The sequence below is a fragment of the Salvelinus namaycush genome, chromosome 37, assembly GCF_016432855.1.
Source record: "Salvelinus namaycush isolate Seneca chromosome 37, SaNama_1.0, whole genome shotgun sequence".
Lineage (NCBI taxonomy): Eukaryota > Metazoa > Chordata > Actinopteri > Salmoniformes > Salmonidae > Salvelinus > Salvelinus namaycush.
In genome coordinates this window covers 14,921,965-15,127,523 of record NC_052343.1, presented here as the reverse complement: position 1 = coordinate 15,127,523, position 205,559 = coordinate 14,921,965, and the positions used below count along the sequence as shown (strand labels likewise).

At 42.8% G+C, this 205,559-nt stretch overlaps 7 protein-coding genes and 1 pseudogene across 19 annotated transcripts; 5 read left to right on the top strand and 3 right to left on the bottom strand.

Moving 5' to 3' along the window:
* The first annotated feature begins 17,838 nt into the window (after positions 1 to 17,838).
* On the top strand, positions 17,839 to 23,027 carry LOC120031644 (death-associated protein kinase 2-like). The gene is made up of 10 exons (XM_038977442.1): positions 17,839 to 17,900; positions 18,175 to 18,396; positions 19,176 to 19,314; positions 19,487 to 19,616; positions 20,344 to 20,392; positions 20,516 to 20,542; positions 21,064 to 21,109; positions 21,305 to 21,394; positions 21,633 to 21,719; positions 22,063 to 23,027. Exons 1-10 carry the CDS (start codon positions 17,839 to 17,841, stop codon positions 22,141 to 22,143), a joined length of 933 nt encoding a protein of 310 aa, XP_038833370.1. The 3' UTR covers positions 22,144 to 23,027.
* A 648-nt stretch (positions 23,028 to 23,675) lies between these two features.
* On the top strand, positions 23,676 to 80,320 carry LOC120031126 (rho guanine nucleotide exchange factor 2-like). Of its 4 annotated transcripts, XM_038976713.1 has the most exons (25): positions 23,676 to 24,142; positions 32,174 to 32,430; positions 34,660 to 34,849; positions 35,249 to 35,495; positions 36,165 to 36,204; positions 36,394 to 36,589; positions 65,539 to 65,701; positions 71,063 to 71,130; positions 71,261 to 71,324; positions 71,522 to 71,654; positions 71,753 to 72,006; positions 72,303 to 72,553; positions 72,750 to 72,875; positions 74,160 to 74,277; positions 74,494 to 74,742; positions 74,902 to 74,978; positions 75,186 to 75,358; positions 75,534 to 75,601; positions 75,771 to 75,962; positions 76,385 to 76,495; positions 76,616 to 76,674; positions 76,800 to 76,892; positions 77,022 to 77,408; positions 77,599 to 77,779; positions 78,800 to 80,320. In XM_038976713.1, the coding sequence occupies exons 2-25, from the start codon at positions 32,174 to 32,176 to the stop codon at positions 78,859 to 78,861; spliced, it is 3,759 nt and encodes a 1,252-aa protein (XP_038832641.1). In that variant the 5' UTR covers positions 23,676 to 24,142; the 3' UTR covers positions 78,862 to 80,320. The 4 variants fall into 4 exon arrangements, with proteins under 4 accessions (XP_038832641.1, XP_038832642.1, XP_038832644.1 ...); XM_038976716.1 differs by lacking the exons at positions 23,676 to 24,142; positions 32,174 to 32,430; positions 34,660 to 34,849; positions 35,249 to 35,495 and adding an exon at positions 35,776 to 35,903; XM_038976714.1 differs by lacking the exons at positions 23,676 to 24,142; positions 32,174 to 32,430; positions 34,660 to 34,849; positions 36,165 to 36,204 and having other exon boundaries at positions 35,380 to 35,495.
* Positions 80,321 to 80,980: 660 nt separating this feature from the next.
* LOC120031436 (annexin A2-like) lies at positions 80,981 to 87,623 on the top strand. Its single transcript, XM_038977187.1, has 13 exons — positions 80,981 to 81,068; positions 83,811 to 83,877; positions 84,064 to 84,166; positions 84,343 to 84,437; positions 84,610 to 84,723; positions 85,279 to 85,369; positions 85,579 to 85,658; positions 86,095 to 86,154; positions 86,248 to 86,338; positions 86,440 to 86,535; positions 86,917 to 86,975; positions 87,210 to 87,320; positions 87,423 to 87,623. Exons 2-13 carry the CDS (start codon positions 83,830 to 83,832, stop codon positions 87,483 to 87,485), a joined length of 1,011 nt encoding a protein of 336 aa, XP_038833115.1. The 5' UTR covers positions 80,981 to 81,068; positions 83,811 to 83,829; the 3' UTR covers positions 87,486 to 87,623.
* A 2,440-nt stretch (positions 87,624 to 90,063) lies between these two features.
* Positions 90,064 to 116,474, top strand: LOC120031534 (tropomyosin alpha-3 chain-like). Of its 10 annotated transcripts, none has more exons than XM_038977326.1 (9): positions 90,064 to 90,177; positions 91,445 to 91,570; positions 102,042 to 102,175; positions 102,684 to 102,801; positions 102,974 to 103,044; positions 104,496 to 104,571; positions 106,582 to 106,644; positions 106,750 to 106,819; positions 114,953 to 116,474. In XM_038977326.1, the coding sequence occupies exons 1-9, from the start codon at positions 90,064 to 90,066 to the stop codon at positions 115,033 to 115,035; spliced, it is 855 nt and encodes a 284-aa protein (XP_038833254.1). In that variant the 3' UTR covers positions 115,036 to 116,474. The 10 variants fall into 10 exon arrangements, with proteins under 10 accessions (XP_038833254.1, XP_038833253.1, XP_038833263.1 ...); XM_038977325.1 differs by lacking the exon at positions 104,496 to 104,571 and adding an exon at positions 103,693 to 103,768; XM_038977335.1 differs by lacking the exon at positions 114,953 to 116,474 and adding an exon at positions 106,986 to 107,068 and having other exon boundaries at positions 91,445 to 91,546; positions 102,144 to 102,175.
* LOC120031536 (phosphomevalonate kinase-like) lies at positions 116,398 to 119,100 on the bottom strand. Its single transcript, XM_038977336.1, has 5 exons — positions 118,918 to 119,100; positions 118,743 to 118,806; positions 118,391 to 118,543; positions 117,692 to 117,821; positions 116,398 to 117,578 (listed from the first exon to the last, which is right to left on the bottom strand). The coding sequence occupies exons 1-5, from the start codon at positions 119,004 to 119,006 to the stop codon at positions 117,430 to 117,432; spliced, it is 585 nt and encodes a 194-aa protein (XP_038833264.1). The 5' UTR covers positions 119,007 to 119,100; the 3' UTR covers positions 116,398 to 117,429.
* Positions 119,101 to 120,226: 1,126 nt separating this feature from the next.
* LOC120031643 (2,4-dienoyl-CoA reductase, mitochondrial-like) lies at positions 120,227 to 130,349 on the top strand. The gene is made up of 9 exons (XM_038977441.1): positions 120,227 to 120,251; positions 120,603 to 120,685; positions 120,804 to 120,951; positions 122,582 to 122,681; positions 124,291 to 124,363; positions 124,517 to 124,663; positions 124,926 to 124,988; positions 125,257 to 125,384; positions 130,042 to 130,349. Exons 1-8 carry the CDS (start codon positions 120,227 to 120,229, stop codon positions 125,314 to 125,316), a joined length of 699 nt encoding a protein of 232 aa, XP_038833369.1. The 3' UTR covers positions 125,317 to 125,384; positions 130,042 to 130,349.
* Positions 130,350 to 132,121: 1,772 nt separating this feature from the next.
* Positions 132,122 to 153,067, bottom strand: LOC120031430 (calbindin-like). The gene is made up of 11 exons (XM_038977174.1): positions 152,967 to 153,067; positions 152,412 to 152,488; positions 147,519 to 147,593; positions 143,073 to 143,153; positions 142,879 to 142,935; positions 136,247 to 136,324; positions 136,043 to 136,098; positions 135,896 to 135,935; positions 135,723 to 135,776; positions 134,378 to 134,449; positions 132,122 to 133,083 (listed from the first exon to the last, which is right to left on the bottom strand). Exons 1-11 carry the CDS (start codon positions 153,043 to 153,045, stop codon positions 132,952 to 132,954), a joined length of 801 nt encoding a protein of 266 aa, XP_038833102.1. The 5' UTR covers positions 153,046 to 153,067; the 3' UTR covers positions 132,122 to 132,951.
* Positions 153,068 to 163,988: 10,921 nt separating this feature from the next.
* On the bottom strand, positions 163,989 to 198,868 carry LOC120031642 (annotated as a pseudogene).
* Between the last annotated feature and the right edge of the window lie 6,691 nt (positions 198,869 to 205,559).

Sequence of the window (205,559 nt, the reverse complement as noted above, 5' to 3'; positions counted from 1 at the left end):
TATTGTGGATAGCTTCCAACTACTTTCTCTTCAGATGAATCAAATGCCCCACCCAAACACTTTCCATACCCATCATGGATGATATACTAGAGGTATTATACATAAATGGCATAAACCCATCATGGATGATATACTAGAGGTATTATACATAAATGGCATAATAATTCGTGCACCATGGTGTTATGACCTAATGAAACCAGTAGAGGTCACAATAGCGTTACCTGTTACTTTACACACAATGGGGGGGGGGGGGGGGGGGCGAACGTAAACCGATGACATCAATGATGTATATAAACCCTGGATTGCTTATGTTGTGTATTGGCCAGCGAGATGCTTTGAAGCCACTGGTCGGCCATATTGGCACTCCCCAGTATTTTAATTAAATGTTTCAAGGGGAAAAATCCATGTATTTAAACATTTTGTGTAGTGAGGGCTGTAACATTAGAACTTTCAAAAAATTATACTTTAAGGAAAATGTTTTTATATATTAAAAAAATATATATTTAGCTCACATAATATAATTTAAAAGTATGCATTAATGTATATTTCGCTACACCTGCAATAACATCTGCTAAATATGTGTATGTGACCAATAACATTTGATTTGATTTATATGGAATATAATAAACATGGCAAAAATAAATGTAGACTTTAATAAATGGATTTCTATAGCTCCCCCCAAAAATTTACAACGGTGGGAGAGTGCCAAGATGGCTTCAAAACAGAGCCACCCTGTCAGTCATCTAGTGCATTTTTAAATCATTGTCTGACACGTGTCTGGACTCAAGGCTTGCAGAACATTTTTGTCTGGTATGAGTGTTATGAAAGGTGAGATTAATTAATTAAATGCCATGCGCTTTGGATCAAATCTATAGGCTACACATAATAATAGTGCACAGAGGGGCCTGTTTCAAAATACCCTACCACAGTGCGCATCCTCTTATGTTTATCAAGCATTTCCATCCAAGGACGACACTTCTATAACAGCTTTTGTTTATTTTCCTATGGTTTCCTAGGGGAGGGTTGGCTTGTATATTTAATCTCTCCTCCTTCGCCTTATTTGGTGCAATGAAACGATTTCCGAGAGAATTGATTATAGACAGAGCGGGGGTCCTAGAGAACAGCCCAGGGATATTTTAGGCCTAGTCTACCTGTAGGCAGGGTTGAGGAGTAACTGATTACAAAAAAAACAGTAACTGTTATCAGTGACGTTAAAACTTCTCTAGGATAGGGGGCAGCATATTCACGTTTGGATGAAAAGCATACCCACATTCAACTGCCAGCTACTCATCTCCAGAAGATAAGATATGCATATTATTAGTAGATTTGGATAGAAAACACTCTGAAGTTTCTAAAACTGTTTGAATCATGCCTGTGAGTATAACAGAACTTATTTAGCAGACGAAACCCCGAGGACAAAAATTCAGATTTTCTTTGTTTTGAGGTCACTCTCTTTTCAATGAGATTTTATTGGGAATCCAGATTTCTAAGGGACCTTCTTGCAGTTCCTACCGCTTCCACTGGATGTCAACAGTCTTTAGAAATTGGTTGAGGTTTATCCTTTGTGTAATGAAGAAGTACGGCCATCCAGAACGAGGGTAACTTGAAGTGTACTGTTAGATAGAGGCGCATGACCAGAAAGCTAGCTACAGTTTGTTTTCCTCCTGTATTGAACACAGATCATCCCGTCTTCAATTTTATCGATTATTTACGTTAAAAAATACCTAAAGTTGTATTACAAAAGTAGTTTGAAATGTTTTGGCAAAGTTTACAGGTAACTTTTGAGATATTTTGTAGTCACGTTGCACAAGTTGGAACCGGTGTTTTTCTGGATCAAACGCGCCAAATAAATGGACATTTTGGATATATATCGACGGAATTAATCGAACAAAAGGATCATCTGTGATGTTTATGGGACATATTGGAGTGCCAACAACAGAAGCTCGTCAAAGGTAAGGCATGAATTATATTTTTATTTCTCCGTTATGTGTCGCGCCTGCAGGGTTGAAATATGCTTCTCTCTCTTTGTTTACTATGGTGCGCTCCTCAGATAATAGCATCTATTGCTTTCGCCGAAAAGCCTATTTGAATTCTGACATGTTGGCTGGATTCACAACAAGTGTAGCTTTAATTTGGTATCTTACATGTGTGATTTAATGAAAGTTTGATTTTTATAGTAATTTATTTGAATTTGGCGCTCTGCATTTTCACTGGCTTTTGGCCAAGTGAGACGGTAGCATCCCGCCTATCCCAGAGAGGTTTTAACCGCAAAAATATTGTAATTGTTTTGTATTAGGGTTGTACTATTTGCACTGTAGTTGTATAGGCAGAGCATCATGGGTAATGTGTGTTGAGATGAGCACGTTCATATAAATGGTTGAACTGAATTCCTGTTTCCGTCTCATCATTATTGAGTTGTTATAAACACGTGGTTATGAAACCCATGAGACATAACAATAATCAGATTACAGATACTTTTGAAAAACTAGATTACTCCTTGGTTTACTTTTCAATTCAGAAATGATGCACTGAAAAATGCACAATTTTAAGTTTGTTCCACCTAAGAGTGTGAACAAATCCTGTATATAAACCCTGGATTGCTGATGCTATGTATTGGCCATTGAGAGGCCTTGAAGCCCCCGGTCGGCCATATTGGCACTCCCCAGTAGGAGCAGTCCTCCATAGTAATGAATGGAATTCTACAGTATTTCAATTAAATGTTTTATTTTTTGCTATCATGGGGACATTATTTAATTTTTAATTTTATTTAACTGTTATTTTACCAGGTAAGTTGACTGAGAACACATTCTCATTTTACAGGTAACTTTTGAGATATTTTGTAGTCACGTTGCACAAGTTGGAACCGGTGTTTTTCTGGATCAAACGCGCCAAATAAATGGACATTTTGGATATATATTGACGGAATTAATCGAACAAAAGGACCACTTGTGATGTTTATGGGACATATTGGAGTGCCAACAACAGAAGCTCGTCAAAGGTAAGGCATGAATTATATTTTTATTATTTTATTATTTTATTTTACAGCAATGACCTGGGGAATAGTTTAAGGTCATTGAGGGGGGATGAATGAGCCAATTGGAAGCTGGGTATGATTAGGTGGCCATGATGGTATGAGGGCCAGATAGTAACATTAGTCATCTCTGAAAATTATACTTTAAAGATGTCCTCCAGGTTTTTTTGTACTTTTACTGTTGAAAAGCAACATCCCAAGTATAAATACAGTAAAGTACACACTGTCACGTTCTGACCATAGTTCTTGTGTGTTTTACTTGTTTTAGTGTTGGTCAGGACGTGAGATGGGTGGGCATTCTATGTTGTGTGTCTAGTTTGTCTGTTTCTATGTTTCTATGTTTGGCCTAATATGGTTCTCAATCAGAGGCAGGTGTTTTGTGTTGTCTCTGATTGGGAACCATATTTAGGTGGCTTGTTTTGTGGGTGGTTGTTTCCTGTCTTTGTGTTCGTTTCACCAGAGAGGACTGTTTCGGTTTGCCACGTTTGTTGTTTTTGTATTTTGTAAGTGTTCACGTTATTCGTCTTAATTAAATATGTTGAGCACAAACTACGCTGCGTCTTGGTCCGATCCCTGCTACACCTCTTCAGACGAAGAGGAGGAAGGCTGCCGTTACACACACACTAAAGGGCAAACAAATTCATTCGTGGCACAGCGGTCTAAGGCACTGCATCGCAGTTCCTGAGGCATCACTACAGACGCAGGTTTGATCCCGGGCATTGTCGCAGCCGGCAGCGACTGGGAGACACATGACGCGGCGCACAATTGGCCCAGTGTCGTGTTCTATCGACTCCTTATGACGGGCCATAAGATTTGTCTTTTGTTAAATAAACCAGGTGTGAAATTAGGTGAAAAGGAGATATATTAAAATATATATGTTTAGCTCACATAATATAATTTGAAATCAAATCAGATTAAATTGTATTGATCACATACACATGGTTAGCAAATGTTATTGCAAGTGTAGCGAAATGCTTGTGCTTCTAGTTCCGACAGTGCAGCAATATCTAACATGTAATCTAACAGTCCCACAACAACTACCTATTACACACGAATCTAAGTAAATGAATGGAATAAGAATATATAAATATATGGATGAGCGGCATAGGCTAAGATGCAATAGATAGAATGCAGTATATACATATGAGATGAGTAATGCAAGATATGTAAACGTTATTAAAGTGGCCTTTATTAATGCATTAAGGTGTGTGTAATATAATAAATTAAGGTGTGTGTAATAGAATAAATGAGGCAAAAACTAATGTAGACATTAATAAATGCATTTCTATAGTTTCCAAAATATTTTCCCAATGGTGGGGGGCCAAGATGGAGGCATGGTGGCTTCAACACAGAGCCCCTATCAGTCATCTAGTGTATATATATATACATTGCTCAAAAAAATAAAGGGAACACTTAAACAACACAATGTAACTCCAAGTCAATCACACTTCTGTGAAATCAAACTGTCCACTTAGGAAGCAACACTGATTGACAATACATTTTACATGCTGTTGTGCAAATGGAATAGACAACAGGTGGAAATTATAGGCAATTAGCAAGACACCCCCAATAAAGGAGTGGTTCTGCAGGTGGTGACCACAGACCACTTCTCAGTTCCTATGCTTCCTGGCTGATGTTTTGGTCACTTTTGAATGCTGGCGGTGCTTTCACTCTAGTGGTAGCATGAGACGGAGTCTACAACCCACACAAGTGGCTCAGGTAGTGCAGCTCATCCAGGATGGCACATCAATGCGAGCTGTGGCAAGAAGGTTTGCTGTGTCTGTCAGCGTAGTGTCCAGAGCATGGAGGCGCTACCAGGAGACAGGCCAGTACATCAGGAGACGTGGAGGAGGCCGTAGGAGGGCAACAACCCAGCAGCAGGACCGCTACCTCCGCCTTTGTGCAAGGAGGAGCACTGCCAGAGCCCTGCAAAATGACCTCCAGCAGGCCACAAATGTGCATGTGTCTGCTCAAACGGTCAGAAACAGACTCCATGAGGGTGGTATGAGGGCCCGAAGTCCACAGGTGGGGGTTGTGCTTACAGCCCAACACCGTGCAGGACGTTTGGCATTTGCCAGAGAACACCAAGATTGGCAAATTCGCCACTGGCGCCCTGTGCTCTTCACAGATGAAAGCAGGTTCACACTGAGCACATGTGACAGACGTGACAGTCTGGAGACGCCGTGGAGAACGTTCTGCTGCCTGCAACATCCTCCAGCATGACCGGTTTGGCGGTGGGTCAGTCATGGTGTGGTGTGGCATTTCTTTGGGGGGCCGCACAGCCCTCCATGGGCTCGCCAGAGGTAGCCTGACTGCCATTAGGTACCGAGATGAGATCCTCAGACCCCTTGTGAGACCATATGCTGGCCCTGGGTTCCTCCTAATGCAAGACAATGCTAGACCTCATGTGGCTGGAGTGTGTCAGCAGTTCCTGCAAGAGGAAGGCATTGATGCTATGGACTGGCCCGCCCGTTCCCCAGACCTGAATCCAATTGAGCACATCTGGGACATTATGTCTCGCTCCATCCACCAACGCCACGTTGCACCACAGACTGTCCAGGAGTTGGCGGATGCTTTAGTCCAGGTCTGGGAGGAGATCCCTCAGGAGACCATCCGCCACCTCATCAGGAGCATGCCCAGGCGTTGTAGGGAGGTCATACAGGCACGTGGAGGCCACACACACTACTGAGCCTCATATTGACTTGTTTTAAGGACATTACATCAAAGTTGTATCAGCCTGTAGTGTGGTTTTCCACTTTAATTTTGAGTGTGACTCCAAATCCAGACCTCCATGGGTTGATAAATTTGATTTCCATTGATAATTTTTGTGTGATTTTGTTGTCAGCACATTCAACTATGTAAAGAAAAAAGTATTTAACAAGAATATTTCATTCATTCAGATCTAGGATGTGTTATTTTAGTGTTCCCTTTATTTTTTTGAGCAGTGTATATATGTGATCATCTGACCACAAGTCAGAGACACCACTATGATGACACACCAAATGTGTTTGATGGATCCTTTTGGTCTTCTTCTAATACCTCTTAAGGCCAGGCACCACAGGCTAATGGATTTTTTCTTATTTTCTCTCATCAGACTGAAACTTTACCAGTTGAAAGTATACATAAATACAATATACTGTATTACAAGTTTTATTTATTTTAAAATTTAAATATGCAAATGAGTCAAACCGACCTTAAATATGCACTAATTTGCATATTACGGGAATCTATTTTTAAACACATTGCTTCAAGGCAGAATGTTTTTTTTTGTTTTATTGTGATAAGACACCCAATGGTCAGACTTTTACAGATCAGTTTATCAAAATATTGTCATTTCATTGAATTATCAAAAAAACACTATTCACATGTATGATGGAGGCATATTTTTAACATATTTACACATAAAATGACACAATCAAAACGACACAGGATATAAAAAAAGCCTCTGTAAAAGTCTTGACTATAAAACCTAAGAACCTGTGTGTAATTATATATTTTTTTAAACCTGTGTGTGGAATAATGGGAATGTCCTTTGAAGGCTGAGAAAAATGAATTGGCGCACCGATAACATGTCATTTTAAGAAAACGTCCGATAAAGATGGGCTAATGCAATTAAAATGTACTTTCCATAAATATGACCAAGTATGTCACATTAATTAAACTGTTATTCATATATCACTTCTAAACTGACAAATTAACATCAAAAATACCTCTTACAAATACATTAGCACGTTTATTACATTTGTTTCAAGCAATATAAAATATGGTCTGTTGGGCAAATATGCAGTTTTGGGAAAATTCTCATATCACTTTGCTCAATTTGTCACATACAAGGATTTTGTATGGCTGTTGAAATGTGCAGAACATTAATCAGCTATGCCTGCCCCATATGTAAGGCCCTCGTTGAGTTGTTGCTGGTGACGCTTTACTTTCATGACAGTGTCATGGGACCTGCGCCTACGCTTGGCAAACTCCATTGAAGAAGCATCAGCTCTCACAACTCCTCTGATTGCTCCAGTGTCAACAAAGTGCTGCCAAGCCAAAATTTGGTCATCACATTTGTTATAGCAGTGTCTCCCTCATTGAACGTGTAATGGCTGCTCCGTCAATGCGGCTTTTGCCCACGAAGACAGTTTTGGGGCATCGCGACCATATTACAGACATTCATTTGCATTCTGGGTTCGATATTACAGACATAACTGCAGGACTAAATATCAGCATATGTTACCCTATGTAAATATTAGCATATCAGCATGTATTTACTTTATGTAAAGCTAATTTCCACTAATCACATTAGGCTACAGCCCTATGACGCTGTAGGCCCATTTTACAGTCTAATTGTATAGTTCTGTTTTCCTACCACTCTTTTTTTATTAACTTTGAATACATTTGCTGGAGCAAGGAAATAAATATTATTTATACACAGCAAGTCACCTGACAATGATGGGCTACTCTCCCTTTTTATTTACCTGTCATTCTCCTCTCATGTCTCTGATATGAACTGAGACGCAAGGAAGGAATCGTAGGACTTATTTTCTTTAGAGCTGCATAACCAAGTCCAAGTTCGTGGGCTAAAATAACCATATTCACACATATCGAATGCCACATTTCCCCTGGAGCACTCCTGCAGCCTGGAGGAAGTGTAAACACTCCTCCTAACTGCATCACGATCACCTTCACAGTCTGCACATTCTATCATGACTTAAGTACCTAATCACTGGTTGGTGAAGTTTATGGTGATTTTCAGTCCAGTGTTTAGACACTTAGGCCAAATCAGGTACAGGTTGGTTTATTTGAGACATGTGAAATAAAAGCCACTGTTGTCTGGTTGATCGCTGCTAGTTGTCATCTTCATCTCAACTAATTTGCGTCTCAAAGCACTGTTGCGGCCTACCGCCTTTTCCTCCTCAACCTGTACTGTCACTGCCTCGATCGGCGGATCAGGCACGTTTTTTCTTTCATTCACTGCTTTTCTCGCATTGGCTAACTGCGACCATCTATTTTATTCACATACTGTATGTATATTCTTCTAGATTTTCAAATTTAGTCTCTCTTTACGTTGATTCTTCGCGGGAGATGCTTTCAAACATGGAAGTGGTGTGCGGCACTTGAGGCATTTTAACCAATCAGGTTGCCGGAAGGGCCATTCAATGCCAGTAACCAGTCGCATGTCAGGAAATTTCTCATCTTTTAACACTACGTCTATGGGAAAATATAATCCAAAAGTAATTGAAAGTAGCCTAATCGGATTAAGTTACTGCGTTTGGGTAATGCAAAATTATGTTGATTACAACGTTGTACAGCTAACTAGTAACTAACGGATTACATTTAGGGTTACCTACCCAACCCTGCCTTTAGGGTACTTTTTTACCACATCACACAGTAGGCTACAACTCCAGTGTACTGTGCAGTAGGCCTATTTGCAAATGGCACGCAACATATCCAAGAAATTGGATTGTAGTAGACTAATCAGTGGATTGATTCAGGGACACCACAGGCACCTTTTATAGTCTACATGAATATTGGAGTTTAAAAACAATTTAAAGTATGCGAGGACTTTCCTTGGTGTATGTCGCGTATCTCTAGCTCCCCTGTAGGCTTGGGTTACCAAAGCGCATTGAAATAAAGGGAGCCGTCGAACCAGTCTGGCTACTACTCTCTCTCCGGCACGGAAACTGGTTGCTGTTGGAATACGGCACAACCAAATTATTTCATTTCAAGGGAGACACATTTACTTTACATTCGGGCGTTCGTAAAGCCTACTACACAGGTGAAGAAGTTGAAAGTTGTGACACGCCCAACCTCACATCAAAGCTGCGCCCGAGATTATCGTGAATTTATTTGGGTGAGTAGTTTTAACTATAACCACCGTCTACAGACCTTTTTCTCAAACGAAAGATGACCCAAAATCCGTTTATTTGAGTAGGTTTATTTATGAGGAGCCATTTCCCTCTTGTCTGTCTGTTGGTTCCATTTGATGGAAATCAAGCGATGTTGGCCATTAAAAAAAAGGGATGTGTAATGTCAAACAAAACCCATGGACGCCGCTTTTACAATGTCACAAATTACGCATCAACTTTTCCATTGTCACTTGTTTCAGGCCTGAATGGATGATGCCACGTTAGATTCTATCCTTCACACACAAGTGGCCAAAGCATTCCCCTCCCCTTCATGTCAATTTTCACAATTGTTTGATATAAATAACCCACTTCTCATTCATGCACTCTGTCTGTCTCTCTCTCTCTCTGTCTGTCTGTCTGTCTGTCTGTCTGTCTGTCTTTCTTATGGGACATAGCTGTGGTGATACCCTATATGTGTCCTAATCTCTGGGGCTATACAGATGCCATATCTTAATTTGATCATCCTGTTGCAGTAATGTTCCTGGACAACAGGAAATGCAAACTTGTAGTGTATTCAATGTTTAAAAAGGCTTCTAAAATGTGTAATTTCCACATGTCAGACTTGGTTTGCCTTAATGAAAAATGTATCAACCACAGGAGGTTGGTGGCACCTTAATTGGGGAGGATGGGCTTGTGGTAATGGCTTGTGCGGAATTAGTGGAATGGTATCAAACGCATGGATTCCATGTGTTTGATGCCATTCCATTTGCTTCGTTCCAGCCATTATTATGAGCCGTCCTCCCCACACAGCTTCCCATTTCCTGTTGCTCCAGGATTATATTCCTGTTGTGTGAAACCGGCTCAAATTAAGATACAGCATCTGTATATGTTTTTCCATTTGGACAGTCAGTCCTTGACAATGGATGTACTGGAGTAGATGTTTTACTAGTGTTACAGTAGTCTAGTAGTGGACCAGAATAGGTCATGCATATGACATGCAGTCAAATACACATGCACATAGACGTACATAGAGTCACATGTACACAGTCACAAGTTCACACACAAATTAACTTTAAGGCACACCTGGTAATTGAAATGCATTCCAGGTGACTATCTCAACTGTGAAGTAACACATGGAATCATGTAGTAACCAAAAAAGTGTTAAACAAATCAAAATATATTTTAAATTTGAGATAATACAAAGTAGCCACCTGTTGCCTTGATGACAGCTTTGCACACTTGAGGCATTCTCTCAACCAGCTTCACCTGGAAAGCTTTTCAAACAGTCTTGAAGGAGTTCCCACATATGCTGAGCACTTGTTGGCTGCTTTTCTCCCACTATGTGGTCCAACTCATCCCAAACCATCTCAATTGGGTTGAGATTGGGTGATTGTGGAGGCCAGGTCATCTGATGCAGCACTCCACCACTCCTCTTCTTGGTCAAATAGTCCTTACACAGCCTGGAGGTGTGTTTGGTAATTGTCCTGTTGGGAAAACAAATGATAGTCCCACTAAGCGCAAACCAGATGGGGTGGCATATCGCTGCAGAATGCCGTGGGAACCATGCTGGTTAAGTGAGCCTTGAATTCTAAATAAATCAGTGTCAACAGCAAAGCACCATCACACCACCTCCATGCTTCACTGTGGGAACCACACATGTGGAGATCATCCGTTCACCTACTCTGCATCTCGCAAAGACACAGCGGTTGGAACCAGAAATCTCAAATTTGGACTCATCAGACCAAAGGACAGATTTCCACCGGTCTAATGTTCATTGCTTGTGTTTCTTGGCCAAAGCAAGTCTCTTCTTATTAGTGGTGTCCTTTAGTAGTGGTTTATTTGCAACAATTGGACCATGAAGGCCTGACTTATGCAGTCTCCTCTGAACAGTTGATGTTGAGATGTGTCTGTAACTTGAACTCTGAAGCATTTATTTGGGCTGCAATCTGAGGTGCATTTAACTCTAACTTATCCTCTGCAGCAGAAGTAACTCGGTCTTCCTTTCCTGTGACGGTCCTCATGAGAGCCAGTTATATCAAAGCGATTGATGGTTTTTGCGACTGCACTTGAAGAAACTTTCAGTTCTTGAAATTATCCGTATTGACTGACCTTCATGTCTTAAAGTAATGATGGACTGTTACACTTTTCTTATTTGAGCTGTTCTTGCCATAATATGGACTTGGCCCTATTTGGTAAAAAAACATCTTCCTTATACCACCCCTACCTTGTCACAACACAACTGATTGTAGCAAATGCATTAAGAGGCGGCAGGTAGCCTAGTGGTTAGAGCGTTGGACTAGTAACCGAACGGTTGCAAGATCAAATCCCCAAGCTGACAAGGTAAAAATCTGTCGTTCTGCCCCTGAAGAAGGCAGTTAACCCACTGTTCCTAGGCCCTCATTGAAAATAAGAATTTGTTCTTAACTGACTTGCCCAGTTAAATAAAGGTTAAAAAAAAAGAATAATAAGGAATTCCACAAATTAACTTTTAACAAGGCACACCTGTTAATTGAAATGCATTCCAGGTGACTACCTCATGAAGCTGGTTGAGAGAATGCCAAGAGTGTGCAAAGCTGTCAAGGCAAAGGGTGGATACTTTGAAGAATTTCAAATATATTTTGATATGTTTAACACTTTTTTTGGGCTCCAGAGTGCGCAGCGGTCTAAGGCATTGCATCTCAGTTCTTGAGGCATCACTATAAACACCCTGGTTCGAATCCAAGCTGTATCACAACTGGCCGTGATCGGGAGTCCCATAGGGCGGCGCACAATGGGCCCAGCGTCGTCCGGGTTTGGCCGGTGTTGGCTGTCATTATAAATAAGAATTTGTTCTTAACTGACTTGCCTAGTTAAAGGTTAAATAAAAAATACATATACATTATTACATGATTCCATATGTGTTATTTCATAGTTGTGATGTCTTCACTATTATTCTACAATTTAGAAAATAGTAAAAAATAAAAACCCTTGAATGAGTAGGTGTCTAAACTTTTGACAGGTTCTGTATACACGTCACATGTCCTGCCATTGTCTCCCAACAAAGGCATAGACACAAACACCCTGTCATCAGACTCTTCTCTTTTCAAACTAGCACACATACACAGACACACTGTCATTTCACACATGCATGCATGCACACCACACAGACACACACATCCAGTTTTTTTTAACCATATTTTTTCCAATTTGCATCAATGCATATTGTCAGACAGACATTCAGACAAATGCACCGGTGTGAGCGAACACACACACACACACACAGACAGAAAAATAATTGTGAGCCCATAGCCACAGGAAGGTGTTTGGGGGTGCGTAGTTACAGACAATATCCACACTGGGCTGAAGACCAGAGTTACCGCTTACAAGGAATTGGACATGGACGCATACAAGAAAGCCCGATATGACCTCAGACGAGACATCAAACATGCAAAAGAACAATATAGTAGGAATCCTATTACATGGGCTCCAACTCATTTTATGTGGCAGGGCTTACAGACGATAATGGATTACAAAGGGAAATCCAGCCGTTTAAACGTTTTTCTCACATCGGCCATGGAGAGCGAGATCACACAATAATCCTAAAAACAGGGGCTTTCACGAAGGGAGCATAAAAAGATTATTGTGTGATCTCGCTCTCCATGGCCGATGTGAGCAAAACGTTTAAACGGGTTAACAATCACAAGGCCGCCTGCCAGACAGAATACCAGGGTTCGTTCTCAAAGCATGTGCAGGCCATCTGGTAGGTGTCTTCAGACATTTTCAATATCTCCTTGTCCCAGTCTGTAATCCCAACATGTTTCAAGCTGACCAACATTGTCTAAGTGACTATCGCCCTGTAGCACTCACATCTGTAATTATGAAGTGCTTTGAAAGGCTGTTCATGACACACATCAACAACATCATCCCAGACTCCCTAGACCCACTCCAATTTGCATACTGCCCCAATAGATCCACAGATGACACAATCTCAATTGCACTTCACACTGCCCTCTCCCACCTGGACAAGAGGGGAAATAACTATGTGAGAATGCTGTTCCTAGACTACAGCTCAGCGTTCAACACCATAGTCCCCACTAAGCTCATCACCAAGTTAGGGACCCTGGGACTGAACCCATCCCTCTGCAACTGGACCCTGGACTTCCTGACAGGTCGGCCCCAGGTGGTGAGGGTAAGCAACAACACCTCCACACCTCCACCTCCACCACCGTCCCTCAACACAGGCCCACCGATGGGTTTGTGCTTAATCCCCTCCTGTACTCCCTGACTCAAACACCATCATCAAGTTTGCTGACGACACAACGGTGGTAGGCCTGATTACCGGTGACAGTGAGTCAGCCTGCAGGGAGGAGGTTAGAGACTTACCAGTGTGGTGCCAGGACATCAACCTCTCCCTCAACTTCAGTAAGACCAAGGAGCTGATCATGGACTAGGAGAAAAAGGGGAGAGCACGCCCCCATCCACATCGACGGGGCTGTTGTGGAGCGGGTCGAGAGCTTCAAGTTCCTTGGCGTCCACATCATTAATGACTTAACATGGTCCACACCCGCACAGTCGTGAAGCGGGCACGGCAGCACCTCTTCCCCCTCCGGAGGCTGAAAAGATTTGGCATGGGCCCTCGGATCCTCAAAGTTCTACAGCTGCACCATCGAGAACATCTTGACTGGCTGCATCACCGCTTGGTATGGTAAATGACAGCAAAGCGCTACAGAGGGTGATGTGAACAGCCCAGTACATCACTGGGGCTGAGCTCCCTGCCATCCAGGACCTTTATATCAGGCAGTGTCAGAGGAAGGCCCGAATTGCCATAGACTGTTAACTCTGCTACCGTACAGTCGTGGCCAAAAGTTTTGAGAATGACACAAATATTAATTTTCACAAAGTCTGCTGCCTCAGTTTGTATGATGACATTTTGCATATACTCCAGAATGTTATGAAGAGTGAAGAGTGATTGCAATTAATTGCAAAGTCCCTCTTTGCCATGCAAATGAACTGAATCCCCAAAAAACATTTCCACTGCATTTCAGCCCTGTCATAAAAGGACCAGCTGACATGTCAGTGATTCTGTCATTAACACAGGTGTGAGTGTTGACGAGGACAAGGCTGGGGATCACTGTCATGCTGATTTGAGTTTGAATAACAGACTGGAAGCTTCAAAAGGAGGGTGGTGCTTGGAATCATTGTTCTTCCTCTGTCAACCATGGTTACCTGCACGGAAACACAAGCCGTCATCATTGCTTTGCACAGAAAGGGCTTCACAGGCAAGGATATTCCTGCCAGTAAGATTGCACCTAAATCCACCATTTATCGGATCATCAAGAACTTCAAGGAGAGCGGTTCAATTGTTGTGAAGAAGGCTTCAGGGCGCCCAAGAAAGTCCAGCAAACGCCAGGACCGTCTCCTAAAGTTGATTCAGCTGCGGGATCGGGGCACCACCAGTACAGAGCTTGCTCAGGAATGGCAGCAGGCAGGTGTGAGTGCATCTGCACGCACAGTGAGGCAAAGACTTTTGGAGGATGGCCTGGTGTCAAGAAGGACAGCAAAGAAGCCACTTCTCTCCAGGAAAAACATCAGGGACAGACTGACATTCGGAAAAAGGTACAGCGATTGGACTGCTGAGGACTGGGGTAAAGTCATTTTCTCTGATGAATCCCCTTTCCGATTGTTTGGGGCATCCGGAAAAAAGCTTGCCCGGAAAAGACAAGGTGAGCACTACCATCAGTCCTGTGTCATGCCAACAGTAAAGCATCCTGAGACCATTCATATTTGGGGTTGCTTCTCAGCCAAGGGAGTGGGCTCACTCACAATTTTGCCTAAGAACACAGCCATGAATAAAGAATGGTACCAACACATCCTCTGAGAGCAACTTCTCCCAACCATCCAGGAACAGTTTGGTGACGAACAATGCCTTTTCCAGCGTGATGGAGCACCTTGCCATAAGGCAAAAGACCCGTGTGGCTCAGTTGGTAGAGCATGGCGCTTGCAACGCCAGGGTTGTGGGTTCATTTCCCACGGGGGGACCAGGATGAATATGTATGAACTTTCCAATTTGTAAGTCGCTCTGGATAAGAGCGTCTGCTAAATGACTTAAATGTAAATGTAAAAGTGATAACTAAGTGGCTCGGGGAACAAAACATCGGTATTTTGGGTCCATGGCCAGGAAACTCCCCAGACCTTAATCTCATTGAGAACTTGTGGTCAATCCTCAAGAGGTGGGTGGACAAACAAGAACCCCCAAACTCTAAGCATTGATTATGCAAGAATGGGCTGCCATCAGTCAGGATGTGGCCCAGAAGTTAATTGACAGCATGCCAGGGCGGATTGCAGAGGTCTTGAAAAAGAAGGGCCAACTCTGCAAATATTGGAATCAACTGCATCAACTTCATGTTATTGTCAATAAAAGCCTTAGACACGTATGAAATGCTTGTAATTATACTTCAGTATTCCATAGTAACATCTGACAAAAATATCTAAAGACACTGAGGCAGCAGATTTGGTGAAAATGTATATTTGGGTCATTCTCAAAACTTTTGGCCACGACTGTACATTGATCTGGTACTGGTACTCCCTGTATATAGCTCCATTCTTGTGTATTTTATTTTCTTCCTCTTGTGTTACTATTTAGTTATTATTAATATCTTTAAACTCTGCATTGTTGGGAAGGGCTCGTAAGCAAGCATTTCATGGTAAAGTCTACACCAGTTGTATTCAGCACATGTGACAAATACAATTTGATTTGGTATTTAGTGATAGAACTTCCCATGACGGAGTGTGAGGAGTATATAGATGTATTATCCGACTATTGATTGGAACCCGTTATCATGCCGTACATCACTCATACACAGTAGAAACCCCCAGGCCCTGCAGACGAGCCACATAGGGGCATATGGCCACACCTCTCTGTCTTTCTCTTTTCACAGAATGATTCTCATCTGTGTTGTGGTTAAGCAGAACACATTGGCCCGTGATTAGTTAGTGTGTGCGTGCTGAAAGCACATTGGGGTGTTCACTGATAAATGAAGGATATTTCCGGGGATATGTAAATATTTACAGATACAGAGCATGCCTTTGTGCTCCAGCATCAGCATGGAAGGATGTGTGTTGGTGGTTGTGTGTAAAGAATAATTATTTCGTTTTCGTTGCTAAATCAACAAGCCATAATGGAACATTTGTTAAGCATTCATTAACGTGACGTAATAACATCTCTATTACCCATTTAACATTCATAAACAACTTCCATACCTCAGGCAAGGTGATGTCGTCTCTCTCTCACACACACACACACACACACACACACACACACATATATATATATATATATACATACAGACACGCAGCAGAAAATGTCTGTTCTATATAAAACATCCGGATAAGGGCGCTGTCAGTGGCTGCCTTTGTTCAAGTTATCAGTGTTAGTGCAGGACTAACCATCAAACACACACATGAAATGCAAGGAAGCAGTGTAGTTGTTTGAGGTTTTTTCAATCGCTTTGGTGATCTTTTCATAAGTATGTGGTGCATTTTCTAATCTCTTAGTGTACAAAACTCCAAACTGGTAAGACTTGTAAAACAGCAAATCTTGAATACAAAATAAAAGGTTTTGAATATATTTTGTTTGGAGACTTTCACCCCACAAGCATTGATCCAAAATATATGTTTAGGGAAAGGGGGATACCAGTCAGTTGTACAACTGAATGCATTCAATTGAAATGTGTCTTCCCCACTGAATCAGAAGTGGCTGCCATAATCGACATCCATGTCTTCGGTGCCTGGGGAACAGTAGGTTAACTGCCTTGCTCAGGGGCAGAACAACAGATTTTTACCTTGTCAACTCCGGGATTCGATCCAGCAAACTTTCAGTTATTGGCCCAATGTTCTAACCACTAGTTTACTGTGAAATACCATGAGAACATTGATTTAATCACAAACGCATCATGATATCTTCTCAATTTAGTTATTTTAACTAACAGTTCATCTAATAGCAACAAATGCAAAATTGCCCTTTGAATGTAATGTATATTACACTGTTTCACATTAGGCAATACACTGGCACTACCCATAAAAATAGACTGAAAATGTATTTAATTTCTATCCCATGTGTGATCAAATTGCTATAGCGTAAATCTAAAGGGACTATTCCTGCGTTCGGGGAGACTGCATTCACAGTAAACGCTGCATATGTCGCCTCAATCAGAAATGACCTTTAAATTTCAATCGCGTTATAGCGCTGAACTTTCACAATACAAATTGAATTGGGGCCTAGATTTCAATCGTGCTACAGCGCAGATCTTCAGCATTAAGTATTGCATCGAGTCAATTGGAAATGTGCTTAGAGTTTTGAAACAACTGCCTTTTTGAGGATCTGTTTTGTACTAACCGTTGTGACATACTTGTGAACATCTCACCAAAGTGATTGAAAAAACGAATGTTATACAAATCATGGGGTTTGGCTGTTTTCTTGTGTTCGTAGCTACGCGAAGTAGGGATGATAAATACATTTGAAAAAATCCCGCCAAACCCCCCCTCCCCCCAAGCCAACCTAAAACATCTGGAAAGGGAAAGGGGGATACCTAGTCAGTTGTTCAACTGAAATGTGTCTTCCGCATTTAACCCAACTCCTCTGAATCTGCCAGCGACCACTGTTGTGTGGGTCGGTGTGTGTGCCTTTTTCAATTTATGTCCATGTCTGTTTCCATTAGTTTATAGTTTATCTACTTTGGTCTTGCTGCTATACGCTTGTCATAATTCTATCTACACACAGAGTTCTGTTTATTGTCCCGGCATTCTTCCATGGTTCCTGATGCTGTCTGGTGCCTTTACTTGCTTCTATCTTTGAAATACATTTTAGTTTACCTTCCACATCTGTTCTGTCATCCCTCTTTCTTCCCTCACTTCTACAGAATGCAGTAGCTCTGGAAAACAATCAGAAAAAGAGTGTGGGGGGGGGAAAGAGGGAAAAAGAGCAAGACCATGGCTCAGATTAAACAGCAGAATGTGGAGGACTACTATGAGATTGGAGAGGTTCTTGGCAGGTGAGTGAGAAGGTTTGGAGTAGAGAATGAAACCGCACTAGACTTGAATTTACGTTCATTTGAATTGATTTGAATTTAACTTTACGTAATTTACTTATAAAGCTAGGAATACACTGCTAAGTCAATAGTACTAGAAAGGTGCAATGCCCTTCAGTTACCCTCTCTCAAATTCAAACAGGCTTTAGGCCTATTGGCATCACAGGAGTAGTTCAGCGTAATATAGAGCACAATGCAAAAGTTCCCTATGATAACATCCCTCTCTGCCCCCCTCTAGTGGTCACTTTGGGCAAGTGCGTGCGGTGCTGGAGCGGGCATCCGGGGTCCGCTGGGCGGGGAAGTTCCTGAAGCTGCGTCGGAGCGCCAGTAGTCGCCTGGGCCTGGAGAGGAAGAGTGTGGAGAGGGAGGTGGAGATACTGCAGAGCCTGCAGCACGCCAACGTCATGGCCCTCAGGGACGTGTTTGAGAGTCGCGCCGAGGTGGTGCTCATCGTGGAGCTGTGAGTCAAGTGGGGACAGATGGAGGGAGGGGGAGACCTCTGCTGGTCTCTGTCTCTCTGTCTGTCGTCCCCCCTCAGCCCACAGCAGGTGGGATGGAAATAGTTGCGTGGAGCACCACTCTCACTCCCACCCTGTTTAATGGGAACACAATGAGAAGCACTTGGTCCTGTCAGCCCATCTAATCCTCCTATCAATGCTAGCACTAATCTAGTAGTCCAGGCCAGACAGACAACTCAAAACTATTAATATAACTGAACAACCCACAGACACACACAACTGCAATCAACCTGGTGCTGTACTCCAAGAGACAAGAGTGTGCATGAATAAAAGATCTTGAAGCAAACTTTTAGGCTGATTCACTTTTGAGTAACTTTAATAGGAATGACTGAGAACATTTTCATAATTTGGTCTAGTTATTATAAGTCGATAAATGTAAGATCTTAATTTTAGCCAGTTTGATACAGCAGGGAAATAATCCTGCAGCAACAATACATTTTAATTATGTGGATTATAATTAATGGACATTTGTGTAGGGGTTGTAACATTATTCATAAAGGAAAATCAAGTCTGAAATTTCAAAGTGGAAATTAAACTTCAGAAGCCTTTTAAAGTCTCAAATATATTAATGGTTTTAAATGTTCTCCTGCAACAGGATGGTCAAATTAAGATCCTACATCTGTATGTGAGAAAGATATTCTACTGACAAACTTACATCTATTTTTTCTCTCTCTTTTTCTCTCTCCTCCACCCCCCCACTCCCCTCCCATCTCTGCTCTAGTATCAGTGGTGGGGAGCTGTTTGATTTCATAGCAGAGAAGGAGAGCTTGTCTGAGGAGGAGGCCATAGAGTTCCTGAAGCAGATCCTCAAGGGAGTTGGCTTTATGCACACTAAGAACATTGCCCACTTTGACCTCAAGGTGAGACACACAAGGATAGAAATAGAGCTGATAGAAAGCAGTGTTTCCCCGTACCATGAATTAGGTGGGACGGGCCCCCCCTTTCCTGACCCTTGTCTAAATCCATTTGGGCTGTTTTTTATTCCATCAGGATTTGGCATTGTGTGTGTAACGCTCTCTGTTTTCCATTTAGCCAGAGAACATCATGCTGGCAGACAAGATGATGCCACACCCCCACATCAAGATCATTGACTTTGGACTGGCCCATCGCCTCAAACAGGGGGAGGAGTACAGGAGCCTCTCTGGGACCCCACAGTACATCGGTAAGTGGAACATTCCACATGTGTACTGTCTGTTTGTTTGGTGGAAATTGTGTCAGTCAGTATGTGTGTCATGTGTGAGCATTTTGTTAGTGTGTGATAATGGTGTGTGTCTTCCTGTCTGTTTTAGTTTTTATTTAGCCTGAGCCTCTAGAAAGGTGCTGAGGTTTCCATGGAGACAGTTTCCAAGGGGTAGTAGTGTGGTTGTGGACAGGATGTGACATCAGAGCACGTGGTGGGGCGCTGGGGGTAGTGAGAGATGTGTGAGAAGTTTCAACAGGCCTGAAGTACGTGATGCAACCTGAGTCGCCAACACAAAGAGTGTAACGGAATGATTACTTTAAGAAAGGGCAGGAGGGTTGCATGGGCATTATTGTAGGGCCATGGATTCTACCATAACCCACTCATTCCCCAACTAGTTGCCTATTTTCATGTGTTTTACTGTAAGATTTTAGAGCATTTAAAGTCTGTTAGAGAATGCCATTATGTTGTGCAACAGCAGTGTTAGCATCACCCAGTGTTTCCCTAACACAATGACACAGTGACTGTTGTGACAAAAGGAAGTTACACTCCTCTATTGTATTCTCAGGTCCTTACAAAATATGTCTCTATTTTTTTTTACTATTTGTTCTTCATCTCTTACACATACATACTCTGTTCTTCTGGATAAGGCTGGATTGTGTTATGTGTATCTCTCTCTTCTCTCTCTCCCTTTCCGTTCTCCTTCCAGCCCCTGAGGTGATTAACTACGAACCCCTGAGCGAGGCAGCCGACATGTGGTAACCATTACTACAATGTTATTCATTAGAAAAACAAAACAAAATGTCCCAGCTGCCTTGACTGCCAGGGTAAATAGTTTTGTGCACAAAGTCACTCATATCTCTCTTCTCTTTCCTCTCCAGGAGTATTGGTGTGATAACCTACATATTGTGAGTATACAGAACAAGTGGACAATTTGAACTTTACATATCGTAGCTACCAGTGGAGGTTGGTGGGAGTAGCTATAGGAGGACGGGCTAATTGTAATGTCTGGAATTAAATTTATGGAACAGTATCAAACATGAAACCACGTTTGATTCCATTTATTACATTGCAGCCATTACAATGAGCCTGTCCTCCTATAGCTCCGCCCACCAGCCTCCTCTGGTAGATACACATATTCTTTAATACCCCCCTATTCTACAGGTTGAGTGGTTTGTCCCCCTTTCAAGGAGATAATGACGAAGAGACACTAAAGAACATCGTGGGGATGATCTATGAGTTTGAAGAGATCTATTTCAACCAGACCAGCGCCATGGCCAAAGACTTTATTGAGAAACTGCTGGTCAAAGACCCAATGTAAACAAATGATCACGCATTCATTCATTAGTGTAATTGATATGGTTATTGTCTATAACGTCTGTATACTATGCAACAGTCTATTACTTAATGATGTGTGTCCCTCCTACAGAGAGAGAATGACAGCGAATGAATGTCTAGTACACCCTTGGATCAAGGTGAGATAGAATTGTGATTTGATTGGGGTAACTTTAATACATAAACCCAACATAAGCACATTATTGTGCTGAAGGTTTGAGTAGGAAAGCTTAAGTTGTGAGTATGATTCACACTGAAAAGCTGAGAACTGCATGTCACTTTGGATAAAGGCTAAAGCGTCTATTAAAATATCACGTTAATTCCTTGTTTATCAGCCCCTCACGCGTAAACAGGCGGCTAACAGAAGTCGATCATCCATCAACATGAAAAGCTTCAAGAAGTTCAACGCCAAGAGGAAATGGAAGGTAAGGGCCAGTGGTGCATTTCAATACTCCAAAGTAGCTTCCTCTTCTTTTCTTCTACCCTATATCTGCGTTGGTGTGCAGTAGTCCTACAATATTGGTGAGAGGGGGACACCTGCTGGTCCAGACATTGTATTGCATCATATTTTCCTTATTTTTCTTTCAAAAGTCCTGCTTTCCTACGGACACCTTACCTTCTCTTTTCATACCCTTCTTAAACCCCCCCCCCTCCCCTCTGTAGATGTCGTTTAACATGGTGTGGGCGTGTAACAGATTATTTCGCCTGCAGTTGCAGTGTAAAAGCAGGTCGCAGGAGGACCCGGAACTGGTAAGAGAGAGCAGAAAGGACTGGGTCCAGGAGACGTGCTGGCTTCTGCCCTTTTATTAAAGTCTGACTAAGACCTGTAGAACTAGCTGTGTGTACTGTCTGGGCAATAAATAACGGCAATTTTAGTCAATCGTAATATACTAATCAATTTTATGCCATGGAAGGAACAAAAACAGGAAAACTACACCCCTAGCAGACAGAAATTTTGCACCCATATTTCATAATAATATTACTATACCTTTATTTGAACTGTTATAAAGCCTTTATTATCCTCTCAATATCAACATATTGACGAGGCTGTTATGCTTATATCTGACTATCTCTGCATTTGTCCACTTGTCAGAGGCAGTGTGAGAGCGACCAGGAGGACACGGAGACCAAGCCTGCTTCTCTCATTCGCCGCAGACTCAGCAGCAGTTCCTAAATAAGACCACTGGGGTCACTAACACAGCCTCAGACCACCTCTATCCATCCCACCATGGGGAAATGGAGAGAAGCCTTTTGAGTGATGCACCGGTCAACAATACTCTGAGTTACAGAATGACTGACTATGGCAGTGACAATACGCGTAACGAACACGTAATGTGCAGGTGCCTAAAGCCAGTGTTAGTCCACAGAGTTGAATCTTAATGTCTCAGACATTGTTCCTGATAAAACCAGTGTAGTTTACAAACCTCTTCTGTTGCTCTTCACCCCCATTTGACCTAGGTGTAGCCATTTTCTGAAATGTATTTGTCTGTGCCTTTTAAGTTTGACACTTATTTTCTGAAAATGCCAAAACCTTTGTTTAGGTTTGATCGTTTACGGGATAGAGTTTGTCCCACTTATAGCTAACCTCAATTGCAATTATTCTGCCTTACAATATTATGTGGTTATTATTTAGCCTCTGACACATGTTCTGATATTGTTGACTGCTGTATGCCTATCAAAGGTCAAGACTTTTCCAAACTGATTTTATTTAATTTTCTTAGACATATGCATTTTATACAATTAACTAGAAAAAGTACTTGGTAACATACATTATTTGATTGTGTCATAATTTTGATATCATAAGTTTATACAGAGCTACTGTACTATACACAGTTATAGCCATGTTTGATATTGTTTGACACTGACATGTGTAATGTAGTCTTAGTGTGTAGAGCCCTTAAGCCTTACCAAACTTTATCTTAGATATACTTTATTGAACATTTCAACTATCTTTGGCTTATGTCAAGGGTCAAATTTATAGTTGTGTTTTTTAAATGGAAAGCTATTTTATAACCTTGTGTAGGCTTGTTTTTTATATATAATAGTGAGAGTTTAATACTGACAACCAAGTTTTGTGTGATGGTGAATAAAAAATGTTAGTCTATGATGTTAAAGCTATTACAGTATATACATTTGTTACTTTGAAAGCCCACAATTTTAAAAAGACAGCAGACTATTTGCACTGGGTTGAGTCATCCGTTTCTGTGACACATGATGTTACCATATTTGAACCATGAGGTCAAGATAGTCAGTAAACTGCAACCTGTATCTAGCTTGATCTCAGTGAACCTAAAGTGAACATCACAATCATTGTAAAAGTTAATTGTAACAGACAAACAGTTTAGAAGAAGTGAAGCCTACAAACGTCAGTCTTTCAGTTCTTATTCTAAGTGTTCTAAATTGGTTCCAGGCTGTCATCCTCATTCTTATCAAAGGGTGGGGAATTGTTGCCATTTTCCTCTGGGTTTATACAAGGGTATGGCGGTTTTGAAACTGGGGGTTGAATAGTTGGCACTTCCAAGATGAGCAGGATCCATGGAGTCAGCAGCATTCTTGGAGAGAGGGGGCCAAGGAAATAAAGAGCTTTCACACACTGTAAATTCCTGAATCTGCCCATGCCCTCTCTCCTTCCAATGTGCATCCTACAGAGCGCATGCCCGTTGCCATAGAGGACTCACAAACAGACGCACTCGAGTATGCAGAGGTGAGGTTGGTATTAGGCTACCATTAAAACTGAATAATGTAATAAGTATACAGTATATTTTGTAATTCGCACGCACGAACACCCACACATACAGGTGAAAGGAGATGCGAAACTGAGTAACAGGATACACACTTACGACTAGTCAGGCATTATCGTGGGAGTGGCGACTCATACACAGAGGGAGACAAACAACGTCAAACTGGTTTCCTCCTCGAGATCAAGTGACTCATGACACGTTACCTGAAGACGTTAGGGCAATTCGGATGGTCTCTGTTTCTTTTTATTCATTGGACAAAGTAAAATGTGATTTTTTTAATCACCAAGACTGTGGTAATCTTATAATTTAACGGTTATTATACTGTAGTTTTTCCTGATTAAACCGTGGAAGACGTGAAAAGCATAGGAGAATCATTGCATCTGCGCGCTGATTTGAAAGTTGGCTATCGCAGCAGGTGCAGCCACCAAACCGGTGAGTCATTTGCAAATAATTTATATATTTTTTTACCTGACCATGAACTAAATGTCAGTTAAAAAGTCTAAAATGTAGGTTTAAATTAGACATATTTGTTAAATGTATGTATACTGAACAAAAATATAAATTCAACATGCAACAATTTCAAAGATTTTACAGAGTAACAGTTGCTATAAGAAAACCAGTCAATTGAAATAAATTAATTAGGCCCTAATCTATGGATTTCACATGACTGGGAATACAGATATGCATCTGGTGGTCACAGATACCTTTAAAAAATGTAAGGGTGTGGATCAGACAGTATCTGGTGTGACCACCATTTGCCTCATGCAGCAAGACACATCTTTACATAGAGTTGATCAGGCTGTTGATTGTGGCATGTGGAATGTTGTCCCACTCCTCTTCAATGGAGGTACGAAGTTGCTGGATATTGGTAGGAACTGGAACACGCATTAACACATGCATTATCATGCTGAAACATGAGGTGATGGCGGCGGATGAATGGCATGACAATGGGCCTCGATCTTGTCACGGTATCTCTGTGCATTCAAATTGCCATTGATAAAATGCAATCGTGTTTGTTGTCCGTAGCTTATGCCTGCCCATACCATAACCCAACCGCCAGCATGGGGCACTCTGTTCACAACGTTGACATCAGCAAACCACTTGCCCACACGACGCCATACACGTGGTCTGCGGTTGTGGCAGCGGTTGGACGTACTGCCAAATTCTCTAAAACAATGTTGGAGGTGATGTATGGTAGAGAAATTAACATTCAATTGTCTGTCAACAGCTTGGGTGGACATTCCTACAGTCAGCATGCCAATTGCATGCTCCCTAAATCTTGAGACATCTGTGGTATTGTGTTGTGTGATAAAACTACACATTTTAGAGTGGCCTTTTATTGTCCCCAGCACAAGGTGCACCTGTGTAATGTTCATGCTGTTTAATCAGCATCTTGATATGCCACATCTGCCAGGTGGATTGATTATCTTGGCAGGAGAAATGCTCACTAACATGGATGTAAACAAAATTGTGAACAACATTTTAGAGAAATAAGCTTTTTTTGTGCATATGGAACATTTCTGGGATCTTTTATTTCAGCTCATGGAACCAACACTTTACATGTTGCATTTATATTTTTCTTCAGTGTATTTTCAATGTGTGTCCTAGTTTATTTAGTCATGGGACATTCAAGGCATCCAGCCAGGTTCCCCAAGAATTTTGTAGCAGCCTACCAAGGGGACCATACTTTTCTAAAATGGGTTGGAAATTATATTTATTTCATCACCATGGTTCGTTTGACACAATTTAAATATTCAAATGACACCATTATCAGACATGACATCTATCAGTATGACGACACATCTGTATCACAGGCAGCCTACTGTATTTACCGTATAACCATTGTTTTTAAACATCTCAAATTGACTGAAAATATATTTTAAAGAACAAATTAACTGGGACAATGTAGTTTGGTTTATTCAAGTTGTGTTAACAACAGTGACAGAAACATGACATGTTTCTCCCCATCCTTCCCAAAGGGCTTCATGACTCATAAACTCATGCCTGGTTGGTAGTTAGTTAGGTAATGATTAAAGGTAGACAGAGGTATATCAAGTGTGCTTGTGTACTTTCAAGTTAAGTATTAGGTGGGTCACAGGAGTCATAAAAACTTCCCAATTGATGGCACTGATGGATGGGATGTTGGGGATGGGAGCTTTCTTCATGAGCCACAAATGTTTGAAGTTAAAAAAAGGACAGTGAAAAGAGGAACAGGGCCAACAGGAAAGCTCAAGATATATATATATATATATATATATATATATATATATCAAGGTTATATGGACATAAGGTCACAAACATTTTCAGCATGGTTGTATGTATGGTCCCAATAGGCCTATGTAACTCCAGTTAATAAGCTTAACCTTTTAATTAGGCAGATTGATACCATGACTTCAAAGGATGCTGGGTAGTACAACACATTGCACATGTGAAGCAACTGTGTAAGAACATTGGAGTGCATTAGAGCACCCTGAATGTAAAGCTGGATTAAGAGAGACAGTTGAAATCGGAAGTTTACATACACTTAGGTTGGAGTCATTAAAATTCGTTTTTCAACCACTCCACAAATTTCTTGTTAACAAACTATAGTTTTGGCAAGGCGGTTAGGACATCTACTTTGTGCATGTCTCAAGTAATTTTTCCAACAATTATTTACAGACAGATTATTTCACTTTAATTCACTGTATCACAATTCCAGTGGGTCAGAAGTTTACATACACTAAGTTGAATGTGCCAGCTTGGAAAATTCCAGAAAATGATGTCATGGCTTTAGAAGCTTCTGATAGGCTAATTGACATAATTTGAGTCAATTGGAGGTGTACCTGTGGATGTATTTCAAGGCCTACCTCTGCTTGACATCATGGGACAATCAAAAGAAATCAGTCAAGACCTCAGAAAGAATTGTAGACCGCCACATGTCTGGTTCATCCTTGGGAGCAATTTCCAAATGCATGAAGGTACCACGTTCATCTGTACAAACAATATAAACACCATGGGACCACAAAGCTGTCATAACGCTCATGAAGGAGACGCGTTCCGTCTCCTAGAAATGAACGTACTTTGGTGCGAAAAGTGCAAATCAATCCCAAAACAACAGCAAAGGACCTTGTGAAGATGCTGGTGGAAACAGGTACAAAAGTATCTACATCCACAGTAAAACGAGCCCTATATCGACATAACCTGAGAGGCCGCTCAGCAAGGAAGAAGCCACTGCTCCAAAACCGCCATAAAAAAGACAGACTACGGTTTGCAACTGCACATGGGGACAAATATCGTACTTTTTGGAGAAATGTCCTCTGGTCTGATGAAACAAAAATAGAACTGTTTGCCCATAATGACCATCGTTATGTTTGGAGGAAAAAGGGGGAGGGTTGCAAGCCGAAGAACACCATCCCAACCGTGAAGCACGGGGTGGCAGCATCATGTTGTGGGGGTGCTTTGCTGCAGGAGGGACTGGTGCACTTCACAAAATAGATGGCATCATGAGGTAGGAAAATTAGGTGGAAATATTGAAGCAACATCTCAAGACATCAGTCAGGAAGTTAAAGCTTGGTCGCAAATGGGTCTTCCAAATGGACAATGACCCCAAGCATACTTCCAAAGTTGTGGCAAAATTGCTTAAGGTCAACAAAGTCAAGGTATTGGAGTGGCCATCACAAAGCCTTAACCTCAATCCCATAGAAAATGTGTGGGCAGAACTGAAAAAGCATGTGTGAGCAAGGAGGCCTACAATCCTGACTCAGTTCCACCAGCTCTGTCAGGAGGAATGGGCCAAAATTCACCTAACTTATTGTGGTAAGCTTGTGGAAGGCTACACAAAATGCTTGACCCAAGTTAAACAATTTAAATGCGATGCTACCAAATACTAATTGAGTGTATGTAAACTTCTGACCCATTGGGAACGTGATGAAATAAATAAAAGCTGAAATAAATAATTCTCTCTACTATTATTCTGACATTTCACATTCTTAAAATAAAGTGGTGATCCTAACTGACCTAAGACAGGGACTTTTTACTAGGATTAAATGTCAGGAATTGTGAAAAACGGAGTTTAAATGTATTTGGCTAAGGTGTATGTAAACTTCCGACTTCAACTGTACATGTTTGAGGGCTTGAAGAGCGGATGACACGTTCTTCAGAAAGAAACTTGACATGCCTGTTTCACCTACTGTTTACATTCCTGGACAGAGTCCTGTCTATGGTTAGAGATGAGGAATGTGAACAATGGAGGAAGGGGAGTAGAGATCTAAGGGGGAGGGAAGGATAGAGATGGTATATGGAGAGGGGAGAGACAGTAGATGGCCAGTCATTCAATTCAGTCCTCATGTCTTAAAGCAGATGTCCACAGACTTCCAGTCATCGTGCTAATGCTAGTTAGCATTGGCTCCTGAAACTACCTCTAACTTCCTTAATAATGGACAGAGACATAAAAATGGTATCCACAAGTTCATCTGACTCTGGGGAAGTAGATCCCAAAGTATCCCTTTAAGACTTTTTGGTTTGTCAAAAGAAAAACAGTTTTCTCAAACATTGTGGAAAAGGCAGATGAATTAAGAGGAATGTGTGAAATGGAAGAGAGCAAAAATATGAATAGGGAGAAGAAGACAAGGCAGCTAGGCACAGAAGTACAGTGACATTGTTACCTACCTTTAGCCCATGCAGAGGGAGGCCCATGCAGAGGGAGGTCTGTTAATGCACTCAATCACTTCATGGCACATGTATATTGAATCACTCTTGTTTTCAGTCTCTCAACTCATGCTCAAGACATTTCTTCAGCCTCCTGAGGTTGAAGAGGCGCTATTGTGGCTTCTCCACCACACTGTCTGTGTGGGTGGACCATTTCAGTTTGTCCGTGATGTGTACGCCGAGGAAGTTAACGCTCCACCTTCTCCACTGCTGTCCCTTCGATGTGGATAGGGGGGTGCTCCCTCTACTGTTTCCTGAAGTCCATGATCATCTCCTTTGTTTTGTTGACGTTGAGTGAGAGGTTGTTTTCCTGACACCACACTCCGAGTGTCCTCACCTCCTCCCTGTAGGCTGTCTTGTCGTTGTTGGTAGTCAAGCCTACTACTGTTGTGTCATCTGCAAACTTGATGATTGATGTTGCATGGCCACGCAGTCATGGGTGAACAGGTAGTACAGGAGGGGGCTGAGCATGCACACTGGGGCCCCAGTGTTGAGGGTCAGCGAAGTGGAGATGTTGTTTCCTACCTTCACCACCTGGGGGTGTCCCGTCAGGAAGTTCATGACCCAATTGCACAGGGTGGGGTTCAGACCCTGGGCCTCCAAACTTAATGATGAGCTTGGAGGGTACTATGGTGTTGACGCGGCTAGGGATGCCATCTGGTCCGGCAGCCTTGCGAGGGTTAACACGTTTTAAATGTCTTACTCAAATCGGCCATGGAGAAGGAGAGCCCACAGTCCTTGGTAGCGGGCCGCGTCGGTGGCACTGTATTATCCTCAAAGCGGGCAAAGAAGGTGTTTAGCTTGTCTGGAAGCAAGACGTCGGTGTCCGTAACGTGGCTGGTTTTCCTTTTGTAGTCCGTGATTGTCTGTAGACCCTGCCACATACGTCTCCTGTCTGAGCTGTTGAATTGCGACTCCACTTTGTCTCTATACTGACGTTTTGCTTGTTTGATTGCCTTGCGGAGGGAATAACTACACTGTATGTATTCGGCCATATTCCCAGTCACCTTTCCATGGTTAAATGCGGTGGTTCGTGCTTTCAGTTTTGCGCGAATGCCGCCATCTATCCACGGTTTCTGGTTAGGGTAGCTTTTAATAGTCACAGTAGGTATAACATCTCCTATGCACTTCCTGATAAACTCACTCACCGAATCAGCGCATATGTCGATATTATTCTCTGAGGCATGTCCCAGTCTGCGTGATCAAAACAATCTTGAAGCGTGGATTCAGATTGGTCAGACCAGCGTTGAATAGTCCTTAGCACGGGTACATCCTGTTTGAGTTTCTGCCTATAGGAAGGGAGGAGCAAAATTGAGTCGTGGTCAGATTTGCCGAAAGGAGGGCGGGGGAGGGCCTTGTATGCATCGCGGAAGTTAGAGTATCAAATCAAATTTATTTATATAGCCCTTCTTACATCAGCTGATATCTCAAAGTGCTGTACAGAAACCCAGCCTAAAACCTCAAACAGCAAGCAATGCAGGTGTAGAAGAACGGTGGCTAGGAAAAAATCCCTAGAAAGGCCAAAACCTAGGAAGAAACCTAGAGAGGAACCAGGCTATGAGGGGTGGCCAGTCCTCTTCTGGCTGTGCCGGGTGGAGATTATAACAGAACATGGCCAAGATGTTCAAATGTTAATAAATGACCAGCATGGTCAAATAATAATAATCACAGTAGTTGTCGAGGGTGCAACAGGTCAGCACCTCAGGAGTAAATGTCAGTTGGCTTTTCATAGCCGATCATTGAGAGTATCTCTACCGCTCCTGCTGTCTCTAGAGAGTTGAAAACAGCAGGTCTGGGACAGGTAGCACGTCCGGTGAACAGGTCAGGGTTCCATAGCCGCAGGCAGAACAGTTGAAACTGGAGCAGCAGCACGGCCAGGTGAACTGGGGACAGCAAGGAGTCATCATGCCAGTAGCAGTGATCGTGTTTTTCCAGCGCGAGTGCTACAGTCAATATGCTGATAGAATTTAGGTAGCCTTGTTCTCAAATTTGCTTTGTTAAAATCACTAGTTCCAATAAATGCAGCCTTAGGATATATTGTTTCCAGTTTGCATAAAGTACAGTGAAGTTCCTTGAGGGCCGTTGTGGTATCTGCTTGAGGGGGATATACTAAATGGTCGGCATTTGATTGTGAGGAATTATAGGTCAGGTGAACAAAAGGACTTGAGTGTATGTTGTTACAATTACACCATGAGTCGTTAATCATGAAACTTTCACCCCCACCCTCACGTGAGTGTGTCATTGAGGGTGGTCCTCAGTGTGGGGCAGTCGTGAAAAAGTACTCAATTGTCATACTTGACTAAAAGTAAAGATACCGTAATAGACAATGACTCAAGTAAAAGTGAAAGTCACCCAGTAAAATTCTACTTGAGTAAAAGTCTAAAAGTATTGGGTTTTAAATATACTTAAGTATCAAATGTAAAAATATAAATAATTTCAAATTCCTTATATTTACCAAACCAGACGTCAGAATTTTCTTGGTTTTTTTGTATTTAAGGATAGCCAGGGGCACGCTCCAACACTCAGACATCATTTACAAACTAAACATTTGTGTTTAGTGAGTCCGTCAGATTAGAGGCAGAAGGAATGACCAGGAATGTTCTCTTGATAAGTGTTTGAAATGGACCATTTTCTTGTCCTGCTAAGCATTCAAATTGTAACCAGTAGTTTTGCGTGTCAGGGAAAATGCATGGAGTAAAATGTACAATATTTTCTTTAGGAATGTAGTGAAGTCAAAGTACAAGTACAGATACCCCAAAAGTACTTTAAAGTACTTTACACCTCTGGTGTCTGCGTGTGGTTCGGTACTTAGTACCATGCAGGGCTGGAGTCTGTATCAGTGTTATCTAAACCTCATTACATGAAGCATGATATACTACACATAGTTGAAGGAATTCATTAAGTATACCACCTCCCTACTACTCTCTTGTCTCTTGCTCTCAAAGGCATGCAGCGCACACACACACACACCACCCGGTAAGGATTACATTTTTAAATTTTACATTTTTCTGTTGTCATAAGGAGGCCTATAGATTGTGATGCCGATGACCTTGACAAGACATCACCTTTTAGAGGTTGCTGTGACTACATTATTCAATGGGCTCTGAGCACAGTCCTACTCTCATACATATGGTATGGATTCCATTTTGTATTTGTTTATGCTCAGCTAGAATAAAGAAGAAGTTATGATTACATCATAAAGCAAACCAGGAAGTAGGCAACAATTCCAGGCGTTTGACACACTGCTGTTCATTTGGTTCCCAATGCAGATCATCTTAATGATTCTTCAGGTCTTTATCCTTCATCTCATTCTAGGTGTTTAGGACAGTGATGTCAATGAGAGTGCGGCATTTATGAATCAAACTTTTCACATTGTTCTTGTAAAATACAAAAGGTTGAAACAGGATGTGGCTGCATTTGTGCTTTCACCTTTTCTCTGAAGTGCGCTAGTTGCGGTATCTTTTTGCTTTGACGTGACCTCATCTTGTTTCCATGACAGCATAACAAGCCCAACATGCAAACCACCTAGAATGAGTTAACAATTTAGGAGCAACTTGAACTTTTGAACTCCTCCTCAAAATCTAACATGTACTAAATTGTAATTATAATCTAATAGTTGATTCTGTAGCTGCCATGAGGTGTATTTTGTAAATAATGAATTGCAGTGAAAGTATGAATAAAGGCCTTTACATAACATCTGTCCATTCTCTCGCACCCTTCCTCTTTCTCTCCCTCTCACCCTTCCTCTCCCTCACCCTTCCTCCCCCTCTCTGCCAGATGATCGCCACACCTCCTCACTCCCCTCGTCTCCCAGGCTCCCCGTCATATCTGGGAGGCCACTGCGTCCCCTGTCCGGCCCCCCCACCCTCCTCCCCTTGCCCCTCCCCTCCCTCCTCTCCCTCCTCTGGAGGGGTGACACTACGTCGGACCCCCCCCTCCTACTGTCTCACACACACTCTGGACCACCTCCGCAGGCACAGCTGGCAGCCTGGAGCCATGATGTATGGCTGCCCCCCGCAGTACCAGCAACGCAGGTAGGGGGCACACTAACGACCAATACTTACTAGTCCAGTTGTCAACAACCCGCTTTAGGTACAAGACTACAAGTTGCCCGTAGACACAGATCTAGGATCAGCTTACCTTCCCTAAATCCTAACCTTTATCATTAGGGCGGGGAAACCCAAGACTGACGTCACATCAGTGTCGAGGGTAAAGGCTGACAAGATGGTGCCGACAGAGAAGGGCGACATCTTACGAGTTCCAACTTAACTTTGCTATATAGTGACTTTTATCGTGTTTATCTTGACTTTTTTTTGTACAGAAAGTTCATACTATTATCACATATGACCGCCAACCACTTCTGGACATCAGTTAGTCACACACACAACATTGACACTCCCACACACATTCACATACACTACATGCACACACACACACACACACACACACACACACACACACACACACACACACACACACACACACACACACACACACACACACACACACACACTTTTACACACATAATTTGCTGCTGCTACTCTCTTCTTTATTTTACTCTTATTATTATCTATCCTGATAACTAGTCATTTTACCCTGCCTTCATGTACATATTTACCTCAAATAACTCGTACCTTTAAACTACATTGTTGCTTAAGGGCACGTAAGCAAGCATTTCACGGTAAAGTCTACAACAGTTGTATTCGGCGCATGTGACAAACAAAATTGGATTTAGATTTGATTTGAGAGTGAGATAGTGATTTGAGTTAAATGCACAGCTTGCAACTCAACCATGTTCCTGGAGGGCTGCGGGAATTTGGGAGTGAACTGTGTAGGAGTATGCTTGCTATGTTCTAATATTTGTTTTAGGGATTGGCTGATCTAAGACCAGTACTACCAGTATATAACTTCCCACACATATAGTCAATGCTGTTGTTATCTCTGGCATTCCTGCTCTAACTGCTGGTGTTCTTATCAGTGCTGTTTTAGCTGGCCCTCTCCTACTCTCTTATTTGCTCATCTCTTCTGCTTTTAATTCACTGAGCATGCCAATGTTCTTTCTCTTTTCCTGTAGCTTGTCCCTCTCTCTCTCTGTCTTTATCTATCTTTTATCTATCGTTATTTTTTCCACCCATTTATCCAAGATGTTGGCTACAATTCTTCTATTTATTTAAAAATAAATAAAAAATTCACTAACCCCTCCACCCCTCCCCTAACTGGAGTAAACGAATCAACAACAACACTTAGGCTTCTACTTCCAGCTTATACATACTATATAAATGTTACGGACACAATCTATTTTTCAATAGTTATCTTTTGATTGTTTTTACTCCTGTCTTTCGGCTACCCTCAACCCCTCCCATCTATTTTCTGAACACCATCCAGTTGGATTTCTATTTGCCTTATATTTATAACTGTGCTGTTTCACAAAAGTTCTGAACCTATATACACTACCGTTCAAAAGTTTGGGGTCACTTAGAAATGTCCTTGTTTTTTGATTGTTTTTACTCCTGTCCTTCCGCCAGTTTTATTGCTTCTTTAAGCAGGACAAGCGTTTTCAGCTGTGCTAACATAATTGCAAAAGGATTTTATAATGATCAATTAGCCTTTTAAAATTAAAAACTTGGATTAGCTAACACAACGTGCCATTAGAACACAGGAGTGATGGTTGCTGATAATGGGCCTCTACGCCTATGTAGATATTCCATAAAAAAATCAACCGTTTCCAGCTACAATAGTCATTTACAACATTAACAATGTCTTCACTGTATTTCTGATCAATTTGATGTTATTTTAATGGACAAAAAATGTGCTTTTCTTTCAAAAACAAGGACATTTCTAAGTGACCCCAAACTTTTGAACGGTAGTGTACATTTTACGTACACAGGCTACAATTTGGTTTCCATTGTCTTTTTCCTGACATCTGACATGCAAATGGATTTGAACAATCTTTTGGAGAGAAAGCAGGAGAGGGAGAGGGGGAGGGAGAGAGGGGAGAGGGGGGGAGGGAGAGAGGGGGAGGGAGACAAAGCAGAAGTATAAGTGCAGCCGCCAGCAAATAAAGTCATGTCATCAACACAACGTACTCTCAAAAACAAGAAGAGGGTCAATCACTAAGCTACAGCCTCACACACTCTCACAAGCAGGATGACTGACTGCTGCTTTCTCCACTAGACCTCTACTCCTCTCCTCTCTACTCAACTACTCTACTGTGACACTACCCTCTCTCTCCCCCTCCCTCCCTCTCTCCCTCTCTCCCCCAGTGTGAGTCTGGAGGGTTTTGACCCAGAAGAGATGGAGCGGGTGCTCCTTGGAGCCCTGGAGGGGTCCAGCAGAGGGGGGCGGGATCCTCGCCGTGCTCCCATCACCTCCTTTGGCCAGGAGCTGGGCTCCCTGCTGTCACTCACAGAGGAGGAGGCGGGCTGCCAGACCCCGGTCTTCTCCCCATTGGAGGTGAGGCTAAGTCCAGACTGCTGGGATTGAAGAATCATATGTGTGTGTGTGCGTGAGTTTAAGTGTGTGATAAATATAATTTGCTAACATGAATGAAGATGGGAGACTTGAGATAAAGTAACCTTATTTAGAGCGCAGACAGTAGCACACACACACACAGTCACATGCACACATGTCTCGTGCAAGCAGTGGCAAGCACGTCTTGGGTTATTTTGTTGCAAATACACACAGCCTCTCACTGATGCTCTTGTCTTTGTTTATTATGGAAAGAGCCTTTTATACACTCAAGTCATATACTCTCTCTCTCTCCCTCTCTCTTGCTCTCTCCCCTCTATCTCTTCCTCTCTCTATCTCTCTCTGACACACTGTGGCCCTTGTCTCTTGTCTGTGGTGTGTTAGGAGCAGTCGTCTCAGCTGCAGGGCTTCAGTGCCTCCGCTCCCTCCCTGTGTGCCAGTCCCAGTCTGCGCCAGCTACCCAATGCCAACCTCCACCCTCCAACCCACACACACACTGATACACACTCTCTGACACCTCACACACACCCCTACACACACTCACAAAACCACCAGCATCATCATCATCATCATCAGCCTTGCCATCGCTCCTACTCAAACTCCAATTCCATCTCCCAATGCCACTACCAAGGTAGGACAGTAGGACTCTTCATTTGTGAGTGTGTGGAGACTTTCCTGACTGGTTGAAGGGCAGATATTAGTGTGTGTGTTCCTATCTGTGTGCAGCTATGCGGAAGTCTTCTTCCTGTGTTTGTTCTCACTGGGGGCTGCAGTCGTTAGCCACAGAACAGAAAGCGCTGTGTTCTCAGGCTCTCCTATCTCCTCTCTCGCTCTCTCCATTTCACCTTTTGCATGTTCACTATTCATCCTTTCATTCCACGGCATCAGCAGAGATCGTTTTAATCACTCCTTGATGGTGTTAAATCAACTGTCTCGTGTTGTTTCATCCTTGTCTGTCTTCATGCATTTGTTAACTCTTGGTCTCAGCCATCGTTTGGATTAGCTGTGTTTGCCAAGAACCTGCAGAGCAGAGAGAGAGGTTTGTCACTTATCAGGCGATGCACTTCAATCTATATGGGATCTTAGGTCTATGTATGTATGTATGTATGTATGTATGTATGTATGTATGTATGTATGGATGTATGGATGTATGGATGTATGGATGGATGGTTTTGAGGTAATGGGATGACTAGGTTTGTTTCCTCTGTTTCTGCTTTCTGCCTCTCTCTTCCTCTCTGTATCTATCTGTCTTTCACTTTCTCTCTCTCTCTGTCTCTGTCTCTCTGTCTCTCTCTCACAGAGTCTTCCCTGGGCTCTGTATTTGGAGGTTCCACACACAGGTGAGTTGTCTCTCTCTCTCTTCCTGATGACCGGTGTTCACTAACAACCCTATAGAGCACATGATCTCATCTGTGACTGACTGCTTTTTGACTCACATCCCCATAATAACACACCTTTTCCTCTGAGCTAGGCTGAACGCAAACTCATCCCGTCTTATGGAAGGATGTTTCTCTTCACCTCTTTCTCAGTGTGGATGCGGAGCTTGGTGAGCTGTGGGGGCAAGAAGAGAGGCAGCGGCTGGGCGAAGAGAGAGAGAGGCGGAGGGAGGAGAGAAGGACGGAGGGACTGAGGGGTGCTCCCCCCGGGGAGGAGAGGGGGGAGAAGACGGGAAACCCTCTGGGACGCACCTTCAGCTTCCTGCGCAAGATGGCCGGCCAACGCAAGGTGAGAGAGTGAGAAAGAGAGAGAGAGGAGAGTGTGGGTGTGTGATTCAGAGTGTCTGTGTCTCTCTGTGGTTGTGGGTGCATGTGGATGTGACCCTGTCACAGCTGTCACTATGCAGTAGAGTACCTGAGTAGAGTGCAGGACCGTCTCTAAGGACAGAGAGTTGGAGTTTGGTAGTAGGCTAGCTTACCCTGCAGTGTAGAGTCCCAGCAGGGAACCCCAGAGAGGAAGTGACAGTATCTGCTTTATTTAGATTCACCTGTCAACCACCGCCGGTAACAGTTTAGGCAAACATATGCTGTTTGCCAAGACTAACACAATGTTACAGCAATGATATGCAGTTGAAGTCGGAAGTTTACATACACTTAGGTTGGAGTCATTAAAACTAATTTTTCAACCACTACACAAATTTCTTGTTAACAAACTATAGTTTTGGCAAGTCGGTTAGGACATCTACTTTGTGCATGATGCAAATAATTTTTCCAGCAATTGTTTACAGACAGATTATTTCACTTATTATTCACTGTATCACAATTCCAGTGGGTCAGAAGTTTACATACACTAAGTTGACTGTGCCTTTAAACAGCTTGGAAAATTCCAGAAAATGATGTCATGGCTTTAGAAGCTTCTGATAGGCTAATTGACATCATTTGAGTCAATTGGAGGTGTACCTGTGGATGTATTTCAAGGCCTACCTTCAAACGCAGTGCCTCTTTGCTTGACATCATGGGAAAATCAAAAGAAATCAGTCAAGATTTTGTAGACCTCCATAAGTCTGGTTCATCCTTGGGAGCAATTTCCAAACGCCTGAAGGTATCACGTTCATCTGTACAAACAATAGTACTCAAGTATAAACACCATGGGACCACGTAGCCATCATACCGCTCAGGAAGGAGACACGTTCTGTCTCCTAGAGATGAGCGTACTAATCCTATACAACATTTGTGGGCAGAACTGAAAAAGAGTGTGTGAGCAAGGAGGCCTACAAACCTGACTCAGTTCCACCAGCTCTGTCAGGAGGAATGGGCCAAAATTCACCCAACTTATTGTGGGAAGCTTGTGGAAGGCTACCCGAAACGTTTGACCCAATTTAAACAATTTAAAAGGCAATGCTACCAAATACTAATTGAGTGTATGTAAACTTCTGACCCACTGGGAATGTGATGAAATAAATAAAAGCTGAAATAAATCATTCTCTCTACTATTATTCTGAGATTTCACATTCTTAAAATAAAGTGGTGATCCTAACTGACCTGAGACAGGGAATTTTTACTAGGATTAAATGTCAAGAATTGTGAAACTGAGTTTAAATGTATTTGGCTAAGGTGTATGTAAACTTCCGTCTTCAACTGTATGTGCAACAATGTTGTCAAGGCAGTAACCCCAACAGTATTATTCATTATGTTGGGCGAGGCGCTCTCTCTTGTGCTGCTTAGATTATTGATGACGATATCTGGCTGAATTACAACAGGCTCTTTTTTCTTGAACCTTTATTTAACTAGGCACGTCAGTTATGAACACATTATTACTTACAATGACGGCCTAGGAGCAGTGGGTTAACCACAGATTTTTACCATGTCAGCTCGGGGATTCGATCTAGCAACTTTCGGTTACTGGCCCAACGCTCTAACCACTAGGCTACCTGTCTCTTCCTCTTGATTTCTTGAAGGATATTTTTAAGTGTTTGTTCTAGTGGGTTTGCTGGGTTTGCTGTGTGTGTGTGTGTGTGTGTGTGTGTGTGTGTGTGTGTGTGTGTGTGTGTGTGTGTGTGTGTGTGTGTGTGTGTGTGTGTGTGTGTGTGTGTGTGTGTGTGTGTGTGTGTGTGTGTGTGTGTGTGTGTGTGTGTCTTTGTTGTAATGACAATCTTTAAACAGCAGGGGGAGACTCTTTTCTGTGAGTTGGATATGAGAAGTGAAGTGGAATAAGTAGCACTGTAGCCCTCAGCAGGATGATGTATGGCCAAGTTGATGATTTTGGCATTCCACACTTGAACTGAACTTGGGTACAGCTGGTGTTCTTGTATGCGTGTTATTTGTGTCCTACTAATCTCTCGTGGACAGACGGACGTATCATAACTAGTATCAAGAATCTGATGCAATTACGCCAGATTTCAATTCTGTGTTTCAGAGATTACTGTCCTACTAATAAACCCGACCAAAGAGCAGTATGCACCATCATACTTTTTGGCAAATGTATATTTTCTTTTGACATGTAACACCACCATATACATCAAGTTGATGTATTCTTGTCTGTATATTGTTAAATAATTAAAAAAACAAAAAACAAGGGAGACAACAAAAAAAAGTGATTAAAAATAGCCCAACCAGCCCCTCTGACCATTCTTGCGTTAGACTAAGTCCCTGATTTAAGACCCACTGGATTGCCAGATTCCTCAGAGGTCCTTATCATGGGGGTTGCCAGATTGTGCCCTCCATCTCAACTGATAAGAAGTACCAGTGATGTCACAGGGGCGTGGCTGTGATTTTGATGATCAGCAGTTAATTTACGCGATGACATCATCGCCTCCGACGGCCTGTTAGAGACAGATAGCTGCTGGCCCTGTTTGACGAAGCTATTTCTGGTCTGTAACAACATCCAACGTCTGTGTGTGTGCGTGCGTGCGTGTGCGTGTGTGTGTGTGTGTGTGTGTGTGTGTGTGTGTGTGTGTGTGTGTGTGAGAGAGTGATGTGGTGTGGTGTAACCAGGTATGTGAGGTTTGTCCACACCCTTGGTACTGTATGTTTAGTGGCTACTGGACTCCAGACCATAAGACAGAAAAGAGACAAGGGAGAAAACCCAGAAGAGTGAAAGAACAGCAGTCAGAAAGAAAGAGACTGAGCTCACTTTTCCCAACCTTTCCTCTCTACAGCAGTTATGAGCTCTCTCTCCCTCAGTCTCTCTGTCTCTCTCATTATAACATGTGACGTCTCAAGAAGTCAGCATACTCTGGAATGTGAATCAGTCCTGTGTGCTTCTGCTGTGTGTCTACAGGACCGTCTGTATTTCTACTGACCTCAGTGTTATATAGAGCTGGCTGATCTGGCTATGGATGTTATCTGGTGGCTTTAGATTAAGCCCAGTACTCTCATAATGATAATATGTCATGTCTTTCAGACTGGAGGGAGGTGAGAACATAACACATTACAAGATCACAAGTCTGTTATTCATACACTCTTAGAAAAAAGGGTTCTTTGGCTGTCCACATAGGAGAACCCTTTTTGGTTCAAAGTTAAACCCTTTTTTGGTTCCAGGTATAACCCTTTTTTGGTTCAAGATTAAACCCACTTTTGGTTCCTGGTTAAAATCCTTTTTTGGTTCCAGATATAACCCTTTTTGGTTCAAGGTTAATCCCTTTTTGGTTCAAGGTTAAACCCTTTTTGGTTCCAGGTTAAACCCTTTTTGGTTCAAGGTTAAACCCTTTTTGGTTCAAGGTTAAACCCTTTTTGGGTTCCAGGTTAAACCCTTTTTGGTTCAAGGTTAAACCCTTTTTGGTTCAAGGTTAAACCCTTTTTGGTTCAAGGTTAAACCCTTTTTGGTTCCAGGTATAACCCTTTTTGGTTCAAGGTTAAACCCTTTTTGGTTCCAGGTATAACCCTTTTTGGGTTCCAGGTTAAACCCTTTTTGGTTCAAGGTTAAACCCTTTTTGGTTCAAGGTTAAACCCTTTTTGGTTCCAGGTATAACCCTTTTTGGTTCAAGGTTAAACCCTTTTTGGTTCCAGGTTAAACCCTTTTTGGGTTCCAGGTTAAACCCTTTTTGGTTCAAGGTTAAACCCTTTTTGGTTCCAGGTTAAACCCTTTTTGGGTTCCAGGTATAACCCATTTTGGCTCAAGGTTAAACCCTTTTTTGGTTCCAGGTATAACCCTTTTGGGTTCTATGTAGAGCCCTCTGTGGAAAGGGTTCTACATGTATTTAGTTTAGCCTATTCATTTGACTATTTAAAAAAAACAAGACACATAAAACCTGAAAAAGCCATACATACACATGAGTAAAATCATGGAGGATAACACAATAAAGTCTGGGACTTATTTCCATTGTTAAATCATGGAGGATAGCACAATAAAGTCTGGGACTTATTTCCATTGTTAAATCATGGAGGATAACACAATAAAGTCTGGGACTTATTTCCATTGTTAAATCATGGAGGATAACACAATAAAGTCTGGGACTTATTTCCATTGTTAAATCATGGAGGATAACACAATAAAGTCTGGGACTTATTTCCATTGTTAAATCATGGAGGATAACACAATAAAGTCTGGGACTTATTTCCATTGTTAAATCATGGAGGATAACACAATAAAGTCTGGGACTTATTTCCATTGTTAAATCATGGAGGATAACACAATAAAGTCTGGGACTTATTTCCATTGTGGTCCTCTTGAGACAAGATATCAAGGCAAGATCGAACACAGTTGAACACAGTATGGCAGTGAAATAATAAAACAGACAAGAAGAACATCTATCTCATCATTGCTGTTACATCATAGGGGTTATTCATATGGTCACAGAAGACATCAAACATATTTTTACTTTATTTTTTAAAGCTGCCCAGAGGATGTTGTTTTTTATGGGCAGAGGCAACACAAAAGGGTTCTACATGGAACCAAAAGGGTTCTTCAAATGGTTCCCCCATGGGGACAGCCAAAGAACCTTTTCAGGTTCTAGATAGAAAAAAAAGTTCTGAGAGTGTACCTGTACAAGTATGTCTTCTACTACTCTGAAGAAAAATATAAACGCAACATGCAACAATTTCAACGATTTTACTGAGTTACAGTTTATATAAGGAAATCGGTCAATTTAAATCAATTAACTAGGCCCTAATCTATGGATTTCACATGACATGGGTGGGCCTGGGAGGGCATAGGCCCCCACAAAAAGGCTTTATTACAGAAATAAATACTCCTCAGTTTCATCAGCTGTCCGGGTGGCTGGTCTCAGATGATTCCACAGGTGAAGAAGCCAGATGCGGAGTTCCTAGGCTGACGTGGTTACAAATAGTCTGCGGTTGTGAGCCCGGTTGGACGTACTGCCAAATTGGAGGTGGCTTATGGTTGAGAAATTAACATTCAATTATCTGGAAACCGCTCTGGTGGACATTCCTGCAGTCAGCATGCCAATTGCAAGCTCCCTCATAACTTGAGACATCTGTGGCATTGTGTTGTGTAAAAAAAGCTAATTTTAGAAGTGGCCTTTTATTGTCCCCTGTACAAGTTGCACCTGTGTAATGATCATGCTGTTTAATCAGCTTCTTGATATGCCACACCTGTCAGGTGGATGGATTGTCTTGGCAAAGGAGAAATGCTCACTAACAGGGATGTCAACAAATTTGTGCACAGAATTTGAGAGAAATACGCTTTTTGTGCATATGGAACATCGTATGGGATCTTTTATTTCAGCTCATGAAACATGGGAACAACATTTTACATGTTGCGTTTATATTTTTATAGTTTATATTTTTTGAGTAGTTGAGTAGGAGGAAGTTCGGAGGAAGGAGGAAGTTATGTCTGTAGATAGACACATACCTCGCTTAAGAGCAAACGCATCTGGACAACATGTATCTGGGTTTTGTTGGTGTGTCCACTGTGTCCCATAGAGAGAGGAAGAGGAACTGTGTGTGTGCTCAGCATCATTTATTGGGGTTGTGTGTGTGTCTCTGTGTTTAACAGTGAATGTACTTAACAGTTTTACGTAAAAAACAATAGGTATTTAATAGCTCTTGGCCAAAGTCACCCCTCTATTTTCCCTTCATTCCTCATTCCCCCTCTCTTTTCCCTGCTTTCTCTCTCTCCATTAGCTCAATCTCTCTCTCTTTCCCAGCTGGGCAGTTACTGCTTCGGGTGGCAGGATTGCATCAGCAAGCCGGCTTTTCTCCTCCACTATCCCTCTCTCCCCAGCCCCCCCTCTCTCTCTCCATCACTCCACCCCCACTCCTCCGTTCATTTGTCTCAATCCCACCACATTTTCCTCCCTTGCTCTCAATGCCTCCCCTTCTCTGCGTATTTTCTCTCTCTTGCACCCCTTCCTGTTATTCTTCTCTGCCGTCCCTTCTACAGTCCCCTCTCCATCTCTCTCCCTTTGCTTTTCTCTTCACCCTTTCATATATCCACTTCTTCCTCCATCTTTCCATCATTTTCTATTCCCCCTCTCCCTCCCACAGTGTCTGATAATCTCTCTCCGCTTCCTCTCTTCACCTCTTTATCCCCCCTTCTACCTCCCTCTTTCCATCTCGCTATCTCTCTCTTCACCTCTTTATCCCACCCCTTCTACCTCTCTCTTTCCATCTCGCTATCTCTCTCTTCACCTCTTTATCCCACCCCTTCTACCTCCCTCTTTCCATCTCTCTATCTCTCTCTTCACCTCTCTTTATCCCACCCCTTCTACCTCCCTCTTTCCATCTTGCTATCTCTCTCTTCACCTCTTTATCCCCCCTTCTACCTCCCTCTTTCCATCTCGCTATCTCTCTCTTCACCTCTTTATCCCACCCCTTCTACCTCCCTCTTTCCATCTCTCTATCTCTCTCTTCACCTCTTTATCCCACCCCTTCTACCTCCCTCTTTCCATCTCTCTATCTCTCTCTTCACCTCTTTATCCCACCCCTTCTACCTCCCTCTTTCCATCTCTCTATCTCTCTCTTCACCTCTTTATCCCACCCCTTCTACCTCCCTCTTTCCAGCTCTCTATCTCTCTCTTCACCTCTTTATCCCACCCTTTCTACCTCCCTCTTTCCATCTCTCTATCTCTCTCTTCACCTCTTTATCCCACCCCTTCTACCTCCCTCTTTCCATCTCGCTATCTCTCTCTTCACCTCTTTATCCCACCCCTTCTACCTCCCTCTTTCCATCTCGCTATCTCTCTCTTCACCTCTTTATCCCACCCCTTCTACCTCCCTCTTTCCATCTCTATATCTCTCTCTTCACCTCTTTATCCCACCCCTTCTACCTCCCTCTTTCCATCTCTCTATCTCTCTCTTCACCTCTTTATCCCACCCCTTCTACCTCCCTCTTTCCATCTCTCTCTCTCTCTTCACCTCTTTATCCCACCCTTTCTACCTCCCTCTTTCCATCTCTCTCTATCTCTCTCTTCACCTCTTTATCCCACCCCTTCTACCTCCCTCTTTCCATCTCTCTATCTCTCTCTTCACCTCTTTATCCCACCCCTTCTACCTCCCTCTTTCCATCTCTCTATCTCTCTCTTCACCTCTTTATCCCACCCCTTCTACCTCCCTCTTTCCAGCTCTCTATCTCTCTCTTCACCTCTTTATCCCACCCTTTCTACCTCCCTCTTTCCATCTCTCTATCTCTCTCTTCACCTCTTTATCCCACCCCTTCTACCTTCCTCTTTCCATCTCTCTATCTCTCTCTTCACCTCTTTATCCCACCCCTTCTACCTTCCTCTTTCCATCTCTCTATCGCTCTCTTCACCTCTCTTTATCCCACCCTTTCTACCTTAATCTTTCCATCTCGCTATCTCTCTCTTCATCTATTTATCCCACCCCTTCTACCTCCCTCTTTCCATCTCTCTATCTCTCTCTTCACCTCTTTATCCCACCCTTTCTACCTCCCTCTTTCCATCTCGCTATCTCTCTCTTCACCTCTTTATCCCACCCTTTCTACCTCCCTCTTTCCATCTCTCTCTCTTCACCTCTTTATCCCACCCTTTCTACCTCCCTCTTTCCATCTCTCTCTCTTCACCTCTTTATCCCACCCCTTCTACCTCCCTCTTTCCATCTCTCTATCGCTCTCTTCACCTCTCTTTATCCCACCCTTTCTACCTTCCTCTTTCCATCTCTCTCTCTCTTTTCCACTTTTATCTCCCCTATTCCAAATGTCCATTCTGAGGTAGTAGGAGTTTAAACAAACTGAGGCAGGCAGAACAGCGGATATGAAACCCATAAAGAAGCCTGCGGAGGGCCAGAGAGTATTAGCCAAGCAAATATACCCTTCCTGATTAAAGCTGTCCCCCTATCGCACCACGTCCTTTCCATATCGTCTAATATCCTATCATACCAACATGTTCACTACTAACTGCTCTTCGTCTCTCTCCTCTGTCCATTCCCCGTCGTCACTCTCTTTATCCCTCACTCTCTTTGTTTTCCATTCGTCATATCGGAAACTATGCGAAGGGGGATGTCATGTTATAGATGCTTATAACTGTTTATGAGGACTCTTTCGCTAAATGACGTGCTCCTCTTTTCTGTTTTGAAAGGGAATACTGTTGCCCTCTTATCACACTGTTACACATTTTCTCATTCTCTAACACACACACACACACACACACACACACACACACACACACACACACACACACACACACACACACACACACACACACACACACACACTTTTTCTCTCACTCACTCTGTAATGTGAGGCGTTGTTGTCTCCCTCACAATAACTCTTCAGAGGGTTAGTGTGTGACAGTGACACTTGGTGACTTGTGTGTGAGAGAGATGTTGGGTGACTATGGTCAATAGAAGTATTGTACTGTATCCAACACCTGTGTGCGATCTCATGTCATACCACCCACGTGCTGCCAGGAATCGCACGCACTCACTCACGCTTGCATGCACACGTGTGTGTGTGTGTGTGTGTGTGTGTGTGTGTGTGTGTGTGTGTGTGTGTGTGTGTGTGTGTGTGTGTGTGTGTGTGTGTGTGTGTGTGTGTGTGTGTGTGTGTGTGTGTGTGTGTGTGTGTGTGTGTGTGCGCGCGCGCTTGGCCATGTCGGAAGGCAATTGGTATCAGATGAGGACTCATGAAGAGAAGATGACGACCTGAGGAGCTGGAGGAGGAGCTGGAGAGGATCACCGTGGAGAAGGAAGGATGCAGATAGCCCTCAACTGAACCAGAGAGGAGGAAGAAAGAGAAACAGAGAGTGATAGTGCATAGTGCATGCTCAGAGAGGTGGAGACGGGGAACGTCCAGTAAAGTAGAAATTGTGTTGAAAGCAGAGAGACTGAAAACGAGTGGGAGGATGAAGAGGCAAGGTCACACAGGCACAGTCCTGTTAGAGAGAAGGAATGGTGTGATATTGCAGTTTGGAGGACAGAGTTGTACAGAGGTCCATTGCCTGTGGGTGCATGGTTGGGCGTTTTCCTCTCTTGTTGCTCTCTAAATTTAGCCCCGGGTCACTCTTAAGTGCCTCCTTGATTAACCCGCCCTTCTCCCTCTTTTCCTTCTCCATCATAACATTCCATCTATTCCTTTACTATTCTTCTCTTTTCCTTGTTATATTCCCAAATACATTCACATTTTCCAGTCCACATTTTGCCTTCAAGGCATCACCTCCCTACAGATGGTTCGTCTTCCATTGCCCAAATGGGAGGTTTTCACAATGATGTATTTGCCACGTCAACAGGCCAACTCATATTATGTGGCTCAAGTAGCGCAGCTTAATAATGGAGATTTCACACAATCTGAAATGTGCTGTAAATGTACAGTAAACCATAGGGGGCAACCATACACTGTACAGGGGCACAACTCATTTAGCGAACCCCTAAATATGAAGCCTAGGTTTACACACCAAGCAACCTTCACCTCTAGAGATACTCATCTGTGGTTGGTGAAAAGAATGAAAGGGGGTGTTTTCCTCTGAATAGCTCCGCGTTCAGAGGCGCGGCTTAAAAATGTTCGCTCCTCCTCCTGATTGCTGAGTTCGAGTTTCCTGCGTGAGAAACCGTTCAGTTGTTCGTCGGGGCGCGTACTCCGACATATGGAGAAAAGTGAACGGATTCGCCCTCCATGCGCAATTATCTGACGCCGCCTGTTCCACTGGAAATATCAAACGGGCATTTTATCAACGTTTATGAAAATATTGTAATAAAGAGAAGGATAGGAGATCACCTTTGATTTAAATTGAGGATCATTCTCTGTTGATCCCGTCCTCGTTATGTCCCGTGTCACTGAACCGCTGCCAAAAACGCGTCAAGAGAGAATGAAAGAAATCAATTTACGGGTGAGTGAATAGTCATATGGCTATATAACTGTTCAATAAAGTATTTAATTGCATAGATAATACATTTACATTTCAATAGCAATTTGTTAAAATGTAGTAGGCCACTAGTAGCCTATATCAATAGTTCTGTAACATGGGTTATTCTAACATTTCTAATAGCCTACATGTGTTTATTATTTAAATAGATAATGACGATGTCTTTACAGTAAAATACAGCAATGACTTGGAAATCCCCCATTTACTTATTCCGGGTATACCAAGATGAGTGGGGGAAACGAGCGGGCTCCCTTGGACTCCTGCTTTGTATGGTGGCAACTGGCAATGTAATGAAACAACCTTTTAATAATGATTTAGACTACTATTAAGGCTAATGATTTTGTCTTCTTTGTCAATGTTTGCCCCGCCCGTTGCATATCATACCATATCGCTTGGCAAAAGGGTTGCATAGTGCGGCACAGTAGCCAAAGCTTGAGACCCCGAACATGTTGTCCGTGGTAGAGGAAATAGTTTGGGGGAGGGGGGAAAAACCGCAAGTGTGTGTGTGTCATTGGTCTAGTCGTGGAATATACGGAATATTACTGATCAATAATATGTCGAACAGTAATTGCAATATGATGCAGTTATGCTATTAGACACATGACACGTATTCAAAAATGAATATTGTTCAACTGTTTTCTGAGCGATACCGTTGCAAAAGCTCTGCAACGGTATACGTCAAAGAGATGCCTATAGCCTATTCTTATAATTATTGTATTTGTTATAAAGTCTCCCGGGCTCTGTTGTCTGTCTTCACCATGTGATTTGGTTGCTGCAGCATGATGATAAGGATACCTTGTTTCTGTTTCTCAGTAATTGTATCAAGCACTCTGAAAGTGACACGGGTGGAATATAGCACAGTTGTGGATGTGTGTTGCCATCATGTGCTGCAGAGTACTAGGTCACACACAGATACTGACATATGCAAATTGCCATAATACAAGTATGTTTATTGAAACTTGAATCTTTACCATGGTTGTTGTCAAAAAGTAGTTTCTCAAATACACTCTTATAAAAAAAGGTGCTATCTAGAACCTAACAGGGTTATTTGACTGTCCCCATAGAAGAACAATTTTTGGTTCCAGGTAGAACCCTTTCCACAGAGTGGACAGCTGAAGAACCCTTTTGGAACTCTTTTTTTTCTAAGAGTGTATGGTATGGCTAAAAGATCAGAAAGTTGAATGTGTTTGTGTTTACAGATCACTCCTTGTCTTGTCTATCTGAGATCTACTAAACAAGTGTGGTCATGCTGTTTACTGTCCCTTCACACCTGTTTAAATCAGAAACATTTCTACAAGTTTAACATCCATTCAGTCCACATGATCAGTACACTTCCCTTACCCAGCCTTCTCTTCTGCACCACTTTGGATCCAGATCTGGACCAGGTCTTTGCTTTAACAAAGTCCTCTGAGTATCATTTTAATGCATGACATATTGTGGCTCTATTTTATAGTCTTAGAACATGGCAATAGTACATATCCTTCCTCTCTTCTTTAGCCTGTCTACCCCCCCCCCCCCCCCCCCCAGCTGAGGTTGTGTATAACCTGTTGTCTTGTGTTCCTGGTCTGTGACAGGTTATACAGGTGTAATATGATCCTCTTGCTTTATGCCTATCATTATTGCAGCAGTTTGAATTAATCATCTTACTGCCTCCTGATCAGAAGGTAATATGTGTGTGTGCATGCACATGTATCTATGTACATGTGTGTGTGTGTACAGCGAATGTGTGCTACTATCTCTGTGTGATGTGTACTGTGAGGTTGGTCTATGTGTATAGTATGACACCTTATCTCACTGCTTTGTGTGTGGTTGAAGTCAGAGCTCAGATGTTTACAGGGAAGTTCCTATGGAAACACAAGTGTATTTTAGTTCTGTCTTGTGTAGCCTTTTGCTTGGTTAACCTTTAATGGAGAAGGCCACAAGAGAAGGTTTTGTTAGAGCAGGATAGTGGAGAAAGTACAGCTGTTGTGAGCATAGATTGTAAGACCCAGCCAAGTAGTCAGAAGTCCAAATGTAGAAAAACATATTCACCGACGGCAACATTACTAACTTAAATTTCAGTGCGTGTTTGTGTCATTGTGTTCAGGGGAAATGTTGGTGGGTGATGCCCACTGAGTCAGAGAGGTTAGAGTGTGGGATTTCTGTGTGTGCATGCGTACGTATTTGTTTGATTGTGAACACGTGTGTGTGTGTGTGTATGTGTGTGGGGGGATCTTCGTCTGACTGTGGGATTTCAGCCTTTTGGCCAAAGCTAATTTAGCATCTCAGTGTTGTGACCCCCACCCCCACTAGAACAAGCAGACCCAAACACACACATGCCAGCAGATGTGACTGGCGGAAAGGCATGAGGGCTGGCATGCATAGTCACACGGAGCCACATGCCAATACAAACTCCTAGAGCCAGACAGTCACATATGAAATACCCCAGGGCTCAATGTCTACACATACACAGACAAATGCACACACACACACACTTCTGGTCTGTGTATATGTGTGAGAGAAATAGATTTGGCATTGGCATACATTCAGATCAGCCAGAAATCCCATGTTTCATGCATTTCACAACCCAACCCTTAATTTTCTCTTGGGAGTTTCTTTGCTGTTCATTGGACCCTATGCACCCCAGCAAAGTTGCACATCATTGGGTAGAATGTGGGGCAGGACAGAGCAGGGATTGTGACATATACAGCCCCAGGGGAAGATGAGAGAAAGAGAGAGATGGGGTTTGAGTGAAAGAGATGGAATGAGAGGGAGAATCGGAGAGGTTGGGAAGGGATAGCGGACGATAGAGAAAGATATTGTGCGTGTGTGAGAAAGAGGGAGGAAGCTCTCTTGTCAGTTGTCACAGGGACTCCATTGTACCAGTTGGGGAATGGCTCTGACTGGTGGGCTTTAACCATATCATCTCTCCCTCATTGCTGTGCCAATAACTCACTTCACACCGAAGTTACTTTAGATATATTCTATATATTTAGGGCTTTGTTATTGCCGAATCGTATATCAGAGTTTTAAATCTGTCTGGAAGACCAATATTATGAATTGTGTAGTTGGCATAGGCTGAAAGTGTCTGGGTGAGTCAGAAAGACAGGAGGTGAGTCAGTCCTATTTGGTAATCACATTTTGAGGGCGAGTGTTTCATTTGTGTGGGTTGCTCAAAGGGTAGGCGGGCATTGGGCACTTGTGTTGTCGTATATCTGTTTGAGACAGGCGAGGAGTGTCTGTTTGATCAGCCTGTTGTAGTCTCATTATGTGCTCCAGTGGTCGGTGCCTCCAGGAACAATAGCCGGGAGTCTAAATGGAATACCTACACTCACTCTCACACACAGAAATTCTTTCACGCACACACTCCAGTTGTCAGGCTGACTGACACACTGCGCTCTGTCCTTAAACCCAAGGCCATAAGCTCCCTAATCTTAAAGAAGCCTTTGATCATGTGACCTCAGAAACCTGCAATCTGAACCCCACTCTTCACTCCCCCCGGTATGCCAATATGACTTATGACCTGTAACCTTTCCTTCTTCAGATCTGCAGCCCAATGAAGGGAGACAGACCGAGGCCATTGAATTACAATGGATAGAACATGCCTTTTTTTAGGGGTTGATGCAAACAATGTTGTTACAGCAAATCAAGTCTGACATTTTTTAAGTAGAACACATTAACTTTAGAAGCCTTTTTAAACCTTGAATACACTACAACTTTGCATTTCCTGTTGTGCAGGACAATTCTCAGCAACAAAAGAATGATCAAATTAAGATCCTACATCTATATGTGACATGCTGAAAGACAACAATACAAGTAGGGAAACCAGTGAGCGGATGTCATTATGTACTCTTTAAACCAAAAATATATTTAAAAAAAAAATGATGTTCTACCTAGTCAAAGTGGCATGTAGCCTTCCAAATTGTTATTCATTTAGGTTAAATGGTGACCTGTTGGTTCCATTCATGGTATTTTATATGGGCCCAGTCCTAGATCAGCTTCCGTTTCAGACAGTGCCGTAGAGAGGCCATTCTTCAGTGCAGACTCATAAAGTGGGCATGTATCATATGTCTGCAGGCCCAGGAGTAAGGAGTGCCCAGTTAATGGGCCTGAACCACTCAGTCATGTGAGAAAATAGAGAGGGAAGGTTAAGGGCAGAGGAAGAGAGAAGAGAATGAAAGAGAAAATGGGAAATCAACATCAACATCTTGGGCCACGTTCCCTTGCTCCCTAGTGAGAGTGAGAAGTGGTGTTAAAGTCATTGAGAGGAAAGAGATGGAGAGCTGGTCCAAGGCTTACTGGTTAATGGTTACGGTTCGGATTGGGCAAAGGTGTGTTTGGGATGATAGACTGTAGGCTTGTAGGCCAAGGGAGGTCTGGGTAGAAAGGAGCAGCTGAAGGTTATTGATTGGTTATCCGATTTACTAGTTCAAATCCTATAACCTGAATGACCTCATAAAGAAGACAATTGGCCTGTATCAATGAACAAGGCCTTTCTTTGTGTTTGGTGGGGAACATGCTTGGTTTCAACTCTTCCAGCTTTTACAGACCAATGAGGGTCAGGTAAATGTAGCATGTTTTTTCACTCGATTTGTGCGAATAGAGTGATATAATAACTGGTGTGCTTTCAGAGCTCTAGGGACAGCAAGGATCCGGTTACAGGCTAGTGTGTGACTGATGCTGACAAAGCACCTCGCCTGTCCCCTCTGCCCCCCCCCCCTCTCTCTCACCCTCTCTCGCTCACTCCCTCCATACAGTACCTCCCTCTCTGTCCACCTCACCTGTCCCCTCTGCCCCCCCCCCCCCCTCTCTCGCTCTCTCACCCTCTCTCACTCTCTCACCCTCTCTCGCTCTCTCCCTCCATACAGTACCTCCCTCTCTGTTCACCTCACCTGTCCCCTCTGCCCCCCCCCTCTCTCGCTCTCTCACCCTCTCTCACTCTCTCACCCTCTCTCGCTCTCTCCCTCCATACAGTACCTCCCTCTCTGTCCACCTCACCAACACACACATCTCCACAATGGCTTTCTCAAAGGTTGTAATATGAGAGGAATGAGTAGTAAATTAGAAAGAGGAACGGAGAGGGAGAGAGGTGATGTGATGTGGGAGAGGGAATTAGGTTACAGTGGGTGGTTTGGTTATAGTTGGGGTGGGTAGGGGGTCGGGGGGGGGGGGGGGGGTGAAAAGCCAGACAAACAGACCATACACTGTACAACATGCATGCACGCACACAAACACTTGTGTTCATGGGTTACTACTACTACACACACACACACACTTTAACACCCAACAGAGACATAATCACACACACATGGACACACCATCTCATCTTCTGTCGACAGATCACACACTGTCATTGTGGTCACCAGTGTGTGACTGCACCTGTGTCAACAGTGTTGCTTTAGGGGGCTGTAAAAACGTTCTTCCAGTCAGCCTGGTAACGGACCATGGGTTCACCTCACAGCTGTTGATTAGACTGGCAGGGGAATGGACCGATCACATGTGGAGGGAGGAGAGAAAGTGAGAGAGCAGGAGAGAAGGAGGATTAGAGACAACGATTCCCGCTAACGTTTCTTCTCGGCGGTCATATAGCACGGGAAGACTTCAGTTGTCAGGCTAGCGAGTAGTTACAAAAGAGCGGGAGGAAAGAAAACATTTAGGAGAAATAAGGATAGGTGGAGGGGCGCTTAGTAGTCTGTAGGTAAAGTACTTTGTATAGCGGCTTTGGGTGTTGCAATAGCTAGCATTCTATTACAGGTGTTTTCTTTGGAGTCTTAGCATTGCCGTTGTGAAACCCCCACAAGAGGTGACTGAGTGGGGGTCAGGGGTGGAACCCAAACTAACTAAAGCCAGAGTCACAGGAAGTGAACTCATCAGAGAGCTTCTTAAAACAAACAACACCCTGTGTGAACCTGATGACCAGTCAATAGCCCCAGTTCCCCCCTCACATTCCCCCTGAGTGGCTGCTACTGGGTTGAGTCTGCTACAGTAATTACCCAACAGACTGAAATACTGTAGCTTCATCACATTATCCTGGCTTTCATCAGCACTGATCTGAATAGAAGGATTACTAGTGAAACCCTATCTAGTTGTACATATCAGTGAAAAATACACAAAATGAGACTATAAATTAGGGCTGGAGTCAAATATTGATATAATGTTGTCCAAAATGTATATTGCAATATGTAACTGCATAGATTTTTCCCCCCGATCACTAATAAATTAATATTAGCACATAGCCTGTGATGGCTCTCTCTGACCATGCTGAAATGACTGTCTGGGCATAGATAGTTATCACAGCTGGAGCTGAAAGGACCTGGCCTACCATTTGAGCTCGGTCTCCTCTCTCCTCCGTCCTCATCACAGACGGACAAAAAGGCACTCTTCTTTCAGGGATCATCATTTTGAATTGAAGCGGTGCACTAAACTGGAATATACTTCAGTGAAAACAGTAGTAACCCTAAATACCCAGATTCCTCTGTTTAGTAGGCTAACAAAGACCAAGAGCATTCCATTTTATGTTTCGTCCTGCGGTCACCGACAACGATGAGACAGCCTATAGGGAGGAGGTCATAGACCTGGCCGTGTGGTGCCAGGACAACAACCTCTCCCTCAATGTGATCAAGACTAAGGAGATGATTGTGGACTACAGGAAAAAGAGGACCGAGCACGCCCCTCATCGATGGGGCTGCAGTGGAGCAGGTTGAGAGCTTCAAGTTCCTTGGTGTCCACATCGCCAACAAACTATCATTGTCCAAGCACACCAAGACAGTCGTGAAGAGGGCATGACAAAACCTATTCCCCCTCAGGAGACTGGAAAGATTTGTCATGGGTCCTCAGATCCTCAAAAGTTTCTAAAGCTGCACCATCAAGAGCATCTTGACTGGTTGCATCACTGCCTGGTATGGCAACTGCTCTGCCTCCGACCGGAAGGCACTACAGAGGGTATTGCGAACGGCCAAGCTTCCTGCCATCCAGGACCTCTATACCAGGCGGTGTCAGAGGAAAGGCCTAAAAATTGTCAGACTCCAGCCACCCTGGTCATAGACTGTTCTCTCTGCTACCGCACGGCAAGCGGTACCGGAGCACCAAGTCTAGGTCCAAGAGGCTTCTAAACAGCTTCTACCCACAAGCCATAAGACTCCTGAACAGCTAATCAAATGACTACCCAGACTATTTGCATCCCCCCTCTTTTACACCGCTGCTACTCTCTGTTGTTATCATCTATGCATAGTCACTTTAATAACTCTACCTACATGTACATATTACCATATTACCTAACCGGTGCCCACACACATTGACTCTGTACCGGTACCCCCCTGTATACAGTCTCGCTATTGTTATTTTACTGCTGCTCTTTAATTACTTGTTACTTTTATTTCTTATTCTTATCCATATTTTTTTTAACTGCACTGTCGGTTAGGGGCTCGTAAGTAAGCATTTCACTCTAAGGTCTACACCTCTTGTATTTGGCGCATGTGACTAATAAGATTTGATTTGATTTAGTTGATAGTTAGCAACATTTTTTAAGGATTAAATGTTTATTGATTATGAAAAACAGATTTCCCCAGATGAAGATGCCTCTGTTATTTTATGTTGTAGTGGTAGAAATAAGGCCTAGGGGAAATAGTTGTAACCATAAAACACTAGTATGTGGACTCCTACTGTGCAACAACTCTCTCTCTACTGTTTATTAGTGCCGTACCTTTTGTAAGGAATTGTTCCATAAGTCAGTTTGTGTGTGTGTATAATATGTGTGCGTACAGATGTAGGATCTTAATTTGAGCCAGTTTGGTACAGCAGGAAAATAATCCTACAACAACAGGAAATGTGAGTTATTATGTAGATATATATGTTGATGAATGGACATTTTTGTAGGGGTTGATATGTTTTTCGCAAAGGGAAAATCAAGTCTGAGATTTCTAAGTGGAAATTACAAACTTCAGAAGCCTTTTAATCCTCAAATACATTTAAAGTGTTAAATGTTGTGCATTGCAGGAAAGTTCTCCTGCAACAGGGTGATCAAATTATGATCCTACACCTGTGTGTGTGTGTGGGTGTGTAGCTGTCCTTGTTATTAATTAATGTGCCCTTGGGACAGTCAGGTGCTAACTAGGGGGCAGACATTTGTTTTCCCACATAACTGTGTGGGTGTGTGGGCTCGCCTCACATCATCAAGGTCATAGTGTACTAAGCCTCATGATGGATGCCATCTGTCTCTGATACAGATGTAGGATCTTTATTTGATCACTCTTTTGTTGCTGCGAATTTTAATTGCAAACTTGTAGGTTATTCAAGGTTTTAAAAGGCTTGATAAGCCCTGACGAAATATATATCTAACAAAATATTTCCATTAATTATAATCCACATTTCCTGTTCATGCAGGCTTATTTTCCTGGTGTAGCAAACTGGCTCACATTAAGCTCCTACGTCTGTAGTCTCCTCACCTACAGGAACATGCAAAGGATGGACACGTTCACACTATTATAATGACCACCTTCCTCTGCTACCACACACATACAGCACAAAGATACTATATCCATGCCTCCCCTTTGCTGCCACACAAACACACACACACACATATGCATGCACGTACTGAATGCACACACACACACACACACACTAAGAAGAGAACTATGGATCCACACACTCAATGTATTTTTCCGATACATTTAGTAACCCTTAGGATAGAGTTCTAAACACATCCAGCAGTTCTCTTCCCCAGTGTCTCCAGTTTCTCCATCTCTCTTTGTGTTCTTTGTCTGGTCTCTCTTTCTTTGTTCCTCCATCAATACACGCTGAAATCCAGTTACCTGCTCGGCTCTCTCGCTGTGTCAGGTATTCTCTTCTCCTCTTTTGTTTCCTCGCCACATCACTCTCTCTATCTCTCTACCTCTCTCTGGGGCTCTCTCTCTTCCCCCTGTATCCGTTTCTCCATCTGTCTGCTTTTTCTTTTCCCTCCCCCTTCATCCCAGGCCCATTTATTTCTCACTTAGGTCTCTCTTTTTCTCCTTCACTCGTTTCAGCCTCCTGCTCTCGTGGGTCTTCCCATCCAAGCCTCCCTCTTTCCTAGGTATCCCTGTTTCATTCTCTCTCTCCCTCTTACTCACTCTCTCTGTTAGATGTCCTAAGAGGAGATGGAGGATTACTTTTTGTCTAGACAGTGAATACCTTTATAACTTTACTCCTTTTTGTTGGGTTTAGGCAGAGACTCTCCATGTTGTTATTGATGATCTCATCAAGTTGCGACACTTCGTAGTGTAGCTATTCCATCACTCTTTTTACTGTCACTCATACGTGCTATGGCGACTGGTGGCTGTGCTTGTTCACAAAGGTCGTTCTGAGGATATTTAATTAACCATTAGATATCATTTTTGTCACTCTATGCTGCTGATGTAATTTGAAATGAGAAAGACAACAGACAAGCGCATTGTTTATGGCCCATTAACCAGGGCTCGTCTCTCTCAGCCTTTCTCTCTCTGCTACAGGGGACAGTAGCAAGCACACTCTCCCAAAATAAGACCCCCCCCCCCCCTCCTCTCCTAGAACAGAGGGACTGCCATTAAGCCTCCGCTCTTCACGCACGACACAGGGTTAACTTGAAGGAGATCCTGGGCTGCCACAGACCGATTGTGTAGCAAGCAAAGGCAAAAGGGCTTTGTTCTCCCAGTCAGTGTATGTCCACATGCTGACTACCACTAACTCTGTTATGGCAGTCCAAGGGGACTTTCCTGTGATGTCGCAAGGACAGCCCTTCCTGCCTGACACACCTTGGTTTAGTTTGATGAACTCAAATAGAGGCCGACTGCACAATGGTTTTTGATTGTTTACATAATTAATTTGAGGAACATAAATCTCATTGTGGACCACTGGCATATGTCCCCGTAAATTTCAAACTATATCAATAGTGTCACGTTTACATTTGTTTTCAGATTTAACTTACGTTTCTGTATGCAGGTCATTCTAGTGTGGTATTCTGGGAATCTTTTGTGCACTAATGACTTTCTGTCTCATCATTAGTTAGTGATGTCATTCTGAGGTTAGTTGACCAATTATTCACCCCTCAGATTAGACTGCGCTGATCTCGCTTCAGTGAGCTGACGTTACACAGTTTAACGCTTCTCACCGTCAGGTTGTATGCTCTCTCTATACCCTGGGTTGAAAGTGTGTCGGCAAAAATAATACATGACACATAAACAGAGGAGAGGACACAGCCAAAGCTATTCAGTCAACCGGAACAAGGATCAGCCAAGCTTGTTATTGTCTGGCTGTAATAACTTATGACTACACTCTGTGGATAATGAGTTACTTAAGGGAGAGCAATAGTGGGCCTTCACATAAAAAATAAAAAAAACAATATCATTTATTTTAGCATTGAATCAGTGTTATGAGCTACATGATGAATGTATTTATAGTCTTATTGCATTTTTAAACATTGTTTTATTGAACCTTTTATTTGTTATAAGTTAATAAACATGTATGTTTACAGCATCCATGCTATAGTTACCAGTCATATAGTTAGTAGAAGGCCTATGGTTCAAATTCCTGGTTGATCAGAACTTCCCACTGGGCACAGACGTCATTTCAATGTCTAGTTTTGATTTACATTTGGTTGAGTTGTCAACTAACTTGAATTCAAAGTGAAATATTTAGGTTGAAAGTTGGGTGGAAAAAGCCAAAATTCCCGTACGTTGATTACTTTTTCCAAATCCAATCAGTTTCCCACGTTGATTAAACGTCATTACATTGTATCTTGGTGTTAAAATGACATGGAAGCAATGTTGATTCAACCATTTTTTTGCCCAGTGGGTTGTCACTGTTCTTTACTTAACATTCACTACATATCCAGCTATATGACAGACAAAATGCCTAAAATGTTTGCTAAGTCAGTCAGACTGAACAAAATTGTTTGGCATGCTCTCCTCTGGCTCCACTGCCTTATCCATGAAACAGGAAGTCAGTATAATGAATTTCCGGTGGGTGATGTCAACACTGAAGCACTAGCATGGACATTTTGGCAGATTTTGGCAAAAACAGCTTTTTACAAAAATGTCTGGACTGTGCATACAAACCCATTTCCAAACTATGTTTTTCGACACAATGTGAGTTTTGTTTCTCCCTTTCCTGTTTAGTTTTGTTTCTGAGTTTCTGAGGCTGTTTGGTTCCAGGAAGGGGAGTGAATGACATGTCTTCATAGAAACTTTTAATAGAGGGACCAAATGTGAGCACATTCACATTCTCAGGCATCTGCACATGTGTTCAGTCCCATGAAAACAACAGATGCCAATATCACAGTCTGAAAGGGAACAGAGACTTCCTGAGTCTTGTCGCTTTCAGATAGCACCCTTCATAGAAATAGAAAGGGAAGAATATATATGGCTCTCTGCCCATCTCATCTGAAACTCCTCTGACCTCATCTGTCATGGCAGCCCAGTAAAGTGCATGCTAGGCTTTGAAGAAGTGTTATGATAAATATGAAGTGTTATTGTTGCTGCAGGAAAACTGGTTGACGCTTAGAAACTGACTCGTCAGAAATGGACATGTGGCATAAAAACATTTTGACAATTGCTTTAAATAGTAATGTCCATTCTATTTATTATATACTGAACAAAAATATAAACACAACATGTAAAGTGTTGGTCCCATGTTTCATGAGCTGAAATGAAAGATCCCAGATATGTTCCAAACACACAAAAAGCATTTTTGTCTGTAATAAAGCCCTTTTGTGGGGGAAAACTCATTCTGATTGGCTGGGCCTGGCTCTCCAAGGCCCACCCATGGCTGTGCCCCTGCCCAGTCATGTGAAATCCATAAACTGGGGCCTAGTGAATTGTTGCAATTGACTGATTTCCTTCTATGAACTGTAACCCATTAAAATCTTTGAAATTGTTGTATGTTGCATTTTTATATTTTTGCTCAGTATATGTCTTTGCATACACACAGAACTCCATGTTAACTGCCTACCACTGTGTATCTGTATCTATTTGGCTAGATTATTGGTCATGCCAACCTCTTGGTTAACCATTAGCATCAATAAAGCCAGATCCCAGCAGCATACCCAAGCTTCATTGCTTACAGTAAACCAATTAGGTCACTTCCTTCCATCTAAAAAAAGTAATACGTGCCACCTTATATAGACACCAGTGCCAGTCTAATATGAATTTACGAAACAAAGGATTAGCCATGCTACACACTGGCTCGCTGAATTTGGCCAAAGGTGCTCTTCGACCACTGAGAGACAAAGGCTACGATAGACTCCCCCATCCAAAATAACAAAGGACGTTGCCCTCATCATACATTTTTCTGATCACTCCCCTATAGCAGATTTATTGACTTGCTGGTTGTTTGTGTTGTTCACCACAGCAGCATGTTAACAGCGCTTTTTTCTCTGTGTCTTATCTGTCTGGGGTCAGAGTACAGAATGGGATACTGTTAAATGGCATAGTGGTGGTTAGGGTAGAGGCTTGTGACCTGAGGGGATACTGGTTCATAATCCCCAGGTGAGATTTGTATACTGCTTTTATGGCCTTGTGCAGGATACTCATTCTCTGTAGACGCACCTGACGCACGTGTGTAAAGTATCTCATTTTAGATTGAAACATGGATGTAAAAATACAGGTATTATGATGTAATCTTGGTTCAACATCCTGTTTGGTGGTGATAGCCTTTTTTTCAGTGTACAAAGTTCAAAAGAGATATTTCTCCCAGAGTGGGGTTTTCCGTAATTCCATAGTACATGTTTGACTGAATCCCTAGCCCTTCATCTGATCATCACTGAGAAGTTGATCCTTTAAAGCTTGTACAGCCAGATAGGGTGTTATCTCAGGGTCTTGTGGTGGGGGGGTCTTACGGTGGTAGGGTCATGGACCCTAGAGGCCTCTTTAGGTTGATTAACTCAACACACTGTGATGTGGTCTCCTCTCAGACTGGCCAGGAGCACGGGAGAGGCAGTTTAATAAACAAGTCGACTACAGATTTTTACCATTAGCTCTCCTCTGGCATCCAGATAGTCTGAGGGTCAGCCAAGGACAGATATCTGATACAGGGGAATCCTATAAGAGAGGAGGAGGGGAGAGGGACTATACACTATACATTGAGTGTACAAAACATTAAGAACACCTGCTCTTTCTATGACACAGACTGACCAGGTGAAAGCTATAACCCCTTATTGATGTCACATTGATGTCAAATCCACTTGAATCCATGTAGATGAAGGGGAGGAAAGCGGTTAAAGAAGTATTTTTAAGCCTTGAAACAATTGAGACATGGATTGTGTATGTGTGCCATTCAGAGGGTGAATGGGCAAGACAAAATATTTAAGTGCCTGGCGCACCAGTTTGAGTGTGTCAAGAACTGCAACGATACTAGGTTTTTCATGCTTAACAGTTTCCTGTGTTTATCAAGAATGGTCCACCACCCAAAGGACATCCAGTCAACGTGACACAACTGTGGGAAGAATTGGAGTCAACATGGGCCAGCATCCCTGTGGAATGCTTTGGACACCTTGAGTTCATGTCCCAACTTGAGACAGTTGTGAGGGCAAAAGGGGAATCAACTCAATATTAAGAAGGTGTTCCTAATGAATTGTACACTCAGTGTATATCCTTTTTCAGAAATGTTGGTAAATTATCTTTTATTGTTGTAAAGAAATGATGGAAGAGATTGGAGTGATTTTTTCAGTCTGTGTTCATGGTATGGTGTTGTTCAATGATAGACATATATTTGTTTAAAATCTATCACTTGATGATTTCAGAGAGACAAATAATGCTACTTTTTTTTTTTGCAAAATGCTACAATCCACCTCACTCTCAGAGAAATAAGTACCACTGCTAGGTTAAAAGAACTGTACAAACGATGCATTTGTGGCATCAATATAAAAAAAAAATATGAATTTTCCCCCCCAATACAGTTAGTGTCAAGAAAAAGTATGTGAACCCTTTGGAATTATCTGGATTTCTACATAAATTGGTCATAAAATTAGATTTCATCTTCATCTAAATCACAGCAGACAAACAAAGTTTGCTTAAACTAATAACACACAAATTATTGTATTTTTTTTGTCTATATTGAATACGTCATTTAAACATTCACAGTGTAGGTTGGGAAAAGAATGTGAACCCCTAGGCTAATGACTTCTCCAAAAGCTCATTGGAGTCAGGAGTCAGCTAACATGGAGTCCAATCAATGAGACGAGATTGAAGATGTTGGTAAAAGCTGCCCTGCCCTTTAAAAAACACTCACAGAATTTGAGTTTGCTATTCACAAGAAGTATTGCTGAACCATGCCTCGAACAAAAGAGATCTCAGAAGACCTAAGATGAAGAATTCTTGACTTGCATAAAGCTGGAAAGGGTTACAAAAGTATCTCTAAAAGCGTTAATGTTCGTCAGTCCACGGTAAGACATTGTCTATAAATGGAGAAAGTTCAGCACTTTTGCTACTCTCCCTAGGAGTGGCCGTCCTGCAAAGATGACTGCAAGAGCACAGCGCAGAATGCTCAATGAGGTTAAGAGGAATCCTAGAGTGTCAGCTAAAGACTTACAGAAATCTCTGAAACATGCTAACATCTCTGTTGACGAGTCTACGATATGTAAAACACTAAACAAGAATGGTGTTCATGGGAGGACACCACGGAAGAAGCCGCTGCTGTTCAAAAAAACCATTGCTGCACATCTGAAGTTTGCAAAGGAGCATCTGGATGTTCCACAGCACTACTGGCAAAATATTCTGTGGACAGATGAAACAAGTTGAGTTGTTTGGAAGGAACACACAACACTATGTGTGGAGAAAAAAAGGCACAGCACACCAACATCAAAACCTCATCCCAACTGTAAAGTATGGGGAAGGGAGCATCATGGTTTGGGGCTGCTTTGCTGCCTCAGGGCCTGGACAGCTTGCTATCATCAACGAAAAAAGGAATTCCCAAGTTTATTAAGACATTTTGCAGGAGAATGTTAGGCTATCTGTCCGCCAATTGAAGCTCAACAGAAATTTGGTGATGCAACAGGACAACGACCCAAAACACAGAAGTAAATCAACAACATAATGGCTTCAACAAAAGAAAATATGCCTTCTGGAGTGGCCCAGTCAGAGTCCTGACCTCAACCCGATTGAAATGCTGTGGCATGACCTCAAGAGAGCGGTTCACACCAGATGTCCCAAGAATATTGCTGAACTGAAACAGTTTTGTAAAGAGGAATGGTCCAAAATTCCTCCTGACCATTGTGCAGGTCTGATCCGCAACTACAGAAAACGTTTGGTTGAGGTTATTGCTGCCAAAGGAGGGTCAACCAGTTATTAAATCCAAGGGTTCACATACTTTTCCCACCCTGCACTGTGAATGTTTACACGGTGTGTTCAATAAAGACATGAAAACGTATAATTGTTTGTGTGTTACTAGTTTAAGCAGACTGTGTTTGTCTATTGTTGTGACTTAGATGAAGATCAGATCAAATTTGATGACCATTTATGCAGAAGTCCAGGTAATTCCAAAGGGTTCACATACTTTTTCTTGCCACTGTATATGAGATCTGTCTGTAGAACATTCACCATCGACATTTTATTCATTTAGCAGGTGCTCTTAAGTGCATTCATTTATTTAAATGTTTTTATTTAACCTTTATTTAACTAGGCAAGTCACTTAGCTATTTTAAGATAGCTAGGTGAGACAACCACGTATCACAGTCAACTATACAGGATATGAACATTCCAGCTAAATACATTTTCATACACATCTAAAATCTATGAATGAAAAATCTGAGAACAGTAATATTTTACACACACATGACGGTACCCAGAAGCAATCATTTCTGATGAAAACATTTGCGGATATAGCGTTTTGGAAATAAACTCTTAATTTCTTCATAGTACATACTTTCCCAGTCTTACTTCCTAGCCTTTTCCTTGTGATGTCTATTGTCTTGCAATAAAGACATTTGAATTGAGTAGAGGGAGAGAGAGAGAGACAAAATAGAGAAAGAGCAAGAAGGCTTTGTCCTCTGCTCATCCACCAAACAGTGTAAATTCCTCAGTGGAGTAAGGTTCGATATCTGGAAGGCTTGGGCAGAGGTTAAGTCTGTTGCCTAATCCGCCCCTTAATAGTATCTTCTAATCCCTGGTCTATAACAGCAGCTTCTCTCATCCTCCCCACTGCCCCGCCCTCTTTTCATTAAAAAGTCATTACACCCATTTGGTAACAATTTACCAGCAGCGCCGCTTTTCAAAAACTGCAATGTGGCATTCTTTCAGTCAGTTAAATGCTCTTAGCAATCTCACTCACTCTTTTCTCTCTCTCTCTCTCTCTCTCTCTCTCTCTCTCTCTCTCTCTCTCTCTCTCTCTCTCTCTCTCTCTCGCTCGCTCTTCCTATCGCTCACTATCTATCTTTCTCGTCTTTCACACCATCCCCTATCCGCCATGAGTCAGATGATTCTAATCCAGTCTGTTAATCCACTATAGAGGAGCGTGATAAGGAGGGTAGGATAGAGAGAGACAAGAAGAGAGGAATCGAGAGAGGGAGAGAGATGGAGCGAGTGTGTGAGAGCGATGGATAGGGGGAGGGGGAAATTCAGAGAAATTCGGTCAGTGTGCCAGATATCTAGCGTAAGAGTCAGTTCTGTAGAAAAAGGTCTTAATACGGTGGTCTTGACTGATGGAGCTGACTGTGCATTAATAATAGCGAGGGAGCCCGTTTGGTAACAGTCTATTAACCTACCTCTGCTCTGCGGGGGACAGAGTGGATTAGAGCATACTGCTGCAGTGCTCATCCTACCGCCATTAAAGCCAGCCCGTCTCAGACATACTGTACAGGAGTTGCTAGGCGATGGACGCTACATGGATGCAGTTAAACTCTATGGATTAATTCTTCCCGAGAAGCTTAGAAAGATTTACCAAGCATTGGCTTGGTGCACAGTGCCAAGTTGTGCACCTGTTTCCTTCCTCTTCAAAACGGAGTGAATGTAAATGTGGGTTAGTGTGTTTAGACATGAGGGTCTGTAAGTGGACCCAGTGTCCTGGACCTAAGCTGTCTCCCTGCCCGTCTCACCTCATTCCACCATCATTACAGCGTCACAACTGTAGCTAGTCATCACACCAGCATGTTGCATGTGTCAGTGTGTCCTATATGTCCTTACCCTTGAGTCTCTTTCTGCCATTTTCACCTCAGATCAAAATCTTGGCGGGTCGCCTTTTTAATTAGCTAATGTAAATGGATGGGTTTGAACTCCCCTCCCTTCTTCTTTCACTCCATCCATCCCTCCATACCTCTCTGCTTTCTTTCCTTTGGGTGTGTTTTACATACCCCTGAGATGGTGCCATGGAGGACATGTCCTGAATGAGTTCCTCACAATGGGGCCCCCAGGCCTTTTGTTTAGGTTCTCAAAGGAACCACTGACAAATCCCTCTTTTAGTTATTTCTCTTCCTCTTTCCGATAACGTTTTAGTTGTGTGGCACGTCCCGGTGAGTTTAACCCCTCTGCTGCCCATCATGATAAACCAACCGGGTTAGCTTTCCTTATGTGTACGTCAAGGGTCTGAAGTCTACACTCTTAGAGAAAAGGGTTCCAAAAGGTTTCTTCAGTTATAACCCTTTTGGGTTCCATGTAGAACCCTCTATGTGGAAAGGGTTCCACATAGAACCCATTAGGGTTCTACCTCGAACCAAAAGGATTCTACCTCAAACCAAAAAGGGTTTCAAAGGGTTCTCCTATGGGGACAGGCATACAACCCTTTTAGGTTATAGATAGCACATTTTTCTAAGAGTGTAGTACTACTGTTACTACTATCGCACTACTACAAACTCTGGCAAAGTGCTTTGTTGATCATGTCATCTCAATATTTTAGAAAATACAGTACAACCAGCATCCTTTCAGATAATAGACCTGTTGGGTATTTGAAAACAGCTTTTGTTCTGTTTGTTTTGGTAGCATTAGCAGTTATGGTGATGCACAAGGATTATATGACATGGAATACCATTTTGAGCAATTTCCAAAACAAATTTGATGGCAGAGTTATCCTCTTGAACATAAATAATTGCCTAAAGTGCTTACTGAGAACCTACTGGAAGCACCTGGAAGTCATATACTATAGCTGCAGTGGATACACAATGTCATCGTAACACCACGTGTTGTTGAGTTGATAATTAGCTGAGAGCATTTAGGAAAACAGAGAGTGACAAAGCCACTGAAGATTGACTACTTTGTCTGTGTTCACAACATCAGGAGATTAGTTTGTGACTAAAAGGCCACCGGCTGTGAGAAGCTGTTTGGTACCTGACCATTCTGCTTACTTAGCAGCACGGCCAGAGTCACAGCCAGCAGCATAGACTGGTGATCTGGTCTGGACACACACAGACAGACAGGCTGGAATTAAAATGCGTGGTATAAAATAAGGCACCATGCTAGGAACAGCTGGATGTTACAGAGGCGATGTAACACCGGAACATTCACATTTTAGTCAAACCTACACAATTGCAAATGCACGCACATGCACCTACACTAATTAGCGTAGTGCACACACACACACATTCTTAGATGCACAAGGACACATGCAGGCGCAATTGCTTTCATACACACGCACACTGAATACACTCTCACACTGAATACACTCTCACACTGAATACACTCTCACACTGAATGCACTTGAGTTATGCTGAGGCAGCATGGAGAGCCCTGTAGTGTAACAATGAGATTAAAGACAGTCCTTAGGCTGTCAATCTCTCTGAGTGGGAGGGAGAGGGAGACTATTCCTGAAAACACCACATTTACAATTCCTCATGCACCAGCTGTCCTCATCCAGTGAAACTTACTCTATGAAACAAAGTGCATGCTGCATATACAGTATGAGGAGACCTGAGCACCAGACAAGCATCTCACAGCTGTGGAATATCCAGAACGGTTGACAGTGTGAGATGAGCGAGAGTGCCTTTTTTTAACAGTTAATATCCACATAGATTGCATCGGTTGGCGCTGATTTGTGTCTTTGGTTACAGAACAAAGAGAAGGAGCGGATGAAGGAGAGGGAGAAGGAGGCGCGGGAGCGGGAGGCGCGCTACAGCAACGGCCACCTCTTCACTTCCCTCACCGTGTCTGCCACCACCCTCTGTTCCGCCTGCAACAAGAGCATCACCGCTAAAGAGGCCCTCAGCTGCCCCAGTGAGTACCACACACACACACACTATTGTAGGCAGTACATACATTCACAGGGCCCAGACAAAAGCCTAATGTTATTAGCGACAACATTATCGGGGTATTGGTGTATTGATGCATCACCAGATCAGTGGACCAACAGACATCTTGCCCCAGGGTTGTCATATTGGACTGTTAGGAAGATGACCTTCGTGTGTGTGTGTGTGTGTGAGAGTGTGAGAGGTTAGTGACTGTCTAGTGTGACTGTCTCTCTTTCTTCTTGGGAAGAGAAAGGGTGAACAAAAGAACAGCAGGAGAGAGAGATTGGGGCTTGAAAAAGAAGATTCAAACAATATGGGTGGAGAGAGAGAGATGGGGTAGGACGTGTGGGTCAATAAAGATAAAGGTAGAAGAGACATATGAGCCAAAGAGATGGATCAAAAGAAGGAAATAACTGAGAAAAAGAGGGAAGGAAACAGAGAGAGTATTTTTCTTTGCTCCCCTTCGTTCTCCCCTTCCTTCCCTCCCTCCCTTTGAGAATCAATCAGCTGTTGACTTCTAGGAGAACCCTCTCCCTTCCCCTGCCCGGCCCAGACAATAGTGTTAGTGTGTGGGGAGCACAGATCAGACGGTCTGCCCCTCTCTCCACTGGCCTGGAGGAACAGCTGGGGGAGAAAGAGAGAAAGAAAGAGGGAGAGAGGGTAGAGTGGGAGAAGGCAGACTTCAGGGCAAACGGGGCAAACAAATAGAGGAATATCCAGAGAGAAGGGTGGACAGATAAAGAGGGGGAAAGACGGGTACAAGGAAGAGGTGGAGGTAGAGGAGAACATATTGAGTGAAAAGACTCCTCAGGGGCCATCAGTTTTCAGGTCAAGAGAGACAGAGGGGGAGGGAGAGAGAGATATTAGTTAACAAACAAGTGAGCCAGAAATACAGAGTAGGAGACAAAGCTGTATAGATTATGCATGATGACACTAACAGACAGAGAGGAGTTTGCCTGAGATAGAAAGAGGAAGTCCATACTGTGAGTTGTATTTTTGTTTTGCTTACCCCATTTTGAAACGAGCGTTATACCATGCAATAACACTACACTGCCCCCACAGCAAAGACAATTCAATTGACAGTCATAGTCGATTGACATTTGTATTTATCATTAAATCAATCCAAACGTACATTCCTAAAGGGAAAGAGGGATGCTTTTTGCCTTCTTATCAAGCCCTATTACCTATTTTGATTGAATATTGATGTATGGATGAAGTTTATTGTCCTTCAAGTTGAAGAAATAGTGGCTCCATCTTCGACCTCATTACCTTGACCCCTACGGCTCTGAAGACCAGGTTCAAAGAGAAAGAGAGAAGAGAGAAGAGAGAGAGAGACAGACAGACAGAGAAGGGGAGCACAGAGGGAGGGAGGGGATACAGAGGGGCATGGGGGTGGGAGAGGGAAGGCTCTTGGCATGGGGTGTGATTACACATGTCTGCTGCCGAAGAGGGGGGGGGGGGGGGGGGGGGTGAGAGAGAGAGAGTTCCGGTACTTGAGAATGAGAGAGATGGTGGGCACAGAGATTGCAGTGGGGGGTACAACAGCTGTAGTTTAGATAGAACAGTGATCATAGGCTATTGATTTGGGTTGGGGGCATAATTATATTCAGAGGGTCAGGTCTGGGTGTGTATTTGTGCGTACTGGGCTGAAGGGGGCATGAATTCATTATCATTGCAAATTACACTGGAGAAATGGAGAGAAAGAGAGTGGATGCCTAAGTAGGAGAGAGGACTGAGGTGTGAGCCGGCTGTGAGGCTATTTCAGGTTGGGAATACCATTGTTGGCTTCTCTGTTCATATATTCAAATTCTGAGCCAGTTAAGATATTTTCAGTCGAGAGTCTATTTGATTTAGATTAGATAATAATTTAAATTGGTTTAGGCAGCATGCCTTGGGTCAGTCATAGTCAGTTTGTCTTGGAGGTTGATGTGAAACTGAACTAATATTTTTCACAGTTTTTACCTTTTATTAATTCCTGTGTTATCGTGTCACTGTCATCTCAGTTTGCTAATATGTTATAATCAGATGCAACACAAATAGACCTGTACGACCCAATATAGAGATGGAGAATGACAAAGTAGCTATAGTGTAACTACAGTACAGAATGCAGGATCAGGAGATTATACAGTAGGTCTATGATGAAGCCCACTGTCTGTTGAGAGAGGGGCTTTTCTCTTTGTTTGGTGGATCTGAAACAGCCCCCCTCTCTCCCCCTCTCTCCCCCTCTTGCCCCAATACACAGCTGCTACCTCACTCCCCGACTGTAATCTGGAAATAGTGCATCTGGCAGTTGGAGTGTGGGAGATTAACAAGCAATCTGCCACACTGACGTGTGTTAACACACACACGTACACACACACTTGCACGCACACACATAGACAAACACACATAGGCAGGCAGGTCTGCACGAACGCACAGACACAGTCCCAATCCCTCTTCCTTTCTGCGTCCACAGACATTAGTGGTCCCTAACAGTAATAATGATGGATGAGCTGAGGGTAACAGTTATCCCACTCCCGTTTAACACAGTGGTCTGATATGGAGCCATATTGCCTCAGAGACCCAGAGATGTTTTAATACGGGGTCATAACATTGTCCTACATCGGGATTGCTATCTGAGGTCCCCTGTGAATTGGGACAGGGGAGACATATGTTTAGGCTGGGTGCGGGGGAGCGTGTGTGTGTGTAGAGTAGAGTAGGTAGCACCGCCTGTTTTGGGAGAATCCATTGATTTCATGTCTGAGTGGATGTTTCCGGTTTGGAGTCACCAGGGATGATTTCTCGTCAATGCTTTTACAATGTTGTCTATGTATTCAATCAATTAAGTACGCGTTCTTGTTGTACATCAATGTTTGGCTTGAATTTGAATGAAGTCCACAGGTATCTTTTTATTTCTTATTATTTATTTCAAATTCATTTCAGGGACCCTTTATTCCATTACTGCAGAGAAAGACATTTTGTGTTTGTTTTCATCAACATTTGGACTCGTGTTTATTTCCTGCCTCACCTCTTATTGTTCTCTGCATGAACAGATAACTGACAAATAGAGTCCCTGGGTGTCCAGCAGGGTGGAATTTAATGTGTGTAGCCTCTGCATAGCTCTGTGTCTGTACATGTGAGATTACCTCCTCAGACACAGATAAAGACTCAGATTAAGACGAACAGGCCATTGTTGTTTGGCTCATTTTGACGTAATCTGAGGGCCCTAGATTACACTCACACACAGACTACAATAGTGGGGATATACACTGTGTACAAAACATTAAGAACCTTCCAAATATTGAATTCCCCCCCCCCCCCCCCGCCCTTTTGCCCTCACAACAGCCTCAATTTGTCAGGTCATGGACTCTACAAGGTGTTGAAAGCATTCCACAGGGATGCTGCCCCATGTTAACGTCAATGCTTCCCACAGCTGTGTTAAATTGGCTGGATGTCCTTTGGGTGGTGGACCATTCTTGATGCACACGGGAAACTGTTGAGTGTGAAAAACCCAACAGCTTTGCAGTTCTTGACACAAACAGGTTGCGCCTTAGTACCTACTGTTCCATACCCCATTCAAAGGCACTTAAATATTTTGTCTTGCCCATTCACCCTCTGAATGGCACACACATACCTAATCTATGTCTCAATTGTCTCAGGGCTTAAAAATCCTTCATCTACACTGATTGAAGTGGATTTAACAAGTGACATCAATAAGGGAGCATAGCTTTCTCCTGGATTCACCTGGTCAGTCTATGTCATGGAAAGAGCAGGTGTTCATAATGTTTTGTACACTCAGTGTACAGTATTATCATACACATAAATATGATAATTAGCTAAAGACAAGTGAGCTGTAAATTATATAGTGTCATATGGAAGGGGGGATTCTAGGCAGTATTTGAAACCCCAAAGCATTTCTCCAGTCTCCAGTCTAGTTTCCGAGCATTGCAGCGATGTTGAGCTTTAGGGGAAGGGTCTAACAGTACTTTCCAAATGTCTGTACGAGCCTTGGAGAAGGCAGCCATCATTTCAGCACCAACAGTGTTGGTCCAACACTGGCATGTTGGTTTAGTGAGCAAGGGGCCTAGTCTGTTTGTTTTAGCATCGGGGACAATATCTACTGGATGTGTTTGTCCTTCTGTAAGGAGTGATGTGTAAGGGGCTTTGAGTATGTTTAAATCGTTTGTAGTGTGTGTGTGTGTGTGTGTGTGTGTGTGTGTGTGTGTGTGTGTGTGTGTGTGTGTGTGTGTGTGTGTGTGTGTGTGAGAGTCTGCATGTGTTGTGAGAGTTTGAGCGATGAATGAGTCACAGTGTGCCTCTCATTCTGAGGTTTAAGTAGAAAGTGTGTTAGCTGAGTCCATGCTCTGTAAAATGTTGGCTTTTATGGAGAACACACCCTGAAAAGAGTGTATTTTTAGCCCTGTGTTCCCTCTCATGTGTGTGGAAACTATTGGTTGAAAATAGGAACGGCACCAAGGAAATGCACCCCACCAAAGCAAAGCATACTTCTGACAAGTGTTTTTGCTGTAGTTAGCCTGCTTTGGTAGCAAATGTGGAATCTGGGCAGAGACATTGGAAAGACTAAAGTAAAGGAATATGTAGAGTTTTGTAAGGGAGATTCTGTTTTCTCTCTCTGTGTGTGTGTGTGTGTGTGTGTGTGTGTGTGTGTGGTGTGTGTTTGTGTGTGTGTGTGTGTGTGTGTGTGTGTGTGTGTGTGTGTGTGTGTGTGTGTGTGTGTGTGTGTGTGTGTGTGTCTAGCCTTGGGCTGCTCTTAGAACAAAGACAACCCTGTATAGTGGGCAAGAACTCTCATAAACACTTCTAGGCCGTTTCATATTGACGCAACAACACTCCCAGGACTCAGAACACACACACACTTACACACCGATAACCTGCCTCAGACATCCCTTCAACCTCCCAGCGCCATTCTAGGAGAGCTTCCTGTCAAGAAAACATGTACCAGGAAGTGGAGCCCCTCTAACAATGAAGAGAGAGTAAAGCTGAGGGAAGAGAGGAGGGGAGAAGGGGTGTTTTGAAACATAGGAGAGATTTTAATAATAGTGGTAACATTTTACATGGTGTCGGAAAGCATAGGTTTCAAGGGTTATTTGTCACATGAAATTAGTGCCAGTATCAAATGTACAATGTGTCATTGATAACCCTATCTGGAACAGAAAGAGTTGGCACCTTTCATAACCTTTCACCAGTCATGTGTATCACTCTGTAAGCAACGCATCTTAACCGTAATGACAAGTGCCTCAAAAATAGTCTTGTGATTTCATGAAGTTAGTTACCATTCTTATCAACAGTGCATATGCATATATTGTGGAGTGTCAGGGAAATTGATCTTTGTGTTTCTGTGTTGCAGCCTGCAATGTCACCATCCACAACCGCTGTCGAGACACACTGGCCAACTGTGCCAAGATGAAACAAAAGGTAAGAGAGGGGAGAGAGGGGAAAGGAATGTTTTTTATGTATGAAAAGCAAAGTTGGGCCTTTATTCTTTGAGAAGTTGACTGTTGGATGAGACATTGGTCTGAACGTGTTTTCTCTGTGTGTTTTGCAGCAACAGAAGCTAGCCCTGGTGAGGAACAACTCCGCGCTGCAGAACGTAGCTCTGAGGACCAAAAGTTAGTATCTCTTTTCCTCAACAACTTCTATCCTATTTCCTCTCCTTCTTTCGCAATTAATGCCTCCTGTCTGCATGTGAATATAGTGGTGCTGCCACCTGTTGGCTGGTCTATGCCACTGCAGTATCATCATATGGATTTAAATCCTTTTGGACAGGAAAAGTTCAATTGAACCCCTTGTCTCTCTCTTTCTCCAGCCCCTATGATGAAGGAGCGGCCCAGCTCAGCCATCTATCCGTCCGACAGTCTCCGTCAGTCCCTGCTGGGCTCCCGCCGTGTCCGCTCTGGCCTCTCCCTCTCCAAGAGTGTCTCCACACAAAACCTCGCAGGGTGAGCAGGCTGCTGTGTGGAGTCATCAGTTGGTTTACCTATGCGAGTAGGGAACTGATATGAAGTGGTTTGAAACGTTGTGTAACATGTGTTCCCAGGAATCTGAATGACGACTCACCGTTGGGGCTGCGGAGGATCCTGTCTCAGTCCACAGACTCCCTGAACTTCAGAAACAGAGCCATGTCCATGGAGTCCCTCAACGACGAGGGGGAGGTGTACTATGCTGCCATGTTGGAGGAGCTGGAGAGGGAGGGGAAGGACTTTGAGGCTGACTCATGGAGCCGGGCCGTAGACCCCTCCTACCTGCAGACGCACCGCAAAGACGTCATCAAGAGACAAGACGTCATCTATGGTGAGAACACCTCTCTTCCTCACTCTTTCTCTCGCTTTTTCTCTCTCTCCTCTCTCTATCTCGCTCTCGCTCTCTCTCTCTCTCTCTCACGCTCTCTCTCTCTCTCTCTCTCACGCTCTCTCTCTCTCTCTCTCTCACGCTCTCTCTCTCTCCTCTCTCTCTCGCTATATTCCTTTCTATTCCTATCTCTTTCTCTCTCTCTATCCCTTTCTTCTCTCTGTCTCTGTGTGTGTGTGTTATGTAAAGGTACTGTATGTCCATAACTCTGTCTGTTCTCCCCTCCGTGCCCCTCTCAGAGCTGATCCAGACAGAGTTCCACCACGTGAGGACCCTGCGGATCATGGAGGGGGTGTTCCGGCAGGGCATGCTGGATGAGGTGCTGCTGGAGCCGGGTGTGGCGCACGCTGTCTTCCCCTGTCTGGAGCAGCTGATGGCGCTACACACGCACTTCCTTTCCCAGCTTATGACACGACGCACACACAGCCTGGCCCCCGGGACCAGTACCAACTTTACTATCAACCAACTGGGGGATATACTGACTGAACAGGTAGGAAACGCACTGGGCACACACACACATCCACAATCACACACACAGAACCCGAGATGCATGTACCAACTTTGCCATCCATTAACATTAGAATGCATTCATACTAAACACCCAACGAACATATGCAGAATCATAACATATTATACACACATGCACAGACACACTGACTGAGTTGATACCCATTGTGTGTGTTCAGTTCTCAGGTCAGTGTGCAGATGAGATGAGGAAAGCCTATGCTGAGTTCTGCAGCCGCCACCCCAAAGCTGTGAAACTGTACAAGGAACTGCTGGCCAGAGACAAGAGGTTTCAGCACTTCATACGGGTAAGAGAGTGAGTGAGGTGAGTGAGTGAGTGAGAGAGAGAGAGAGAGAGAGAGGGAGAGAGAGAGTGAGAGTGGGGGGGTCACAGGGAGGGAGAAGAGTTAGAGGTACAGAGAAGGGGGGAAGGCCCAAGAGCATGCTTAAAATGTGTGCTGTGTGTGTGAGCTCAGCAGTCCGTGTCAGAAGGTACCAGCTGAGGGGTGTCTCACATGTCTTAGCGAGGAGGAGGGCTGAACAGATAACACTGAATGGAAGAAACAACTATCACATTGTAGATGTTCTATTCAAAAAGAGTCATGAACAAGTTATTTCTGCTTTATTACCTAACGAACACTAGTCACAAGGATGTGTTCTGGCCTCAAAACCTTCATAAGTGTCCTAACTTTGTGGTCCAATCATGCTCCTATGGAATGCCCATGAATTAACATATATTTACTGCCATTTACAGTGCCAGTCAAAAGTTTGGACACACCTACTCATTCTAGGGTTTTGCTTATTTAAAAAATATATATATATTTTCTACATTGTAGTATAATAGTGAAGACATCAAAACTATGAAATAACACATATGGAATCATATAGTAACCAAAAAAGTGTTAAACAAATCAAAATATATTTTATATTTGAGATTCTTCAAAGTAGCCACTCTTTCCCTTTGACAGCTTTGCACGTTCTTGGCATTCTCTAAAATGGGATTTCTCCTGGGCTTCAGCCCCTATAGATGGATCTATACCTCTCTTTTACTTTACACATTCAAATTAGTTGTGTTATTACATTTAATGCCGAAGTGGTAATTATAGTATATTATAAAACAAGAGTATGGCGCACAAATACTTGTTTAATGTCCAATTGAAGATTATTATATCAATAAGGCACCTTGGGGGTGTGTAGTATATGGCCAATATACCACGGCTAAGGGCTGTATCCAGGCACTTCGTTTCGCGTTGTGCATAACAACAACTCTTGCCATGCTAAATTGGCCATTATAAACTGGGTGGTTTGAGCCCTGAATGCTGATTGGCTGACAGCCGGTATACCACGGGTATGACAATTTTTTTTTTTTTACTGTAATTACTGTTGGTAACCAGTTTATAATAGCAATAAGGCACCTCGGGGGTTTGTGATATATGGCCAATATGCCACGGCTAAGGGCTGTGTCCAGGCACTTCATGTTGTGCATATGAACAGTCCTTAGCCGTGGTATATTGGCCATATACCACACCTCCTCGGACCTTATTGCTTAATATATAATAAGTGGTATTAAATCTCATCCATCCCATAATAAGAGGGTAAGCCGAGGGCCCCTGCTGCGTCGCCATGGCATCCAGGAGTGCATCCTGCTGGTGACTCAACGCATCACCAAATACCCTGTCCTCATCCAGCGCATCCTGGACAACACCAAGGGTAAGACCTGACCCCAGAACAGCTATAGAAGCTTAGTGAGTCTACTCACACAGCATAAAAGCTGAACACAGAACAGCCACTATAGCTCAGGGAGAAGACAAAAAAATACTAGAACTGAATAATCACTACAATCACAGCAGTAGAATAACCATACACAACTGAAATGCTTTTGAATACAACTGACCTCAAGACACTCCTCATCATCACCCCCAACAGGCAGTGAAGAGGAGGCCCAGTCCCTAGCCCTGTCCCTGTCTCTGATCCGGGACTTGTTGAGCTCTGTGGACCAGCAGGTGGCAGAGCTGGAGCGGACCCAGAGGCTCCAGGAGATAAGGGCCAGATTGGACCCCCGGGCCCAGGCGGAGGTCAGGGGAGGAGGGGTGTTCAGGGGAGGGGAGCTGCTCCGCAGGACGCTCCTCCACGAGGGCACGCTGCTGTGGAAGACGCAAGGATCCAGACTCAAAGGTATGGAGGGAGTGTGTGTGTATCTGAGAGAGAAAGAGGTAGAGGAAGAGAGATAAAGGGGGTTTGATTGTTTGTGTATCTTTACAGAATACGTGTAGAGAAACGAGGGTGCACACTCTATGTATCTTTAACAATGTTCCACTCTGTATGTCTATGTAGACGTGCAGGTCCTGCTGATGACAGACATCCTGGTGTTCATGCAGGAGAAAGACCAGAAGTATTTCTTCCCCTGCATAGTAAGTCTGCCCCTCTCCTTTCCACTCATCTGACTCATCCTCCTCTCCTCTACTCATCTCTTCTGCTTTCTGACTTTTGTTCAGCAGGTCCTCCATTGCGTCTGTCTTTGCCTTTGCACACATCTAACTTTATTTAGTCTAAGTGTTATATCACAGAGCTAACCTCTCCCCCCTTTCTGTCTCTTTATATCTATCTCTCTCTCTTAGGACAAGCCTGCAGTGTTGTCTCTGAAGAACCTGATCGTGAGGGACATTGCTAATCAGGAGCGAGGGATGTTCCTGATCAGTGACTCCACCCCCCCAGAGATGTACGAGCTGCACGGCGCCTCACGAGACGACAGGAACAACTGGATGAGACTCATACAGCAGACAGTCAGCAGGTCAGTTACTGTAATATTCACAAACCTACTCAACTCAATCAGACCACTGCCGATTTCAATTTTGAGAATTCTCTATTATCCTTAATGGAATCCTAGGGGTTCTTCCTTATGCCCCGGCATTATCCTTATTCCGACCATACCTCACCTTCTCCTCACTCTCTCTCTCTCCCTCCAGCTGTCCGTCCAGAGAGGACTTCCCCCTGATAGAGACAGAGGACAAGGCCTTACTGCGCCGACTCAGAGGTACAACCTCTTCTCCTCTCCTCACACTCCTCCACCCTTCTCTTTCTATATCATTCCTGTGCTACACTTGTCTATTTATCTTCCCTTAATAGACAACATCCGCATCGTTCTGAATATTCAGTCGTTTTAGACCTGAAGATGCATCTTACTGACTCGAATGTGTTTCTAGCTGACATCCAGCAGAAGGACAGAGAGGTGCTGGAGCTCCTCCAGGAGAGAGTGACTCTGTTCTCTGACCTGGCTGAGGTCACCGGTGGGGGTCAGGAGTTCACGCCCCCCACCAACTCTAGGAACATCTTCCGGGCCGACACCCCCTATGCACCACAGGCAGAATACCTACTCACCGACGCCATCTCAGAGGGTAAGGGAACGTAGAATTTACCTTCATTCTAATTCCTGATCTATGGTCAGTTTGACTTTTCACAACCTAATAGTGAGGTGAGAGGCTGGTGCAGGGTTGGGTCATCCTAGGTCAGTGCCATAGAGGGTAAGGTGAGGGTTAATGCCGTCTTACAGAGAGGCAGGTATTAAATGAGGCCTAACCCAGAGCTTAGCGCTGCAGACAGAGAGGTATAACTAAATAATGAGCACCCTATAAGAGTATGAGTATCAGCTAGTCATAACCTCTCAGGAGTCAATCTGAGATCACCAACGAAACCTCCGTTATTAACCCCTGGGTGTAGTGTTGTTCAGTGACGAGGACGATGTTACATTGTGGTATTAATGCTGCTATGCCTCTTTTTCTTTCGTTTTGAATTCCCTCTCCTTCCCTCCTTTCATCAGTTGACAGGCTGAGTGAGTTGCTGCTGGGCTCCAACATAGAGCTTCCCAAGTCCAACGGTAGCACCAACGGTACCAATGGTGACCAGAACCACAAAGGGGCGCCAGTGAGCAGTGAGTGGTTTTGCTTTGTCTTTTACCACTGGGAGATGGTGGAGGGTGGTTTCTACAGTGTTTCAGCTCTCACTACCAATCAGCTCACTTTCTCTCTCCTTCTGTCCCACCCATTTACAGATGGAGATTCGATCTCCGTCAACGGGACTCATGAAATCAAAGGAAGTCCAGCGTCCAAGGTGAGAGAGGATGACTGTGCCTTAGGGTTGGATAACATATACATAATACATGCCACAACTGTGACTGTAGTACATAATCAGTTTATAATGACTTCATGTTTTGTGGGTGTTCTTTATCCTCTCAGGACAGAAATGGTAACCAGCTACAGGACAGACCCCTAAATGAGGAGGTGTGTCAGAGGCTTGTGAACCTCAGTGCTCATCTCCACTCTCTACAGGTGAGGCTGAATGACACACTGGAATCCATTTGAGGCATTTTGTATTGCATAGGTGGTCCTTCCCTACACCCCAGCTCCAACCTAGATTCAAAACTCACTCTCCTTCCTCTCTCTCCCTCCCTCTCCCAGGCCGCCGTCATTCACCAGGACTCTGTTCTCGAGCTCCGCCTTCGTGAGGGCACCGGCCCTGCCTCCTCAGGTTCCTCCACTCCCACCCCCACTCCTCCAAACTCCTTCCCCAGGCTGTGCCGTTCCATGTCACGTGACACAGGTCTGGATGCGGGCACGGTGGCAGCCATGGGGGAGATGGCCATGCTCCAGAAGCAGCATGATCTGCTGCAGGAGGAGGTGGTGAGGCTGCGCCCCCTGGAGGCCAAGCTGAGGGAGAGCGAGAGGGCCAGGGCTCAGCTGGAGCAGCAGATCAGGGACAATAAGGGCAGGAGGGGCAGGAGGGGCAGGAGAGGCAGCAGAGGCAGCAACGAAGACATCGTGGTGGATGATACAGCCTTAGAGCAGGTGAGCAAAGTAACATATGGCAGAGATGTGTGAATGTCAAGTGTGGGAGTTTGGGGTCAAGTGTGTTTGGGTTTAGGTAAACTTACAGTCCTCAACCCAAATGTCTGAATCACTAAGCCATTCAGGAAGTACTAGTGGTTGATCTGTAGGTGAGCTCAAACAGGATATGATGACTTTTCTCCTTTACTAGGCTCCTGCTAAAAGAAGAGGAAGTGGTGATGGCGAGCCCAGCCCTGTCGCCCCATTGGCCTGTCAGGAACCAGTGGACCAATTGGACGGCGTACAGGAAGGCAGTGAGGAGGAGTCGGAGGAGGAGGAAGAGGAAGAGGCGGATGTAGTGAAGGTTTCACCACGCTCTGACAGTCCAAGAGGTGAGTAATTGACCCACAGTGTGTATCTTTCCTGTATTGAGAGTAATTGGAATATCTAAGGGAAAGCAGTAATGCAGGCACTAGGGATGGAGGTGTGAGCATGCTGGTCTGGGCAGATGAGATGTAGTCGTTGTTTGTGTGCGTCTAAGTTGTTGTTTATATGTATACGTTTGTATGTATGCGGAGTAAAAAATTCAGATGGAAGGAATGTCTAGGGCCACTAAGGTATTAGTCATTGGTAGGGTGTAATCAGTTGAATAAAGAGGTCTATGATTCGATAACTTTGGAATTGGCCAAATCCATGGAATCCCCAAAAAATCCCTATGGTGTCCATGACAACTAATCTTTACACATTTCTGACCTTTAACCGTATCACACCTAGTTTACCTAGTCACACACACACACTTGTTATGTTCTTTCAGCCCTGCCATATTTCTCACTCTCTACCTCTGCATGTTGAAGGTGTGTCTCCACGTCATATCTCTAGCTATCTGTTTGGCACCGATTTCTCAGCTGTTTCTAGAGTAGACAGAGTTTTGTGCACCATGTCCTGCCCTCCCTCTATCTCTCTGCCCTCTCTTAATGGCTGCTTGTTGATAGTCAATAATAGCGCTCTGTCCTCTCCACTCTTTACTTCTCCACACTTTTCATACATTTTCATACAACTTTGATCATACAGTACATGGTAGGTTTAGAGGCGACATTTAGAGTATTGAGAGACAGTCACTGTTTTTTATGCCCTTCTTACTCACTTAATCAATGCACCTCTCCCCATTCTTTCTTTCTGTGTGCTTAAAGGGTGGATACCTCTGACAATATTTAACTCCCTCTGGCCACATTCCTTACTGTATCAGTCAATGTCTGGTAACTCAGTGTACATAACAGTACTCCTCCAGTCGCATCTTGATTGGAACCTCTATTTACATTACTGAGCTAGCTAGTCCTGTTTTGATCAACACATTATTCAAACATTATTCAACGTATTAATAACATGTTTATTCATATCAATGACCTCCTCAGATCTCCAGGATATCCCTGAGGAGAGCGAGTGCGGACCGGAAGCGCAGGAATCCAAAGGCTGATTCCGAGACTATTCCGAGTTAACATTGACCTCAAACTGGATACGCAAACCAGAAAACAGAACTTGAGAGCTGGACCAACATATTCTCAACCTTCAACCAACCAGACCTGATAGAACTTGTCTTCAGTGATTCCATCTATTTGTCTTTCTTTGGCATAGAAAGCCTACCCAGGAATTGTGTATTGTATCATGGTATAAGTTAGTTCGGAGAGGTTATATGTTTTTCTAATGTTACGTTAAAAGCTTCATCCTCGGGATTGAATCCCTTTTTCCAATCCCACTCTTCGTTTCTTCTTTCCCTTTTCAAAACAAGGATGACTAATAACAGAGAGGGATTAGGGTGAAGAGGAGGGGCGGGTTCGCAACAACAATGGAATTCTAATGGTGGACTGTTGATCTATAGGTGTCTGCTGATACCAGTAGGAACTATTCTGTACTGTAACTGCCTGTCATTGTTGTACATTTAGTGTCACCTCTCTACAGACCTGGTTTGTCTGTGATGGTGGAGCTGACTGATTTGAAACTGAACTTAGACCAGTAAAGGAGGGCGGGACAGGAAAAGGGGGAGGGCGGGACAGAAAAGGAGGGTATACATATACTGTATATCATTGTTAAAAAAATGTGTGGGTATTAATCAACTCTCACCCCCACTCCTTCTTGAACACAAACACTTGAAAACTCTTGTGCTTTTCATAAACCAAATTGTTTCTTTTTTCTAGGAAGACAACAGTAGTGAGCCACCATGAGGGGTTTTATACTAAATATTTTATAAAAATGGGGAGGGGGGGGTTACAATTAACTGTTCTGACTTTTGAAGGATACACACAGAAGGACCATACTGAACCAAAAAACAACATCATTGATATATTAATTAGGATAAAGAATTGCATCCTTAGAATAAGGATTGACTAATCTGACTGACTGTACCTGGAATATTTTCATCTCTTTTATAATCTACAGTTGTATGTTTCATACATGAACTACTAAATTGATCTACTAAAACGTGGTTTACACTGTACATAATCGTGAGTTCAGATTTGCCGGTGGAATTGACTTTGATTGTCTCTAATGTATTTCACCCTTATGGTTTTTAGGATGATAAACTGTTGCTACCAGCCAACTCCACCAGCAACACTGACACCAACCAAAACCTCCTTTAACAAAAAGTCAACATTTTTCTGACTGTCTTTGAGCTCACCCCTTAACCATGAAGCGACTGTATTATGTAGGAATGTAAATTATTTGACTGGATTCAAAGGGTGTTTCCTTGTTTGAACTACATAAAAAAACAGTTTTTTCCTTTATATGTTACATATATTCTATAAGAAGTATTTGTCTGTATAAATATTTGATCTGTTCTGAAAAAAGAAAATTACTTTTTAACGTTAATGTTGTAATTTTGTCTTTTTATTATTTTTATTTGACTTACAATTATTTAAATTTTGTGTGCTGTTTATAAATCTTACAGAAATCTAGAGTGTCTTGGAAGTTGTTATTGGCGCGCGCGCGCGTGTGTGTGTGTGTGTGTGTGTGTCTGTGTTGGGAGAGGGTCGCCCTCTGACAGGTGTGCAACATTCCGTGTGTGTGTGTGACAGTGTGTCTGATATCCAACTTTCCACATGAAAGTACTGGATACACAAGAGATTTTATTATAGCAACATCTATCTTACCATGTATTGGCTTTACTCCAGGTTTGATCCATTTCCTATCAGATCGGTGAACTGAACTAATGGCCAGGTAGACTTATTGCACTTAAGGAAAAACCACAGAAATGTCACATGTGAACACATGAAGTGTTCCAAAAACACATGCTTTCATGTGATCTTATGTGAAGTTAATGTGATAACACATGACAACATGTGATAACATGAAACTACACGTGAAAACGTGATCACATGTGAAGTGTTCCAAAAATACGTTTTCACATTTGAAATGTAATGTGAAATCATGTGATTTTCCACATGTGAAATCATGTGGTTTTTTTTGTAAGGGAGTCCATAGCCAGGAATTTCTACAGCCAAGATAGCCTACCTATCAATAGAGACACACCCATGGTTATAAAAGGAATGAGTGAGTGCTTCAAGTCCAGCATAGCCATATCCTATCTGTCCGGCAGCAGCCACACCCTGTTGTCTTGGAAATAGATATAAAACGTCAAGTCATTTCAGAGACCTCTCCTGTCAAGCGGATACGAAACGGGACTATCAGGTGCGTTTCATTTCATTATGCTTTATTATGGCATACATTGTTGGGGAAATATATATATTTTTAACAATATAAATCTTTGATTTATGCAGTTCATAATTGTGTTTAATTTTGGAAAACGATATGGTGATTAAGCCACAAAAAATAAATGTTGGTTTCCCTGCTTTATTTCACATGGAGGAATCTCAGGAATGAGTGGTGGGCTAGACTGTTGTAGGCAACATCACCAGAGACGAGAGGAATTTAGAGTCTGTAGAGTCAGGTCGGAGGACTATTTACTTGCTCTGGCCAGATGTTGAGTTTTGTGATAAGCAAGCAGAAATGACACAACGCCGAAATTTCATTTGTATGGAAGAGTATTAGGGCCAAGTGAAGAAAAAAAGAGGTGGCGTTACTTGGATTATATTTTTTTTGCAAGCTCGTACTTTAAAAAAGTAGCTAAATATTTATAGAATAAAGTGGCAAAATTTCGTGAATAAAGTGCCAATATTTATAGAATAAAATCGCAGTTCTATTTCAAGATGAATGTAGGGGATTTGGTTAAGTGCGGTGGGTTTGGTGTGTATGCATGCAGGTGTGTGTGTGGGCGGTAAAAAGTAGGGGCAAAACAAACAAATGGCCATCAATTTAATTATAATGCACTGGTTCAAACAGGCGTCACTGTGCACTCACGCTTATCAATCTAATGATCTAATAACTCGCACGAACACGCACACACACACACCAAGTATCCCTCTGGCTTTTTCAGACTATGCATACACTTCAAAATCCATGGTGCGTTATGAGAAACAAAAAAACTTTCTTGGCACTGTCACTAAACGCGAAGAGAACTGGGGTTGAGTCCCTACAGTCTGCCCTCCGAATTCGCTACGTTCTGCTGCGTAGCATAGGGGAAAACCTTGCAAAAATCTGTGCATAATGGGAACTATTAACGACTTTATCCATGGTGCTTTACTAATGGTAGTATTTCCGCATTATGACAACCATATTTCTAACGATAAGCTAGTAGGCTACGGTATCACACTCAATAAAACGAATTGTATTGGGATCCTGGGTACCGGGGGCTATGCGTGTGTATGTGTCCAATATGAAACTACTCTCCAAATTCGCTACAACACCGCTATTTCCAGCACACTATAAACCTATAGCGGCCCATTAGATTGAGTACCTTAATTTTATATTTCAATGGGCAAGTGAAAGTAAATGATAGGCCTATCCAACGGCTGCGGGAGGAATGAACAATGAAGTAAAGGTTTTACGCAAGTGTCTGTGGGAGGGGGCAACTCAAGGACATCTCATGCATGCAAACCAGCTAATCTGAGGCACTGTTTGAATATATTCATGGTTGGATTCTCCCTTTCTAGAAATAGTCATTGGTCTAAATATAGGCCTATTAGATACATTATGATAGGCTATAAAGAAATAATCACTGATATGACATGACTTGGTTGGTAGCCTAGCATAATATCTCCTTTCACTATCCATCTATCGGTGATGTTTTCAAGGATGGGAGGAATGAAGGATGCATATCCCAATTCAGAGACATCATCTCCGTTATAGGCTATTTGTCTCAGCTATACCGCTAATTTAGGCTAACACCTGTTCACCTTATAGAGGCTAGAGGCTAGACCTGTTGACTGTTAGATTATAATAATGGAATGTAAAATTACTGTCGCAGACGGCGCTTTACCCAAACCTCTGCCCCGCTGCTATGCTACGTCCATGACAGGGGTTTGGCCTACTTATAATAATATGGTTATTATGTGCTAAAAGATAAAGGATTTCCTTGTTACTAAAGCCAATTCTAAAGTATAGTTTCACCAGGTCATCTAACTGCGGCAATTCAACTGTGGCACGCACAGCAACAGGGAGTCAGGGAGACATGCACTTAACCAAATTCCCTACTTTAATATTGAAATATAACTGAGACTTTATTCTCAAAATATTGACACTTTATTCTCAAAATATTGACTCTTTATTCTCAAAATATTGTCACTTTATTCTCGAAATATTGCCATTTTATTCTCGAAATATTCCCACTTTTTTTAAAATACTATAGTAAAAAATATAAATAATACAAGTATCACCAGTTCTCTTCACTTATTCCTAATACTCTTCCGTACGTTTGCGACACTAGAGGGCAATGAAGTAAAGTATTTTGGATGGACTTCACCAACCATTGTGGCCCTGTTCAAAAACTCTTTCTATTTCCTCCCTTAAGGACAACAAAGTCAAGGTATTCAAGTGGCCATCACAAAGCCCTGACCTCAATTCTATAGAAAATTTGTGGACAGAACCGAAAAGCATATCCGAGCAAGGAGGCCTACAAACCTGACTCAGTTACACTAGCTCTGTCAGGAGGAATGGGCCAAAATTCACCCAACTTATTGTGGGAAGCTTGTGGAAGGCTACTCAAAACGTTTGACCCAAGTTAAACAATTTAAAGGCAATGCTACCAAATACTAATTGAGTGTATGTAAACTTCTGATCCACTGGGAATGTGATGAAAGAAATAAAAGCTGAAATAAATCATTCTACTATTATTCTGACATTTCACATTCTTAAAATAAAGTGGTGATCCTAACTGACCTAAAACAGGGATTTTTTACTAGGATTAAATGTCAGGAATTGTGAAAAACTGAGTTTAAATGTATTTGACTCAGGTGTATGTAAACTTCCGACTTCAACTGTATATATTACATGTCAAATAACCCCAACACTAATTATGCCTTATCTCAATCGCAGTTACTCTGTCACTCCCATCATGGAAGCTCTGCTGAAGTCTATGCAAAATACCTCTCCCAAAGCAAGTGTAAGTGAACCTGCATCTCCTTAGTCTGGACAAACTTTCTCCTCATCTCCTCTCCTTCATCTGGACTAAACTAAAAAGAAAGAATGGCTAAACGCAACATGACGGAAGCTAGACACTAAATGTCAGTGATAGAGGTTTACTGTAGTGACTCAGTGACACCACCCCTCTCTCCCCTGTCTTGTTCAGTCTCATGCGATGTGGTGGGGTACACTGGGCACTGTGCGACCCTTCCCCAACTTCAACTCAGAGAAGGATGCCCGCGAAATTCAAACTGCCTTGGAGAGCAAAGGTACTATTCAAGGATTGAATGTCCGCTAATGAAGTAAATCAGTACCATAGCTCATTGAAAACAATTTGTTGCCTGAGAATTTCATCAATCTGATAGTGTGAATGTTTGAAGTAGTTAGTATCATACATACATATTGGATGAGGTATTCAAAATATGTGTGTGTGTGAGTGTATTAGCCAGTGACGTGAACACTCTGGTGAGAATCCTGACCAATCGAAACAATGCTCAGAGACAGAGCATCGCGGAGTCCTACCATAACCTCACACAGAAGGTAACTATCACTACCTGTTTGAAACACTATGTGGATCTGCCAGCCTAACACTTTGTGGATCTGTCAACCTACCTATTGACTACTTTTACATCTATAAGGGGACTGTGGGAAGGGATGTGATATATGGCATTGGAACCCAACCCAACAGTCTCTATCTACCCCTCCTCTGTAGGAGTTGTGTCCTGCCCTGAAGAAAGCTCTGTCAGGGGGGCTGGAGCAACTCATGCTGGGGCTGATGATGACCCCCTCTCAGTTTGACGCCCATCGCCTCAGACAGACCATGGAGGTGAGAGCAGATCACCTGTTATTTCAATGATCATTGTAATAAGCATGTAATACATGTTAATTGTATTTTTAGGTGTGTAATTACTGTATGTACTGTAATATGGTTTGAATGAATGTGTGGGTCTTTGTGTATTCTGTGTGTGTGAATGAATCAGTGTTGTAGTACTCAAGCCCAGGACTCGGACTTGACTCAGACTCAAGTCACGATTTTCATGACTCAACTCAGACTCGACCAGTGGTGACTTGGACTTGGCCAGTTGTGACTTTGTTGTCAGAAAATCTCTCTCTTGTGCATAATTTAACAACATCAAATGTTAGATAGCTGTATTATCTATTTAGCCTTACAAATGTGCAACACTGTAATGATATTTAACTTAAAAAATGGTTTGATAGCTACTTTTAGCACACCAAGGGACTCGTGATTCGAGTATAAAGGACTCAGACTTCAACTCGGACTCGAACACTGGGGATTTGGGACTTCACTTGGACTCAAGATTTAGTGACTTGGCTACATCACTGGAACTAATCACTTTAAATGTGTAATTGTTTGTTACAGGGTATTGGTACAGATGAAGAGAGTCTATTGGCTGTGTTGTGTACCAAATCACCACAGCAGCTTAAAGATGCCACTATTGCCTACAAACAGGGTGAGAATTACTGTCTATGGGTAACACATACACTCTTGCAATATTTGCACACACACACACACACACACACACACACACACACACACACACACACACACACACACACACACACACACACACACACACACACACACACACACACACACACACACACACACACACACACACACAGTGTGCCCTACTGTAGTCTTATTCTGCTATGTTTACAGAGTTTGGACGTTACTTGGAGAATGATCTTATCAGTGAGACTAGTAAAGACTTCACTAAGCTGGTACTGGCCATACTCAAGGTACTGCCACTCTTCTTTTAGCAGATTCTCGTTCTGGTCTTAGACTTAGTTGTCTCAATATTGCAATCTACGTAGAGTTCACTAAGAAAAAAAAGGTGCTATCTAGAACCTAAATGGGTTCTTCGGCTGTCCCCATAGGAGAACCGTTTGAAGAACCCTTTTTGGTTCCATGTAGAACACTTTCGGTTCCAGGTAGAACCCTTTCCACAGAGGGTTTTTACATGGAACCCAAAAAGGGTTCTCCTTTGGGGACAGCCGAAAAACCCCTTTGGAACCCTTTTTTCTAAGAGTGAATGCTATATAGGCATAGTAAGTTAGAGTGCCTTGTCAAGTTTTCACCCCCTTGCACAGAGTAAGCTGTATAGATCAGTCAGTGAAAAATAATGTCCTAATTTGAACTAATTGAAAGGTGCTATTTGTTCTTTAATACCAACAGAAGGAGGAGCTGAATTCAAAGGAGATGGTTGATTATCAGCTCATTGACCAGGATGTTAAGGTGAGTGTTCTTCCTCAAAGCCCAAAATTACCTCCAGAAAGTTCCTTCAATTAAGCAGTACTCTTGATATCCTTTGTGTGTGTGTGTTTGTAGGCTCTGAATGATGCTGTGAATGGTAAGAAAAAGGACCCAGCCCCCTGGATTCAGGTGTTAACCACGAGAGACTCAAACCATCTCAACAGAGGTAACAAACAAATCTCTCTTTTATCCGTTCGCTGTCTCTCTTCCTAACCCTAGTATGGCTGTAGCCTCCATTACCCCTCTTCCCCTCTCTCTATCTCTCAGTGCTATCCAGGTTGGAGGATCTGAGAGGGGAAACTGTGGATAAAACAGTACAGAGTCACTTCTCTGGGGACCTGAGGCTTGGCTTCCGCACTCTAGGTAAGAAATAGCCTTGTTCAATTATTTTTTTGTTTGTATTTTACCTTTATTTAACTAGGCAAGTCAGTTAAGAACAAATTCTTATTTTCAATGACGGCCTAGGAACAGTGGGTTAACTTCCTTGTTCAGGGGCAGAACGACAGATTTTTACCTTGTCAGTTCGGGAGTCGATCTTGCAACCTTTCAGTTACTAGTCCAACGCTCTAACCATTAGGTTACCTGCCGCCCCACAATTGCTCTGTGCTAGACTAACTTTCAACTTCTTCAAATGCTCATGTGTGTGTGTGTGTGTGTGTGTGTGTGTGTGTGTGTGTGTGTGTGTGTGTGTGACAGTATAACAAACATGAATTAACAGTATGTATTGATTCTTTCCATCTGTAGTTGGCTCCATCCCAAGTATTCCTATGTTCCTGGCCCAGCGGCTACACAGCAACATTAAGGTAAGTTTCATGTCATGATGGTCTCCACATTCTGTTACAGTGACTCTACTCCAGACGCACACTGGCTACATGACTATTCTTGTTGTGCTGTGAGGTGTAGTTGGCAAGTGTAGTGGGCATTGCGATCTTGTAAGACTATCGATTTCTGTGCCTTTGTGTCAGGTTTTGAGGCAGAGTCTTCTGTAAGCCAGGTTCATTCAAATTGTGTATGTTTATTGTGTATGTGTCCTGCAGAAAGGCAGTTTAGTGCAGGGGATTCTTATCAGCCACAGTGAAGAGGACCTCCTCTGTGTGAGAATCGAGTATCGCAAACTGACCAACACTTCACTCTACTCTACATTGCAGGTGAAAACATATGCACGCGCACCAATACATTGAATATTCATTCTGAAAGGTTTGTAGTTTGTAACTCTGTCATAACTACGTCCCTCTCTCTCACACCCACAGAAAGAATACAAAGGGGAGATGCAGCAGGCTCTCCTAGCCTTGTGTCGATCTGAAGACCTGTAAAGGAAGAATACCTTTTAACCTACACACAGTATTGTCACGTTGGTATAAAGGGATCGATCGGGAGACAGGTGCAGGAATGCGTAATATTTTTTTTTATTTATCCAAATTACAGCGTGCCGTGTAAAGGCACGGGGATGAAGACCAAACAAACACTATACAAAACACAGGGTTGAGACCCAAACAAAAGAGCGAGGAGTACCTCGAATAAATACACAATCGCACAATGATTATCACACAGGACGAGACCCGTAATCATCTTCACAATATACGTGTCACGAAAGCCAAAACAACACAGCACAGGTACTCACACAACCAACGGACATTGGAACAATAATCGACAGGACAATGGTGAACAAAGGGCACACTTATACAATTACTAATCAACTGGGAATAGGGACCAGGTGTGCGTAATGACAGTTCCGGAGGGATCTGTGACAAGTAGATATTATTTCCGTTGTTGTAACCTAATAACTGGTATTATGTCACTCCATTAAACAATTTACACGTCTTTGATATTTTAGCACATTTTGCCATAATTTGACCAAGTCTATTTCACCCATAGTGCTAACCATTATGAAGGGGTAATTTGCCTTAAAGTAACCGAATTTCAAACATCTAACACTTTTGTTTCTACTTCTATGAATATCATCTAGTGTGTGTGTGAGTTGGTGGAGAACAGGGACCAGGCGCTTCAAATTCTAAGTGTCTCTCTCCCTCTGTTCGTCCTAATCCCAGGTCAATGTCAGCCAGAAAGTATTAATATCCCTCAAGCATCTCATAGCTAGCATCTCAGACTCCCCTCATCCCCTCCCCATCATTACCCACCCTCCCACCATGACCAAGGGCTGGCTGGGCCTATGGATTGTCAATCAGTAAAAATAGAAGCACTTTCATCCTATGGCAGTGTTTCCTCTACCATTATATAAACAATGCACCCCGTCCCCCAATTATGTTGTTGCCACTCCCGAAGCTCGACAAGAGGTGTCACCTGATTCAATCGGTTTTAATCAGATGTGATTGTAACGTCTGCTTCCAACTCACACTCTCAAACACGTAGATCCCCTGAACGCAGCTCACTTTCCACCCCACTTTCCAGCGCACACTCTCAAACACATAGATCCCCTGAATGCAGCTCACTCTACAGATCCCAATCACCTGAATTCTGATCACCTATTCACACACCTGTATGTCATTATCACACACTATTTAGTTCGGTTCTTTGCACCTCATTATTGTGAGGTATTGTTTGTTTTGTGACACACTTCTATTCGGAGCTCTGTTTTTCCAGTAATTTACTCCTCCCATGTCTGATAGTTTTTGCCTGCCTCACTAACGACGCCTTTTGCCTATTCCCTGCCTGTACTTAGCCTATCGGATTTCCTGTTATCAACCTATTGCCTGATCTCCCGGATGACTTTACTAGCCTTTTCCCTGCCTGTACTGTTGCCCTTTTGGACCCCTGTGTATGACCTTCTGCCTGCCCCTGGACCCAGCCACCTGCCTCCTCATGTGGTCTTTTACAATAAACACCTGCTGCGCCCTGCGCTTGAAACCAGCTCTCTGTCTCCTATCGTGTTCATTACAGTCATGTTGGCAGCCTTGGATTTTTGAGACAAAGAGTTTGGATCCTATGAAGAGATGCATCAAAAGCCACATGTAACTGTTCCTTAATAATGCAACTTTGAACTTGTACAAAGTTGAAAACAATAAATAATAGACGTTAGTTTTAAACATAAAAGGTTTGACTGCTGACTGGATCATGAAAATAAACACTGGTTTGTTTCACGTGATGGGTCCCAGGCAAATTCCAAAAGCTTAGTTGGGGCTAATTTCTTGTGTGTGTGCAATGTCCAGCTATTGAAAAGGGACACCTTGACAGTGAAAGAATGTCTGTCAGGATTTCAGCTTTGTCAACCAACAGTAAATTGTCTCCCCCCTCCACGTTGAATGAGCTCACCTTTGAGACCATGTACATTCTATATCAGGGACTGTCCTTCTACTTCCGCCATTTGATTCTTGTCCATTTTTTGGTCTCATCTTCCTCCACATGTCTTTGATCTCCATTCCTCCGACTGATTTACAACTTACAATGACTGTGGTTTCTAAACTGGGAGACATTTATTAGTAGTAGTTCATATTTGGGGGTGGACTTTAAGAGGAGATGTTTCATGTCCATAGTAGCAATAACAGTGTGTGTGTTTGTGTAAGAGAGATAGTTAGAGTGGGAACACATTGTGCATGTGTGTGTCAGAGAGAAAGTGTGTGTGAGTGTTTGAGATAGATTTTGACAGACACACATAGTTGAATAATAGGTTTAGAGGCCTTGATCAGTGGAGGAGTCTTAAAATAGGTTAGAGGAGCGGCATAAGAGGTGGGAGTTGCCAACCTTTACACCAAATATAAAACCACCCACCCTATGATAATCTGAGTTTGGCCTCTCTCTTTTCACCCCTTTCTCTGTCCTTCTATCTCTCTCCCTATCTCCTTCTGGGCTCCAACTCATCCTCCTTGAGCCCTCCGACAGAAAGACATCCAAGTTTATTTATTCGCCTCGTGAGCCTAACCAAACACCGGCAATATGGAGGCCATCAAGAAGAAGATGCTGATGCTGAAGATGGATAAGGAGACTGCTCTGGAAGCGGCTGACCAGTCCGAGATTGACAAAAAGGCAGCTGAGGATAAGAGCAAGCAGGTGGGGACACCTAGCCTAGCTTAGCCTAGCCTAGCTTAGTATTCTCAGTATAATTCTAGTTAGTAATTAATTAGGTGATGCTAACTCACACACAGTTGATTAACTTTGCTAAGTCAAGTAGGCCAACAATTGCTAAGATGCTAACCATACCTTGGTTAGGGGAGGTCAACTGAAGGTTAATCTTGAAGCCTTACAATAGAGCTCAAATTCAAAATTGGTTTGTTAACGCTGAATCGAATAATCATTACCTAGAGAATGCAAGCAACCTATGCTCACACTAAATGTTATTAGCAATAAATAACATAAATTATAATAACTATTCTTCAAGTTAATATATATTATGGCATATACCATATTTATTAACTATGTGTATGTTTTTAGTTTTTACTCAATGATAACAATATTTAGGGAGTTTAAGTCAGAGTTGTTTGAAGAATGCAAACAAATGATCTTGGTATTTCTACCGAAACGTAGAAAAAAATATCCAAATGACAAATCCAAGTTTGACAGCCAGGAGCCTTTAAAAATGCCTAAACTTAATTGACAGATAGTCACAGGAAAAGACAAATGAAGACATTATATCCGGATCCTAAAGTGATCGTGTTCCAGAGAGCTCCATAATCTATAATAAGACTGTGCGTGTAGGTATTCTTCTTGACAGTGACAGCTGTCCTCAAGTTGGAATCCAATAGTAGGGTTGGGAACAACGACAAGTACAGGCAATTGTTTTACACAGCAGTCCAGGGACGTAAGCTGAGAGCCTGGGGATATTAATACCCACAATGCATTGGCACTGTAACCCCTCAACACATTCATTCGGCTACTCATACTTGTGGATGTTGGGGATCAATTGCTAATCAAAGGTGACCAATCATTATACATAACATTCCAAAATAGTTTTATTCACTAAGTAATGAACCGAAGCTGGAAATATGTGCCATCTAACATGATTGTTTGCTCTAATCTCCCCCAATGACTTCAATTAATGGTTTTGTACTACATAAATATGTTTTCGTAAACCTTGAGATGTTGACCTCTATTTCTCACATCTTGCTACTGTATGTGTGGTTCTTTCCACTCTATAGCCTGGTCTTCACACATCTTGGCTTGTCTTACTCTGAGTTTCTTCCCTTTAACCATCCTCTCATACTGTATCTCTCCCTTGCTCTATTGTCCTCTCCTCACTGTCTCTCCATCTCCTCTCTTTCTGCCTGTTTGTCTCTCTCTTTCCCACTCCTCCCTGTCTGTTGTTCTTTCCCTCCGTCAGCATGACGATGCGTTGATCCAGATGCAGAAGAAGCTGAAGGGGACTGAGGATGAGCTGGACAAATATTCTGAGGCCTTGAAGGATGCCCAGGAGAAGCTGGAGGTTGCAGACAAGAAAGCTGCAGATGTAAGTTCCGTTGGCACACCAAACAGCACACCACACAAACTGCCCTCTCACACCCACACATATAAACAAGGCCTCTCTTCCCATCATATTAGTTTCCACATACACAGGTCAGGCCCACACCCTTTCTCTACCTTATTTGGATCCCTCTCTTCCTATCTGTCCCTTGATAATGATGAAATGGTTTTGTCAGGGAAGCCCTCCCCTGATATAGCATGTCCACCTGCCATACTAATAGCTTGCCTTCTTATGGCAAAGCCCTGAGAAGGCTCTCCCATGCCAAAATACCATGTGGTTTAAAACAGGAGAGGTCAGAATGGTGGGGGCGGAGGAAAGGGGGGGGCATGGTGTGTGTAAAGGCCATGTCTACACAGACACTGTCATGGGGCGCGATCGTAAATTCACTCTGCTATCTACTCTGATTTCAGAGCGCTCTCGTCTGAGTGTGCCAGAGTGCAGAATAACTGATGAATTTACGAACGCCCAACACTCGTTGAATGTGGCCGGTGTCAATAAACATCGGCAAAAAAGCTTAATTAAATTGTTGCCAGCAGCACACATTACAGTCAGCAACGCTCTGGATAACAGCCAAACCAGCTCTGCGAGGGTGAGTAAAATGGTCAGAGTGAGGTGTTCTCTCATTTATGTCTGGAAGTAGTTAGCAAGCTAGCTAACTTTAGCCAGTCATCTTGGGTGCTTGAATGCCGTTGTGAGCCCAGAACGCTCAGATCAACCCTACACTCCGAGAGCGAAACGCTCTGAATTTACGAACGCGCACTCTGAGCGCTCTTGGGAACTCCAGAGTGAATTTACGAATGCACCCATAGAGACAATGCTTTAAACGCCCCTGCTGGTCCATACCATGTGGTAGATAGGCCCTGAAAAAGAAAAGCAGTAAGAGACCTTGAGAGGAGCCAGAATCCGCAGTGAGGATAAAGATAACACAACATCTATGCCCTGGCTCGTGTGGCATCTCATACAATCTAATGGCATAGTGTCATGACTTTTGGTCTCAGTTGCCAGGACAGAATATCCCTTCAGTCTTTAGTTAGTCTCGAGGGACAGAGTCACAACAAGACATTAGTGAGGCAGGAGACATTCACAGTCAGGTGGAGAGATCTACACGTACTGTGGGGGCTATTACAAACCCTGAAGTGTGGCATTCTGTAACCACACAACACAAAGCAAAATGGCCATCCAGGGTCAGCCATAAAATATATACTGCTCCCCCTCCTCCCCCACCAACCGGCAAGCACCACCCCCTGCAGTGGCATTTCAGTGCAAAGCCTCTCGGCATCCAAGAGGGGGTGAAATTGATTTAGACAGGGTGTCACTCTGCATAGCCAGCTGGCTACAAGCCCCCCTTCCCCTCTGCTCTGCACCCAATGGGGGATTAGTGCTAATAGTGTCGCCATGTCACTGCTGTTATTACTCCTGTCATCATTGTGTTCCCGGTGACTAGGGAGAGTGTAGTGGGGACGATTAATATCGTTACACCTTCAAACTACTCGGGGTTCAAATGTCATTGACACTCCCAGACTGGTGTAATCCACTGTGGAGTCCTGGGGTGTCCACTGCTCCTTTACTGAGGATTAGGGATGTGTTTCAAACGATTGGCTTGCTCTTTGTTGAGATAATCTTTCCTGGAACATTCTATTGGGAGACGTGTGGCTGGCACACATTACTTTCTCTTCTAATGTTGTTGCTAGTGTTTCCTGACCCTTCTTTAAATGACAAGATACATAAGAAACCACCAAGAGATCAACTGCAGTATTTTTAACATAGCTCTGTCCGCTTAGAGTTACAAAGGCAGATCAAAAGAACTCATCCAGTATCCAATTATCATTTGATTATTTAATTGATTTAAATCAAATCAAATGTATTTATATAGCCCTTCCTACATCAGCTGATATCTCAAAGTGCTGTACAGAAACCACCAAAATCATAACTTACATTTAAAATAAAATGCAACGCCACTCGTGATTCATATGTCCCCCAAAAAACTGAACCAGTACCTGGGCTTCATGAGATGATGAATATGACAAGATCTCCTCTGACGCCTAGGATCCTTTAATTCAAAGTCACATTAACCAGCTCCGCAAACGTTATAATGTCAAAATATGTTCGGTACTCATCAAAATATGGAGTTTTGCAGAGCAACTATCGTCATTACTGCCGTTGCGCACGGTATGTACTTCCAAAAAAGTTTAAAATAAAAAGAAATATATATATATTGGGATACAGTAGCGCTGCTGAATCAGCCGACTTGTGCGTGGCAGCAATTAGTGATTTTATTGCAGGTGCCGAAGATGGATTTGGCACACGCGAACTTGGTAAAAAACAATAGATACTTTTTATTCAGACCTTTTTTGGAAGCACATACCGTGGGTAACGGCAGTAATGACGATAGTTGCTCTCCAACTAGTTGTATTTTGACATTATAACGTTTGCAGCGCTTGTTAATGGGACTTTTAATTTGAATTTAAGGATCCTGGACGAGAGGAGATATCGTCATATTCATAATCTCCTCAAACCCAGGTACTGGTTCAGCCAAATACTGGCTAGTATGTGTAATCATGGGAACATATAGTGGTTAGACAAGCCATTCTCAAGTCCACATACAACTTCATATTTGTACATGTCAATGGACATCACCCATGGACCATGGTGCACATTTCTGGATACATGGGGCGAAAAGAGTAGTAATACGCAATTTAAGCCATCTCACATCTATTGAATACCAGGGAATGAATCTTTACATACACTAAAATCATCACGTACAACATTTATATCCTGCAAGATGTGTCACCTGAGCATGGGCTAAAAGCAGGGGTCTCAAGCCAACACATTTCACAATTAGCCAGAGCATTACACGGCAGTATGCATTTTCTTTATGCTAAATAAAACCACTCACTGCCTTCCAGTCCAGATAATGGCCTGGCCAGCTGGCATATGCAGCTTGGACAGATGGCCCTGTGAGCTGAGGGCAGCCAGCCAAGAGTGCCTGGAAGAGTTGGGCCATGACAATACACTGCAGACAGGACCTAGACCTATAGTGACAAAAGTAAATCCTGAAGAGTAAAGATATTGCTTCAGATGAACCGTATTGCTACCCACTGGCCACACTGGTCGAATCGACGTCGTTTCCATGTCATTTCAATGAAAGTACGTTCAACCAACGTGCAATAGATAGATGTTAAATTGATGTCTATGCCCAGTGTGTGGGTTACAGGCTGGTCTCATAGACTAGACGTAACATACTAAATGTAAATCCAAGACACTCAAATTAGTATGATATGTTACATTTGGTATGGTTACATAAGACAGATGGTTGCTTAAGGCAAAAACGAAATTAAGGTGGCTGCGAGATCAAATCTCATCACAGACAGCTTTATAATTTTAGATAATTAGCAACTTTTCAACTACTTACTACTTTTGAGCTACTTTGCAACTACTTAGCATGTTAGCTAACTCTTTCCCTAACATTACCCCTTTTAGCTAACCCTTCCCCGAACCTTAACCCTTTTAGCTCATCATTTCTGTAACCTTAACCCTTTAAACTAACTCCTAAACTTAACCCTAACCAGTAGCCTAGCTAACGTTAGCCAGCTACCTAACATTAGTCACCTAGCTAGAATTTGTAACATATCATATGTTTTGCTAATTCGTAACATATTGTACTTTTTGAAAATTCACAACATATTGTATGTTTTGCAAATTCGTAAAATGTTTTACATTTAGCTAATTCGTAACATATAATACAAATTGTAATTCATAACATATCATGCGAAATGGGTGACGGACATCCATAAATTGATACATATCATATGGAATAACATTTCATACTAAATGGAGTGTCTCGGATTTACGTACATAATAATACGAACAATTCTGAGACCAGGTTGAGCTACTAGCTAGCTCTAAATATGACAATTTGTGTTTACTGTTTCATTGTCTTTGCGTTGGAGAACTTTATTGAATTAACATTAGGTTAAAGTAAAAATTATCCAGGTGGCGGGAATATATAAGGCGTCAGTTCCCCTTTGACAGGGCGGAGTTGACCGGAAGCGTGCTGTCTGCTGAAATAAGGAAGAGAAGAGAAGAGAACGAGGCAACTGAACAGTGGAGGGAGAGAGTAACCGTCTTTTTTTTGCACAACTTTGCTCCAAATTCTTAGCAATTTGCTTATTCATCTTCAATAGACAACTGGAACCATCACCCATACATTTTGCTTAAAAGGAAAATACTACTTGTATTCATCTTGTTGGAACTGCCTTTCGAACCTATAGCATTTATTTTAGCCGCTAGCTAGCTAACGACGCTGTCTCACTGTGTACATTGACACATCGAGGTGAAAACTTTGATTTACAATTTTTAGGCTAGTCTAATTGATTCATTCGGCATAGTTATCAATCGAACTACTTGACGTTTTTATGCACATTACATTTGTCTGCCGGTAAGAATTAATTTAGACTATAAGCTGACTCCCTACAGTGTTGAGTAACGTTAGATTGAAAGAAACAAAGCTCTGTTCTAATTTCCAGTTTGGACTCGTTGGCGGGGCGTTGCTGTGTCTGTTCGGGAAAACATCGCATCGGGAACGACGTTTGCCAGCTTGCAACCAATCGAACTGGAACGACTAACGTTAGCATCCTACACGAGCTAGTTATTAGAAACGCGTTTTCAATCTTTGCAAGTTAGCTATCGAATTAAATCAACTGAAGAAAATGGCCAATAGCATCGAGGCAGTGAAGCGAAAAATTAAAGTTTTGCAGCAACAGGCGGATGAAGCCGAGGAAAGAGCCGAGACTTTGCAAAGACAGGTTGAAGAGGAGAAGCGGTCAAGGGAACAGGTAACGTTGCAATAACCTTCCGGCATCTGCCAACTTCAGCCTTTGACTTATCCAGGTGGTAGTTACAGGTCTTAGATGCATTGATTTGTTACGCTATGGCAACTTTCCAGTACAGTTTGAACTGAACCCCCTACCCTAGTCAGTTGGCTGGGTGGCTACCTTTAGCACCTATTGTCGGTTTCTTCCGCTGGCTCAGTCCAATAGCCTCATATTGGAGGTGAAAGAAGTTTGACAAATTCGTGCTAAATCAGATACCCAGCTACATGGCGTCCTCATAGAGAGAAGACATCATGGATTTAACCAGTTTTAGCATGGCCATTGTCATTTTAAAGTAGTACATTGGGTGGGGATTCCTATGGGTTGGGAGCAATCAGCCAATGATCAGCACCTTTTATTCAAATTGGGTGCGATGGTTTGTAAATGGATTTAAGATATAACAGCCATCAAGAGGCCACAATAAATGAGACACAATATTTGGTTCAGGACTCCAGCACTACAGGTGGCGGTAAGCCACCAATATTGGCTTTCCAATTTCTTTAAACACATGAAGAAAAGTGACTACTTTTTAAAATGGATATGTGTAACCGATGTGAAATGGCTAGCAAGTTAGTGGGGTGCGCGCTAATAGCGTTTCAATCTGTGACGTCACTCGCTCTGAGACCTTGTAGTTGTTCCGGCTTTTGTGGAGCGATGGTTAACGATGCTTGTGGCTGTTGTCGATGTGTGCAGAGGTTCCCTGGTTCGAGCCCAGGTAGGGGCAAGGAGAGGGACGGAAGCTATACTGTTACATATGGTTTCAATATATTACATGTAAAAATATATATATTTTTATATTGAACCTTTATTTAACTAGGCAAGTCAGTTAATTGTAAATAAGAATTTGTTCTTATGGCCTACCGGGGAACAGTGGGTAACTTGTTCAGGGGCAGAACTGCAGATTTTTACTTCGTCAGCTCAGGGATTCGATCCTGCAACCTTTCGGTTACTGGCCTGACGCTCTAGGCTACCTGATGGGTTAGCTGACCACTTGACGAACGACGTGTGCGCTTCGTTGGGGCAGAAGTTAGCTTGTTGTTATTCTGGATGGCCAAATTGCTAACAAGAATGACAAACTGTCATGTGGGGAATCGTAAGTGGCTCGTTTAATGTTCTTGATACCATGTCTTGTTTTGAGGTGTTCATGTTAATGCTAATATGTCTGAAATTAGCTAGCTAACCAAAAATCTGTAACGATATATTTGAGACAAGTTCTCATTGTGCACATGCATTTGTTTTCAAAAATCATTGGAGACCAAATATAGCTTACACGTTGTCAACAATCTAAGCCAACTCAGTCTGTTTTGTCCCATAGTTGTTGGTTAACAACCAATCCGTCTATGGCGCAGCCCATGCTGTTGCAGACACTATAATGGCACAGATACAAAGATGGGTCCTCGATCCATCTCTATGGGCGTCCTGCATTTCCAATTATCTTAAGAATAATTGTACCTAAAGGTCTTTGTGTAACGGATGTGAAATGGCTAGCTAGTTAGCGGGTACGCGCTAGTAGCGTTTCAATCAGTTACATCACTTGCTCTGAAACCTAGATGTGGTGTTGCCCCTTGCTCTGCAAGGGCCGCGCCTTTTGTGGAGCGATGGGTAACGACGCTTCGTGGGTGTCAGTTGTTGATGTGTGCAGAGGGTCCCTGGTTCGCGCCCGTGTCGGGGCGAGGGGACGGTTTAAAGTTATACTGTTACATTTGCATCTTTCATTGATTGGATATGTATTATTTGTGCAATGCTAATTCCAAGATGAAAGTTGGTCAAATGCTTTGAATAGTTTGTATTTCCGTTGTCCCTGCATTTCCCCATTCACTGGAATTTCAAATGCTTGGCCCTCAACAACTTGCCAAATTCCTCCTCTAAGCTCACTAGTAGCTAGTGATGGGTTGCCACACAGTGCAACATTTATTGCGGTTTTATGGCACACTACTTTGGCCCAGGCCCCAGTTGTAATTCTATGGTGTAATTCTGTGGTTAAATTCAAGGTTAACTTGGTCAACAGATATGCGCTCAGTGTCTTTTTCAAGGAGGTACACAAGTGCTACTGTTATTTGGAGCAAAACAAATGCAACGCAATAATTGGATATGTAAGGCCATTCCATAGCATTTGACTGCAAGAAATAGCCTACACAGTGGACAGTCAGTTTTTAAAATGAGAGGGTCTCTTGGTCAACAGTTATACTCTAGCACAGAGGCCTGCTTTGGAAGCGGGTGAGACAGAGCGCAAGGCTCCCGTGGAGTCATTCTACTATTGTGCACAGGAAGTGTGGTTGCCAACTGATTGTGGTGGGGCTTTTTTTTGTCAGAGGAAATGACAACGGACAACTAAAATTGTGTGTTACCTAAGTGAAAGACAACCTGACAATGAATGTTTGGCCCTTTTCCCACAGAATAAATCAGGCCTAGTCTGAAGGAGTTATGTTGTATCATTCCACCTGTCTGACTCAGCCTTCTGGGAGTCTACACTATTCAGAAATGCTACTACTCTATTACATAAGCTCCTCTGAAGACTCGGATCATGTTGCATCTTGGTCATAAGGTGTGTACAAATACTAAACACCACCAAGCTAACTAGACACCTCATTCTCAGGTCTAGAGCTGAAATGTCTCTGCGCTACAGTGTTCTCCATAGAGGAATTTGAAGATGCATACACATGCTCCTCACTTCCAATAGTCTAGAATAGTATATTAATTAGAGGTCGACCGATTTAATCGGCATGGCCAATTTTAGTTAGGGCCGATTTCAGGTTTTCATAACAATCGGTAATCGGCTTTTTTGGATGCCGATTACATTGCAATCCACAAGGAGACTGCGTGGCAGGCTGACCACCTGTTACGTGAGTTTTGGCATAAAAAAGACCATGTGGCTGCAAGGATCCAAGGTAAGTTTAATTCTAGCTAGCAACTTATCTTATATAAAAAAATTTTTTTTAACAAAATCACATTTGCAAAAAAAGCACAATCGTTGCACAAATGTACCTAACCATAAACATCAATGCCTTTCTTAAAATCAATACACAAGTATATTTTTTAAACCTGCATATGTAGTCAAAAGATTCATGTCAGCAGCCAATATTAACTAGGGAAATTGTCACTTCTCTTACGTTCAGTGCAAGCAGAGTCGGGGTATATGCAGCAGTTTGGGCCGCCTGGATCGTTGCGAACTGTGTGAAGACCATTTCTTCCAAACAAAGACCGTAATTAATTTGCCATAATTTTACCTAATTATGACAACGTTGAAGGTTGTGCAATGTAACAGCAATATTTAGACTTAGGGATTCCACCCGTTAGATAAAATATGGAAAGGTTCCATATTTCACTCTAAGAATAAATGTTTTCAAAATGATAGTTTCTGGATTTGACCATACTAATGACCTAAGGCTCGTATTTCTGTGTGCCTATTATAATTAAGTCTATGATTTGATAGAGTAGTCTGACTGAGCGGTGGTAGGCAGCAGCAGGCTCGTAAGCATTCATTCAAACAGCACTTTCCTGCGTTTGCCAGCAGCTCTTAGCAATGCTTGAAGCACAGCTCTGTTTATGACTTCAAGCCTATCAACTCCTGAGATTAGGCTGGCAATACTATAGTGCCTATAAAACCATCCAATAGTCAAAAGTATATGAAATACAAATGCTATAGAGAGAAATAGTCCTATAATGACTACAACCTAAAACTTCTTAACTGGGAATATTGAAGACTCATGTTAAAAGTAACCTCCAAGGAACTTAAACGTTAAAGCTTTTTTACATGGCACATATTGCACTTACTTTCTTCTCCAACACTGTTTTTGCATTATTTAAATCAAATTGAACATGTTTGAGACTAAATAGATTTTAAGTTAAAATAAGTGTTCATTCAGGATTGTTGTAATTGCCATTATTACAAATCTATTTAAAAAAAATCGTCTGATTTAATTGATATTGGCTTTTTTGGTCCTCCAGTAATCGGTATCGGCTTTTTTGGTCCTCCAGTAATCGGTATCGGCGTTGAAAAATCATAATCGGTCGACCTCTAATAATTCATACATCCACCACCATGGCTGCAAAATACCACCTCCAGAATGTGCTTGGTCAGACAGGAAGTAGATAACTAATAGCACTCTTTTCTTTTAGTGACCGAGAAATATTTCAAGGGTGCGAGGGATCCGGAGGGGGCAAGGGCTGTTGAGGGGGTGCCGATTTGCATATCTCTATGGCGCTGGCCTACGTTGGTGAGGGCCTTCCTTCGTAAAGGCTGTCAAACACTTGCATGCCAGTGCCATGGCAACCAGGGTTTGTCTGTGCTCCGAAGTCGTTCTTTCATGCAGCCACAGCAGGTTGTGTTTGTGTGTAGTAGGGGTAGTTAATCAAGTGTAGCCGTATACATCTACATCTGAAAGGTGCTGTCATTGCTTATGCACCCCTTCTGTTTTTAGTTTGGTTGGCTGTGTGTCTCAATATTGCAGCGTTAGATTTACATTATTTTCATCTGACAGATGGTCTTACCCAAAGCCATAGAGGAGAGTTTGTGGTTTCAACCTAAATGCTTCTGATACTCTTTGCTGACATGATTCTATGGTCGTCATGCTAGCGTCTCCTGGGCAGTATTTGAAAACATAGTGGCAGAAGGATCATGGCACCCAGCTCTATGGTTGGTCAAACGCTTTACCCATTTATGCTTGGTCTCATCCACATTTACTAGATGGTGCATGCATACAATTTAGCAACTGACCATGGAGGTATTACAAGTAACAGACAGTCCTAATCCTCAATGTGCTTTGCAGTATATACTGAGCTGTGTCAGTGTTAGCCTCCTTCTGGTCCATCTTCTGATCTGGCCATCTGGTTGTGGCTATCTAAGGCTTAATAAGCCTCCTCTCCTTCTCTCACTGCTCTTTGTCTTCCGCTCTCTCTTTCTCTGACACCGCATTATTCCTCTGCTTCAAGGCATGGAGAGTGAGAACAGCCAGGCTACTCTCTACAAGGCACTAAAACATTTATTCACTCTTAAGTGCTTTAACCTTCCCCTCATCCGTCTCAGTGCATTCTCTCTCCCTTGCTTTTCCATACCCAACCCATCCAGGGTAGGCAGCACAGTTATCTAGGCTGGTGTGCCCAATTAGTGCCATTCATGGCCACATCAATTGGGGAGAGATTCGCTGTGTGCATTAGTGTATGCAACTCTTATGGTGATGAAATGTGATGGGTTGGTGTCCATTACAAAGACTCTGAGAGCACACTCCCACTTTCCCAGCTCTGTTCCAGTTCAGTGGAGAGTGCTGCTTCTCTCTCACCCATGCATACAGGCAGAGGGAGAGGTGTGTCCTTTAACAGGCCTGTGTGTGTGAGTATGGTTGTTGTGGGATTGCTATTTGTTATGTCATAGTAACTCTCACTCTACCAGTGTGTTGTGGGATTGTAGGCTACGTCACTCTGTAATCCTTTATATCAAAGGTTGAGGTGGTGTGAAATATATCCTTATCGTCATTTAAAGGTACCGGTATGTCATGATGTGCTGTCTTTGTTGGAAGAGGTGTCTCAAAGGGCATTTGTGAGCTTATGGTGTACATTACTTCTCAATAACCTCTGTCCCCATCCAGGCTGAGGCTGAGGTGGCCTCTCTGAACAGGCGTATCCAGCTGGTTGAGGAGGAGTTGGACAGGGCCCAGGAGAGACTGGCCACCGCTCTGCAGAAACTGGAGGAAGCAGAGAAAGCTGCAGATGAGAGCGAGAGGTGTGTTTTTTTTGAATGGGTGGAGGTGGTGTTCAGTTCTCACCGGGTCAACTCACTTCCTCTGATGCCACTTCCTGTTTCTCTAAGCGGGAGGCTTTTGACTTCCTGTCAGGGTTTTAAAGCAGATATGTGGGAGAAGGTCATTGGTGGATGTGAGCTGGAAGTAGCCTATTTGAGGGTGTACCCTGTGGGTAATGAACAAGTTTGTGTGTATATAGGCTAAGAATCTCTCTCACACACACTGCCCCCTGACCTCTTTGTATCAGTGCCCCTCCTCCGATCTGGCATACATAATAGGGTCCTGACACCACGTATCAGCAGAAGAGGAGAGCTGTATAGTTAGTTTGCCACCAGACTATAGAGATATCTGCTCACCGGTTTCTTTCCTACAGTATTTCCTGTGCAGAAAGCTAAGGCCTGCAATACACTGTGTAATATGGTAATTAAGGCCAAAACACTTTTTTGACACTCATGCCCATCTTTTTCTCTTTACCTTCCTTTCTCTCAGGGGTATGAAGGTGATTGAGAACAGGGCCTCCAAGGATGAGGAGAAGATGGAGATGCAGGAGATCCAGCTGAAGGAGGCCAAGCACATCGCTGAGGAGGCCGACCGCAAGTATGAGGAGGTGAGCTCATCAGACCCCCAACACACACACACACACACGTCACACATCTAGAACAAGGCTCTGAAGTGGCTTCTGAAGAAGTCTTGGACCGTGCATCACCACTTCTTTCATTCTCTTGCTCTTTTCAAATGTTTTACTTCCTTCACTCTCTGCCTCTTCTCTACCCCTACAGGTGGCTCGTAAGCTGGTGATCATTGAGGGTGATCTGGAGCGTACAGAGGAGAGGGCGGAGCTGGCCGAGGGGTGAGTCACTTTCTCACATTGATGATTTTATATATATCACTGTACCTCTCACCTACAGTCACACTGCATCTGCTTAAGCTTGTAGCAGAACATACACCCACCAGTTCCCTCACTCTTACACTGCAGAAGTAAGTTTAAAGCCACGATGGGTTTCAGTCACACATTTTGCATGGCGTTACTTAACTGGCCCCAACACGGCTTTGCATGACGCGTTCACTCTCGTCACTTTAGTAGGAACTGCACATCCACTTTTTTATGTTACTTTTACATGTTTTGAAGATTTGTTGTTACCTAACAGTGAACTGGAGGTGCTTATGTTTCTGCTGCATTCACTATGCAACAGAACGATACTGTTACTTTTGTAATTACCTGTAGTATAGCTGAAATATGTATTAATGTCTGGACTAGCACGTTATCATTAGCATAAAAGTGGGAATGCCATAACAGTACCATGACAATATCCAATCTGTCCTCTCCCCGTGTGTGTGTGCGTGCATGTCGTGGGTTTACCATACCGACATGTCCCTTTGTCGGTTACCATTTTCTGTTTCCCTCTATCTTATGTCTGTCTCTGTCCATTTTCTCTCGTTCTTTCGCTCTTTCTGCATGCGCTTCTGTGTCATGTGACCCCACCCCACTCACTAACAGCAACGCCCGGAGGTTGGAGGAGCAGCTGAGGGGTTTCGACCAATCACTGAAGAGCCTGCAGGCCTCTGAGGACAAGGTACTTTCTCCCTGTTCTTACCAACTACAAGACACAGAATGGTGCCTTATGGGGACCCTCGAAGGGTCTGACTGGGGTCTTCATTACAGACGTCCATAAACACGACCCTCTGAACCTGGTTTGTGAGGACCAGGAATGCTCACAGGGATTTTCAGTCCTCCTACCCTCGCTAACATAAATTCCTGCGTTCATCTGGCTGCATGACTGACCGCTGTAATTGTATAGCTGCTGCCTCCGTGATCCTTTCCCCTTCTCGTGTGTGCTCATTTTCACTTCTCAAACTCTCTGCATATCATCCGCATGAATTTACCCAGCTTTATCGAGACCCACAGGTGCTCCATATTCCAAGTTTACGAAGAGTATTTGACCACAAACATTCTCCCTTGGTTTATCAGGGATTTGTATGATAAGTCTATGCTTTGTATTGTTGGGATATTATTTAGTTTGTAGCAGAATGGCCATGGTCTGGGTCCCATTCCTCCGAGGTTAAAGTTCATGCCTTTCTCTCCTTGTTTTTCTCTTTGTAAATCTGTCCGTCTGTTGTCTCTACCCCCCACCCTCTAATTCCCCTGTTCATTGTCACGTCTTTACCCCCCACCTTATCCATTGACCTTTGTCCTCATTTTCCTTACTCCCTCTTCTACCCACCCTCTTCCTCATCCCCCTATTCCCACACCCTGTTAAAACCCCAACCCCAAATGAACCGCAAAAAAACTAAATACTGCAGCAAATGCGCCGAGTTGGAGGAGGAGCTGAAAAATGTCAGCAATAACTTAAAGTCCCTGGAAGCCCAAGCTGAGAAGGTAGGAGGGAGGGAGGGAAAACCCCTGCATGTTTGGAACTGAACGTAACTACACCCAGGCCAGTCCTGGAGACAACTACAGGTCCATTGACCACCTAAAACCCTCCAAAGCCTTATTGAACTGAAATGAGGGGAATGGAAAATGAGTTGCTGGTGAATGTCTTTAACTACAATATGGTGACATAACCCTGGATGTTGTGCATAACCTCAATTTGAAATGTTTGGTGTCCTTTGAGAAGGGATAAGTATTCTCTAATGTTTTAATAAGCATGTGTACTGGTATATGCTACAGAATGCTTGTCTTTAGTCTAATGCCATGTGTAATCAACTTACTTAATCAAAGTAGAGGCAGACCTGTTTGCCTTGTAATGGTGTCTGGCATTGTGTCACGCCCACAGCCTCAGCAAGTCCGTTGTGTTTCAGACATCCCCCAGAACCGGTTTGGTTCCTGCTCCCGTAACCACATGCATGTGCACCATAAGCTGGTCTCTGTTTGGATGAACCGACCGATCAAACTGCCAGCATCACAAATTCCCAGTCAACAACGAAGTCAGACGTTAGATTGCCTGGAATGTAGACAAGTACTCTAACAGCTCTAGAAGGCTCGCCAACCCTGAGGAAAATCCAGACACACAGATGTTCTCTCCTGTTGCCATTAAAGTGGAACGAGGAAGTACATATGAGCAGGCATCAAAACCAGCTCACCGGGGACTCCTCAATCCTGAACATCTGTTTCTTTCTCCCATCTGAAAGGGCCCAGGACTGGTTCTAACTAAGGTGTTTCAGGGCAGGGAGGGAGTCTGCATGGTGGTTGTCTGCTGTGGTGTAATCCTTAAGGTTTTCTGGATAAGAGGCCACACCCTGACTTTGCAGCTGCAAGAATGCAAACCCACATCTGGCCTAACACCCCCCCCCCCCCCCCCCCCCCCCCCCCCTAGGGTGATGACACTGTACTGCACAACACCAGTGCTCTGTAGCTCAGAGAAAGAGACCTTTTCAGCAAACTCCCATTGCCAAACGAGTGTTTGCCAATGATGTCATCTGACGAGAAGCCTGTTTTTGTTTTCATTCTTTTTCTCCCAACCAAACTAGCTGCACAGATAGAAAAACGGTCAATCTCTAACTCCTCAGGCATGTTGAGTCACACTATCAGTCTACACACCTTCTCTCAAAAGCTTCACAGCTTGATGAGCCCATGCCTTCCCACTGCACTGTTGCAGCTCGGTCCGCACAAAGGTGGTAGCAAAGATATTTATAACTAACCAAAGAGTTTCTGTGTCGTTTAGTGGGAGCAAATTAAGCATGGTGGGCAGAACAAGCAAGGAGGTGGGCCAAACACAAATTAGTGAGATCCTATTGGTGCGTTGTAGCATATTTCCATTAGGGAACGCTCCCTCTGAAGTGCGCGTGTGCACAAACTCAATTCGACCTTGCACTCCCAACAAAGCACGTTTTTAACTTTGGCAAAGCGTCAGGTCACTAAAACTTTGTGCACTGTGTCCATAACAGATTCTAGTTGTGTACAAATGTCGGCCCAGCTTCACCTAGTTCCATCCTCTCACTACCCTCGACTGGAGTTCCTCTCGCTACCATATTTGGTGGTGAACATTCTAAACGGATAGCCCCGCAAATTGTCTGGGTTGCCCCTTCTGTCTGTGGTGGTAGAGTTGCCACTGGCAACCTGTTTCGACTCAAACACAAATACTCATCGTACAGCAGCCACATTCAAAAGCTTATGACCAGACTGAGTACTCAAAAGGAATGAGGAATAATAAGAATCTGTTTCTCCTAATTGTAGGCCAACCCCCTTCCCAGGGGGTTTCTTTGCAGGTCAGTATCTGTTCCTAATTACAGTCGCAGATGTCCCGCCATGTTTCTACTACATGACAGAAGAATCATGGCTGTTCTATGCGAACGCTCTGTTGTGCTGTCCTGAATAAGCCCGAGGACTCCCTAGTGTCCCAAACGTGTGGTTCTCTGATTGGCTTTTCTCTTCCTTTGTCCCCTACAGTACTCCCAGAAAGAGGACAAGTATGAGGAGGAGATCAAGATCCTGACTGACAAACTCAAAGAGGTGAGATTCCCCAGAAACGCCTATCATGAATCTCTGAATGACTGATGCTGTGATATGTGCCTGTATTGCTGTGGTGGGTTTAATAAACTTGTTATTTTCCCATAGGCTGAAACCCGTGCTGAGTTTGCTGAGAGATCAGTGGCCAAACTGGAAAAGACCATTGATGACCTGGAAGGTAGGACTCTCACACTCCACATTGTTGTAATTTCACAGTACTGTTATGAGGTGTTATAAACTGTACTCTCCCTCCTGTACCCTCTCTGGCTTTGTCTTTCTCTCATCCCCCTTGGTGTACATCTCTCCTCATCCCTTTCTCCTCTCCCCCCTCTGTGCGCCCACAGATGAGCTCTATGCACAGAAATTGAAGTACAAAGCCATTAGTGAGGAGTTGGACCATGCCCTCAATGACATGACCTCCATGTAAATACTCATTTAGATGCCTGTTGTGGTGTGGGTTGAACTGGAGTGTGTTAATAACAGTATGATTCAGTAACAGTATGCAGACTGTCATAAGGGGATGGTACAAGTTGAGTTGCTAGGGAACTATTGTAGTGGAATGTGCTCTGGTAGCCTTTGGCTGTTTGCTGGAAAATGTATTGAGGCATAGCCTACCATGTACACACTTCCATGCACACATACCATTTTATTCTGACTCTAGAGATAGACATATTGTAGATGGATACAAGCATATGGTAGCTACAAGTAAATCTGCAGTGGGAGAAGAACGTATCCAGAGACCTTGAACTTTCCCCTTTATATCTTATCAATCACTTCTGCAAAGTAACGGATGTGAGCTGTCACCTTGGCAACGGCACAACACAAGACACGAACACTAAGACTATGTAGATATGGCTCGCACACTATCACATGTAACCGTGGACATATTATATTTTTATGGAAATCAATGCGCTTGACTCTAGTCTAGGTCAGGGATTCCATTTGGAACTATTGATTTGCAGCTTGTGTGTATGTTATCTGCTTGTTTATTTGGCCAATTTCTTTCAGTCTAATTCAATTACAAGTTTGAGTATCCCAGTCTTCTACTGTAATACACTTAAAGGGCAATTCCGCCACTTTAACATCATTCATCTCAAGCACCAAACCAGTGTCTACATATGTGAAAATGGAGCATTTCTATGATCTGTGGTTAAAGGTCCTAAAAAAATGATGCTTATCACAGGATTAATAAAAGTAAAACACACCAGCGAGGTTCTAGCCCAAGGGAGAGTATTTTCTTGCTCTCCACGTCACCATAAATCACTTAACTTTTGATGTTATCATCGGGTAGAACTTTAACATTTTTAACAACTTAAATGCGCTGTTTTCACATGTTGACACTGGTGTTGTGCTGGAGATAATGAAAACGAGGCTGAAAAATTGGTGGAGTTGCCCTTAAATTCCGGTCATGCATGGTGTGTTTTGGAGTTGCATGGATTGCAGGCTTGCTGTGAGTTTACACCCCCATGACGACAATAACCATGGTGTGTCAGTATTATTTGAAGTGTTAAATTGCCATTGCTCTGTCTCTATTTCAGATAAATTGGACTCGTTAGATTTCTGGAAACCCAGTACTCTGAATTCGGTCTGCCTGAACTGCCACAATGGTTGCGTGCTCTCTCCCTCTTCCCCCCCCTTTCCTTTCTAGAGAGAAAGACCCAAACCCTCCCCGTAGTCACCAGTGCCTGTCTCTTCCTTTCTCTTTGGACTGTTCTCTCATCTCCCTTTGTCATTGGCCCAGTTGCGGCCAGCACGCTGGCTGAGTTTCTGTGTTACTGTCTGTCTTTTATTGTCCATCTGTCTGGACTCCTTTCCTATCTGTACTGCACTGCTCAGTCTCTGACAAACTCATGTTCACACACTCTGTATTTGTGACTCTCTCTGTACCTAATGAAGAGGGGGAAAAAGAATGCCTTGGCTGTTGTCTGTGCTCTCTATGTTCACTGGTTTTTGGCTGTCCACACTGTCTGGGTTTCATTGGTTTTGCTCCACTATGCATCACCGAAGGTGGGTCAGTGTTGTCTGATGCACCCCCCCCCCCCCCCCCCCTGAAAATAAGGGGTTAAGTGGAGGTATTCTGGTCAAGAAAATGTTATCACAAGCATTACTGTGGGCACAATAAGTACTTAACATCGTTATGAGTGTTAGGCTACATTTTGCTGCACTTCTTGAATTGGCACCAAAGGGATAACACCCTCAGACACATACATTTTTGAAATCTGTCCTGGTGATCACTCAAAGACGATCCACTGTTGCGGACCAGGTTTGTGTAATCTTAGATTACAGGTGTGGAACAGACCCTTACCTTTCTCTCACACGTTCTGAGTCACGTCTTATGAAGTGACCCAAAAGAGGAAAGCTCAAAACAGATTTGCAGGTGAATTATTACATTGTCGGAGAACAAAGTATACAAACTTGCAAATATAGAATTTTTTTCATTTGTAAAATAACCTTAAAGACATGCTGGTAGCACATTAACCCGGTCAGTGCACTAATTATTGAAGTAGTGCAAATATTGTATTTTTAATGTGACCTGGTGTCAGGAATGTTTATTATTTGTAGATAAATTCACTCATCCTTGTTACTGAAGCGGAAAAGCCTGTAATAGTGACTAGCTCAGTCAGTGTTGGTATTCCAAACACAGATTCAGTACACACAGCATTGTCAATGTACAGCTAATGCTACAGTAAGTAGTTTGACAAGATGCCTAAAATGGACTATTCAATGACATGCCTGTGGTTGCACAAAATGAGTCGACTGAGCAATGGCTGTCATAATGCAAGATATTAACTTGGTAATTATTGACTTAAATCTACAGAATTCATTACACACCCATAACTAAATACACAACCTTTTATTACAGTCTTATGTTTGCTATCTTGACATAAATGCATTAGGGGTGGGATAATATTACCATAGCATAATTATAGCCCAAAAAAATCACAATATTCAATGGTGGTCTAAGGCTAGAGATCCTGGTTCGAGTCCAGGCTCTGTCGCAGCGACCGGGAGACCCATGGGACGGTGTACAAATTGGCCCAGCGTCATCCGGGTTAGGGGAGAGTTTGGCCGGCCGGGATGTCCTTGTCCCATCGCGCTCTAGCGACTCCGGTGGCGGGCTGGGCGCATGCACGCTCGCCAGGTGTTTCCTCCGACACATTGGTGCGGCTGGCTTCCGGGTTAAGCGGGTATTGTGTTAAGAAGCAGTTCGGCTTGGCTGGGTTGTGTTTGAGGGCTCACGACCTTCGCCTCTCCCGAGTCCGTACGGGAGTTGCAGCAACTGGACAAGACTAACTACCACTTGGATACCACGAAATTGGGGAGGAAAAAGGTGTAATAAAGGGATGAGGTTGGAGAAATGCAACCACTTTCAAAATCATAAGACCGAGCGATGGATGTCAAGACCGACCAGCCATGATATAAAAATCATAGTTTTTTAACCATGTTTTGAGGCTTTAGTGGTTATTTACAATTACATTGTTTACAAACAAACAAGCTTATATTTTGGGTTATGAGGTACGCCAGCTATAGTACGCTCATGAGGCATTCATAAGTTATATTCTTCAAAAATCAATAGGTTTAGCCTATCAATTTTAAAAGTCCAAAAAATGTATGTAGAAATCGCAGATTGACAGAATAAGCATTACTAACATTGCCATAAAGTCTTGGTATATCAATATCAATATCATCCACTCATTCAGCCATTCCATAAATAAATCACAAGACCCACAACTAAAATAAAGTTGTGTATCAAATTTCCCTGAAAAGGCAGGTTACCTACTTTTCAGCAGAGATAAATGGTGTCTGTTAAATATATAATAAAATGTATATTAGGCTACTTTTTTTTCTTTTTGTAGACAATAAGTAAATTATTACCAAATGATTTGTTTCCATCCAGGGGAGAAAGACTGACCCCCCCGCTCTCATTTAAGCATTCGCAGTTTAAGGCTGACCGTAGTACCCCAGGCATTGTTAGCAGAAAACGGGATTCCCCTGTTTTTAGTGAATGGAAAAAGGTCAATCTTCGTGTAAATAATAAATCATGGTACCAATTGCTTCTAATACACCAGATTTATGTCCTTGAACATATATATATATATATTTTTTAATTGCTCACAACATAAGATAGTTCTAATGGCAGCCATCAGTACCCCGGTCGGCCTTCAACTTGAGTTACTCAATGAGGGCAGCACTGAGCTAGCCTGCAACGTCTCTTCCTGGACTAGCACAAATTGCGCATGCTATGTCTCAATGAGATGCCATCTTAACCGACTTCATTTGACTGATGCACTATTGAGTCTTCACATAGAAATCAATGTTGTCACGTGATTGATGGCTATGTCCGTACATATACAGTACCAGTCAAAAGTTTGGACACACCTACTCATTCCATGATTGTCTTTATTTTTACTATTTTCTACATTGTACAATAATAGTGAAGACATAAACTATGAAATAACGCATATGGAATCATGTAGTAACCAAAGTGTTAAATCAAAATATATTTTACATTTGAGATTCCTCAAAGTAGCCACCCGTTGCCTTGACAGCTTTGAGAACTCTTTGCATTCTCTCAACCAGCTTCACCTGGAATGATTTTCCAACAGTCTTGAAGGACTTCCCACATATGCTAAACACTTGTTGGCTGCTTTTCCTTCACTCTGCTGTCCAACTCATCCCAAACCATCTGAATTGTGTTGAAGTCGGTTGATTGTGGAGGCCAGGTCATCTGATGCAGCACTCCCATCAGTCTCCTTGGTCAAATAGCCCTTCCACTGCCTGGAGGTGTGTTGGGTAATTTGTCCTGTTGAAAAACAAAGGATAGTCCCATTTAAGCGCAAACCAGATGGGATGGTGCATCGCTGCAGAATGTGGTAGCTGTGCTGGTTAAGTGTGCCTTAATCTAAATAAATCATTGACAGTGTCACTAGCAAAGCACCCCCACATCATCACAGCTCCTCCTCCATGCTTCACGGTGGAAACCACATATGTGCAGATCTGTTCAGCTACTCTACGTCTAACGAAGACATGGCGGTTGGAACCAAAAATAACATTTGGACTCATCAGACCAAAGGACAGATTTCCACCTTTCAAATGTCCATTGCTTGTTTTTTTTTTTTTTTTGGCCCAAGCAAGTCTTTTTGGTGTCCTTTAGTAGTGGTTTCTTTGCAGCAATTTGACCATGAAGGCTTGTTCCACGCAGTCTCCTCTGAACAGTTGATGTTGAGATGTGTCTGTTACTTGAACTCTGAAGCATTTATTTGGGCTGCAATTTGAGGCTGTTAACTCTAATGAACTTATCCTCTGCAGCAGAGGTAACTCTGGGTCTTCCTTTCCTGTGACGGTCCTCATGAGAGCCAGTTTTATCATAGGGCTTGATGGTTTTTGCGACTGCACTTAAACTTAAAGTTCTTTAATTTTCCGCATTGACTGACCTTCCTGTCTTAAAGTAATGAAGCACTGTTGTTTCTCTTTGCTTATTTGAGCTGTTCTTGCCATAATATGAACTTGGTATTTTACAAAATAGGGCTATCTTCTGTATACCACATTATTTTTTAACAAGGCTAACCTGTTAAATGAAAACCATTCCAGGTGACTACCTCATGAAGCTGGTTGAGAGAGCTTGGCAGTAATCAAGGGAAAGGGTGACTACTTTGAAGAATCTCAAATATAAAATATATTTTAACTTTGGTTACTACATGATTCCATGTGTTATTTCATAGTTTTGATGTCTATTCTACAATGTAGAAAATAGAAAAATAAAGAAACCCTTGAATGAGTAGATGTGTCAACTTTTGACTGGTATGTATGCATGTAGTCATTGTTTCCATCTAGTGCACCATGACTGTGCTACTGCAAGTTAAAAAATATATAATTAGGTTGGCTACAAATTTTAAGCAGAAGCTGGCTGAGTGAATACATTGTTAGCTAACTTTGCTAGTATGCTTTTAAAAATATTTTTCTTGTTCAAGCCAGCCAAGATTTTATGGAGGGTCTCTTTCCAGTTTAATAAGACAAAGTTAAGATGACGTTGGCTAGTAAATTACCGACCTAACGTTGTGATGAATACCAAATAAAGCTACATGTTGAGAAACCTGGTGACGATAGCCATACTAGCATATCAACCAATATGCTGTGAATTAAAGTAATATAAATATAACACTTGCTGTCCCATGCAGGCAGTACAAAACATGTTCATAGCAAGCAAAATAAAACCCCACTACTTTCTTACTCTAGCACTTGGACTTGTTTCCTTACTAGCACTGACTTTGATGGCTGCTTTGAGGAATGTTTTTACTGACGTGGTTGTCTTCACTACCTTAAGTTGACAGGTCTGACTACTGTAATGCTCTCCTGTCTGGTCTACCCAAGAAAGCCATTGGTCAACTGCAAAACATACAGAATACTGCAGCACGGGTACTGACCAAGACCAGATGGAGAGCACACATTATCCCGGTTTTAAGGTCTTTGCACTGGCTGCCTGAGTTTTGGAATATATTTTTAAGATTCTATTGGGTTTATAAATCAATCTGCGATTGTGCACCCCAACACATGTCAGACATGCTTTTAAGTTATGTACCCAATAGGTCTCTCAGGTCCTCTGGCACTGGCCTTTTAACTATCCTGAAGCATAGGACCAAGAGGCATGGAGAGGCAGCCTCTAGTTATTATGCCCCCAGCCTTTGGAATAGCCTGCCAGAGAACCTGAGGGGTGCTGAAACTGTGGACGTATCTAATATCTGTCGTGAATATTCAGTACTGAGAGAGTCTTGGTCATTTCTTCAAACAATTATCTTTATTTAATATTGATTAATTATTGCAATAATGAGACAGTCAGCCCACCAGTCTTGACTGACTGTTAGGCTGAGAGTCTAGCCTTTACAGACGATGCACAGTTTTTTTTTTTTATATAGCTGATACCAAGATTGCTTAGTCAGTCACTTCTAACCTTCCCATAAGCCACCTTGGTTATCTACACAGGATGGTCTTTTACTTAGTTTCCCAGATGCCAGGAAGATGAGACAATGAGGCATTGTTCTTAACTCTTCCAGGCTCTCTCTATCTCGAGTCACACACACCACATCTTGTCTATAGAATGCTAGCTTTTAGGTTTTTATCACCAACACAAGTCAGCTTCAAGCTATCTCTAGTAGATCCCATGTCCTCAACACCCAGACTAGCTACAGGGTGCTAGAGCATTAGCAGGACAGATCTTACTGTTCGTTAAGTAAACAATTGTTACATGGCCAACAAATAAGGTGAATACATTTTTCCCTCATCTTAAAACACATTTTTAGCTTAGCTTTTCCTTAGGGTGCATTTTAGTTGAGTTTGTAATTAAAAAGAAAATCTTGTTATGTGGTAAATATTTCAGCTTTTATATATATTTTTTCTTCTGTAAAGCACATTGTGTTGCATTCCATGTCTGAAATGTGCTGAAGTAAATACTTTGCTTTTGAAGTTGAATGTAAGTCGCTCTGGATAAAGGTGTATGCTAAAGGCCTAAATTGTAAATGTGGCTGACGGGTCAGACTTTTAAAATTAAATGTTCTAACGTTAGTGTGAGTAGATCTCGTCATGCTACAAATTTCTGCCACGTTCTCACTGTCAGAGCTAAATGAGGCCATGCAGTAGCTCGGGCTGTGTTCATTTCAAGGTGACTTATACTGTAGTTAAATAGGGAATTATTCTCTGGTGATACCAAACCTCCACAATGTATAGCATACAACATGGCTCTCTTTGCTCTATGGAGACCTTGTGAATTATGAAGCTATGTCATAGAATTTACCTTAGTCACCCCGGGTTTTGTTTTACAGATTAAGGCTTACAAATTTGGTTTTGTCACTATATAGAGAAGTTGTTTTCAAAAGTTATGATTTGGTCTAAGTTCCCCTTTTGAGGTACTGCTAGAATTACCAGGAAGCACTTTCTGATATTTGTTGACTCCTGGTATTAAGGGGGATCTACAACTTCAATATCTGACCAGGTGCTATACCATCTTTTTTTAGTTGCAGAAATAGATGTCTTACTTCTTCTGTCAGCTACAGCTGAACTCATTCCTTGTTTATCCTTTTTTTTAATGTATGTGATTTATTGTTTTCAAAGTAGTCATGTACTGATTTGATGCGATCAGGTTTTGTCATGTGGATTGACATGGTTTTGCCCTTGGCATTGCTCCACTATAGTGTAGTAGACCTCTTAGGAAACTCAAACACCACTTTAACATCTCAATGTCTTGCCTCCTATGTCCTCATCTCACCATCAGGAGGATCCTTATCTTACATTCATTCTTTTTTTGTGTGATTTACAGATGCGCTAGCCAACGCCAAGGAGGAGAATGTCAACATCCACGCCACCCTGGACAAGACCCTGGAGGACCTCAACAGCTTCTGAGTGGCTACTGGCCCCTCCACCACCTCACCTCTGGCCCTCTCTCTGTCTGTGCTGGCTGACTGTGTTTAGCGGGGGGGTGGGGGGGCTGTTCATTGTTTTTGGTGAAGGTAGCACTTTCTTCAGTCCACACCTAGCCAAACGTTTCTCCCCAGTAGACCAAAATGGCTGACCGCCTCTCCCACATTCCACCCCAGTATCTGCGGATGCTCTTCTGATAAGCATCCCCCCTTTTTTCTTTTATATCTTTTTTTATAGCCTCTTCATAGCATTCTTTTAGTCTTAAAAGGGCAACATTTACTCAAGCACTCACATCTTAAGTGTCTCACAGGTTTCTAATATTCACATTCCAGCTCAGGTGTGTGATTTGTGTTATGATCTTTCTTTGGCTGCTAGCTGTTTAGCCGTAAGCGTTTAAATACATTGAGGCTTTTCTCTCTTTCTGATAACCCTTTTTACGGTGATATTTGGTGTCCACTGGGACACATATGAAGGTGGTGAGGGTGATAACTAACCTACTTATGTCTCCCTTTGGAATGGGACCACCATTTGATCATAAACTCTCCCTCTGTTATCCCCATCTGAACCACTTGCCCTATCAACATATCGCCTCAAACCCTTGTCCCCCTCTAACCACTCACCTTCTGCTGGAACATCCTTACACAAGCACTGCTTTTCTACTGTGCCAATGCCCAGAGGGTCCACAACTGTGCTACCTTTTTTGTCAAGTATTTTGTGTTAATTTACAAGTATGGTCTGGGGGGTGACATGTTTATTTCTTATAAGGGAGAAGTGTTTTGTTTAGTTGCATGACATTTGTATTTTTGTTTTTATCTGGAGTAATTTTCCAAGAAGGGCCATTGTCACAAGTTACTGTAAACTGAATGTTTTCCCCCAGTTAACTTCCCCCTTCAAGATCAGGAAATGTGAATGAGTTGTAGGTCATTGAAGGGATATAAATGTCGTATAGCTTCAGACAGAATTGAATGCAGATATTCTAGCCAATTGCAGCCTTAGTTCTTTAAACTAATTGTTATTTTTCCCGATAAGATGTGGGGGAGGGGAGTGATCAGCCAATCACTACGCATTCCATTGCCAAAATGGAAGCATAGGGGCCAATAAATAGGGAGAAGGGACACAAGGTTATTATCTAAACTTATCAGTATAGACTATTAAACAATTATTTTTTCTGCAAATGAAGTGAACTGCAAACCTTATAAAATTATAGAAATAAAAAGTAAAATATTGCATCAAGTTTAACTGGAAATTTTCACTCGACGCTAAGGGTGTAAACAGTAATGTTTTCATTGTAATAATCATGACACATGGACACAATTTAAAGAAAATAAAGAACCACGATTTGTATTGACATTCCAAAATATTTTTTTTCATTTATTTTCTTCAGTTTGACAACTCCAATAAACTCTAAATTTAGAAATTGAGTGCTATGGAGTTGCTCTTTGAAAATGTGAACATTAATTCCCTCATGTCTACTTCAAAATGTTTTACGAACTAACACTTACCCTGCTATTAGAACATTGATCATGTCTGTGTCTAGTACATTTAATTCTGTTGAATGGGTGTGTAATGCAGTATTGTGCTAATTTTACCATGGGTCAACATATGTGCACTTTCCAGGTTTCCAGTTAATCTTCTAGCTATTTACAACTTTACTTTCTAGTAGCTTATTTTACTATCTAAGACTAAGAAAACAAAATGGCACAATATGACACTTTTATACAAGTACAGATTAAGTCATCTGCACATTAGGTCTTGATGACATTTGCCTCCTGCGTTGAGGACATCACGAAGTACAGGTAAATGCCAAAATAAAGGAAACCCCAACATAGTGAATTAATAGGGCATTGAGCCACCAGAAAAGCTTCAATGCACCTTGGCAGCTATTAAAGTGTTGAACTTTATTGGATGAATGTGACAGTCACATCTCTTCTAGCCATGGTAGCCAAAATAATGGGCTACTGGGCATTTTTATACATCACCCTAAGCACGATGGGATGTTTTAATTACTTAACTCAAACCACACCTGTGTGGAAGCACCAGCTTTCAATATACTTTGTATCCTTTATTTTCTCAAGTGTTTTATTTTGGCAGTTACCTGTGTGTGATTCATGTAAAATCACTTATCGGTCAGTGCTAATATAAACACAGTACATGTTTGGGTGTTTGATCAGATTGAAGTATTCTTGCCCTGCTACTTAGTTGATAGTACAGAACACAGAGAAATAAATACTACATATTCTCACTTTCTGCTGCTCCTCAGTGTAACAAAGATGTTCAAGGATTTTCACAGAAAATAGTGTAATGTAAACCCAACTACACTTTCCAACAATAAGAGCTTTCAGCAAGTTCCTACAGCTGTGTAATGTCCCCTCCAATTCAGTCTTCTTTCACCTTTTCTTTGGCTATTGAGAGCAGTCCAGTAGCAAGCTGCTCCTCCAGTTGTGATCCATCGCCCTCATTTTTGATTATCCAATCAAAATCCACTCCTTGGTCGAGCCCACATTCAGACTCTGCATCATCTATTCCTGCAGAGAGAGAGGGTGTGGTGTTCAATTGATTGTCGTTGAAGACGTATTGTATTTCTCAGAAAGTGAAGAACATTATTATACCACTAATGCTATCAGTGTAGGTATTGCACCTGTTGTGAACTCCCAGCCCCTCTCCCGCCGTGTCTCTTCTGAGGCCTCCACCCGAACACAGCGAGACTGACTAGGATACTCCCTCCAGAACCACTGCAGGTCTGACAGGCGCCGCGTGTCACTCACAATCTGGGGCACAATAGAGATTAGAGAAAGTATAATGGTAGAGGACAATACATGATGCTTCGACTGCTCATCAGGCAGGGCCTGGGAAAGTTTTTTGGTCAGGTTCACCAACACTAAATATGCAGATGGTCAGTTTCTAATAATAATAGCAAGTAAGACCTGACTCAAAGACTTGCGTTTGACATAAATTGTACGTGGCGGGACTTGGCTTGTAGTGTGGTCCCGTGTGGCTCAGTTGGTAGAGCATGGCGCTTGCAACGCCAGGGTTGTGGGTTCATTTCCCACGGGGGGACCAGGGTTCAATTCCCACGGGGGGACCAGGATGAATATGTATGAACTTTCCAATTTGTAAGTCGCTCTGGATAAGAGCGTCTGCTAAATGACTTAAATGTTAGTGTGTTTCCCCATAACAGTGGATCAACTGAGAATTTTGTTATTGATTTAGATGCACTATTGTAAAGTGGCTGTTCCACTGGATGTCATAAGGTGAATGCACCAATTTGTAAGTCGCTCTGGATAAGAGCGTCTGCTAAATGACTTAAATGTAAATGTAATGTAAAATGTTATCTTACCCAGATAGGCTGCTGGGCTTCCTTGATGGCCACACGACAGAAGAACCCTGGGTCCTTCTCCCTCTGCTTCTCACCCCACTGGATCATGTCAGCACGGTACTTCTCCTTGTACTCACCTGCTCCCAACAGCTCATCAAAGTCCAATCCATGGTCCTGTAGGCATAGTGGGTAATATAAAGAGAGACAGTGGTAGTGGGTATTGTAGACCCAACTGGGCATGCAGGCTTTTGTTCCTGCCCAGCACTTAATGTCTGATCGATTATCTGAATTCAGTGTTGTATTAGCTGGAACACAAGCCTGCAGACCGAGGATCGACCAGGATGATGTAGCACAACTGTACACAAGTACTAACCTGTGCGTATTGCTGTTTAAGAGGACCCGAGAGACGCACGATACAGCATACATCTGGACCTAGTCTGATAGAAATTATACATAAACCACATTGTTAAACGAATATAATATGTGATAGAGCATCCAATTCAGCGATAATAGCTTTGATAGGTTTGTAAACAGTATGTCAATAGTACCTTTTGTGAATCAAATCCGTCACGTAATCTTTTCCAGATTTGCGTTTCCCGCTAAATAAAAGAATGAGTTTGGGTTCTACTGTCGCCATCGAAATAACGTTGCAGCAACCAATTTCTGTATTTTATTTTTCATACAGTGTAGCTAGCCTCTTCGTGTACAAATTAACCGTCCACATGCATTATGGTTGGTTGGGCTACAGTAATGTACATATAACAAGCGCCATTAAATATAAAATGTGCTCATTTGATCGAATTTTTTTGAGAAAAATATATATTTCAATAGTTTTACTACGTTTATTTATATATTTAAAGATGTAGTCATTCTTATAATTGATAAACTTAAAAATATGGGCAAACGTTGGTTAAAAAAACTGTCATGCAAGGTTTACGGTAACAGATCGCCATCATATCATGGACCTTACCATTGACATGCGGAAATAGGGTAATCATATGAAATATAAAATATTTAATGGTTTCTTTAATGACAACATCAAATTGAATACGTGAATGCAAAATAATAGGGATATTGCACTGATATTGAAAGAAAAAGTATTATAAATACGTAAAATGACCCAAGACAGTCTGACTAAGATCATGGAACCACCTACTTTCTATTCAATAACCCTCTCCCCTTTATCTTACGGAAATCAGGGCAAAAGTCAAATCAAATTTTGAAAACATGGCATCCACTTTACTGGGACGGGTGTCATCAATATCTAAAACTGATTTAACCTTGCCGTTGAAGAGTCTTGTCTATAGACGGGTAAACATTGCCACCGAGATTAATGCAATAACTACCAAATCACATTAAAAACTCTTATTTGTTGTGTAAGTTAGCTAGCTAGTTTAGCAGCAGGTTGTTGTTTGTTGGCTAGCTAGATGTGCTTCTATGGGAAAGCTGTGCAGCAGCTTACACATTATTTCCGATGTTGACAGACATGAGTGCATTCTGCAATATTTCTGGCATAGCTATCTACATTTGTTCCAGTGTTATGCTACATATACATTGCTGAGAAGTGTAGGGACAGTTGACGATATGACCACTTTTGTGATGTTCATGCAAGAGCACATACTAAACTAAATACTAAACCTGTGTAGGCAGCTTGCTGTGTGTTCTCACAGCCAGACATGTAACCATCTCAACCTTTCACCCAGTCCCCTCTCCACTGGGAATGTGAGCACCCCCACTGTTGGAGGAGTTGAGTGCATCAGTGGTGTTTATCAATATAAGTAATTGCTCTTACTAATGCATTTGTTTGACAGGAAAGACAACTAGTTTTTAATTCAATGGCCTCTATGCTACTTGTAGATGTGCAAGTTTAAGTATAGCACAAGTACAAGTTCTTATATAGTGCAGGAGAACAGCAAGCCTGGTTAAAAAACCTCAGATAAAGCAGCACCTCATGGCACAACGCCTCTCCCCATGTGACCGAACAGTACTCGTGTGTATTTACTGACATGTATGTGTAACTGATAGATGCACACACACACTACATGTTAATGTTTTTTTTTTAAGTCTTTTTTTTTGTCTGTAATGTCTTTTTCTTTATGTGTCGGACCCCAGTTGGCATCTGCTAATGGGGATCCTAATGAATCAAATCAAAATGTGTGACTCACAACATCCCTTTTCAGCTGGTTCATTAATATACATTTTTTTTGTGTTATCCCATTTACTCTCCTTAAAGAGTTGTCCAGCACTGGGACCAGGGCATTGAGTGAGACTGAAGCTGCTGTGGACCAACTGGTGGAGGTTGCTGGTCTCCCTGATGTACATAGGTACAAAACAAACGATTTTGTCTGAAATGTGGTACGCTTCGCTGTTCTATATGTACTGGTCAATAATACTCCATTTGCTTGGTAAATATCCTCCTCTCTCGTTCCTCTAGGTGGTGATCAACAACGCTGCAGGGAACTTCATCTCCCTGTCAGAGAAGCTGTCTGCCAACGCATGGAGGACCATCACAGACATTGTCCTGAACGGCACGGCCTTCTTCACCCTGGAACTGGGCAAGAGGCTGATACTGGCCGAGAAGGGTAAGCACCAGAGCTATCTGATGGAGCCCATAAGCACAGATCTAGGATCAGCTTTCACGTCCACATTTATTTGTGTTGTAATGTATTATGTAGTGCTGCCACCAGGGGGTAGTAAAGATTCACAATTGGCCTACAACTCCTGAACATTTGATCAGTAGTATAACAAGTGAGGATCAACCCGGAACATTGGTGTGGATGTAACATGTGTAACATGAATCTCTCTTCTATTTAAGTGTGTAATATTGACAGTGATTGAGCCTCAATATGAAATACTTGAGCACTTTTCCATTCACTTGGTCATAGTCCAGCATCACTCCTGTTATCCTGTGCCCTAAGCAACTCTTGGCTTTGCATGCATGCACCCTCTCATTCTCGTCCTCTTTTTTTTCTCCTCTCTCAGCTGTCCCTGGATAAAGGGTCAATGATATGTAAGGGGAGGATAGGAGAAGCCTTGGCTCTCATGCATTGTTGTGCCTATTTATAAAATGTGTGCGTGCGTGTGTGCGTGGATAAGCTTTATTATTCATTTGAATATCCCAGCCCTTCTCTATTACTGTGGCTTTTCCATCTGCCCTCAACACTGCAATTAGGCAAATCACAATTAAGCAATTACCTTGGAGTACAAAGACATGCCATCACACTAGGGGCACTATTCAATCTGAACTGATGTTTTTCCAAAACAGCCATTCTTCCAACAGTGCAAGAAAGCATATTTGAATTGATACCCAGGTGTCTGTTCTTCTTTCATACTATTAGGAATATTCTATTGCAGGGGTGTGCAAACTTTTTGGCTTGAGGGCCACATCAGGATTTTGAAATTCAACGGAGGGCCGCACATTTTTTATTTGATCGATTTGTTCATCAAAATCAATCTGCGAGCCAAAAATAATAATTAGGCTACATAAATCTAAATGTGCTTTTATCACAGTACAAGAAAGTTGCTTTGTCTGCTCATCTGGCAGCTTGGCTCCAGGCTTTGATTAAATAGTCTCACAGACAAACTATCTCCTTCACTACCCCATGTCGTTTGTTTTATTGATCTAGAAATAACTCTTGACTCGTGTTAAATCTATTGCGGTGTAATCTGGCCCACAACAGCCACCATGTTTTATGAAAGGGAAAGGGGGATACCTAGTCAGGTGTACAACTGAATGCATTCAACTGAAATGTGTCTTCCGCATTTAACCCAACCCCTCTGAATCAGAGAGGTGCGGGGGGCTGCCATAATCATCATCCGTGTCTTCGGCGCCCAGGGAACAGTGGGTTAACTGCCTTGCTCGGGGGCAGAACGACACATTTTTACCTTGTCAGCTCAGGGATTCGATCTACAGTAGCAACCTTTCAGTTACTGGCCCTACGCGCTAACCACTAGGCTACCTACCGCCCCCTGAGCTTTAGTGTGCAGGATATAAAAGCCTATTGAAATGTACAATGACTAACCGCAGCTCTCAGGTCATTGGAGGAACAAGTCAGCCTATGACAGTCTAATGAAGAGAATAATTAATTGGTTTGAACTGGGATCAGTTGTAAATTATAGGGATGTACATGATGTCACATGGACACATATTGCTGGGCATATACTGTACATGTTTTTGTTTCTTTGCGGTATTTACGCACATTGTGTTTGTAGGTGCTGCATTTCTGGCCATCACCACCATCTACGCAGAGACCAGCTCTGGATTTGTGGTGCCCAGCGCAGCTCCTAAGTCAGGAGTGGAAACTCTGTGCACGTAAGTATTTCCAAAGAGGCACTACCAAAAACCTATCACCGGTTTAGGACCCGTTTCCCTGTCCTAAACCAACCTGTAACCCCTATCACTTGTCTCCTTAACAGAGGCAGAATTGCACCCATCACACGTAGACATCCACACTGGCCTCATTTGAAAAGATTTGGCTCTCTCACTTGTCAAACGCCTTATGAACACTAATGCGTTTTTAAAGAGAAGCAGTCATTAGCATAACGAAGGTCCAGGAACATTTAATTAACATTAAAGTGGGTCTCTCTCTCCCGATTCCACTCCAGTAGGATTTAGACAATAATGAAGACGGATGGGGTGTGTGTGTGTACCTTGTTCGTTCACACACGTGTGAATCCATCAGTGGGTGTGAGAACCCAATAAAATCCTGAATGGGACCGACACCTTTCATGTGAAGACAGGGATGCTCTTATCAAATGAAGAATAGACCTTCATAATGAACCTCTGAGGGCTTTTACCGAAAGAAAGATCCCACTCAATATTAGTCCGTATCAATCCCGTTGAAAGAGTTAATGACACTAAAAGGTTTCCCCATAAACCCAGGGGACTGGGAAGGATAAATGGGGGAACTATTCGTGTCTCTCACAATCACATCCCTTTTGTACCTTGATATGTTTGACGTCCTATACAAGTGACTGCAGTGTGTGTGTCTTTGTGTAAAACAGTGTGTGTGTGCGGGTTCCAGACTAGCTGGAATGCCATTTAATGTTACGCTTGAATCCAAAATAAAGGAAACACTTGAGTAAATGAGGGATTCAAAGTCTATTGAAAGCAGGTTTTTCCACCCATGTGTGGTTCCTGAGTTAATTAAGCAATTAACATCCCATCATGCTTGGGTGTCATGCATAAAAATGCCTGGTTGCCCAGTGACATTGAAAGAGGGGTCTCAGAGGAGCATATAGGGTTTGTGTAGTGGCATACTGGAGAGTTACCTATAGCTGGTCGGCCCATTCATGCAGTTTTTTCCCCCTGTGTGAATGAGCGCTATTATCCGATAAAGGACCCCCCCCCCCCCATATGAAATCGCTCACACCACAAAAGTGACCCCTCTATTTTGTGAAGGCAGCAGCAGCCATATTTCATGCTCATTTATTGTGCCAGGCATCTCAGGGGAGAGCTATCCTATTTTTAGATCCTATTCTTTCATTACAGTTTTTTGTGCGGAGGGTTTCAAGAAACTAGAGGGAATGAATCAATTCAACAAGCACCACCCTCGGCGCCTCTCACTATAATATTCCCAGAATGACATGGAATGACTAAAGCACTCCTGGCATCTACTTTTTGGCACCTCAGCTTTTTCTGTATGAATAGTCGAGATGTATTTTGTTTTTAGGTGCAGCTAGTTATCCTCCAATCATATTAGACTTAGACTGAACGCCCCATTATGAGTGATTACCTATGAGAATGTTTAGGAGGTAACGCCTCACTCCTAGGCCCAAGTCTAAACTGATTCCTTGAGCCTACACTAGACCCTCTTTATTAGTACATTCAGTAGTGGTACTTCTTGATGTCTTTTTCTTCCTTTTTTCCTGTGTGTGTTATTGTATGTGCGTATGTAAACAAACTACTGTTTGTTTCACAGGTCTCTGGCTGCGGTGTGGGGGAGGTACGGCTTGAGGTTTAATGTCATCCAGCCAGGACCAATCAGAACCAAGGTAACAGACACAACTCTGGCATGAAACTACAAATATACTGTGTTGACATTTAAAAAAATAAAATAATAATCTTTAAATCTTTCCCTTTCTAGTCTTATCTTGGCTTGTGAATGTGTAATTAGCTATGTTTTGTGACCTGTTCTCTTTGTGTAGGGGGCCTTCAGTCGTCTCGATCCCACGGGCATGTTTGAGAAGGCCATGATCGGCAGGATACCCGTGGGCAGGCTGGGCACGCCTGGAGAGATTGCCAACCTGGCAGCCTACCTGTGCAGTGACTATGCCTGTTGGGTGTCTGGAGTGGTAAGAGAATGTGTGTCTGTTTTGATAAGCTAAGCAGGCAGTGGAGACCAATCACTATGTTAGCTGAATGCCTGCCTTGCAGAATGGGTATCTGGAAATTGCAGATGGCAGTAAGTCCTTCACTGTAAATGACATTCAAAGTGCACTAGGATTAACCAATGCAGGTATAGGGATGGACTATGGCTAAGGGAAAAATGATGACTCAACATTCACATAAATCGTGTTCTTCTCTTTAGTTGTGCGCATTCTCTTCTATTTGCAGATCTTTCGAATGGACGGTGGAGATTATGTCTCCATGGCAGGAGAATTCAATGATCTGAGGAGGGTATGTGCTGGAACTAACTGAGCAAACCCTGTTCCACTGTCAGGACCGGAACTTTAACACTAAAAAGTCATATGAACATAGAATGATAATTTGAAAGCATTGCTACCTTTTGCATAATCTCTGTTCTGCTATGCGACTAGCTATTGATTCAGTAACAAGATTGCAATTGAGCTGTTGCGGAAATCAGCCTCATTTTATGACAGATGTTAGTTTATGGATATGTGGGTCAGGTTGTGCTAGTTTTAACTTGCTGTGTTGTGTGTGTCAGGTCACTAAGGAGCAATGGGCTATGATGGAGACCATGATCAGGGGCACCAAGGGATCCTAAGAAGTCAAGATGGGAACATGATACTAACTCTACCCCTGTTAATGCTCCAGGGAAACACAGACACACAGGTACTGTACACACAGACAATCTTTCCCTCTGTTTCTGACCTACAGTTGAAGTCGGAAGTTTACATACACTTAGGTTGGAGTCATTAAAACTTGTTTTTCAACCACTCCACAAATTTCTTGTTAATTAACAAACTATAGTTTTGGCAAGTCGGTTAGGACATCTACTTTGTGCATGACACAAGTAATTTTTCCAACAATTGTTTACAGACAGATTATTTCACTTATAATTCACTGTATCACAATTCCAATGGGTCAGAAGTTTACATACACTAAGTTGACTGTGCTTTTAAACAGCTTGGAAAAATCCAGAAAATGATGTCATGGCTTTAGAAGCTTCTGATAGGGTAATTGACATCATTTGAGTCAATTGGAGGTGTACCTGTGGATGTATTTCAAGGCCTACCTTCAAACTCAGTGCCTCTTTGCTTGACATCATGGGAAAATCAAAAGAAATAAGCCAAGACCTCAGAAAAAAAATTGTAGACCTCCACAAGTCTGGTTCATCCTTGGGAGCAATTTCAAAATGGCTGAAGGTACCACGTTCATCTGTATAAACAATAGTACCCAAGTATAAACACCATGGGACCACGCAGCCCTCGTACCGCTCAGGATGGAGACGCATTCTGTCTCCTAGAGATGAACGTACTTTGGTGCGAAAAGTGCAAATCAATCCCAGAACAACAGCAAAGGACCTTGTGAAGATGCTGGAGGAAACAGGTACAAAAGTATCTACATCCACAGTAAAACGAGCCCTATATCAACATAACCTGAAAGGCCGCTCAGCAAGGAAGAAGCCACTGCTCCAAAACCGCCATAAAAAAAGACAGACTACAGTTTGCAACTGCACATGGGGACAAAGATCGTACTTTTTTGAGAAATGTGCTCTGGTCTGATGAAACAAAAATAGAACTGTTTGGCCATAATGACCATCATTATGTTTGGAGAAAAAAGGGGGAGGCTTGCAAGCCGAAGAACACCATCCCAACCGTGATGCACGGGGGTGGCAGCATCATGTTGTGGGAGTGCTTTGCTGAAGGAGGGTTTGGTGCACTTCACAAAATAGATGGCATCATGAGGTAGGAAAATTATGTGGATATATTGAAGCAACATCTCAAGACATCAGTCAGGAAGTTAAAGTTTGGTCGCAAATGGGTCTTCCAAATGGATAATGACCCCAAGCATACTTCCACATTTGTGGCAAAATGGCTTAAGGACAACAAAGTCAAGGTATTGGAGTGGCCATCACAAAGCCCTGACCTCAATCCTATACAAAATTTGTGGGCAGAACTGAAAAAGCGTGTGCGAGCAAGGAGGCCTACAAACCTGACTCAGTTATACCTGCTCTGTCAGGAGGAATGGGCCTAAATTCACCCAATTTATTGTGGGAAGCTTGAGGAAGGCTACCCAAAACGTTTGACCCAAGTTAAACAATTTAAAGGCAATGCTACCAAATACTAATTGAGTGTATGTACACTTCTGACCCACTGGGAATGTGATGAAAGAAATAAAAGCTGAAATAAATCATTCTCTCTACTATTATTCAGATTTTTCACATTCTTAAAATAAAGTGGTGATCCTAACTGACCTAAGAGAGGGACTTTTTACTAGGATTAAATGTCAGGAATTGTGAAAAACTGAGTTTAAATGTATTTGGCTAAGGTGTATGTAAACTTCCGTCTTCAACTGTAGAACAAAGATTATACCATGTCAGGGAATATGGCTACAGGATCGACACACACACACAGCCTTCTCTGCAAAAAAACACTCACACACTCTCACTTAACCTCAAGCCTTATGTCTCAATGCCTAATGGACAAATCGACAGGATGGGAACAGTAGCACAGCATTTGAAGAGAAAATGGCTTCATCAGGAGGCCAACTATTTAGACGAGGTTTGAGAGAGAGACATCATAACCTTTTTGTTCTCACTCTGAGATTCTAGTCGTGGCCAAAAGTTTTGAGAATGACACAAATATACATTTTCACCAAGTCTGCTGCCTCAGTGTCTTTAGATATTTTTGTCAGATGTTACTATGTAATACTGAAGTATAATTACAAGCCTTTCATAAGTGTCAAAGGCTTTTTATTGACAATTACATGAAGTTGATGCAAAGAGTCAATATTTGCAGTGTTGACCCTTCTTTTTCAAGACATCTGCAATCCGCCCTGGCATGCTGTCAATTAACTTCTGGGCCATATTCTGACTGATGGCAGCCCATTCTTGCATAATCAATGCTTGGAGTTTGTCAGAATTTGTGGGTTTTTGTTTGTTTGTTTGTTTGCCTCTTGAGGATTGACCACAAGTTTTCAATGGGATTAAGGTCTGGGGAGTTTCCTGGCCATGGATCCAAAATATCGATGTTTTGTTCCCCGAGCCACTTAGTTATCACTTTTGCCTTATGACAAGGTGCTCCATCATGCTGGAAAAGGCATTGTTCATCACCAAACTGTTCCTGGATGGTTGGGAGAAGTTGCTCTCGGAGGATGTTGTTACCATTCTTTATTCATGGCTGTGTTCTTAGGCAAAATTGTGAGTGAGCCCACTCCCTTGGCTGAGAAGCAACCCCACACATGAATGGTCTCAGGATGCTTTACTGTTGGCATGACACAGGACTGATGGTAGCGCTCACCTTGTCTTCTCCGGACAAGCTTTTTTCCGGATGCCCCAAACAATCGGAAAGGGGATTCATCAGAGGAAATGACTTTACCCCAGTCCTCAGCAGTCCAATCCCTGTACCTTTTGCAGAATATCAGTCTGTCCCTGATGTTTTTCCTGGAGAGAAGTGGCTTCTTTGCTGTCCTTCTTGACACCAGGCCATCCTCCAAAAGTCTTTGCCTCACTGTGCGTGCAGATGCACTCACAGCTGCCTGCTGCCATGCAAGCTCTGTACTGGTGGTGCCCCGATCCCGCAGCTGAATCAACTTTAGGATACGGTCCTGGCGCTTGCTGGACTTTCTTGGGCGCCCTGAAGCCTTCTTCACAACAATTGAACCGCTCTCCTTGAAGTTCTTGATGATCCGATAAATGGTTGATTTAGGTGCAATCTTACTGGCAGCAATATCCTTGCCTGTGAAGCCATTTTTGTGCAAAGCAATGATGACGGCTTGTGTTTCCGTGCAGGTAACCATGGTTGACAGATGAAGAACAATGATTCCAAGCACCACCCTCCTTTTGAAGCTTCCAGTCTGTTATTCGAATTCAATCAGCATGACAGAATGATCTCCAGCCTTGTCCTCGTCAACACTCACACCTGTGTTAACGAGAGAATTGGTCGTTTTGTGGTCGTTTTGTGGCAGGGCTGAAATGCAGTGGAAATGTTTTTGGGGGATTCAGTTAATTTGCATGGCAAAGATGGACTTTGCAATTAATTGCAATTCATCTGATCACTCTTCATAACAGTCTGGAGTATATGCAAATTGCCATCATACAAACTGAGGCAGCAGACTTTTTGAAAATGAATATTTGTGTCATTCTGTACACGACTGTACTGGCTACAGCACTCCCTGGATAAAACTGCCTTCTCATTGGTTGAAAAACCTGTCCGTTCCTACGATTGACTTGGTATTTTGCCAGTAACATTTATCATTTGTTTTTACAATGATGCCTTGAAAATAATGAATTCTGTTCTTTTTAAAAAACATGTTTCAATGGCCTATCTAAGTTGACTTCCAGTAATGCTATTCATTGCTGTTAAGTGATTGTCTTGTGCTCTGTGTGTACAATACGTGAGCTTTACATGGATTTGTCTGTATGGAGTATGTTGAATAAAAGACAGGAGACATTTTATATCTCTCTGATGCATTCTTATATAATTCTCAGCCACCTAATGTGACATAGAGCGTTAGATGGATTGACTCTATTCATTCCCTCCCAAGCTGCTCTATCATTATTTTAGTTACGCTGACAAATCAATAGTCTAAACGCTGACATAATCTTGTATGGATCTAATACGCTGCTAAGCTGTTATAAATAAATAACCGAAATAAGATGTTCTTGGTCAGAAGTGGGATTTGTAGCAAGTTGAAAAGCTTGTCGAATGCATAATCATTGATGAACCATTTAAATTCTTCGTAAATGTGTTTTAATATTCTTTGAAGTAATCACTGATGTGCCAAGGCTTCATTGGTGAAAGTAAAAGGATGGAAACAGCCTTCACGCATCCAATCACATACCGATTGGTTACCTCAAGGAAGGACGTGGTGCATTTTTGACAACCTTGGAATTGGGCCTAAGCCTTTTATCGGTGCACCATACATGACGCTAAATGAAAATGTCGCCAAACGTGAAGTAGCCCATGTCTCATTGTCAGGCATAGCGGGGAGCTGTCTCACTCTGATGTGTAGGCATTGTGCCAGTGAGATACTCTACAGAGGCACAGAGAGAACCCCACTCCCTCCCATCTCTATTTGTATTGTGCAAGTCACACTACTGTTATCTTTCATACTCTCCATTTCCTCCCTGTTCTACTTCCCCCTCCTTCTTTACCTCCTTTAACTCTTTTCCTTTCATTCCTCTTCCCCCTGTCTGTCTGAACCCCCTCCCCCACTCATCCTTACATTTTCTATTTCATTTTCCTCCCTTCCTGTATTCAAAGCCTTCTCTTACAGTTGGAGCGTGGTGGATTGTCAGGTCATATTTTCTCCTTTCCGCCACCAGACCTTGTCCTCCCCCACTGAACAGAGGGTGCTTGACAGTGTCTGATGCCATAGGACAAGCACCAAACAAGCACAACGGAGGAAACGTCCTTTCAATCCAACACAAAGCACCAGTTCACTGACCCTCCTGCTAAAGCTGTGTGTATGCGTCTCACAGGGTTGGAGTATATCCAGGATAAACACTATTACTCTGATTGTGGTGTCAGCAACACTTAGCTGAGAAAATGAAATGTGGTGGAGTTTTATTTACCTATCCTATGAGGTTTGTGGAAATGTCCAATTGAAAAAAGCTACAATTTAATCTGGTTATTCCTGTGTCATCTTTAATTGTGTTGAACCATTGTCCAATTTGTTTGCAGAATCTCCATTGACCATGCTTTTAAGGTCAGGGGTATGCCTGTTCTGTGTCGAGGGAAACAGGCATCAACGTATAGAGTGGAACAGTACCTTGCTTTGATTAAGTACAATTAGCTCTCCCATAATGCAGCGTGTTCCCCTCTTCCTACTTCATACCCCTACCCTTTCGCGTTCCATTAGGCACATACACACAGACACACACTTCACACCTGCTACATTTAACCTTTATTTAACTAGGCAAGAACATACTGCAGCTAAACTCAGATAAGCCATCGCTATACATTTACCAACTCAGAGAGAGATGCCAGCAGCTGCCCAATTAGGAGATAAAATCATCCTGCTGTCTAAACTCTCACTGCATAGTGCATGGGGGACAGAGCACTGAGCAATGCCTCTACACTCAATGCAGGGATTTATAAGGTTAAGGCTTCCCTCTGCCTGTCATAAAGCAGCAGTTAACTTTTGACCTTCAAGTGCTCCTATGCCTACTGAAAGCTCCTGTCCCGAAACCAGACTGTTTCTGCATTCAGCAACGCTGCATTGTTGCAACGACAAGTTGGCCAAAGCAGAAACAGATTGGCACACAGGTTAAGGAAGTTCCACCTGAAGTGTCCTCACCTCCCCCTGTAAGCACATCCCTCCAGTGCTGTTCAACCTCCACTGGCTCCCAATATGCTCACGCATTGACTTTAAAATCCTGGTTCACACCTACCAATCTATCCACAACTCTGGAGCCAAGTATTTGTCTGACCTCATTCTACCGTCCTACCCCACACACACCCTTCGCTCCTCCAGGTCCGTCTCCGTTCAGCATCCCCACTGCAGACAAACATTTATGGGTGACAGGGTCTTTCAGTTTTGCGTCTCCTCGACTGTGGAACTTCCAGTCAATATCAGGGCTGTAGAGTCTCTGACTTCGTTTAAGGCACAGCTTAATTGTGCTGTTCAGAATAGCTTTCAAATACCTATGTTAATTCTGTTCTCCTGTCCACCAGATCTGACGACACCTGTATATAGCTTATATATATATATATATATATATATATATATACACACACACTGAGTATACCAAACATTAGGAATACCTTCCTAATATTAAGTTGCAACTTGCACCCCTCTCTTTAACCCTCAGAACAGCCTCAATTCGTCGGGGCATGAACTCTACAAGGGATGCTGGCCCATGTTGACACAACTGTGGGAAGCATTGGAGTCAAGTTGGCTGGATGTCCTTTGGGTGGAGAACCATTCTTGATACACACATGAAACTGTTGAGCGTGAAAAATCCAGCAGCGTTGCAGTTCTTGACACAAACTGGCGTGCCTGGCACCTACTAACATACCCTGAGCACTGAGCAAAGGCACTTAAATCTTTTGTCTTGCCCATTCTCCCTTTGAATGGCACACATACACAATCCATGTCTCGAGGATTAAAAATCCTTCTTTAAACAGTCTCCTCCCTTCATCTACACTGATTGAAGTGGATTTAACAAGTGACATCAATAAGGGATCATAGCTTTCACCTGTTTTCACCTGGTCAGTCTGTGTCATGGAAAGAGCAGGTGTTCTTAATGTTTTGGACACTCAGTGTATATATAACGTTTTTTTGTTATTTTCAAATTAAATCAATTACTATTTTGTGTCATCCATATCGTTCTTGACATTGTCAATTCCCCCCTTCGTCAGTCAAGTATGAACACAGTGATGCACACAGTTGGGGTAGTTGAATTTAGTTTTTATTACATCTTACACAGTGTTTCTGGTGCCCAGCATGGTGGGGCATGGCATTGTTAACAGTGCAAAAAAAGGTCCATGTAGCACATCAGAGACTGGCACCATCGTTATACACAGGGCAGGTCAGGGGTCACGGGGGTTAGGCTACACAACTCCGAGATATGTGCTTGTCCATTCAGTAGTACCTCCACCCAAGGCTAGCCTTCAGCAACTAACATGCACTGCAAAACGATATATCGCTTAAAATTGTCTCACATCACGGAACTGTTCTTCCGCTATTTTCATTATTTTTTGTTTCCATGCACAACATTACAGAAACATTTTAGTAACATATTGCTTAGGCTAATGGAGGGATATAATTCTAATAGTATAAGTTATTGTTACTAGTAGTTTGACTATTTGGTGTAGAGATATTAATTAACAATACAGTAAACATTGTTGTCATTGGTCAGTAGGGGACACACCCTCTCTTTCAGCCAATGAGAGGCTACAGTCCTGGAGTATGTAGTATAGAGAGGACAAAGTACAGGGACTTTCAATGGTGGTATCAATCTCATTGTTACAAAAATCTGTACATTTACAAAGAGTATAGAAACAAAAGGTTTGAAAAGTATGTGACATCCTATGTCTCTGATAATGTGCCCTAGCTATGCACACACTCACTGGCATATTGACAGATTTCTTGAAAGAAAAGCAAAAACTGAAACAAAAATACACCCTAGGAGTTTCAAGCGACAGTATCTTTACACACTTCATGAGTGAGGGGAAGGGAGGCGGGTTGGAAGGGGATGGAGGGGGTGTGGTTAGGTGGAAAGGGGAGTGGTTTATAAGGGGGCAGGGGCTGAAATGTCCTCAGCACAGAGCACCAGCGCTAGCTCTGTCCTGTACAGCTTGCCCCCGTCTGATAGCGCCATAATGGCGGTCTTATATGTGGGGATTTTGTTGACTTCCAGCACCTGTCGGAGACAAGAAACAGATGAAGATATCCAACTTGTCATTTTCTTCCCTTGACTTTTATAGATTTGACATTGACCCTACTTTTATTTCAAAATCCCCCGCGGCTTTGAGATGGTCGCCGGCCCAAAGCTTAGCTCATAAAGATGACACAAAATATTTGCACAAAAAAAAAAAAGAGTAGGCTCTACATGCAGGTCACATATGGCTTTGATATATTGACATCCAGAATTTTTTTTTTAAAGTCAGCTGTGAGAGAGAGTGAGAGTGAGTGAGAGAGAAAGAGAGACAGAGAGAGAGACAGACAGAGACAGACAGACAGACAGACAGACAGACAGACAGACAGACAGACAGACAGACAGACAGACAGACAGACAGACAGACAGAGAGCGAGAGAGACAGACAGACAGAGACCTGCGAGAGAGACAGACAGACAGAGAGCGAGAGAGACAGACAGACAGACAGAGAGCGAGAGAGACAGACAGACAGCGAGAGAGACAGACAGACAGAGAGCGAGAGAGAGACAGACAGAGAGACAGACAGCGAGACAGACAGCGAGACAGACAGCGAGAGACAGAGCGAGACAGACAGAGAGAGAGACAGAGAGAGAGACAGACAGAGACAGCGAGACAGACAGCGAGAGAGACAGAGAGAGAGACAGACAGAGACAGACAGACAGAGAGAGCAAGAGAGACAGAGAGCGAGAGAGACAGAGAGAGAGAGACAGAGACAGACAGACAGAGAGAGAGTGCGAGAGACAGAGAGTGTGAGACAGAGAGAGAGGGAGACAGAGAGAGAGAGACAGAGAGACAGACCGAGACAGAGATATTGGATATCTGTCCAGTTCTAAGCATGCTCTTATTAGTTTGTTTGAAGAGGTATTGTGATTGTCCTCAGGCCAATCATATCACCACAGGCAACAAATGAGGCCCTCTGTGATATTTGAAGTCTCAAGATGAAATGTTTTTGATTTGTTTGGACTGTTCAGACCTAGATCCAATCAGATCAAGCGTTAACCAGTGAAAGCTGACACCCGCATAGCTGGTGTTTTAGCGGTGTGGGTTTATTACTAATTCAACTTGGCGCATCCAATGAAAATGTCCGCGATAAGTATAACGCCGGGAGTCACTTGCTGACTTAACAGCTCCAACGCAGTTACACCTCAGACATCGCCTACATAAAAACAATGAGACTGCTATGCAGTTCTTCTCGATTATCGCGGGTTAAGGCGGAACTGATTGAATCTTGCCCTTAGTCTCCGCTCTTCTCCATCAATTAAACAGAATGGAAATCCACCTTCTTGTTCTTCTCACACAAATCTTTGAGGAGGGCATCCAGCTCATTCTCATCCATATAGCCATTCTCATCCTGAGAGAGACAGAGACAGAGAGAGGGACAGAGAGAGACAGAGACAGAGAGAGACGGAGACAGAGAGAGAGAGACAGAGAAAAGGACAGAGAGAGACACACAATGTCACACCATTTAGCCCGCCTTTGGGTTTGGTATGCAGTGTCAACATGATGCCACGTTGCATCTCACAAGCCTAATCTCAGTCAACAAACAAAACAATAGGCCTAATGAACAGATGTGTATATTTGAACAGCCTGTTCATGGGCCCTTCTGATATTTGCTCATATTTTCTATTCATGAATTTGAACTGTTTGTTTTTGGTCATCTGTGTGCTTACTGGCTTGTGTGCCCCGAAAGCAATATTATAACCACATCGCTGATACCTTTACAAGGATATCCCTATCCACTTTAGGGGAGTTCTCTGTGTGTCCAACTCCATTCAGAACAATAGAAATACTGTACCACAGAGTCTAGCAATCAATCCTCTGTGTTGGCAACAAGAGCGCCATCATCAGGAACCATGTGGAACAGGTTCTACTGTATGGTCGAAGACTAAAACAAATGTAAAAGCATGATCAGCCAGCCACTCAGATTAATTGTCCTGTAATGCTCTACAGGCAAACTAAATAATGTGTTGTCATTTGCTGCTCCAATTACCTGTCTGGATGTCACATAACAGCAAGGCCCAGAACTCCTCCCTGCCCACCTCCTTGTCTGTCTGCCCGCCTCCCTGTCTGTTTGCCTGTCAGCCTCCCTGCCTGCCAGCCTCCCTGCCTGTCTGCCCGCCTACGCAACATGAACCTGCCAGTCAATATGGATCACAGGCGCTGCCACGGGAGAGAAGGAATGGGCCGACCCGCCGCCCTACTCCAGGGACAGTCATACATTATAGGGGGAGAGAGAGAGAGGAAAGAGGGAGAGGGTGGGGTGGATGGGGAAGAGAGAGAGCGCGAGAGAGCAAGAGAGTAATAGCGAGAGAAAGAGTGATGGGGACAGGGGGGGCCATGTACTGTATCCATTGTGCATACAAATAAGGGCAATAGGAAGATAGACAGGGAAAGAACGAGAGCAAGAAAGAGAAGGAGAAATAGATAAAGAGGATAAGAGAGAAAGATTGAGGGAATGCATCCCTGGAGAGCAGCAATTGCCTAGACTAGCACTGTCTGAAGCACTTTCTGTCCTTGTTCATACCGTGTCTTGAGATGCATTGAAACATTCAAAAAGCCATAACAGAGAGTGATTCTTCTTTTTTTGAGAGGGTGCATAATGACAATGTATTACTGGAATGTACCTGATCGTATAACTCAAAGATCTTGTTGAACTCTCTCCTCACCATCTTCACATTCTGTGACAGAAAGATGAGAGAGAGGGGGAGGAAAATAGAGGGAGAGGAGACAAATGAGTCAAGGTCAATCTGATTTTTTCCAATTCCCTCTTGGATTTACTCTGGGAATAACCACCAACCTGAAACTTGAGTAGAAAGTTCTCCTCATCCGGTAGCAGCCTGTTAAAAAAACACACATTGGAAGAATTGTTTTCAGGCCATAAACAGCACGATGTGTAGACAGATATATCATTCATATCACACAGGAGAAAACTTCATAAGCAGACCTCGCCATTTCTGCCAAACACAACTTCCCATCGTGGTTTGAGTCGAATATTTTGAGCTGGAAGATAAAAATAAACAAATTAAATCTCTACAAAACAGAAAATGAAGGACTATACTGTACAGAGCTATTTGTTATAGCCATTTAGCTACAGTCTTCTCAATGTTGTTGCTGAGGCTAGCTGCATAAGTATAAACTATATTCTTACTGTGGTATGTGTATACTCGTCTAACTTCTTTTCGTCATATGGTTTCTTAGCCTTCTGAAGAAGATCTTTCAAAAAGTTCTGGAAATGAAGCAAAAGCAGAAAGATCATTTTGACAACAACACCTGCTATAGCAGACACATTTTAAATGCAATGCTGTCTGGGAGGTAGAGTCAGGTTCAAAAATATTGGCACCCTTGATAAAGATGAGCAAAAAAGACTGTATAAAATAAATACAAATACTGAGCTATGGTGTCTTCATAAAGTATTCATATCCCTTGACTTATTCCACATTGTGTTGTGTTATAGCCTGAATTCAAAATTGATTAAATTGAGAAAAGTTCTCACCCTTCTAAACACAATACCCCATAACGACAAAGTGAAAACATGTTTTTAGAAAGTTTAGCAAATGTATTGAAAATGAAATACACAAATAACTAATTGACATAACTATTAACAACCCTTTGTTATGACTCTAAATTGAGCTCAGGTGCATCCAATTTCCTTTGATCATCCTTGAGATGTCGCTACAACTTGATTGGAGTCCACCTGTGGCCAATTCAATGGTTTGGACATGATTTAGAAAGAACCACACCTGTCTATATAAGGTCCCACAGTTGACAGTGTATGTCAGAGCAGAAGCTGTACCATGAAGTCCAAGGAACTGTCTGTAGATCTCTGAGCTATAATTGTGATGAGGCATATATCTGGGGAAGGGTATACAACTATTTCTAAAGTGTTGAAAGTTTCCAAGAGCACAGTGGTCTCCATCATTGGGAAATGGAAAAAATATGGACCTACCCAGACTCTGCCTAGAGCCAGCCGTCTGACCAAACGGACAAGTACCCAGTGGTGGGTTTCACTCACGCCAGTGGTGGGTTTCACGCACGCCAGTGGTGGGTTTCACGCACGCCAGTGGTGGGTTTCACGCACGCCAGTGGTGGGTTTCACTCACGCCAGTGGTGGGTTTCACTCACGCCAGTGGTGGGTTTCACTCACGCCAGTGGTGGGTTTCACTCACGCCAGTGGTGGGTTTCACGCACGCCAGTGGTGGGTTTCACTCACGCCAGTGGTGGGTTTCAGTCACGCCTGTGGTGGGTTTCACGCACGCCTGTGGTGGGTTTCACGCACGCCTGTGGTGGGTTTCACGCACGCCTGTGGTGGGTTTCACGCACGCCTGTGGTGGGTTTCACGCACGCCTGTGGTGGGTTTGGTGTCGCAAAAAATATGAATATGCACAAAAAATCCCCATACCTACTGTAAAATATGCAGGTGGATCTTTGATGTTATTGGGCTATTTTGCTTCCACTGGTCCTGGGGCCCTTTTTAAGGCCAATGTCATCATGAACTTTACCCAGTACCAGGACATTTTAGCCAAAAACCTGGTTGTGTCTGCCAGGAGGCAGAAACTTGGCCACAAGTGGATCTTCCAGCAAGTCAATAACCCCAAGCACACATCGAAATCCACAAGGACATGGTTAGTTGACCACAAAAATCTACATTTTGCAATGGCCATCTCAGTCTCTGGACTTGAACCCCATTCAAAACCTTTGGTTTGAATTGAAGAGGTCCATACAGACAGATGAAGGATATCATGGATCTGTATGAAGAAAGGGTCTAAGATGCTTTCCAATGTGTTCTCTAACCCATAAAACATTTTTGAAAAAGGCTCAGTACCATTATCCTCGCAAGGTGAGGTATTGAAAACAGGGGTGCCAATCATTTTGACCCCTATTTTCTTGTGAAAAAAAGTATTAATTGTTAAACAAAATCTCTCTGAGCAACTGTGTTAGTATAAAAGAATTACATTTTTCAGTTTATGTTGAGTGTACAATATATAGTGCCCTGCAAAAGTATTCATCCCCCGATTTTCCTATTTTGTTGCAATACAACCTGTAATTTAAATAGATTTTTATTTGGATTTCATGTAATGGACATACACAAAATAGTCCAATTTGGTGAAGTAAAATGGAAAAAAAAAAACTTGTGCATATGTATTCACCCCCTTTGCTATGAAGCCCCTAAATAAGATCTGGTGCAACCAATTACCTTCAGAAGTCACATAATTAGTTAGATTGCACACAGACTGACTTTATGTAAGTGTCACATGATCTGTCATATGATCTCAGTATATATACACCTGTTCTGAAAGGACCCAGAGTCTGCAACACCACCAAGCAAGGGGCACAACCAAGCAAGCGGCACCATGACGACCAAGGAGCTGTCCAAACAGGTCAGGGATAAAGTTGTGGAGAAATACAGATCAGGGTTGGGTTATAAAAAAATATCCGTAACTTTGAACATCTGACGGAGCACCCTTAAATCCATTATTAAAAAATGGAAAGAATATGGCACCACAACAAACCTGCCAAGAGAGGGCCGCCCACCAAAACTCACAGACCAGGCAAGGAGGGCATTAATCAGAGAGGCAACAAAGAGACCAAAGATAACCCTGAAGGAGCTGCAAAGCGGAGATTGGAGTATCTGTCCATAGGACCACTTTAAGCCGTACACTCCACAGAGCTGGGCTTTACGGAAGAGTGGCCAGAAAAAAAGCCGTTGCTTAAAGAAAAAAATAAGCAAACACGTTTGGTGTTCGCCAAACGGAGACTCCCCAAACATATGGAAGAAGGTACTCTGGTCAGATGAGACAAAAATGTAGCTTTTTGGCCATCAAGGAAAACGCTATGTCTGGCGCAAACCCAACACCTCTCATCACCAGCAGCATCATGCTGTGGGGATGTTTTTCATTGGCAGGGACTAGGAAACTGGTCAGAATTGAAGGAATGATGGGTGGTGCTAAATACAGGGAAATTCTTGAGGGAAACCTGTTTCAGTCTTCCAGAGATTTGAGACTGAGACTGGGAGGTTGACCTTCCAGCACAACAATGACCCTAAGCATACTGCTAAAGCAACACTCAAGTGGTTTAAGGGGAAACATTTAAATGTCTTGGAATGGCCTAGTCAAAGCCCAGACCTCAATCCAATTGAGAATCTGTGGTATGACTTAAAGATTGCTGTACACCAGTGGAACCCATTCAACTTGAAGGAGCTGGAGCAGTTTTGCCTTGAAGAATGGGCAAAAATCCCAGTGGCTAGATGTGCCAAGCTTATAGAGACATACCCCAAAAGACTTGTAGCTGAAATTGCTGAAAAGGTGTCTCTACAAAGTATTGACTTTGGGGGTGAATAGTTATGCACGCTCAAGTTCTGTTTTCTCTTATTTGTTTCACAAAAAGATGTTGCATCTTCAAAGTGGTAGGCATGTTGTGTAAATCAAATGACACAAACCCCTAAAAAAATCAATTTTAATTCCAGGTTGTAAGTCAACAAAATAGGAAGAATGCCAAAAGGGGGGTTACAGCCTGAATTCAAAATTGATTACATAGATTTTTTCCCCCTCACCCATCTACACACAACACCCCATAATGACAAAGTGATAATGTTTAGACATTTTTGCAAATTTATTGAAGATGAAATACAGAAATATCTAATTTACAAAAGTATTCACACCCCGAGTCAATACTTTGTAGAGGCACCTTTGGCAGTGTTGACAGCTTTGAGTCGTCTTGGGTATGTCTGTATCAGCTTTGAGTCGTCTTGGGTATGTCTGTATCAGCTTTGCACATCTGGATTTGGAGATTTTCTCAAGCTCTGTTAAATTAGATGGGGAGCGGCGGCTAACAGCAATCTTCAAGTCTTTCCACAGATTTTCAATGGGATTCAATTATCTCAGTCTTTCATGTGGCTTTTGGCAAACTCCAAGCGTGTTGTCATGTGTATTTTTCTCAGGAATGGCTTCCGTCTGGCCACTCTACCATAAAGCCCAGATTGATGAAGTGCTGCAGAGACTGTTGTCCTTCTGGCAGGTTCTCCCATCTCAGCCAAAGAACTCTGTAGTTCTGTCAGAGTGGCCATTGATTTCTTGGTCATCTCCCTGACCAAGAGATCTATTTTCATGTCATCAGAGAAATGTTAACACCTGGAGTTTGCTAAACATTTTTGTTCCAGGTTAAACTCTTTTGGGTTCCATATAGAACCAAAAGGGTTCTACTTGGAACCAAAAAGGGTTATTCAAAGGGCTATCCTATGGAGAGCCAAATAACCCTTTTTAGGTTCTAGATAGAGTGTATAGCTCAATATTTGTATTTATTTTATACAGAATTTTTTCTCATCTTTATCAAGGATGCCAATAATTTTGGACCTGACTGTATGACACAGAGTACAACTAAATTCTTAAATGGTTTGTGTTTTCTAAATCATTCGGTTTCATGCATACTGAAAAAAAACCCCTGCTAACTATGATACACTTTCCAAACTACCTCTTAGGTTTTGCAGTAAAGTGCTTGGCTGTTGACAGTGTCATCGTTATCAAAACACTCACGGGCAAAGCTAACCCTGTAATGTCTTTTAACTATTAATTTAGGTTATTGAGGTTTGAAGGAGGTTTGTGGTTTGCATCTGTGTGGAGGGGGGTGAATGTGTGGGTCTTGGTGCCTATGTGTACCTGATGGTTCAAGGTAATGAAAATACATGTGGGTGTGTATTGGCATGCATACTAATACAAAGACATGATTCAGTTAATAAAGAGTTGAGCACGACTCGGTGTGAAATATACTCTAGGTTGTCTGATCTCTGACCCCACATTAACCTCGGACCCCTAGAACCTCAAGCATACATCTGGAATTCTGATCCCCCTTTCTTATCACTCAGAGTGCACATCAATCCAACTTCATTATTCCACAACTTCCTTGACACTACTCTAGGGAAGGTCATAGCCAACGTACAGTACCAGTCAAAAGTTTGGACATACCTACTCATTCAAGGGTTTTTCTTTATTTTGACTATGTTCTATATTGTAGAATAATAGGGAAGACATCAAAACTATGAAATAACACATATGGAATCATGTAGTAACCAAAAAAGTGTTAAACAAATCAAAATATATTTTATATTTGAGATTCTTCAAAGTAGCCACCCTTTGCCTTGATGGCAGCGTTGCACACTCTTGGCATTCTCTCAACAAGCTTCATGAGGTAGTCACCTGGAATGCATTTCAACGAACAGGTGTGCCTTGTTAAAAGTTAATTTGTGGAATTTCTTTTCTTCTTAATGCGTTTGAGCCAATCAGTTGTGTTGTGTTGTGACAAGGTAGGGGTGGTATACAGAAGATAGCCAAATTCATATTATGGCAAGAACAGCTCAAATAAGCAAAGAGTCCATCATTACTTTAAGACATGAATATCAATCAATCCGGAAAATTTCAAGAAGTTTGAAAGTTTCTTCAAGTGCAGTCGCAAAAAACCATCAAGCACTATGATGAAACTGTCTCTCATGAGGACAACCACAGGAAAGGAAGACCCAGCGTAACCTCTGCTGCAGAGGATAAGTTCATTAGAGTTACCAGCCTCAGAAATCGGCAATTAACTGCACCTCAGATTGCAGCCCAAATAAATGCTTCACAGAGTTCAAGTAACAGACACATCTCAACATCAACTGTTCAGAGGAGGCTGCGTGAATCAGGCCTTCATGATCTAATTGCTGCAAAGAAACCACTACTAAAGGACACCAATAATAAGAAGAGACTTGCTTTGGCCAAGAAACACAAGCAATGAACATTAGACCGGTGTAAATCTGTCCTTTGGTCTGATGAGTCCAAATGTAAGATTTTTGGTTTCAACCGCCATGTCTTTGTGAGATGCGGAGTAGGTGAACGGATGATCTCAGCATGTGTGGTTCCCACCGTCAAGCATGGAGGAGGAGGTGGGTGTGATGGTGTGGGGGTGCTTTGCTGGTGACACGGTCAGTGATTTATTTAGAATTCAAGGCACACTAAACCAGCATGGCTACCACAGAATTCTGCAGCGATACATCATCCCATCTGGTTTGCGCTTAGTGGGACTATCATTTGCTTTTCAAAAGGACAATGAACTAAAACACACAACCAGGCTGTGTAAGGGCTATTTGACCAAGAAGGAGAGTGATGGAGTGCTGCATGAGATGACCTGGCCTCCACAATCACCTGACCTCAACCCAATTGAGATGGTTTGGGATGAGTTGGACCACAGAGTGAAGGAAAAGTAGCCAACAAGTGCTCAGCATATGTGCAAACTCCTTCAAGACGGTTGGAAAAGCATTCCAGGTGACTACCTCATGAAGCTGGTTGAGAGAATGCCAATAGTGTGCAAAGCTGTCATCAAGGCAAAGAGTGGCTACTTTGAAGAATCTAAAATATATTTCGATTTTTTTAACACTTTTTTGGTTACTACATGATTCCATATGTGTTATTTCATAGTTTTGATGTCTTCACTATTATTCTACAATGTAGAAAATAGTACAAATAAAGAAAAACCCTTGAATGAATAGGTGTGTACAAACCTTTGACTGGTACTGTACATGAGTGAAACTTTGGTATACGGGTTAAGAAAAACAAAACTCCCCTGGGATTCCTACAAAATGCTCAATTACTAAAATTATTTACAATAAAAAGTGATTTCAAGTTACAGTCCAGATGAGCATTGACCTCAGAGGCTCCTTGTGAGCCTATATCCCCATAATGAAATAGGGAGGACAGTGAGACAGTTCATCTAGACACGAATTGGGAGGCACTACACACACCGGCAGGCATTGCTCACCTTCAGCTCATCTGCTTCAATGTAGCCACTATGGTCTGCATCATAACATCGCCAAGCCTGGAATGAGACAATGAGTGAAAGAGGGGTTTGTATCATCAATTAGGAGAGAATAGTTAAATCAGTTAAAAACTATGTTTATGTCATGAGTCACTTGAAAACATTTAAATAGATAATCTTGGTTAATAGAAAAATACCTGCATAAATTCCGCACAAGACTTCAACTGTTGCCGGAAAAATAATAAGAAGTTCTCCTCTGTGGGCAATATTTGTACTAGCTGTGACAGAGAAAAGAGGAAAATATACAAGAGATCACACTGTATTGTCCTGAAACATGGTTACATTGGTTGAACATCCCATTTATTTTTAACAGTTGATCAGTTGCAAACAATGGCACCCAATGACAGTTTAGCCACCACCCACTGGGCACAGATGTCATTTAAACGTCTAGTTTCGATTTACATTTGGTTGAGTTGTCAACTAACAAGAATTCAATGTGAAATCAACAAAAAATGTCACTATGTCATTTAGGTTAAAGTTGGGTGAAAAAAAGACTAAATTCCCTTATGTTGATTACTTTTTGCAAATCCAATCAGTTTTTCACGTTGATTCAACGCCATCATTGTGGCGTACCGCGGACAAGCGAGTCTCGTCAAGGCCTGGTGACAGACAGAGGGGGTGATTGCTCACCAGCCATACTGGGCCCATAAAGCTGCCAGGAGGGCAGTACATGGGAGGGTTGCTACCGGACAGGGCAAGTCTGAGAACGTGGTCAGACCAGGGTTGACGTTTACGCATTATCAACGGAGGATGACGACATCGAGACCTACCTCTGCACGGTTGAACGGACAATACTCCGGGAAGGTTGGCCCAAGGTGAAGGGGGCGAGTCTGCTGGCCCCGTTCCTGTCCGGAGACGTCCAAAAGGCATATTATGAACTCAACACCGAACAGGCGGCTAACCATGACTGTCTCAAGAGGGAGGTACTCAGCCGCTACGGGTACAGCCTGGCCCGTCGGGTCCAACTGGTCCACGACTGGAGGTTTGTGGCCGAAGCTTCCCCCACGAGCCCAGATGAGCGACCTACTGTGAATCACCAGGGCATGGCTCCTAACCGACGTAGCCATCCTCCTTGTTATCAACAATGCGGTCGTGGACCGCTTCTTAATGGCGCTACCTCACATGAAGAGGCCGGCGAGCCTACGCGCCCAGACCTTGGAGGACCTCTTGTGAGCTGTGGAGACGCACCAGAATACAGAGGCCCTGCTGAAGGGGATGCAGGCCAAGTCTGTCGGAGGGGACAGAAGGATGACCCCACCACCGTACTCCCCAATCTGACAGTCAGCTGGGCTATGGGACTGCACACCCACGGAGAGACAGCCGGGGGAGAGTCGACCCGCCGCTAACAACCCCAGGTGGATGAAGACCAAAGGAGGTGTTTTGAGTGTGGCGCCCGGGAACACCTCGCATGGAATTTACCGGGTCAAGAGGAGTCAATGTCATCAGCGGGCCCTGGAGATTAGTCAGGCCATGCAGTAAACTATGTCACCTCATGTTGGGCCCACAGTGAACCACCAGTAACCATGGTGCCGGTGAAAGGCAATGGTCACGACACACACGCTCTGTTGGATTCCGGGAGTGTGATAACGCTGTGTCCGTCTCCTGTGTCCACGGCGACACCAAGCGTTATTCGACCAGGCAGGCCACCATCGTGATGCCACAAGGGAGCTGCCAGATGCTGGAGGGTGTCGTACCTGAGTTGCCGGTATCCCTCCTCGTGGGACGAGATTGTTCGTTGTTCGCAGCATTGTGGAGGCACGAGCTGGGAACAAGAGTATGAGCTGGCGACCGACGAGAGAGGGGACGGACCGTCACCTGCGCGGCCCGGAAGCAAGCGGTTGCCAACCCTGTGTCTACGGACCCGGAGTTGGGGGTCTGAGGGGGTGCCGGAACCAACCTTACCTGGTGAACAACCGGAGGAGGAGCCCATGCTGCCCCTCTTCAATTTCCAGTGGGATGATCCGAACTTGAAAGTGTCCCAGGCCTCCACTGGGTTTTCCCCTTTTGAACTCCTCTACGGAGGAGACCAAGCGGCCTACTGGATCTCGCCATGGAGGTGTGGGAAGCCTAGCCGACCCCCTTACGCAGCGTGGTGGAACACGTAGAGACGATGAGGGAGCGGATGACAGGCATATGGCCAGTGGTAAGGGAACATATGGCGAAGGCCCAGTGCGCCCAAGCCAAGGTCTACAATCGGGGTACCCAGCCCCGAGAGTTCCATGTGGGTGAGAAGGTGCTAGTTTTAATCCCTACCGCGGAAAGTAAGTTCCTGGCAACATGGCACGGACCGTACGAGGTGACAGAGAAGCTGGGACCCGTAAATTACCACGTACAGCAGCCAGGGAGACGGAAACACCAACAGATTTACCACGTGAACCTATTGAAGAGGTGGCACGTGAGGACAGCCTTGGCCGTGTTGTGGTCAAAACCCGGGACGTCGGGACGGGACGGGACCAGTGGTGGTCTCGAGCAATGCGGACCTCGGACCGGCCCAGAAGCAAGCACTCCGGGAGCTCATCGATCGGCACACCGCCGTGTTTTCCAAGGGGGGACGAGCTCATCGACCGGTTGGGAAAGGTCCAGTACATCAGCATCCTGGACCTGACCAAGGGATATTGGCAGGTACCCTTGGCAGCCTCCTCTTGGGAAAAGCATTCTCGACACCGGACAGCTTATACCAATATCGGGTCCTCCCGTTCAGTCTCCATGGAGCCCTGCCCACGTTCCAGCGCCTGATGGACCGAGTCCTCCGACCCCACCAACAGTACGCAGCGGCCTATTTGCATGACATCATCATCCACAGCCAAGGTTGGGAAGAGCACCTGACGCTCCTCTAGGCGCTCCTGGATGTGCTCATGCAGGCCGGATTGACAGCGAATCCCAAGAAATGCAAGCTGGGGTTCGAGGAGGTGAAGTACCTGGGATATTTGATCAGACATGGGAACATCAAACCCAAGGAGAGGAAGGTCCAGGCGATTCGTGACTGGCCCGTTCCCCAAGGCACAGGTCAAGTCCTTCCTGGTGCTGGCGGGATACTATAGCTGGTTAATCCCCAACTTTGCGGCTATAGCCCTTATCGATCTGACCAGTGCCCGCCTCCCAAAAACAGTGAAGTGGTCGGATGAGACCGAAGCGGTGTTCAGGTGCCTGAAGAAAGTCCTGTGCTCCCAATTCTTGTGACGCGCGATTTCCAAGTACCGATGCTGGTGCAGCCGGATGCCTGCGACACGGAACTAGGGGCCGTTCTGTCCCAGGTACATGATGGGGAGGAACACCCCATCATGTACATAACCCGGAAGTTGATACCCTGAGAAAATAAGTACTCGATTGTCGAGAAAGAGTGTCTAGCGGTGAAGTGGGCACTAGACACTCTTAAGTATTACCTGTTGGGCACCCACTTCAACCTGGTCACGGACCATGATCCCCTGGTCTGGATGGCCAGGGGAAAGGACACAAATGATCGAGTCACCAGGTGATTCTTGTGTGGTGTACAGCAGACAAAACCACCAGGGGGAGACTCGTCAAGGCCTGGTGACAGACAGAGTCTACATCATGCGACGGTGGCTCTCTCTGCTAGATGTGCCAGGTCTCAATGGGTCCTCCGGCCAGGACTAATTGGGGCTGATTGAGGCTGGTGAGCAATCAGCCCCTTATTGAGGCTGGTGAGTAATCAAGGGGCTGATTGCTCACCAGCTGTAACGGGCCCATAAAGCTTTCAGGAGGGCAGCACACGGGAGGGTTGGAGGTAGTGAGAGGTTGCTACCGGACAGACGTCCTCACGGTCTGCTAGAACCGAGGGGTTCGCTGCTCTACCCCAGAAGAGACAGCGTTCAACGGAGCCCAGAAGGTGGTAACCTGGAAGAGGTCTCCTGAAGGAGATCGGATTCTTTACTTTTTCAAATAAACACCCTTGAAACTGAGGTATCACACTTGTGTCTGACTGATCTGTGTAAACGTCAAACCCCCTGGTCTGCCACATTTTTTAAAATTTAAATAACGTGAAAAACAATATTGATTCCACCAGTTTTTCCCGTAAGCAAACACAGCTGGCTGCTGAGAAATGCAATGTAAATCCGGTTTGAGACTCAGCCTAAACTTTCAGACTACTCCCGCTAGACTAACCATCAGACAGCTGCAAGTGAACCATTCCGGGGGCATTGAAACACCCCATGACAAAAATGTGTTTTCAAACAGGACTCCTGTTCTTCCATCATGCTGCTGAAGAATCTAATTTAAACGGCAATCTCGTATTCCAAACACAATAGATGTTATTTCCACTTTCAAATTATGCGTATTACCTCTATGTTTGTGTAATCATTGTGTGTGTTTGCATGCGTTGGTGTACAGCTGAATGAGCCTGTCTGTCAGCTAAAGCTTCAGAGTATCCATCTATAGCAGAGATATGAATCCACTTGACCCTGCACGGCTAAATTGACTGTCTTTAAAAATGATATTTGAACACCTTTCATAGAGGGAGAAGCCCCCTCTAAACCTGGCAGTGTTTCAAGATCCGGTGTCCCTGAAAGTCCCAAATTCTAGGTGGGCCTTAACCTACTGCATCATGAGTTTATGTAGACTCTTACCTCAACAATTCCAATTTTGGCATCTGTATTTTTCTCATATTCCTGTACAAAAGCCTTCATTTGGTCTGTAAGCTCCTATGAGAGAGAGAAAATTACAGTGTCAATTAATTGCAGTAGCTTTTGCCTTTTACAGACACATCTCAACATATAAACATATAATTAGTTAACAACGAAACTAAATAGGGATTCACACATCCTTATAACAAGTAATTATGTTTTATGCAGGGAAGTAGTTTAGTAGTTTGAAATACAAGCACTGATAACATGAGGGCTCAGTAATCTGCTCAATTATCTAGAAAGGCTATTTAGTAGGCACCTGGTGCCGTGAAAGACCTTGTATACCTTGTGTCCTCACAAACACCATTTAACATGCCAAGCAGACGGCCATGTTATCCAATCTGAATTAGATTAGGAGCGAGTGTTATTATCTTCACCCATCAGAGCACAATTCTAATAGAGTTTTGACACAGGTCAGTCCATATCGCTGCACACATAGAGATGGCCAAGCGATGCATTGATTATGCATGTACGGAGGGGCCCAACCAGCTCTCAAAGTCTCACGTCAGAATTAGACATTGATCCATGTTTCTCAAATGGCAAATTTGAAGTTGTTCTAAATGTAAAGTTTCAAAGTGTTTAAGGTTAAGTTTAGGCATTAACGCTGAATTTTTATGGTTAGGGTTAAGTTCAGGCATTTATTCAAAATTCTTAAGGTTAGGCATAAACTATGAATGGTTAAGGTAAGGGTTAAGGTTTTGGATAGGTTTAAAACAAAATATAAAAAACGACATTCTATTGCTAGATTAAAACTTGCAACCTTTCGAATCAGATGCTTACGCCCATCTACCATTCCCGTTCACAACGCCCTAGCAAAACCGAAACCTACTTGAAGGTAACAGCTCTCACTGTTGCCCCTAGAGGCCGGTTCCACGTCATCTTCCGACGTCCTCAGACATTGATGGACGTCGAATACTGACTTGTATCACAGTTGACCTGGCTGCACAGCCAGCCAGCTACTGATGTAATGCCTGGTGGGGAAGGATAGAGATCTCCACTGACACGTTCAGTGTAACTGATTCGAGTTGACGAGGCACTGATACTGTCAGGTACTTTCATAGAAGCATACGAAGTGCCTCTAGAGAATGCTAAAATAAGTTATAATAGAATATTCTTAAAGGTCCAATGTAGCCATTTTTATCTCAATATCAAATTATTTATGGGTAACAAGTAGCTTACTGTGATTGTTTTCCATTAAAATTGTCAAAAAGAAACAAAAACAGCTTCTTAGCAATTTTCACAGTATTATTACAACCTCATAGTGTGGAAATATATATAAAACAGGAAAATCACGTTTTTGACTACACACTGGGCCTTTAAAGGCAGCCATTTGAGATTGTCTATGTTGGGACTGGGAAGTGTTACATGTGACAATGTGATACTGTATGATGTGTAACACTTAAAGGGTAGCACTTATCTGCTACATGGCCTTGCAGTAAGCCTGTTGAAGTGGGCTTTATTGCATGCATAGTTAATTGCATTCTTGTGTTGCATATTTGTGTAAGGTATAAATTAGGCTTTAAGCTGCAAATTGAGCATTTCTGTAAAAGATGGACAATGGCCTTTACTATGATCACTCACTCCCATTGTGTCGATGGTAAAAGTAAATGAGTTGAAAGATAGATGTAAAAAAAAAAAACTAGATTACATTTGATATCCAAGGATAAAAGATCAATATTAGTGTATCTTACACCTCGACCACACCTATACCATCATTGCGCAAAATGGTACGCAGCATCATCTGGATATGTGTTCAACAAAAGTTCAACATTCACCTTCTGCTACCATTTCTGTCAAGTCGTCTACGTATACAGTTTAACGCATACGTTCGATAAATCCAACGTATGCACCACACAGAACGCACTAACGCAATGCTGCAAGGCAAACTCAGTGTTCCATTGGAAATGAATGTACTTCTGCTGTACCAAAATGCAATGACGCTATTGGTGTGATCGATGCATTAGTACTATATGTTTTTATGAGAACATCAAAGTACCTTAGTAATGACTAATGTCTGTTTTATAGAGCCTTTCTATAATAGGAATATAAACACAGTAGGACACACATTTTTACATTTGCATTTCACCTACAAAACACAATCAATAAAAGCAATGCATTGCTTCAAGAACAATGTGAGCCATATCCTGAGATGCTATAAACAAATATCTGTAAATCCCAGTATCACACCAGCGCTGACCAAATATCTTCCAAATATACGACCATTATCATTTCATAATTTTCCTTTCAGAGAAACTGGCACAAGAGGTTAACTCTAGAGAAGAATACCACCTTGCATTCTCACTGGAGAACAAGTGTACACGTAGAAAGTAGGCAATATTATAACATTGGCCTTGTCTTTCGGGGTAAAATGATTATGTTGTATGAAAGGAAGATGTACTACGAGTGAGCTCTTCTTCTAGTCCATGTGTGTGTCCATTGAGTAGATGCATGGCGGCCATCTTTGGAAGCCATCTTTATTGCTGTATGACATTATCAAAATCATGTCCACTATCCAACATCAAGTGACTCTGCAAATGTTAAAGTGCATGTTTGATTGAATTCAATGGAATTTCTAAGTAAGAGGACCCTGAGCCAATCTACACACTGCATGCGCTCTGCAGTCAAAACCAATCATTGATCTCTGTATTGATCTCTCTGGTGATGATGCCCATGCAAAATGTGGAAACCATCTTTGGCATCTCTCTGCATAAGGTGGTGTCAGATATGCTAATAACTCCAATCCTACTTCAAATTGCACTTCAATTGTGTTTTCTCACTGGGCATTGATTGGGCAGTTGTAAATGGGCACTTAATTTGATGGTAAATGCTGCGATTTTCCATAATCAACTCCCCAACGTGCTCTCTCCCCATAGAGTAAATCAAAAGGTGTTTTCAGTGTCTGGCAAAAGTTGAGCCATTGCTCCTGTTTAAAGTTCTGGGATTGCGTGCCAAATGGCTTGCTCTATAGAGGCTTGGCTAATTGCTTGTACACAGAATGGGAAATAAGTGTTTAACCTTTCCCAAATGCAAACTAGGAGAGTGCACTGCAGTGCTATTTGTCACTGAGCAATGGGTGACTCAATCCAATTCAGACCCCAAAACGCTGAGTAGAGACACAAATAAACATACCAGTGTCAAATAACAAGGTCAGAATGGAAAACAGAATTTTCCAAAACTGCTTTTCCCCATTGGGGCTTACAGTTGAGCAAGATGGAATTGTGGGAAATACATCCATCAACCCATCAATCTGACGCAACAGGAATATGAGGTTGTTCCAGAAGTCGTTCAGGCATGGAAAGACATGAAATATTGGTAGACCAGACATGTACTTGACACCTCATGACTAGTCATAATGTATTAATCAATGTCAATTGACCCTTCGCTAAGCCCCGCCCCAGAATTTTGTCCAACTATTCACAGCACTCCAATGGATAGCAACTGTCTCGAGTACTACACCTCGGAGAAGCTCATGTTTGAAACACATAAAAGTCAGTGAGGGTAGTTTTCTTTAAGAAATACATGTTTTAAATGGCTAAATAATGGAATAGTGCACCAGGGGTAATTGTGATTCCAGAACCTGTTTATGGAGTATTTTTAGAATCCAAAATTATACTTTAGTCACATTGTTTGCTAGTTCATCTGGTTAGCTATTTTTCAGGCTCATTGACCACCAAACGTTGCTAATGCTAGCAAGCTTGCCACTAAATATAACTTGTTCTCGAAATGTGTGTTAGCTAGCTAAGTTAGCCATGTTATTAATACAACTCCAATCTGCTGTTGACATCAGGAAATGATTTGAGAGCACTAGTTAGCTCCAAAAGAGGTTAGTACGCTTTGACTGAGCCATAGACATAAGTTTACCAGGTTTCAGTGAAGCAATTGTAATGACAGTCCACTACAACATACCAGAGAAATTCTTGATTAGCAAGGGGGTAGTCAGTGTATAATTTCATTGTGTATGAAAAACACAGTTTGAGATCATTGTGAGGGGATTTCGCCAGTGGTTAGAAGGGAGAATTGTGCTTCCAGGGAAAATGTTGTCCATGGTTGCAACAGTAACCAAGGGAGGTGGTGCTTAACGAAGGGTCAATTAAGAACAACCAGTTTCACAATATCATGACAGTACTTTAAAATGGAAGCTCAGTGAAGCGTTACATGAAATGCACCATTTCCATCTCTTGAGAAAACCCTGTGATCATTGAACCAACAAGAAATCTAAAATATGCATTTAGTCTCGTCTGTAAATTAAATGTTCTCAATGACATGCCCTGTACTGCATTTTATAATCCAACCTTTTGATTATTCTAGTAAAAAAAAACATTTCAGATGACTGATTATTATTATAAAAAGCAAATGGCACTATTATGAGTGATGAGGATGTTGACAAGACAACATTATGTCACTGCTGAAACAGACACAAAACTTGTAGGGTGTGCACATAATACCAGCATCAGGGGTAAAATGGCTTGGTGCCTGTAATGTCTAGTGCACTGAGTTCTCTTTCTCCCCACCCCACTTACCACAATCTCTCTCTCGCTCTCTCTCACACATTCACACACACACACACACACACACACACACACGATGTTTTAACTTGAAAGCTTTCAACTGTGGCACCACCAGTAGCCTAATCAACCACCCATTGGTTTCACAATGTCTATATGTCTAGCCTACTGTATGACCTATCTGATGAAGGTAATTCGAATGAGGGTCACACCTAATGCATTTAAAAACTAGATAACAGTTCAGTCTGAGAAGACAATTAGTTGTCAGGCCGACTGCCAATACATTCAAGTTTTAAAGTTTAAAAAGTTTAAAATAATTCAGTTTACTTACAAGTCCTGCCTGTTTTCGAGCTTGCTGAAGTTCTTTTATAAAACTCTGCAACTCTTTCCCTTCAATATATCCATTACCTGCAAGAAGTAAGCACCAAATCAATCAAAGACATGGGTAAAGTAGCCTACATTAAGTTTAAGAACATAACGCACAGGATCAAATCCATCATTTGCTGTTTCATGACAGTTGTATGACTGAATCATACTTTGACTGAATCTTATTTTTAGTGCCAAAACCTATCACATTATTATAATCATATTTTCCAGTCATTTATAGTTTTGTAAATATTGATCATTTCGCTATAAAATGGTGGTTAATGGTTCTAAATAAATAATTTGTCAATCCAATTTGTCAATGGATAAAGTTGAGAGAACAAATGTCACGCAAATATCAGTCTTGACAGCTAAATCGACTTTCTCATTCAATATAGGCTACTACATATTTTCGAAAACAAGCTAAAAAGCGCAAATGGTCCTTTGGCGCAACACTTCCCAAAAATCGTTTTACTTCAGTGCCATCCCCATGAATAATCCACAATTTTAAGGAATAAGTTACCATCGTTATCATAATGGTGAAAAATATCCAGGAACTGGGATGCAGAGATCTCTACTCCTTGCAGGTACGCGTTTGCCATGTCTCGGGTTAGGTTTGGGGACGGGAGCGCGTACCAGATAGCTGCACTGGCCGAGGATCTGCAATGAATTGGACGCTTTGATCAGTCGGTGCCCGGTATTTAAAGGGAGCACTATCACGCTAATCTTTAACTGTCGCCCCTCCTTCCCCGACGTTGGGAAACTAGCCAAACGCGCAAGTCACCTCCTCTCTTCCCGCAGCAGGAATAGAGCGTGCTCAGCAGCACGTTGACGCGCGCCAGGGGGCACGGAGACGTGAGATCCATTTAAATGAGCACCCGATCTTTGTGCTTTTCATTTCCCCCTCCAGATAAACGCTCTATCCGACAAAAGTGTAAAGTTGTTCAACCAAAAACTATCTCAACCCCCCTCTTCTTTATTCTGGAATTTAAAGGCCATCCAAGGGCTCTATATGAAATAAAACCCACAAGTGGATTATGGAGTAGCAAAATACTTATGCAAAGTTACATAATCTTCAAAATAAGAAAGAAAAGATCCTTTGAAATGCGAATTGCTGGCTTGGACCCTCCATGATAGTTGGGCTGACTCAACTCCCTGTCTAACTATGGAGATTTAGGATTATGTTTCTTACTTTTACATTTCATTTAGATTTTCTCTTACACCATTGGCTGTTGTACTGGGTGGTGCCACTCATTAGAGAAGACTGGTGACTGCTGCCTCATAATGTGTGTTTACAGGGAAATGGGACACATAGTCCACACAATCAATAACAATTCAGTGCATGAGGTGGCTTTGGAAGATGGGGAAGTGGAATAGAATAAAGTGAAGATATTACCTTCAATAAGTTGTTACTTGTGAGTGTGAGTGAGTGAGTGTGAGTGAGCGACAACAGAAAGATTGAACTTCAATATGGATGGCGGTGGTCAATGAATGCTATGTAGAGTCATTGTACCCCAGCGTATAGTCTATGACTTGTATGGCTTCATACAGCATTGTATCACAAAGTTACTTCTATATGAATGCATTATGAACAGGGTTCAGATTGTCCATAGCTTGAATGGGATAGTTGTACACTATAGTACAGTGCCTTCAGAAAGTATTCCTATCCCTTGACTTATTCCACTTTTTGTTACAGCCTGAATTAACATTGATTAAAAATAAATGTTTCTCACCCATCTACACAAAATACCCCATAATGACAAAGTGAAAACATGTTTTTTTTAAATTGTTGCAAATTATATTGAAAATGAAATACAGAACTATCTCATTTACATAAGTATTCACATCCCTGAGTCAATACTTTGTAGAAGCACCTTTGGCAGCAATTACAGCTGTGAGTCTTTCTGGGCAAGACTCTTAGAGCTTTCAACACCTGCATTTTGCCCATTATTCCTTTCAAAATTCTTCAAGCTCTGTCAAATTGGCTGTTGATCATTGCTAGACAACCATTTTCACGTCTTGCCATAGATTTTCAAGTAGATTTAAGTCAAAACTGTAACTCGGCCTCTCAGGACCATTCACTGTCTTCTTGGTAAGCAACTCCTGTGTAGATTTGGCCTTGTGTTTCTGGTTATTGTCCTGCTGAAAGGGGAATTCATCTCCCAGTGTCTGGTGGAAAGCAGACTGAACCAGGTTTTCCTCTAGGATTTTGCCTGTGCTGACATCCATTCCATGCATTTTTTTATCCTGAAAAATCCCCAGTCGTTAACGATTAAAAGCATACCCATGACATGATGCAGTCACCACTATGCTTGAAAATATGGAGAGTGGTACTCAGTAATGAGTTATATTGGATTTGCCCCAAACATAACACTTTGTATTCAGGACAAAAAATGAATTGCTTTGCCACATTTTCTGCAGTATTACTTTAGTGCCTTGTTGCAAACAGGATGCATGTTTTGGAATATTTATATTCTGTACAGGCTTCCTTCTTTTCCTTCTGTCAATTAGGTTAGTATTGTGGCGTAACTACAATGTTATGAATCCATTCTCATTTTTCTCCTATCACAGCCATTCAACTCTAACTGTTTTAAAGTCACCATTGGCCTCATGGGGAAATCCCTGAGCGGTTTCATCCTCTCCGGCAACTGAGTTAGGAAGGACACCTGTATCTTTGTAGTGACTGGGTGCCCTATCAATAGGTGCCCTTCTTTGCGAGGCATTGGAAAACCTCACTGGTCTTTGTGGTTGAATCTGTGTTTGAAATTCACTGCTTGACTGAGGAACCTTAAAGATAATTGTATGTGTGGAGTACAGAGATGAGTTAGTCATTCAAAAATCTTTTTAAACACTATTATTTCACACAGAGTGAGGTCATGCAACTTATTATGTGACTTGTTAAGCACATTTTTACTCCTGAACTTATTTAGGCTTGCAATAACAGAGGAGTTGGATACTTATTGACTCAACACATTTCAGCTTTAATTTTTAATTAATTTGTAAAAATCTTTTTTTTAAACTAATTCCACTTTGACATTATGGGGTATTGTGTGTAGGTCAGTGACAAAAAAAAATCGCAATTTTATATATTTTTAATTCAGGCTGTAATAGAACAAAATGTGGAAGAAGTCAAAGGGTGTGAATACTTTCTGCCAGGGTCTTCAAAGTCCTTTCTGTAAATGAGCAAAATGAATAAAAGGTGTTATGATGATGATGATGATGATGCTTATCATCATTGACATGATTCAGCTTGTTCCTGTTCCCGGGGCCTCCTCTATGTCTCTTCCCTTTCCCATCAGTCACTGAGACAGGATATGACATTGTCATTCATCATTATAAACTGGGTGGTTCGAGCCCTGAATGCTGACTGGCTGAAAGCCGTGGTATATCAGACGGTATACCATGGGTATGACAAAACATTTATTATTACTGCTCTAATTATGTTGGTAACCAGTTTATAATAGCAATAAGGCACCTCGGTGGTTTGTGATATATGGCCAATATACCACAGCTAAGGGCTGTGTCCAGGCACTCCGCGTTGCGTCGTGCATAAGAACAGCCCTTAGCCGTGGAATATTGGCCATGTACCACACCTCCTCGGGCCTTATTGCTTAATTATAACACCTCTTGTCCATGTGCCTTAACACAGCCTTATGACAGGGCCACACTTTTGGGTAGAAAGATTGTAGATACTGTAGTTAGTTCGAACATACAGGCATGCACACACACACACACGCGCGCGCGCACACACACAAAATGTGCTTCTCCGTTCCCTTGTAAAATGTACTCTTAGCTCTGGCTGCGGTCAGTCTCCAGAGATGTGGTCCAGTCTAATCACCCTGTGCTGCGGGTTCCCAGTTTGGGGTCGAGAATCCGCAGGCAGCCAAGGTCGGCGTGTAATAGCACTGCATGGGAACTGGCATAGCTTTTTAAGGAGTGCTTTTACAACAACCCATCACCACCTATCATAAATGGACCCTATAATGGCACCATGCAGGGTTCCCATTCTGAGGCATCATGAGTGGAGTAATGGGGAAACAGCTCTCCCCTTGGTTCATGGAACAGAGAGCACAGACATGAAGGATGAGGAGGGAGTTCATGTATCATTTAGGTTTTGTCCCCTCCCCCACCCCCACCCCCACCATGGCAGTGAGAGTAAATCTATTTCTAACATTTAAGCAGCAGTAGGAACCCTGGCTAGCAACTCATTTGCATTTTAAGAAGGAAGCTTTAGGAATATGAACATTTCAGCCAATTTCATATTGTTTTTAAATGATAAGAATGGATTACATTTTCTTGAAATCTAAATTCCATTACTCCACAAGAGTGTGGAAATGTTCATATCATTTTGCTGTGAAGATTAGAGCTTGCCTAGGACAACCCATATTTTCTTAGAGCTGTAGTGTACAACCATTTAGAAATATTATGAATTGCTTATACTGTATGTCAATTGTATTGCTTTGATTTGTTGCCATTTTTCCCACATTTACTAATTTGTGGAAACAAAACAATAATAGCATTTCCTTTCTCATTATTGGTTCAGGGCCAGAGCTTCTGTCTTGTCTGCTCATGGTTCTCACACTGTATTTGTTTTGTGTTGATATTCACTCCTATCTTGTTATTACAACACATTCCAGCTATTTACTGTTACTTAGTGTAGCCACATGCACTCTGTCACCCGAGAGTGTAATTGTGCTCCATCTGTTTCTGATGACACCTTGTACCAGACAAACAGAGGACCTGGCTTCAGCCCCACCGCGACCTCTCACCCCTACGGCTCTTCCTCAGATGGTCAACCAATGGGTGGCCAACTATTCTGCTTGACAGTCATGATGTCATAGGTTTGGGCTTTGACTTGATTGGAGGGTTTGGATTCATACATCCATGTACATACTACCTCAATTGGCCCGACCAACCAGTGCTCCCGCACATTGGCTAACTGGGCTATCTGCATTGTGTCCCACCTCCCGCCAACCCCTCCTTTTACGCTACTGCTACTCTCTGTTCATCATATATGCATAGTCACTTTAACCATACCTACATGTACATACTACCTCAATAAGCCTGACTAACCAGTGTCTGTATATAGCCTTGCTGCTCTTATTTTCAAATGTATTTTTACTGTTGTTTTATTTCTTTACTTACCTACATACACACACACACACACACACACACACACCTTTTTTTCGCACTATTGGTTAGAGCCTGTAAGTAAGCATTTCACTGTTGTATTCGGCGCACGTGACAAATAAACTTTGATTTGATTCGCTTTCCATTTGTAGTCTCTCTCTCCTGTAATATTCCTACTGTTGACCTCAATATATTACAACATGGAACTGTTGTTTATGAGACATGGCTCGAATGAAACATCTACTGTTTTTTTCACTACGAGTTTTAATAGGAATGATGTGTTCGCCCTGGCTAAGCTTCTAATTGAACACATGCAATAAAGCATAGCCTTTCTCAGAGAAGGGAGTGAATAGACTTCATGGTGTAGGAATTTGAATTAAAGTATCAAACTGATATTCATGGTAGATTTTCAATTCCCATCATACCACAATGAAAAAACTCTTTAACATAGGCCTACTAGAGCTACCAGTTACTGGTGTTGACCCCATACATTTTCAATGGTCCTACACACTACGTAAAACCTACCACCCATTTTCAAAACATTTCACAGTTCAGAGCAGTTTGTCACGGGAAATGATTACACGAATGACTCATTTGTCAAAAATAATGCTATAAAATTATAATAGATCTGCATTGTAATGAGGTTGACATTTAAAGGTAATTTCAGTTTCAGCCGACATATGCTGCGTTTACAATGATCTCCGCGAGAAGGGGGTTGTTGCATCTCAACATGACGACCGGAGTGGCGTGTGGAAAAGAGTGGGTGTGTCGAAAGGGTGGTGAATTGCGTTTTTTGAAAGTAAAAAAAATACATACTATTTTATATTGAAAAAATGTAAGTGTTAACAAAGTGTTAATAACAGGAAAATGTTATAACATGTTGAGGAGGAGAGGATGGGGGGTGTTACTGGTGGGTGCGTTGGCAGTATGTGTGTGTTGTTTGTGTATATGTGTGTGACTGCAGCACATTGGCAATATGGTACACGCCCGTGGCAGTCTGTCTCGAGCGTCGCCACATTTCACACAGGGTCATCTGTGAGACGACATGTAGCTAGGGCTAATTATGAAGAATGAATAGCCAGTGAAATGTCACATGTAAACAAACGATCTACATTAAAGAAGCCCCATGTAGCAAGAACATTAGCCTAGGGATTTGTCATTATAAAATGGGGATTTAATGCAAGAATACCCAGAATCATAGCATGATATCCAATGTTTAAATGTTATCCAAATAATATAGTGAAATGACTGTGTATGTCAGAGTAGCGATGACGAGTCAATGCTTTCATGAGGTTGTCGCACACTATGCTGCATGGATTTACATGGATAATAAATGGAAATTGGTCAAATGGTCTGATTTACCTAAAGTGTGTGCTCTACATAAGCTTGTATATTGACAGAGACCTCACAGATTCTGTGGAGTGTCATCTGGTGTTAAGTGCAGTTTGTGCTGGTGAGATGCTGTATTCTACAGACCCGCAGTGACACGCCATTACCTCCTCACCCTCACCACAACGTGTTCTGCATTCTAAACAAGCATTTTGCTACACCAGCAATAACATCGGCTAAACACGTGTTTGAGACCAATACAGTTGGATTTGATTTGAAAACATTCCTCTGTATAATAACAAATACATCATTCTGTATCAATGTACGCATTTGTAGAGGAAAGCTTTACTTCGAATTACTCTGAAAAATTACTTCACTTGAAATATACGCTTGTTAACGAATACTTCATTGACTTGATTGGGATGTGTTATAGGGCTGTTTTACAAAAACTATAACTGTCTTTTTATTCTGAGCTCAGAGAACTTTACACAATCTTGAGGCTCATTCATAGACAGCTTCTTTATGTCCCAGTACATATCCCAGTCCGCAGTTTATGCAGACAATAAAACACCTGTACTTGTGCCTGCCAACACATTTTGCAGCAGCTGGGGAGTTGCCAGACTAATCTGTAATTCAACAGTTTTCTAGTTATTGTTCCACTCAGAGAGAGACCTAATCTAATGTCTGGATGGAGTGGAGTGCACTGGCTGCCCAGAAATCCTGACTAACTGTCCACTTTGAGAATTTTATTTTATTTTACGCACGGTATAAATCCTCAAGATGCAAAATGCAGAGACTGCGCTGTAAAGTTGAGGCCGCTGAACAGCATTCAGGGCTACCTGTGACATTTAGTTCCTGTTGGCTCCTCCAGACAACTTGGCACAGACTCCAACCAGAGTAACCAATCCCTCTAGGGGTAATGAAGAAGTGTTGGCAACAGCACATTAGAGTCTTAGGCTTCGATTCAATCCGTATCGCAGAAGATCTGCATTGTAACGTGGTGGACATTTAAAGGTAATTTCCATTTCAGCCTACATATGCTGTGTTTACCATAAATCCTGTCTCCGCGAAAACACAGTAACATGATATTTTGTTTGGGAGTATTGTGCTCCACTCAGTTGAGGAGCTGTTTACTCCGCTCATACAGGAGTAATAAAGTCCTAGTTCCCAAATTTAGTTAAATATAAATATAAACTTGAAATTAAAATAGAGATTTTTCAGCACTCCTAGTTCCCATGGCTATGTTCCCACGGCTACATTGTCTTTAAATGTCAATCGAGTTACAAGGCAGATCTTCCACGCTACGGACTGAACTTATTCATCCCTCCAAGCACCATCCAGCGTTTTTCTTTCTCTTAGAGTACGAAAGGCTTTTTGCTTGACTAAGATTGACTAGCGTCAGGATGCCCTTGGCCTTGGGGGTTAAAGGTCATTCAATGGAGGGTTTAACCCCGGTCCATAGATTGGGTCATCTGACATCTCTGAGGAGGTGTGAGAGCCCCAGGGTGCTTTGACAAAGTGGCAGCATTTTCCTGCGGAGTCGCACTGGTGAGATGCATTTTCTCTTTTGCATAAATCTGGTTGACCCATGCTGTGGCTTCACTTGCTGTATGACACTCAGAGGAAAACTGTGGAGGTTACAGCATCTGACACACTTGTTAATATGGCATCATCATGTAGGTGTTACTTAAGGGAGGGCGCAAACTTCTATTGACAAGATAGGTGACTGGCCATACTAGCAATGGGAATCATTGTCAGCCATATTGCTTTCCATTTAATGAATCATGACTTCTGCATAATCTTTATAGACCATTATAATATATACAGTACATATATATGCAATTTAGCAGATGCTTTTATCCAAAGCAACTTAGTCATGCGTGCATACGTTTCACATGTGGGTGGTCCTGGGAATCAAACCCACTACCCTGGTGTTACAAGAGCCCTGCTCTACTAACTGAGCTACAAAGGACCATTGAATGAAATGCAGGGATTTAATCTGATCATGGGTTATAGGCATTGTGGCTTTTAGAGGCAATTTTCAAGCGTTTGCAGGGAACCCATTCACGGTAAACACTGCATATGTCGGTTCCATCGGAAATTGCCCTCTATAACTCGCAATTATATTGAATCCCTGCCTAAATGGGATGGCTATAGCTACCTAACTAACAGACAGACTTTTGGTTTAAGTTGGCTTTTTAGGCTCTGCCTTCTCCGGCACAAATTAGGAAGAGCCTATTTGATTACTTTTATTGATCTGAATGTATTTTGTTGATGTCTGTAAACAGAAAGTCCCCATTGTGTATTTTATTTAACTAGGCAAGTCAGTTAAGAACAAATTCTTATTTACAATGACGGCCTACCCCGGCCAAACCCTAACCTGGACGACACTGGGCCAATTGTGCGGCGCCCTATGGGACTCCCAATCACGGCCGGTTGTGATACAGCGTGGAATCAATTCAGGGTCTGTAGTGACTCCTCTAGCACTGAGATGCCGTGCCTTAGACCGCTGCACCACTCAGGAGCCCCTGTATGATTATGTCTCCTTGTGGAGTCTCCTTTTAACGTTGAACTGGATAATTTCACAACCAATTTGAAATGAGGTTGAACAGAGTGCACAACAAAATAATAACAAGCTTGTGATTAGTCAATTAGTCAATGTAATGTATTCTCTGTGAATTTGTTGATGTTTTTTTCCCCCTGTTCAGAGAAATTAGTTGTTGAAGTTGTTACATACTGATATTACCAGGTTTTGACCACTAGATAGTACTGTTCCTGCTGTTAGGAACAGCACCATCCTACTCTTAGGAACAGCACCATCCTAAACAACAAAATACCTTGTAAGCGGTTTATGGACAAGGAACTAAGGCCACATTAGCCTGTTAATAAATTCACTTTCCCTTTGGATTTTAAGGTAATAGTTCTGGTGTAATTACAATAATTTGCTAATTATTCATGTTGCCGATTTTAATGGGGTCTTTTGTAATACTGGAGAACATTTTTATTCCTTGGTAATGACTGGAAGGCAAGGAGGAACCTGACACTATTCATTCTCATGAGAGGATGACAATCGAAAGGGAAGATTTAGATTGAAAGCCTTCTCCCCCCGGCCTTGTTTTGGCCTGCCAGGTTAGCATGAATGATTTCTGTGGGGAGTTTATAACTGAGTTTCTAAATGATCAAGGAGTGTGAAAAGCCAATGATGTATTTTAATGATGTCTTAAGGATGACAGTAGATTCATGATATGATTAGTTTACTAATAGTGTATTAGCTACTTTATAGTACACTCAGCTAAGCAGGTCCCAGGACTAAATAGTCAACCATACTGTTCCAATATTGTACAGTATTGCTCTGCATAAAACTTTAAATACTCAGAAATAAGGTGGAGATATTTATTTTAGTTTCCTCTCACAACAATTATTAGATCAATCAGAAAGGCTAAACTGATCCTAGATCACAATCCTACTCTGACACTTTGTAGATACGGGCCCTGGACTGACTGTAACACCAGAATCAGCCACCCTGGTCTTGTCTATTGTATACAATGAGAGATGATTGCCTCTTCAAGCTGAACACTGTCTCAGGGGAGGGCTACTTTTCTTCTACTGTCTCCTCTATCACTAGCCAATGTACAAGGTCAGAACTCCTGAATATCCAATGTGATTATATATGTTTACTTTGATCCTGACCCTGAGTAGATTGGTTTAACCTTGGTTTACCCCATTTTTACACACACAAGTGCACTACCTTTTAGTTATTTAGCAGACACTCTTATTCAGAACAATTTACAAGAGTAATTAGGATTAATTGCCTTGCTCAAGGGCACGTCGGCAGATTTTTCACCTTGTCGGCTCGGGTACTCGAACCAGCTGCCTTTCAGTTACTGGCCCAACGCTCTTATCCCCTAGTCTACCTGCTGCCCCACTATTCACACGCATGCACTGACGAACACACACAGACACAAATAAACACACTAAAAGTCTGTCTATGATCTATATCTACTGGAGGTTTATTTATATATGTATCTATATATTTACAATGGGAAAACCTTGTTATAAACACATCAGTGTTCTCCAAGCTCGCTACAGTGCAGAAGGTACCACTGCGCCATATTGGCAGAGGAGCCCTATGAAAGATGGCAGTGTTTTCTTATAGATGAATGCTCTTCGATTTACTGTAAGGCAAAGCAGTGAACAGAGCGTATGCTTTGGCAAGATACCAAGTTTTTCTGTACATTTTTTCTGTTGCTGTGTAAATTCTTACAACAAACATATTATTTCGACATGAGCTCTCACTATGTTTGCGGTCACACTAACTCGCAACACTGTAATTGTTAAGCATGAAAAGTCATTTTTCATCAACTCTATGAAACAGACTCGTGTTATATGGTAAACACAATGAAGCACAGAATTAATAGTTTGATTCTCGTTCTAAACAGTGAGGGGGATAACAGAAAAGCAAGCACTGTATAATTATATTAATCTAGGACGTGTTTTTTCTGTCACTAGCTCTGAATAGCAGGAGGAATTTGAAGAGATAAGAACCATCATCTGTATATTAGTTGAGTTGCATATCTTTTTGCCCAGTATTTGTCAGTAAATGATATTTTCTGATTGGAGGCTTTTCACATTTCTTTTTGGGAGAAAAACATTTTGTGGAATTAATGTATAATCTCTCTCTCTGAATATCCTTAGGTAAGGAAAGGGAAAGGGGGATACCTAGGTTGGGTTAAATGCAGAAGACATTCAGGCGTTCAGTTGTACAACTGGTAGTGGCACCTCTTCAGCTGATCTTAAAAGGGAGTATTACATATTCTCATGTCAGTGCCCTATCATCAAATAAGCATTTACATTTAACAGACTGGTTCTTGTGTAAAAAAAACTACTTTAGGACATTTTATTAAACTAGAAAATTGACTAAATTCTTTCATCATGGGTGGTTGATTTTTGTAAAGATTCACAGTGAATGATATGTACTTGTGCATGTGTGCACATGTCAGTGCACATTTCTGTGTGTGTCTGTGTGTGAGAGAGAGTGTTGCTTCAACATTAGAGTATGTCTCTCTATCTCCATCCCACTCCCCCTTCAGTTGACATTGATGCCCTCGTCCAGCTGGTGGGAGCGGGCGATAAGTGTGTTAAGCATCATCTGCAGATGCTCCACCTTCATCTTGCTGATCTCCAGGACCTCCTAATGGTTCACCTTCTCCTCACGGCTGTAGTCCAGGGAGACCTTCACAATGATAATAAGAATACATTAACTTCTTATGGCTGCAAGGGCAGTATTGAGTAGCTTGGATGAAAGGTGCACAGAGGTGCCTAGAGTAAACGGCCTGCTCCTCAATCATAGTTGCTAATATTTGCATATTATTAGTAGTATTGGATAGAAAACACTCTGAAGTTTCTTAAACTGTTCGAATTATGTCTGTGAGTATAACAGAACTCATATGGCAGGCAAAAACCTGAGAAGTTCTACTTCCTGTTTGGATTTTTTCTGAGGGTGGCAGATTTTCAACCAAGCTCTCATTGAAATTACAGCGAGATATGGATGAGTTTTCACTTCCTACGGCTTCCACTAGATGTCAACAGTCAATAGAACTTTGTCTGATGACTCTAATGTGAAGGGGGGCCGAAAGAGACAGGAATTAGTCACCACTGCCACGAGCTGACCATGCTTTGACCAAGCGCGTTCACGTGATAGGCAGCTCCGTTCCATCGCTCAACTGAAGTCAATCTAATTCTCCGGTTGGAACGTTATTCAAGATGTATGTTAACAACATTCTAAAGATTGATTCCGTACATTGTTTGACATGTTTCTACTGACTGTAACGGAACTTTTGGACATTTTGTCACGTTATAGTGGACGCGCTTTGTGACTTTGGAATTGTTAACCAAACACGCTAACCAAAGTAGCTAATTGGACATAAATAACGGACATTATCGAACAAATCAAGCATTTATTGTGGACCTGGGATTCCTAGGACTGCATTCTGATGAAGTTCATCAAAGGTAAGGAAACATTTATCATGTATTTTCTGGTTTCTGTTGACTCCAACATGGCGGCTAATTTGGCTATTGTTCTGAGCTCCGTCTCAGATTATTGCATGATTTGCTTTTTCCGTAAAGTTTTTTTGAAATCTGACACAGCGGTTGCATTAAGGAGAGGTATATCTATAATTCCATGTGTATAACTTGTATTATCATCTATATTTATGATGAGTATTTCTGTTGAAACGATGTGGCTATGCAAAATCACTTGATGTTTTTGGAACTAGTGAATGTAACGCGCCAATGTAAACTCAGATTTTTTTATATAAATATGAACTTTATCAAACAAAACATGCATGTATTGTGTAACATGAAGTCCTATGAGTGTCATCTGATGAAGATCATCAAAGGTTAGTGATTAATTTGATCTCTATTTCAGCTTTTTGTGACTGCTATATTTCGCTGGAAAAATGGCTGTGCTTATTGTTGTTTGGTGGTGACCTAACATAATCGTTTGTAGTGCTTTCGCTGAAAAGCATATTTGAAATTGGACACTTTGGTGGGATTAACAACAAGATGACCTTTAAAATGATATAAGATGATATTTCTGTTGTTTGAATTTGGCGCCCTGCACTTTCACTGGCTGTTGTCATATCGATCCCGTTAGCGGGATGCAGCCATAATTAAGATGCTCCTGTACCATACTCAAAAGCTAGTCAACAGATGACAGAATAGATACGCTGAGCTGTTCACAGTGTGTGCAGATAAGGTACATAAAACGATATACAGCAATAAGAGAAGTCAATCAATACCTTGTTGGTGATGAGTGAGAGACCAAAGACCCTCAGGCCACAGTGCTTGGCCACTGTTACCTCTGGGACCGTACTCATGCCTAAGGGGGTAGAGGAAAGGGGGTGGGGAGTGCAGACAGGGACACGAGGGTGAAGGTGAGGGGAGGGGCAGAGGGAAAAACATTTGCAAAATATCCAACAGGGTTGTGGGTGGCACTGGGTCATGCTTGTGTGTATGTGTGTGTTTGTGGAGAGTTGGTTATACTATTCTGCATCATTAATAACCCCCTCTGTGTACTGCCCCCTGAGCTTTGGTCTCATTCCCTGAGCTTTGGTCCCATTCCCTGAGCTTTGGTCCCATTCCCTGAGCTTTGGTCCCATTCCCTGAGCTTTGGTCCCATTCCCACTGTTAGTATTTAATGGGAACACGGGCCAGATCTCACACATCATTAAAACCATGTAAAAACATGGATACAATTTACACAGGTACATACCGTACGAATACAACGACGAAACATGTTTTACAGGCATAACCAAAAAGCAAATGAATTCAAATACTTATTTAACCAACAGACTCACTAACTCAAACAGAGCCTCCACTAAGCTGAAACTCAAGCAAGGTAAAGAAAAAACACCATATAAAAAATGATGGATTGGCAGACCTGAATTGGACTAAGAACACACTCACAGGAGTAATAACTCAATAGGTCACCAAAACAAGGAACCAAAATGTATTTTCTTTGTCATCGCTTGGCTACAACAACAACAACAAGCTCTTAAGGTAACAAGTCATCAAAATACATGTTCTTAGGGGGAGTAGATAATGAAAGAGGTCATGCGTTAGTTCTGCCCACTGTACATTGTTACGGATATTTGTTTGTGTTGTATTTTGATCTGGGATCAAATCATCAGACCAATTAGCGTCACAGCCTGTTGGTCTATCTGCTGACCTAATCGCTAAGCTAATTAGCATGCGTCGGCTCTGCTAGCAGAGCTAGCGCCATCATTTATTAACGAGCTCAGCAGGGTTTTTTTACGAGGGAGGTCCAATTAGAGCAGTGTTAATGAACTAAAAAGGGGAAAAGGAGAGTGAGCAAGCCTCGTCTGTGTTTACATCGTTGTTAAACCATGTTGTGGGCTGGTGGTCACTTGGCTCTGACAAAACATCCCCTTACTGAGAAGATGCTTGATCTTGATCCAGCATTTTGAACCACAAGTTATATTAAATATCTAGCTATTATCCCTTTAAACTTTAATTGAACATTTCTTAACATTAATTGTAATTTGTCGCTCAAGTCATAGCCAGTTCTGGTGATGAAAATCTGTTTGTGGTTGTACCTCGTAGGCCTGTGTTGTCTCCACTCACCCACAGAGTCGCACCCCAAGACCTGCAACATGCGTGCCTCAGCGATGGTCTCGAAGTTGGGCACGCTCACCATGCAGTACACCCCTTCCCGCACAAAGTTGGTATAGTCCAGCTCATGACTGATATCCAGAGCTAGCTTCCTCAGGTCCTTACTGTAGGCATATGACATGCAGGGGAACCGGATCCCCTGCATGATCCGGATCAAACCTGGAGCAGAGCACAGCCCAAACAATACTGGCTTATCAATGGGACATATGGAGTGAATACTATTGCAATGCATCTCTCCTAATCTTACCAATAATCTGCTACTATTAATAATATGAATAATACTGTAATATAATACAGTAATATGATAGTATACAGAGAATACAGGCAACTGCCAACATAAAGGCAACACCAACATAAAGTGTCTTAATAGGGTTTTGGGCCACCACGAGCCAGGACAGCTTCAATGCACCTTGGCATAGATTCTACTAGTGTCTGGAACTCTAATGGAGGGATGCGACACCATTCTTCCATGAGAAATTCCATAATTTGGTGATTTGTTGATGGTGGTGGAAAACGCTGTCTCAGGCACCGCTCCAGAATCTCCCTTAAGTGTTTTATTGGGTTGCGATCTGGTGACTGAGAACGCCATGATATACGGTTTACATCGTTTTCATGCTAATCAAACTATCCAGTGACCGACCACTCGTGTCCTGTGGATGGGGGCCATGTCATCCTATTGGGACAGAGCCATGGTATCCAAAATAATAGCCTGCACAGCATTTTTCTACATGACCCTAAGCATGATTGGATGTTAATTGCTTAATTAACTCAGAAACTACACCTGTGTGGAAGCACCTGCTTTCAATATACTTTGTATTCCTCATTTACTCAAGTTTCCATTATGTTGGCAGTTGCCTGTAGCTCTCTGAGCACAATGCTTGGAAATCACTTTACTAGTCAACATACAGTACATTTGTCATGAATCTACAACCTCCGAGCTGTAAAGGAAAAATATGTATTAAAGGTTCCATATAATACATGGGGGCAGCAGGTAGCCTAGTGGTTAGAGTGCTGGGCCAGTAACCGAAAGGTTGCTAAATCGAATCTCTGAGCTGACAAGGTAAAAATCTGTTGTTCTGCCCATGAACAAGGCAGTTAACTCACTGTTCCTTGGCAGTCATTGTAAATAAGAATTTGTTCTTAACTAACTTGCCTAGTTAAATTAAACATAAACGTGAGCAAATAGATTACTTGAAGGCTATGTATTGCTTCCTCTTCCTGGGATTATTTCAGTTCTCTCACTGACTGCAACCCTCTCTCTTTCCATCTCTCCTCCCACCTTTGTGCTTCAGACTGTACTACATTTTTCACCCTCTCTCCTTGACTTTCCCTCTCTCCTTGACTCTCCCTCCATCACTTCCACTCTCCCCGCCCATTCCACCCACCCCTCTCTCTGTCCCTCTTCCCTGCCTCTCTCCATCTCTCTGCCTGTATTGTTCATCATTGTAGCTGCACAGTGGGTGCTGTGCCCTCCCACAACCCTCTCCCCTTACCTCCCCTCTCTACCCCTATCTTTCTGTCTCCCTGTCTCTGGTTGTACCGTTCATCATTGGGGCCGCACAGAGGGTGCTGGCCGGCGAAGCCTGGCAGGTTAATGTGGTCCTTAATGAGCATGATGTCACCCACTTTGAAGTCCGGACACAGACCCCCTGAGGCGTTAGTCACAATGAGGGTCTCCACGCCCAACAGCTTAAAGATCCGCACCGGGAATGTGACCTGGTGAAGAAGAGGAGGGGGATGGAGAATGAGAGGAGAGAAATATAGGTGGGGAGAGAGTCAGAGAGAGAACGCAAGAGAAAGATATGAGTATACAGGAGGGGAGGAGAAAGGAGTGGACAAGTTAACAGGAAGGGAGTTAGAGAGAAAGGGGGGGAGAGAAATAGAGAAGAGAGGAAAGGACGTGAGAGGTGAAGAGAATGCTTGAAAATAAAGGAGAGCCGCACACTCTAGGAGCTCAGATGCAAAAATGTAATATCCAACGTTTCGACAGCCAAGCTGTCTTCATCAGGGTATATGAAGAGAATGCTACCAACTTTATTGTACCATTAAGGGGAAGAGGAGAAATGAGACATAAAATGTTTTTATTATTCTCGGACAACTCTTGGAACATTCTTGGTCAGGAGCTGGTCAGGAAATGTAAAACTTGTAGTGTATTTCAGTGCGGCAATAAACATATGTTCATTTAAGTTTATTCACCAGAGTGCTGTCCTATTTTTGCTCTTTGCATTCATTATAATCCACATAAGAATTCACATTTCCTGTTGCTGTACATCCAACATCTGTAAGTCAGACCATTGACAGACACACACGGCACCACTAGTGCAACATCCATAAACAGGGTTTGTGTGTGCGTGTGCGTGTGCGTGTGCGTGAGTGTACAGTGACTCATGAAAATGCACATTTTTGTCAGTTTGCAAGCTAGGAGTGTATACATGTTTATCTTAATTAAACATGCATGCCAATAACACTCAGCATGCTCCAATAACAGCCACTATACAATACAGAACCACGGCTAACTCCAGCTGCATGCTAGCAGTTTGTATGAAAGGCACCACTCACAGAGGGAGAGGAGGTTAGGGAGGGCTAACGAAGCAAGCCAGCTAATTAACCTTGCCATGCATCTCCTACGGACACACTGAGATGAGAGAGATAACAGCTCACACCCTGATTGCAAATCATGGGGGAGGGAGGGAGAGAGCGCTTGTGTGAGTGTAAGTGCGATTCAACAAAACAAAACCATATTGCTTTTCTGCTATGTACCAGGCACTTGATGTCAAAATCCACAGATAAAAGTGTATCATAAAATAAAGTGTATAAAAAGGGAGATATAAAATTGGTAGAAAACTAGTAGCATCACCAGCCTTCTAGATATTGACTGAGTTCTCGCTGCAACATGTCTGTATTTGTTTTGTCTTTACGTAAAGTCTTGTGAGAGTAGTGCGATGTTGGTGTCGGAGGTGTTAGATACAATGACTCATGGATGTGTCCCTGGGCTGATGGAGTGTATGGACACCCTGGTGTCCCTGTCACACATACTGGACTGCTGTCCGATAATGTTGGGATAGAAAGGGAGCAGAACAGGGAAGACATGGAGAGGTGTGTGGAGATGAGAGTAGAGTGTGTGAGATTGTGTGGTGGTGGTTGTGGTGGGGGGAAGAGAAATTAAGAGAGAGAGAGAAAAGAAGGGAGAGAATGAGTGGGCAGATGGCAGGCTGAAACCACAGCTGTATCGGTTGCATGTGCTCGGGTAAATTTAGCAGAAATCGATTTGTCGCCTTGTCTGGTGTACTGAGCCATAGGAAAGAGGTCCAACATCCACTTTAATCACACCTGTTCTTCTCTAACACCTTACACGTTTTGCTGCATGTTCAGTCAGCCCTCAAGATAGGAAACCTATCTACCATGAGTAGGGTTGCAAAGCTACTGTAACGAATGTCATCGGGAGAAGGAGAAGACCAAGGTGCAGCGTGGTAAGTATTCATAATACTTTTAATAAATACGAATACTTGAACAAAAAACAACAAACGACAAACGAACAGTTCTGCAAGGTGCAATACACAAAACAGAAAACAACTACCCACAAACACAGGTGGGAACAGGCTACCTAAGTATGGTTCTCAATCAGAGACAACGATTGACAGCTGCCTCTGATTGGGAACCATACCAGGCCAAACACATAGAAAAGGACAACATAGAACAAAACATAGAATGCCCACCCCAACTCACGCCCTGACCAAACCAAAATAGAGACATAAAAAGGATCTCTAAGGTCAGGGCGTGACAGTACAACCCCCCCCCCCCCCAAAGGTGCGGACTCCGGCCGCAAAACCTAAACCTATAGGGGAGGGTCTGGGTGGGCATCTATCCGCGGTGGCGGCTCTGGTGCGGGACGTGGACCCCACTCCACCTTAGTCTTGGCCCACTTAAGTGGCGCCTCTGGAGTGGCGACCCTCGCCGCCGACACCGGACTGGGGACCCTTGCAGCGGGCCCCGAATAGGAGGGCGACTCTGGCGGCTCCGGACAGGAGGGAGACTCTGGCGGCTCTGGACAGGAGGGAGACTCTGGCGGCTCCGGACTAGAGAGCGTCGCTGGAGCCTCCGGACTAGCGGGCGACGCTGGAGGCTCCGGACTAGAGGGCGTCGCTGGAGCCCTCATGCCATAACTCCTCACTGGAGGCTTCGTGCCATGGATCCACACTGGAGGCTTCGTGCCATGGATCATCACTGGAGGCTTTGTGCCATGGATCATCACTGGAGGCTTCGTGCCATAACTCCTCACTGGAGGCTTCGTGCCATGGATCCACACTGGAGGCTTCGAGCCATGGCTCATCACTGGAGGCTTCGTGCCATGGATCATCACTGGAGGCTTCGTGCCATGGATCATCACTGGAGGCTTCGTGCCATGGATCATCACTGGAGGCTTCTTGCCATGGATCATCACTGGAGGCTTCGTGCCATGGATCATCACTGGAGGCTTCGTGCCATGGATCATCACTGGAGGCTTCGTGCCATGGATCATCACTGGAGGCTTCGTGCCATGGATCATCACTGGAGGCTTCGTGCCATGGATCATCACTGGAGGCTTCGTGCCATGGATCATCACTGGAGGCTTCGTGCCATGGATCATCACTGGAGGCTTCGTGCCATGGATCACCACTGGAGGCTTCGTGCCATGGATCATCACTGGAGGCTTCGTGCCATGGATCATCACTGAAGGCTTCTTACCATGGATCATCACTGGAATGCTTCGTGCCATGGATCATCACTGGAGGCTTCGTGCCATGAATCATCACTGGAGGCTTCGTGCCATGGATCATCACTGGAGGCTTCGTGCCATGGATCATCACTGGAGGCTTCGTGCCATGGATCATCACTAGAGGCTTCGTGCCATGGATCATCACTGGAGGCTTCGTGCCATGGATCATCACTAGAGGCTTCGTGCCATGGATCATCACTGGAGGCTTCGTGCCATGGATCATCACTGGAGGCTTCGTGCCATGGATCATCACTGGAGGCTTCGTGCCATGGATCACCACTGGAGGCTTCGTGCCATGGATCATCACTGGAGGCTTCTTGCCATGGATCATCACTGGAGGCTTCGTGCCATGGATCATCACTGGAGGCTTCTTGCCATGGATCATCACTGGAGGCTTCGTGCCATGGATCATCACTGGAGTGGATAGACACACAGGTGGCCTGGCTCTGGGAGAAGGCACAGGACTCACCAGGCTGGGGAGACATGCAGGAGGGTTAGGGCTTAGCACAGGCACAGAACTCACCAGGCTGGGGAGACATGCAGGAGGCCTTGTCCTTGGCCGAGGCACCGGATGCACTGGGCCGTGGAGGCGCACTGGAGGTCTCGAGAAACGAGCCTGCACAACCTGTCCTGGCTGAATACCCCCTGTAGCCCGGCAAGTGCGGAGAGTTGGAACAGGCCGCACTGGGCTGTGCTGGCGAACCGGGGATACCGTGCGTAGAGCTGGTACCGTATAACCCGGGCCGAGGAGACTCACTGGAGACCAGATGCGCTGAGCCGGCATCATCCCTCCTGGCTCGATGCCCACTCTAGCCCGGCCGTTTCGAGGAGCTGCAATGTAGCGCACCGGGCTATGCGTGCGCACTGGGGACACCGTGCACTTCACCGCATAACATGGTGCCTGCCCGGTCACTCTCTCGCCACGGTAAGCACGGGGAGTTGGCTCAGGTCTCCTACCTGACTCCGCCAATCTCCCTGTGTGCCCCCTCCCAAAATAAATTCTGGGGCTGCCTCTGAGTGGATACATTTTCATACTTTTTGGTACTGGTCCCCCATGGGAATCGAATCCACAACCCATGCTCTACCAACTGAGCCACACACTGGACACTAAATTCATGGTTTATAGGATAGTGTTTTACAGATTTGTCATTCAATTTTTTTTACAATTGTAAAATCATACGTGATAAGGCCACACAGGGGCCAGATATTGTTACAGACATCTGTGATAATCTTAAGTACCCAAAAGTGACACTAGATTTCTTGTGACAGATTACAGAAAATCCTTAAAAGATACCAACATTTTGGTAGTTTAATGGTAAACTTCTAAAGTTTCCAATAATATCCCGTCCCTTTGCAACCCTAACTGTGACAGTGCTAACCTATGGGCTGCATCTCAACCGTGTAAAGTTATTTCCTCTCCTTTGGGTCCTCTCCTACATCTACTCTGATCTGAACAGAATTGACAGGTGAAAACAATATTGTGGAGGTCAGAATTGAGAAACAGCCCATAGGTGATAAGACATTGATCTAGAGGGCATCATTTGGTCTGTTGTTCTTTCTGTCTCCCTATAAACTGTCCCCAAAGCCTCTTGCGGCATAAGATACTTCTGTATGTCCAATGGTGAGCCTGCAACCTAAACCCTCCTATGTGGTCACATTCAATTGTATTTATGCTCTCTTCACCAAAACAGTGGAAGGAAAGGACTCATTTAACTCTGGAGTGACATAAATACGCAGTGTTACAGCTGATTCACTGGTTGATTGGGGCTGTAAGTCGTGACCAAGCAAAAACCTACATATAGGAAGTTGCTACTTTGAAATACTTTTATATACAAATAAGACAAGCGTCACAACACAGGTGAACGCCTGCTGGTACATACTTCTCATCCACTCAACATTTGGCCCAACATCCTTACAAGCTGTTTGAGAAAATGACTTCATTCTTAAATTACATTTATGTGTACTAGTTTCTGAAAAATACTACATTTCATTGACGTTTTGTTCAATTCACACCGAATGACCCAACAATGACCTCATTACTGCCAGGGATATATTTAAGAAACAGGGCCCAGATCAATGGCGACCCTGTCCTAAACTTTGTTAAAATATACAGCCTTCTGCAGAGTCAGCTGTTCCCAGGCTGGTTTCAGCTATCGTCTTCCTGCCTCCCACTTTCCTGATTGTGACAGAAAGTTAATGGGCCAAGGCCGGAGATGCCAGCCACTCTCTGTTATACAAATAAGAGGAGGGCTCCTTCAGTTAACATGACCTTGTTGAGCCACAATGGAGAGTTTTTAGCATAGCACTCCAAAAGAAAGGACCCATTTAATTTCACTCTTTTCCTTCTTTATGATGGCTAATATAGGCAAAGCGCACACACTGGTGATGAATATGTCAAAACATCCGGTGTTGCCGGGAATGTGTAAGGGTTATAGATGAGCAGAGACTGGGTTGAATCCATGGAGGCTAGGCATATTGAGGGTTAAAATACTCTGATGTTTCCCTGATCTCAAAGGAATGGGTAGAGCAGCAAGGTAAAAGAGTAGAAAGACTGGTAGTGTAAAGCAAATGTCTTAATGTTGGATGTTTAAAATGTAGCCTATATAAAATAATATAGATAAATAACATATGGTCCCTTTCGTAGCTCAGTTTGTAGCGCAGTTGGTAGAGCGTGCATCTTGTATTATCAGGGTAGTGGGTTAGATTCCTGGGACCACCCATATATGTAAAATGTATGCCTGCATGACTGTAAGTCACTTTGAATAAAAGTATCAGCTAAATGGCATATATTACCTGTTCATTGGTCAGATACTCTACTTGGACTTACCTTACAGAGTGAATAGCCCTCGTAAAGATGGAATCTTTCTTGCATGAACACGCAGGACTTGCCTTTTAGAATACCAGACACCCCTCATGACCCGGGACTGCGAAGGACACAGAACACAAGTATATTCTGTCACGGGAGGTTAGTGATACAGCATGTCTCATGTAGGGTTAGAAAATACAAACTGTAAATTCATGTTTTATTTATGTTTAATTTCACAGAAGATGTCCGATTTGTGTTGTTCATACTCCACGCATGAGAGAGTCCCTATAGAAGTCAAATACTACTGCTGTATTGAAATACACTCTGCATGGACCACTGTTGTAATGATGTGGCAGTGAGTTGGAAGCAGGTGAAACATTTTAATAAAACAACATAACCAAGAACACGACACTAACATAAGGCAGTACGCCGATACACAAGAACAATACCAACTTGTGAGAGAAAATGGGAGAGTGACATATAAAGGGGAGGAGATGATGAATGTAATGGAGTCCAGGTGTGAATCATAATGATTCACAGGTGTGTGTAATGATGAGTGCCAGGTGTGCGTAATGATGAATCCCAGGACCGGTGGTTAGTATTCTGGCGACGTCGTACAGGAGCAGGAGCAGACGTGACAACTGTGTACATACATACAATGGGACCTACCCTCCATATGCTGTAGTAGATATTGAAATTGCATGGGTTATGGAATATGAATAAGATAAGTATGTTTGCATTTGAAAATAAATGATAGAACAGATCCCAAAGCCTATATTTAATCAATAAGGGCAGAGGAAGTGTGGTATATGACCAATATACCACGGCTAAGGGCTGTTCTAAAGCACGACACAACGTGGAGTGCCTGGAAACAGTAATTTGCCATGGTGTATTGGCCATAACCCACCAATCCCTGAGGTGCCTTATTGCTATTATAAACTGGTTACCAATATAATTAGAACAGTAAAAACAAATGTTTTTGTCATACCAGTGGTATACGGCCTGTTATAAATTGGGTGGTTCGAGCTCTGAATGTTGATTGGCTGACAGCCATGGTATATCAGACTGTATCCCACGGGTATGACAAAACATTTACTTTTACTGCTCTAATTACATTGGTAACCAGTTTATAATAGCAATAAGGCACCTCGGGGGGGTTGTGGTATATGGCCAATATACCACGGCTAAGGGCTGTGTCCATTTACTCTGCAATGTGTTGTGCCTAAGAACAGTCCTTAGCTTTGGTATATTGGCCATATACCACGACCCCTCGTGCCTTATTGCTTAAAAATACCACGGCTTTCAGCCAATCAGCATTCATGGCTTGAACCTCTCGGTTTATAATCTCACATAGATCACACATAGGCTATATAAAGTTATTCGGGAAAGTATTCAGACCCCTTGACTTTTTCCACACTTTGTTACGTTACAGCCTTATTCTAAAATGTATTAAATTGTTTTCCCCCTCAATCAACACACAATACCCCATAATAACAAATCCAAAACATGTTTTGATATTTTTGAAAAATTATTACAAAAATGATAAAATATGTAAATATCACATTTACGTCAGTAGTCAGACCCTTAACACAGTACTTTGTTGAAGCACCTTTGGCAGCGATTACAGCCTCAAGTCTTCTTGGGTATGACGCTACAAGCTTGGCACAACTATATTTGGGGAGTTTCTCCCATTTATCTCTGCAGATCCTGTCAAGCTCTGTCAGGTTGGATGGGGAGCGTCGCTGCACAACAGATTTCAGATCTCTCCAGAGATGTTCTATCGGGTTCAAGTCCGGGTTCTGGCTGGGCCACAGAAGGACATTCAGAGACTTGTCCTGAAGCCACTCCTGCGTTGTCTTGGCTGTATGCTTAGAATTGTTGTCTTGTTGGAAGGTGACTGTGCTTCACCGTAGGGATGGTGTCAGGTTTCATCCAGACGTGACGCTTGGCATTCAGGCCAAAAAGTTCAATCTTGGTTTCATCAGACCAGAGAATCTTGTTTCTCATGGTCTGAGAGTTCTTTAGGTGCCTCTTGGCAAACTCCAAGCGGGCTGTCATGTGCCTTTTAGTGAGGAGTGGCTTCCGTCTGGCCACTCTACCATTAAGGCCTGATTGGTGGAGTGCTGCAGAGATGGTTGTCCTTCTGGAAGGTTCTCCCATCTCCACATAGAAACTCTGGAACTCCGTCAGAGTGACTATTGGGTTCTTGGTCACCTCCCTGACCAAGGCCCTTCTCCCCCGATTTCTCAGTTTGGCCAGGCGGCCAGCTCTAGGAAGAGTCTTGATGGAGGCCACTGTGTTCTTGGGGATCTTCAATGATGCAGACAGTTTTTTTGGTACCGTTCCCCAGATGGCTTCAACCTCATGGCTTGGTTTTTGCTCTGACATGCACTGTCAACTGTGGGACCTTATATAGACAGGTGTGTGCCTTTCCAAATCATGTCCAATCAATTGAATTTACCACAGGTGGACTCCAATCAAGTTGTAGAAACATCTCAAGGATGATCAATGGAAACAGGATGCACCTGAGCTCAATTTCGAATCTCATAGCAATCAGTCTGAGTACTTATGTAAAGAAGGTATCTGTTTTTTATTTTGAATAGATTAGCAAAAATGGCTAAAAACCTGTTTTCGCTTTGTCATGATGGAGTATTGTGTATAGATTGATGAGGAAAACATTTAATTTAATCAATTTTAGAATAAGGCCTTAACGTAACAAAATGTGGAAAAAGTCAAGGGTTCTGAATGCTACCCGAATGCACTGTAGTACTCAGGAGAGCATGCAGTGTAGGAACAGTATCTGTGCTATTGAAATAAAAGTGTAAGTCATCCGCTGTCAAATGTCAACTGTCATTGTCTGTTTAGTACCCTTCTTTATAGTGGGGATGATGGCTGAGACTACAGCAGAGTTGTGTTCGGTGGTGTGGAGATTATGTTAATTTGACCCTGAGTTAAGTCAGAGGCGATTTGTTGAAAAGTGCTGCGTAGTGAGATAGGTCCTGAATAATTACAACATTGTTTAGAGGAGTGACTTTCTTCTCCTCCGTCAGAGGTTGACGGATGGCAGAGGGAAGTTTAGGGGGAGGATGGTGTCAGTTATTACTCTGTCCATTGAAGTTACTTCAGAATCCATTCCATTGCTGCATTAACTTGTTTTAATGAGCGTAAATGGATGTAATTTTTGAAAGATTTGGTGTGAGTGACCAAGCAAATCATATATTTCTAAGGATGCACTATCGTGCTGGTTATGTAAGCCTTTATTTGGGTACTGCTATGTATTATGTTGTGTGGATTTGATTAAATCTGACCCTATGTTTTTACAGGTTATTGGATAGGCACATTTTATTTTATTTGTTTGCTGTTACAGGTTCACACAGCATAGCACCTGTTCTCAGGCAAACACCAATATTTGTATTGTCTAAAATCACACTCATTTAGAATGTTTGCAAATGATTTTGCTCACCATTTAATTGACCTAAAAACAAGATGTCTAGTGCTGCACTGAACATCGATTAGTGTTTTCAATGGGCTTCTTCTCTCTGACAAGCTTAAATTAACCAGAAGACAATTGGGAAGACTGCAACACAAACCAAACCTGAAGTGAAGATAATTAAAAAAATGTCAGCTCTGTCTAATGATGATTGTCAAAAAAATGTATTTCTAGGCTTCTCATTTGTTTATTTATGATGCTATTGTTGTCCAAAGACACAACAAAAGCTTTTCTGCAAAGCCAAAGACCCACCTTACTCTAATAATAATAGGAAACTGAACATTTGAGTGCTTATGCAGACATTTTATATTCACCTCCACATGATGAATATTTAAATATGTCCATGAGATCATAATAAGAATTCCATGTGGAAGATATTAGGGCCTATTTTTACTCAAGTTATAATATTTTATTCATGGGGCGTAGTTATTCATTCTTGGTTCATATTCCGATAGCTGGTTATGATTTGTTAAGCCATGCAACATTTTGACAAACACACACAGATATCCCAAATGCATTTCAGCAAGTAAATAATAAACTACTTAGCTGCAATGGTGTGTCAATGGAATCATTGAGGGAAAATGTAAATTCCTCTGCTGTGCAGGCATAATTAAGAGCACTACTCAGGTTCACCTGATGTTTGGGAGAATCAATGAACAAGCTAATTGGGGTGAAGTGATGTTTACAGAGAGGCGTTGCCTATTAAATTTGTCAAAGTGGGGGGCGGGGGGGAGTATAGATTGACAGTTTATACCGAGCAAACAATTTCTGGTTACTTCTGAATTCCCAGACTGTTAGTAGGTTTTGCCGGGACATTTTAAAAACAGTCATAGGATGTTGTCATGCCGACATTGGATTTAAACCAAATGAAGACTCCATTGGAACGTTCACTGTTTGCTGGGTGGAGACGACATTCTACTATCATTAGTCTCAAATCAATATTATTGTCACGTTCCTGACCTTGTTTTCCTTTTGTATAGTTGTGTTTAGGGGGTCAGGACGTGAGCTGGGTGGGCAGTCTGTGTTGTTTGTTCTATGTTAAGTGTCAGTGTTAATTGACCTTGTATGGCTCTCAATCAGAGGCAGGTGGTTGACGTTTTCCTCTGATTGAGAACCATATATAGGTAGGTTGTTTCACATTGTTTGTTGTGGGTGATTGTCTTCTGTGTCTGTGTATGTTGCACCACACGGGACTGTTTCGTTTTGTCGTTCGTGTATGTAGTCTGTTCCTGTTCGTGCGCTCTTCGTATATTGTAAGTTCTCAAGTCCAGGTCTGTCTACATCGTTTATTTGTTTTGTAGTTTGTGGAAGTGTTTTCGTGTTTCGTCTTTACTTTAATAAACATCATTATGTCCACATTCCACGCTGCGCTTTGGTCCAATCCCTACTCCTCCTCTTCAGACGAAGAGAAGAGAATGACCGTTACAATTATCATGACACATTATACTATCATTAGTCTCAAATCAATATTATCATGACACATTCTACTATCATTAGTCTCAAATCAATATTATCATGACACATTATACTATCATTAGTCTCAAATCAATATTATCATGATACATTATACTACCATTAGTCTCAAATCAATATTATCATGACATATTATACTATCATTAGTCTCAAATCAATATTATCATGACACATTATATGTTCGTGACAGTGACGTCCTCTCACCTGTGCTGACCGGGAAGTTGGGGATATCTGCGTAAGGGAAGATCTGTTTGTTGATAACACCATCAGCGAGCAGGCCCAGGCCGGAGCCACACACCACTGCGATCTTAGGCCTGTGTCTCGTCCGGCTCAGAAGCCATTCTGGCATCTGATTGTAGTCTTCAAAAGAGCAACAGCTAGGAGAGATGACATCAGGTAATTATTTTAAAATAGACTGCCTGACTACATACCATGTAGAGCAGGGATTGGCAACAGGTGGCCCACGGGCCAAAACCGGCCCGCAAATGTGTATTTTTTGGGGGGATTTAACTTTTTGGTAAAAAAAGGAGTGTAAAATCACCAGGAATTCAGCTAAAAATGTGTTTAATTTAGGAAATCTGTTCCCAAGCATTCCCCCCCAAAAAAAAAAAAGACGTGATCGTGTCTCCATGCAATCAAGGCATGAAATGATTGTTATTTTCAAATAAACATTTATTTTTGGGCTTAGTTGTGGTAAATTTGCAGTGTATAAATTATTATAATTATGTTCTGGCCCCCCAACCATCCACTCCAATAAAAATCGGAGCCACCCGGCTGAATCTGGTTGTCTACCCCTGATGTAGTGTAACGGCTCTCGTCGAAAGGAGCGGACCAAAGCACAGCGTGGAAAGTGTTCATGATTTTTATTATTTAAAACAACACTCAAACAAAATAACAAAACGAAAGCGACCAGGTCTGTCAGGTACAGACACTAAACAGAAAACAACACCCCACAAAACCCAAAAGGAAAATGACAACTTATATATGATCCCCAATCAGAGACAACGATAAACTGACTGGGAACCACATTCGGCAAAAACAAAGAAATAGAAAACATAGACTTTCCCACCCGAGTCACACCCTGACCTAACCAAACATAGAGAATAATAAGGATCTCTAAGGTCAGGGCGTGACATGTAGAGACACATTCTTAGTTCCAAATGAACCCCTTGTCCCTACCACTCAATATTTAATGTTTATATGAAAGGATTAGGTATGAGCAATATCGTAATACCTCCACCTTACCTTCTGATAGGCTATGTGCATTTTTTTGCCATATTGTCTAACACCTTCTATATCTTTTTCAGAACAAGTCCCTAGGTGGTAGTGACAAGCAGTCAATTCTGAATTGGGCAATTAACTGAATGAGGGAATGGAGTTAGGTATTACTCAACTTTATGATTGGTTAGATAGAAATAAAACACACTTGCAATAGATGAAGAAGATACTGAGTGTATCCTTCTAGGAACAATATTCGTTATCATCAAAAATGATGCAAGGAAGACGAGAACATATGTACTTAGATCTTTGTTTACAGTGCCTTCAGAAAGTATTCACACCCCTTGACTTATTCCACATTTTGTTGTGTTACAGCCTGACTTCAAAATGGATTCAATAGATTTTTTCTCACTCATCTGCACACAATACCCCATAATGACATAGTGAAAACATGTATTAAGAAATGTTTGCACATTTATTGAAAATTACATACAGAACTATCTCATTTACAAAAGTATTCACACCCCTGAGTAAAATACTTTATAGAAGCACCGTTGGCAGCGATTACAGCTGTGAGTCCTGGATTGTGCAACATTTACCCATTATTCTTTTCAAAATTCAAATTGGTTGTTGATCATTGCTAGACAACCATTTTCAGGTCTTGCCATAGATTTTCAAGAAGATTTAACTTAAATCTGTAACTCGGCCACTCAGGAACATTCACTGTCTTCTTGGTAAGCAACTCCAGTGTAGATTTGGCCTTGTGTTTTAGGTTATTGTCCTGGTGAAAGGTGAATTCATCTCCCAGTGCCTGGTGGAAAGCAGACTGAACCAGGTTTCCCTCTAGAATTTTGCCAGTGCTTAGCTCCATTCCATACATTTTTTTATTAGGAAAACTCCAGTCGTTAACGATTAAAAGCATACCCATAACATGATGCAGTCATCACTATGCTTGAAAATATGGAGAGTGGTACTCAGTAATGTGCTGTATTGCATTTGCCTCAAACATAACACTTTGTATTCAGGACAATAAGTGAATTGCTTTGCAATATTTTTTGCAGTATTTCTTTAGTGCCTTGTTGCAAACAGGATGCATGTTTTGGAATATTCTTATTATGTACAGGCATCCTTATTTTCCCTCTGTCTGTCAGTTAGGTTAGTATTGTGGAGTAACTACAATGTTGTTGATCCATCCTCAGTTTTCTCCAATCACAGCTATTAAACTTTGGAATTGTTTTAATGTCACCACTGGCCTCATGGGGAAATCCCAGAGCGGTTTCCTTCCTCTCCGGCAACTTAGGAAGTACGCTTGTATCTTTGTAGTGACTGGGTGTATTGATACAGCATCCAAAGTGCCATTAATAACTTCACCATGCTCAAAGGAATATTCAATGTCTGCTTTTTTTACCCATCTACCAATATGTGACCTTCTTTGCGAGAAATCGGAAAACCTTCCTGGTCTTTGTGGTTGAATCTGTGTTTGAAATTCACTGCATGACTGAGGGACCTTACAGATAATTGTATGTGTCGGGTACAGAGATGAGGTAGTCATTCAAAAATCATGTTAAACACTATTATTGCACACAGAGTGAGTCCATGCAACGTATTATGTGACTTGCTAAGCAAATGTTTACTCCTGAACATATTTAGGCTTGCCATAACATAGGGGTTGAATACTTAGTGACTCAAGACATTTCAGCTTTTCATTTTTAATGAATTTGTAAAAATTTCTAAAAACACTATTCCACATTGACATTATGGGGTATTGTGTGTAGACCAGTGACACAAACTCTCAATTTAATCCATTTTAAATTCAGGCTGTAACACAACAAAATGTGGAAAATGTCAAGGGGTGTGAATACTTTCTGAAGGCACTGTATATCCAAAGTATATACATGTTATATTGTGTAAGACAACTTGTAGGAAGCCTTGGTAAAGATTGTATGGTGTTAAAAAACATTATCTTTTGACGTGGGACATAACATCTAAATAAGAGAAAGTACCTATTACATTTCACACAAACGTTATGGATGCTGAATTTTATATCAAATTAGAAGTGCACACCTTATTACAACGCAACAAATCCGTATAGAGAACAGCTTAATTTTCCTTCATTGTGATCAAACAGGAATAACTCCAACTAATAAATCCGCCGAGGCACAGGAGGAATAACTGAAATAAGTGAGGAGATCTCACTGCTCTTTTGAAATGGGATGCCTGACCTGAGGAAACATATTCAAAGCAATTGTTCCACAGATTGTCAACCCCTGAGTGGTATTTTAACATACCCGGTTTCCAATTCAAATCCAATTTAGCCTCCTGTATTCACTGAGCGCACAGCATGTGACCTGATTGGAAGTTGTTCTGATATAGGCTCCATCTGAATGTATGAACAAAACAGTGTATTTATTGAAAAGCAAGAATGAATACTATAATACCCTGCTAACCTGCCAGTCTATGACTCTCTGTGCCTGTTTATTCCTCTCAGATCCACATAAAGCCTTTGTAACTGTTAGTTTGTTTGTTTTAAATAAACATATTGAATGTATGTGTCACGACCTCCGCCGAAGTCGGTCCCTCTCCTTGTTCGGGCGGTGTTCGGCGGTCGACGTCACCGACCTTCTAGCCATCGCTGATCCATTTTTCATTTTCCATTGGTTTTGTCTTGTCTTCCATCACACCTGGTTCCAATCCCATCAATTACATGTTGTGTATTTAACCCTCTGTTTCCCCTCATGTCCTTGTCGGTGATTGTTTGTTGTATGTATTGGTGCTAGTTATGTTCTGGTGTGCGACGGGTTTTGCACCCTCTTATTTTATTTTGTATATTTTGGTTTTCGGAGTTTTTGTATATTCATTAAACTGCTCCGTTTATACCAAGTTCACTCTCCTCCTGCCACCAGCACGCACCCATTACAGTATGTAACAATTCCATTTGTGTTTCATCATTTATGGGAAACAAATCGAAATGTGTGTATTCACTGTCATCCCTGGATCAAAGTTGTGCTTATGCTAAACCAATCCATTTAACTGGAAATATTGTCTGATGTGTGAAATATGATGAAGAAAATAACATTTGCCATTCTGTACTTCCTTTGGTATGTATGACCCATAAACAGGTCTGGCAGGTGCAGTCTGGTGGGGAGTTTAGAGTTAATCAAAGCTGGCAACGATAGATAGAGTTAAGATAGTGACACTCAACCTAGTGTGTGGAACCTTTTCATTGGTTGATTTTGAGGTGGGAGAAAATGTGGGGTATATTCTTTGGGATTCCTGGTGAAAAAAAACCATGCCGAGTCACATGGAGATGTCTCCCACACCCTCGTGGGATGCAAAGGTCCGATGTGACAAGGGTACATGCAAGTAATTACAGGGTTTCCTTTGAAGTCACGTTTTGAAGTCATGTTCATAGTGAAAGTCAATTTGTTTAAATCGGAAATTACCTTACTACAATATTCACTAACAAATATTAAGTAAATATCTCTAACTTATTTGATATCAGTTTAAGCAATATCACTAATAGGTTGTTTATTACAGCATAGGATTATTAATTGTTATTTGTGAAATGGAGCAAAACCATGTTAATTCAGGTGGCCAAAGGTGGGTTGGTGGGGGCATCTCTGGTTAAATGTCTAGTGTCCGTCACCATATGCCACTATCATCCTAGTCAGCTGTTGTCTGTGACCCTTGACCTTTCATTCTGCTAACACTTCCATGTCTTCAGACACATCCGGCTCCCATCCACACATAGCATGGACTTTTCATGAGAGAGAGAGGTGTGGACATAGCACACAACCATTTTTTGACTAGATAGTGTTGATGCCCTGAGTTCAAGGTAAAACCAGTCAATGAGTAACATTAGCTTACGTAACGTATTTGACGCACTTTTACATGAGGGATGCTAAGGAAGTGTACAAAGCTACAGCATTCCAAGGTACAGACACATTTTCAAAACGTTAAGATGTTTGATTATTGAGTAGAAAGGTATGGGTTCAGCAAAAACCTGTGTATAGTATTTAGTAAATCATTAGTTATAAAGAATGCTAAACAGCTAGTGGCAGGAGTAGGTATTGTAGGGGATTTATTTCGATCAGGACGTATCATCTAGAGACATTGAATTAGACAGTTTTCCTTGCTGGGATATGAAAGGAGTACACTGACATGGTTATTACTGTCATTAACATACCTTTAATTATTGTTCCCTGTAGGTTGAGGTCGACTTTAGTACTGTGCCAGATGTGGTCTATGGAGGGGAATACAGACAGCTGATTATCCTGATGAAAACTCAACAGATGCTGTGTGTGTGTGTGTGTGTGTGTGTCTGTGTGTGTGTGTGTGTGTGTGTGTGTGTGTGTGTGTGTGTGTGTGTGTGTGTGTGTGTGTGTGTGTGTGTGTGTGTGTGTGTGTGTGTGTGTGTGTGTGTGTGTGTGTGTGTACATGTGTGTGTGTGTACATGTGTGTGTGTACATGTGTGTGCGTATTTGCGTACGTGTGTGTGTGTGCATGCCTTGTTCGTGGTGCGTTGTGTATGATTTTGTATGAGCCGTGGGATAACCTAACTCTACTCTCAAGGATGATTGTGTTGTCACAATGTGTTCTCTACCCAGCTCACTCTCTCTAAGCTTCCCTCTAAGCTCTCTCAAATAGTTTTTGGGGGAGGACATTTGTTTCATTTTCATGGAATTTCATACTATGCTTTATTTGAATTAAAGTTAGATGTGCAGAAATCGGACAAAATTATTTTTCTTCATCCCTAATCTCAGAAACGCAAAACAAAATCTTGTGTAATTATGGCAGATGCCCTTTGATTGGTCTACATGGACAAGTTCTGGCCTAGTTTAGATCTTATCTGTTGGAAAGATATCCGTTGCAAATTAAACTGTAAATTAAACTGTAAATTTCGGTGTTCCTCAAAGCTCCGTTTTAGGACCACTATTGTTTTCACTATATATTTTACCTCTTGGTGATGTCATTCTGAAACATAATGTTAACTTTCACTGCAATGTGGATTACACACAGCTGTACATTTCGATGAAACATGGTGAAGCCCCAAATTTGCCCTCCCTGGAAGCCTGTGTTTCAGACATAAGGAAGTGGATGGCTGCAAATGTTCTACTTTTAAACTCGGACAAAACAGAGATGCTTGTTCTAGGTCCCAAAAAACAAAGAGATCTTCTGTTGAATCTGACAATTCATCTTGATGGTTGTACAGTCGTCTCAAATATAACTGTGAAGGACCTCGGCGTTACTCTGGACCCTGATCTCTCTTTTGACGAACATATCAAGACTGTTTCAAGGACAGCTTTTTTCCATCTAAGTAACATTGCAAAAATCAAAAAATTTCTGTCCAAAAATGATGCAGAAAAATTTTGCCATGCTTTTGTCACTTCTAGGTTAGACTACTGCAATGCTCTACTTTCCGGCTACCCGGATAAAGCACTAAATAAACTTCAGTTAGTGCTAAATACGGCTGCTAGAATCTTGACTAGAACCAAAACATTTGATTATATTACTCCAGTGCTAGCCTCTCTACACTGGCTTCCTGTTAGGCAAGGGCTGATTTCAAGGTTTTACTGCTAACCTACAAAGTATTAAATGGACTTGCTCCTATCTCTCTTTCAGATTTGGTCCTGCCGTACATACCTACATGTACGCTACGGTCACAAGACGCAGGCCTCCTTACTGTCTCTAGAATTTCTAAGCAAACAGCTGGAAGCAGGGCTTTCTCCTATAGAGCTCCATTTTATGGAATGGTCTGCCTACCCATGTGAGAGACGCAGACTCGGTCTCAACCTTTAAGTCTTTATTGAAGACTCATCTCTTCAGTAGGTCCTATGATTGAGTGTAGTCTGGCCCAGGAGTGTGAAGGTGAACGGAAAGGCACTGGAGCAACGAACCGCCCTTGCTGTCTTTGCCTGGCCGGTTCCTCTCTCTCCACTGGGATTCTCTGCCTCTAACCCTATTACAGAGGCTGAGTCACTGGCTTACTGGTGCTCTTCCATGCCGTCCCTAGGAGGGGTGCGTCACTTGAGTGGGTTGAGTCACTGACGTGATCTTCCTGTCCGCATTGGCACCCCCCTTTGGGTTGTACCGTGGCGGAGATCTTTGTGGGCTATACTCGTCCTTGTCTCAGGATGGTAAGTTGGTGGTTGAAGTTTTCCCTCTAGTAGTGTGGGGGCTGTGCTTTGTAGATCCTTGTAGGTGGGTTATATCCTGCCTGTTTGGCCCTGTCCGGGGGTATTGTCGGATGGGGCCACAGTGTCTCCCGACCCCTCCTGTCTCAGCCTCCAGTATTTAGTGTCGGGGGGCTAGGGTCAGTCTGTTATATCTGAAGTATTTCTCCTGTCTTTTCCGGTGTCCTGTGTGAATTTAAGTCTCTCTCTCCTCCCCCCTGGCCGTGCTGCTGCTCCAGTTTCAACTGTTCTGCCTGCGGCTTTGGAACCCTGACCTGTTCACCGGACGTGTTACCTGTCACAGACCTGCTGTTTTCAACTCTGAATGAATGAGACAGCAGGAGCGGTAGAGATACTCTGAATGATCCCCTATGAAAAGCCAACTGACATTTACTCCTGAGGTGCTGACCTGTTGCACCCTCAACAACCACTGTGATTATTATTATTTGACCCTGCTGGTCATCTATGAACATTTGAACATCTTGGCCATGTTCTGTTATAATCTCCACCCAGCACAGCCAGAAGATGACTGGCCACCCCTCACCGTGCTTCTACACCTGCATTGCTTGCTGTTTGGGGTTTTAGGCTGGGTTTCTGTACAGCACTTTGTGACATTAGCTGATGTAAGAAGGACTTAATAAATACATTTGATTCAATGATTTCTTGAAATCCCCACCCCCAAATTAAGCACCACCCAAACCTGATACGTCCAAATAACTAGTGATGGATAACTAAAGCACCGGAACTACTGTTGCTCGTTATTCATCCCATCCTTCCTTTTGACAAATGTTAAGATATCAGTTATGTCACGTAGTCTGTCCATGAGAGATTGCTTCTTCCCTAATTTGTTGAACTATGGAAAAGTCTAGGCAAAAACCCTGGCATCTCGCCCAGTAAAATATTTTGTGCTCCTAATGATGATCAACCCAAGTTCTCAATTGAAGATTGTAAGGCTGCGTTTACACAGGCAGCTCAATTCTGATCCATTTATCACCAATTGGTCTTTTGACCTATCAGATCAGCTCTGAAAAATATCTGATGTGAAAAGATCTAATGTGATTGGTCAAAAGACCAAATAGTGGAAAAAAATATCAGAATTGGGCTGCCTGTGTAAACGCAGCCTATATGCAGATCTAGATGAAAGAATATATCATGACAAGCAAAAACAAGAGGATTACATGATGGACGGCCACAGATTCACGTCTTAGGTCATTGTGGACCGATAGGCTACGTTTCTCATTCAATTTGTATTATAACCTATTTTCCACTACTGGTCAACTCAATTGTGCTGATTGCAGATTAATTGATTAGATAAGAGTAGTATCCTCTTAAAATGGGCTATGATGAAACAAGTTGATACTGGTTACTGTGGTGGTAATACAGGGACATAATGTGTCATAAGCTCAGGCAGACTGGCAATAGGCTTAAACTAAAGACTATGAAACCATCACATTGCACCTGGCAGGACAATGTCCAATCCTGGAGTCACCTTGACCATAATGAATCTATTTGTATAGTATGTATATGTACACACACACACACACACACACACACACACACACACACACACACACACACACACACACACACACACACACACACACACACACACACACACACACACACACACACACACACACACACACACACACACACACACATAAGCAAGCATGCATACACACACAGACACGCACACACATGCGCCCTTAGCAAATAGTTCTGCAGACTGATTCACTGAACCTGTCGGAGTTCAGAAAACTCCGTACTGCTTATACATGCTGTATGTATGGGTTATGAATGTGTCATGAATTTGCTGAACCCTGCTCGGGAGGATAACTGTATCATATACACATTTGTTTTCTGGCATGGTAGTGTGCAGACAATGGGACCAGAGAGAGCATCTTATTCTGGCTCCAGGCCTTGGCAGCTCATTTGCATCTGCATATATTTGTCCTCTCCTATGGGGAGAATCAGTGTGAGACAGGAGACCAGACAAAAAATAGCTGTCCTGATCCTAGAGACACCTCAAAGGCTGGGTGGTTGGGGAGAGGTAGGGGCGTCTCAGGGAACTCCCACTTAATGGGCGTCATTTTACCAAAACACACATGGCATGCTTGGGAATGAGATTGGCGTAGCCTTTAGCCGGAGCAAGGAGTCTGGGTAGCCAGGCAAAGTCGAACATGAATCTTCAATCAGACAATATTTTTGGCAAAGCCAATGAACATAATGATGTTACGTGATACCACCAATGTTTGTAACGCTATATAAACCATAGCTACATAGCAATAATTATTATTGCAAAATAACTTCAGAATATTATCAGTGCTATGCTTTAAACAGGGTAGATGGAATTCCTTGGTTATTGTGGTTTGGGTAGAGCAGGTAGCCTAGCGGTTAGAGCGTTAGGGCAGTCACCGAAAGGTCACTAGTTTGCATCCCTGAGCCAACAAGGTGAAAAATCTGTCTGTGGCCTTGAGTAAGGCACTTAACCCTAATTGCTTCAGGGTCGCCGTTGATAATGGCCGACCCTGGCCTTGACCCTACTCTCAGGGGGAGTTGGGATACGCAAAAAACACATTTCCAATACACAATTGTACATCTGTGAAATAGGACAACTATAAGCACCCACCAAATTATTATTCTAGTCAGTCTTTCCAAATCCCTCCATCACACAGATAAAATCTAACCTTGCTACTGCCAACAACCCCTCAGTCTTGGACTTTATCTTATCTTTGTATCAGATTTACTGCCCTGGAGAAGGACATCCTTATATCTACAGTACAAAATGAACTCCTGCCAACTTTTATATTGCCACCATTTACAATAGGACTGAAAGTACCTGTCCAGTGAAAATCTCACATTAAAAAGCTCAATCTGTTAACCCATACCCAAATAATGTTATTGACTTGTCAACAACTGGCCAAAAGCATAAATTAGAGAAAAAACAATTTAGAAACCCTTCCTTAAACTCTGTTTAAAAAATGCTTGTCATTTCCTCATAGAGGATGATATCATTCTTTTGGCTAAGCCACTCATTGGCTCATTAGCTGAGCTGGCCAATCATCTGTTTACTTGTCATGAATATTTTATTGACCGGTATATGGTCACACAATTCTGTTGTTGGGTTATGCCCACACCACACACTGAAAAGCTGCTTTTTAACATACTTAACTATAATTTTTTGGAAGGAATACTATTTCACAAATATTGTAATTAATGATAGATTATATTTCATAGAGATCTGGAAACACTGGACAGCTACTTGAAGAGACAGTTTTATGGCACCATTATCTCTTCTATTTGTTTCTTTAGCCCTCTCCACTCTACAGTAACACCAGTCAGTAGTGACTGAGTGCCCAGTTAAAGCTAATTAGACAAGGCAGATTGATCCTCGCCAGCATGGTGAACTCCTCTCAAACCATAATTAGTGACTTGACCTATGCCATTATGCAGAGGGCAAAGGTTAATGATGCATTCAAAAGTGGGCGACTTGATGAGGAATCCATACTCTAAGTAAAAGGCCGTACCTGTCGCCACATGGGTGGCTCGATAGAGATGCAGGTGTGCAAAATGCCACTGACGGAGTACTTTTCTGCATTAATGACAAAAGTAAACACTGCCAATTTGGTCACAGGTAATGAAATCAATATGTAATCATGGTTGTGAGGTAAGGGGTTTCACAGTAGTACATACAGTAAACTGGTGAGGCAACTGCCTTATCATTTGGACAAAAGCTGCTACAGAAAGAAGCAGAACACCTGAAATTGTCACGATCGTCATAATAAGCGGACCAAGGAGCAGCGGGATATGAAGACATCTTCTTTTATTAAAGATGACGAAACGAACACTTTTACAAAACAAAACAACAAACGACCGTGAAGCTACAAACGTAAGTGCATACACAAGCTACAAACGTTCAACATAGACAATTACCCACAAACACCTAAAGCCTATGGCTGTCTTAAATATGGCTCCCAATCAGAGACAACAATAAACAGCTGTCTCTGATTGAGAACCAAATCAGGCAACCATAGACTTTCCTAAACACCTACACTGAACACAACCCCATACATACTAAAAACCCCTTAAAACAATACACACACCCTAAACTAGACAAAACACACAAACATCCCCCATGTCACACCCTGACCTAACTAAACTAATAAAGAAAATCAATATAACAGAGGCCAGGGTGTGACAGAAATGGAGAGTTAGCTGCTTTCTTCAGTTGCTTCTTCTCAATATCTATGTATTATATACTGAACAAAACAATAAACATGCAACAATTTAAACGATTTTACTGAGTTACAGTTCATATAAAGAAAATCAGTACATTGAAATAAATTCATTAGGCCCTAATCTATGGATTTCACATGACTGGGCAGGGGCAGAGCCATGGGTAGGCCTGGGAGAGCATATGCCCACCCACTGGGGAGCCAGGCCCAGCCAATCAGAATGACTTTTCCCCCACAAAAGGGCTTTATTGGACGTACAGACAAATTCTCTTAAACAACTTTGGAGGCGGCTTAAGCTAGAGATACAGTTGAAGTGGGAAGTTTATATACACCTTAACCAAATACATTTAAACTCAGTTTTTCACAATTCCTGACATTTAATCCTAGTACAAATACCCTGCCTTAGGTCAGTTAGGATCACCACTTTATTTTAAGAATGTGAAATGTTAGAATAATAGCAGAGAAAACAATTTATTTCAGCTTTTATTTCTTTCATCACATTCCCAGTGGGTCAGAAGTGTACATGCACTCAATTAGTTTTTGGTAGCATTGCCTTTAAATTGTTTAACTTGGGTCAAACGTTTTGGGTAGCCTTCCACAAGCTTCCCACAATAATTTTGATGAATTTTGGCCCATTCCTCCTGACAGAGCTGGTGTAACTGAGTCAGGTTTGTAGGCCTCCTTGCTCCCACATGCTTTTTCCGTTCTGCCCACAAATTTTGTATAGGAATGAGGTCAGGGCTTTGTGATGGCCACTCGAATACCTTAACTTTGTTGTGCTTAAGCCATTTTGCCACAACTTCAGAAGTATGCTTGGGGTCATTGTCCATTTGGAAGACCCATTTGCAAACAAGCTCTAACTTCCTGACTGATGTCTTGAGATATTGCTTCAATATAACCTCATAATTTTCCTACCTCATGATGCCATCTATTTTGTGAAGTGCATCAGTCCCTCCTGCAGCAAAGCACCCCCACAACATGATGCTGCCACCCCCATGCTTCACGGTTGGGATGGTGTTCGTCGGCTTGCAAGCCTCCCCCTTTTTCCTCCAAACATAACTATGGTCATTATGGCCAAACAGTTCTATTTTTGTTTCAGCAGACCAGAGGACATTTCTCCAAAAAGTACGATCTTTGTCCCCATGTGCAGTTGCAAATCGTAGTCTGGCTTTTTCATGCGGTTTTGGAGCAGTGGCTTCTTCCTTGCTGAGCGGCCTTTCAGGTTATGTAGATATAAGACTCGTTTTACTGTGGATATAGATACTTCTGTACCTGTTTCCTCCAGCATCTCACAAGGTCCTTTGCTGTTATTCTGGGATTGATTTGCACTTTTCGCACCAAAGTACATTCATCTCTAGGAGACAGAACACATCTCCTTCCTGAGCGGTATGATGGCTGCGTGGTCTGATGGTGTTTATACTTGGTAACTAGTGTTTGTACAGATGAACGTGGTACCTTCAGGCATTTGGAAATTGTTCCCAAGGATGAACCAGACTTGTGGAGGGATACCATTTTTTTTCTGAGGTCTTGGCCGATTTCTTTTGATTTTCCCATGATGTCAAGCAAAGAGGCACTGAGTTTGAAGGTAGGCCTTGAAATGCATCCACAGGTACACCTCCAATTGACTCAAATTATGTAAATTAGCCTATCAGAAGCTTCCAAGTCCATGACATAATTTTCTGGAATTTTCCAAGCTGTTTAAAGGCACAGTCAACTTAGTGTATGTAATCTTCTGACCCACTGGAATTGTGATACAGTGAATTATAAGTGAAATAATCTGTAAACAATTGTTGGAAAAATTACTTGTGTCATCCACAAAGTAGATGTCCTAACCGACTTGCCAAAACTATAGTTTGTTAACAATACATTTGTGGAGTGGTTGAAAAACGAGTTTTAATGACTCCAACCTAAGTGTTTGTAAACTTCCGACTTCAACTGTACATTCAGCATACAATTAATCAATTGGTGTGTGTGTGTGTGCTGTGGGATTGAAGCTACGAACCCATAGGCTTGTCTTTCTCATCCCTTCCAAGCTTCTGGGAGGGAGGGTGGACAATGAGCCTGTTATAGTCCTAACCAACTTGCCAAAACTATAGTTTGTTAACAAGACATTTGTGGAGTGGTTGAAAAAATAGTTTTAATGACTAGAACCTAAGTGTATTTAAACTTCCGACTTCAACTGTATGTTTAGAGGGAGCATGCAATTGGCATTGCTGACTGCAGGAATGACCCTCAGAGCAGTAGCCAGATAATTTAATGTTAATTTCTCTACCGTAAGCCGCCTTCATCGTCTTTTTACAGAATTTGGCAGTACGTCCAACCGGCCTCACAACCGCAGACCACGTGTAACCATGCCAGCCCAGGACATTTACATCTGGATTTTTCACCTGCGGGAATGTCTGAGACCAGCCTCATGGACATCTGATGAAACTGAGGAGTATTTCTGTCCGTAATAAAGCCCTTTTGTGGGGAAAAACTCATTCTGATTGGCTGGTCCTGGCTCACCAGTGGGTGGGCCTATGCCTCCCCAGGACCACCCATGCCTGCGTCCCTGCCCATTTATGTGAAATTCATAGATTAGGGCCTAATTTATTTATTTCAATTGACTGATTTCCTTATATGAAGTGTAATTCAGTAAAATTGATGAAATTATTGCATGTTGTGTTTACATTTTGAAACCACTGTGAAAGTGGGGACCTCTTATGAACACGATGGTGTTCTTCATTTTTTCATAGGTCTCACGGGACTCGTCTGAAGGTAACCCATACAAATGAATGGAAGTATGGAGTAGTTTTGGGCCCCCCCAAAAAAGGTTTTAAATACACACTCACGCATACTTACACAGACACTCCAACATCCCCCCCCCCCCCCCCCCCCCCCCACACACACACACACAAACAAGCATATTGACGCCACACACACACTTTCACACTCTCCATATACGCTGCTGCTACTCTGTTTATTATCTATCCTGATTGCCTAGTCACTTTTATAGCATCGCTGTTGTTATTTATTGTGTTACTATTTAGTATTTTCTGTTTTAATTTGGTAATTTTCTTACATTTTAACTCTGTATTGTTGAGAAAGGGCTCGTAAGTAAGCATTTGTATTCGGCGCATGTGACAAATTAACAGATTTGATTTGGTTCCTCGTCTTATTTCTCTTACAGGTGAGTTGCTTTGGGTGGGTATGATTTCTCTGGATGTTCTTCTATGGATTAGAGTAATCTGCAATCTACAGGTAGGTTGTGAGTGTTCTGTTCTCTCTCAGCCAGGTATCCTCAGCCAGTTTTCAATCTGCTGTATCATTGCTCTGTGTTGTCGCCCTTTCCATTCTGATTCTCATGCTTCTGTTTGTCATTCTTTTCTCTCCGGATGGTGTCTTAGTAGACTGCGACAGAGCAGACTGCGCAGGTAAATCAACAAGTAGGTTGTTAACCAAGTGGAGCTGGTTTCGATGGAAGGTGCAGATCTTCGTTGCACCAGATGCTGGACATACTTTATACACACGGTTGTCACTCAATTGCTCTTTGACAACGTTGATCGTTTTCTCCCAGTAGTCGGTCATAATACGTTTTCCGGCTTGCTGTTCTCGGATGCTATTCTGTACGTTTCAGTCATTCTCTCAGCCCATTTCTCAGCATAGCCTTTGGGCGATTTTGTCTCCTCTTCAACGGTCAGGCCAAACAGCAGGTCTACTGGCAGCCGTCGATGGTGACCGTAGAGCAGATAGAGGGGTGAGAATCCTGTAGCCTCAGGCCTTGTGCAGCTGTATGCATGCACCACTTGTGGAAGGTGTTCTTTCCATCTTTCTTTCTCCTTCTCTAGATGCGTTCTCAGCATCTGGAGCAAAGTTCTGTTGAATCTCTCTGCTTGGTTGCCCTGAGGGTGGTACGGTGATGCTCTTGAGTAACCCACTCCTTTCAGTTGCGGCATGGTTTTGAGGAGCCCATTCTTGAATTCTTTATCCTGGTCATGGCGTAGCTTTGAGGGGTATCCAGACCACATACTGTACATATGCTATACCATATTTACACATGATGCCTTACAATGTCCTGTAATGTATAAAAAACTATTTATCAAATGACAGAGACCTGCTAAGTCATATTGAGGAGGGTACAGTAACAAATCATCTTGTGTCCAGAGAAAGGTGACTTAGACTCATATTAAGCATATCTAGGGTGAAATATCTATAACCATTGATTGCCTTGGTGAGGGAGACAGATTGGAAACCCAGATACTAGACTCTGAAGTGATATCGCAATAAAAGTTATTTACAAGGAGAGAGATTTAGCTGAATATGATGGCCGAGTTTTTCTCTCCAAGTTGTATGCTGTGACAAATGTGCTTGAATGTGTTTGTCACAGCGACTTCACTCTTCAATCAGTAATGCAAGAGTGAAAATAGGATTAATTTCAGTCCAGTATTCTACAGACAAAAAACAATCAGATACGGAATATCTTGTTTAATGTCATAGAACTAGAATTGTGAGTGTGTAGGTCTGTGTGTGTGTGTGTGTGTGTGTGTGTGCGTGAGAAATACATTTTTCTTGGAAGTTGTTTAATGTCATAGAATGAGAATTTCCTCCGAAACGGCTTAATGATCCTTGAATGGAATTTTCTGCTGGTATATCATTTTACTTTTTGTCTCAACGAAATGTCTATGTCTCAGGGGAAATTGCTTCCTTATATCAGAAATAAAAGGGATGCTTGAAATGAGAGACTCTCTAACTCAAGATGGGATTATATATAATACTCCAGATGGAACTGCTGGGAATCACTTTGGACTGCTTGAGTTTATACTTCTTAACAGGTATTATAAATGTATTTGTTTTGAACAAGTAATAAATCATTTTTGCAGCTTCACCAACAAATAGTTCTAATGAATGCAACAACACATAACATGCCTGTAACGGATTTCCTCTTCGTCTGAGGAGGAGTAGCAAGGATCGGACCAATGTGCAGCGTGGTAAGTGTCCATAATGAGATATTTAATAACTCAACAGAACACTGAACAAAATAACAAAAGTACAAACAAACAACTGAAACAGTCCCGTATGGTGCAAACACTAACACAGGAAACAGAAATTAATCACCCACAACACACAATGGAAAACAGGCTACCTAAATATGGCTCCCAATCAGAGACAACGATAGACAGCTGCCTCTGATTGGGAACCACACCAGGCCAAACACATAGAAAACCAAACCTAGAAAAAAGAACATAGACGGCCCACCCTAGTCACACCCTGGCCTAACCAAAATAGAGAATAAAAACCCTCTCAATAGCCAGGGCGTGACAGTACCCCCCCCCCCCCCCCCCCCCCCCCCCCCAAAGGTGCGGACTCTGGCCGCAAAACCTGACTCTAAAGGGGAGGGTCCGGGTGGGCCTTCCTTACGGCGGCGGCTCGGGTGCGGGACGTGGACCCCGCTCCACCTCCGTCTTGGCCCACTTAGGTGGCGCCTCTGGAAAGGGGACCCTCGCAGCGGGCCCCGGACTGAAGACCCTCGTATAGCCAGGGCGTGACAATGCCAAGTTAGACTAAACAAGGAAAGCTGAACCTCAAGGAAGTGTGTTGATTTAGCTGATAATGACATTGTGACGGTCTGTAGTATTCAAGTCTACAATGTCCCTTCCAACATGACACCATCCAATCAACAGGAGCTGATTGGGCAGCAGAAGGGAATTAATCTGGACCACATTCTCACGTGAGAGACGTGTTCTGATGTCAATGATGAGGGTGGTGACACACTGACAAGGGCTCCAAGGGCTCCACTTGAAGAGCTAAATACACAAAGAGGGAGCTTGAAAGAGCCATAAAAGAGACAACAATGTGTGGAATTGAAATGGTTAAATAATGGATCACACACTTCCGTAACTGTATCCATAAAGCAAGGGCGTTCAGTAGCACTTTTTGTAATCAATCACTTTTTTCACAACTTTGGTAACCATGTGTACATTTTGGTCAATTATCCATCTTGTGAACAGAAGACAAGACAGTATATGAGGTACAGTATGATTTACTCTCAACATAAGGTACATGTACGATATGTTAACATTAGGTCATGACAATAACGGTATATACCGTTCCTCAGGGTCCACAATTAGTACTGCAAACAGCGGCAGCCCCCAAGCAGGCGGGCTTATTGATCACTACAGTGTCAAGGGGCATTGTTGCTATCGCCCCGGGGCACTCACTTCTGTTATCAAGAAGTGCTTTGAGAGGCTAGTTAAGGATCACACCCTAGACCCACTACAATTTGCCTCAAGAGATCCACGGACAACGCAATCGCCATTGCACTGCACGCTGCCCTATCCTACCTGGACAAGAGGAATACCTATGTGAGAATGCTGTTCATCAACTACGGCTCAGCCTTCAACACCATAGTGACCTCCAAGCTCATCTCTAAGATCAGGGCCCAGGGTCTGAACCCCTCCCTGTGCAACTGGGTCCTAGACTTACTGACAGGCTGACCTCAGGTGGTGAATATAGGCAACAACACCTCCACCACGCTGATCCTCAATACGGGAGCCCCACAAGGGTGTGTGCTCAGCCCTCTTCTGTACTCTCTGTTCACTCATGACTGTGTGGCTATGCACGTCTCCAGCTCAATCCTCAAGTTGTCTGAAGACAACAGTGCTAGGCCTGATTACCAACAATGACGATACAGCCTACAGGGATGAATTGAGTGACTGTAACGTTTGTCGTTGGAATGAGACCAAGGTGCAGCGTGGTAGGCGTACATTCTTCTTTAAATTAAATGTACACCAAAAAACAATAAACAATACAATGACCAAACAGCTTCATCGTGCAAACTACATGCACTCAAAACAAAGACAAGATCCCACACTGAAGGAGGGAAAAAGGACTGCCTAAGTATGATTCCCAATCAGAGACAACGATAGACAGCTGCCTCTGATTGGGAACCACACTCGGCCAAAAACAAAGAAGTAGAAAACATAGAAATAAAGAACCTAGAATGCCCACCCTAGTCACACCCCCCCAAAGGTGCGGACTCTGGCCGCACAACCTGACTCTAAAGGGGAGGGTCCGGGTGGGCATCCCTTACGGCGGTGGCTCTGGTGCGGGACGTAGACCACCCTCCGCTTGGTGGTGGCCCTGGTGCATGGACCTTCACTGGAGGAACCGGGGTGCTGCCCGAGGGCCCGGACCGGGGACCGTCGCTGGAGGCTTAGTACGTGGCGCCGGAACAGGTCTCACCGGACTGAGGAGACGTACTGGCAGCCTAGTGAGTGGAGCTACCACAACACATCCTGTCTGGATACTCACTTTAGCTCGGTGAGTGTGAAGAGCTGGAACAGGAAGCACTGGGCTATGACGGCGCATTGGAGGCATAGTGCGTAGAGCCAGCGCAGGACACACTGGACTGTGGAGGCGCACCGAAGGTCTGGAGCGCAGCGCTGACACAACTCGTCCTGGCTGGATACCCCCTGTAGCCCGTCAAGTGTGGGGAGCTGGAACAGGCCACACTGGGCTGTGCTGGTGAACTGAGGATACCGTGCGTAGAGCTGGCGCAGGATATCCTGGGCCGAAGAGACACACCGGAGGCCATGAGCGTTGAGCCGGCACAAACCGTCCTGGCTGAATTCCCACTCTAGCATGGCAACTGCGGGGAGCTTGCACAGAGCGCACAGCCACCTGAGCCACGGCCTTCTCACCTTGCTTCCATCTAGAAGCCTGCATCAAAGCTGGGACTGAGAGACTGATGAACATCTTCCAGGCCATCAGACTGATAAACAGTCATCACTAGATGGCCTCCGTCCAGTACCTTGCCCTGAACCTTAGATCGTGTCACTAGCCGGCTACCACCCAGTACTCTACCCTGTACCTTAGAGACTGCTGCCCTATGTAAAGTGCATTCGGAAAGACCCATTCCCGTGTTCGGCCCTCCTTTTCCTGTTGTCCTCGATCATCTCCTTTGTCTTGCTTACGTTGAGGGAGAGGTTGTCGCCCTGGCACCACACTGCCAGGTCTCTGACCTCCTCCCTATAGGCTGTCTCATCGTTGTCGGTGATCAGGCCTACCACCGTTGTGTAATCAGCAAACTTAATGGTGTTGGAGGCGTGCTTGGCCACGCAGTCGTGGGTGAACAGGGATTACAGGAGGGGACTAAGCACGCACCCCTGAGGGGGACCCGAGTTGAGGATCAGCGTGGCAGATGTGTTGTTTTCTACCCTTACCACCTGGGGGTGGCCTGTCAGGAAGTCCAAGATCCAGTTGCAGAGGAAGGTGTTTAATCCCAGGGTTCTTAGCTTAGTGATGAACTTTGTGGGCACTATGGTGTTGAACGCTGAGCTGTAGTTAATGAACAGCATTCTCACATAGGTGTTCCTTTTGTCCAGGTGGGTAAGGGCAATGTGGAGTGCGATTGAGATTGCTTCATCTGTGAGTCTGTTGGGGCGTTATGCGAATTGGAGTGGGTCTAGGGTTTCCAGGATGATGGTGTTGATGTGAGCCATGACGTGCCTTTCAAAGCACTTCATGGCTACAGACGTAAGTGTCAAGGTGTGGTAGTCATGTACGTAGGTTACCTTCACTTTCTTGGGCACAGGGACTATGGTGGTCTGCTTGAGACATATAGATGTTACAGACTCAGTCAGGGAAAGGTTGAAAATGTTAGTGAAGACTCTTGCCAGTTGGCCCGCGCATGCTCTGAGTACATGTCCTGGTAATCTGTCTGGCCCGTGGCCTTGTGCATGTTGACTTGTTTAAAGGTCTTGCTCACAACGGCTACTGAGAGCGTGATCACACAGTCGTCCGGAGCAGCTGATGCTCTCATGCATGCTTCAGTGTTGCTTGCCTCGAAGCAAGCATAAAAGCCGTTAAGCCCGTCTGGTAGGCTCCCATCACAGGGTAGCTTGCGGCTGGGTTTCCATTTGTATTCAGCAATAGTTTTCAAGCCCTGCCACATCCGACGAGCGTCAGTCCCGGTGTAGTAGGATTCAGTCTTAGCCCTGTATTGACGCTGTTCCTGTTTGATGGTTCGTCGGAGGGCATAGCGGGATTTCTTATAAACGTCCGGATTAGTTTAGGGTTGTTGTCCTGTTGGAAGGTGAACCTTGAACCTTCGTCCCGCTCCTTGAAAGTGGCAGCTCTAGCCTTTAGCTCGGTGCTGATGTTGCCCGCAATCTATGACTTCTGGTTGCGATATGTACCTACAGTCACTGTGGGGACGACGTCGTTAATGCACATATTGATGAAGCCGGTGACTGAGGTGGAGATGGGAGATCCTTCCAGAAGGACAACCATCTCTGCAGCACTCCACCAATCAGGCCTTTATGATAGAGTGGCCAGACGGAAGCCACACATAAGTAAAAGCCACATGACAGCCTTCTTGGAGTTTGCCAAGAGGCACCTAAAGACTCTCAGACCATGAGAAACAAGATCCTCTGGTCTGATGAATCCAACATTGAACTCTTTGGCCTGAATGCCAAGAGTCACGTCTGGAGGAAACCTGGCACCATCCCTACAGTGAAGCATGGTGGTGGCAGCATCATGCTGTGGGGATGTTTTTCAGTGGCAGGGACTGGAAGACTAGTCAGGATCGGGGCAAAGATGAACAGAGCAACGTACAGAGAGATCCTTGATGATAACCTTCTCCAGAGCGCTCAGGATCTCAGACTGGGCTGAAAGGTTCACCTTCCAACAGGACAACAACCCTAAGCACACAGCCAAGACAACGCAGGAGTGGCTTTGGGAAAAGTCTCTGAATGTCCTTGAGTGGCCCAGCCAGAGCCTGGACTTCTCTGGAGAGACCTCAAAACAGCTGTGCAGCAACGCTCCCCATCCAACCTCTACGGGATGAGTATTTACACAGAAAAGAAAGGCCTATTCTAAAATAAGATAATGTTACATACAAAATGTTGACAAAGATCTCAAACATAGTTCAAACAAACTACATGGTTCAATCAAACTGTTCAAGGAAATATAATTTCCTTGAATTTTTTATAATGTGTTCTTCCATTAAACTCCCCTTAACCTGGACATCCGCCTCATCCTTGTTCTAACTGGACATTGTTGTGGTTGCTATCGGCCTTAAGCTGTAGTAGGCTACTAAATGTGAATTAATAGAGAGGGGTTAGTTTGACAATAAATGGTCTTAGGTCTCAGCTCCTACTCCATGTAAACACACTACATCATTTCATTGGAACTTGAAGAAAACTAAATAAAACTAAATGGAATGTTAATACATGGCTCCTATTAATAGGGTTTGTGTTTGTTCAAAATAATTTCTGACTTACTGGACGACTAAATTCTAAGACTCTGAGTTGATAAATGCTTCCAATTCCAGTATTTCATCTGTAATTGAAGTCCGAAGTGATTTATACTCAGGAAGCTCATAATATTGCTACGTAAACGCATGAGAGGATATTTCTAAGGAGCAAATTGAGTGTCTATAAATACAATCTTGCAGGACTAAAATAATACATTTCTATTATGGAAATAATTACTGTTAATTGGAAAATTAACAAGCTATCAGTCGCACTGAAAAATTAGACGTTTGTCCACATTTCTCCAAACGTCAAATTTCGAAGTTGCTCCAAATGTCAAATTTCGAAGTGTTTTTGACACCCTGGGTTGCTTCTCCTGCTCAGCAACATTTTGTTTCTCCAAATGTCAAATTTCAAAGTTAAGGGGTAAGGTTTTGGATAGGGTTAAGTTTGGGCATTCATTCTTAATGGTTAAGTTAAGGGTTAAATAAAAAGCAAGTGTATACCACTGGGATTGAACACGTGACCTTCGGATGCGGAGTCAAGCCTACTTGATGGTAATAGCGCTCACTGTTGCCCCTAGTGGAAGGTTTTGAAGGCATTTCCCGACATCCTCAGGACATGGACAGATGTCCAATTTCTGAAGGCCAGAGTGATCTGGCTGAAATAAAATATAAGATAACAATGTTGGGCGCAACAGGTGCTAAACTTACAGCCTTAATTTTTACATTTCTTCTCACTTCAGACTCAAAGGATAAGGTCCCCCTACAGCCAGCTATGGAGGGGTACAGAGAGATTGATTGCGCTTGATATAACATTATTGTATTTGTAATAGCAGCAATCATCCTTAAGAATCTATCCCCAAGACAGTAGACCTCTGTGTTTACATCACATACACTATCAATCATTTCACACATATTATTTAGATACAGACAGTTCACATTTGGTGGCCTATAACAACAAGCCAAAATAAAAGGCTTTAGATGTGCCAAGTAAACCTGCAACCACAACACTTCAATAACACTTGACATAAGATCTTCTCTAAGCATTACAGGGATATGGCTCTGAATATATACATTAACTCCTCCCCCATAAGCATTTCTGTCTCTTCTATAGTTGTTATATCCTTGTATTGCTACTGCTGTATCATCAAATGTATTATCTAAGTGAATCTCAGAAATGGCTAATATATGAATGTTATTTGATGTTAGCAACTTATTGAATCCATTAACCATATTTCTAAAGCTACATATAGTAATATGGGCTATTTTCAGCCCTTTCCTGGGTAGCGTATCAGAGATATACATAATACTGAAAGGAGCAAACAAAGCAAGAGAACAAACATGTACAGTTGAGGTCGGAAGTTTACATACACCTTAGCCAAATACATTTAAACTCTTCACAATTCCTGACATTTAGTCCTAGTAAAAAATCCCTGTCTTAGGTCAGTTAGGATCACCACTTTATTTTAATAATGTGAAATGTCAGAATAATACTAGAAAGAATGATTCATTTCAGATTGAATTTATTTTATCACATTCTCAGTGGGTAAGAAGTTTATTTATTGGAAAAATGACTTGTGTCATGCACAAAGTAGATGTCCTAACCGACTTGCCAACACTATAGTTTGTTACCAAGAAATTTGTGGAGTGGTTGAAAAATGAATTTTAATGACTCCGACCTAAGTGTTTGTAAACTTCCGACTTCAACTGTACATTCAGCAAACCATTAATCAATTGGTGTGTGTGTGTGCTGTGGGGTTGAAGCTACGAACCCATAGGCTTGTCTCTCTCATCCCTTCCAAGCTTCTGGGAGGGAGGGTGGACAATGAGCCTGTCATAGTGGGTGTAAGCAATGTCCCCATGCATTCTGGCAACTTTCATGGCTGGGATAAGATCTTTCCTCTTCTAGTACCCTCCCCCCAACAGCTTAGACTTATAAAGGTTTTAAACACATATGTTTCATATCCACTAGCGGTACGTGAATTTATAATTGACGGATGGGCAGGATTAATTTATTAAATTAATTAATAAATGGTTTTGGTTAGCCTTATTAGTAATTCATATGGTTAATCAATCAGTCAAGTCTAATGAGTTTTTATATAGTATAAGGTGTCAGATTCCAGTTCATGTTTTATGTTCACAGCATACTACAGTATAATCTGATGTCACCTGCTATATATACACAGGTCACATATATGTGCACATAGCGGAACATGCATTTCAGTGTGTCATTCTCAAAACCTCCAGTACCATAACCTCTGGAAGCATGATCAATGCCTCATGTAGTAACCCATCCATTGTAGGATTACATGATACAGAATGGACCTATTCTCTGTCTTGTCATAAACTGCATAACTTGGTGCATATACAGTACAATTGTGTCAAGGCCAGGAGTCAGGTTCCTCAAAAGCATGAACTCTTTTCAATTTAAATTCCAAAGTAAAAAGTACCTTACTATAGAAATTACAGCATTTCATTTGTGCTCTTTAGAAGTCACATGATGGCACTTCCCATTCACTCTTTATATTATTGTAAATATACCCGAAGGACATCATGTCAGTAAATCTACCCTGGATTTAAATGAATTATCCCACCACAGAAGCATCTTATGGCATTTTGTGACTACGTAGGGGTCATTGATGAATTCCCAAAGTTCCAGAGGCAGGTTTTCAGCTCAAGCCCACAAAATTGTGCATGGCAAACACCTGTTAGCAACTTCTGAAAAAATAAACCAACCAACAGATAAACAGATTAAGGGCATGTCTACGTCTGACAAGCAGTCAAAGGTTAATAGTGGTGGTGTACATTGGCAACAATTGTAGTCTTGCGTAATTCATGCAGGATTCTTTTACCTTATCTGGATAGGAGCTTTACATGCCTTTCCATATTTTTTCAACTCATTACAGGCCCATTAGCGGGAAACCCATCGGGAGGAGAGACATCAGGGCCCATTCAGTGTGGGTGCCTTTTGTTCCTCCAAATGCCAACCGCTTAAACCAGCAAGCTGTCACTGCTGTGGACCCTTTCCATGGGGGGATAGGCAGAGGTCAGATAATGAATTAAAAGCGAGGGAGACAGGAGCCAGACAAGATCACATAGGAGGTGAAGACACTCAGGAGGTCTCGGGCAATCTTTCTTAATGTGACGAGGAAATTGGCAACGGTAAATAGATGAATGAATCTACTTCCCCTCCACCTCATACCCTCCCAAGCCATTCTCTGTCCTATGTGCATGCAAGAGGCTGCACATAGGAAAGTCCTGTAGACCTACTTTGTCATACAAACTACAGTTAAAGGTAGACTCAGCTAAATGACGTTGCCACGAGCTGCACCACAGATATTGAGATGCAAGACTTCGCTCTCACATAGTAATTTAAAAGAAATGGGTTGCAGGCGTTGGGTCACTTAGTTATATAGCCCGTGTACTGTATATAATCAAGTTACTCATTGTGTATTTATTCCTTGCATTATTATTTTTCTATTATTTACCATTTTTTCCCCTCTCTGCATTGTTGGGAAGGGCCTGTAAGTAAGCACTTCACTGTTAGTTTACACTGGTTGTTAATGAAGCATGTGACACATAACATTTGATTTGATTGATTTAGTTGGGTTGTTTTCTTTAAAAACTGCTGGGTCAAATCAAAACAAATCAAATTGTATGTGTCACATGCTTCATTAACAACAGGTGTAGACTAACAGTGAAATGCTTACTTACGGGTCCTTCCCCAACAACGCTGGGTTATTGTTGCTGGGTTATTGAGATATGACTCACTGGGTCAGTTATGAAGACTGGTGGCTTGACTTAGTAGGGGCGTGGCTTTCAGCTAGTTAATTTTAGTTACCCATGAGAGTCAAGGTCATTCCTGTTCATATGTCTGCTGTATAGTTCTGACATTGACATTTTTGTAGCTTCAATGAAGCTTACTAAAGTGTATGAGTTCCCAAAAAGCCTATGTAAATCCCATTGTTGAGACACAGTAAGGTGGTATACCTTATTATAATATGTCATAAATAATATTAATATTATAGAACAGGGTTCCCTCACTGGAGGCCCGTGGGCTGACTTTGTCCCATGGGTGG

Bases quoted from the DNA above. Each gene is read 5' to 3' on its own strand.
- LOC120031644 (XM_038977442.1), top strand. From the start codon at position 17,839: ATGGCTCAGATTAAACAGCAGAATGTGGAGGACTACTATGAGATTGGA. The intron at 18,397-19,175 runs GTGAGTCAAGTG...TCTCTGCTCTAG, and splicing joins GTGGTGCTCATCGTGGAGCT to TATCAGTGGTGGGGAGCTGT. The intron at 20,543-21,063 runs GTGAGTATACAG...TCCCTCCTACAG, and splicing joins GGTGTGATAACCTACATATT to AGAGAGAATGACAGCGAATG.
- LOC120031126 (XM_038976713.1), top strand. From the start codon at position 32,174: ATGATCGCCACACCTCCTCACTCCCCTCGTCTCCCAGGCTCCCCGTCA. The intron at 71,325-71,521 runs GTTAGTATCTCT...CTCTTTCTCCAG, and splicing joins CGTAGCTCTGAGGACCAAAA to CCCCTATGATGAAGGAGCGG. The intron at 72,007-72,302 runs GTGAGAACACCT...TGCCCCTCTCAG, and splicing joins GAGACAAGACGTCATCTATG to AGCTGATCCAGACAGAGTTC.
- LOC120031436 (XM_038977187.1), top strand. From the start codon at position 83,830: ATGGAAGCTCTGCTGAAGTCTATGCAAAATACCTCTCCCAAAGCAAGT. The intron at 84,167-84,342 runs GTACTATTCAAG...TGAGTGTATTAG, and splicing joins AACTGCCTTGGAGAGCAAAG to CCAGTGACGTGAACACTCTG. The intron at 85,370-85,578 runs GTGAGAATTACT...CTATGTTTACAG, and splicing joins CACTATTGCCTACAAACAGG to AGTTTGGACGTTACTTGGAG.
- LOC120031534 (XM_038977326.1), top strand. From the start codon at position 90,064: ATGGAGGCCATCAAGAAGAAGATGCTGATGCTGAAGATGGATAAGGAG. The intron at 90,178-91,444 runs GTGGGGACACCT...TCCCTCCGTCAG, and splicing joins CTGAGGATAAGAGCAAGCAG to CATGACGATGCGTTGATCCA. The intron at 102,802-102,973 runs GTGAGCTCATCA...CTACCCCTACAG, and splicing joins CCGACCGCAAGTATGAGGAG to GTGGCTCGTAAGCTGGTGAT.
- LOC120031536 (XM_038977336.1), bottom strand. From the start codon at position 119,006: ATGGCGACAGTAGAACCCAAACTCATTCTTTTATTTAGCGGGAAACGC. The intron at 118,807-118,917 runs GTACTATTGACA...AATTTCTATCAG, and splicing joins ACGGATTTGATTCACAAAAG to ACTAGGTCCAGATGTATGCT. The intron at 117,579-117,691 runs GTGCAATACCTA...CTCTCTCTGCAG, and splicing joins GGGCTGGGAGTTCACAACAG to GAATAGATGATGCAGAGTCT.
- LOC120031643 (XM_038977441.1), top strand. From the start codon at position 120,227: ATGTGCAAGTTTAAGTATAGCACAA. The intron at 120,686-120,803 runs GTACATAGGTAC...TCGTTCCTCTAG, and splicing joins AGGTTGCTGGTCTCCCTGAT to GTGGTGATCAACAACGCTGC. The intron at 120,952-122,581 runs GTAAGCACCAGA...TTGTGTTTGTAG, and splicing joins GCTGATACTGGCCGAGAAGG to GTGCTGCATTTCTGGCCATC.
- LOC120031430 (XM_038977174.1), bottom strand. From the start codon at position 153,045: ATGGCAAACGCGTACCTGCAAGGAGTAGAGATCTCTGCATCCCAGTTC. The intron at 142,936-143,072 runs GTATTTTTCTAT...GTCTCATTCCAG, and splicing joins CTTGTGCGGAATTTATGCAG to GCTTGGCGATGTTATGATGC. The intron at 135,777-135,895 runs GTTGGTGGTTAT...TTTCTGTCACAG, and splicing joins ACTTTCTACTCAAGTTTCAG to AATGTGAAGATGGTGAGGAG.